Raw genomic sequence first — 241538 nt, 5'->3', positions numbered from 1 at the left:
AATACAAGATTCTCTTGGCTCACTGTCTATGTGGTATCTTTGAAACTGAGCCAATGTAAAATATCAGAACTTACATTCCCAATGATTTCTAATTCCTGATCTAAATAGATCAAAATTCGCCTTGTATATGAACATAATTTTGCACCATTACAGGCTTTGCAAAAACATCAATACATCAATCACAGTGCAATTTTTAACAAATACCAATATTCCCATCCATTCTACATTCTCAATTGTAACTCAAATAACCATGATGGTGATAATGAAGTAATATTTCAAGTTCTGACTGCATATTCCTAATGTCTTCCTTATTTTAAATCTCTGTTTGTATAAATAAACCCATCAATATGATAACCAAGCCTATACCATTACCAATTTTTGCAAAATTAATTCCACCAAACCAATGTTTGGGTAAATAGAAGCTTAAGTTGTTTCCCCTGTAGAAACAATTTCTACAGTTTCTTGTACCTACAGCATTTGACATAGCTTTTTCATTCCTAGTTATCAGTGTATAATATTCAATGTGCTTTTTTCTACAAGCTTATCTGTGCCTATTGTGTCATGTTTTTAATCCATACTCCAAAACAGTAAAACTTAGATTATACTTTGCCCTTGCTCCATGTTTTTGTGCAATAATAATTTTTTCCACCTAGGAGAGACAATGACTGCGCGTCCACAGAAATTGTCAAACCTAGAGCCCTCAGTTTTTCATGAGGTCTTACTTCCATATACCAGAACGTCTTCCAGTATATGAAAGGGAAGCCAATAGATCCCGAATCCAGTGGCCATCTGAATTCTGGGATTGTTGGAGGAGAGCAAGACATTTTTCCTATTAAAATATTACCCACAAAGACAGGGTATCAGGAGTAATGATTAACAATGGTATTAACACTCAACTACTGCTATGGTAGTCAGCCCTTAATGTAATGTCAGGAACATAATCTTTGCCTGGATGTCAATGATCTCTTACAATAACTCAAGTTCCTGATTAAAGATTTCCTAATGTCTTTTTCCTGATCTCTCATTCTTTCTTGAGAGTAACATCAGTGTCATCTGTCCATTAAACCTGTCTGTGCATCATTTTCTGCTTAGCACCTCATTTTTGATGTCAGAAATATCAGATCTATGCTATGAATGAAAGTTTTCTATCTCCTACTCTTTGGAGAGTCCTACCAAGGTCTATACCCTTGTTGATAACAGCATTTCTTACAATACAAGTGGTGGATTTACAATGCATACAATATACATTTCTTTTGACAGTATCATATACAAAATACAAGGTATACATTAGTAGCTAGACAATTTGTAGCTATTTCATCTCAATCCCATCGCAAAGTCTTTGGAATGTGGGATGTATCTGGTGTCTTGTACAGACACAAGTGTGATTTTGTCCTTCTGAGTTAGCATACTTGATGTTGCTCTGGGTACCCCATCTCAAATGCAGCATGACAAGTGTCCGTCAGTGGCCTAATAGCCAATGTCTCTAATAGTGTAATGTCATTGTTCTGGAGTGATATTAGTCACCAAAGAAGTGTCCTTCCAGCGAGTCTGGATTGTGGCTGGCATGTAGGTAGCTGATGCCATCACCTTCCGTCTGCTTCTCTTCCTGGTCTGTATCAGCTGGCATGAAGCATGACGTGGGTGACCAGATGTTTTCATTATCTGTGAACATATAAACAAGACCTCGACCCAACATTATCATCCCCTTGGGTCCCTTACAGTCTTAATATCTTGATGATATTTAACCCACTTCAGGTATCCCACACAATGTGATCTTTATCATTACCTTCAATAGTGATTATTACAAAGCTTTAACTTATATTCTTTCTGGGGTGTAGAAGAGATAGATGGTTAGTGATACCATATCCACCTCTTTTCCTTATGAAAGTGGAACAGTCACAGCTAGACAAAATTGACTTCTAGATAAGTCTGATTCTAGCAAAAACATGTTGTTTGCAAATATAATGTACCCTTTAAGACAATAATCATCATTACATTTTGGATAGTAATACCCTTTTTGTGCTACAAGTGGACAGCATTCATTATACTGTTATAACATTCCCAACTATACCCTTTTGATATTTGATCAAATTTGGCTAACATGGAACAATTCCAATAAAATGATTTCAAGTTATACATTGTACCAGTACCATTCAAAATTTTCAGGCATGTAATAAAGTCAGATCTTTTACCAAATACCCATATATTCCTAGAACAGAATATCTGTTAGTGAAAAATGTGCACAGAATTATCAAACAATTGCATAGAAGTTGTTATTTCTGAACTACTGCCCTTAGCTTCATAACTGAAAAGATCTTAATACTGTGAATAAAATCATTACTTTCATCTGCTAAATCTGCAAATCTTCACTGCAGAAATAAATCAAATTATGCCAGTAGCCTTTGAATTTGCATTATTATCATAGGTCTCTTTTCAATATCATGATCAGCTTCAATATCTGCAATTTCAATACATGATAGTATTGCCTCTTTCAAATCCTTAATAAATTACTGTACTGAGTAACAGAGTTCCTGATAACCTTAATAATTAACCACTGGTAAACAGACTGAATCCTTCTAACCATGCTTTTACTCTGCTGAGCATGTGTCTTAATTTTCCATAGTAAAAGCTATTCTAGTTATAAATCATTTGCTTTCTGGATACAGGTATGTTAATATGCCCAGTAAAAAAGTTTCTGAACTGCATACAGGCTGTTTGAATAAGCTCTGCCCAGGATTCCTCCTGTTGCTTTATGTCCTGCTTAGAAAAGTGTTAATAATTCCTCCATAGTTAAAATTAGAAAGCCTTAGAAATTCCTTTAAATCATATTCCAATTCATGCTTATTATATCTTAGTATTAAATTTCTTCTTCTAGCCAATTACAGCCTTAGTGATAAAACTTGCAACCTCAGTTGCTCTGATGCTATCTTCCACGTGGCTCAAGCCACGTGGCCGGTAGAGAAAAAATCTCAAGCTGCTTCGGATCTAAGCCCCAACCTTAAAAGTTTTCTGTGTGCACTTTAACTACCTTGAGATATATACCAAAATTTCTCTACAGATAAAACATTTCTAGTCCTGATATTCTGTGGCATATAACAAAAGTCAGAGAAAGATATTTAATTCTCCTTTTTTAACTTCCTTTATCAAAAAATATAAGCAGACATTCCTTTATAATTTTGCCTATCCAACCCGAATTAAAACTAAATTCAAATTCAAATTCCAGCACCCAGGTAAAGCCTGCCTTTACCTGGCTGGACCTCAAACAAAAGAATTCCTAGGACCTTTTTTCAAATGCTAAATGAGTGTAGAGGCTTGCCCTTTTTTAAAAAAATCTTCTGCCTTTGGTTACAGAATGGCAATATCTTTTTACAACCTAGGCTGTTCTGAATTTAACCTAATTCAGGCCTTTAAGTGTCCTGCTTTGAGTCAAAGCAGTTACTTCCTGATAAGCCTTTTAAAAGCATCCCAGGAATTTGCCTGTGAAGATTAGCTTGCTCCTTGCTTCTGGTCTGCTAGCGTTTCCTGCTTTTGCATATGAATAGCAGCCTGGCTCTAGGAGCCTTTTGTCTCAGGAGCAGGTAAATTTGACTTTGCTTTCCTGATGAAATTTTAACTCCTGCTTTTTCTTTTCCCAGTTGCTCCTTTTGAAATTCACTAGGCTCTAGCAACTGTTTGTTTCAGAGTGAGATTTTTCGAGTTCTCAATCGCCCCTAGTGAGGGTTTCCCTGGGTCAAATTTTCTTTTTCCTTCCCCTCCCCCTCAGACCGCTCCTCAGGTGTTTCTTAACCTCCGGAGATCCAGGTCCGAGAGAGGAGGCCTCCGACTAGCAGACCCAGGTGGGGGAGGGAAACTGCACTTCGTATATATAAGGGGACTGTTATTCTGTTGCCATCAAAACACACATACATTCGATCATTCACACAATGGGGTTTGAGAGGGGGATATGAATGGGACGACCTACCCTTCCTCAGGATCTGTTCGATCCCTACCCGTTACTGTAGTCTCGATTTCCTCAGGATCGTCTGTCTATCCGATCCCTACCCGTTACTGTAGTCTCGATTTCGGCGCCGAATTTTTCCTCAGTCGTCCGGTGGTCGCTCGGGCCCCACGTTGGAGCGCCAGATATGTCGGGGACCAGCCCCTTACGACCCCTGAGAGGGGAGGGGGAGAGAGAGAAGGAAAGGGGAAGCGAGAAGGAAGGTACCGACAGCTCTCACATGGTATGCAAAGAGGAGTCGTTTATTGAGGCAAAAGCATGGTATATAAAGGAAAGGGGGAGAGAGAAGCCTAGCCTGAAAGAGGAGAGAGGGGGAGAGAGAGCGAGGCGGAGCTTGCTGGGCCATAAATACCATTTGCTACGTAGTACATAGGGATGACCCTCATTGGTCAATGACAAGGCATAGGTGTGGTTTCTCTTGACCAGGGGAGAACAAAGAAACCTGTTTTCCCGCCTAACCTGGGAGAAGCTGGGGTCAAGGGTCAGAGGCCTTCCCAGCCATGAGCACTACTGAGCATGCCCAAGACTGACTGTTCCCCTTGCCCCTGGGCTGCTACAGTTTGCCATTTCTTTCTCTATCTCATTTTACAGATGAGGAAATGAGACAAATAGAGTTAAGTGACTTACCCAGGGTCATACAGCTAGTAGGTATCTAAGGTCATATCTGAACTCAGGATTTCCTGACTGTAGGCCTGATATCCTACCACTACTATGCCACTTAACTGCTTTTAGTAGGACCCAAGTCCTACATACAATAAATATGAGACACAGTTTGGTGTAGAGGTTAGAGAATCATGGGGTAGCTCTGGAATTCAAGTGCTAAACCGAACAAATACTGGCTATATGAATCTGGGTAAGTCACTTAATCTTTCAGTGCTCCTAGGCAACTCTTTAAGACTCAAATTCACAGAGGAGGAGTTCGTGGGCATTGGTTGATGAAACTTCTTCATCCAAAGTTTTCTACATCAATAAAATCACAGGTTGGATTCAAACCCCTTCCCCCTTCTCCAACAATAAATACAACAGAATTTCTGATTCAGTTCATATCAACTTGCTGAATCCAGTTAACCATATATCAAACCCAAAAAGAATTAATATAGGAGCTCAAAAAGGATTTTAAAAATAAAATAAGAGAGAATAAAACTTGAGAAGATAAATAGTGGCACAGAAAGATCATGGAAAAATAGTCAATAGCTTGGTAAAGAAAGCACAAAAAAATGAATAAAGTAATACCTTAAAAAACAGAATAGGCCAAATTGGCAAAAGAGGCACAAAAATGAGAAGTTCTTAAAAAATCAGAATTGGTCACATGGAAAAAGTTGTACAAAAATTAATTGAAGAAAAGAATTTTTTAAAAAGTAGAATTTGCCAGATAGAAAGTACAAAAGCTCACCAAAGAAAATAATTTATTAAAAGTTAGAATTGGGTAAGTGGAATCTAATGATTCCATGAGACTTCAAGAAACAATAAAACAAAGTCAAAAGAATGAAAAAATAGAAGAAAATCTGAAATATCTTATTGGAAAAACAAGTGACCTAGAAAATGAATCGAGGAGAGATAATTTATTGGACTACTTGAAAGCAATGATCAAAAAAAAAGAACCTAGAATCATCTTTCAAGCAATTATTAAGGGAAACAACCCTGATATTCTCTAATCAGAGGGTAAAATAGAAATTGAAATAATCTATCAATCCCCTTCTGAAAGAGATCTCAAAAGGATATATTCCAGGTATGTTATACTCAAATTTAAGAACTACTAGATCAAGAAGAAAATATTTTAAGCAATCAGAAAGAAAATTTGAATAGCCACAGTCAGGATAACCCAAAACCTAGCAACTTCTACATTAAAGGACTGGAGGTCTTGGAATAAGATATTCCAGATGGCAAAATAGCTAAGATTCCAACCAAGCAAAACTGAAAGTATAAACCTTTGGGGGCGGGGGCGGGGGGGGGGGGGAGAATAGGTATTCAGTATAATAGAGGCCTTTCAATCATTCTTGATGAAAAGACCAGAGCTGAATTGAAATTTTGACTCTCAAAATACAGATTCAAGAGAAGCACAAAAATGGTAAACAAGAAAGAGAAATCATAAGGAATTCAAAATCAAAATTGTTTACATCCCTAAATGGGAATATGATACTTATAACTCCTAAGAATTTTATTACTATTAGGGCAGTAAGAAGGAGTATACATAGAGAGAGGCAAGGGTGTAAGTAGCATATGATGGGATGATATCTAAAAAATAAATAAAATTAAGTGGTGAGAAAGAAAAATGAAGTAGGAAAAGGGTTAAGGAGAGGTAGAATTGAGGTAAACTATCTTACATAAAAGATGCAAAAGAGCTTTTGTAGTGGAGAGGGAGATGTAGGAAGTGGGAAAGGGAGTGCTTGAACTTTATTCTCATCAGAATTGGCTCAAAGAGGAAAGAAAGCACACACCCAGTTGAGGATAGAAATCTATCTTAATCTACAGGAAAGTAATAAAGGGAATAAAGGGGAGCAGTGATAGAAGGGAGAGTAAATTGGAGGAAATGGTGGTCAGAAGAAAAACACTTTTGAGGATGGACAGAGTGAAAGAAGAGAGAGAGAAGGAAAAACAAGGGGGAAATGGGATGGAGGGTAATACACAGTAATCATAATAGTAAAGAAAAAATTACAAGCTTCTCTAATAAAGCTTCTCATTATTAAATATATAGATAAATGAGTCAAATATAAGAGAATACAATTCATTCTCCAATTAATAAATTGTCAGAGGATATGAACAGGCAGTTTTGAGATGAAGTAATCAAAGCTATTATAGTTATATGAAAAAATGCTGTAAATCACTATTAATTAGAGAAATGCAAATTAAAACAACTCTGAGGCATCACCTCACATGTGTCAGATTGGCTTTTCTAAAAGAAAAGGAGAATGACAAAAGTTGGAGAGGATGTGGGAAAACTGAGACACTAATACACTGTTAGGGAAGTTGTGAATTGATATAACCATTCTGAAGAACAACTTGGAACTATGCCTAAATAGCTATAAAACCATTTATATACTTTGACCCGGTAGTATTATTAGGTCTGTATCCCAAAGACATTAAAAAAAAAGAAAAGAACCTATATGTGCAAAAATATTTGTAAGAGCTCTTTTTGTGGTGGTAAAGAATTGGAAATTGAGGGGATTCCCATCAGTTTGGAAATAGCTGAGTAATTCATGGTATGGAATAGTATTATGCTATAATAAATGACTAGCAGGATGTTTAAAAAAAAACTAGGAAGACTTACCTGAACTGATGAAAAATGAAATAAGCAGAACCAGGATAACATTGTACCCAGTAATAGTATTGAATGATGAACAACTGTGAATGATTTAGGTAGTCTCAGCAGTGCAATGATTCAAGACAATCTCAAAACTCATGATGAAAAATGCCATCTGCTTCCAGAGAAAGAACTGATGGGGTCTGAATTCAGACCAAGGCATACTATATTTCACTTTCTTTCTTCATTTGCTTTGTTCAAATTTTCTTCAACCAAAGGACTAATAAAGAAAAATGTTTTACATGATTGCGCATATAAAATCTACATCAAATTACTTGCCATCTCAGTGAGGGGGGAGTAAAGAGAGAATTTGGGACTCAAAAAAAAAACTTTAAATGAATGATGAAAATTGTCTTTACACATAATTGGGGAAAAATAAAAATTAACAGTATACTTGGTTAACTTGGTTACTGTAATGAAATAGCTGGTCAATCATTAAAAAAAAAAAATCAAGCCAGTTGCTAAATTGATCATCTTGTCATTTGAATGAATGAGTGAGTCTTCGACTGAATTGATGCATCAAGAATGAAAACTTCCAGACCATGCAAAAAAGAGTTTAAAGTACAAAAAGACTATTTTTAAAATTGATTGCTCTTTCCCAGACCTATAATTACGTTGGTTATAGCGACTCTCGGTAAAAGAACTCCTTTTACCAGGTTTGAACTGTTACTCATCTTAGAGCATTACCTGGGGTACTAAGAAGTTAAGTGACTTGCCTTGAGTCACAAAACCATTATGTATACAAATTGAGACTTGAATCTATCAGACTACAGGTCTTCCTAACTCTCCATCCACACTGCTACCTCTGTTAGGCCTTTAAATGAACAAAAGTCAGGGAAGGACTCTCTGAAGATTCCCCCTTGGCATCGCTAAGGAAACACAGCAGTTTGACATGGTTAAGAAATGATGGGTACAGGCTAGGATATGATTTTTGTTCATACAGATCCAGACTCGCTTGTTCTAACTCCATGTGAAGACCCAGGAGAGGGGAAAAAATCTGTTGCTCAAGTGGAAAAGAACAAATCTTCAATTAATTATCCCCTAGAGGGACCATAGGAGAGGAATGACTCTTCCGTGAAATTTTCCATCTGCAAATGACTGTGAAAATGAATGAGGAAGGAGGTTATGGTTTTGCATTTCCAAGATGATCCTGTAAAACTGTGAGAAGGGAGGACTTTATTTTAAACTACCCATCTTTTCTTCACAATTGTCAGTCCAAGTATGAAAATTTGCACCTTTAGCTTTCAACAAGTTATTAGAGATTAATGAAAAATGATGATATTTTCCTGGCTTAGCACTTTTTAAGCCTTGAGGCCAAACAAAATCTTTTCCTTGGCTGTAAGGGGGAAGTAGAAGGTCTCCAAGCTAGAGTCCAGAGACCTTCTACCTCCCCCACTCAATTACACTGCCTCACCTTAATGTCCCATCTTGATCCTTTCCCCACATCCTCCAAGAACCTGACAGTCTATTCAACTGCATCCAGAGAGTTTGCCCCAATACGACCAACCTAGGGAATCATCAACTCAAAGAAGAGTTGAGAAAAAAATGCATCTCTCTTTCTTCTTTGCAGGAGCCTATGGTTGAAGAATAACAAGAGGTAAGATTTATATTTAGTGCTTTAAGTTTTTTGCAAATAGATTTACATATATTATCATAGTTGCTCCTCATAACAGCTCTGTGATGTAGGTGCTGTTATTATTCCCATTTTACAGAGGAAGAGACTGAGGTTAAGAGAAATTATGTGGAAGGGGAGGGGGAGGTAGTGAAGTGGCTCAGTGGATTGAGAGCCAGGCCCAGAGATGGGAGGTCACGAGTTCAAATTTGACCTCAATACTTCCTAGCTGTGTAACTCTGGGCAAGTCACTTAACCCTCATTGCTAACCTCTCAATGATCTTCCTTTTTGGAACCAATTCACAGTGTTGATTCTAAGATGGAAAGTAAAGGTTTAAAAAAAGAGTCACTTAGCTCTTATGTGCCTGGCATATAGTAGGTGCTTAATAAATGTTTGTTCTCTTCCCTTCCCTTTTGGGAAGTGACCCTTCTAGATGGTACCACCATATACCATGTATATCTGTTCCAGATTATGATGGTCATTGTGTATCATGATTGGGGGCAGATGGATAGCTCAGTGGATTAAGAGCCAGGCACAGAGATGGGAGATCCTGGTTTCAAATCTTAACTCAGACACTTCCTAGCTATGTGACTCTGGGTAAGTCACTTAACCTCCATTGCTTTGCCTTTATTGCTCTTCTGCTTTGGAACTGATACTTAGCATTGATTCTAAGACAGAAGGTAAGAATTTAAAAAAAAAGAAAGAAAGAAAGAAATGATTCATGATACCTACTAGGAAAAATCCAGATGAGATGATAACCAAAGCACACATTCCTCTTAGCTCCTATGCCAAAGAAGCAGCAGGAAATTGGCCAGATGGAAATCAAAACATTTGAAGAGAAATCACCTGCTCAGGTTTGAGAATTAAATGAAAAGGAGAGGGAAGGTGGAAATGGAGAGCTAGGTGGCTCAGTGGATTGAGAGTTAGGCTCAGAGATAGGAGGTCCTGATTAAAATCTTGGCCTCAGACACTCTGTGGCTGTGTGTCCCTGGGCAAGCCTATCCATTATTACTCTTCTGTCTTGGAACCAATACAAAGTATTGATTCTATTTTTTTTTTTCATAATTGAAGGAAATGCTAAATTTCAGTTAGAAGTTAGTGAAAATAAGGGTGTACTTTTTTTCATACAAGTTCATAGACTGCCTGCCACCCACTCCATGAACTCTATCCCTAGATCTCAAATGAAGAACCCTTGGGCTAGAGGATTAGCAGGACCAGGTGTTCATCCTATCTCTGCCAGGATCTTCTGTGATTCCAGCCAAGTCACTGCCTTCCTGCTCCTTAATTCCCATAGCTACAAAATAAGGAAGTTTACCAGATCTCAAACTATATTAACAAAGTGGTAATCGTCAAAACAATCTGGTATTGGCTAAGAAGTAGAGTGGTGGATCAGTGGAATAGGTATGGTATACAGTGCACAGTAGTAAATGGCCATAGTACGAGTGTTTGATAAAACTAGAAATCCCAGCTTTTGGACCAAGAACTCACTATTTGACAAAAACTGGTGGGAAAACTGGAAAGCAGTTTAGTAGAAACTAGTTAATATACCAACACCTTACACCATATATCAAGATATGGCCCAAATGAGTATATCATTTAGATATAAAGGGTGATACTATAAGTAAACTAGGGGACCATGGAATAGTTTATCTGACAGATCTAAGGATAAGAGGAGAACTTATGACCAAGCAATAGCTAGAGAGCATCAAGAGATAAAATGGATAATTTTAATTACATTAAATTTAAAAGATTTTGCACAAACAAAATCAAGGTAGCTAAGATTCTAATCTAATCAATTTCCTTCTAAGGGAAGCAGAAAACTGGGGGAATTTTTTACAGGAAGTTTCTCTAATAAAGGCCTCATTTTTCAAGTATATAGAGAACTGAGTCAAATTTATAAAAATGCAAGTCATTCCCCAGTTGATAAATGGTCAAACATTACAAACAGGCAGTTTTCAGACAAATAAATAAAAAACTCTGCTATATAATCATGATGAATACTATGGCGCAATAAGAAATGAGTAGGATGCTTTCAGAAAAACTTGAAAAGACATTCAAAATGAACTGATTCAAAGTGAAGTGAACAGAAACAGGAGAGCAATGTACACAGTAACAGAAATATTGTGTAATGATCAACTGTGAATTCTATTCTCAGCAATATAATGATCTAAAATAATTATGAAAATCTCATGATGAAAAATTCTACCTACTTCCAGAGAACAAACTGATGGAGTCTGAATGCAGATTAAAGGGTTTGGGGGGGTTGTTTTGTTTTATTTTTCTAGAGTCTTGTTTTCGGGGGAGTTGGGGTTTTTTAATCTGTTTTCTTTCACAACATGACTAATATGGAGATATGTTTTGCATGACAACACATGTATAACCTATATCAAATTTTTGCTTTTTGTGAATTTTAAAACTACTCAGACTCTACTTTAGAAGATTTGATTAAGCTATTCCCCATTTTTAACAATGGTGGTACTTGATCAAGAATGTATTGAAAACTTTTAAAATTACTCCACCCTACTCAGACAGTGCCTTAGAAAAAGTTGCAAACTCCTGATTAAACAATGAAAAGTCCCCAATTCATACTTATAGTAAAGCTAGAACCTTTAGCTAGGTGGTCTATTTTTAGATCTAATACAAAAGGGTGCTAAGTACCTATAAAGGTTAAATTGGTACCTAAAAGGTCAAGCAACTTACAAAAGGCAAGCTTAACAAAAGAGGTGTGAAGTAGATTTTATCTAACCAGAGAAGGTGAGAACAAAAGAAGATGAGAACTAAGAATGGGCAGTACTGGAAAAAAGCATCTACTGTGATTGGTAGATGTGAAAATTTAGGAGAGGTGACATAAGAGAAAATTTCTTTAAAAAGAGAAGTCAATTCAGGTAATAGTTTTTGGATTGGAAGTCAGTTTGGGGGGTTGGAGTTCGGAGTTGAAGTAAGGACATTTTGAATGCAGTTCACAATTGAACCCAGCTTGGAGACGATCTTGTGGTGAGTAATAAAGACTGACTTGCTCTCCCTTAGGCTCAGGCCTAGGACATTTTGGCCTAGACCTCTTTGTACTGCTTGGCAATTCTCTCTCTCACTCACTCTCTCTCTCTCTCTCTCTCTCTCTCTCTCTCTCTCTCTCTCTCTCTCTCTCTCCTTCCCTTAATTCCTTCATTTATATTAATTAAAAATCTCCATAAATCCCAGCTGACTTGGGTATTTTCATATTTGAGAATTTCCCATGGTGACCACTTATTTTAGATTTTAAGTCAAAATACTAAAATTATCTTTACAGTTTGGCCAAACCCTTTACAGTTTTGGCATTTACAGTTTTTAACATTCACATTTTCCAATGAGGGATGAGGTTAGGGAAGGAGAAAGAGAATTTGGGACCTAAATTTTTTTTTTAAAGAACCTTAAAAAAATGTTTTACATGTAATTAAAAAAATGAAATATTTATCAAAAATAAGAAAATTAGTTCAGATGCTCTCTAAGGTTCCTCCAACTTCTAACTTTTCTTTTATACGAAATATTAGATACAATTTTATACATGAACCCTAATTCCAAATCGAGACATATGTAATCCAATATAAGAAACAGAAAATACCAAGGAATTTCTTTGAAATAAAGACCATATCATATTGTAGCTATTTCTTCTTTCCCCTTCTAGCTGGTAAGCTCTTTTGAAGGGAAGTGCCATATGATATTTGCCTTTATGTAATGAATTTAAAAGTGGAAGGAACCTTACAGACCATTAAGTTTGATCTTCCTCCCCAACTATTTTGCAGATGGAAAAATTGGAATACACAAAGGTTAAGAGACTCACCCAAGATCACACAAGTAGTAAGAGTCTGAGGACCTTAACCTCGATTCTCCTGAATACAAGTACAGTGTCCTATCCACTAGACCAGGCTGCCAGCTCTGATGAAGGATTCTTTGATTTTCTTTTTCCTGGCTCATCTGAAGGCAATTCAAGCAAATCCCTAAATCTTTGCTTGTCACTGTTATGACATCAAAGAAGTAGGTCCAACACTCGCCAGTCTAACTGGCTAGTTTTGCACAGGAGGTAAAAATATAAATTTAGAGCTTGTCTTAATGACATGGTGTGTTTAGGATGGTTGATTTACGTGCATGATTATGTATATATTATCACATGTACTTACGTAACTATACATAAGGCTGCAGTGTATATATGTGTATATATGTCTGTATATGTGGATTTCAGTTTTTCAGTTCCAGAAATTTCTACCTATAGGGGTAATACTAGAGAAAGCACAAGGAAAAGAGGGAGATTAGAATAAGGATATGGTAGAGAGGAGGCCACATCATTTTTTACAAAGAATTTGGGCAATCGAGAGAGATGGTAGAAACTGAGATAACTGTTTTGTTGTTCTTTGGTTCATTGCTACACAATAAATTTTCCTTTTCTGAGCAAGATTTAAAATGAGTCTTGACCACAAGCAACCATGATATGGTCTCTGTCCTAGAAATAACCCAACTACTATATTCTTGGATCAATGCTGTGAAGGGAAAGAGTTTAAACAAGAAAACTTTGTTGGTGTTTTTTAATTAAAGTGTGGTAAGAGGCATTTCCCCCATTTGGTACTTGGTATCAAATGCATGTTTTAACATTGTTTGTTTTTCTTACAGAATAAAGACCATGTATACCCCCCAAAACACACACACACACACAAAAAAAACAAATTTATAGCACTGGTTAGTTATATTATTTAACTTTGTTTTGTTTACATATATTATCTCTTACTCTCTTTTTATATATAGTGAAAATTTTATTTAACTCCATAAAAATATATGCAAAGGACTTACAACCAGGCCATAAACATATAATTCTATTCCAATTTTCCATAAGGACTGCCTCCCCAGAGATCTCTGTAGTTCAGACTTATCGTACTACCTTGAAAGTCTTAATTCTCCTATCCTGGAAAAAAAAAAGGAAAAACAATTTAGAATCTCTGGAGAATCAAGAAACCCATTTCTCAGGGACCTAGACAGCCCTTCTAACTCACAATCATACTGTCCTAGCTGGAGGCTTCCCCACAAAGGGAAAGAGCCGGGGATCAAATGAGAATTGATTCCCCTTCCTGGACCTCCAGGGACCATATATGGACCTTTCCTAGTAAAGGAAAAGTTCTGGAATCCTCTCCAACCAATTTTAAAATAATGCCACAAAATGAATATAGAAGTGAAAGAACCAACAAGAAGACACAGTGAAGCAATTTTCATACAGAGAACAATTTGAAAGGTAGGCAGTGAGCTTTTGGAGTGCTGGAGTGAGAGGGAAGCACAGACAAAAGGAGGCTACAGCAAGGACTAATGGGCAAGCCAACAGTAAGCTTATCACCATCCCACATCTACTGTTCCAGGTTCTAAACTTGAGTCCAAGCAAACATCCGGACCCTGGGTCTGCCTGGGCCAATAGCAATCCAACTCAACAAATAGCCATTAAAGTTCCAAGTAAACCTGCAGTGAGGTCCAGAATTCTAGCCCAGGATATTCTGTGCTGTGTAGCCTGATCCATGTGGGCCCAGAGCAAGGCTAAGAGTCCCAGTCAGGGCTTGTGGGGAGGACCTGAATCCCAGTTTGGGATGGTTGGTATATCCAAAGTTGGGCCCTGGATACCCTGTAGGAGCAGTCCCTAGGCCTGTGGCTTGCTGGCTTGTGGGAACCTGGCTGGCCCTGGCCAAAGCTCAAGGAAGAGCCCCAGGGCAGGGCAATCTGCTGTGTGGGGTATGCCAAGTTAGATCAAACCCAGAGTGAGACCAAAAGCCTACACCCAACTCTGATGCTAGAATTTGAGCTGTAAACAGGCTCAGGAGGGTGACTGAATTAGCAATGTCAGGTGACACTCAGAGCTCCCAGTCCACAAGTCATGGCACCATCTTGAAAGAACTGAAATTTCCAGAAACCCAGAAATAAGGCTAAGGGTAGCATTATGGAAGGACTGAAGTTTAAGAGGGCACCATAACTCCCAGAGAACAAAGCCTACCTTTAAAAATAAAAGTGAAGATCAAGAAAAAGATAATGTTCTGGGTTTGGTCTATGAAAGGAAAGTCTTGGTTCTCTTTATCTATTCTGAGTTTGCACTTGTGAAAAGGGAATCCTTTTTCCTCTTTGCCTAGTTGGAGTTAATACTTTGGAATAACAATAACTTATGTTCCCTTACTTAGTACTTCACTAGACTGAAGACAGGATACACCCATACTTAACCCTAATGTAAGGGAAATCCACAAACTCTTACTCCTAGGAGGAGAGTTAGCACCTTTAAAGATAAGAAGCCAGAAAAATACTTGGAAGAACTCCATCTTTTTTTCTAACTCAAACAGCCAGAAACTTTTGAATTCTTTTAAGTTCACACACTCAAAAATGTGTTAATCCATTTCCAGGTAAAGATGGCTCCAGAGTAGAAATAGGGCTCTCCTTCTCCTCTCCACTGATAGAGACACAGTGCCTCAAAACAACAAAACCAAAAGTAAAAAGAGCAAAGGAGTTCCACAATAGGGCACAGAACAGAAGGCAGGCAAAGAGAGGGCATTTCCACACTAAAAGGGGGTGAAATTTCTATCATCAAGGGGAAAGCTCATCACCCTTCCCCCACTTCACCTACTTTGCCAGAGTCCGAGCAAGTACAGGACAAATTTCTAAGTTCTAGAAGGGAGGCTGGTTGAGGTCTTACACAGACTTACCCCTGTAACAGTTAAATTAGTTTCTCTACTAAAAAGTATTATATTTTTATGAGGTTTATTAAAGATTATTAGAAATCAAGGATAAAGAAATACAAAATAAGAAAAGCACATGCCTAGGGCACATTAGCCCATTCACAACCTACTCACTACATCTTGCCTGCCAGGTAGAGAGATGCATGTGCTTAGAAGCGGAAGAAGAGAGAGACCCTTGGGAGGCAGAGAGCCCTTTAAATACTAAATTGTGTTCTCGCACTCAGGTGAGATTATAGGGAATTCTGGGAAGTACCAAGGACTTCTGGGGATTGGAGTCTGAGGTTCAAATCTCCATTTTTACATCCCTAAGAGAAACTAGATTTGGAACACCAGGAGGCTGAGGAAACATTGAAATAGGGCTCGGAGTTTGGGGAGAGGGGAGCTGGCTCATAGCAAACACCATAGAGACCTGAAAAATAGCCTTTAAGGGCCTGGACCTGCTCATAAGAACAACAAGATTAGGAACCCCAGGAAGCCAAGGAAACATGGAGCTAGAGTGTGGAGTCTGGGCAGAAAGAAGTGGCTCAAAGCAAAATGCCACAGAGACCTGAAAAATAGCCTGTGGGTAAAAACCTCTCCAGCGCTCAATACAGAGACTTGTCTACACTCCACATTCAGACCTCTGCAAGGCAATCTTTAAGTTCTTAGAGACTGGACCTGCCACTAAGAGCAGCTGGACAGTACTGAGGACTGGGAAAAATATCCTCAAAGCAAAAACCTCTCTGGAGCCCAATACAAAGACCACCTACATTCCTCACTTAGACTTCTGACCAGCAAGGAACAAGGAAATGGCCACCAACTCCTAGGAACTAAAATCCACAAATACAAAAAAATAAGTCAAGAAGAAAACCTTAACCCTTTATAATTTTTATGCAGAAAAAAATCCAGATTAATAAGAGACAAGAGAAGATTTAAAAAAATAAACACACCCAAACCTTTGAGAGAAAAAAATGGAAATTGGTCACAAGTTATTGAAGACTTTAAATCCAAGATTATGAGAAAAATGGAAGAGATGTGGCAAGAAAAGTGGGAAATAGTTCAAAAAGAAAAAAAAACAGTTTAAAAGACAGAATCTCCCCAAAAGTCATGAAAAGCAGGATAGATCAAACCAAAAAGGAAAATCAAAAGATCTTAGCTGAAAACCAGTTGTTAAAAACTAGAATTGGGCAAGTAGAAGCCAATGACCTCACAAAACAGCAAGAATTAATAAAGCAAAGTAAAAAGAAGGCAACACAAAATATCTTATTGAGAGGTATAATAATTGAAGAAATTGTGGAGTATAGAAGAGGTACAGGGGATAAAGAAGGTTTTGTAACAGGGAATGGAGGAATTGCAGGGAAAGAGGGAATATGGATGCTGGTAAGGTAAAAGGAGAGAGATAACTCCTACTGAGAGGCTATCTTTGAAAAATGGGGTTCCTGAGAAATGGGTCAACTATAATAGCCTAAGGGGATATGAGGGGATGTCTTCTCTGTTGATTGATGTTGAAGATACCCCAGAGCAGGTAAGCATGGACCCCCCCATCCCGAGGGATAAACCTCCCTCACCAAGGTTGCCCAGCAGGGGTCCAATAAGGACCGTTTATGGTTGAATGGCTGTCCTTAGGTTCAGCTCCCTCTGTGTCCCCCTGAAATGATAGTCCTCTTATATGACTGTGGTTTATTTAAATAAAGATGAATTTTAATAACAAGTTTGTATTGGGAAGATATCAGGGATTTCCCTAGATTGGGTTTGAGTCTCTCTCAGCTTTTGAGCTGAGGCCAGGCTTCATAGGCTGGTGGAGGGTTTCTTTTATTTCTGTCTAAGCTAATCTATGTTGGTTTTCTTAAGTTCAAAGTCTTAGCAATAGACAGCAAAAGGAGGGAAAAGGTTCTAACTTTCAGAGCTGGTTGGGCCTGTCTTTTTCTTACTGATGCCACTAAAGACTGGTCTTACGTTCAAACCTCTCCTCTTAAATCCTTTTGTTCAATGACATGATCACAGGAATCCAAGTAGAGCACACAGTTGGGAAAATCAGGAATAGCAGTACTTCTATCCAGAGACAGGGAGAGAGCACTCCTTTCAGTCCGAGGGCCAGGAAAGAGAGCCTCACAAGACCGTCACTCTACAACTCCCCTCTACACACCATTCTTGTCAATATCTTCTCTCTAACATTCCAACTACTGTTTGTTCCACCTGAGTGACAGAAAGGCCCAAAGGTTGATTCAGTTTTCCTTTCCACAATTGTCCCCTTTTCTTTGTTGTGACCTTCCCAAGGTCACTTATATTTATTATACTTACCAATCTACTAAATCTAATTTCTAACTACTCCCCCCAAAATAATAAACTTCCCTCAATTACTCTATCACTATTCTATGCCAACTTTGTTTACTCTAAGGAATTCTATGCAGGATTGTTTGGGTAAAGGATAGTTTTAGGGTTTTACAATAAATTCAGTACAATAAATGTTTGAACAAAATTACAAAGAAATTTGAATCTTAATGCTAATACTACTTACTCATGCTAAGTTAAACCAATACAAAAATTTTTCCTATTTTATATATTTATAATTATTTGCAATCTATTTTCTCTATATATTTTTTCATTAAATAATTTTAGAATGAGCTTTACAATAAAAAATTAAAACTTTACTATCTGCATATGCAGCTTAAGTCTGTTTCTAAGTATAATTAACTGTCTATGCTATGCTTAATATAACTTACTCCTAATCTATTCCCTACCTATTATAATTATTCTGTAAAAATAGATTCGAATCCAAGACTTCAATCCCCAGAAGTCCATGCTCCACTTCCCCAGAATGCTTTGTAATCTCACTGAATTCTCACCTGGGACAAGAGCAAAATATTATTTAAAGGTTCTCTGCCGTAGGTGGGGCCTCACTTTTTTTTCTCTTTTTACTTCCACTTTGGAGCACACGAAGCTCTCCACCTAGCAGGCAAGATGTGAGTGGTCATGAATAGGCTCTCTGGGCCTAGACACATGCTTTTCTTACTTGTGTTTTCTTTATATTTTAATCTTCAATAAACCTCATAAAAATATAATACTCCTTGCAGAGAGAAACTAATTTCTACCTCTATCAGTATCCCCAAAAATTTTAATCTTTACAATTCTCTAAATTCATAGTCTAATCTATAACCTAATCTTATGTACAACATATATACATACTAAGCTACATATTTACACTCTATCACTATGTTATTAACCTAATTATAGTATATACATTATTTATAGAGATTATTTACATATAATACAATAATATATATTGTTCTGCATCCTGATGGCAGTCAAATAGAAATATCTATTGATCTTTCTATTTGCCTGAGACCCTATGGAACCAACTATATACATGTTTACATTTTGCATAAATGCAATTTCAGACACTTTTTATTTAAACAAGGTCTCCCAATATATATCAATTTGTGATTTTGTGTTTTGTGTCTAATAGTGTTGTGTTGAATGAATACTTATCAGGTTTCATCAGATTTCCATTTCTCATGTTGACTGATGGATCTCTTCTTTTCTCCAAGTTATGTAGTATTACATGCTATTTCCCAAATATGTGAAATTAATTTTGTTTTATGATTTCACCTCACTCAGTCTTACATATAAGTCCTGTTTTCCATCTGTCCTCTTCTTATATAAACAAATTTACAAAGCTCAAAGTCTTAGCTGTCCATTTCAGCTTTTTCTCTGTTTCTTCTCTCTAATAGCTATGAAACAAATTTACAAAGTTCAAAGTCTTAACTGTCCATTTCAGCTTTTTCTCTTTGTTTCTTCTCTCTAGCAGTTTTTCTTGATATTTTTCCTCTGGGCTGGTTTAAAATTTTCCCACTGGGCTAGAAATTGTCTTCTTGTCGCTGTGGTATGCTTGACTGCTGGGATCTCATTGTCTCGAACATATGTGTCATTATTGATTCTTTATGGTTTATTTTTTTATGTTAATCAGTTTTTGTTTTCATTTCTTCTTTTCCTTCCCACAGAGGGTGGTTGACTTGCAAAACAGATCTCAGAGAGACAATTTGAGAATCTTGGGCCTGCCTGAAAACCAGGAAACAAACATAAACCTTGACATGATACTCCAAGAAATTATCCAAGAAAAATGCCCTGAGGTACTACAACAAGAGGGCAAAATAGACGTTGAAAGAGTCCATAGATCATCCACTACACTAAATCCTCAAAAGACAACCCCCAGGGATGTAATTGTCAAATTCAAGAGCTTCCAAGCTAAGGAGACAATATTACAAGAAACTAAAAAGAGACAATTCAGATATCAAGGAGCACCAATCAGGATTATAAAGGAACTGGCAGCTTCATAAAAAATCACAAGGCTTAGAATATGATATTCAGAAATGCAAGAGAATTGGGTCTACAACCAAGGATCACCAACCCATCAAAATTGACTATATACTTCCAGAGGAATGTATGGGCATTTGACAAAAAAGAAGACTTCCAAATATTTGTAAAGAAAAGACCAGAACTAAATTGAAAATTTGACATTGAAAGACAAAAACCAAGAGAAATATGAAAAGGAAAATAAGAAAGAAAGGGGTTTTTTTTCTTATCTTTAAGGGCCTACCTAAATAATGCCAAATTCTTACATTCCTATATGGGAAAATGTTATCTGTAATTCTCAAAAACTGTATTCATTATTATAGTAATTAGAAGAATCATTCATTGGTAGACATTGGGGTACTAAGTGGTTTAAAATCATATAAAAAAAAGAAGAAAAAAGACAGAAAAGGGGGGGGAATAGAAGATGGCACCAAGAGAAACTTGAAGGAATAAGAAAATTAGGATAATCTATACTATACAAAAGCGCATATGGGAGTGGGAGGGGAAGAGTACAACTATATGAAGGAGAGGATGAGAGTGCTAAAAGGTAATACTTAAACCTTACTCTCAGTAGACTAAGTTCTGAGAGGGAAAAACATCTAGATCCATTGAGCTATCAAATTCTATCTTACCCTAAGGGGAAGTTTAAAGGGAAAAACTAAGGGAGGAGTGGGGCTGGGAGTTTAAAAAAAAAGAAGGAAGAAAACAAAACTAGAGATCCTAAAAATTAAGGGAGAAATTAATAAAATCAAAAGTGATAAACTATTAAACTAATAAATAAGACTAGAAGCTGGTACTTTCAGAAAAAAAACAAACAAAGTAGACAAAGTACTGGTCAATCTAATTTAAAAAAGGAAAGAAGAAAAGCAAATTAACAGCATCAAAGATGAAAAGGGGGACATCACCTCCAATGAAGAGGAAATTAAGGTTATCATTAAAAATTACTTTGTCCAATTATATGGCAATAAATATACCAATCTAGGCAATATGGACGAATATATACAAAAATATAAACTGCCTAAACTAACAGAAGAAGAAATAGAATTCTTAAATAATCCCATATCAGAAAATGAAATCCAACAGGCCATCAAAGAACTCCCTAAGAAAAAATCCCCAGGGCCTGATGGATTCACAAGTGAATGCTATCAAACATTCAAAGAACAGCTAATCCCACTACTATACAAACTATTTGACATAATAAGAAAAGAGGGAGTTCTACCAAACTCCTTTTATGACACAAACATGGTACTGATTCCAAAACCAGGCAGGTCAAAAACAGAGAAAGAAAATTATAGACGAATCTCCCTAATGAATATAGATGCAAAAATCTTAAATAGGATACTAGCAAAAAGACTCCAGCAAGTGATCAGAAGGGTCATTCAACATGATCAAGTAGGATTTATACCAGGGATGCAGGGCTGGTTCAATATTAGGAAAACCATCCACATAATTAACCATATCAACAAGCAAACGAACAAAAATAGTATGATTATTTCAGTAGATGCAGAAAAAGACTTTGATAAAATACAACACCCATTCCTATTAAAAACACTAGAAAGCATAGGAATAGAAGGATCATTTCTAAAAATAATAAACAGTATATATCTAAAACCATCAACTAATATCATCTGCAATGGGGATAAACTAGATGTATTCCCAATAAGATCAGGAGTGAAACAAGGATGCCCATTAATCACCTCTATTATTTGGCATGGCATTAAAATAGGCAAGGAGGAGACCTAGTTATCGCTCTTTGCGGATGACATGATGGTCTACTTAAAGAATCCTAGAGAATCAACCAAAAACCTAGTCGAAATAATCAACAACTTGGGGGCAGCTGGGTAGCTCAGTGGATTGAGAGCCAGGCCTACAGATGGGAGGTCCTGGGTTCAAATCTGACCTCAGACACTTCCCAGCTGTGTGACCCTGGGCAAGTCACTTGACCCCCATTGCCTAGCCCTTACCACTCTTCTGCCTTGGGGCCAATACACAGTATTGACTCCAAGATGGAAGGTAAGGGTTTTAAAAAAAAAAGAAAGAATCAACAACTTTAGCAAAGTTGCAGGACACAAAATAAACCCGCATAAGTCATCAGCATTTCTATATATTTCCAACACAGCTCAGCAGTAAGAACTAGAAAAAGAAATTCTGTTCAAAATCACCTTAGACAAAATAAAATACCTAGGAATCTATCTCCCGAGACAAACACAGGAACTATATGAACACAACTACAAAACACTCTCCACACAACCAAAACTAGACTTGAGCAATTGGAAAAACATTAACTGCTCATGGGTAGGACAAGCCAATATAATAAAAATGAACATCCTACCCAAACTTATTTATCTATTTAGTGCCATACCCATTGAACTTCCAAAAAATTTCTTTACTGATTTAGAAAAAACCATAACAAAGTTCATTTGGAAGAACAAAGGCTCAAGGATATCCAGGGAAATAAAGAAAAAAAAATACAAAGGAAGGCGGCCTTACAGTCCCAGATCTCAAACTATATTATAAAGCAGCAGTCATCAAAACAATTTGGTACTGGCTAAGAGACAGAAAGGAGGATCGGTGGAATAGACTTGGGGCAAGTGACCTCAGCAAGACAGTATAAGTATATGATAAACACAAAGATCCCAGCTTTTGGGACAAAAATCCACTTTTTGATAAAAATTGCTGGGAAGACAATGTGGGAGAGATTAGGTTTGGATCAACACCTCACACCCTACACCAAGATAAATTCAAAATGGGTGAATGACTTGAACATAATAAAGAAGGAAACTATAAGTAAATTAGGCAAACACAGAATAGTATACATGTCAGACCTTTGGGAAGGGAAAGATTTGAAAACCAAGCAAGACTTAGAAAGAGTCACAAAATGTAAAATCAATAATTTTGACTACATCAAATTAAAAAGCTTTTGTACAAACAAAACCAATGTAACTAAAATCAGAAGGGAAGCAACAAATTGGGAAACAATCTTCATAAAAACCTCTGACGTGCCATACCCATGGAACTTCCAAAAATGTTTTTTACTGATTTAGAAAAAACCATAACAAAGTTCATTTGGAAGAACAAAAGATCAAGGATATCCAGGGAAATAATGAAAAAAAATACAAAGGAAGGGGGTCTTGCAGTCCCAGATCTCAGACTATATTACAAAGCAGCGGTCATCAAAACAATTTGGTACTGGCTAAGAGACAGAAAGGAGGATCAGTGGAATAGACTGGGGGCAAGCAACCTCAGCAAGACAGTATATGATAAACCCAAAGATCCCAGCTTTGGGGACAAAAATCCACTATTTCATAAAAACTGCTGGGAAAATTGGAGGACAGTGTGGGAAAGATTAGGCTTAGATCAACACCTCACACCCTACACCAAGATAAATTCAAAACGGGTGACTGACTTGAATATAAAGAAGGAAACTATAAGAAAATTAGGCGAACACAGAATAGTATACATGTCAGACCTTTGGGAAGGGAAATACTTCAAAACCAAGCAAGATTTAGAAAGAGTTACAAAATGCAAAATAAATAATCTGGATTACATCAAATTAAAAAGTTTTTGTACAAACAAAACCAATGTAACCAAAATCAGAAGGGTAGCAACAAATTGGGAAACAATCTTCATAAAAACCTCTGACAAAGGTTTAATTACTCAAATTTATAAAGAACTAAATCAATTGTACAAAAAATCAAGCCATTCTCCAATTGACAAATGGGCAAGGGACATGAACAGGCAGTTCTCAGCCAAAGAAATAAAAACTATTAATAAGCACATGAAAAAGTGCTCTACATCTCTTATAATCAGAGAGATGCAAATCAAAACAACTCTGAGGTATCACCTCACACCTAGCAGATTGGCTAACATGACAGCTATGGAAAGTAATGAATGCTGGAGGGGATGCGGCAAAGTGGGGACATTAATTCATTGCTGGTGGAGTTGTGAATTGATCCAACCATTCTGGAGGGCAATTTGGAACTATGCCCAAAGGGCGATAAAAGAATGTCTACCCTTTGATCCAGCCATAGCACTGCTGGGCTTGTACCCCAAAGAGATAATGGACAAAAAGACTTGTACAAAAATATTCATAGCTGCGCTCTTTGTGGTGGCCAAAAATTGGAAAATGAGGGGATGCCCTTCAATTGGGAAATGGCTGAACAAATTGTGGTATATGTTGGTGATGGAATACTATTGTGCTAAAAGGAATAATAAAGTGGAGGAATTCCATGGAGACTGGAACAACCTCCAGGAAGTGATGCAGAGCGAAAGGAGCAGAACCAGGAAAACATTATACACAGAGACTGATACATTGTGGTGCAATCGAAGGTGATGAACTTCTCCATTAGTATCAATGCAATTTCCCTGAACAATCTGCAGGGATCTAAAAAAAATACTACCCACAAGCAGAGGATAAACTGTGGGAGTAAAAACACCGATGAAAAGCAACTGCTTGACTACAGGGTTGGAGGGGATAAGACTGAGGAGAGACTCTAAATGAACACTCTAATGCAAATTCCAACAACAGGGAAATGGGTTCGAGTCAAGAACACATGTGATAACCAGTGGAATCGCACGTTGGCTAGGGGAGAGGTGAGGGGGAGGGAAGAAAAGAAAATGATCTTTGTCTCCAATGAATAATGTTTGGAAATGACCAAATAAAATAATGTTTAAAAAAAAAGAGGGAGAAAAAGAGAGGGGGAAGGAAATTTAATAGACCCTAAAAAAATAAAAGGGAAATAAAAAGGGAAGGGGCAGAAAGGGAGGGTGGGAAGGGAAGCAATACTAGGGAAGGAGTGTGGGCGGGGAGCTTAAAAAGACCCCAAAAGAAAACTAAGAAGGGAATAAGAAGGGATGGGGATAAAGGAAATTAAAATAAAGGGGGCTGATCAAAAACAGAACACTGGTGAAGAAGGAGATAGTGAAAGAGGAAAGGGCAGGTCAAGAAGAGAAAAATCAAAATGTTGGGGAATACACAGGTAGTAATCATAATTTTGAATGTGAATGTGATGAACTCAACTGTAAAGTGGAAGCAAATAGCAGAGAGGATTAGAAACCAAAATCCTACCATATGTTTTCCACAAGAAACACACATGAGACAGGTGGACACACTCAGGTTAACAATCAAAGGCTGGAGCAAAATCTATTGGGCTTCAACTGAGAAAAAGAAGGCAGAAGTTACAATCATGATATCTGACAAAGCCAAGGAAAAATAGATCTAGTTAAGAGATGTGGAAGGTAATTACATCCTAATAAAAGGCAGTATAGACAATGAAGAAATATCAGTACTAAAAATGTATGCACCAAATGGTACAGCATCCAAATTTGTAAAGGAGAAATTAGTGGAGTTGAAGGAGGAAATAAATAGTAAAACTATACTAGTGGGAGACCTGAACCTTCCTCTATCAGATCTAGATAAATCAAACCAAAAAATAAATAAAAAACAGGTAAGATATGTGAATGAAATCTTAGAAAAATTAGAGTTAAAATATATGTGCAGAAAAATAAAGACAAAAAGGAATAAACCTTCTTTTCAGCAGGACATGGTGCCTTCACAAAGATTGACCATGTACTAGGGCATAAAAACATGAGAAACAAGTGCAAAAGAGCAGAACTAATAAATGCCACCTTTTTAGATCATAATGCAATGAAAATAATAATCAGTAAGGGTACATGGAGAGGCAAATCAAAATTTAATTGGAAATTAAATAATATGATTCTCCAAAATCGGTTAAAGAAAAAAATCATAGAAACAATTAATAATTTCATTGAAGAAAATGGCAATGAAAAAACATCCTTTCAAAATATATAGGATGCAGCCAAAGCAGTACTTAGTGGGAAATTTCTATCCTTGAGTTCATATATTAACAAATTAGGGAGGGCAGAAGTTAACAATTTGGTCATGCAAATTAGAAAACTAGAAAGTGAAAAAATTAAAAATCCCCAGATGAAAACTAAATTATCAATCCAAAAAATTAAAGGAGAAATTAATAAAATCGAAAGTGAAAGAACTATTGAATTAATAAACAAGACTTGAAGCTGGTACTTTGAGAAAACAAATAAAATAGACAAGGTACTGGTCAATCTAATTTTAAAAAAAGGAATGAAGAAAACCACATTAACAGTATCAAAAACAAAAAGGGAGACCTCACCTCTAATGAAGAGGAAATTACAGCAATCATTAAAAACTATTTTTCCTAATTATATAGCCATAAATATGGCAATCTAGATGGTATGGATGAATATTTACAAAAAATATAAATTGCTTAGATTAACAGAAAAAATAGAATACTTAAATAACCCCATATCAGCAAAAGAAATTGAACAAGCCATCAGAGAACTCCGTAAAAAAAAAATCCCCAGGACCAGATGGATTCACAAGTGAATTCTACCAAACATTCAAAGAACTAATCCCAATTCTATGCAAACTATTTGACATAATAAGCAAAGAGGGAGTTCTACCAAATTCCTTTTATGACACAAATATGGTACTGATTCCAAAGCCAGGTAGATCAAAAACAGAGAAAGAAAACTACAGACCAATCTCCTTAATGAACATAGATGCAAAAATCTTAAATAGAAAACTAGCAAAAAAGACTCCAGCAAGTGATCACGAGGGCTATTCATTATGTTCAGGTAGGATTTATACCAGAAATGAAAGGATGGTTCAATATTAGGAAAAACATTCACATAATTGACCATAACAATAAGCAACCGAACAAAAATCACATGATTATCTCAATAGATGCAGAAAAAGGTTTTGGCAAAATACAACACTCATTCCTATTGAAAATACTAGAAATTATAGGAATAGGTGGGCCTTTTCTAAAAATAATAAACAGTATATATCTAAAATCATCAGCAAACATCATCTACAATGGGAATAAATTAGAAGCATTCCCAATAAGACCAGGAGTGAAACAAGGATGTCCATAATCACCTCTCTTACGTAACATTGTACTAGAAACACTAGCTGTAGCAATTGGAGAAGAAAAAGAAATTGAAGGTATTAAAACAGGTAATGAGGAGACCAATCTATCACTCTTTGCAGATGATATCATGGTCTACTTAAAGAATACTAGAAAATCAACTAAAAAGCTAGTGGAAATAATCAACAACTTTAGCAAAGTTGCAGGATACAAAATAAAACCACATAAATCATCAGCATTTCTATATACTTCAAACTCATACCAGCAGCAAGAATTAGAAAGAGAAATTCCCTTAAAATCTAGACAATATAAAATACTTAGGAATCTATCTGCCAAGGCAAACATAGGAATTATATAAACACAACTACAAAACATTCTCTGCACAATTAAAACTAGATCTAAATAATTGGAAAAATATTAATTGCTCATGGGTAGGATGAGCTAACAATAAAAATGACAATTCTACCCAAACTAATTTATTTATTTAGTGCCATACCCATCAAACTACCAAGAAACTTTTTTAGTGAATTAGAAAAACCATAACAAAGTTCATTTGGAAGAACAAAAGATCAAGAATATCAAGGGAAATAATGAAAAAAAATGTGAAGGAAGGTGCCCTAGCAGTACTAGATCTCAAATTATACTATAAAGCAGTAGTCATCAAAACAATATGGTACTGGCTAAGAAACAGAAAGGAATATCAGTGGAATAGACTTGGGGTAAGTGACCTCAACAAGACAGTCTATGATAAATCCAAAGATCCCAGTTTTGGGGACAAAAATCCACTATTTGACAAAAACTGCTGGGAAAATTGACAGTGTGGGAGAGATTGGGTTTGAATCAATATCTCACATCCTACACTAAGATAAACTCAGAATGAGTGTCCTGAATATAAAGAAGGAAACTGAGCAAATTAGGTGAACACAGAATAGTATACCTGTCAGATCTTTCAGAAAGTAAAGATTTTAAGACCAAGCTAGAATTAGAGAAAATTACAAAATGCAAAATAAATAATTTTGATTACATTAAATTAAAAAGGGCTTGTACAAACAAAACTAATGCAATCAAAATTAGAAGGGAAGCAATAAATTTTGGGGAAAGCTTTATGACAAAAACCTCTGACAAAGGTCTAATAACTCAAATTTATAAGGAGCTAAATCAATTGTACAAAAAAATCAAGCCATTCCCCAACTGATAAATGAGCAAGGTACATACATAGACAATTTTCAGTTAAAGAAATAAAAACTATCAATAATCACATGAAAAAATGTTCTAAATCTTTGAAGACCTGAGTTTGATTTCTAATATTACCTTCCCTCCATTAGAATGTAAATTCTCTAAACTGTGTGACCCTGGGCAGATCACTTAACCCATTGCCTAGCCTTTACCACTCTTCTGCTTTAGAACTGATGCTTTTAGTATCAATTCTAAGACAGAAAGGAAGAGAGAGAGAAAAGAAGGAAGGAAGGAAGGAAGGAAGGAAGGAAGGAAGGAAGGAAGGAAGGAAGGAAGGAAGGAAGGAAGGAAGGAAGGAAGGATGGATGGAACGAACGAACGAAAGAACGAACGAATGAACGAACGAACGAACGAATGAACGAAGGAAGGAAGGAACAAAGGAAGGAACGAAGGAAGGACAAAGAAAATAAACCTAGGAGAATATAATATTATTACAGAATTCTTCAGCCTTTGAGGTCCTAAAACTCTATTAGAAAGTAATTCCTCTCATCTTTTTTACTTTTTTTGGATAGAAGTTTCCCTCAAACTCACAGTCTATTTCATCTATAAAGACTTAAGTATGTCTGAACACTGGATTTTGTCTCTATCCTGCAATATTGCTTTCTACACTCCAATTCAAAGTAATACTCCAACTCTGTTTTGTCACTTGGTATACTTTGACAACATTGAGAGTGTTTTTGCATCATATTTTTTTGTTGTCTTCAAAATAGCAAACAGCTGGGTGGCTCAGTGGATTGAGAGCCAGGCCAAGAGATGGGAGGTTCCTGGGTTCAAATCTGGCCTCAGACACTTCCCAGCTGTGTTACCCTGGGCAAGTCATTTAACCCCCCCATTGCCTAGCCCTTACCACTCTTCTACCTTGGAACCAATACATAGTATTCATTCTAAAATGGAAAGTAAGGGTTTCAAAAAGAAAAGCATAGAGAACTCCATATTTTGAACCAATACATAAAGTATATTTTGCTACTCATTTGTTGTTGTTTGTTGTTGAATCATTTTCAATCTTGTCTGACTCTTCATGACTCTGTTTGGGATTTTCTTGGTAAAGATACTAGAATAGATTGCCATTTCCTTCTCCATTTGATTTTATAGCTAAGGAAACTGAGGCAAACAGGTTTAAGTAATTTGAGTCAGATAGCTGGTAAGATCTGAGGCCAGATATGAACTCAGGAAGTTAAATCTTCCTGACTTCAAGCCTGGCATTCTATCTGCCACCTTGATGCTACTGAGATCCTATAATTTAAAAACATGGAACATGCTTCAAATTGTACAAAAAATGCAAAAGAAGTTGGGCTAGAAACATTTTTTAAACTTCCTTTTTAGTTCCTTTAGAAATATTAAGAAATTATATTTTTTTTCTCTAAAACCCATTTTAGACTCCTAGGGAAAGCCTTTTGAAATGGTAGGTGATAAATTGAGGAAAAAAAGGCCTTTCCTGGGGAAATAGATTAAGGATGATAAAGAACTTCACTCAAATCTAGATAATATCAACTGATTGATACACTGAAGGATTGTATTTGTCCTCTTTTGCATTCAGGGTTAAAATACTTTTCCCAACAAGGTTTTGCTTTTTATAATCTTTAGAGAATGACCCAGGAAAGGACTGAGTGGTAACTACTCTGAAATATTTACTCAGAATTATATTTTAATATCTTGCCCTTGTTCAAGATTCCTATAAATGTTGCTTTAATCATCTTAATCATCTTGGGGTGGAGAGTCATGTTGGAAGGCAGAGAGAACCATGCCAGTTTGGACATCTCTCTATGAACCAGAGATACCACAAAGTAATGTTAAATTGGGGCAGCCAGGTGGCACAGTGTTCTAGGTCTGAAGTCAAGAATACTCATCTTTCTCAGTTCAAATCCAGCTTCAGACACTTATTAGCTGTGTGGCCCTGGGCAAATCATTTAACTATATTTGCCTGAATTTTGTCACTATCTGTAAAATGAGCTAGAAATGGCAAACTACTCTGCAAGAAAACACCAAACGAGGGGCAGTTGGGTGGCTCAGTGGATTGAGAGTCAAGCCTAGAAACAGGAGGTCCTAGGTTCAAATCTGACCTCAGACACTTCCCAGCTGTGTGATCCTGGGCAAGTCACTTGACCCCCACTGCCTACCCCTTGCCACTCTTCTGCCTTGGAGCTAATACACAGTATTGACTCCAAGATGGAAGGTAAGGGTTTAAAAAAAAAAAAGAAAACTCCAAATGGGGTCCCATTTGGGTATGACCCAACTGAAAAATGACTGAAAAACAACAATGTTAAATTAAAATAGTTTCTGGCAGATGAGCCTAAATCAGAGATTACATTATTAGTATTAATATTTTAATAATATTAATAATTTGTATCAATATTTTTCTTCAATAAGATCAATAATCAAAGTCACACGATCATAAATTTAGAATTATAATGGATCTTAGAGGTAACTTAGACCATTCCTTGATTTTACAAATGAGGGAACTGATTTTCAAGATCACAAGAGATGAGTGGCATCTAAATGTTTTTCTTATACTTTTTTCTTTCTTTTTAAAAAAACTCAACTTCTTTCTTAGAATCAATACTAAGTATTGGTTCCAAGGCAAAAGAGCAGTAGGAGCTAGGCAATTGGAGTGAAGTGAATTGCCCAGGGTCACACAAAACTAGAAAGTGAGGTAAAATTTGAACCCAGGTCTTCTTGAATTCAGACCTAGTTCTTTATCCACTGAGCCCCTTAGCTGCCCCCTTTCCTTTTTTTCTGCTTCCCTAAATTCCTTCTATGTTAGTTTTGTCTCTCATTCCTCTGTCATTATGACTCTAAATGTCAAACTTCTTAGTGTGACGTAGAAGCAGAAGCCCTGTGTTTACCTCAGTTCCAGTCCCACCTGATGAGGAAACAGGTTCAGGAAGATGTTTGCCAAAGGTCACCTGTTTCCTCATGTATAAAATGAGAGATTCATACAAGAGGAATTCTAAATCCTATAATCTATTCACAAGAGCAAATCAACAGCTTTCTTTTAGAGATTTCTCACAAGCCAGGTGGTATCTATGGTATGGAATGCCCCTAGAGTCAGTTCCTCAAAAACTGAGCCACTCCAAAATGTACCAACACCTCAGTTCCTCTTTTAAGTTCTGATGTCTATATCTTTTAGATTCCAATGAAAATATAATTTTTCTCTCATTAAAAAAATTCAGAATATGACAAAATCTCTATTTGAGTTTCTGGTGAATAAAAAATGCTGAATTAAAGTATATATAAATGTACTTATTTGTAGTTTTAAATAAAATTTTATAAAATACATATAAATATTGTAATAATATATATAAATATTTTAAAGTACAGAATTAAAGAATATATAAGGGCAGCTAGGTAGCACAGTGGATAGAACAGGCCTGGAATCAGAAGATCTTGGGTTCAAATATGACCTCAAATGCTTCCTAGCTGTGTGAGCCTGGGCAAGTCACTTAGCTGCAGTTGCCTAGCCCTTGCTCTCTTCTATCTTGGATCTGCTACCATCAGAAGACAAGGGTTGAAAAAATATTTTTTCAATTAAAATTCTAAAAAATAAAGCCTACTCTCCTACTCTTTCTTCAAATGGGGGGTTGTACTATTTAGGACATGAAAGTATGGGGGAAGGCTGTTTACACACATCAAGAAGTTCCAATGGTTTCCTCTCCTCTCTCTTATTCAGATATTTCTAATTCAATGACTATGACAAGGTACAAGGGAGACAATGTGATACAGTAGAAAGTTTTGGAGTTAGGAAGATCCAGGTTCAAGTCTTAATCTCTTAGAGTCCCAGTTTATACTCTAAGAATGTATTTCAGACTAGTCGCCCTTGTGCATTGGTAGAAGAAGACTCCACAGCAGGAAATTTTCACATTAATGAAATCACTAGTCCAGAACCCTTAATAAATATAAAGTATTTCTTTGACCCAGTAATACCATTGCTGGGTCTGTTCCAAGGAGAGCAGGAAAAAAAGGGAAAGAAGCCATATGTTCCAAAATATTTATAGCAACGCTTTTTGTGGTAGCAAAGAATTGGAAACTGAGGGGATGCCCATCAACTGGGGAATGGATAAGCAAATTGTGGGTATAATTGTGATGGGATACTTCTGTGCCATAAGAAACAATGAGCAGTGCATTGCCTATGGGAGGGGTGGTGGGAAGGGGGGGGAAGAAAATGATCTTTATTTCTAATGAATAATGTTTGAAAATGACCAAATAAAATAAGGTTTAAAAGGAAAAAAAAGAAACAATGAGCAGGCTGATTTTTTAAAATTTGGAAAGAACTGCATGGGATGATAAACAGCAAAATGAATAGAACTAAGAAAACATCATGCCTGACTATAGAATTAATACTATAAGAATTAATGTGGGGAGCATCTGGGTGGCTCAGTGGATTGAGTCAAGCCTAGAGACAGGAGGTCCTAGGTTCAAATCTGACCTCAGACACTTCCCAGCTGTGTGACCCTGGGCAAGTCACTTGACCCCCATTGCCTAGCCCTTACCACTCTTCTGCCTTGGAGGCAATACACAGTATTGACACCAAGATGGAAGGTAAGGGTTTTAAAAAAAAAAAAGAATAAAAGTGAACTGAAATATGGAAACATGAAAGATTTCATTTGTATGAAGTGTTCCAGATGATACCTTCCCTTCTATGATGTGGGGAGGGTTGGGAGAGGTTGAGCACTTATGAATCAATTCAATAAATAAAACATATAAATGCATGAATGAATAAAATATATAAACACTCCATTTCTAGCTCAAAAAATATTAAGTATTTAATTTATCTATAGATCAATTTAGGAACAATAAATCTTAGCTTTAAAGATTTTGGTTTTGCCTTAGAGTTAATAGATAGTATAGATTAGAGATTTACAGTAATCTGCATTTTCTGGAATGGTGAGTCAACTATAACATATTCACTGTTCATGTGAAACTCCAGAATGTGGTTATTTTTAATTTATAAATGAAGGATAAATAACATGTCCTTATGTGTGCTTGCCAGACTCCTAAAGATCATGGATTTTGCCAAAGGACTTGATATCCTTTAAGGCTCCAAATATATTGGGTTTCTTTATTCCTCTATTGTATTTTCCTTGTTTTATTAGTTCTGTGTGTTATATGCCTGTTACCTAATCTATCAGTTGCTTATCACTTCTTCTTAGACTGATACTGATTTGGGAACCAAGGCTCTTCTATTATAAGTTCTCTAGGCATGGTTTGCCCATGGTGTTGATGATGAGAGAGACCCATCATGTGCTCTCTAACTACCTTTCTCATCAACAAGTTAATTCCTAGTGGAAGAAAACTGTGACAAAAGTGGGGAGAACGTTGGCAACTTTATTATCCGAACACTTGCAGATTGATTTCAAACAGCCAAAATCTACTGGTTACACATAAATTTTGGGGTGTAGAGGTCAATTGAGCCCCTGGGTAGAGGCTTTACCAGATCCTGCTAGCTAGTCATATGGACATCTAGGATGCCAAGCGCATGATCCATGCGAAGCCTGCCATGATTGATCTCAGCCCAACAGAAGCAACCCTTGATCAACTTCTGCACACAGTTCAGCTAAGAAAAGACTCATTCCCCATCTACTGTTCTAGGTTCTATACCTGGGCCCAAGCCAACTTCAAGAACTCTAGCTGATAGCAGCACCCCACACCTACACCTTGAAGTTCCAAGCTCTAGTGCAAACCTTCAGTAAGGCTCCAAGCCCCAGGGCAAGGAAGTTTGCAGTGTACCTGGCCTGTGTAAGCCTAAAATGAGTACCAGAGCCCCTGTCCAGGGTTGAAGTGTGTCCCGGAGCTTCAGCATAAGGTAGACCACTGTACTCTGATCCCTGAAAGTCATCAGGAATAACTACAGGAGACTGAATCAGTGGTGGAAGGTGACTTTCAGAGCTCACAATCAATAGGCCATCATATCACCTTGGAAGAACTGAAACCTGCAAAAACCCAAAAATAGAGCTAAGGGTAGTAAACAAGGAAAAACTGAAGTTTAAGAGAGGGCTATCTCTACTCTAAGAACAGAACCTACCTTTAAGGTAAAAGTAAAAGTTGTTTTTTTTTTTTTTAATAAGCTCAGAAAATGATTAAATAGGAAAAAACCTAACTATTGAAAATTATTGTGGAGACAAAAAACAAAACAAAACAAGGCACAGACTCAGTAGGGGATACTGAGATCAAAGAAGCCACATGCAAAATTTCAAAAGAAAATGAAAATTGGTCTCAGGGTCTGTAAGAGCTCAAAAAAGAATTCAAAAATCATATAAGAAAGACAGAAGAAAAATGGAGAAGAGGAATAAAGGTAATGCTAAATAAATAATAAATAAATAATAAATTATAATAATAAATATATTAATATTTATGAATATAAGAATAAAGAATAAAGAAATAATGCTAAAGAAAATATCTTAAAGAGTAGAATTTGCCAAATAGAAAAAGAGGTACAAAAATCCAATAAAGAAAAGACAAAATGAAAAAGGACGTTCAAAATCTCAGAAGAAAATAATTTCTTAATTATAATTGGACAAATAGAAGCTAATAACTTCATGAGACATCAAAAAACAATAAAACAAAATCAAAAGAAGAAAAATAGAAGAAAATATAAAATGTTTCACTAAAAAACAATGACTTGGAAAATAGATTCAGGAGAGACAATATAAGAATTATTGAACTACCTGAAAGTCATGATTTTTTTTTAAAGCCTAGACATCATATTACAAGAAATCATCAAAGAAAACTGCCTTGATATTCTTGAACAAGAGGGTATAGAAACTGAAAGAATAAACCCCAAATAGAGACTCCCAGGAATGTTAGAGCCAAATTCAAGAGCTCCCAGGTCAAGGAGAAAATTCTGTAAGCAACCAAAGAGAAATAATTCAAATATCATGAAGTCACAGTCAGGATTACACAGGAGTTAGAAACTTCTATATTAAAGGATCAGAAGACTTAGAATATGATTCCAATATTAGATTTACAACCAAGAATAACCTACCCAGCAAAACTGAATATATTCTTTCAGGGCCAAAACTATTCATTGGAAAAAATAGAAGATTTTCAAGCATTCTTGATAAAAAAGACCAGACTTAAACAGAAAATCTGATGTCCAAATGCAAGATTCAAGAGAAGCATAAAAAATACAAATAAGAAAGAGAAAAATTAAGGGATTCAATAAGTTCAAACTGTTTATATTCCTACATTGAAAGATAATATATGTAACTCAAATTTTTTATTATCAGAGGAATTACAAGGAGTATCCATAGAGGATGTGGGAATAAGTTTTTTAGGATAACAAGTAAAAAAAAATCAAGAGATGAAAAATAAGATTGCAATGAGAGAAAAAGAATAGAGAAAGGTAAAATGGGATAAATTATATCACCTAAAGATAGGAGAAAAAATTCTTACAGTGGAGGGGAGGATGAGAGTGGTGACAGACAATGCTTAAACCTAACTCTCATTGGAATTGGTTCAGAAAGGAAATAATGGTCATACTCATCAGGTTATAGAATTCTTCTATCTTACCCTATAGAGAATAAGGAGAGGAATAAGATAGGGTAGGATTGGGTGGGGCAGGGCTGGGAGTAATATAAGACAGGAGGAAATGGGGGTGATGATTAAAAGCAAAACATTTGTGAGGAGTTACAGAGTGAAAGGAGAGAGAAAGAGCAGGATCAAAAGGAGAAAATAAGATGTAGGGAAATCCACATATTGTAATCATAAGTGTGAATATAAATAGGATGAGCTCACCTATAAAATGGAAACAGATAGGAGAGTGGATTTAAAACCAGAATCCTATGATATGTTGTTTACAAGAAACACATCTGAGGCAAGGACACATGCTCAGAGTAAAAGTAAGAGGATGAAGCAGAAGCTATTGTGCTTCAGCTGAAGTAAAAAAAGCAGGAGTAGCAATCATGATCTCAGAAAAAGCTAAACAAAGTCAAAAATAAAGCTAATAAAAGAGATAAGGAAGACAATTACATCTTGATAAAAGGTATTATAGAGAATGAAGTAATATCAATATTAAACATATATGTTTCAAATGGTATAGCCTCAATCTTCTCCTCTCAGAGCTAAATAAATCTAACCAAGAAATAAATAAGAAAGAAGTAAAGGAAGTGAATGAAATTTTAGAAAAGTTAGATTGAATAGATCTCTGGAGAAAATTGAATGGGAATGAAAAGGAATACACCTTCTTTCAGCAGTATTTGTATTTGTATACATGTACATGACATGTATACAAATACTGTATACATATATTTGTATACATGATACTGTATACATGATATTTGTATACAGTACATGATATGTATACAAAAACTGACCATGTAGTAGGGCATAAAAACTTCACAACCAAGTACACAAAAGCAGAAATTTAGAAAAAATAGATCCTTTTCAAATCATGAGGCTATAAAAATTAGATTCAATAAAGGTCCATAGAAAGACAAATTAAAAATTGTTGAAAAGTAAATAATCTAATTATAAAATTAGAGTGAGTCAAAGAACAAATTATAGAAGCCATCAAGCATATCATTAAAGAGAAAGACAATGAGAAGAGAACATATCAAAATTCATGGGATATAGCCAAAGAAGTACTTAGGGAAATTTTCTATTTCTGAATGCTTACAGCAGTAAAAAAAAAAAAAAATTTTAAAAGCAGCTCAGTAAGTTGGGTATACAACTAAAAAACTAGAAAATGAACAAATTTTAAATCTCCAGTTGAAGACTAAATTTAAAATCTTAAAAATCAAAGGAGAAATTAATAAAACTAAAAATAAGAGAACTATTGAACTAAGAAATAAGATGAGGAGTTGGTTTTATGAAAAAAAATAAAATTGATAGAGCATTGGTTAATCTGATTTATAAAATGAAATAAGAAACTCAGATTACCAGTATCAAAAATGAAAAGGATGAATTTGCCGTCAATGAAAAGGAAATTAAAGCAAGTATTAAGAGCTATTTTGCCCAATTATATGACATTAATCTGACAATTGAGGTGAAATAGATGAATATTTCAAAAATATAAATTGCTCAGATTAACAAGATGTAATGATAATCTCATCTCAGAAAAAACAATCTATCAAAGAACTCCCTAAAAAAATTACCATGGCCAAATAGATTAAAAAATGAATTCTCTCAGACATTTAAACAATAATTAACTTCAATATTGTATAAACTATTTGGTAAAATAGGAAAAGAAAGGAGTTCTACCAAATTCTTTTCATAACACAAATATAGTAGTGATACCTAAGCCAAAAAGACCAAAAGCAGAGAAAGAAAATTACAGAACACTTTCCTTAAAGAATATTGATGCCCAAATCTTAAATAAAATACTAGCAAGGAGACTATAGCAATATATCACAAGGATCATTCACCCTGACCTGATGGGATTTATATCAGGAATGAAGGTTGGTTTAATATTAGGAAAACCATCAGCATAATTGACCATATCATTAACCAAACTAACAGAAATCAAATGATTAATTCAATAGATGCAGAAAAAGCCTTCAACAAAATATAACACCCATTCATATTAAAAACACTAGAAAACATAGGAATAAGCAGGACTTTCCTTAACATGATAACTAAAACCATCAGCATCATCTGCAATAGGGATAAGTTAGGGGTAAAAAGTCCTTGGCAATTTGGTATTTGATAAACTCAAGAATCCTAGCTTTTGGGATAAGAACTCACTATTTAACAAAAACTGCTAGGAAAACTGGAAAACAATATGACAGACACTAAATATAGACCAATATCTTTCACCCTATATCAAGATAAGGTCAAAATACATATACAGTTTAGACATAAAATGTGATACCATAAATAAATTAGGGTCAGGTCTATGGAGAAGGGGAAAATTTATGACCAAACAAGAAATAGGGAACATTATAAAATGTAAAATGTATAATCTTGACTATATTAAATTTGAAAGGCTTTGTACAAACAAAACTAATTTATCCATGATTAGAAGGGAAACAAACTAGGAAAAAATTTTATAATAAATTTCTCTGAAAGAAGTTGCATTTCTCGGGGGCAGCTGGGTAGCTCAGTGGATTGAGAACCAGGCCTAGAGATGGGAGGTCCTAGGTTCAAATCCAGCCTCAGCCACTTCCAAGCTGTGTGACCCTGGGCAAGTCACTTGACCCCCATTGCCTAGCCCTTACCACTCTTCTGCCTTGGAGCCAATACACAGTATTGACTCCAAGACGGAAGGGAAGGGTTTAAAAAAAAAAAAGAAGTTGCATTTCTCAAATAATAGAGAACAAAATGAAATTTTTAAGGATACAAGCCATTCCCTAATTGACAAATGGTCAAAGGATATGAACAAACAGTTTTCAGATGAAGAAATCAAAGTTATCAATAATCATATAAAATGTTCTAAATCACTCTTGGTTAGAGAAATACAAATTAAAGCAACTCTGCAATACCACCTTACACATCATATTGGTCAATATAATAGTAAAGGAAAGTAGTAAATAGTAAATATTGTAGGATATATGGCAAAATTGAGCACTAATGCATTGCTGATGGAGTTGTGAACTAATCCTACCATTCTGGAGGCCAATTTGGAACTGTGCCCCAAAGGCTATAAAACAGTACATATCCTGTTAGCCAGTAATACCATTACTGGGTCTGCATCTCAAAGAGATTAAAAAGGGGACAGGGCAGGAAGGAAATACTTGCACAAAAATAATTATAGCAGCTCTTTTTGTGGTGGCAAAGAATTGGAAATTAAGGTTGTGTCCATCAATTGGGGAATGGCTGAACCAAGCTGGATACATATTGGTGATGGAATACTATTGTGCTATAAGAAATGATGAACAGGTTGATTTCAGATAGAGCTGAAAAGACCTACATGAAGTAATGCAGAGTGAAATAAGCAGAACCAGGAAAACATTGCACACAGTAACAGCAATATTGTGGGATGATCAACTGTGAAAGAAAGCTACTCTCAGAAATACAAAGATCCAGGACAATTATGAAGGACTTACGACAAAGAATGCTATCCACCTCCAGAGAAAGAACTGTTAGAGCCAGAATTCAGGTCAAAGTGTACAGTTTTTCACTTTAGTTTATTTGTGTTTTTATTTTATGGTTTGGATTTTATCTGATTATTCTCTTACAAAAATGAACAATGTGGAAATATGTTTTGCAGGATAATATATGTATAATCCAGATCAAATTGCCTACCATCTCTGGGAAGGGAAAGGGAAGGGAGGGAGGAAAAGAGTTTGGAGCATATCACTTCAGAAAGCTTATGTGGAAAATTATTACATGTAATTGGTTAAATAAAATATCTTTACAAAAAAAAAGTAAAGAACAAAAGAAGCTTTGAAAGATGTAGGATTCTTGGCTCTGTAAGAAGGCAAATGAAATTCAGTTTTTACTGATAGTAACAACCAAAAGGGCTTCTATGATGACCTAAAAGTTATATTTATGGAACAAAGACCTACAATGTATCTCAGCTGCTCAGCATTGATAGAGCCACACTGATCAGTGATAAGGACATGATCTTAGGGAAATGGGTATTGTGTGGCATTGTGCCATGAGTATAGTTAGCACCAAAAGGGGGATTATTGTATAAAGTTTTTTGGCTACTTTGGCTACTTTGGTTCTGAATAACTCTGTTTTAAAACTTTGTTTAGGCTGAGTACTTGACAGTTAGCTGCAAAGAGGGCTGTGCATGTTCTCCCTAATCAGGTCTCCTCATAAATAGAGATACCAATCAAAAATACTTTTGATCTTATTTGGAAGTTGCTTATTCCTGTTTATGAAAAAGCAGCTCCCACTTTGAATTTAGGCTGTCTGCCCTGATGGTCCTACCTTAGAAAGGTAATAAATAAACTCCTTTTGTCTTACTTCTTGAGTTTGACTTGACTAGGGTGAGCCCCAAACAAGATTTTTTTCTTACAAAGACTTTCTTACAAAAGACTCACCTACGCCATTGAAGAAACTGAAGAAATCATTGAGTTCTCATTAAACAAATAGGTTTTCTTTGGATTTGAAGTTAGCTTCCTGTCTCTAGCTTTATCCCTTTGGTTTTACTGTCCAACTAATTTAGCAAGTCACTTTCCCCCAATTTCTCTGTCCCTAGAAGTGGGATAATTATATTTGCTATTTGGGCTGGCTGGGAGAATAAATTAATCCCAGGGAAATGTTCTTTGAGGTTGTGGGCTCTGACCCCACCATCCTGTCTCCTGCAAGTAATGGGGAACCAGAGAAGAGGATTTAGTAGGAGTCCCTCTCCTACTGCCCTGAAAATTAAGCCTTTTTCAGAATTTCCAAGAGAAGTTTCCAGGGTGCAGGTGACAACATAGGATTTCTAGGACTCAAAATGTACTTGGTTACATGAATATCAATGGCGGCTTACCAGGAATAAGAAGGCTTGATGTCATATAACACTGATTATGATTATTACTTTGACTTTAATGTTTCGTGGTGTATGTGTTTGCCTACAAGAGGAGTGTGCCAAAATTTCTTTTATTTATTACTTTGGGATCAGAGCCATTCCTTCTGTAATTTTTGGTCAACTTAAAGCCCATCTTCTGTTTTTAACTTCACCATATGTAAATAATAGCTATTTGACATTCCTCAAATAGAAGCCAAAGAAGCTTTCTAAAGTGACTTAGCTACTTTCCAGCTATACTAGTTAACTGGTGGTAGTATGTGGACATTCTAAATTAGCAGTTAATCTATAACCTGGCTTAGTTTACCTATAGAGTCTGTTTCACAAGATTTGTCTCCTTACAGCATGTATAAGATTATAACTATGTTTAAATGTTTGTTCAGCACTTATGACATTGAAGGAAGCATGAGATTATGCTTAGTGTGTATATGTACATGATATGGCCACATTATACTTGTTTCCTAGTGTACATTTAAGTCCCTTGTCTTATAGTCCCCAAGACTAAAAAGGTTCTTTGTCACCTCCCCAGGATAATTAATCACTGCAGCCTTTGGATCCTTGGCTACTTGGAAATGTTTAAATCCGTGGAAAAGATAAGTTCCAACGATGCCCCTAATCACATCAGGTACTGTGAATTTTAGATTTACTCTACCCTGCTTAGTCTAACAAAACAGGAATGTCTACACCCCTACTTAAGGATTAAGTATTGAGAAGGATGGCCTATGACAAATATGTGCTAGCAAATGATAAATCAGAAACAACTGACAGACCCCTGGGCTGTCCTAAGTCAAGCTTAAGATACCATTGGTACATGTGAGATGCAGGAAAGTGATGTAAAAATGGTCTATATATTTGGTGTCACTTCCTCTCTCCAGGGTCTTTTTGTGCAGAGAGGTGGCTGACAGCAGCATGCTGAGCATCTTGGCATCTTGGCGTGGCTACAGCTATTTGTCCAGATTTGGCAGTGAGCTTCTTTGATACAATGCTGGGAGAAGCTTAGTAACCTAGTTCAGGTGAGGCATCTTCTCTGAGCTCTCTCAGAGTTTAGGCTGATTCGTTTCTCCTTTACCTTCCAAAACACTATCTTCTTAGCCCCTAATCTTCTGAGAAGACCTTGTGGCAGAGGTCTTTGAACTCCCCCTGGCACAGGCTAGGCAAGAGAAGTCCTATACACTTTCCCTCTCTCTTCTTCTTAATTACTTCCTTCTATATTAATTAAACCACCGTAAAATTTCCAAACTGACTTGGGTATTTTATTTGGGATATTTCCTGGCAACCAATTAAGTTTATATAAAGTCACAACCCTAAAATTTCCCCTTACAGGCTGGTGACCATGAAGGAATGACCAGGACCCTCAAATTTCTGTGAAACCTCTTTCCTTTCTCTCTTTATTACTTCCTCAAGTCTGTCTTTTAAGCATCTAACTCAGCAGTTTTGAACACAGCTGCGACATCAGGTGAGTATAAAACTTTTTTTTTCTCTTTTCTCCTTAATTTGAATTGAACAAAGACATTTGCTTTTTTTTTTTTTTAACCTAAAAGCATCAGGATGGGGGAAGCTGTTTACATATGAATCCCCTTTCCCTTAGGGAACAAACAACCCAATTTGCCCACCCTCATTGACAATACTGCCTAGATTACTCTTAACTAACAGTGAGAGAAATCTGGAGGAAGTTTTGGCCTTGTCCTGCTCCCCATGTGTCTCTAGTTTTAAAATTAAGTGAGGATTTAAAAAAAAAAAACCCTGTGAGGCCAGCTAGGAAAAGCAGAGGCTTCTCTCAAAGAGAGAAACTGTTTTACCCTGAAGGTAAAGTAGAGGAGGCTTGTGACCCCTCCCAAATCAAACAAAAACACAGTCTTAGTCTCAAGCAAAAGGCTTTGTTTTCTGTCTCCTTTTGGAGTAGGGGACTTGATTGGATTAAAAGGTTCTTTAAAAAAAGAGGGGGGCCACAACACCCAAGTCTTTTGTTATCACTCCCTGATTTTAACCCCTAGTCAGTAGCGACATCTACTGACAAAATTTTAAATAATTAATATATATATATATATATATATGTAAATACTCCATTCTCCGACATTTGTATGGCAGATGAAGAACTAGGGCCATTAAAGATTCCAGAATACCTCCAATTTCTTATGTTATTAAGTAATTTCATTTTTATACTCCTATATACTGTGATGAGAAATGCTAACTTGAAAATTTTTGAAGCTAAAATGCAGGAAAACATGCAAAACCAATTGGATAATTTACAATGTTTCTTACAGGATCAATTGGCAAATATTGACCCCACAAAAAACATGTCTGAACCTGACAAACCTGTTTCTGAATTTCTAAATGAGTAAATTCCCTCCCCCTAAATGGAGATGGAAAACATCTCTCCTATAGCTCAGCTAACAGACTCGTTCTCTCATGGTCTGCAAATCTTGGCTGAACTTAATCCCCAAGACCCTTCTCCTGAAACCCAAACTTCTGATATCCCAGTTTCTCCTGTTTCTTCTCCTACCCAAAAACCAATTCCAGCCCCAAGGAAATCTCGTCCTTCTAAAGAAACTCATTCTAGTCAAACTGACCCACATGTAACAAATTCAACTAGAGGCCTTTTTCCTCTAAGAGAAGTACCTGAAATAGGACGCAAGGGGATGTGGTGATTCTAAGGCACAATATACCATTTACTCCCCAAGACATAAGTGAATTCACATGCAATGTTCCCACATATGAACAAGATCCCTTTCTGGTAACAAAAAAGATGACAGACATGTTTTATCAGTACATCTTACAAAAACATTGAAAACATTGAAAACTTGCTACAAACTTTTTTAACTGAATGTGAGAAAAATAAAATAATTTCTCATGTCAATAAAACCCGGGGGCACAATGCAGCATACTGGCCATCTCAGGATCCCGAATAGGGCTGTAACAACTCTGAGGATTATTTACAACTATACCGTTAAAGGGAGGCCATCTTAAAAGCCATGAGAGAATGTGCAGACAGTAAATATAAGTGGACAGAATTTGAAAGAATTAAGCAAAATGAGGAAGAGACACCGTCCAGATTCATGGACAGAATAATTGAGTTTGGGGGCCCATACCTGGATTTTGACCTTTCTAAAGAAAATTGCATAAGACAAATTAGAAGGAGCTTTGTCAATAACTCTTGCAATGTGATTAGAGAATATTTTAGAACATATCACCCAAGATAGTCACAGATGGCCCTTGAAGAATTGCGAAAAATGGCTCTTTATGTTTCAAAGGGAAACAAAGAAAAGGAGGAAGAGACTAATGATTTCATAGAGAAAATTGAGAAACAATTTACATATTTAACAGATAGGATTGTTAAACTGGAAAAAGGGCATGATACTCAGCCAATGGCAATTGCCCCTCTCCAAGAATCTAATTATCGATCCATTACCTGCCAATTCTGTGAGAAGAAGGGCCACAGAATGATAGAGTGTAGAACTTTATTCAAGGCAATCAGAAGGAATATGCAGTTTAACAACAACTACAGAAATTATAATTATAGAAATAACTATAATAATGATAATGGAAACCACAACTTTAGGAATGATAACAATAGGAATAGATATTGGGAAAATGATAATTCAAACCAAATGACTCAACAATATAACTTAAGTGGTGAGCATCCAAAAAATACTCAGGGTGCTAATGCCCCCATTGAGGGGTGCCCAAGGAACTTCCCAAATACTATGAAGGTACCTGGGGGGGCTGGGGCACAGGAATCAGAGGATACAACCTTTGATTTTCCGGACCCTGATGTCCTACTACCTCTTGTCCCTATCCACTGACCCCCCCTATACTGATGAGCCCCATATTACCTTAAAGGTGGGTAACATCTATTATGATTGTCTTTTGGACACTGGAGCTTCCAGGTCTGTCTTAAAGAGTACACCTGATTTATATTGCTATTCCATTGGCTCAGAGAATGTAATAGGAGTGTCAGGGATACCCCAAAGAATTAAAAAGCTTTCCCCTAGAATGGTGTCTGTAGGACCCCTAGAAGTACAACATTCTTTCCTTTTGATGCCTGACTCCCCTTTAAATTTGCTGAGGAGGGACCTTCTATACAAACTCAGAGCCACAATAACTTGCTCCCCAGATGGTTCCTTATCATTGGAAGTACCTGAGGAATCTTTAAAATTTCTCCCTGTACTTCTTTCAGAGAGTCAGGAGGGGAAAGAGCATCCCACCTTTGTAATACCTAAAAATATACCAGGGTCTCTTTGGGCTACATCTTCTTCTGATGTAGGCTTACTTAAGTTGGCTGTTCCAGTGCAGATAAAAACAATCTAGCCCACCTCCTCCCATTCCTCAGTATCCCCTCTCAAAAGAGGCAATTGAGGGTATTACCCCAGTAGTGAACTCATTAATTAACCAGGGAACAATAATCCCTTGTAAATCTGAATACAATTTGCCCATCCTGCCCATTAAAAAAAAAAAACAAGGGGGCAGCTGTGTAGCTCAGTGGATTGAGAGCCAGGCCTAGAGATGGGAGGTCCTAGGTTCAAATCTGGCCTCAGACACTTCTCAGCTGTGTGACCCTGGGCAAGTCACTTGACCACCATTGCCTACCCCTTACCACTCTTCTGCCTTGGAGCCAATACATGGTATTGACTCCAAGATGGAATGTAAGGGTTAAAAAAAAAAATAGGGCCCAATGGCAAATACCTCTATAGATGCGTACAGGATTTGAGGGCTGTGAAAAGCCATGTTATAAAGAGACACTCCATAGTTTCCAACATACATATGATTATTTGTTCTATTCCTAGCACAGCTACATACTTTACAGTAGTGGATATGTGCTTGGCCTTTTTTTCCATACCCATACATGAGAACTCGAGGCATATCTTTGCTTTCACCTGAAAGGGCTCTAAATTTACATGGAGTCGTCTGCCACAAGGGTTTGTGGAAAGTTTGAGTTTATTTGCGCAAATTTTGAGCCAAGACACAGATAATATAACATTTAAAAATAGTAAATTACTCAAAAACGTAGATGATTTACTCTTGACTTCAACAGACACAGAAGCATGTCAGGAAGATAATAAACATCTTCTTTTGGGACTACACAAAAGAGGGCATAAGATCTCAAAGAATACAGTTCAGTGGTGTCTCCCTAAAGTAGAATATTTGGGGTTCATCCTGATTGTGGGTGCCCGCTCTATTTCTCCCAAACAAATTGAAAATATTCAAAATTTAAGTGCTCCTACCACTAAGAAACAGTTGAGAGCAATTTTAGGAGCAACAGGGTTTTGTAGACAATGGATTCCTTGTTATGGGGAAATTACTAAACTCCTTAAAGCACTAACAAGGGATTCTGTCCCTGAACCACTTAAATTAGAGCCAGAACACCTATCAGCTCTATCAGACTTAAAACAGGCTATCCTGTCTGCCCCTGCTCTAGGCATCCCAGATTACAACAAGCCATTTACTATGTATGTACACAAGTGAAGAGGGGTAGCTTCAAGTGTTTTAACTCAGACTTTGGGACCTTCTCAGCACCCAATTGCTTATTATTCTGCCCAACTGGACCCAGTAGCATCAGGATCACCACCATGTTTTAGAGGAGTAGCTTCTACAGTGTTACTAGTGACAAAAACTGTTGATCTAGTATTGGGATTCCCATTAACAATTATGTGCCCATATGAGGTAGAAGCATTGTTGCTAAGGCATAGAAGGCATTCTCAGATCAGCGAATTACAAGGTATGAAATAACTTTGTTAAATAGAGAAAACAAAGTTTTTGGTGGGAGTCCTCTGGCTTACATACCTTTTGAGCATCTACAGATAGATTTCATAACAATGCCAAAGGTTGGGCATTATAAATTTTGTCTAGTCATAGTAGATCAACTGACCATATGGCCGGAAGCATTTCCTGCAGTCCGAGTCACAGAGGCTTTTGTTGCTAAGGTGATTTTAAAAGAGATTATTCCTTGCTTTGGCCTGCCAGCATGTATTGATTCAGATAGAGGAAGTCATTTTACTGATTCTGTTCTAAATCAGATATATTCTTGCTTGAGGATAACTCCCTAATTCCATGTTCCATATCATCCCCAGAGCTCAGGCCAAGTTGAAAGAATGAACAGAGAATTTAAAACTATGATTGGAAAATTATGCACTGAGACACATCTGAAATGGCCTGAAATTCTCCCTCTGGCCCTATTTTAACTTAGAAGCAGGCCTAGAGGACACCTACACATTTGAGAAGCTTTTTGGACATCCACCTATACAAACTAAGCCTTTCTCCCCTGCATATACATCACTATTAGGGGGAGATACTACTATTGCTTCCTATATGCAGGAATTATAGCACAAACTGCGTGAACTCCATGAATTCGGAGCTGCAGTACAAGCTGGACCACTAGACTTTTCACTTCATGACCTGAACCCAGGAGACAAGGTGTATATAAAGAATTTCCAGCATACTGGAACAACTCAGCCTTCCTGGGAAGGGCTATTCCAAATATTGTTAAGTACTCCAACATCTATAAAGTTTGGAGAGAAGGACTCTTGGATTCATTGCTCACATGGAAAGAGCATCTTCTGTTGAGACTGATTGACTGTATCCTATCACATGCATTGGAGATAATAATCCATTGATAAGTGGATGCTGTTTTTTGAGAACACATTGAATGCCTGCATTTCCCTCCCTTATTTTATTATTGCTTTTCTTTTATTTTGATTAAAATATTTGATTTTTTCCCTTTTTTCTCATTTCTTGTACTAAAGGTACATACAATTAATGTTATTTTTCTGCAGTAATATAAGTTTAATATATATGTATGTATGTATGTATGTATGTATATATATGTATATATATATATATATATATATATATATATATATACTTGCTATAATATTAATGCATACCCCAAAAGCTTTAAACTGTGGGAACCTGTCATTTATTGGTAAAATGTTATGGTACTGTGATTAATGTTTGTGTCTGATTCTAGGAAATAGGATAAAAACAAGGAGCACAGACTTAACCTGAATAGTGCCAAAAAGAGCACACAGGTCAAAAAGAAAGAAACCAATCCAGGTAGGATTGATGAGCTTCTAAGCCAATACAAAAGGACTTGAACCTTGTGTGAGACTCGAGGTTGCAACGCTTGACATATGTTAAGTTGTAGGACTTCCTTGTATCTATACTCTTTGTGAAATACTCAGAAAAATATCGAAGTTTGGCTATCATTCTGGCTCCCCATTTTCCTGAGAATGACAAAAATATCAGACCAGGGAATGACACTTCCCTATCAAAATAAAATTCTAGTTCTTTTTCTTCTCTTATTATGGCAACATCCTATAGTCTTGGCTGCAAATGGGTCAGTGAAATATTACTGCATTCTGTCCTACAGACTTATGGGATAGAAATTTATTGAATTCTAATACAAGGGCCTATTATGAGTTTATTCTTGATTACTCAACATTTTATATACATAGATTGTGATATTTTGATTCTGATTTTGAATTTTTTCCTTTCTACCAAAAGTTTAACTTTCTTCTATTTTTTTCTTTATGTTTTTCTGGGTTTTTTTTCTCTTCTTTTGATAATTGACTCATACAACCCCAAAACTCAAACAGGCATCCTGAGCTGAACTGGATGTTTCTTAACACCCACTTGGGGGGGGGGGATTATATTTTAATAAAAATTCAAGATGTTAAAATTTTTGTTCGAGAAAGATCTTCAAGGAAAGAAGCTTGCCAACTCCTAAATCCAGAGAATGAACTGTTGCAGAAAGATTCTAGAAAACCTACACTACATCAAGAAGATCCAGAATTACCTTTGGGTGTGGTTGATTGAACTGAAGTTTGATTGAACATTTATTTGAATGTATACTCCTATGCCAAAAGGGGACTGCTCCCTAATTGGTTTTTGTCAATGTGCCCAGCAAACATTGGCTTTGCTGCCTGTCTTTCTTCTCTTTCCCTATTCTATTTAACTATTGTAATTTCCTCTTAGAAGGTGAAATTTTGTATGCATCTGCAGTTAGAAAATTTGGAGGTACAGGATGATTATGTTTAGTGATCACTTGGGGAGACTAGTCTCCCAATCATCATTAGGGGGGATTGTGAATTTTAGATTTCCTCCACCCTGCTTAGTCTAACAAAACAGGAATGTCTATACCCCTACTTAAGGATTAAGTATTGAGAAGGATGGCCTATGACAGACATGTGCTAGCAAATGATAAATTAGAAACAACTGACAGACCCCTGGGCTGTCCTAAGTCAAGCTTAAGATACCATTGGTACATGTGAGATGCAGGAAAGTGATGTAAAAACGGTCTATATATTTGGTGTCACTTCCTCTCTCCAGGGTCTTTTTGTGCAGAGGGGTGGCTGGCGGCAGCATGCTGAGCATCTTGGCATCTTGGCGTGGCTACAGCTATTTGTCCAGATTTGGCAGTGAGCTTCTTTGATACAATGCTGGGAGAAGCTTAGTAACCTAGTTCAGGTGAGGCATCTTCTCTGAGCTCTCTCAGAGTTTAGGCTGATTCGTTTCTCCTTTACCTTCCAAAACACTATCTTCTTAGCCCCTAATCTTCTGAGAAGACCTTGTGGCAGAGGTCTTTGAACTCCCCCTGGCACAGGCTAGGCAAGAGAAGTCCTATACACTTTCCCTCTCTCTTCTTCTTAATTACTTCCTTCTATATTAATTAAACCACCATAAAATTTCCAAACTGACTTGGGTATTTTATTTAGGATATTCCCTGGCAACCAATTAAATTTATATAAAGTCACAACCCTAAAATTTCCCCTTACAGTACCCACTTGTCAATCCTGACCATGCCATCTGTCACCTATGAGTGTCCCCCCATTGTGTCCCCTGATCATCCTAGAAGGTGTCAATATGTCTTATTTGGCACCCCAATTGCTTAACCACAATATCTTAGGTTCAATGAACAAATAGGTATGAAGTAAGATCTTTCCCAGAGTCCTAGTGTAAAAGTTAAAATTAAATCTCAATAATAATATTATATTTTAAGAGATTTATTAATGATCATTAGAAATCAAGGAATAAAGAAGATACAAAATGAAGACCACGTGCCCATGGCTGGTTAGTCATTTTTTAGTCAACCCCACTCAACACCATCAATGCTGATTCTACATCAGAGACTGGGAGCCTCCAAAGCCCATGCCCTTTATCCTCTGTCTACAGGAACTATGTAATGACAGGAAGTCAGTGAGTGGGCTTTTGGGATATGTAGTTCTTTTTTACAGTAACAGATTTTCAATCATATACTAGAAACATATACCCATCCTCATTCCTCTCTGACTTTATAAAAACATTGTTCCCTTCCTGAATGTTCTAACCCTCTCTAAGTGAGAGAACTACCCTCACTGGTGAATTCAACAAACCTTGCTTTGGTTTAAAGCTTCTGGTCCAGCTACCTGGTTATTCCTATCTCCCCACAAGATCCCCATATGAAAGGTTCTCTAAAGAGGATTGATATACTTACTCATGGTTATTTTTGCATTGCATCCCATTTGATTTTAGATGAGGAAACCCTGGAATAATTCAGTTGTTTTATCCTATCAGGTAATTTATTTAGAATTGAGAACTTCATGAACCTTCTGACCCTCCTTTAAAATTGCTATACAGAACCAGGAGAATGTCCTACACAGAGACTGATACACTGTGGTACAATGGAACATAATGAACTTCTTTACTAGCAGCAAAACTTTTCTACTAGTTAGGATAATCCAGAAGGACCTAGGAGAAAGAACTGTGGGAGGAGAAACACCGAAGAAAAATATATGATTGATCACATGGTTCAATGAAGATATGATTAGAGATGTTTATTTTAAATGATCACTCTATTGCATAGTAATAATATGGAAATATATTTCGAACAATGACATACGTAAAACCCAGTGGTATTGCTTGTTGGCTCCAGGAGGGAGGAGAGAAAAGGGAAGGGAAAGAACATGGATCATGTAACCATGTAAAAATATTCCAAATTAATTAATTAAATGTTTTTTTAAGTGGCTATAGAATTGTTCATTATCTTTTTCTTTGTTTTTTTTTAAACCCTTACCTTCCATCTTAGAATCACTACTATGGGTTTATCGTACACTATCTTGCTAAGGACATTTACCCCAAATCTATTCTACTGATCCACCCTCCTATCTCTTAGCTAGTACCACATTGTTTTGATGACCATTACTAAAAGGAATAATGAACTGGAGGAATTCCATGTGAAATGGAACAATCTCTAGGAACTGATGCAGAGTGAAAGGAGCAGAACCAGGAGAACATTGTACACAGAGACTGTACACTGTGGTATAATTGAATGTAATGAACTTCTCTACTAGCAGCAATGCAATGATCCACGACAATTCTGGGGGACTTATGAGAAAGAACACTATCCACATCCAAGGAAGAACTGTGGGAGCAGAAATGCAGAAGAAAAACAACTGCTTGATCACATGGTTCAATGGGGATATGATTCAGGATGTAGACTCTAAAGGATCACCCTAATGCAAATATTAATAATATGGAAATAGGTCTGGATCAATTATACCTGTAAAACCCAGTGGAATTTCTCATTGGCTATGGGAGGGAGGAGGGAGAAGGGAAGGGAAAGAACATGAATCTTGGAATCATGTAAAAATATTTTTAATTAAATAAATAAATAAACTTTTTTTAAAAAAGAATCACTACTACATATTGGTTCCAAGGCAAAAGAGTGGTAAGGGCTAGGCAATAGGACTTGCCCAGGGTCACACTGTGTAAAAATGGAGATTTGAACCCCGGACTTCAATCCCCAGAAGTCCTTGCTCTAGTTCCCAAGATGCCCTCTAATCTCACTGAGATCCCTACCTGGGCGAGATCAAAATTTCTATTTAAACTGGCTATTAAGCCTACTGGGTCTCTTCTTCCTGCTTCTGCTTCCAAAGACTCTCTCCCTACTTCTGCTTCCAAGCACAGGCAGCTCCCTACCTAGCAGGCAAGATGTGAGTGGTTGTGAATGGGCTTACCAGGCCTAGACACATGCTTTCTTATTTTGTATTTTCTTTAATTCTCAATCTTTAATAAAACTTCATAAAAATATAATACTTTTAGCAGAGAAACTAACTTTAAATGCTACAACTGCTAAGAAGTATCTGAGGTCAAATTTGAACCTAGGACCTCCCATCTCTAGGCCTGGCTCTCAATCTACTAAGCCACCCAGCTGCCACCCATTATCCGTTCCAAATGCAGAGCATCTTAGATCCTAAATATATGAACCTTGTTTTAAGAAGGTATTAGACTCTCTCCTTTAATAGTATTTAAAAACCAAAGAAGAAAGCTATCCTGTACCCCTGAAAACCAAAAGAGCCAGTATGCTTCAATCAAACTGTTATTTCCTTTTAAAGGAAGAATTCAATCATACATATGGGGCCCAATCCCCAGAGGGCAGAAGGAGGCTACAGTATTTTTTAGTGTTTTAAGGAAGAGGGCAGGAAGTGTTCTGGGATTGGACAACAAGGGAGAAATTCTGTCCACCAATAAGAGATGTTCATTAGCCTCTTGGAATGTAAGCCATCATCTTAGAATGTTCATCAGGATGTAATTCCTTTAAGATAGAGGTACTTCAGGGCACTCTGATCTGTTCTTGTGCAGAAACATTTGAAGAGTCACTTCCAAGGCATGACATGCTTTATGGGATGAATCCTGATGTTCCAGGGCCAATATAAAGAACACAAAAACCATCAGGAACTTGTTAACCTTTAGACAGCAGATAATAATCAACAAGCATTTATTAAGTACCTACAAGGTGGCAAGTACTGGGCTAAACTCTGAGAATGCAAATATACACAAAGACATTCTCTGCCCTCAAGGCACTTACAATCTAATCAGAGAAGAAAATATACCCAAAAATAGCTGAAAGGGCAAGCTAAGAATCTTGAACTCCAGACATAATGTTCCTGGAATGGAAACCAAGTACTTCTGTGGATGGAATAAAAAGAGAGTCTTAATTCACAAAGAAGGGGGGGGGGGGGGGGGGAGAATAACTCATCAGCTAAACACAGAAAGCATGAGTTAAACGGAATAGACCTGAAACCCTTCCCAAACACCTGGTGATTTCTGGACAGCAACCCAAGCAGAAACCTGAAGGAACCAATGAATGCCCAGAAAAGCATTTATTAAGATTAAGCATTTACGGGGAGCCAAGAGAGAACTATGCCAAATAGTAGGGATTCAAATGGAAAAAGACAGAATTTGACCTTGCATATTAGAAGATGCACCTCAGTTCAGAAAGGTATGTGGATGGTAAGTGTGGCCATAGAATGACACACTTCATCCAGAAATAACAGCAGAGTTCATTAAATCATGGTTCTTGGGTCCCCAAATTTCCTGGTGGGGGGCGGGAGGTGGGAGGATAATAAGTGTGGGGAATAAAGAGTAACATAAAGGAAAAGGGGAGAGGGGGGTACACTGGGGAGGAAAATCATTTTTACTTTTTAAAAATGGATGTTGGGCATTATACCTCCTCTTCCTTCAATGAACAGTAGTGTCATTTTCCAAGGGATTTCAGCTGATTTTTTTCTTTCACTATAATTTCATGAAAATCATATCACAATTTTCATGATAATTTCAGGAAAGTCACATTGCAATTCTCCCTGTAATTGTCCTTTTCACATCAAAAAGTGGGAGTGGTGCTATGACCTTGAGTAGCCGGGAGAACACAAAGGATCACAATGTTTTCTAATTTCCACTGACCGGGAAGGGCCAGATTCTTTGCTTATCTCTGGTTGTTTGGGGCTCACAGCTCCCTATCTCTGAAGATCTGGCCCAGGCTCCATTTGCTTAGGCACATGAGGTGCAGGCTTTTGTTTGTTTGTTTTTTCCCCTAAATAGTAAGAATAGCCATGTCCTAAATACTTGGGAACCGAATCTAGATAAGGCAAAGGGGGGAGGGGGGGCAGTAAGAATAGCATTCACACACACACACACCCCAGAGAAAAATAAAAACAAGCAGCTTCACAATATTGAGTGTTCAGTAAATAGATATGGTTTGTGATGGTGGTCCATGACCGCTAAAGTAATCTCCCTGAAGCGTTTCCGTTTCCGTTTCCGTTTCCGGGTCTTATCCCTCCCTGGCTCTGAAAGCTTTCCCTTGCCTCGGGGAAACAGCCATCGTTAACTGCCCGCAGGACGATAACTAGCTGCCTCACCACGCAAGGACCTCCTCTGTAAATGGGGATGATAATGACCTTTCTTACCTACTTCATAGGGCTTTTTAGGAAGTTTTTTTTTTTTTTGCAAACTACTTGATTCACGGTGCCACCCAGCTGCCCCGGCTTTAAATGGGCGTTTTATAAATGCTTGTTGATTTTATTGACTAATTAGAAGTTAGAGATTGCCGCCGCCCGAGTGACTGGGCAAGTTACTGAACTTCCCTGCTTCTCAGTTCATCTGTAAATTGGGACGTTGAATAGAATGACTTATAAAAGGTTGTGTTGATGGGAAAAAACACAGAGCTATCAAATATTAAAATCACTCTTTAATCTAGGGAAAGGGATTTGATGCAATAGTAGGCCTCGGCCCAGAGCTGCGTGCCACACAACTGCACAGAGTGGCGGCTCTGGTCACTAACCCTCCGAAAGCCAACAGCGCTAGATTGAACAATTCTTCTGAGCCCTGAAAATTGGGGAGCTTAAATACCTTTCCTAGGTGAATCTGGGGGCTGAGGCTGAGAGGGATAGTTGATTGACTTTGCAATGGTAATAAAGGAAGCTGAGTCCCCGACAGGAATAACTGAGAGGCAGATGCTTCACAAAAGGGAAAGAGCCCACCTGGGGCTGCGCCACCTGGGTAAAGGACTTTAGCCTAGGGGGAGAAACCAATGGGACAAAAGAGATACTTAACATCTTAAAGTCTATTGTTAGTCTGAGACCAGTGAAGTAGGACTTTCCCTCAGGGAGGAGCTCTCACGTGACAAGGTCAGACCTGGGGTTTCTACCTCCTAGCTAAGTAAACTGGGGATCCCCAAATCTTTCTAGGCCACAAATTGGGGGCTTCTAGATTCCACGTTGACAGTTGTTTAATCCTGCCTTTCCAATGATATTTGTTTCTATTCCCTTAATTTGTGTCCTCTAATGCAGTCAATTTGTTTTACTTTCTTTTCCCTAAATACATCTTGCATTTTTGTGCTTCTGCTCCTGGGGTTCACTGGGCTTGAGAAGGCCGTGAAAACTTTAACCTAACAATACTGTGAAGTAGATATATTGGCTATGTTAAATTGGGGGGGAAATCCGAATTGTTAGATAGTCAGAAAACCCAAATCTTTAATCAGGAGGAGAGAGAGAGGTTCAATATTCAGCCCACGCTCTGGGGACTCTGGGGACGTGGCCCTGCGAGAAGGCTCCAAAGAGGGTCAGAACTTGGGGGTCTTTTCAACCCTCTGGAGAACTTGGTACCACAAGCCTGAACAGACAAACTGCAAGCAGGCTGCAAAGAGGTCTGCAGCCAGCCTCAGGGGTATCAGGGAGCACTCAGCGACAACAGTTACAAAGGCAAGGGTCAAACGAAGAGCTGGGCTTCCAGGACTTTAATGGGAGAAGCTTCTAAAATAAATAAAGGTACTCAACATTCTGACTATATCCACAGATCCCACCCACACTAGAGTCCCCAAACAGTTTAAGGTCTATAGCTCACCCTAAAACAGGTGTGCCTGGTACTCAAAGGGTTTCTCAAAGGGCAGGGGTAAAATTGAGGTGTCCAGATTTCACATTGACAACTGGTATTAAACCCATTTTTCAGATGAGAAAACTGAGACTAAGAAAAGTTGACTTGCCCAATGTCCTGCAAATAGTATTCAGAGGGCAGTCGGGATTTGAACAGACATCTTCTAATGATGGTGATGATTGATAACAATAATGATGATAATATTTATATAGTGTTTTAAGACTTGCAAAGTGCTTTACAAATATGACCTCATTTGATCCTTGCAACAACCCTGAGAAGTAGGTGCTATTATTATAATTTATCTCATAGATGAGAAAACTTAGGCAAAGGAAGACTATTAAGTCATTTGCCTAGCCAGTAAGTATCTGGAACAGGATTCAAAATTGATTCAGAGCCAAGCACTTCTATCCACTACACCCTAACTGCCTCCCACATCCAGTGTTCATTTCACTGTACATTTTGATTCTTCTTATTAATTGTAAACTCTCACAGGCAGAGAATATTTCTTACTTTTTTTAGTATCTCCCACAGTGCCTAGAATATTGGTTTACACACAGTAGATGCTCAGGTAATGTCTATTGATTGAATATATGAATGAATGAAAATTTGATTTAAGAAATGTGACATGACCCACTTACTCAGTTATTATTTTTCTGCTCTCCCACTGTTCTTAATAATTCTACAACTGGAGAAGATGCCCTGAGTAACATAACTAAAAGCTCCTGCTAAAACAAAACTGTTTTGTCTGGAAAGGGTAATATGGTACAAAAAGCAATATGGTAAAAAGGAAAGAGCAATTATAACACATAACTAATTATATATTGATATAATTATATACTATGTGTACTAATATACAATCCATACAGGCCGGCTAAACCTTGTGAGGGTAGCCATCGGGTCGTCGTCAACCCCTGGTGAACCAGGGCTTTGCTCACCCAGCATGTGAAGACTGCTTCGGCGGAACAGACGGAAGAAACCAATAAGAAGGTTCAATGGCTGAGATGGCGACGCAGCAAAGCACTGTGGAGTGCTTAGGGCGTGTTGGAGCACAAAAGACAACACGGCCATCCAATGCAGCTGAAGAAGCCTCCAGAGGTAACGACTTTTCGTGCCACTGGACCCAGGCTTCCAAAGCCGAGAGAGTGGGACTATCTCTGTGCATTGACTTTTCCACTTAAATCTTCATGCACAAGTGTCTTTGTGCACAAAAACGCACAAAGACAATAGTCATCTTCGGTTACCGAGAGACAACTACTACTAATAGTCATAATGTATAACTCATAGATGGATGGATGATAAATAGATGAATGGACAAATAGAGATAAATGGAAAGGTGGATGGTGGATGGATTAATGGATGGATAGATGGACAGATGGATGGATGAATGGATGGATGGTTGGAGAGAGAGAGAGAGAGAGAGAGAGAGAGATTGGAGTTTTAAGACTTCAATTATGAAATGTGGCTTTCCACTTCTTCCCTGTATTACTCTGAGCAAGTTATTTGGCCTGATTGAGTTTCAGTGTCTTCATTTATAAAATTGGATACTAGGGGGTAGCTAGGTGGCTCAGTGGATTGAGAGCCAGGTCTAGTGACAGGTCTAGTTGTGGGTTGAAATCTGGCCTCAGCCACTTCCTAGCTGTGTGACCCTGGGCAAGTCACTTGACCCCCCATTGCCTAGCCCTTACCACTCTTCTGCCTTGGAACCAACACAGTGTAGTGATTCCAAAATAGAAGGCAGGAGTTTAAAATAAAATAAGATTGAATACCAACATTTTCACTACTTGCCTCAAAGCACTAAAAAGAAAGGATGAAATGAGATCATAGATGTGAAATCATGCTGACTACAAAGTGCTATATAAATATATGTTTTTTATTATTATTAATAATCATCAGCATGAATTTATTACATATCAGATCAGCTCAAAGTGTCTAGTTAGACCTTGAGAAATGAGAAATAAACTAGGGAAATTTTTACATGAGTTAAGAGGAAGAGAGGTCTAGCATACTGGGCAAGTCACTTAACTTCTCTGAGCCTCAGAGTTCTCATGAGTAAAATGGGAGTAATAACAGCACCTATCTGGCAAAAAAAATTGGAAAATGAGGGGATGCCCTTCAATTGGGGAATGGCTGAACAAATTGTGGTTTCTGTTGGTGATGGAATACTATTGTGCTCAAAGGAATAATAAAGTGGAGGAATTCCATGGGAACTGGAACAACCTCCAGAAATTGATACAGAGTGAAGGGAACAGAATCAGGAGAACATTATACACAGAGATGGACATACTGTGGTACAATCAAATGTAATAGACGTCTCTACTAGCAGCAATGCAATGATCCAGGACAATTCTGAGGGACTTATGAGAAAGAATGCTATCCACACAGAGAGAAAGAACTGTGGGAGTAGAACAGAGAAGAAAAACAACTGCTTGATTACATGGGTCAATGGGGATATGATTGGAGATATAGAATCTAAAAGATTACCCTAGTGCAAGTATCAGTAATTGGAAATAGGTCCTGATCAATGATACATGTAAAATCCAGAGGAATTATGCATCGGCTGGGGGGTAATGGGGAGGAAAAGAACATGAATCATTTAACCATGGAAAAATATTCTAAATTAATTAAATACAATTTTTAAATTTAAAAAATAATAGCACCTACCAGATAGGTTGTTACAAGGATCAAATGAAATGGCGTATGTATAGCACTTTGCAAACCTTAAAGCATAACATAAGTGCTGCCTGTTATTAAGAATTGTTTAATAATTTTTTTAAATTAAATGACTAAAATACCTACCTCAATCGTCAGGATTGACATGAGGATAAAATGAGATAATACTTATATTGTAAAATACTTTACAAACTTTAAAGTGCAATATAAATACTGCCTGTTATTACTAATAGTTGTTTAATGTTTGTTACATTAAATGACTAGGATACCTGCCTCCCAGGATTGTTGTGAGGATAAAATTCGAGATGCTATTTGTATTATAAAATACTTTGCAAACTTTAAAGCTCCATATAAATGTTAGTTGCTATTATTGTTGTTGTTGTTGTCATTATTATAGTAAAAATAATTTGTACTCATTCAGACTCAGAGTTTTAACTGGATGAACTTTCCAGTAGGAACTCTAAAACCAGCAAAACTTGCCTTTGGTCGTGCCCATGGGGAATACTTGGGAAAAGGAGTCTGACCTGCTAGACTGGTGAGTTTAGCCAGATTCCCAGGTTTGGGAGAAATGTTGTGACTTTGAATCCTTGAAAGGGTTGGGGGGGGGGGGGGGGGATATGGGAAAGAAAAGGAAACCACAGAGGGAGGAAGTTGTCTTAGAAAAAAATCCATATGGCCGAACTACACATAGTCCTACAATTCTGAGACTTGGTGGATCCCTGAAGCAGGCACCAGGAAGAGGTATATAAAGGGAATGGCCCAGAGACTACCAATGGCAACTGGCAGGTTGATGAGGATTGAATTGCTTAGGCCTACTGGGGTGCTTCTTCCGTCTAGCTGCTAAAGGGTCAGCTCAAAGTTCCCAATTCCCAGTTTAACTATGAGTCAATCATTTCCAGGCCACTCTCCTTCCTGCCTAGCACAGGAGGAAGAGGGAGAGGGAGACAGACAGGAGACTTGACCCCTCCTGGGCTGCCAGCCAAAGGCAGCTAGGGCTCACACTTTTGTTACCATGACTAACCCTTTTCCTATGCTATCTTGATTGTACTCTATAAAAATGTGGCACCACCAGTCCCAGCTTGTGTGGTTATTGATAGAAGTGGGGAGATAGAGAATTTCTTTGGCCCTTATGGAGGCAGAGATATTGTATTCCCTTTGGTTAGAGCTAAAGTGAGAGAAGAAAGAGATTTTTTTTAAACAGGTGTTTCTTTAAAAATAAATTTTATTGATATATTTTACTTTTACATTATTTACATTTTCCAAAGCATCCCTTTTCCCTCCTAATCCCCCAGGAAATCAGCCTTTACAATAGAGAATCAAAAAGAGAAAGGGAAAATAATTCAGCAAAAGTAACCAATATATCCCCCAAAAGCCTGACATTTCATGGTGTTCCACACTCATAATCCTTACCCAGTTCCCCCTGCCCCATTTCTGCAAAGAAGGGGGGGAAAGTACCCTCTCCTACAATTATTTTCCTATTTTAACTTACTTTTTTATTTTATTTATTCATTTTAACTTCATTTTACAGCAATTCATATGTTTTCCCATGATTCTCTGTACTGTTCTTGGTTTGGCCCTTCTTTTAAAGAGTCATTCTGTAGCAAGCATTATCTGTAGCTGGGAAAAGAGGTTCTTTCCCCATTTCTCCAGACTGAGGAAGGAGAATGTACGTTATGCATCATCATCCCTAGCCAATAAATATAAAAAACTCCAACAAAGAAGATAAAAGCCCAGCTGAGGTAAGAAATGCAGAAGTTGACATTTGAGGCTCTGGGCAGATTTTTTAGCCCAAGAACTCAGTACTGCCTTTGCTAAAGGTTATAAAGACCATTTGGCCACACCAATCACTTGCTGAGTTTGCCCATTATTTCCAGGTGATTAACCCAGTTTCATAATTCATTTATACAGGAATATATATGTTTTCAGAAGCAGCTGGGTGGCTTAGTGGCTAGAGTACTGGACCCAGAGCCAGGAAGATCAGGTTTCAAATCTGGCCTCAGACACCTCCCAGCTGTGTGACCCTGGGCAAGTCACTTAATGTTTGATTGCCTGACAAAGGGATCCAGTGGAGAAGGAAATGCCAAATCACTCCAGGATCTTGGCCAAGAAACCTCAAAGCTGGTCACAAAGAGTCAAACACCACTAAACAATGCATCAAATATATTTTATGACATACACGAATATTTGTTGTTCTTGTTCATTTGTTTTCAGTCATGTCTGACACTCATGACCCCATTTGGGTTTTCTTGGCCAAGATACTAGAGTGATTTGCCATTTCTTTCTCCAGCTCATTTTACAGATGAGTAAATTAAGGCAATCAGGGTTAAGTGACTTGCCCAGGGTCACATAGCTAGCCAGTGTCTGAGGACAGATTTGAACTCAGGAAAATGTCTTCCTGATGCCAAGTCTATTACTCTACCCACTGCACCACCCAGCTGCCCCTTTACTGCTATGATTATCGCATATGCATACATGCTCCCCCTACAGTGCAGTAGAATGAAAGGGATCATTTCCCCAACTCTGTTTTGGAGACAAACCCCCTTTGAAAACTCTCCACTTTGGGAAGCACATGACCTTGAAATATTTTGAGTGTGTAAATTGATTTCCTTATCTCCAAAAAGAAACTTCCAATATCTCCAAATTCCCTTAATTTATGTCCAATAGAAATTGGATAAAAGAATAAAAATGTCCTCACTGAGAAGTGAGTTTCCCATCACTAGAAGAATTAACATTAAGTTAATGACTGAATCACTGACTAGCTCACATGAGGCTAAGCCCCCCCCCCCCCCCCATCACTTTCCCCCTGCCCCAAACCCAGGTCCCACCTTACGCTCTGTCCAACTACATCTGGAAGGACTGGTCTGGTTGGGGGCAAGAACTGATCCAACAATTCCTTCTCATGACTTCAGAAGTAGCTCCCCCTTTTGTAGGGTAAGCAGAAGTTCTTTTTACCAGAGTTGCTTTTTTTTCATCATAATTCCCTGGTGGGGGGCACCGTCAGGCATGGGATATGACCCAAGAGTCAGGACAATCTGAAAAGGAAGTGCTAACTCTTCTTGCTATTGATATCTGTGACTTGCCGGTCTCTGGTTACAGTGAATCTTGATATACCCAACAACAGATTAAATGAATTTGCCATAAGATCTCTTTGCAGGCACACAGCATGAGACTTGGGTTTCATCAGAGAACATGTGAACACAGCAATTATTTTGCATAATCTTCTCCTTGTAAACACCCTCTTGGGTGAGTCATGAGACTTTCTTGGCAGCCGGCTTTCGGTGACACATTTCATTAAAATAAATATAATTTCCTAAAGATTCATTTCTCCAGTAAAATAGCCTACTTAAATCATAACTGTAGCACTGTTTATTAATGTAATGTGAAGGTACTTTTCTAAAGAAATATTTATTGGTAAGATGTTGTTTTTAATTAACAGGAGTTTATATAAGCTAATGGACAATATTTTATTACTGTATGATGGATGGGCAGCTAGGTGGCCTTAGATATTTAGTAGTTGCATGACCTTGGGCAAGTCACTTAACCTTGTTGGCCTCAGTTTCCTCATTGTAAAAGGAGCTGGAGAAGAAAATGGCAAATCATTCTGGTATCTTTGCCAAGAAAACCTCAGATAGGGTCATAAAGATTCAGACATGGCTCAACAACAAGAACAAATAGGATGACTATATTTTAAAAAGTTTTATAAGCTATTAGCAGTCAAAGCTAATATTGTACATTATTGCCAAGAAAAGAACAAAATCTAAAGGATCCTAAATCACAATTAAACATGGCCTTGAAATATTTTGAGTGTGTAAATTGATTTCCTTATCTCTAAAAAGAAGCCTTCAATATCTCCAAATTCCCAATAGAAATTGAATAAAATAATGAAAATGTCCAGTAGTGGAAGGAGAAGTGAGTTTCCCATCACTAGAAGAATTGGCCTCTAGGATAAAATAAAAATTCCTCTACTTGGCATTTAAATCTCTTTATCCTCTGCTTCCAGTCTAGTTTTCCAGGCTTAGTTTACATTATTCTTCTTTGGGCACTCTCTGATTTACTTGTAGTTCCCAAACATTCCATTTTCTACCTCCTGGATGTTGCAGAGGATGACACTAAGACTTGGAATTCACTCATCTCTGCCATCTTTGCCCTTGCTTCTGTCTCTCACAAAACATGCCATCCCCCACTGATTCCCTAGGGGCAGCTAGATGGGATAGTGGATAGAGCTGGGCCTAGGGTCAGGAAGACTCATCTTCCTTAGTTCAAAATTGGTCTCAACACTTATTAACTGTGTGATCCTGGGCAACTTACTTAACCCTGTTTGCCTTAGTTTCCTCTTCTGTAAAATGAGCTGGATTAGGAAATAGAAAACTACTCCAGTATATTGGCCCAAGAAATTCCCAAGTGGGGTCACAAAGAGTCAGACACAACCGGACACTTTATTCTCTTAATTCTTTGTGTCTTTTCTCTGCCTGTATTTACTTGTGAATGAACAATAATTTACCTGTGAGTTTACTGTTGTAATCTGAGTCCTTCCCCAAATGAAATTAAGCCTAACCAACAAGTACTAGCCAACAAGTAAATCAACAAGTACTGTATTGAGTATTTATGATGCCGCAGGCTCTGTGCTAAGTGCTAGGAATACAAATAGGAGCAGAAAGACAGTTCCTGACCTTGAGAAGCCTATATTTTAACCAGAGAAGAAAATACATTAAAGGATGAAGAGGAAGAAGACATGAAGGTACCCAGGGTGGGCACATTGTAGAGAAAGTCAGGGAGAGTCAGGAGAGCAGCCCAAGAGAAATGAAGATGGCAGGGCTGACTGGAGCCTCCTCTGTGTATGGATGCTCCAGGAAGAACCAACCAATCAGAAGGAGAGACAGTAAAGTCTTCTAACAAGAGCTTCCAAAAGACTTCTGGGGTATTCTATAGAAAGTCCCAGAAGGTATCACAAAAAAAAAAAATGATATACAAGTACACAACCTGAAAAGAAATAAATGGAAGTTCCTTGAGGGCAGGAATCACCTTGCATCTCTAGGTCTAGCATTGTGCCTCGTGCAGAGTAGGGGATCAATAAATGTGTATTGGATTGATAAAAGAGCCTTCCAGGGGTTGGCAGAGAGAAGCTTAGATTCCCAAGGAGTACTGCTTTTTGTCTTTTCCCAGGTACTCTTCTCCTACTCTGTCCTCACCTCCCCTTCCTCTCCTTTCTCTCCTCTCTCTTTCTTAAAAGCTGCCTATCCAGCCCAATGCCTTCTCTCTTTAAGTATCCCATTCTGTCCTAGATGGAATATGATCTCAAAGACCTAAAGGTTTTCTTCTAATAATAAGGCTCTGTAATTTTATAATTCAAATATTTTGGAGTTTAAAACAGAATTATTTTAAACCAGCTTATGTTGTGAAATATTATAGAATTGGTGAATCTGTAAAGGGATCAATTTGGAGAATACTACCTATGATTTACCAGAGAAGTCATAGAAGCTTAGTGAGGTACACAGTGTTAAGTGACTTGCCCGTGCGTGGTCACACAGCTATAAAGTCTCAGAAAGGAGAATTTGAACTCGTCGTTCTTACTGACTTTGAAGCCAGCTCTCTAATCCCTGTGCATTGCAAACCTTAAAGCACTATATATATATATCTAGAAAGGGGAGCTCTAATAGTAATAATGCATCAGTACTCAGGGCTTACTTTCCCAAACTAGCAGGTTGGGTTCCCAGAACTAGATCTCTGTGGGGTTATGGGTGTCTTATCTCTAGCTATCTACTTGAGCTCCTTTTATGAGGTGTACCCTCCTCCACAGTTAATTGGCAGTGATTAATGCCTGGGTCCCTTTTAACTAATTAAAATCAATTAGCTTTTACAAAGATAAATATTTACTGGGAAGATCTAGCAAGAACAGAAGCTAAGAAGCAGTTCTCCCCAACATCAGAGGGCATAGTCCGATAATTCAATAAACAAATTTATTAAGTACCTACTATGTGCCAGGTCATTAAAAAAAAGGTACCAAAAAAAAAATCCCTAACCTCAAAAAGTTCATAATCTAATTGAGAAGACAACAAACAAATATGCACAAACAAACTACATGCATAGTAAAAAGAAAATAATTAAGAGAGGGAAGGCACTAGAATTAGGAGGGTTTGGGAAAGGCTTCTGGTAGAAGGTGATATATTTTGGTCTTAAAGGAAGATAGGGAAGTCAATGGGTAGAGATGAGGGGGAGCATACTCTCTACTTCAGGCTGTGGAAGAGTGGGTTCAAACTTAAAACAGTTTCTATATAGCATTCACCCCATCAAGTTCACTTTCAAATGCTGCATAGCTGATGAATGAATGAATCCAAATGTCTGCTACTGATGGACTCGGTCAGTCAGGTAGTCCAGGACTTTGATCCTCACTCTCTGGATTCTGGCCAATCCTAGAATGGACTCCAGCTCCCAGGTTTAGAATTGATACTAAGTACCAGTTCCAAGGCAGAAGAGCACTAAGGGCTAAGCAATGAGGGTTAAGTGACTTGCCCAGGGTCACACAGCTAGGAAGTGTTTGAGGTCAAATTTAAACCCAGGCTTGGCTCTCAATTCACTAAGTAACCTAGCTTCCTCTTTCCTTATCTTTCTTATTTCTTTTAATAGTCCCCCCCCCCATTACATGAAAAAAAGTTTTTTTACTTTTTTCTTAAGTTTGAGCCAAATTTTCACCTTTCTTCCCTTCCTTCCCTCCCCTCCAAACAAGCAATCTGATATAGATTTTACATGTGTAATAATAGTGTAAAACATCTTTCCATATTAATCATTTTGTGAAAGAGAACTCAAACAAAAGTAAAGAAATAAAGTGAGATAGTGTGTACTGTACTATATTATAGTCTATAACAGGGGTCACCAAACTACAGCCCAAGGGCCACATACAGCCCCCTGAGGCCATGTATCCAGCCCCCACAACACTTCCAACACTTCCGGAAAGGGTATCACTTTCATTGGTGGTCAGTGATAGGAGCACTATATGTGGCCACACCACAAAGCACAGCATCACTCACATACAGTACTACTTCCGGTGACGTAATCCTTTCTGAGAATGAGGCGCTGTGCAAAGGATTATGTGACTGCACAATGGAAGACTTCAGCATGGTAAGAGGCGATCTGGGAGAGGGGATTTCTCACTGTGTATACTGCACAAATTTAGGGTTAGGGTTAGGGTAAGGGTTAGGGTTAGGTCTGGCCCTCCAACGGTCTGAGGGACAGTGAACTGGCCCCCTGTGTAAAAAGCTTGGGGTATAGTCTGCATTCAGAGTACTATCAGTTCTTTTTCTGGAGGCAGATGGTATTTTTCATCATTCCTTTCAAAACTTACAAGGTTATAGGCATCTCCAGTACTCTTTCAACTAAAAGATGATAACAGCAAAGAAACATTATTTTCCCCCAACAAGGGAAAGAAATCAGAAAGAACTCTGAAGTGTGGCCAAAATTCCAGTAAATTCAAGAAAAATATTAAGCAACTAGGTGTTTGGTCTATCCTCTACAAAGCAATCTCTACATTGAGCCAAATTTGAGAACTTTCAGATTTCCATTCTTGTCCTATCTTCTCCTGTCTCTCTCCATGCCTTTTCTCACTCCATTCCCCATGCCAGGAGTGGACTTTCCTTTTCATTGTCTTTCTTCCTTTAAAGCCCACTTAAGATGGCACAAAGCTTTCTCTCTGAAGCTTTCTCTTATCTACTTATAATACGTACCCAAGAAGTCTTCCTTCTCAAATTTCTCCTGGTACTTGATCTGTACCCATCCTTCACTCACATATCACACTCTACTTTATATCATAGTTATCTGTTCTCATCTCAGGATATTAACTCTTTGAGGGCAGGACCAAGACCTTATTTAATCCTTGCATTCCCGATGTCCAGATCAGTGCCTTGTACATAATAGATGCTCAAGAAAATATTTGTTCAATTGAATAAAGTTGCACTGAATCAGTTGGGCTACAGTTTTGGCCAAGTTGGTTAGAAACCCTATAAAATAATTTTCATTCTAAATGAGGGAGGCAAGAAGTGTATATGTGAGTAAATGCAGAATAAATATAAAGAGAATAAAAAATAGATAAATAAAAGGTAGCCAGGTGGAGATCTGAAAGACTTCCCATAGAGAATTGAAAGAAAGATGAAAAGGAAGTATAGGTATCCCTTCTACATCCATCTCAATTTCGACATTTCCATTTTGAAATATCTCAGGTCAGCATAAAAAAAAAATTAACCCTTACCTTCCATCATGGAATCAATATTGTGTATTGATTCTAAGGCAGAAGAGCGGTAAAGGCTAGGCAATGGAGGTCAAGTGACTTACCCACAGTCACATGGCTAAACAGTATCTATTAAATGGGAATTTGGAGAAAACTCAGAAGACACTCAAAGGCCAGCAGATGCCACACACAGAAAAGTTTAGAACTTCTGAGAAGCTCAGAAATGTATAAAATATACATATATAATATTCATATATATAAATATATGAAATATATGTATGTATAAAATATAGTATTGTATAATATCAATAATTTTCTTTTAGTATCATAAATATGCACAATTTCTTTTTAAAAATTAAAATAAGTAGAAAGTTAAAGTTTGCAAAAAGGACACAAAAGTCAGTAGATGATACACAAAGGCTAGAAATGTTGACATTAGCCTACATGATGTAGCCTATGACCACATACTTAACTCAAATTTTACAATAAGGGACAGTAAACCTCCCATAAAAGAAAAAAGAAAAGATTCAAACTTCTTTTCTGGTCTGAAGGGAGGGCCAAAAAATGTTTTTCCAGATTTTCTAGATTGCAGGGGTGCTGTGCCCCTGATCCCCTCAATATGGACGGGGTACTCGTACTTTCTAGACACGAAGAAACTCCATTTTAAAGGTATGGGAGGTGAAACACCATGTGTGAGGAAAACAGAAAAAGTCAGTCTGGCTGAATCAAAGAGTATGCAGTCAGTGAATCTGGAAAGATAGTAGGGGCCAGACTGTAGAGAGATTTAAAAGCTAAACAGAGCAGTTGATATTTTATCTTAGAAGCAACAGCGAACTGCCAAAGTTTGACAAGTAGAGGAGTAACCAAGTCAGATAGTTTGTCAGGAGGGTGTCCGATGGACTAAAAAGGTGAAGGATTTCAGGTCAGGAAACCAATTAGAATGTTATTGCAATAGTTCAGGTAAGGGGTGATGAAGGCCTGAACTGGGGAGGTGGCCATGTGAGTAGAGAGAAGGGGAAGAAAGTGAGACATGAAGGTAGAAATAGAAAAATTTGGCAAGACCTGAGGAATAAAGGCAGAGGTGTACCAGTAAGTGTTTAATAACCAGCTTTCCAAAACAATAAAAGTTTGCTAGACATACTTTTAAATTCAATATGCATTAAGATTTTCCCCATCACTTAGAATACGATCAATCTGATTTGTAGCTCTTAGCAATTTCTGAGTGTAAATACTCACAATGAAAATTGAACAGTTGATTCTGTAATCTGGTTTGAGCCGGCTCCAACAACTCCCTACTAAGTGAGAGTGAAGAATTTAGGATAATACCAAAGGTACAAACCTGGGAGATGGGGAAAATAGGGTGCCTTTGACGGAAAGAAAGAAGTTTGGAAGAGAGATAGATTTGGGGGGAAACATGATGAGTTCCTTTTTGAGAATGTTAAGTTTGGTATTTTTCTGAGATATCTATTTTGAAATGTTAAATAAGCAATTGGTGATATGGGACTAGAACTTGGGGCAGAGACTAGGGCTGTATTTAATGGGAAACATATGCTTCTGAGGTCAAATTGCAAGATTCTGGGGATAGGCAGGATGATGAATTTTGCATTTATATTAAAGCATTTACTAGCCCCGAGCTTGGGTATTTTTAATATGAAAATTAGTATTTACATAAAGGAAGATACACAAAGCTATACAAAACCAAAGCATCTAATCATTCATCATTAATTACATGAATAATATGTAGTAGGTTTGTTGTGGTTGTGGTTGTGGTAGTAGATTTTTGGTCCGGGAGAAAGAAGGGAGATTCCAAGCCTGGAAATTCCTTCTAAGGAAGCAGGTGCACTCTACCTATGTAGTTATATCCAATATCCTAAGGAGTTGCCTGTGACCAACAGAGATTAAAAGACTTACCCAAGGTCAGTTTAGTAAGCATCAAAGACCAAATTACAAATTAGTCAGTCTTTCTTACTCCCAAGTCCAGCACATAAAATCAAAATTCCTCTCAACATTTATGATTCAAAAGGGAAAAAATCAGTCAAACCAATTTTGGGGTGTCATAAACTATTTTAAAAGGATGATTGCTTTTTATACTTGTTAATCAATACTTTATGTCCTGCTGACAGTCTGTTAAAAGATAAAACATTACTTGTGAAGATGAGAGACAGCTACTCAGACATTTCAATGTTCAACATTTTGTTCCCTTCAAAGGAGCTAGCCATCCTTCCTCCCAAAAATCAACTCGTGAATACAGATCTGAAAGATCACAAAGTGATTGTGTTTCATATCTAGGAATCTAAGACACTCTCACAGACAATGCAAATTCACAAGCCCATGCACACACACACACACACACACACACACACACACAGCCCAAAGCTGTGTAAAAACATAACTAGACAACAGCAATCTTTCAAGCAAAATACAAAATTCATAAAAAATTATTCAAGAATCCCTACCAGAAATAAAACACTCCACTTCCCTCAGTTGATTCAATTATCTCTCTAAAAAAAGGTTTTTTTAACACCTCCCACACAGGCAGCAGATTCAGTCAGTTGGTGAGGATAACAATGCATAATCTAGATGGAAGCATGAGGCTGTGGAGGACTGCTTAAGGTAGAAGATAAATCTGATCTTCCTAAGACCCACCCTTCCTTCCTTCCTTCCTTCCTTCCTTCCTTCCTTCCTTCCTTCCTTCCTTCCTTCCTTCCTTCCTTCCTTCCTTCCTTCCTTCCTTCCTTCCTTCCTTCCTTCCTTCCTTCCTTCCTTCCTTCCTTCCTTCCTTCCTTCCTTCCTTCCTTCCTTCCTTCCTTCCTTCCTTCCTTCCTTCCTTCCTTCCTTCCTTCCTTCCTTCCTTCCTTCCTTCCTTCCTTCCTTCCTTCCTTCCTTTCTCATGTTCCATTTTTTTCTGACCTGCACCTGTTTAGGCAGCCTGGTGGCCCTCGGCTATCTGGAGCCTCACTCCAGTACTGCAGTCTTAGTTACAACACTCAATCAGTTTTAACTCTAATGCATCTCAAAATTCTTAAATTCAAGCAATCTACCAACCTCAGTCTTCCTCAGTTGCAAGGATAACAGACCTGTACCATCCACTGGCCTTCTAGAATATTATATAATATAAAAAGAGACCCATCATCAAAGCCTTAATGAATTCCTGATTATCAGAACATTCCAGTATAATCCCTAACTTTATAGTATGGTCTATCTAGTAAGATAGTATGTCTTTAAATAGAGGCAGAAAATTAACATTTTCCCCTTAGAATGGTTAGTATTTTAACTTGGTCTTCTCTCTGCTTGAGTTCTCTCCACCTCTTTCAGATGAGCAGGTTCTATGTGCTTTTTTTCCAAGGCATTCTTATTCCAAATTCCTAGTCTTTTTTTCCCCCAATGACCTTTATAATGAGTTTTAAAATAACAATAGAGACTACTTTCTTACAGCCTATTAACTTTTTGTCTTTTCTCATTTTCTTTTAATTTTTTCTCAATTGCAAGTAAACAAAAATTTTTAACATTTAAAAAAAAATGTTGAGTTCTTTTTCCTCTCACTTTTCCCCATCCCCCTCCTTTCAAAGGTAAGCAATTTGATATTAGCTATACATGTGCAGTCATGTAAAACATTTCCATATGAGCCATGTTGCAATCAAAAACAAAGATTAAAAAAAAGAAATAAAAAATAAAAAAATAAAAGTTTTAGAAGCATGCCTTGCTGTCATGATCTGCATCATGACTCCATCAGTTATTTCTCCAGAGGTGGATAGTAGTTTTCATCCTAACTCCTTCAGAACTGTCTTGAATCATTATGAGAATAGCTAAGTCATTCACAGTTGATCATCACACAATATTGTTACACAATTTGTACAATGTTCTCCCAGTTCTACTCATTTTACATCGCATCAGTTCAGGAAAGTCTTCCTAGGTTTTTCTGAAAGCACTCTGCTTGTCATTTCTTATAGCACAATGATCTTCCATCACAATCATATACTACAATTTGTTCAGTTATTCCCCAATTGATGGGCATCCCTTCAATTTCCAATTCTTTGCTACCATAAAAAGAGCTGTGATAAAAAATTTTTGAACATGTAGATCCTTTTCCTTTGTCTTTGATCTCTTTGGAGTACAGATCTTGTAGTATTTCTGAGTCAAAATGTATACGTGGTTTTATAGCCCTTTGTAATCCATTAACTTTTTTTTTTAACCTGTAAGGATGAGTGTATGGATGGATTTTTTGGAATGCTGACATGAAAACTAGGGAAGGTCTGTGACAGTTGGAGAGAGCAAAGGATTCTGGGAGGAACCTGAGCTGGGGATGTTCTAAGCAACTGCTGGAGGCTTATGAACTGAAACTCTTGAACTGAAGAGACCTGTTTCTGAGGCCGAGGGTTTCTCTGAAAGCCGCCCACTGGAGAGGATCCTGATTCTACACTCAAATCTTCCAGAGATCTTGCTTCATGGGGCTGTTGGACTCACAAAATGAGAGCCCAGCTCCTTTGGCCTTTCTGCATTCATTCCTTTCTAGTCTTTTAGGCTTAATAGATATTTAAGTTAATAGAGGGATTATTTTATTGGGAAGGGATGGTGAAATCTGTATTAAAGGGAATTTCTTCCCATTCATACCACATAGGAACATCAGGGCAACTTATATTCCTCCTTCCTTCACCCAGCTTACCTAAGGCCTGTTATTAAAGCCTTTCATAAAGCAGTCATAAAGAGAGGCTTGTCAAGCCTCTGGAATATTGTGTGGGAGGATACACAGTGTTGAGAAAGAGAGGAAGGTGCTTTAGACCATCACCCTCTGAGGCAAGGCCCCTGCTGGGGAGTACATCAGGATCATCTTTTGAGGAAGAAACTTGAAAGCTTCCCTAGGGTGAGGTGAAAGCAGAAGCCTGTCCTCAATTCCCCTTCAGCCATTACCTCAGGGAGGCTAGGGCAGTATTTTACATCTATCTTCCTCAGGGGAAAGGAAGGGAAGAACAAAGGCTAACTCCATTCTGCCTTAGTTTTCCCTTTCATAGGTTGAACCTGCTTCACTTACTCATTAATTTCCACTGATTCATCATATTCAGTTGGGAAAACCCTCCATTTTTACAAACCCTTATCTTCCATCTTAGAATCAATATTGGGTACTGGTTCAAGGAAGAAGAGCAATAAGAGCTAAGCAACAGGGGTTAATGTCCAGGGTCACATAGCCAGAAGTGCCAAGTCACATTTTAACCCGGGACCTCCGTAGAAAAAAAAAAATTTCAGATCTCCAGAAAAGAAAAAAAAAACCATAGAAAATAGCTTTGTGAGACAGTCTTAGGATTGTTTCCTAGAAAAATATAAAACATAAAAAACATATTTTAATAGAATTTTAATACTATATTCTAGGAAGTCAAGTTAGAAAATTGCTTGAGGATATTAGAAATAGAGGACAGGATGCAAATCTTTGTTTAAATACTAAGTTTAATTCATGGGACAGAAAATATTACAAATCTGGAGGAAATCATTCATATATTGATAAATACTCATTTGAAATGCACAAGACTACTTGAGGGCATGAAATTAGAGACTTAAAGTCTGGTATAATAAAAAGTAAAGCAAATTAGTAACCTAAAATGAACCATCCCCCAAAATTCTTCAATCATGTTAGGAAATTTGTTCTGATGAGAAATCCAGAGCTGAGAATGGTCTTTGACTTGCAGGTTGACTAAATAGTTGAAGCTTTTTTTCTTTATCATAAAAATATTTTTTTTTTGCTATTTACACATAATAACTAATTTCCACACAGATTTTCCAAAGTTATATGACCCAAATTGTCTCCCTTTACTCCTTCTTCGGGAAGCTGGCAAGCAATTCAATCTGGGTTATACATGTATTATCATGCAAAACATTTCCATATTGTGTAACAAGTAATAATAATGGACTATATTGATTGTTAATTGATGACTAACAAATCAGGCTGTTACCTACTTTCTTCCTCCCTTTTCCTCCCTCCCTTCACCCTCCCTTCCTACCCCCCCCCCCTTCCTTCTTCTCTCTTCTTCTAAATCAATTCAGGGGTGAGTTTATGAGGTTTCAAATGAAATATTTTTTTCTCTTCTCTATCTTAAATAAAAGGGTTTATTGGGGAAGACAGGGAAGGATAAGGAAATGGAAGGAAAGAGGATTTTTTAGGTTTCCCTACCACTAGGATGAGTCTTAGATTGGAGAAATGACTGATAGGTCTGGAAGTTCAGTCACTATCACAACAGAGCAAGTCAGAGAGAGATATCTGGACTTTTGTCCTTCTTTCTTCAGTCTTCAAAATCAAAGAGAGGAAAAAAACTCCTTCCCTCTTTCAAGGCAATAAGGTTCAGCCCACAGTTGGTCTGGTTTCCAACTGCCTTTCCCCGTAACATTCCAAATAGAACACTCTCCTTTGCCTGACAGGTTTGACTCAGCTACTCCAAACTCCTGCCACAAAATCATTCTCAATTTCTCACTTCCACAATTGTTTATTTTTGTAAGAGAATAATCATATTTTAATAACAAATTTCCATATGTTTTCCAAAGTTATATAACCCAATGTTTCTCTCCCTTCTTCCCTCCCCACTCCCAGAACTGGTAAACAATTTAATCTGGGTTAGACATGTATTATCATGCAAAACATGTTTCCATATTAAAAGAATAATCATATAAAAACAAAACTCCAAAACAAAAGCCGGAATGAACAAGTGAAAAATTGTATGCTTTCATCTATATTCTAAATAGTTGATACTTTAAAGAAGATCATTTAAAATTCAGTGTTAGTGTCACAATAAGAGTCACTTCTAGGCCCAAGGGACTTGGGGGTCTTCATCTCCCTTTCCACTAAAGAGTCCCTCCTGGCTCTGACCTAGGCACCACTATATTCTGTCTTGGGGGAGCCTGACTACCTACAAAGGGGAAGGGAAAGGATAATAAGAGTATAGGAAGAGAATAATCATTTACATAGAACCTATTACATGCCAGATACTATGTTAAGTGTTTTTACAAATATTATCTCATTTGATCTTCACAACACCTGAGAAGTAGGGTTTTTTAATTTTTTAATTCTCAATTGTTTTTTCTTCCATGTCTGAATGTTTTTAGTCTCTCTAAGCTGATCAATTCCTTCAAGAATACATTGTTCCATTAAAATGTCCTACTGTCTTTTTCGCATTGTCAGGGTTCATATTTGTCCCTTTGATTTCTTTCTTTAGCCATCTTATTTCCAATTACAAGGAGGCTAAACCTTCCCTCATATTGTAATTATAAACCATTCTGTAGGTTCTTGCAAGCAGATATACTCTCTCTTTCATAGCTGTCATTGTGATTACATTCCTTTTCTCTTTTGGAGATTTAGTCTCACTTTCCTTCTTTTTTTTTTAAGAATCTTCTGTCTTATGTAAATTTTTCAAGTATGAAATTTCCCAATGGTGAAATTTCCAACATTTATAAGTCTAAGAAATTTTGAGGTTTACACTTAGAATCAATACTGTATATTGGTTCTAAGGAAGCAGAGTGGTAAGGGCTAGACAATGGGGGTTAAGTGACTTGCCCAGGGTCACACAGCTAGGAAGTGCCTGAGGCCAAATGTGAACCCAAGTCTTCCCATTTCCAGGCTTGGTTTTCTGTCCACTGAGCTGTTTCCTCACTTCCTTTTAAGCTCTAGTATTTCTTCATTATTTTGAAGACTTTTTTCAGTCATCCTTTCTTTTACTTTTTTCTTCTAGCTTTTTTCACAAGGTTTCCCTTTGATATATTTTCCTGAAGGTTTTCTTAGGAAGGTTTCTTCCCTTTCCTCTCCTTTAAAAAAATATGTATATTTGTCATTGTTTGGAGGTGGTGCAGGAAAAGTGGACTTAGTCACAACTACTCACTCTGTTGTCTTGCCAGAAGTCTTGACACACCCTTAGAAAGCCCTTTTTTCCTGCCTATCCAATTTTTTTCTTTTAGGCCTTTTTTTAAATTGAGTCATAGGCCTGGAATGTTCTTCCCTTTCCTCACTCCTATCACTCCAAAACTAAATTTGGTTAAACAGATATATTTATTTGGCACCTACTATGTGCTGTGTACTCTTCTAGGTAGAAAGAAGAAAAAATCTGATAGAGTCCTTTCCTTTGGAGAATTTATAACCTAGCATAAAAGGGGTGTTTTCATGTTTCTCCACCTCAATTAAGGTAAATGACAAGATGCTATAAACCTCACTGCCTTTATCTGCTGGAAATATCTCCAATTATAAAGTTAATCAAAGGTTAAAATAGGTATAAACAATTCTTAGACTTCTCTATTGGATCAATCAAAGGCATAAAATGGTATGAAATATTTGTCATCCATCTGAAGTGTTACATAGGGATTAGATAAAATGAGATGACACTACACAGGAAGCAGATTATGTTTAGTTGACAATTAGTCATGCCCCTTGGGGCTTGGGTTAAAGAGCAAGCTGGTTAGATATCTGGAATTTCTGTACCAGCTTGGCAGAGTGATTTCAGAAAAGTCATTCGGACTAAGGCCTTGAACGGTGTGTAGATAGAGTCTGATCCCCTCTGGCCCAGCTGGTTCCCACCTCCCCCATGTCACTGCATCACGTGACTGCTCCAAACAGGTCACATGTGGGTGAAGAGCCCTAGGAACATGACCCGGAAGTAAAGGTTAACAGGTTCGGGTTCAGGAAAAAGGAGAAAGGTGTGGGGCAAGACCCAACCCCCTCTATCTATTCCCTTGCAGGTGATGGGGAAGGACCATGGCTGAACTTGGCAGCCTTGTGGAGAAACACATTGTTCAGAGTTAGGTTAGATTAGGCTTAAATCTCTATATAGCTGCTTTCTCTAGTTCAAGGGATAAATTAACTCCATGGAAAATAAGAACCTGGAGTTATTAATTTTAATCTAATAGTGGGAATCACTTAAGAGAGGGGAGCCCCTTTGAACAGTAGAAAAGTGTGTGAACATCAAAGGGTTGGACGATTTGGACTTCCTGTGGGTGACCTAGCAGTGGCCTGAGCATCAACTCAAAGGGTGGCTTCAGCCCAGAGCTCTGAGCCTAGCAGAATGCTCCTCACCTAAGGGGAACCTCAAACAACTACAGGAGAAAAGATTTCCATCCTGCCGGTGAAATCTAGGCAATCTGGGCGTTTTCTCTGTCAATTCCCCCAAGTCTGGAATGATCTCTCTCCTCAGTTCCATCTTTTGACTGACTTCCTGCACTTCCTTTTAAATCACAATTAAAATTCCATCTTCTATAGGAATCCTGTAACAATTCCTCTTAATTCTAGTGTTTTCCCTCCCTTCCTAATTTCCTATTTATCCTGTATTTAGCTTGCTTTGTATATATTTGTTTGCATGTTATCTCCCCCATTGGTTTGTATCTCATTGAGAGCAAAGACTTTTGTCTCTTGTAACCCCAGCATGTAGCACAGTATCTGTCACATAAGAAGCACTTAATAAATTTTTTTTTAAACTTACCTTCTGTCTTGGAATGAATCTTGTAGATTGGTTCCAAGGCAGAAGAATGATGAGAGCTAGGCAATGGGGGGGTAAGTGACTTGCCCAGAGTCACACAGCTAGGAAGTGTCTGAGGTCAGATTTAAACCTAGGACCTCCCATTTCTAGTCCTGGCTCTCAATCCACTGAGCTACCCAGCTGCCCCCAATAAATGTTTTCTAAGTTTATAATTTATAAGTTATTTATAAAATATAGAATATAATATAATATAAATAAAAATATATGCTAAAATAATGATTTATAATCATAAAGATATACTTTGTATTTTTTTAAAACCCTTACTTTCTTACTTAGAATCAATACTATATATTGGTTCCGAGGCAGAAGAGCAATAAGAGCTAGTCAGTGGAGTCACACAGCTAGGAAAGTACCTGAGATCAGATTTGAATCCAGGACTTTTTGTCTCTGAGTCTGAAGACATATTTTTTAAAAAAAATTTTCTTTAAATAATTATCAATGAATACATAGTGATCACCTGTTTTGTTTCTACTACTGTGCTCATAATGGGAAAATCCCTCGCTAGTCAGCAAGGTCTCATTATAGATTAGTGCCTAAAGCCAACATTTTTTGGTTGTTTTTTACTCACTTTCAGTCATGTCTAACTCTTTACAACCTCTTTTTGGGGTTTTCTTGGCAAAGATACTGGGATGGTTTGCCCTTTCCTTCTCTAGCTCATTTTACAGATGAAGAACTGAGGCCAACAGGGTTAAGTGATTGCCCAGGGTCATACAACTAGTCTGAGATCAGATTTGAACTCTGATCTTCCTAACTCCCATGGCTCTATTGACTGTGTCACCTTGCTGCCCAAGCTAACTTTAAAAGTCTATTAATAATATTCATTCACTTTTATAGAGTACTTTGGGGTTTTCCAATGTACTTTATATGATCTCATTGTGTTCTCTTAACCACTCCATAAAGTAGGTATCATCTCCATTTTACAGATGGAGAATCTGAAGCTCAGGAAGGTTGTGGCTTTCCCATGGTTACAAGAGAATTGAATCAACCTAAGTTACCCACTTACACCAAATCTGGCTTCAGGTCCTTTTTCCCTGTCTGGTCCTCAGTGCAAATTACTCAAGACGTGATTGTCTAGCCCCTACCACTCTTCTCTCTTAAAATTGGTACTGATAGCAGATAAGGGATTTTTAAAAAGGAATGAGAAATGACCACAGGGAAGTCAAGGAAATTAAGGAAGGGAGTGAAACTTGGCCAGCCTGGACTATCCCCTAAAATGAAAGTTCCCTAGACAGACCAGTGGGAGAAGGAGTCCAGCATGAAAGTAGGATATCCCAGGTTAAGAAGATCCTTGGTGCTTAGGGAAGTTCTAAGTGGAAAAGGCAGCTGATTTATGGTGGCAAAGTCCAGAGAGTCAGAAGCACAGTCAAGAGGGTGTGTCAAAATGCCCTTTGATATTATGGGTTATTAAAGCAGCACCCAGGACATCCATTAATATGTTCTGCTTCACTCTAGGTACATGACCAGACCATTTCCTTATCTGGTAACTTTCCTGAATGATACCTTTTATACCATTTCTTTTGTGTAAATCATCATTATTAATATTCTGCTGCTACTTATTCCCATTATATATTTCTTTGTTGCTGTCTGGGTCACCCACATTTTTGATTGGTATTCCATGACTCATAGCCATATCGCATCAAATATGGCATAAAACAAGGAGATTTGGGCTCACCAAAGATGTTTGTCATAGAAGCAATCCAAATGTCATAGAGGAAATCCAAATGGACCATAGAGGTAAGGTCCTCTAGATGCTCCTTTTGGTGACCATTATTGTGCTGACAACCATGGGATACTACATAGCCTCCTCGATGAAATCCTCAAACATTCAAAAATATAACAATCCACTGAGAAAAAAAGTAGATAAAGGATAGAGCAGTTAGGTAGTACAGTGGATAGAGTGTGCTGGATCTGAAGTCAAGGGGACTCATCTTTCTGAGTTCAAATATGGCCTCAGGCACTTACTAGCTTCATGACCCTGGACAAGTCACTTCACCCCATTTGCCTCAGTTTCCTCCTCTGTAAAATGGGCTGGAGAAGGAAAGAGCAAATCATTCTAGTATGTTTACCAAAAGGGGGTCACAAAGAGTTCGATATAACTAAAATATTTCAACAGCAACAAGAAAGGATGCTGATTGTCTGGGAAATGTTATAAAATTGAATAAGCAGCTCATTGAGCCTATATATCATGAGCACAAAGATGATTTGTGTGAAAACAAATGATATAAAAGATATCATTCAGGAAGATGATAAGAAAAGTAATTTGGCCAGGTACCTGGAGTAACGTATTGATAGATGATCTGAGTGCTACACGCATTTATGATGGGTCTAGAATTGAAGAGGGGGAGGAAAAGCAGTCTTGAAGGGTTTTTTGGGGGGGGAGAGGGGAATTATACATCTTTTTCAAGATTTCAAATTGCCTTGTGAAGCAAAACTCAAATTCTTCTGATGTTTTCCCCATAGCCAGTGATCAGAATATTTTAAAATCTGAATTAGAAGTAAAAGATATATATATATTTACATATATATATATATATAATGCATACATATATTTTTTTTAAGGTTTAAAAAATTTTTTTTATCACAGATCTAGTCCACCAAAATCATTCTCTACTCAAGTCCTACTCTAATGCCTCCTGGTGGTGTGAAGTTGAGCCTAGGTTCCTGAAAGGATGCCATTAGAGAACAATGTCTTGCAGCCCTTGCCAAGCTGGAAAAGCTTGGAATATGTCTGCTGTTCAAGAGCTAGCCTAACAGAGTTCAGAAAGGCTCCTCACCAGCTGGGCTTTTTTAGTCACACCAACTCAGAGATCACTGACTAAGTTCCAGAGATCACGATCTTCATTAGTGGAAGGATGACCCACACTAACACAATTTTGAATACTCTGAGTATTGAAGTATGTCCTAATAGCTCTAGTAAAGCTTAAATATGATCGATGACTTATAGTTTGTTGTAGCAGAAAGAGCATTGGATGCAGGGTCAGAGGATGCTGGAACTAAGACCTACCTTGCTTCTACTACTGACTGCCTTTGAGACCCGGGCAAATTACCTCCCCTCTTCAAAATGAAGGGGGATTTAATTCAGAATTCAGTGGAATGACTTGCCCATGGTCACACAGAGAATGAGTCTAAGAAGTGGGAGTCAAACTATGAGTATGCTGGAACTTGATTGAACCTGATAGAACTGTTGGTTAAATTTTTAGTGTGAGTATTTCCATCTCTGAAATCAGCAAATGCTACAAATCAGGACCTAATTTACTGTTTGATTGTCTAGGCTAAATAAAGTGATGGAGGAAATGTTAGTGATGTAGATTGAAATTAAAAGTGTATCTTGTGAACATTTTTTTTCAAAGCTGAATTTTTTCTAAAGACTTATCTTCTGTCTTAAAATCAATACTTAGGTATCAGTTCTAAGGCAGAAGAGCAGTAAAGACTAGACAATTGAGGTTAAGTGACTTATCCAAGGTCATAGTTTAGAAGTGTTTGAGGCTAGATTTGAACCAAGGACCACCTCTCTTTAAGCCTTTCAGCTTCTCTTCAAGCTATCAGCTCTCTAGTTAAACATTTATCAGAAAACCCTTGTCAGCTGACTCTTGGTCCATTTCTCTTGTATTACTCAACCCAATCTGATGTTATTTCCATCTTTTTCTTTGAATCCTTGTTTCTGAAGAGGAAGAGACAATATGAATCATGTATCCTTGGGAAAACTTAAAAAAAAATTTAATACTTTTTTCTGAAGCCTAAAATACTCATCTAAATTGAATTTAATGCATATGATCATAAATTTAGGACTAGAAGAGATCTTATAGGCTGTCTAGCCTCAATCTCTATTTTACAAATTAAGAAACCAAGACCCAGCTATTGGGTAAGAGACTTTCCCAGAAACATATAGGTAGTAAATGTTTGAGGCTATATTTGAACTTTGGTCTTCCTGACTCTAAATTTAGTACTTTAGGTATTGGGAATAACAAAGACAAAATGTAGATTATTTTACCCTCATGGAGCTTACATTCTAAAAGGGATGAGATATATAATATGTTAGTAGATAAGTACATAAAAGATAAGTTGATCTCTGAGATCCTTCCAAGCTCTCACTATGAGGAGCCTGATATGAAAAACTGTTTTCAGTAATATAGACCTATTTAAATTTTTTTAGCAAATATAATAAGTATTTATTACATGTGGATTTTGTATAGAAGGTTATAATAGGCACCAGATGTGTGGAGAAGGAGATGGCACCCCACCCCCCTCATTCCCATTCATTCCTACTTGTCTAACAACTCTCAGGATCAGAAAATTATCCCTGGTGTATAATATAAATGTCTTATGCTGAAATGTAAGAATTCATTTCATTTCCATAGAAATGGAGAACATCATATTTTGTGTATTTGAAAACTTTTATTACATCATTGGTAGGAATCTCTTCTTGCACTTGGAGTTGGGTCAAGAAAAAAATCTAGTGGAAAGGTCATATTTTCTATAACTTCAGAAAGATTCCTGAATATCCCTTAAGGGATGTACTACAACCAGGCTCTGGAGAGCCACTTATTAAATTTTCAGTGTGAGAATTTATACTTCAGAAATGGGAAATGCTACAAATCAGGGACTGATCTTTCATTTTGTTGATGGTCTAGACTTAAGAAAGTAATGTAGAAAATGTTAATAATATAAATTTAACTTAAAAGTATATATTGTGAATATTGCATTTTTGGAGAGCTAGATGTTAAACATTTAGCAGCACACCCCTGCCTATAATTGATCAACTTATTGCTATGTGGTACATTGGATAGAGCTCTGGACCTGACGTCAGGAAAATTGGAGATGAAATCTATCCCCATATGCTTACTAGCTATGTAACTCCAAGAAAGTCACTTGACTTCTGTTTACCTCAGTTTCCTCATCTGTAAAAAGAGGGTAATAATAGCACTTACTTCCCAGGGCTTTAACAGTCAAATGAGATTTATAATTATAAAGCACTTAGCACAGTGCCAAACAGAGCACTATAGAAATGTTCCTTTTTATTATTCAAATCTGATGGTGCTAGGCTAAGCCTTTGGATTCAGAAGATCTGTGCTATGGGGATTGAGAACCAGACCTAGGTCCAAGGTTCAAATGTGACCTCAGATACTTCCTAGCTAAGTGGCCCTGGGCAAGTTGCTTAACCCCCATTGCCTAGCCCTTACTACTCTTCTGCCTTGGAACCTATACCTAGTATTGATTCCAAATGGAAGGTAGGGGTTTAAAAAAAAAAATCTTGTGGTATAGAGATCAAAGGTTCTTAATTTTATTTATTCATTTTAAATATTTATTTATTACCAGTTACATTTTATAACAAATTTCCACACAAGTTTTCCTAAGTTATATGATCAAACTTATCTAGCTGCCCTTGGCCAGCCCCAAGATTTTAGGGGCCTTTCCTAATGGTTTGGAATTTAGAACAATCTAAGGAAGACCCTAATAACTAAATAAGGATATTAGAAGTATATATTAAATAAAACATAAATAAGGTAAGTGGACATACTGTCATGGAACTTCTATTTTGTCTTATTTCTAAATAGGGAAACCTTCTGAAGTCATCTTGTCCAGAAGTGTCAAACACCTGGCCCCAAGGATACATGTGGCCTACAAAACTCCTGAGTGCAACTGGAACTGTATTAAAATATAATTGGGAAATAGTTAACAAAATAAATAAAAATACAATAAGGCATAGATAATATTGCTTTTGAAAACTAAGTCAATATGCAGTCCATGGGAATTTTTATATACTGTTTAATGCCCCTCCCATTTCTATTTGAGTTTCCCATTGCTGATCTAGTCCATTCCCCTATTTTGTCCACCTGAAATCTATAATAGTTCTGTGTTTTTTCCAAGTTAACAATTTCTAGACAGGACCATTTCTAGATCCAAAAGTCCTTTAGGTTTCTAAAGTATTTGAGGTCTTTGAATGGACATAAAATAGAGAAAAGTGTTACTTTCCCTCACTAGAGTAGTCTGGTTTTCTGTCTCTCTCTTGCCTTTTCTTTCGTCCTATCTTTTATTCATTCAGAAGGGAAATAGTCACATTCTTTTCCTAAGGGTGTGGTTTTCAGGTACTTGAGTAGGTCACATACTTTGACTTCTTTCCCTCAGCAGGGCCAAGGGGAAAGGGTAGTGTGACTTAGGGCTGTACTTTGGATCCATCCAAGTGAAGTCTCACCTTTCTCAGCCACAGATCTCTGGGTTCCAGAGTCTGCAGAAGCTCCTGGGCCAGGGCCAGCCTGTGGGGCCCAGGGCAGCTGAGCTCTGATTGGTCCCCAGTCCCTGACACACTATTTAACTCAGGCATAGCCCACACCCTGCTTAAGTGCAAAACCCATCATATTGCATAATGGCACTTTGGGGCTTGTCCCAACCTTCAGTGAAACCCGGAAGCCAGCCATAAAACAGCTCATTCAAAGATTAATCTCCCTGCCCATTTCTAGTTTGTTGGAATGGGACATGTCACTTGATGTTGTGAAATGATTAGCAGATGAGATGATTCTACTCTTGTCATCTTCCAATTTATTTGCTTGGGACAAAAGTCCACAAGTACCAGAGTAGTCAAACCTGAAGTGAGCTAACTCAGGAGCACAGGTGTTTTCAGACATAGCCTTTTGTTACAAACCCACAGAAGAGAAGCACAGAGGTGGCAAATTTAGTTGAAAGAACACTGGGTTTGGAATATGTGGGTCTGGGCTCAAATCCCAAACTCTTGCTATTTTAATAACTATGAAACCTCTCTAGCTCTCAGTTCTCTCATTTGTATATATCAGGGTGGGGGGCTGGCACATATGCAGAGTGCCTGGAACAACATCCTCCAGCTCCTCCACATGGAGAGGTTGCATTAGCAAAGCAAGCTGATGGGCTCTATGGAATTTTTCATTATCTGCAAGAAACCCCCAGTGTTGTAACATAAGATATTAGAAAGTTGCCTGCAGAACTGAGAGGTTCAATATGACTTGTAAATGGTCATGTAACTAATATATATTATTAGTTTTAGATTATTATTTATCAGAAGCAGAACTTGAACTCAAGTCTTCTTGACTCCACAACTGGCTTTTGATGTAATACAATATTCTGACTTTTTACAGCTACCTATAAGATATTGTTATGAAATTGATTTCAAAATGACAAAAGAATTTAAAGCAGAAGCTTTTAAATGACAATAATTCAATAATCTAGTGCTAACTTTGGTGGAATAGTCTAGCAATTAAATTTTTTAAGCTTTATTGATGGATTAAAGCATTTAAAACTGGTGGATATCATAGAGATCATCTAGTCCAGTGCTGGCAAACCTTTTAGAGATTGTGTGCCCAAACTGTACCCTCAATCCTCCTTGAGCCCTCTGTATTACCCCAGACAGGGGAAGGAGGAAGTGCTCACATCAGGGCCACTAGGCAATAGGGTGGGGCATGTTAAAATTGTCCTTAGATGGAATGGAAAGAGGAAACAGAGCAGCCCCCTCCAGTACATGGGGCCATTTGTGCCATGGGTTCACCAATATGGATCTAATCTGTCTGACCCCTTCACTTTATAGTTGAATAAATTGAAGCCCAAAAACATGACTTGCCTAAATTCATACCAGTTGCAAATAGCAGAAGATAACAAGAAATGTTCAATCCAAACACAGTTCTGTCTGGATTGGAAAACAACTAGTCATTTTTATAGAATATCCCTATTCAGTTTTATTGATATAAAAATAAGTTATTGACTAAGTAGGATAAGCAAGTTGTTTAGTTGATATTTTCTGAGTTCCTGACACATACCTAGAACGTACTGTGGGTCAGATGATTAAAAAAACCACAGCAATCCAACAGAAACATAAATTCTAGGGGAGCTGGGAATTTTTAAATTGCCTTAAATTTTTTTTAAAGACCTGCAGTGATAAGGATTGCCATATTATTCATTGTTTAATAGACAATATCATCAATTCAGGTCTCAGAGGTCAATAACCTTTCAGAAGTTACAAAGAAGGTGGGGAACAAGATACGAGTATTATAGGTTGTAACCCTAAATTAGCAAAGAAGAACCAGAAAGATCCTTGATCCTGTACAAAAATGTCTCCATCCTTAGTCTACCAAATAGAGATTCTTGGAAGGTTAAAAAACACAAACACACACAATTCCTCTTTTAAAAAGAAACTCTTCTCTTGTAGGATGAAGTCCAGGAGTCACTCATATCTTGTGGTGAATTAAATCAACAGAAATCCTGTTCTTACTAACACTAAGTAGATATCACTTCAACCAAGCAACAGGCAATGGAAATTTTTATAGGGGAAGAAAAAGCTATATTAGGAAATCATAGGACAATACAGTTGGAACAATCTTTAGAGATTAATCTAATCCAACTCACTTATTTTATAGATGAGAATGTACAGGCCTAGAGAGGCAGAATTTTTTCATACAGTCATATAGGTAATAAGTGACAGAAACAATATAAAAATCAAGGGCTTTTAACTTCAAATACAGTTCAGGAAAAGGCAATTTTGGAGCAGGGGTATTTCTAGGGAGGTAGATCAGGTAGAATGCTCCCAAAGGTTTAGGCAGACAGATGGAAACATGGAGGTAGATTCCTACAGGCCAAGGGAAAAAGGAAACTAGGGTACTGAGAAGCATCATTGACATACAGAAATGAGAATATAAAAATATCAAAGAAAAAAACACCTACTATGGACAAGGAAGTCTGAAAGATAACTAAAAACCACAATGAGGTAAATTATAGTGGAATGTCTTTCCTGGTCCCCTGAACAGCCTTAGTTAAGGAAATATTGCTAATTAGTTACTAATTTGGACCTCCCAAGGTTCAAGTACAGTTTCTCTGAATTTGTTGAAGGGTATTATTCTTGGGACTGCCTTTGTATTACTTGGCAGCTCATTAAAAGAGTTCTCTTCCAATCGTCCACCTTTAGATCTCTTCCAAGGAGTCTGTGGAAAAGAAAATGGTTGGGAAAAAAAAGAATTATTCTGTTGGGTGAAGGGCTGAGGGATGTGGAAAAGGAGGGTTTCCAGACCCCTCTAGTTAACCTGAGTTTCCCAAAGTTCTAAGGTCCTCAAGTTCAATGCTCTCTCTTAGGCAATCAGATTCTTATTCTTTACTGTGAGGGATAGAATCCAGGTATCATCACTGCTTTTGGTGCAGCCAAAAGCTTTATAAGGAGAGGGTGAACTCTCTCTTAATCGATCAATCAACAAGTATTTATTTATTATTTGATATGTTCAAAATTCTATCTATAGTGGGAAGACAACAATTTATGAGTTAAATACTAGCCATTATGAATTATCTCTTACCATTATAACTTGGGGGCAGGAAGCAATGTACAAAAATAGAAAGTATTTACTTTATACTAAATGCTCATCAGATGGAAAACACAAATCATTGCATTGCTGTGTTCCATTACACGTAGGATATAGATAGCTGGTTTTTGTTTGGCTCAACAGAAAGCTGGGCAGTCCATAAAGGGTTTTTTTTCCCAAACTTTTCTTTCTGTCTTAGAATCAATACTAAGTATTGTGAGAATTTATTTTTCATATACTGTTTTAATTTTTATATGTTAGGGAGAATTATTGTGTATTCCTGTGTCTGGGATCTGGGTCAGAGATACTATCTAGTCTTGCTGCTTTTTTGTATTTTCTTTGTCCTTGGGAATCTTAAAGAATGTCTTCCTTTTTTTAACAGAATTTAGTTTATAAATGAAGGAGGCAAGAATTCTTTTCCTGTGTGACCTGTCCACCTGTGGGGATGGGGAAGAGTGGATAAGTTGGTGGACCATATCTTAGTTAGCTATCACCAATTAAAGATGTCTTAGGAAGGTCAAGGGAAGGGATGAAAAATGAGTTCCTAAAAATCTATTTATTGGGTTGTCTGATACAGCTCAAGGTCATCCTCTGGTAGTGAGAGAGCCATGGAATCCTATATCATTTTATCAGTTATGCTGCTGTCCTGATCAATAAACCTGATATAACCAATAAACTTATATTCTTACCCCCAAATCAGTCTCTCGAGATAATTTTAATGGTAAAGGTTCTAAGGCAAAAGAGCATTAAGGGCTAGGCAATTGGGATTAAAGGGGGATTAATTGGGATTAAGACTTGCCCAGGATCACACAGCTAGGAAGTATCTCAGGCCATATTGAACCTCAGATCTCTGTGTCTCTAGGCCTGATTCTCTATCCATTGAGCCACCTAGCTACCCTCACAAAGGATTTTAACTTATTTACCACCATGAATCTGAAGAAAGAAGAAGGCAAAAGCAAAGAGAATTTAATTCTTGATTGGCAAAATTAACTAGGGGACAGGCCTTCATTAGGGTCCTTTTTGAAAGGAGTGGCAGCTAATGTAGTAGATAGAGAGGGTAGCCTTTGGAATTAGGGAGACCCAGATTCAAATTCTACTTCTAACATACTATTATGTGACCTTGGACAAGCTTCTCAGTGCCCCTGGAATCTCTAAGACTATGTTACTCATTTACCTAGGAGTTTCTTCACAGGGAGTTCACCATGCCAATGAAATCACAGGTTGTCAACAACAACAAAATAAATAAATGGTGGTTAGGCTAACAATAATATGTGCGGAAGAACTTCAACAGCTCAGAAGTATAATGATAAAACAGATGATTGTGAGTGAGAAAATCAGTAAGATGAAATGAACATATATATAGAAGAAACTGAAAAGCATCTTAAAAATATGGGATAGACTTTGTGTGATCGTACAGCTTCTAATCATTAGGAATTTAACAAATGGGCTTTACTAACTCTATGTAGCCAAATTCTTGGGTATGGGGCAGTGGGGTGCAGCAGAGAGTGGAGTGGAAGAGAGAAGGAGTAGAGGGTGGGGCGGAGGACAGAAGATTTTTTCATTAAAAACATTTTTTTGGAAATCTTAGAGAAGGGAGTGAGAATGAATGTGGAGATGGGGAAGGGTACTAGAAAGGGGATGATGGCTACTGATGAAGAATTTTAACCCTTTCTTCTGGTGTGAAGTGAAAATAAGATTTGCCATTACTGAAATGACTGAACTCCAAAGGGAGTGACTATTTTTGTACTTTATTTATCACTGGCATTTAACTATAATTATTACTAACAACTATAATAATAGAGGTAATGTAGTGTGGTGGATCAGGTACTGGGCTTGGAATTGGGCAGACTGGGGATTAGATTTTTTGACACAAGCTAACTCTGCGATTCTGGGCAAGTTGATTAACTTTTCTCCACCTCAGTTTCCTCATCTCTAAAATGAGGGAGTTGGAACCCTAAGATCCCTTCTCACTCTAAATCTATGATCTTATTTTTTTAGGATGGACCTGTGATTTGATTGTCCAATAGTACAATGACATTAAATATTAAAGGTACAGCCAGGTGTAGGGCAGCTAAGTGGTACAACAGATAGAGTGTCAAGTCTAGAGTCAAGAAGAAATGAGTTCAAATCCAGCATCAGACTCTTATTAGCTTGTGACTTGGGCACTTGCTTAATTCTGTGTGCCTCAGTTTCCTCATCTGTCAAATGAGATAGAGAAGGAAATGGCAAACCACTCCAGTATCTTTGCCAAGCAAAAGCCCAAATGGGGTCAAGAAGAATTGGGTAGACGTGAAAATATGAAAAGAGGCAGGTGTGGGGGCATTCTAGTACAATCTGCTTATAGAAGAGGCTGAGGCTGGTAGATCTACTTGAACATGGGAGTTCTGAGTCACATTGAGTTAAAATCTATTATAGAGGGCCACCAAATTGCTTAGGTATGTAGTAACCAATCCAGGTTGGAAATGGAACATATGAAACCTCCCATGATGATCAGAGACAAGGACTGGTTTGTGAACCTCCCCTGAACATGCAGCTTGGGCAAAATGAGACCAAGTCTCAAAATTATAATAGAAATATCAGACACCAACTTGTTCCGAGACTATTTCTTTCTCCAGTTTAGTACTTTCTCCATCAAAAAAAAATGAGAACTAAAAATGAAGGGATTTCCTGCAAACATTGCTATTAGCATATTTTCATTTTGGGTTCACTCCTGATCCTTTGACCTTTTTCTACTATACCCCTACTGCCTTCTCTTTCTGGAAATTCACTCTTCCTCTGAACTTCTCCACTAAGTCCACTGCCTCTGCAGTCCCTTCCTCTGATTTGTTGATTCTTTCCAGAACCTCCATAAAAAACTTTTAAAATTATTTAATATAATATTTATTTTTCCCAATTATATGTAATAATGATTTTTCACATTTGTTTTCCAAAATTTTGAATTCTAAATTCTCTCCTTCCTTCCCTTTCTCCTCTCCTTCCTCCCTAACTCAACAAGCAACTTGAACTAGATAATACTTGTATGATCATGCAAAACATATCTCCACATTGGTCATTCTGTGAAAGATTTGTGAAAAATCGTTTGCTTTGATTACATTAGTTCTTTCTCATCATGAGTCCTTTGGAATTAATTGTCTTGGATCATTGTAATGCTGAAAATAGTCAAGTCATTTATGGTTGATCATTGTACAATAATTGCAATTACTGTGTACAATATTTGCTTGGTTCTGTTCACTTCACTTTTATCAGTTCATGTAAGTCTTTCCAGGTTTTTCTGAAATCATCCTGCTCATCATTTTTTATAGCACATTATTAATCCATTATAATCATATACCATGACCATTCAGTCATTCCCCAGTTGATGGGAATCCCCTCAATTTCCATTTTTTTCCCACTACACAAGAAGCTGCTATAAATATTTTTGTACAAACAGATCCTCTCTCTCTCTCTCTCTCTCTCTCTCTCTCTCTCATTTCTTTTGGATACAAGCTAATAGTGATATTGCTGGATCAAAGGGTGGGCACAGTTGTATGACTAGTCAAGAGCGTCCATTTTAAAGAAAGCCCTCGATACATACATATATACAAACATTTTAAAATAAATTTTAAAAATCCCTCAAGCCAGCCAAGTCTTCATTCTTCTCCAAAAGCTCCATTCTTGACTCTTGGGGCTTTCTCTACCATGCCCCCCACACCAGGACTTTCTCCTACCACTCCCTCTAGGGTTTTATGTCTTGTCTTTTCCATTAGAATAGAAGTTCCTTGAGGACAAGGACTGTTTCTTTTTGCTTGTTCAGGCATCCCTTCCACATCATAGAGGGTTCAGGTGCCCCATTGATCTGGAAAATCTGAATAACATTTTTTGTTTTTTTCTTTTGTGCCAGAAAAGAATTCTGAATTTTTTTTCTTTCTCTTTTATGGGATGTTTACAGTACCTTATATGCATTTCTGAATTTCTAAACTTTTTCTATTATCTGCTGGCCTTCAGGCATGGCTTCCTCAAAATTCCCCCAAAATTTCCATTTATTATGCTAACTGATAACATATTAAAAAAAATCATGATGTGGAAGAGATACCTATATTTGTTTTACAGTATTTAGCACAGTGCCTGACATATAGTAAATGCTTAATAAATGCTTGTTGGCTTGACAACCTCTCAGTTTCTATCTGGTATTTCTATTATTATTATTATTTTTATTTTTAAGATTTGGTTTCCTCATTTTGACCAAGCTGCATATTCAGAGGCTGTTCACAAATTAGTTCCCCTCTCTCTATCATCAAGAAGTCTGTGGTTTAGAACTTTCTTCTTCAAACTTAATTTTTTAAAAAACCCATGAAGTCTTCTTCCTTGATTGAGCAAAGTGATAGGATGGTTTTTCCTTCCCATTAGATTTTTGTTTTCCTCAGACAAATAATTCCACACAATCCTAAATTCCTTTAAGAAACAATTTTTAAAAACCACTTACCTTCTGTCTTAGAATCTATACTAAGTATCAGTTCCAAAGTAGAAGAGCAGTAAGGGCTAGGCAATCAGGGTTAAGTGAATTGCCCAGGGTCTCATAGCTAAGAAGTGTCTACAGCCACATTTGAACCCAAGTCCTCCCAAAAATTTGTAAATTTTTAAGCCCCGTATAGCTAATAATCTTTTCACTTTTCTGTTGGCTTGCTATTCACCGGTTTATTATTTATTGAATACCTGCTATGAACAAAGCATTCTATTAGACATAGAAGGGTGATATGGTTTCTAATGACCAGTCTCTGCCCCCAAAACTATTCATTACAGCCAGAAACATGATTACATAATGAGTTAGTAACAATAGAAGATAACACAACCGAGATAAGGTAAAATTTTGCCAATTTACAAATAAAAAATAAATATTTATCAGGAAGAGTTGAGTTCAAATTCTGCCTTTGAGGTTTATTAGCTATATGATTCTGGGCATGCTCTTTAGCTTTTCTGGGCTAATTTCCTCATCTTTAAAATAGGGATAATAATACCTATTGTTGTGGTAAGATTAGGGAGGGAGGGAATATTATGAACTATAAGTAGTTAAGAAACATTTCCCTGGAGGTGAAATTTGAGAAAATCTTCAAAGACAATTTCTAGAAGTTGGAAGGAAGAAGAATGCATCAGGGAAGCATAGAGGAAACTCTGTAAGATGGAAATGTATAGGATCTCTTCTTGGACAATGAGTATAATGTGATAGGAGTAGAGAATAATGGGAGAATAATGAAAAATAAAGTTAGAGAAGTATTAGGGACAGCATTAAGAGAGTCTTAGAAGCCAGGCTAAGGGGGCAGCTAGGTGGCACAGTGGATAGAGAGCCAGGCCTAGAGTCAGGAGAATCTGGGTTCAGATCTGATTTCATAGACTGCCTTACCGTGTGACCCTGGCCAAGTCATTAACCTAGTTTGCCTAGCCCTTGCCCTTCTGTCTTAGAGTTGTTACTAGTGAGAGTTTAAAAAAAAAAAGAGGAAGAAGCCAAACTAAGAAGAATTCCCCATAGGAAATGGGGAGGCAGATGTGGGTCTAAGTTCTGCTTGTGATACATACTGTATGATTATTGATAAAATAAATAAATAAATGAGCCACTTACTGTCTCAGTGTTCCAGGCAACTTTTTAAGACTATAAATTACAAATGAGTTCTTGATAGGCTTGAATCAATGGAGGGAGTTTCCATACCAGAAGTTCCTCACAGTGATGAACCCCCATGTCCAAATCAATAAAAAGGGAGCTGTTGAAGGCTTTTTTTAAAGCAAGAGAGTGATATATAATGAAACCAGTGTTTTAAGAACTGGCTATGGTGAACAGGATAGATTAGTTGGGCAGAGACTAGAGGCACAGTGATCAGTTAGGAAGCCCTTGGGGTGAAACTGGTTTGAAATTATGAGGGCTTGAACAAGGATGGTAGAAGCTGGCAATGAAAAACATGGCAGAATTTGGGAGATATTATAAAGGAAGACTTTATAAGACCTGGTCATTAACTAAATATTATGAGAGTAGACCAGTACAAAAATCTGGAGAAAGGAAATGAGCAATCCTGTATGAGGAAAAGCAAGAAGGCCAACTTGATGGCAGGTGCCTCTGAGGGCTTTACCAAAATTATATGTAGTTCTATCTCTATGAGCCTGTAATTTCAGCAAATTCAGTCTATAGAATTCAGCAAACCAAGTCTTCCTAATTCTAATCTCTTTCCACTACACCAGAGTTTAGCATAGTGTGTGGCAAAATACTTACCTTGGCTGAACTGGGACATTCAATAAACAGTTTATGGCATCTTAGGTTTCTTCTTTTTTCTTTTTTTTTTTTCGATATTTTATGTTTCATTATAGTTATAACCCAAGTATCTCTTCCTGCCCCACTCCCAGGGAGCAAAAAAAAAAAAAGTTAGCACAACTGATGGACACCATTGAAAAAGTCTGAAAACATGTGCTATGTGTAACAGCTGTGGATCTCCCACATCCATGAAAGATTAGTTTGTGGATGTCCTCTTCTATATATTAATTAAAGTCCTTTTTGATATTTATAATTTTGTTTTTACTTTTGGTTTTTGTTGATGTTTTGATGTGTTTACATTGTTGTAAATGACTACATTGTGTATATCGGTTTCCTAGCTCTGCTCACTTCACTCTGCAGTCAGTTCATATACATCTTTTCATGCTTTTTTGTATTCATCACACACATTTCTCACTCCACAAATAAATAATTCCATTGTTTTTATGTACAACAATTTGTTTAGCCATTCTAATTAGGCATCTACTTTGTTTCCAATTCTTAGCTCTCACAAACATGCTGCTATTTTTATTTTATTTGCTATTACCTTTGGAGTATTTGTGGATTTTCTTCTTAACCATGACTTCTTTGGGAGTAGATGCATCCTAGATTTTTATTCCACCCACGGGTACTTTCCCACACCTTTCTGCCTGCAGGGGGCGCTATGACTGCTACCTGCTCCCTTCATTCCCCACCCTTCCTCCCGCTGCAGAAGGAGCGTCGCTCCTCACCCCCGCCTCCCTTAGCCGCTAAGGAGGTGGGCAGGGCCTCCAGAAGGGACCGAATCGCCCTTCGATTCGCTCCCTTAACCATCAATCCCAGGATTTCGCTCCCGCCTACGTCACATGACGCAGCCCATCATGGCGACGGCGGCAGTGGCGGCGGCAATGCTGCTGCTGGGGCTCCGTGCTCCAGGCAGTGGCTGCTGAGAGGAAGGCGGCAGCGGCGGCGGAGGTAAAAGCCGCAGCCTCAATATCGAGCGACAGACTCTGCGACGCGAACGGGAAAGATGCTGTTTCCGGAGCTGGAGCGTCGGGGGCGGACCAGGAGCCGGGCCGGGATTTGGGAACAGCGATTTGTTTTCAGGAGCCGGCGCGGGCGCCGCTGAAGCAGTCGAGGGAGGGAGGGGAGAGCGGAAAGGAGGGAGCACCCGCGGACCGACGGACCGGCACACAGCCTGACCGACAGGCCTAGGGAGCCGGGATCCAACACCTGCCGGCTCCGGCCGCAGAGACCTCGCCGCAGCTGCCGCCTTCACTTGTTCGAAGGAGATGCCGGGGCCGCTGGGTGCTCTTCGGCCGCCGACGCCTCGGCCACTGCTCCTGCTGCTGTTGTTGCTGCCGGGCGCCCGGGCCGCGCCACTTCCGCAAACAGGTGCAGGTGAGAGGAAGGGACCCCGTGGCTGGGGCCAGGGAGGGAGGGCTGAGAGAAGACAATAGTCTTGAAAAAAAAAGGGGAAATAGGATGTTTTTGTGGAGCAGGTTGAAAATTGGGGTGTCAGGGAGAAGGGGGGGAGGAGAGAGACAAATTGGAATCAGCCCGACATCTGGGGATGGAGGGAAGGAGGCTGTACTGCAGGGGAGAGGGCAGCTGGTGAGGGGAAGGAGTGAGATCTCAATAAAACGAACCTTCGATTTGTGGTGTGTTTGTTTCGGGGAGACTTGGAAGCTGCATTGATTTGGGGAGAGAATGGGGAGTTTAGTTAGGAAGATAAGGATGTGTCGAAAGGATAGCTATGCTTCCCTTCCCTCTCCCCCCGTCCCCCCCTGTTGCTTAACGGAAGCAACTGCAGTACCAGCTCTATACCTGTTGTACGTGGGTTCGGAGCCTATGTCTCTGCATGGCAATTTAGCTTCCTTGTGTTCAGAGCCTTCTCTTCTTGGCAGTTGAGCTTTTTTTTTTTTCCTGTCACCTACCTGCCTGCTGTGGGATTCTCACTTCTTTTGTAGCAGGAACGCTTTAAAATAACCACTTCATACTGCATTGTAAGCGATTAAGGGTAGCCCTGATTATTCTATAGATTCTTGAAACTTAACAATTTTAAAACAACCGTTTAAGCTTTTTGTTTTTAAAAAAATTCCTACAAAATAAATCTATTAAGGTGACAAATTTGAACCTTTTGTGTAAATTACCTATTTGTTAAAAATCATGTAGATGTTTGTGTACAATTATTGGGAATCCAGTCTAAAGAGGATTAAATTTATTTTCTTAGTAATGTCATTTGTTTTGTTTTTACCTCTTTTTCTTCCATGATCTATGTTGGGGAATTGGTTGGGGTTTTTTTCCCTAAGAGTACATCGACCCAGAAAAACATACTGCATTTGACCCCCCTCTCCTTTTTTTCTTATATTTACAGTAATTTGCCATTCTGTATGAATCGGTGCTGGTTTGAAATAAGAGAGACAGATGCTAACTATTTAGGGACCTTCTTAGGGTTTATATTTATTGAGTGTCAAATTGTTGGAAGAAGAAATTTTGGAGAGGAAAAAAAGCTTTTGTAGAATTAGTACCATTACCTGATCATATTGAAGTTAAATGTTAAATTCCTAAATTCAAGAAAACTCTAGAGAAAAATCTACAGTATTTTGAGAGAAATACCACTGAATTTGATCCAAATTGCTATTAAAAGAATGGCTTTTAATTAAGAGCCAGTTATAGGGCCAGGGATTGGACCTGTGATTTCACTGATATAGGAATCAGATGAGGAAGTCTTTCCACCAGAATAGATTACTGCAATCTGCTTGTCCAGGGTCATACAACCAGTAATTTTCCCTGAAGGAATTTGAACCCAGACCTTCCTGACTGAGACCAGCTCTCTATTCATAATGATACAACTACCTAGACCAAGTATCCTATCAGGGGAATTTTGTTTTCTGATCTAGTAGATAAAAAGAAAGGTGAATTTTACTTTTGCCCAGAGCTGATTGATAGAGTATCCTTAAAGACAGATGAAAGAATGAAAAAAGGAGGCATAAAAAAGGCATTTGAAGTCAATTCAGCAAATATTTAAATTCCTGTTATGTACCTGGTACTATATATAGACTAGACATTAGATTAAAAAAAAAACATGAACAATTTGAAAGTCTTGCCTAGTAGGAGCTTCTAGGAAGAATTGTATCAGGAATTGATTGACATAAAGAATGAACTGAAAGCTAGTAAAAAGGTTACTTGTAGGTACAATGATGGTACTATGGTCAGTTTTCAGGATGTCTGGGGACTTGTTTTTTAAAACCTTAAAAAGTCTTCTAAAGTAACAAAAACTGCTTCTGTGAACTCTATATAAATGTCAACTCCTACCCTTTAATATTTGTAAATTCATGTGGACCCTTAACACATAAAACAAAATGAAACATCCGCATTTGCCTGAATAATATAAAACAGAAAAACCTCGAATTTTCTGGATTCTTATACTAAAAATCAAGCTATAGATATAAGTAATAAATATTGCTTTATAATTTGTTGGCATCTGGGATTATCATGTCAAGTTTTGTAAAAATAAAGTTTTCCCAGTAGATGATCATCTTGTGATATACTGAATTCTATTGATTAGAGGGTTTGACTAGATAAATTTAACTAAAAATTATGAAGGTAAAATTCTGTGGAAATGACAGACTCAAAATATAAAATACATTGTCTTATGTAAGGCAGACTTCCAGTGAATATGTACACTTGATTGGAACCATTAAATGTTGTAAAAAAGGATGAATACCTCTCTTTTTATTTAATTGGTCATTCAATAAGCCCAATTTCCTATTTTGTGCCTGCCATGGTTCTAGGTTCTGGGAGTGCCGAAACAAAAATGAAATAATCCCAACTCTCAAGGATATGTCTTTCTAAAAAGGGAGACAATGTATACATATAGAAATACATGCAAATATATACAAAATAAATATAAGGTAATTTTGGGACAAGGCAGCAGCAGTGATCAAGAAGAATCAGGAGAGGTTTCATCTCAGGAGTGAACTGGTCTTCCATCTGATCTTTGAAGGAAACTAGGATTGTAAGGGAAGAAGTAGTGTATTTTATGTATGAAAATGAAGAAATGCATTTCAGCCTTTCAGGGGGACAACCTGTTAAAAAGTCAGGGAGTCATGAAATTGGAATTGGTAAGGATAGTTATGGGCACCTAGGTGGGACAGTGAATAGAGGGCCAGACCTCAAGTCAGGAATATTCATCTTCCTGAGTTCAAATCTGATCTCAAACACTTATTAGTTGTATGACCCCAGGCAAAGTCTCTTGACCCTATTTGCCTCCGTTTCCTGATCTGTCAGATGAGCTAGAAAAAGAAATGGCAAACCACTTCACCACTTCATTATCTTTGCCAAGAAAACCCCACATGGGGTCATGAAGAGTCAGACACAATTAAAAAAACGATTGAACCAAGGTCAGTTATATCTTTATCTAAATTCTTTATATTGACATTTATTGCTTCTCTTTTCCTTTTCCTCTTTTGGGGGGGAAGGGAAGGATGATTAGCATAGATTTTCTTTTACATATGCAAAAATTATAAAGCTATTAGGTATCATCTAACCTTGTTGAGATTTCTCATTATTCACTTTTGTTATTTATTACTACCCACTGGCTTCACTGAGACTTCATGTGTTAAAAAAAAGATATCGTGAGAAGTAATTTGAAATAATCAGCTAAAATCAAGCATTAGAATTTTCTTTGAATTTCAAGTATCTTTATCCATGTCTCTTTATAAATGACAATCATCATGGATAAATAAATGTCACAGAAAAGCCAGGAGTTTGATTTTACCTAATTATTTCAAATTCTGAAAGTCATTTAATTATAATGTTTCTGGATGATTATGGTAAATATATGGGTTGAGCTCACCTATCAGGCCAGAAGGAGTTTGCGCCATAAAACTCTTGGTTCTCCCTTTGTTTTTTAGAGATGCCCTTGAAGCCTGAGCTAGAGTCTTTTTTTTTCCTGCTAATCCATATTTCCTGCAGTTCCAGTGTTTTTCAGATAATCTCATCCCAGATACTTCAGAAAAACAGGAAAAAGATAAAATTCATTGTTATGATATATTTCTGAAGATAAGTTTGAAATTTTTTTCTGGACCTCCATTTTCATTAGATTTTGTTTATCTTAGAAAGCATTTATCTATATAGGCATATATCTTTTACACCTACACTATTCTCAGACCTCTTACCAAGTGGATGGACTTTAAATTGTTTTTAAAGATTGAGTACTTTCTTATAGAGAAGGCTCTCCTATAAAGTACACAGTATCTTAGTGATATTAGGGCAGTAGTTAGGCAAGGAAACCTACTTCTATTGTTCCGTGAGATATTAGGTCACAGAGTACAGAAGAAGCTTTCAGCAGTTCCAGATAAAGGACTTTATGGAAGTCTCAGTGAAGCCAGTGGGAATCAGCTACTGATTAAACTTGAATATGTGAAACTGGGCCTCTATGGTTAGACTAAACAGAGACTTGTAATTTTGAAAATGCTTTTAAATTAAAGGAAGAGTTTAGGGAAATGTAAGTTTCAACATATTGATTTTAGCAACTTCAAACTATTTCTATCACAATTTCCATATAAATGAGTTCCATCTTTGTTAGAGATATTCTCTAGATGATTTCGTTGTAATTATTGTGACTACTTTAGTATAATGAATAAGAAAAAAGATATCTTATAGAAAGCTCAGTTGTAGTATTTTGTAGTTCATCTACAAATGTATATGGAACTCCTAAGTTTTGCATGTAATGCCATTCTTTTCTTTTTTGAGTGAAAGAGTCCTTAGGTCATTAGAGGTTTGTGGGCAGAGTAGTTAAGATAATTGTTGTAGATATAATGAAAGGGCATTGCAAGTAAGCAAAAAAGGAAAATATGTTTTCTCTGGATTATATCCCAAATTCTGAAACAGTTGGGAATGAATCTTCAAAAGAAGACTGTGTAAATTTAGTTATATAAAGAAAAGCATCTGGTCAGTATTTTATTTCCTACTTGCTGAGGTGAGAGCTTATATAAAGGCTTGAGTTCAAATCTCTCCTTAGAAGCTTGTGAGTTGAGTGACCCTGGGAAGGTCACTTAATCTGTTTGCCTCATTTCCTCATCTTTAAAATGGAAAGAATGAGATAGCACCTACCTTGAAGTGTTGTTGTGAGTGAGGATCAAATGAGATAATATTTATAAAGCACAGTGCCCAGCACATAGTAGGCACTATGTAAATGTTTGGTGGTAGTGATTGTAGTTTTAGTTGAAGTCATGGTTATATTTTTTAATTCCCCTCTTCATAACCTGTGCTTGGCTAATAATAGCAAATTATATCATTTCTAAGAAGGAAAGGCCTTACCTCAGCTAAGGGAGCTACTTCTAAAAGGAACTTAAGAGGGAAGGCCTAGCATTTTTTGGATTAATTCCATTTTAAACACAAAGAAAACTTCCATGATGTATTGACAAAAGAAAACCCTTCATGACTAGTATATACAGCTTTAATAATTCTTGAAATAATTTTGAACATTGGTCATTTGTAGATGGAAAAACAAGAAGTTATTTGAGCCCTTTTTTTTTTAAACCCTAACCTTCTGACTTAGAATTTCCACGTGGGAAATAGTTGCTCCTGGTTTTTAGCTTTTTGTATTTTTTCCCCATCTTCCAACTGTCTGTAGATCTCTTTCTTTTTTTTATACAATCTAGCTCAATATCTCATTCATAAGGAGAAAAGTATTATGAAATAGGGAAAGTTAGGAAAAAATCCCTAGTCCAAAATGTCCACACTACTAATTATAAAGCTCTTGGTTATAAATTCTGTTGTTAACCTGCCCTTGAACCTTCTTTTTGACACTGCTGGAGCAAGCTAAGAAAATATGATGAAGCCAGTATATTAGAGTATAATAATGAGATAATATATTTTAAAATTGGAGTCAGTGACTAATTTGGAGCCATGTCTTGGCATTGCAATTGTAGCCATACCAACAGGCAGATCCGTGATTTCACTGATCTTTCATGGTTTAAGCAATAATATAGAAATTTTACTTTTTACATTCAGAATTAATATTTAAAGTTAAAAAAGAGATGGGGACTATTGTTAGCACAAAATCTAGATACTTAAAGCCATGATATTGAAATTGTCCTTTGTTTCCACTTCTGTTACCCTTTTCTAAGCCTACATCACTTGCAGAAGGCTAGGTATGAATAGTCTTCTATTTGCTCTCACTGTCCCTGGTCTCTTGCTTTCTGAGCTTTGAAATCTTCAGTGACTTCCTATGGCCAAAGAACACAATGCAAATTCTTTAACCTAACATTCATATTCTCTCTACAGCCTGAATTCTATCTAAGGCATCCAACTCATTTTACAGCGATCTAGAAGTATACATAATAAGCACCCTCTTTGTGATGCAAGAACATTTTTTACAATTATTTTTTATAATAGTATAAATGTGCCGAGAATCACAGTTTTTAGATTATAAACATTCATGTAGTATGGATGGTACTTTAAATGGGAAATTCTTGTCCAGTGAGCTATGGGTTGCATGCTATTAAAGTAACTGAATAAGATCAATATTGACATTCTTGCTGTAAATGAAGACAGAAAGCAAAAGGAAGTTGCAGGTAAATGGAAATGGGCTTTCAGATTTCATTGAGAGGTTTAGTTTAACTGTCCTAGTCAAACCATATCTCGAATGGTATTCAGAGCATACATTTTATTTTAGTACAATGAAGAGTTTCTAGGTTAGGGCAAATATATTGGTGAAAGGCCTTCTTCTGTGAGTCTGTTATATGAAAGTTATTTGAAGGAACTAGAAATGTTTAACTTGGATAAGTAAGATGAATTTTGCTGATTCCAGGCCCAGCACCCTAACCACTGCATCACCTAGTTACCTAGAGCTACCCCGAAATGGAATGTGTTGCCTCAGAAATTACTGGGTTGCTCCTCTTTGGAGTTCTAGCAGAGACTGGCTGACCACTTGTTAGGTATGCTATAGTGGGATTCCTTTTGTGTATGGTTTGGATCTCGTTATTTCCTTTTAATTCCAAAATTTTACAGTTCTGTGAAAGGTAGGTAATTCATAGAAAGGCAGATAAAGGAGTTGGAAGTTTTTGTTTTTAACTTTTTGAAGATGACAAAAAATACAGTTTCATGACAGTGTGAATCTTGAAATTTCTCAGACTTGTGAATGTTAAAAATTTCCCCATTGGGGAATTCTCCATTGGAACAATTCCCTACTGGAACATTCCCCATTTGGAAAGTGAGAACTCTACTTAGATCAGAAATGGGAAGACCTCTACTCCACCCATACTTAAGACTGCTTTAGAGGAGAAAACTCCTTGCTGAAACAATGAAAAAGTACTTAAACCCATACTTAAGCCATGCCTATTTTTAGAAAGGGGTGCTAAGTACCTATAAAGGTCAAGCAACTTGTGAATTTACAAGGAACAAAGAGCTGAGAAACTTACTCAGAGCTTTCCTGGTGTGAATTACTCAAAAGTTCACACCTTCTTAGGTGTGAACTAAGAATGGTCTGTCCTTTGAAAAACATCTACTGTGATTGGTAGATGTAAGAATTTAGGGGAGGTGACAAAGGAGAAAATGCCCTTTAAAAGGAGACAGGAGACAAAAAACTCTCTAAAAGAGTCAGCTGGGAAAGGCTGCCTTGAAGGGTCTCTCTCAAGACTCTCTCGGGGACAATTCAGATTGAAGATTAAGCTAGTGGAGGCAGCTGAGATGATGCTGGCCTGGTGTCACTAGATTCCTTGCTTGGACAGATCTTGTGGTGAGTGATAAAAGACTGACTGATCTCTCTCTTAAGACTCAGGTCTAGGCCATGTTGGCTTAAGGCCCTTCATACTTATTCCTTTCTTATTCTTTCTCTCTTTCTTTAATTCCTCATTGTATTATTAATTAAAATCTCTATAAAACCCAGTTGACTTGGGTATATTTCATAATTGGGAATATTTCCCTGGCGACCACCTTATATTTGATTTAAAACCAAGACACTGTAGTGAAACATATTTTCTGCGGTCACAATTTACTCACCCACTCTTATATCTATTACAATTTATATCTTCCACTATTTTAATCACTACAGTTTAAGTCCTTCAACCATTTTAACTCTTACAGTTTAAGGCATTAACTCTTTTAACTATTACAGTTTATGGCTCCACTCTTTTAAATGCCACAACAGTCACTTCATATTACAGTACTTGTGATGAGAATTTCCAAAAAGACCACCATGAAGATAATTGTATACCCTAATAACCCTTGTAAAGCCTGAAGCGGCAGAGACAATTCATGAAAAATTTAGTAAGAACCTTCAAGTTCAAACAATGTTTAATACTTTAATACTTAATGACTTCGATGCAAAGGAAGGCATAGGCAAAAATAATGGAAAATGTTGGATAATGTGGTTTGACTTCAAAAAACATAAAAGGGTAGAGGTTTGTAGAACATACACACACAAACCAGATGCTTATATATCATGAATATTTTCTTCAGGAAAAGAATCAGGACATGGCGGCACCAAGTAAAATATCAAGAAATGGAATTGATAATATCAAAATGGTTCAGAAAGAACAAATTACAGATGTGGGAGTCAGTTATCTTTGTATAGTCAAGTAGTCAACTTTTTTTAGAGCAAAGATCAAATCAAAACTGAATTATTTAAAAAAATTAATATAAAAATGATTCCAGCCTTTATGCAACTGATACTGAAAAATGGGAAATGGAATAGACTAACATAATTTCCCAAGGATGGTAACTAATTTCCTAACATATAATTCAGTCACCACAATGGTGAGAACAAAAGAGCTTCGAAACTGCCTTAATCAGCAGATAATCTCTTTGCCAAGCAAATAGATGTGGCAACTGAGGATAATACAGATCTAAAAAATAAGCTCTTATGGAACGCATATTACAGAGAAAGACGAAATAAGATTATAAATTAATTGTATTTGTGTCAGAAAATATTGATAAGTGATATAAGGAAAAATAATTTTGTAGAAAAGCTTGGCAATATTAAGCCCAGTGAATCCAGATTATCCTGAAGACATTTAGGGATGAAATTGAAAGGACCACACCAAACAGATAAAAATGGTAGGGATTTCTCAGGTTTCACCCATTTTTATTTTATTTGATTTGGTCAATTTCAAACATTATTCCTTGGTTACAAAAATCATATTCTATTCCTCCCTCCCCTTCCCCCAACCTTCCTGTTGCCAACATGCAATTCCACTGGGTATTACATGTGTCCTTGATCAGATCCTATTTCCATGCTGTTGATGTTTGCACTAGGATGTTCCTTTAGTGTCTATATTCCCAATCATATCCCCCTTGACCCATGTAATCAAGCAGTTGTTTTTCCTCTGAATATGGATAGTGTTCTTTCTCATAGATCCCTCTGGGCTGTTCAGGATCACTGCATTGCCACTAATGGAAAAGTCCATTACATTTGATTTGCCACAGTGTATCAGTCTCTGTGTACAATGTTCTCCTGGTTCTGCTCCTCTCATCACTCTGCATCAATTCCTGGAGGTTGTTCCAGTTCTCACCCATTTTTAGACCATGCTACCTGCCCTCTTACCATCCTTCTCATCCTCAAATTCCTCTGACCATAAACTCTGTCTTTAGGACCCTAGCCCCTGGAAAACCTTAAATTTTATCTTAACTGGAACCAGTCATCCTTATTGCTTCCCAGTTTGAACTGCCTTGCGCATTATTCTCTTCTCCTTTATATATTGTCTTCTCCCATTAGAATGTATGCAGCTTGAGAGAAAAGGCTTTCTTACTTGCTTGTACTTGTAGCCCCAGTGTTTGAACACAGTGCCTGACATGTAGTAAGCACTAATAAATACTTTATCATTGATTCTTTCGTTCATACTCATCATTTATTCATTATTATGACAAGTTATTTTCTCCATCAAAGACAGTGGAGGCACAGTCCTGATATCCTGCACAGGGAAATAGAAATCTGACTAAAGAAAGCAAAGGGCAGTTGAATAAGGTCTAGTTACACCCAAAGGAAGGTATATAAAGATCAATGAAGAGTTGATTCTCTGTGTTGCCCAAAGAAGATAGGCTTCTGAGTACTTGGGGGGAGAAAACTACTTTAGTTGCTACAACTGCATTTTTTTAAAGGTAATTAAGAAAACATCCTACATGCCTATTTTCCCATCTCGGGAATTTTAATGAAAATAATTTATACATAGATCAGCAACATTAATATAGATGTGAATAAGTGAATGGGTTGAATTTTGCAGAACATATTGTATAGCAGTCTACATCTTTGCAATCACAAAATGACTAACAGGTGTATTAAATACATTGTTTATTGCTTGTTGACTTAAACAGAATTTTATTTAGTAATACAAATTTTCCTTCAATAAGATATCTCTCACATTTGTTAAAATCATGCAAGGTTCCTTGAAAGATACAATAGAAAGAAATTTTTCCAACCCTTTAATTATAAATATCAAGTGAGGAATGATGCAAGGATAAGTATAATTGTTCAGATGTGTTTGCCACTCTCAAGAAAGATGCTTGGAACAGAATCCACATGGAAGAGAGTTTCCTTATAGGTGTTGAGGTCCTCCAGATGGTTCTGTTTTCTGATGCCAGTATGCTGATGGTACAAACCTTGGAATGTGGGAAAGCCTCCTAAATGAGACCCATAATTACTCTAGGGCTTGGCCAGTTGTCAACACAGGAAAATGCAAATGAATGAAGATTGTCCATTGATGAGGCTTTGTTATAAAGGCATATGGACAACTCAGTAGAGCTGATCCATCAATACATGTATCTTGAAGTGACACTTAATGAATAATGAATTGGGCCCATACTTGTATAGAAAGAAAAGAGAGGTATATTAATGCACTTTTGATGGACTTGTGAGTGGTCATAACTATTTTGGAGAGCAATTTGAAATTAGACATAGGGAATTAATAAACAATATGTTCTCTACCCAACTACCATTTTAGACTTTTGTCCAAAAGAGATTAAAAAAAAGAAGAAAAGATCCTACGGCTAAAAAAATTTTTATAGCAGCTCTTTATAATGACAAAACAATTGGAAACTAAGATGTTTAACAACTGAGCAATAACTGAATAAGTTTTGTATAGGAATATGATGGAATACTATTTTTCTGCTATTAGAAATCAAAAGATTTCAAAAAGACATGTAAAGACATATGAATGGGTAGCAAAGTGAAGTGAGAAGACCAATTTATAACATCAATATCAACACTCATAGAACAAACAACTTTGAGAGTTATAATTAGGATGAAATATTATTGATGATTCCAGAGGACCAGTGATAAAACATATTATCCATTAAAGAGAGGTAACAGATTTGAGATACAGAATGAGGTATATATGTTTTTTATATAATCATTGAAGGAACTAGTTTTGCTTGATTTTGCTTATTCATACCAAGAAATTTGGGGGTTTGGGATTTTGAGGTTTTGTATTAAACCCTTACTTTCAGTCTTAGAATCAATGCTGTGTATCAGTTCCAAGGCAAAAGAGTGGTAAGGGCAAGGCAAGGACTTGCCCAGGGTCACACAACTAGAAAGTGTCTGAGGTCACATTTGAACCTGGGACCGCCCGCCTCTAGGCTTCATTCTCAATCCATTGAGCTACCTAACTGCCCCTGATTTGTTTGTTTTTTGTTGTTTAAGTGGGATGGGGTTTACAGGGATAGAAAAGAGAGATCTGTTCATTTAAAAAATGGAGAGGTGGGGCAGGATGCTGTAGATGTAAAATGTTTCCTGCATTTTCAGATGAGGTCACTGTGTTGTACTTTGTTACAAGAAACTCATGAAATGGGAGAAACCCATAAATGTTTGTAATGCAAAAGCAAATATTCATCAACAAAGCTTAAAAGAAAATTGTACAAGAAAGAATTAGAAACTAAAGGAGTATCCATTATTTGAGAAATGTGAACAAATAATGCATAGGAATGTAATTGATACAGAGTGAAGTGAGTAGACTAGAGCAATTTATACAATAATTACAACATTGTAAAAACAAAAATAGGCTTTCCATTGCCTAACCAAAAGATGAGATACTCAAAGGACACATTGAAATAAACATTTTCAGATATGGCCAATGTGTGGATTTAATTTGTTTGGCTATGATTAATTGCTAAAAGGGGTAGACATTTTGTTTTTCAATGGGAGAGGTGTGTAGGAGAAAGAAGGGGATACAAAAAAAGGAAAGGTCATTTTAGATTTTTTTTTTTTAGTTTTACAGAGGAGGATAGGAATATAGGAAACATGGATAAGCAAGACAGCTTTAAAATTAATGATTCATTCACATTTTAAAAAAATCCAAGATGAATATAGTAGGGACTTGGGTCTTACGTACAGTCCTTTCTGTTTTATATATATTTAAATGCTCGTGTTGACTTTTTTTTAAAGTTCAAAATAACACAAAAATTAAAATTAAGATTTTTTTTAAGTGATAAAAAGAAAACTGCACAGGGACTCCACTAAGGAGCCTCTTTTTAATGTCAGTATTCTTCAGTGATGCTGTAAGGCTATATGAGTCATGGAATATCATTGTAAAGAATTATTTGTAGGTCCTCTAAAAGGCATAGGTGGGCATGAGTGTCTTTAGCATTTTACCAGCAAAGAATTTAGGAAGAGAAGCATGTAAAATTATCAATGAAATATATAACTGGAAAAGGAGGGGGGATCATGTTACAAGAATAAAGGATAATAGTGAACTGCCTGTGTGCCTCATTGGTAACCTCATGTCTAGATCTAGAGAAGGACCCCTTGTGGAAAATTAGTCAAATGACATGGTCAAGAATAGCACAGGCTGAGAAGGTGTGGATGTTATGTGGAAGGATTAACCATATCAGATTTATGTGTTGATTTATTTGAAACCTATTTTTAATGCTAGAAAACACTATTCTTCATGATACAGTATTTTGTGATAAGTCACATAAGTGAAAGCTTAAAAACCTTTAACAATATACTGTATTTTATCTTCAGGAACTCAAAAAGTTTTAGTTATAATTTCGGCCAGTTACTGGCAAACCACACCCACCAGCAGCATTCATGGACATTTTGATACTCTACTCTTTCTGTATTACCTGAGAGAGCTAACCTAAGAAGTGGAATTTTTTTGAAAATTTTTTTATTTTAATAACAAATTTCCACATAACTTTCCCAAGTTATATGATCCATACTGTCTCCTTTTCTTCCCTTCTACCTTATCCACTCCTGGAGCTGACAAGCAATTCATTCTGAGTTATACATGTATGCAATGCATGTTTGCAATGGAAATTCAAAACATTTCCATATTATTTATTTTTGTTAGCAAATAATCTTATAAAACCAAAACCTCAAAATATATACCCAAATAAATAAGTGATATATTGTTCTCATCTACATTTCTACTCAGTTCTTTCTCTGGAGGTGGATAACATTCTATTTCATAAATCCTAGATCATTGTATTGCTGTTAGTAGCAAAGTCTGTCACAATTTGATCATTCCCCAATATTGCAGTTACTGTGTATAATCTCCTGGTTCTGCTTATTTCACTCTGCATCAGTTCACATAGGTCTTTCAGAAATCATCTTGTTCATCATTCCTTATAGCACAATAGTATTCCATCACATAGGTAGAGTTTTATTTTTAAAATTTAATTAGGCAATCCTTGGTTACAAGAATCATGTTCTTTCCCTCCCCTTCCCCCAACCCCCTCCTGTAGCCAACGCACAATTCCACTGGGTTTTACATATGTCCTTGATCAAAACCCATTTCCATATTGTTGATTTGTGCACTAGGGTGATCATTTAGAGTCTATCTCCCCAATCATATTCCCATGTGATCAAGCAGTTGTTTTTCTTCCCTGTTTCTATTTACATGGTTTTTCCTTTGAACGGGATAGTGTTCTTTCTCATAAATTCCCCCGAATTCTAATAGAGAAGTCCATTACATTCAATTGTCCCACAGTTTATCACTCTCTGTGTGTATTGTTCTGGTTCTACTCCTTTCACTCTGCATCAATTCCTGAAGTTTGTTCCAGTTCACATAGAATTCCTCCAGTTCATTATTCCTTTGGGCACAATATTATTCTATCACTAACATATACCGCAATTTGTTCAGCCATTCCCCAATCAGAGGACATCCCCACATTTTCCAATGTTTTTGCCACCACAAAGAGCACAAGTCTTTTTCCTTATCTCTTTGGGGAATAAACCCAGTAATGCTATGGCTGGATCAAAGGGCAGGCAGTCTTTTAGTGCCCTTTGGGCATAGTTCCAAATTGCCCTCCAGAATGGTTGGATCAATTTACAACTCCACCAGCAATGAATTAATGTCCCAATTTTGCCACATCCCTTCCAACATTCATTATTTTCCTTTGCTGTCATGTTAGCCAATCTGCTAGGTGTGAGGTGGTACCTCAGAGTTATTTTGATTTGTTTCTCTCTGATTATCAGAGATTTAGAACACTTTTTCATGTGCTTATTAATAGTTTTGATTTCTGTATTTGAAAATTGCCCTTTCATGTCCCGTGCCCATTTATCAATTGGAGAATGGCTTGATTTTTTGTCAATTGATTTAGCTCTTTATAAATTTGAGTAATTAGACCTTTGTCAGAGGTTTTTGTTATGAAGATTGTTTCCCAATTTGTTGCTTCCCTTCTAATTTTTGTTGCATTGGTTTTGTTTGTACAAAACCTTTTTAATTTAATGTAATCAAAATTATTTTACATTTTTTAATTTTTTCTAACTCTTGCTTGGTTTTAAAATCTTTCCTTTCCCAAAGATCTGACATGTATACTATTCTGTGTATACCTAATTTATTTATAGTTTCCTTCTTTATATTCAAGACACTCATTCTGAGTTTATCTTGGTGTAGGGTGTGAGGTGTTGATCCAAACCCAATCTCTCCCATACTGTCTTCCACTTTTCCCAGCAGCTTTTGTCAAATAGTGGATTTTTGTCCCCAAAACTGGAATCTTTGGGTTTATTATAGACTGTCTTGCTGAGGTCACTTACACCAAGTCTATTCCACTGATCTTCCTTTCTGTCTCTTAGCCAGTACCATATTGTTTTGATGACCACTGCTTTATAGTGTAGTTTGAGATCTGGTACTGCTAGACCACCTTCCTTCACATATTTCCCTTGATATTCTTGATCTTTTGTTTTTCCAAATGAACTTTGTTAATGGTTTTTTTCTAATTCAGTAAAAAAGTTCCTTGGTAGTTCGATGGGTATGGCACTAAATAAGTAAATAAATTTGGGTAGGATTGTCATTTTTATTATGTTAGCTCCATAGGTGGAATTGTAGGTAATTATAGAATTGATTGTAATTAGGGATCAGAGATGGTATGACTTCTATGTCTTAAGGATTATCTAGATTTTTGGAGATCAAGTTAAATAATATTCATGAAATACTGAGTTGTTGTTCAGTTGTTTTTCAGTTGTGTTTGACTCTTCCTGACCACATTTGGAGTTTTCTTGGCAAAGATAATTTCCCTCTCTAGGAGGGAAATTTTATATACGAAGAACTGAGGAAAATAGGGATAAGTAGCTTCTCCAGGGTCACCCAGCTAATAAATGTCTGAGGTCAGATTTGAACTCAAGAAGATGAGTCTTCTGAATTCCGTACCCAGTTTTTTATCCACTATGCCACCAGCTACCCCCAAATACTGTTAGAACTGCTAAATTTCTTCAATTTGTAATAATAAATGAATTATAGTTCCTTAACGATTTCTAAAATATATAATTTAAAGAAGTAATTCTTTAGTAAAAGTTCATATTTTAATTAATCATGGTGATGTGTGCTATTATATCAGAATAGCATGTAGTATTAAAAGACCTCTATAATCTGAAGATCTTTAAGGTCTCACTAAGGGAAAAAAGTATATTCATTTCAATCTTATATATTGTAGGGAAATACTTATTAAAAATTAAGTGAAAAATAATCCTGGTTTATTTCTTCCTTTTTACTGTTTCTCTAATTTGGCATGTATGTATGTATGTATATTATATATGTACAGTAATATTACTGTATTTTATTGCCCAATGTGATCACTTGGTTTTGATTTAGAACATAAAAGCTCACATATTTGGTAAAGATACTTGAGAATGTTTATTATTTTTGCAAGAAAGACACCTAGCACAAGAAAACTAAAATAATTTTGATGGAGAGGGAGTGCTTAATAAGGATAAATACCATTGAAATTTAGCTTTAAGGAACTGATTCTACAGAATTTTGTGCTATAACATTTTTTGCTACATTACTAAAATTAAGCAATTCTGAAGGGATTCAGTTTAACATGCTGTAACTATAACTCCTAATTGTAATAGCTAAATAACCAAAATGTTTTCAAATGTAATATAGGGAGCAACTCCATGGTTCCACCTTTATACCCATCAGAAATAGCAACATTGACAAAAAAATGGAAAATGATAGATATTGGAGAAGCCCAAAGCACATGAATGCAGGGTTGATGAAGCATGCATTGGTTTAACCATTCTGGAAGGGAATTGGCAACTGTGTATACTCTAAAATTTACTAAATTGTACTTGCCCTTTTCCCCAACGATACTAGGCCTATAATCTAGAGAAATCACAGAAACAAGAAAAGGATTTGCACGCACAAAAGTATTTTCAGTAGTTCTTTTAGTGGTAAAGAACTGGAAGCTTGGGATATGCCTCTCAGTTGGAATAGCTAACTCAATTATTATGTAAATGAAATACAGTGCCACTGTACTATAAGAAATAAAGAGATAGACAATTTCAGAGAGAAACCTGGAAAGATTTCCAGGAACTGATATAGAGGGAAGCAAGTAAAACAAGAACAATTTGAACTGTCGATTTCTTTGTTGTACCTTTGTAGTTCTATTCTCTTGAATGGTGTTTCCTGGAGACTATTTTGGGTAAGCTTGTTTTTTCTTAGTGTCTCAATAGCAATCAGCGACCAGGAGTTGCATTTTAATGTTAGTCTCAAGTAGGAATAAAGTAGAGCCCTGGACAATAACTGAAAGCCTACATCTCTGGAAAGTCTTTCTTTAGAGCCTACATTGTAGTGTTAAACAATTTTGAAAGAAGAATTCTGATCAACTATGATTACAGGTCAACTGATATGTAGAATTAGACATTTTTGGATCTGACCAATGTCAGAATTTGTTTTATTCTTTGGGGAGAGGAGGGAAAGGTAGGAAGGAGAAAAATAAATGGTTGTTTTTTTGTTTTTTTTTTAATCCTGCAGTATTTAGGATTCACAAAAAAAAGTAATGTAGGACTACTTTATATTCATTTTGAGTATAGAAAAAATAGCTGTTTTAAATTAAGTAGTAAATGGTTTAAAAAGACATTTAGGATTTAAAAACTAAAAATTATTATGTACCTACCTATTATCTTGCTAGCTGCTCAATTTATAAATTACAAGGTATTTATAATACCCAACTATGATATGTTTATGATGATTTTTTTGAAAAGTCAAATCTCTTTCAGTAATTCTGGTGAAAATAGAGGCTTATTTTCAACAATGAAAAATTAGAGCATTCTAATAAGCCTTGTCCTAATTTTTAATAATACTTTTCTAGTGGCAGATAAGCAGCATAATTTACAACACGAAGGGGTTTCTTTTATTATTCAATAAGAAATAGTTGATTGATCTATAAGGTAAAGACCAACCTTTGCATCAGTAGTTTCAGATTGTGAATAGAATATATATTTGTAGATAGTGTTGGGGAAAAAAAAACCATTGGTAATTGACATTACTGGTCTATTAAGAGATCTCTAAGGTACTTTAAAATCTGATTGAATTAATTAATGAAAAGGCTATGAGACCGAAAGTCAGAAGACATGATTTCTGGTTTAATTTCTCCAGTTAACTAGATGTTTGGTATTTAGTAAATCATTTAACTTCAAGTCTCTTTCCTTCTTGTAAAATGATGAGCTATACCTAAATCCTTTCAATTCTCAAGATTCTGTGATTCTAAAATCCTGACAGTTCACTAAGAGATTACTAATTTGATAATCAGAAGTTTTTGCAATAAAGTGGATATTAATTTTTTTTAAAAAGAAAAGCATTTTCAAAGATAAAGATTTCTTTGTTGTACCCTTGCAGTACCATTCTTTTGAGTGGTGTTTCTTGGGGACTATTTTGGGCAAGTTTGTTGTTTCTCAGCATCTCAGTAGCAATCAGTGTCCTGGTGTTGCATTTTAATGATAGTCTCAAGTAGAAATAAAGAAGGGTCCTGAACAGTAACTGGAAGACTGCAGAAAGTAACATTTGCCTATATTGAGAATCTTTCCTTAGAGCGAAATTGCCAGGTTGAAAAGGGAAGAGATTTAATTTAATTTCTCTTGAGAAGAACATAGTTTGCTTTTTTTTTTTAATCAAGGAGGCATTAGTATTGTACAAAATAACATTTAAATAGACTTTGAGACCCCTTCATTTGTATGGACCATAAATTGGTTATTATTTTGAAGAGCAAATTAGCTCCTAAAATAGGATGGAAAACTAAAAGAAAATGTTTTATTGGATGTGGCAAGTTATAAAAGGAATAAATTATTAGTATTCTTAAGCAAGTATAGTAGAGACTTGTAGAAAAAGGAGTATTTCATGCCAAAACCATGATTTAATTCGCTTTTATATGCTAGAAAGACCTGTATTCATATTTACTAGTTCTGGGTTCCTGTAACTTAATTGAAATCTAGAGAGCTGAGATTTCTCTCTGTCAAAAAAAAAATAGTTTAAGAAATGTTTAAAGGAATAAAATAATCCTACACAGTAGGATTTCTGAACCTGAGATCTCTGAACTTTTTTAAAAAAGTGTTTTTGATAACTATTTCAAAATAATTGATTTTCTTAGTAATCTTAGTTATTTTTTGAAATTCATTTAGAAACATTATTCTAAGGTTCACAGATTTCACCAGACTGCCCAAAGGGGGCTCCTTGACACAGACAAAAAAGTTAAGAACTTTTGTTGTAAGGGAATATTTAAAGATTAGAGTTTTTCAAAGAGAGATGGATAGTGGGGACTTGAAAAATCTCTTAAAAGCAAGTACCATTCTAAAAGGAGAAACTTGTTTGCCATGCACAGAGAATAGGGCAAGATAAAATAAATTTAAATTATACTGAGGGAATTAAAGGTAACCAGGAAGAATTATAGGTTCAGAGACTCCAGAACAGGTTATTAAAAGGAGATTTTGTAATCATAAACTCTGCTGAGAGGCAGCATAGGATAAAGGAAGGAGTGCTAGTGTTAGTTAGACATGAGTTCAGATTTTGCCTGCTGGTGTTCAGTCATAGGTCACCTAATTCAAGAATCACTTTCCCTATCTGCAAATATTTACCTCAGCAGCATTATGAGATAATAGTTAAGTACTTTATAAACTTTACAGCCTTTATGTTAGTTTCTCTTATAATCTTTTCAGATTTTTAGAGGAAAAGGCCAAGACTTTTTGAAGGCAATATTTAATCTACTGTAAATTCTGGAAAGCAAGGGAGGATGAATTAGATAATCTGATCTTGAGAGATCCCTTTCAGCCTTGATTAAGTAAAAGTGACATTATGTTTTCTGAGATTGTTACCACCATTGAGCTATCCCAGAATTTTCCTTAAATGTTTGTAGACCAAATTTAGAGAAAATAAAATGTTTTTTGGACACTAGCTTCCTTCAACAACTTTTCTTATTAAAATAGATTTCTCAACTTGAAAATATTCTAACTAGCATAACTACATTTCTTAACCAGCCAGTAAGCATTAAAAGGAGCTAGTAGCATAGAGGTGCATTGAAATTACCAAATAATATGAAGTACTATGAATGGACAGCTTCCTTTCCTTTCCTTTCCTTTCCTTTCCTTTCCTTTCCTTTCCTTTCCTTTCCTTTCCTTTCCTTTCCTTTCCTTTCCTTTCCTTTCCTTTCCTTTCCTTTCCTTTCCTTTCCTTTCCTTTCCTTTCCTTTCCTTTCCTTTCCTTTCCTTTCCTTTCCTTTCCATTCCCATTCCCATTCCCAAAAAATATGGTAACAAAAGCAATTTGAGGGGCAGGTAGATGATTCAGTGGATTGAGAGCAGGGCCTAGAAATGGGAAGATCCTGAGTTCAAAAACTTCCTAGCCATGTGTCTCTGGGAAGGTCACTTACCTCAGATTCAGTTGCCTAACCTTCACCACTCTTTTACCGTGGAACCAATACTTAGCGTTGAAAATAGGTTTTAAAAAACTAAACAATCTGTATTCTTTGTGGTTGTGGATGTCAAAGCAGAGTCTGGTTCAGGTTTTTAAAAACTTTGACTTTTCTGGCCAAATTCTGAAAAGTACTTGTATCACATTGTTTTGGCTTTAGACTTCTTTGAATGCTATATTATAATTTTCTGATTCAGGAAAAAAAAATAGACCTCTTACTGTGCCCAAAAAGCTATAAAATTGGCCAGCAGTGCCACTTCTGTGTCTGTCCCACAAAGATAAAAGGAAAAGGACCTATATATACAAAAATAGTTATCACAACTCTTTTAATGATGGCAAAGAATTAGAAATTGAGGAATAGCAGAACAAGTTGTAGTATATTGTTGTGATAGAATACTATTATGCTAGAAGAAATGACCAGGGGATAGATTCAGGAAAACCTGAGAAGACTTATTATATGAAATGATTCAAAGGGAGGTGAGCAGAACCAGGAGACCATTGTCTATTTAAAACAGCAATATGTATTAATAATTGGCTGTGAAAGACTTGGCTATGCTGATCAATACAGTGGTTCACAGCAGTTCCAAGGACTCATGAAAAATGTTATGCACCTCTATAATAGAGGAGAACTGATGAATTCTTGAGTTAAGATTTTTTTTTTATTGCTGTCATCCCCCTTTTTGGCAACATGGCTAATATGAAAATGTTTTGCTTGACTTCACATGTATAATGGGTACCACACTGCTTGCCCTCTTGGTGGGAGAGGGATTGAAGGAAGGGAGAGTATTTGGAACACAAATTTTTAAATGAGTTTTTAAAAAATTAGACCCCCTTTTTTGGGACAGGGTATGGAATTTAATGGAAAATGTCAAGAGAAATAAGCAATTTTGCCAAAATCAAAAGGTTTTACTAACATTCTGTTGAAACAGCAATCAACTATGTAACCTTCCCCTAATATTAGCAAAAATTAGCGATCTAGTAAACCTTGAAAATGATCTTTGCACAGGTTGGACAAAATTGCCCATAATTCATGCAAGGTGCAGTTTTATTTCCCTAAGCTGTTAATGTTTAGATATGTGTCATTTTGGGATCTCTGACTCATCAGCTCTAACACCATTTACTGCATGAACAAGTATATTTAGTGAGCTTTGGCTCATTGTCTCTGCTTTTCTAATATTAGAAACTACTAAGACTTGAAATTGCTTAATGTTAACATTATAACAAATGCATTGTTACATTGAGGCACAGAAAAAACATTTTAGTGACAAGATTATGTGTGCAGGAAACTAATGATAAAATATAATCACAGTTTGTGGTTTAAAATATTTGTGATGTCATTTCAAGCCACATTCTGTCCCAAGTAGTGTTGACTTTTTCTCCTGACTTTTGTGTAGTACAATACAGCTTTCATAGGTATGCAAGAAGAAGACCTGGATGGTTTATTATTGTATGCTTGTAAATGATGTATTTTCTTCTATTTTATCCCTTTAAATTTGTCTTTGGTTGACTATTTGATAAAACAGGACTGGTTTGCAAGGCTACAAGCCTTAGTCTTTTCCCATTCATTCCATTCTCTAGTTCAGTTTATTTTGCCAGTTCAGACCAGTTTTTCTGTTTTACCCATTTAAATTTACCAGTGTATTTCCTGGAGTGAAAAGGGGTGATAGAAAAGTGGAAGGAGAGAAAGATCTTAGCATAGGCTTTTATGGGTCCTTTATGGTCCCCATTCTTCTTATTCCTGAAACCAACATGATGGGAAATGAAAGGGAATGGATCATCAGGCAACATTATTGCCAAATTTCTCCATTTGTGATGATCACCAAAATGACAGTGGTGAATGTATTAATAAGTATTCACAATATTTAGATAGGAAAAAGATACTCTTGGGTATTTCATAATTCTACATCTTCATGAAATATTCTAGCATTGAGAAAATTTTGAACATTTATATCTTAAGAAAATGACATGTGTAAACAAGTATGCACATATAGTACATAACATTTTTTTTTTCCCCTTGCTTGAGACCTTAGAAAGTGAGCCCAGACATTGTGGATAGCTCATTAGTGTCTCAAATCTTGACTTTGACAATTAATACCTGTGTTGACACTTGAACACTATTGCTAAGATTATGACAAATCATTTAGCTTCTTTGGGTTTCACTTTATTTATCTATAAAATGAGGATATTGAACTAGGTAATCTCTCAGATCCCTTTCAGTTCTAAATCATTGACTCTAAAAGGGTGAAGGGAATAATAATACTCTCCCTTCTCTCAGACATACATACCATTGGAGTCATGCTTTTTTGAGAAAACATCCTTTTACTACTCTGGCTAACATGAACTGAGATAGGTAAGAAAAGCATGAAATGTTTTATTATAAATAATGTTTCTGAAAAGTTCCTAATTTTTAAAAAGTGGGAAAGGAGAGAACTAACTAAATGCAACAAATGTAAAGAAATCTCTGACTAGTTTTGATTTGTGATGGAAATACTTACTAATTTGGATATTGAAGTCACTGAAAATTATTTTTTGTGTGTGTGCTTCTCATATATAAGAAGTGTGTGACCATGGAAAAATCACTAATCGTTAAGGTCCCAAGCATTGTAAGAGAAGTTGTTGATATTCATTGGTAGAAGAAGTTTCCATGGCTCCAGATTTTCCATCTCCATAGAGAAAAGAATTCTTGAAATTAACTTTCTAATTAAAAAAAAAAATTATTAAGAACTTAATTCTTAACATACACAAAGGCTTTAATACAAAGAACCAAAAAAATCCTAGATGAAACCATGAACTTTTGTTATATATGTACTCTTTTGAAAAAGTATATATTAAAGTCAACAAGACAGTAACAAATTACCATGTTTTGTGTGCCATTCTGAATGTTTTTAAAAGTTCTGGGCATTTTTTCAATGTTTTAGTGTCAATCCATTTTTTCTTTTGTATCACTACTGTTTTTTTTTAATTCTACTGTATTTTTCAAATAATAAATTAATTTCCTCTCCCCCCCCCCCCAAAAAAAAGAAAGAAAAGCAAGACCAGTGTCCCAGGCTTATAGTAGTATTTATATTCATATACCATGATTTCAGCCATTCTCTAATGGTTGATCTCTTTAGGTTCCATTTCCTTTCTACCGCAAAGAGTTGTAAATAATTTTGTACATATTATTCCTTTTCTTACATTTTTGATCCCTTGGAGGAGGAAGAGATCTAGTCATAGTATCAATATGGTATCCAGAGTTATAGTGACTTTGGAGAATAAGTCTGAATTGTTTTCCAAAATGACTGGATTAACAATTTTTATAAGTGTGTGTGTGTATAGTGTATAGGCTGCTTTCTAGAGTGGATGGATTAGTTTCCAGCTCTCCCAATGGAACATTAATGTTCCCGTGTTCTCACAGTCACTCTAGCATTTGTGATTTTCCTTTTTGTTGTGTTAACTTTGAAAATCTGATGAATGTTATGTGGGAACTCAGACTTGTTTTAATTTGAATTTCTCAATAGGGATTTGAAACATTTTTTATGCAAATCTTTTTTGCTTGCATTTCTTTGAAAACTGAATGTTCATATCCTTTGACTATTTATCAGTTGAAGAATGACTCTTAATTCCTAAATTTGAATCATTTTCTTTTGTATCTTAGAAACAAGACATTTTTCAAAGAAACTTACTGCTACCCTTCTAATTTTAGCTACATTGATTTTGTTTGTACAAAAAAACAATTTACATTTTTTTAATTTGGTCAATTTCAAACATTATTCCTTGGTTACAAAAATCATTTTCTATTCCTCCCTCCCCTTCCCCCACCCCTCCCATAGCTAACGCACAGTTCCACTGGGTATCTCATGTGTTCTTGATCAGAACCCATTTCTATGTTGTTGGTATTTGCACTAGAATGTTCATTTAGAGTCTTTATCTCCAATCATATCCCCTTCGACCCATGTCATTAAGCAGTTGTTTTCTTTAGTGTTTTTACTCCCACAGTTTTTCCTCTGAATGTGGATAGTGTTTTTTCTCCTGTAACCCTCTGGGTTGTTCAGGATCGATGCATTACCACCAATGGAGGAGTCGATTACATTCAATTGTACCACTGTGTATCAGTCTCTCTGTACATTGTTTTCCTGGTTCTGCTCCTCTCACTCTGCATCACTTCCTGGAGGTTGTTCCAGTTCCCATGGAATTCTTCCACTTTAGTATTCCATCACCAATATATATCACAATTTGTTCAGCCATTCCCCAATTGAAGGGCATCCCCTCATTTTCCAATTTTTTGCTACCACAAAGAGCTCAGCTATGAATATTCTTGTACAAGTCTTTTTCCTTATATTTCTTTGGGGTACAAACCCAGCAATGCTATGGCTGGATCAAAGGGCAGACAGTCTTTTAGCTTCCTTTGGGCATAGTTCCAAATTGCCCTCCAGAATGGTTGGATCAATTCACAACTCCACCAGCAATGAATTAATGTCCCCAACTTTGCCACATCCCCTCCAACATTCATTACTTTCATAGTTGTCATATTAGCCAATTTGCTAGGTGTGAGGTGGTACCTCAGAGTTGTTTTGATTTGTCTCTCTCTCTTATCAGAGATTTAGAATACTTTTTCATGTGCTTATTAATGGTTTTGATTTCTTTGACTGAGAATTGCCTATTTATGTCCCTTGCCCATTTATCAATTGGAGAATGACTTGATTTTTTGTACAATTGATTTAGCTCTTTATAAATTTGAGTAATTAGACCTTTGTCAGAGGGTTTTTTTTTTTTTAATATATTTTATTTGATCATTTCCAAGCATTATTCGTTAAAGACATAGATCATTTTCTTTTCCTCCCCCCCACCCCCCATAGCCGACGCGTAAGTCCACTGGGCATTAGATGTTTTCTTGATTTGAACCCATTGCTTTGTTGATAGTATTTGCATTAGAGTGTTCATTTAAAGTCTATCCTCTGTCATGTCCCCTCAACCTCTGTATTCAGGCAGTTGCTTTTTCTCGGTGTTTCCACTCCCATAGTTTATCCTTTGCTTATGAATGGTGTTTTTTTTCTCCTGGATCCCTGAAAGTTGTTCAGGGACATTACACCGCCACTAATGGAGAAGTCCATTACGTTCGATGATACCACAGTGTATTAGTCTCTGTGTACAATGCTCTCCTGGTTCTGCTCCTCTCGCTCTGCATCACTTCCTGGAGGTTGTTCCAGTCTCCATGGAACTTCTCCACTTTATTATTCCTTTGAGCACAATAGTATTCCATCACCAACATATACCACAGTTTGTTCAGCCATTCCCCAATTGATGGGCATCCCCTCGTTTTCCAGTTTTGGGCCACCACAAAGAGCGCAGCTATGAATATTTTTGTACAAGTCTTTGTGTCCATTATCTCTTTGGGGTACAGACCCAGCAGTGCTATGGCTGGGTCAAAGGGTAGATATTCTTTTGTCGCCCTTTGGGCATAGTTCCAAATTGCCCTCCAGAATGGTTGGATCAGTTCACAACTCCACCAGCAATGAATTAATGTCCCTACTTTGCCACATCCCCTCCAGCATTCATTACTTTCCTTTGCTGTTATGTTAGCCAATCTGCTAGGTGTGAGGTGATTTGCATCTCTCTGATTATAAGAGATGTAGAACACTTCTTCATGTGCTTGTTAATAGTTTTGATTTCTTTATCTGAGAACTGCCTATCCATTTCCCTTGCCCATTTATCAATTGGAGAATGGCTTGATTTTTTGTACAATTGATTTAGCTCATTATAAATATGAGTAATTAAACCTTTGTCAGAGGTTTCTATGAAGATTTTTTCCCAATTTGTTGTTTCCCTTCTGATTTTAGTTATATTGGTTTTGTTTGTACAAAAGCTTTTTAGTTTGATGTAGTCAAAATTATTTATTTTACATTTTGTGATTCTTTCTATATCTTGCTTGGTTTTAAAGCCTTTCCCCTCCCAAAGGTCTGACATGTATACTATTCTGTGTTTACCCAAGAGGTTTTTTTTTATGAAGATTGTTTCCCAGTTTGTTATTTCCCTTCTGATTTTGGCTACATTGGATTTTTTTATAAAAAACTTTTTAATTTGATGTAGCCAAAATTATCTTATATTTTGGGGCTCTTTCTAAGTCTTGCTTGGTTTTAAAATCTTTCCCTTCCCAAAGGTCTGACATGTATACTATTCTGTGTTCACCTAATTTACTTATAGTTTCCTTCTTTATGTTCAAGTCATTCACCCATTCTGAGAGTTTATCTTGGTGTAGGGTGTGAGGTTTTGGTCCAAGCCTAATCTCTCCCACACTGTCTTCTGCTTTTCCCAGCAGTTTTTATTGAACAGTGGATTTTAGTCCCAAAAGCTGGGATCTTTGGGCTTGTCATAGACTGTCCTGCTGAGGTCCCTTACACTAAGTCTATTCCACTGATCCTTTGTTCTGTCTCTTAGCCAGTACCAAATTGTTTTGATGACCACTGCTTTATAGTATAGTTTGAGATCTGGGACTGCAAGGCCACCTTCCTTTGCATTTTTTTTTTCATGATTTCCCTGGGTATCCTTGATCTTTTGTTCTTCCAAATGAACTTTGTTATGGTTTTTCTAATTCAGTAAAAAAGTTTTTTGGAAGTTTAATGGGTATGGCACTAAATAAATAGATAAGTTTGGGTAGGATGGTCATTTTTATTATGTTAGCTCATCCTTCCCATGAGCAGTTAATGTTTTTCCAATTGCTCAGATCTAGTCTTAGTTGTGTTTAAAGTTTTGTAGTTATGTTCATATAGTTCCTGTGTTTGTCTTGGCAGATAGATTCCTAAGTATTTTATATTGTCTAAGGTGATTTTGAATGGGATTTCTCTTTCTGATTCCTGCTGCTGCGATGTGTTGGAGATATATAGAAATGTCGATGACTTGTGTGGATTTATTTTGTATCCTGTTACTTTGCTAACGTTGTTAATTATGTCCACTAGCTTTTTAGTTGATTCTCTAGGATTCTTTAAGTAGACCATCATATCATCCACAAAGAGTGATAGCTTGGTCTCCTCATTGCCAATTTTAATACCTTCAATTTCTTTTTCTTCTCTAATTGCTACTGCTAGTGTTTCTAGTACAATGTTAAATAATAGAGGTGATAATGGGCATCCTTGTTTCACTCCTGATTTTATTGGGAATGCATCTAGTTTATCCCCATTGCAGATGATGTTGGCTGATGGTTTTAGATAGATACTGTTTATTATTTTTAGTTTAAATCCTATCTGATCATAGTGAATAACCCTTCTGATCACTTGCTGGAATCTTTTTGCTAGTATCCTATTTAAGATTTTTGCATCTATGTTCACTAGGGAGATTGGTCTATAGTTTTCTTTCTCTGTTTTTGACCTGCCTGGCTTTGGAATCAGTACCATAGTTGTGTCATAAAAGGAATTTGGTAGCACTCCCTCTTTGCTTATTTTGTCAAATAGTTTGTATAGTATTGGGATTAGCTGTTCTTTGAATGTTTGATAGCATTCACTTGTGAATCCATCAGGCCCTGGGGATTTTTTCTTAGGGAGTTCTTTTCTGATATGGGATTATATAAGAATTCTATTTCTTCTTCTGTTAATCTAGGCAATTTATATTTTTGTAAATATTCATCCATATCACCTAGATTGCCATATTTATTGCCATATAATTGGGCAAAATAGTTTTTGATGATTGCCTTAATTTCCTTTTCATTGGAGGTGAGATCCCCCTTTTCATTTTTGATATGTTAATTTGGTTTTCTTCTTTCTTTTTTTAATTAGATTGACTAGTACTTTGTCTATTTTGTTTGTTTTTTCAAAATACCATCTTCTAGTCTTATTTATTAGTTCAATAGTTCTATCACTCGATTTTATTAATTTCTCCCTTAATTTTTAGGATCGCTAATTTGGTTTTCTTCTGGGGGTTTTTAATTTGTTCGCTTTCAAAGTTTTTTGATTTGCATGTCCAATTCATTGATCTTTGCCCTCCCTAATTTGTTAATATATGAACTCAAGGATATACATTTTCTGCTGAGTACTGCTTTGGCTGCATCCCATAAGGTTTGAAAGGATGTCTCATCATTGTCATTTTCTTCAGTGAAATTATTAATTGTTTCTATGATTTGTTCTCTAACCGATTTTGGAGTATCATATTATTTAATTTCCAATTAATTTTTGATTTGGCTCTCCATGTACCCTTACTGATCATTATTTTTATTGCCTTATGATCTGAAAAGGTTGCATTTATTATTTCTGCTTTTCTGCATTTGCATGCCATGTTTTTAAGACCTAGTATGTGGTCAGTCTTTGTGAATGTGCCATCTGCTGCTGAAAAAAAGGTTTATTCCTTTTTGTCCCTATTTATTTTTCTCCATATATCTAGTAACTCTAATTTTTCAAAGATTTCATTCACATCTTTTACCTCTTATTTTTTGATTTGATTTATCTAAATTTGATAGTGGTTGGTTCAGGTCTCCCACTAATATAGTTTTACTATCTATTTCCTCCTTCAATTCTCCTAGTTTCTCCATTAGAAATTTGGGTGCTATACCATTTGGTGAATACATGTTGATTAGTGATATTTCCTCATTGTCTATACTCCCTTTTATCAGGATGTATTTACCTTCCCTATGTGAGATTTAAAATGGTTGAGGTCTTAAACTGTAGTGATTAAAATAGTGGAAGATATAAATTGTGATAGATATAAGAGAGGGTGAGTAAATTTGACCGCAGAAATATGTTTCACTACAGTGTCTTGGGTTTTAAAATCAAATATAAGGTGGTCGCCAGGGAAATATTCCCAATTATTCAAATACCCAAGTCAATTGGGTTTTATAGAGATTTTAATTAACAATACAATGAGTAATCAAAGAAAGAGAGAGAGAGAGTAAGAAAGGAATAAGTATGAAGGGCCTCAAGCCAATATGGCCTAGACCTGAGTCTTAAAAGAGAAATCAGCCAGTTTTTTAACACTCACCACAAGGTCTGACTAAACAAGGATACTAGTGACACCAGGCCAGCGTCCTTCCTCAAAAGAGTCTTCCAGCCAGAGATTGTTTCAAAGGGCCTCTCTCAAGAGCCTCCAGAGCTCCTACCCCAGAGGGACAGCGCTCCTCAGAGGAGCTCCTCAAGGAGCTCTCCTTCAGAATGAGAGTCAGAAATCGAGATCCTCTCTTTCTCTTCTCTGAGCTCTTATTTTTAACGGCAAAATCTCTTCTATCCGGAGGGACAGCGCTCCTCAGAGGAGCTCCTCAAGGAACTCTCCTTCAGAATGAGAGTCAGAAATCGAGATCCTCTCTTGCTCTTCTCTGAGCTCTTATTTTTAACGGCAAAATATCTTCTGTCCCCTCCCCTAAGTCCTTACATCTACCAATCACTGTAGATGTTTCTAAAGGACCGCCCATTTTGAATTCACAGCTGAGTAGTTTTAATCCCTTTAGTAAGTCAGGAAAAAATGCTGCTGTGTGGACAAATTTCATTAAGAAAAAACCTCTGAATAAGTTATCACCCTTTTAGGTTTAAGTAGTTTACAAGTTGCCCCACCTTTATAGGTACTTAGTATCCCATTGTATCAATTCTAAAACAGTCATGACTCAAAGAATTTCCTGTCTCTTCCATAAGCATGGATCAAAGTACTTTCATTGTTTAGCAAGCTGTTTTCTGTCCTAAAGCAGTCTTAAGTAGGGTGGAGCAGGGACACTCCCATAGCTAGGAGCCCCCACACTCAAGTAGAGTTCTCACTATCTGCTAGGGAATTCTTCCAAGTAGAAGATTCCCCAATGGGGAAATTTCCAACATTCATAAGTCTGAGAAATTTTTTTTACACCTATCCCTTTTAATCAGGTCTATTTTTGCTTTGGCTTTGTCAGATGTCATGATTGCAACTACTGCCTTCTTTCTATCAGTTGAGGCCCAGTAGGTCTTGCTCCAACTTTTAATTCTGACCTTGTGAATATCTACCCGCCTCATATGTGTTTCTTGTAGACAACGTATGGTAGGATTTGGGATTCTAATCTACTCTCCTATTCATCTACGTTTTTTGGGTGAGTTCTTCCCATTCACATTCAAAGTTATGTATGATTGTCACTTGTGAATTCCTTAGCATTTTTATATCTTCCCCTAGTTCTGTCCTTTCTTCTTTTGCTATATCATTTTAAACTACTTTTAATCAATCTCCCTAATCCCCTCCTTTGATATGCTTCCCTTTCTGTCCCCTTCATTTTTGTTCCCTAATTGTTTTTTAGGGTCTGTTAATTCCCCCCCTTCTTCCCTCCCTTTTTTCCTCCCTCCCCTCTACCCCCTCTTAGTTTTACCTTCTCCCTTACCCTGTTGAATAAGATAGACTTCAAGATCCCAATGGATCTAGATGCTCTTCCCTCAGAGTTGATTTCACTGAGAGTAAGGTTTAAGTATTACCTATTAGTACTCTCTTCCTCTGCTTCTTATGAGTATTCTTCCCCTCTCCTTCCCATGTGTATCTTTGTGTGAAAAAGATTATTCTATTTTATTTCTGTTTCTTCAAGTATCTCTTGGTACCATCATTGATTTCCCACCCCACCACCACCCTTTTTATTTTTTTCCATATCTTCTTATAGCCCTTAATGCCCCAATCTTTCCCTATGCATGATTCTTCTAATTACTGTTATAATGAATACAGTTTTGAGAGTTACAAATAACATTTTCTCCATATATTAATATAAATAATCTGATCTAATTGTAGCCTTTGTAGAAGAGAGTTTGAATTAAAAAAAATTTTTCCCCCTTTCCCTTTCTTTCACATTTACCTTTTCATGTTTCTCTTGCTTTTTGTGTTTGGATATCAAACTTTCCACTTAGTTCTGGTCTTTTCTTTACAAATACTTGGAAATCTTCTATTTTGTTGAATGCCCATACTTTCCCCTGGAAGTATATAATCAGTTTTGGTTGAAGACTCAGTTCTCTTGCCTTTCTGAATATCATATTCCAGGCCTTGCAGTCCTTTATTGTGAAAGCTGCCAGGTCTTGTATGATCCTGATTGGTGCTTCTTGGTATCTGAATTGTCTCTTTTTGGCTTCTTGTAGAATTTTCTCCTTAGCTTGAGAGCTTTGGAATTTGGCAGTTACATTCCTGGGAGTTGTCTTTTAGGGATTTAGTATAGAGGGTGTTCTATGAACTCTTTCAATGTCTATTTTTTCCCCTTATTGAAGAACATCAAGGCAATTTTCTAGGATGATTTCTTGTAGTATGGGGTCAAGATTTCTGTTTATTTCTGGTTTTTCAGGTAGAGCAATGATTCTCAAATTGTCTCTCCTTCCTCTGTTTTCTTGATCTGTCACCTTGTCAGTGAGATATTTTGTTTTCTTCTATTTTGTCAGTCTTTTGACTTTGCTTTATTATTTCTTCCTGTTTTGCAAGATCATTGTCTTCCAGTTGCCTAATTCTGGTCTTTAAAGACTGGTTTTCCTTTTCAGTTTGGTTTACCCTGCTTTCTGTGGCTTCCACTTGTTTCTCCAATTGGGAGTTCTTGTCTCTCAGACTGTTGTTCTCTCTTTGAATTATTTTCCATTTTTCTTGCCAGAAGGCTTCCATCTTTTGGATAAGCTCCAATTTGAATTCTTCCAGAGCTTGTGGACAGTTTTCCATTTTTTTTTTAATGTTTTGATTTTGTTTGAATTTCTTCCTCTTTTTACTCTGTAGCCTGGGTTTTCCTTCCGTAAAAATTTTCAAGAGTCAATGTCTTCTTCCTGTTTTTCTTGGAGGGTGTCTGTTGATCCTGGTCACAATGAGCCATCACTGTGATGGTTTTTCCTTCCCTTTTTAGTCAGAAATCTGAGTGAGATGGGCAGGTTCTCTGTTTATGGGAGCAAGACTTTTGCCTGAGGCAAGTTCTTGAATCTCCACAGCCTCTGCTGTTTGCTAGAGTACCCACTGTCGGTTCTCTCCAGTGCACGGAGGTTTCCTGTGTAACTGCTCTCAGGGGTAGATCCCCGGCAGACCTAGTCAGCTCCCAAGGGCCTTGAGGTGCCCCTTGATCACTCTAGAGGTGTCCCTTGCTCACTCACTGTTTCTGGTGTGCACTGGCTCTGACTCTGGCTCTGTAGGTGGGGGGGGGGGGAGGGTTGATCGGCTCACGTTTGAGTGGGAGCTTTTTCTCCTTATAGTGTGAAAATGCTCAAACCCCACATACCTTCAATGCTGCTCCCTACTGTAGAGTTCCTCCATTCTTCCGAAAATGGTTTTTATGTTCTTTTGAGGTAGTCTATTTCTTTGGGTTCTGGGTAGAGGAAGTGTCTTGTGTCTAGACTGCCGCCATGTTTACCCGGAAGTCCATATTTACATTTTTTTTTAAACCCTTACCTTCCATCTTGGAGTCAATACTGTGTATTGGCTCCAAGGCAGAAGAGTGGTAAGGGCTAGGCAATGGGGATCAAGTGACTTGCCCAGGGTCACACAGCTGGGAAGTGTCTGAGGCCAGATTTGAACCTAGGACCTCCCATCTCTAGGCCTGGTTCTCAATCTACTGAGCCACCCAGCTGCCCCCCATATTTACATTTTTAACAAACAAAACTGCATTTTATTCCATTTGTTTGGTCATGAATATTTCAGCACCTGTTCTCTTTCCAGGTCCCATAGAAGTCTTCCTTTGTAACAAATGTAGTCAAGCAAAACAAGTCAGCATTTTGGCTATTTGGAAATATACATCTCATTTGACACGTCTTGTCTATTATCCCTCTTGCCCAAAGGTAGGAGGCATGCATCATCATTAGTCTTCTCATGTCATGATTTGTCACTGTGGTTGAGCAGAGTTCTAAAGTCTTACAAAGTTGTTTTCCTTTACATTACTATGAATAGTGTTTCCCTCTTCTCTTATTTCATTCAGTTCAAACAAATTTTCCCGGATTTTTTCTGAACTTTTCAAAGGTCCATTTACATTTCATTATATTTGTATTGCTGTAATTTGTCTGGCCATTCTCTACTTAATGGGCTTTGCTAAAACAAAAAAATGCTATTATAAATATTTTTAAATATATACATTAGAGTTTCCTCTGCTTTGGAGCACTTTGAAGTATATATGCATAGTATTGTTATAGTTGGATGTTTTGGGTGATTTTGAAGGTGAGGGAAATACACTTCCAAAGTGTTTTCTTGAACATTTGAAAGAATAACACATTCACCATTGTAATAGACTGAAGGATTGGCATTTCGGCATACTTTCTGTTGGAGGTGGGGGGATGATTAAAAGCCTTTGGCCTTACAGTTCTTTTCCATGCCTTTCCCCTCAAGCTCTCCCTTCTTCCAAATTCTCCATTTCTGTCAAAGGTATCACCATCATTCCAGTCTCTCAGGTTTGTAGTATGGGCATTATCTTGGGCTTTTCATTCTCCCTCATTGCATCTATCTAGTCATTTACCATATCTTGCTATATTTTATCTCTATTGAGTCTCACATTCAAACTCTTCTCTCCATTCACAGTTACTACCTCAGCTCAGGCCCTTATCATGTCTTGCCCTAGGTAATTGCAACCGTTTTTAATTGTTCTCTCTGCCTCATTTCAGTTCATCTGACACACTAATACCAGTCATTTTCCTTAAGCTTAGATCTGATTGTGTGACTCTCCTACACTTGAATGATTGATAAAATTTTAGAGTCCAGTTCTCATACATGTAACTTCTTCCTGTTTTCTATCTACTGGCAGTTCTGTTTTTTATCATGTATATGGAGTTATATAATCTTATGGATATAAAGTATCAGTGATATATGTAGACAAATATCATAGATCTGTTTATGGAAATTTTATAGATTTAGATTTTATAGGATGAATCTCTGGGCATTTACCATAGACCATTAAGTACAGTGAAATCCTCCTATAAAGGTGATCTTGAAAACTGTGTTTATGTTAGCTTTTCATCAAGTTTTAGGGTATCTGTAGTATATCCAAATCTTTATAATAAATAGATATGTAATTATTGTAACATGCTGTAACAGAGCACAATTCCTGCATGTAAATAGCATATTTTTATACCTGAACTAAAATGTTGATAATAGTACCCTCTACTTGTTTATAGAGACCTGAGTCTTCAAAGCCCTTTTCCCTACATTCTCTCCCTTGCTGACCTCACCAGATTCCACAGGCTCTGGTGATAACCCTCATTCTAGGAAAAATATATTTATTCACCTCAGCCTCTTTGAATCCTTAATTTCCACTTAAATCTTAGCTTAAAAGTGCTACCTTCTACATGAACTCTTTCATGATAACCTCCCCCATGCTCTGCAGAAACTCTTTTTCCCAATGCCTAATCCTTTACTCAGGAGACACTCAGTGTTGAAATGCTGCTGAAGAAGCACCCTTTAAAAGTTCATTTAATAACCATAGGAAAGAAGAAACATATAGTCTTATTTTTTACAAGATAAATTCATATTTAGGAAAAAATTTTTCAGACATTTCCAAATGTGTCATTTTTTATTAGAACTTCAGTGCATAAACATTTTACTAGATAATTTTCTTGTGGCATTTGTTATAACTTTCAAATATTCTTTTCAAATGAATTTTTAAAAATTTTGATACTGGCTGTCTTAAAAATATTTTTAAAACAGACGCTTTGCATTCATTTTGTGCAGGATATCTATCTTGGTGAATTGTAGATTTCTACTTGTATGCCTATTTCAGGAGATGTTAATTCCTGACTAAAATTTAAAAAAAAGAAAAAGATTTAAGCAGCAGAGGTTTTTACTTAGCTAGTGAAACCTCTTTTCTTGTTACTAATAAGAAGCCAAGTATGGTCATGAATATGTACATTTCTCCAGAACAAAGAAAAATTATATATTTTCCTCAAATTCTAATTATAATAAATTAGATATAGAATGATGGCCTATGAAAACAGTTTGATATATTTGCTATTATACTTCCATTCTTAAATGGATTAGTTTTGGGGTAAATTCTGAAAAATTTTCCTTTAAAAACACCATTTTTCTCCCAACCAGTACTTTAAAAAGTTTACTATTTGAATCATTGTTTCATAGATGACTTGTAAGTAAATTACTTAGACCAGGGTTATATTTTGAGGAATTTTGAGGGCTTTATTTAATATTTGAGTTAGCGGGTTAGGGACCCGGCTGTGACTAAACTGCTGAATTACACTGAGAAACTTCCTCTTCTTTTATCTGTTTATAAAGTAGGTGCTTAATCCTTAAGTGTGTGCTTATTCTGTGTATACTCAGTACAAAATGCTCCGATATCAGTAAAATTGTTTATTATTAGAAGTATTGAAGTTAAAGCAAGTTTCATGAAAATCCTCAGTGTGATTGACCATCGATTTGTGATTTTATTTCCCTTCCTTCAGACTTCAAAACTTATCTCTGTATCTTCAACCATACTTCCATCTTTTGCTAGTCACAGAAAAGTGGCTGTTTTTCTTACCAAAGTTGCTCCCTACAGTTATGCCTCTCTCTCCTTTGGAAGCTTGCCTCTTCTATCATTCTGTCTTTTGGGATAACATATGTAAATGATTGCATGCCTTAATGAGCTATATAAATGCCAGCTATGTAAACCTATGTACATCTCATTCTTTTCAAATTTTTGATTGTGTTCAGAGAAATTGGTCCTGGGACAAATGATTAATCTGCTATTATTCCTTTATATTTAATTATATGCAGGCTATTTTTCAGGTGGGGTTTTTTTGGCAATAGGCTAACTGAATTTATAAATACAAATGGGGGATTTCTTGTAATAGTGTAAAAATATTAAGATATAAGCTCATCTTCTATGGGTGCACTAAAAGCATCCTCAATACAACTCTAATATTAGACAAATTAATAGGAATAACGTGTCCTTAGTCCTGTTCCTATGTGATATTGTTCTCTTCTGTTCTCTGTATTTTAAAGACTTTGTTCCATGTAGCATGAAGATTGAGAATTTTGATTAAAGATATCTATTAAAATGGTTGTTCTTTAGGTTTTTATGAATCAGTGTTATAGGAAATGGTTGGAAACAACTTACTCCATGATTCCAGAATGATTTATTGTTTAGTTCTCTAGGTTATTTTGAGGCCTGTGTTTGTAATGTAGAAACTTTCCATGAAAAGTAAATAATTCTAGCCGTTGGATCATGTCTTGCTAGGTGTTTACTAAGTGCTAAATTTTCATAGCCTCCAATAATGTGTTGCACTGTTTTCACCATTTCCTTGCATTATATTCATAGACCACTAAATTCAGGCTCCTTTAAGAATATGGTAGTTTCTGTTGGTAGCGTCCTGTTCCTGAATTATCATAAAAAATTGTTTCTAACAAACTATGTTATATCACTTGGGCATTTATTTGCTGTTTCTCTCTTAAATATTGAGAAATATGAAAATGTTACACATAAGAGGTCTTTGATTCCATTCTTGAATATTAGCTGTTTTATAAGCTTTATCCAGAGGCAAACCACTTTCAATTACATTTGAACTTCCTTTTCAGTGGAACCTACCTTTTACCTGCTTTGACTTTGGCTTGGTAAAATGATGTCTCTTTTTTCCAAAGATATTTGTTTAGATTCTTAACCTATCATGTTTGCCAAAAATGCCTATCAATCTTTCATTCTTTAGGTGGGAAATATTAATTTTTCTTTAGCTGCTGCTTTAGACCCTTTGTTTTATTAATATTATTAAAAATTTTGTTAGACTAACTTCCATATCTGTTCTGATCCATTTATTATTGTCTTCAAACTCTTCCTATTGTGTGACTTGTTCCATAGATTCCTCAAGTTATTTTCCTGTATCTCTTTCCTTTTATAAGAGCACCCTACATTTGATGCCTCTGCTTTCTCACAACCAGTTCCCTAAATCCCTTGTAGCAGTGTCTAGCCTCTTCCTTTTTTTGAACTGCTCTTTAAGGGTCACTAATTTCTTTTAAAATATTTTTTTCATTGACATATTTTGTTGTCACATTGCATGGGTTTCCATTATAATCCTTCTTTTCTCCTTCCATAGAGCTATCCATCATAACAAAGAATCTTTTTAAAAGAAAAAAAGAGGGGAAAAATCAGCAAGACCAATCAACATATTAAAAATCTCTAAAGCTATAAGAAATATTCTCCAGCCCTAGACACTGATCCTTGAAAGCACAGGTCTCTGGGGTAGGGAGAAAGAGGGGAAAAAGTGTCTTCTCATATTTTCTTTGTGGATAAACTTATTTTTTATAAATTAAGTGTATTTAATTTCAGTTCTGTAGGGGTTATTCTTTCTATTTGCATTGTTATATAATTGTGTGTAATTTTTCCTTGGCTCTGCTTACTTCACTTTGCAATCAGTTCATGTAAATCTTTTCATATTCCTCAGTATTTATCATGCTCATTGTTTCTTATAGCACATTAATATCACATGACATTTATATTCCACAGCTTGCTTGGCATTCTCCAGTTGACAATCAGATACTTTTTTCAAGTTCTTTACTACCAAAAAAAAGTGCTGATGTAAATTTTTTGATGTCATACCAACCCTTTGTTGGCATCAATGACTGCCTTGGAGTATATGCCTAAGAGTGGACTCTTTGAATCAACAGATAAGGACATTATAGTCACTTTATTTGGATAATTCCAAATATTATTATAACTAATGACCTCTTATTTGCTAAATCAATCACTTTTCAGTCAACATCTACCTTGACCATTTTTTTTTAAATAACAATTAACATCTTATAGATTGCTTTCTATGTGCCAGTGACTATGCTGAGTACTTCATATAGCAGCTAGTAAATGTCTAAGGCCACCAGATTTGAATTTAGGTTTTTCTGACTCCAATCCAGCACTCTATCCACTGTTCCACCTATAGTGATTGATACTATTGATTTCTTCCGTCCTGAGTATTTTCTCCTGTTTCTTCCTTTTTTTCCTGATTGTTCCATTTACGTTTCCTTCAGGGGTTAACCATTTTTCTTCTTCCTCTTTAGTATGTTTATCCCACAGGGCTTTGCAATAGGTCTTCTCCCTTAATTTTTTCCTTATTGGTTCTCCATGCCCACGGTTTTAATAATAAAGAGATAATTGCCAAATTTAAATATCCAACCTAACCTCCTTCTTGAACTTATTCTCATTAGATGTCTTGTTAGCATTCCAGATTTTATATGTTCAGTCCTGAATTCCCTATATTCTCTCCCAAACCTGTTTCTCCTAGATTCCCTTTTTCTGTAGATACCTTTATCCTACCCTCCAAGTCATCCCAACTCAAAACTTCAGTCATCTTTGACTCTTCTCCCTAATTGACTTTCCACATCTAGCCAGTTGCCAAATTATGCTAATTCTACTTATATATCATCTCTGATCTATTTCCTTTTCTATAGTTAGTCTGTTCTCTCCCCTTATCACATATCATTTGGACTGTTGCAATATAATCCTAATGTCCAGTTCTCTCCTCTCTAATACATCCTTTACATGACTGCCAAAATAATCTTTCTAAGGAAGAGATTGCATTATGTCACTTTCCTACTCAGAAACTTTAGGGGTTCTTGATCACCTTTACGATAAATAATAATTCCTTTTCATGGTATTTAAAGCCTCTTACAATCTGACTCATACCTTATTTCATATTATTTCCCTTTTTGTAATGTTCTTGTCTCCATCCCAACTCATGTAGATTTTGCTGTTTCTTGAACCTGGCATATCACCTCTTGCTTCAGTTACACATATAGATACCCTCCAAATCTGAACTACACTCTTTCCTTGTATTTCTTTTTCATAATCCTTTTTATTTTTTATTTTTTTTTGTCTTTTTTAAAAATTTGATCATTTCCAAGCATTATTCATTAAAGACATAGATCATTTTCTTCCCCCCCCCACCCCCCATAGCCGACGCGTAAATCCACTGGGCATTACATGTTTTCTTGATTTGAACCCATTGCTATGTTGATAATATTTGCATTAGAGTGTTCATTTAGTCTCTCCTCTGTCATGTCCCCTCAACCGCTGTATTCAGGCAGTTGCTTTTCCTCGGTGTTTCTACTCCCATAGTTTATCCTTTGCTTATGAATAGTGTTTTTTTCTCCTAGATCCCTGCAAATTGTTCAGGGACATTACACCGCCACTAATGGAGAAGTCCATTATGTTCGATTATACCACAGTGTATTAGTCTCTGTGTACAATATTCTCCTGGTTCTGCTCCTCTCGCTCTGCATCACTTCCTGGAGGTTGTTCCAGTCTCCATGGAACTCCTCCTCCACTTTATTATTCCTTTTAGCACAATAATATTCCATCACCAACATATACCACAATTTGCTCAGCCATTCCCCAATTGATGGGCATTCCCTTATTTTCCAGTTTTTGGCCACCACAAAGAGCGCAGCTATGAATATTTTTGTACAAGTCTTTTTGGGGTACAGACCCAGCAGTGCTATGGCTGGATCAAAGGGTAGATATTCTTTTGTCGCCCTTTGGGCATAGTTCCAAATTGCCCTCCAGAATGGTTGGATCAGTTCCACCAGCAATGAATTAATGTCCCTACTTTGCCACATCCCCTCCAGCATTCATTACTTTCCTTTGCTGTTATGTTAGCCAATCTGCTAGGTGTGAGGTCATACCTCAGAGTTGTTTTGATTTGCATCTCTCTGATTATAAGAGATTTAGAACACTTCTTCATGTGCTTATTAATAGTTTTGATTTCTTTATCTGAGAACTGCCTATCCATGTCCCTTGCCCATTTATCAATTGGAGAATGGCTTGATTTTTTTGTACAGTTGATTTAGCTCTTTATAAATTTGAGTATTAAACCTTTGTCAGAGGTTTTTATGAAGATTTTTTCCCAGATTGTTGTTTCCCTTCTGATTTTAGTTACATTGGTTTTGTTTGTGCAAAAGCTTTTTAATTTGATGTAGTCAAAAATATTTATTTTACATTTTGTGATTCTTTCTATGTCTTGCTTGGTTTTAAAGTCTTTGCCCTCCCAAAGGTCTGACATGTATACTATTCTGTGTTTACCCAATTTACTTATGGTTTCCTTCTTTATGTTTAAGTCACTCAGCCATTTTGAATTAACTTGGTGTAGGGTGTGAGGTGTTGATCTATTCCTAGTCTCTCCCACACTGTCTTCCAATTTTCCCAACAGTTTTTATCGAATAGTGGATTTTTGTCCCAAAAGCTGGGATCTTTGGGTTTGTCATATACTGTCTTGCTGAGGTCGTTTTCCCCCAGTCTATTCCACTGATCCTCCTTTCTGTCTCTTAGCCAGTACCAAATTGTTTTGATGACTGCTGCTTTGTAATATAGTTTAAGGTCAGGGACTGCAAGGCCCCCATCATATGTGGTTTTTTTTTTCATTATTTCCCTGGATATCCTTGATCTTTTGTTCTTCCAAATGAACTTTGTTATGGTTTTTTCTAAATCAGTGAAGAAGTATTTTGGTAGTTCAATGGGTATGGCACTAAATAGATAAATAAGTTTGGGTAGGATGGTCATTTTTATTATATTGGCTCGTCCTATCCATGAGCAGTTAATGTTTTTCCAATTGCTCAAGTCTAGTTTTAGTTGTGTGGAGAGTGTTTTGTAGTTGTGTTCATATAGTTCCTGTGTTTGTCTTGGGAGGTAGATTCCTAGGTATTTTATTTTGTCTAAGTTGATTTTGAATGGGATTTCTCTTTCTAGTTCTTGCTGCTGAGCTGTGTTGGAGATATATAGAAAAGCTGATGATTTATGTGGGTTTATTTTGTATCCTGCAACTTTGCTAAAGTTGTTGATTATTTCAATTAGCTTTTTGGTTGAATCTCTAGGATTCTTTAAGTAGACCATCACATCATCTGCAAAGAGTGATAACTTGGTCTCCTCCTCGCCTATTTTGATGCCTTCAATTTCTTTTTCTTCTCTAATTGCTACTGCTAGTGTTTCTAGTACAATGTCAAATAGTAGAGGTGATAATGGGCATCCTTGTTTCACTCCTGATCTTATTGGGAATGCATCTAGTTTATCCCCATTGCAGATGATATTAGCTGATGGTTTTAGATATATACTGTTTATTATTTTTAGGAACGACCCTTCTATTCCTATGCTTTCTAGTGTTTTTAATAGGAATGGGTGTTGTATTTTATCAAATGCTTTTTCTGCGTCTATTTAGATAATCATGTGGTTCTTGCTGGTTTGCTTGTTGATGTGGTCAATTATGTGGATGGTTTTCCTAATATTGAACCAGCCCTGCATCCCTGGTATAAATCCTACTTGATCATGGTGGATGATCCTTCTGATCACTTGCTGGAGTCTTTTTGCTAGTATCCTATTTAAGATTTTTGCATCTATATTCATTAGGGAGATTGGTCTATAGTTTTCTTTCTCTGTTTTTGACCTGCCTGGTTTTGGAATCAGTACCATGTTTGTGTCGTAAAAGGAGTTTGGTAGAACTCCCTCTTTGCTTATTATGTCAAATAGTTTGTATAGTATTGGGATTAACTGTTCTCTGAATGTTTGATAGCATTCACTTGTGAATCCATCAGGCCCTGGGGATTTTTTCTTAGGAAGTTCTTTGATGGCTTGTTGGATTTCATTTTCTTCATAATCCTTTTTAAAAGCTCATTTTCAGGCACAGCTAGGTAGCACAGTGGCTAGAGCATCAGGCCTGCAGTTGGGAAAACCTGGATTTAAATTTGACTTCAGAAACTTCCTAGTTGTGGGATCCTGGGCAATTCATTTAACCCTGATTCCCTAACCCTGATACTCTTCTGTCCTAGAATTGATACCAAGACAGTTTGGTTTTTTTAAAGCTTATCTCCAGTGTCACCAACTTCAATCTTGATTATCCCAGCTGACAGTGTTCTTTTTCCTCAGAATTTTCCTCAAGCAGTTTGTCTGAATATTTCTTTTGTATCTATCACACCTTACCTCTTGTCAGGTGTATCTGTTTACATGTTAATTTCTGCCCATAAGAAGAGTATAGTCATTTTTTTGCCTTCATATCCTCAGTACCAGCAATGACTCTCTAATATAGGATGGGTTTATAATAAATATACTAGACAAGTACCACATTTTTAAAGAATTCATTATTGAAATCTCAGGGAGGCAGAATGGTACACTAAAAAGAGCACTAAATTTGGAATCAGAGGGCCTGAGTTCCAGTCTCAGCTCTGCCATGTTCTTGTATAGGTATCCCTTCCACATTAAAGAAGTTAGGGGTGAGGCAACCCCCCACAATCTGTAAAATCAGTGTAAAAATTTTTTGGCACTCCCTTTGAACAGAGAAGAAGACTGAATTTTTTCTTTTCTTTTATAGAGTGTTTGTAGAATTTGGGTTAAGTTTTTGGTCATAGGCTATATAATTTCTAAACCTTTTCTATGTTGTCTATTGGCCTTTTGTATGCCATGTCTGGCTTTTGCAAAACTCCCTCCAAATTCCCATTTAATTTCTTATGCTGACCTTTGATATATTGAAACTGCAGTAGAAGGGATATCTGTATTTCCTGCTTGACCTTTGGCAAGTTACTTAATTTTCTGGGCCTCCATTTCCTTATGTGTAAAATGAGGGGTTGGACTAAGGTAACATCCAAATTGACCTGAGATATCATTTAGTCCAATCTCCACATTTTAAAAGTTTGAGTAGACAGAGTTTTAAGAGAGGTGAAATTATTTGCCCTAAGGGACAAAGCTAGACTATAAACTGAAGTCTTTTGATTCCAACACTAACACTTTCCCCAATAAATCCCTAGCTAAGATCGTGTGTTGCTTAGAGCACAGCATCCTTGTTTCAGTTTACTTTCCTGAGAAAATTGTGCCCAGTTGTATAAGTGGAGAATTTGAACCTTTGACGTAATTCCCCAGAAGTCCTTAGTATTTCCCGAAATTCCCCATAATCTCTCCTGCATCTCCATATTGGCAAGATCACATTATTTGTGTTTAACTGGTGGTAATGCTTCCCAGACACTCTTGTTCTTGTATGATGTAACATCAGCAGTGATGGTGGTAAGGTGGGGAAAATTTGAAAATGGCTAACCAGCCATGGGCATGTGGTTTTTATTTTGTATCCTCTTTATTCCTTGATTTCTAATGATCTTTAATAAACCTCATAAAATATAATATTTTTTATTAATTGAGATATAATTTTAAAATTTACACAATAGACATGTCATCCTCAGATATGTAGATAGATAGATAGATAGATAGATAGATATAGATGGATGGATAGGTAATTAAAAAGAAAACATTTATTAATTTATATTTGCCCCTATGCTGAGTGGTGGGGATACAAATATAAGTAAATGAGACAGTCTAGGGGTTGCCTATGTGCTAACCTTCAAGGAGCTTACATTTTATTTAATTTTTTAAAATTTATTTATTTTTACATATTTTTCCAAGGTTACATGATTCATGTTCTCTCCCTTCCCTCTTCCCTTCCCCCTCCCAGAGCTGACAAGTAATTCCACTGGGTTATACATGTATGTACTCAATATCCATTTCCATATTATTCATTTTTGTAATAGAATAGTCTTTTAAAACTAAAACCCCAAATCCTATCCCCATATAAACAAGTGATAAATTATATATTTTTCTTTTGTGTTTCTACTCCCACAGTTCGTTCTTTCAATGTGGATAGCATTCTTTCTCAGAATTCCCTCGGGATTGAAGGAACTTACATTTTAGAAGAGAATAAAAATTTGGAGGGTAAATTAAAAGAGATAAACAGGCCTGTGAGACCTTCTGGAAACTGTGATTGTATTTGGCAGATTGGCATAATTGTAGAGAGTTGGACTTAGAATCTGGAAGCCATTTTTTTCCAGTGGTACAAATTGATTTGAGCACTTTGCAAATCTGCATTTATAAAGAGAGTTCCTCCTACCAGGAGTTCCCTTTTAGTCATTTAAACCATCAGTCAATCATATTAAGGGCCATGAGTGCTAAATGCTAGAGATGTGTAGACAGAAGGACCTTAGCATTCTTTGATGGAAACAGTCTTTGTTTGAACAGACAAAAAAATGGAGGCAGTCCATGTTCAAACAGACAAAATATATACATAGTAAATTTTTGAAGAGGAAGGCACCTATAAAAGAAGTGGTTGTGTTGAGAAAAGACTGCCTGAAGGAAATGAGATTCTAAGAGAAGGAGGTGAATCAGGAGTGTATTTCAGGCAGTGCAAAGGCTCAGAAATTGGGAGCTGTTTGTTGATTAATAAAAACAGCAAAAAGATGCAAGTTGGCCTGATTGTTTGAAGAGGAGTACTTACTATTATTTTTTAAACCCTTACCTTTTGTCTTAGAATTAGTGCTTATCAGTTCCAAGGTAGAAGAACAGTATGGGCTAGGCAATGGGGGTTAAATGACTTGCCCAGGGTCTCACAGATAGAAAGTTTCTGAGATCAGATCTGAAACCAGAACCTTTGTGTCTCCAAACCTGGCTCTCAATCCACTGAGCCACCTGGCTGTCCTGAAGAAGAGTAATTATAATAATATGATTGGAACATTAAGTGGAGTCTAGGCTACAAAGGACTTTGCTGACTAAACAAAGAAGCATATTGTTGATTTTATAGGTAACAGAGGGCCATTGGAACTTATCGAAGAGGGAAATCACATGGTAAGGAAAACCACTTTGGCGGCAGCATGTAGAAAATGGATTGGAAAGGTTCTTAAATGTGTTTAGTCATTTTTCAGTTATGTCCAACTCTTCATGATCTCATTTGAGATTTTCTTGGCAAAAATACTGCAGTGGTTTACCACTTCCTTCTCTAACTCATTTGACAGACGAGAAAACTGAGGCAAATAGGGTGAAATAACTTGCCTACAGTCACACAGAGTATCTGGGGCTAGATTTGAACTCAGGCCTTCCTAACTCCTGGCCCAGCACTCTGTCTACTGCACCACTTAGCTACCTATAGCTAGAGAAGTAGAAGACCAATTAGAAGGCTATAGAAATAGTTTAGGTGAGAGTGGTGAGGTCCTGAACTGAGATCCTGGCTGTGAGAGTAGAAAGAAGGAGATAACTGTATGAGATATGATGAAGGTAGAGACAGTTGGATATATGGGATGACAATGAGTGAGCCAATTAAGTTATGGATCTGGGTGAGTGGAAGGATGGCTGTGTCTTCAACAAAAATAGGGAAGTTGAAAAGCGTTCTAGGTTTAGAGACAAAGATGATGATTTCCATTTTGAGCATGTTGAGTCTGATATACTTTCAGGACAGTAAGTTTGATACATCCAGTAGGCAATTGGAGGTACTTGGAACTTAGGAAAGATTAAGTTTGACTATATAGATGTAGGAGTCATTTGCAAAGCAATGACAAACCTATGGGAGATGAATTCAAGTAAGATTATAGAGGAAGAGCGCCATGGGGTACATGTAGATAGTAAGGAAACTCAAAACATGGTTAGTTGGGTGGGAAGGAAAACCCTAAGGAGAGAAGATCCAGGAGAAAAGGATTGGTCAGTGGTGTCAAATGCTGCAAAAAGATCAAGAAGGGCAAAGATTGAGGAAAAGCCATCAGATTTGGCCATTATAATATCATTATTAACTTTAGAAAGAGCATATCATTTGAAGGATAGATTCCGAAGCCATAGTGAAGAGGTCAGAGAAGTGAGTAAGAAGAGAGGAAGGAGAGAGTGGATATAGATGTCTTTTTTTTTTTTTAAGAGTTTGGCTGTGAAAGGGAGAGAGAGAAAGAGGACAGGAGATAAATGATTATGAAAGCTGATGGAGAAGAAAGATGATGTCAAGGGATTTTGAAATGTAGGCAGAAGAAGAGACTCACTGAAAATGACCTGTTTTCTCTATAAAGTAACTTCAGCTGAGAGAATGGCAGAGGTTGGAGGGTAGAGTAAAGGGAAAGATAATGTAGAAAGGTTGAAGAGAAGCTTTGGAGCAGCCTCTGAAGAGTGGGATAGAAAATCATAGAGGAGAGAGATATTGTGTTGCTGAAGAGATAATTCAATTGAGATCAGATAGCATAAATCTATAGCAGACCTAGTTGGCTTAGTTGCATGCTTTTCTCCAGTTCTACTCAACAGTATAGAGGGAGGGGAAAGGTAGATGGGAGTTATCCAGATTTAAGGTTTGCCCAGTTTTGAATGTTAGTAAGATAGAAGAGGGTAAGTCAAGTCAACAAGCATTAATTAAGTACTTTGCCATGTGCCAGGCACTGCGCTGAGCACTGGGGATCCAAATAAAAGGAAAAAAAAAAAAGAGTTTCAGCCTAGAGGAAAAGACACACGTAAAAGGAAACTGAGAGTAGGGCGAGAGGAAAGGGAAATATATCTGCTCAGGGACATGGTTCCAAAGTCCAAAAGAATAGCTCACCTGATCCTTCCCTCAAAATGGATGTTCTATAAAGAATTTACCAGTGGGAGAAGAAGGGCAGCAGTGGTCAAGGGAGAAGACAGTAAAGTGATTCCAGAGCACTCTAGAAACAAAACTAGTTACTATTGGGTCAAAATTGGAAAGAGAGAAAAGTGGTATTGCACTGCAAGAAAATTAGGAACAGAAGACTTGAAGATCTTGAATGAATACTAGGTAAAGGTAAGGTATAGGGGAAAGTAGAATGATAGTAAACTTATAATCTTACAAATCTTACAAAAAGATTTCAGGACTTTGATCATTGAAGTGGAAATTTGTGGGTGATGGCAAGATCAAGGGTATAATCATCCCTGTGTGAGACAGAAGTAGAGAAGAGAAGTAGGTCATGGGAGCTCAGTAGATTGAGGAACTGAGAGAATAAAGTATTTAAAGGGATATCCACACATATAATGAAGTCCTTCAGTACTCAGATAGATCCCAGTTGGCTGTATATTGACTTAGAAAACCACAAGTTCACATTATTTTTAATTTATTTTATTAAACATTTCCCAATTAGATTTTAGTTCAGTTTATGCATGAAATGGGACTGAGAGTTCTTCTGCTCTAGTTCAAAGGATAAGAATCTGTATGAGGAGAGCCTCATACAGTGTGAGGTGCCTAAACTTCTTGAAAAAGAAAGGAAAATGTCCTAAAAGACAATAGATAACTGCTACTGGTGGATGGGGTGAGGGTAGGGTAGTATAAGTATTTATATAATGTTTACTATGTGCTAGGCACTATGCCCAGCACTTTACAAATATTTTCTAATTTGATCCTCATAAAAACTCTGCAAAGTAGGAAGTAGGTACTATTATTATTCCTATTTTGTAGTTGCAGGCAGAAGTTGTGACTAGCCTAGAGTCACACAACCAGTAAGTTTATTGGGCTGGATTTGAACTACTGTCTTCCTGATTCCAAGTCCAGCATACTATCCATTGCACCACCTATAGCTGTCTGTAGCCAGCTAGCATCTTGTCAGGATTGAGGAAGGAGTATGACATGCATTTAGGCATCCATTATCACAGAGATTGAGAAAGAAAGAGGCAGAATGATATAACAGATCACATTGCCTCCTCAGTCCCCTTTAAAAAATTAGATTGTAGTTTACGAAGGTAGACATTTTTGTTTTTCAATTTGAAATTGCCTGTCTTTATGGTCATATTATGCTTGTGATCAAGGATACTACTAGGCATGGGGAATCTCTATGTTGAACAGCAAGAAGTTTGTTTTTTGTTATAGTATTTAATGCCTAGAATTTGTTTCTCTTTATAGTCGATACAAAACCCATCTTTCCTGTCTAACCTACCTAGATGGGCAAGAAACTGTTTTGATTTCTTTTTTCCCCCTAAAAGTCTGTACATCTCCAATTTGTAAAGTCGCATTGTGAGTTTTCAGTATTTTGAGTTTTTCAAGAGAGAAATGCTCTTATAAAAAGTGCAATAATGTAGTACTATTATAGGTCATTAGATTTTTTTATTCAGTAGTTTATATAATCCTTTTCATAAACTGAATTAATACATGTTTCCATATATTGTAGAAGTCTTGAGTAAGGTCAGGCTGAACAACCACCTTAGTTTTATGATACAAATTATGTATAAAGGCTAAATAATAAAAATATTCTTGTATCTGTAACCGATTCAGACAATAGAATTGTTATTCACATATATTTAAGACTGGTTTTCAGTTAGTATGATACTTAGGATTATAAAATCAAAGCTTCAGACTGGGAAGATATCTGACAAGGTAAACAAGTCTAAATTAATCATTTTACAGATGAGGAATCAGAGGCCTAGTGAGGTTAAGCTATTGCTCAGTCACATAAGTAACAGAACCATGTTTTCCTGTATATTTCTCAGAATCCTAACCCTTTTTCACATTTACAAAGAAGTCTCAGTGTATCAGAGGGTATGTTGATTGTCAGTAGAATTTCTCTACTCTTTAGCTTCAGAAACCTTTTGGTACATAAGCTGCCACCATCTCTTTTTTTAATTTCTCCAAGGAGTTTATATACCATACTTTCTACAATGTTCTTTTGTTCTTTTTTATACCCAGAAATGTCAAGATTGATATGATTCCTCTATAGCAGTATGTCCTTGAACAAAGAAAGAGAGAAATTGGTGGTATTAGTTTATATTTGCAAAAAGAACAACCCTGTAAATAACTGCAGCTTATGCACCAAAAGATTCCTAAGAGTGAAGAGTCAGAGAAGTTATATTAAGAGCTCAGTAAGATCTTTGTATTAAATCAGCATATTCCCTGATATTTTGGGACTTCTTTGCAAAGGTGAAAAAAGAGTATAGAGGAAAACATGGCTCAGGGAGAAGGAATAAGAGAGAACAAAGACTTGTAGACTATGCAGAAGCTTTATACTTCATTGAGAAAATAATTGATAGGTACTAGACATGGTGAACAAAATAATAAAACAAAAAATGTAAAATTGATTATATTTTAACAAACAAGAAAAAATGTATTATTGATATAGGAATCAAACTTGAATCAGTTGTGTCCAGCCGGATCACCAACTTGTTAAAACAAAGTGAGAATTAGAATTATTAAAAGGCAAGAAAAAAGAATAAGGCAAATGGATTGATACAACAAGAACGCCAAAAGAGATCCAAAAGTACCTTAGTCAGCAAACATTTTGAATACTGCCAATTAGTGATATAGGGTTTGAAATGTTTTATGTTTATAAGGTCTTATGAAGAGGAAAGATAGAAGATTATATGAAGTATCACCTTATAAAGTAGAGCAGTGAAGGGTAAAACTATTTCCATATAAGCAAATTCATCACAAGAATATTCAGAGATAAAAATGGGAAAATGACCAAAAAAGAATGGAGAAACCTGCCAAGATGACAGTTACAAAAATGTTGACTTTTCACCATCAAGGACAGTGGAAGCTCTAACACATGGACCCTAACATCACAGTTCCAGATGTAGAGTAGGTACAAATAGCACAAAATAGAACTTAAGACAGGAAAAGATTTAGTTTGGATCTCTATAAGAGAAGAAGAAAGCATGCTAGAGGCATCACAATTGTATGAGCATTGAAGAATTGATAGGCAAAGTATCTGAAAGTAAGGCTGATACTAAAGACATGGACAGAATCTTGGACCCCATCTCCAAAATTCAAATGAGAAAAAAGCATCTATAACTGTCAACCTGTATATATTCTTCCTTTTGTATGAAAGCTTTTTGAGTTATCTGCACATGAATTAAGGGCCTCTTCAAAGAGTTATATTTGTATGTAATATAATATGAGGCTTTCACAAGCAATATTAAACAGTGAACCATATCTTTGCCATTTTCTATTTGACCAAAAGGTATTAGAGAATATGAGACTCCATTATGCTTATTGTTAATTATGAAAAAGTATTTGATTCAGTATAACAGAACTCCTCTTTTATACTCTCTTCCAACAAATGTTTCTCAACCATACATCAAGTCATTTAAGATTACTTGAAAGAGAGAACAAGAGAAACAGTCCTGTTTCAGGTAAAGCATAAAACAGGGAGATGTGTACTTACCAAAAATTTGTCTGATGGGGGAAAATCCAGGCCAAATTGAAAAGGATTCTCTCTAGATTCCTATCTGTGGGTGACATTGCACTTTAAATACTATTAGTACTCAGAATTTGTAGAGCTTCCTGGAAGATATATAACCATTCAAGTTTTTGATATGACCCTCCACTCAAGAGAAACCAAATGGATAAAAAGTGTCTACTACTCAGATTATGACATGCATTTGAATGGACAACTTTTAGATCTAATCTAGTGGTGTGTCTATTGGGGACATACAGTCCAAATGGGTGAGTTGGGTCTAAAGTTGAACAGAAGGAGAATGGGCTAGACTGCCTTTGAGAAATTACAAATAGCACTTTAAAGTTTTGAAAGCACTTTATATATGATTTCATTTGACCTTCATATCAACACTGTGAGGTAGATGCTATAATATTCTCATTTACAGATGACAAATATCTATTAGAGAAGTGACTGCATCTAGGTCACACAGCTAATAATGAGACAGGTTTTGAATACATGTCTTCTAATTCTAAAGGATCACTTCACAAAGTTTCTTTACTAACTCTAGGTTTTCTACAGAAGCCAAGGCCATCTTTTAAATAATATTATTCTACTAGTCTTGCCATGAGGCAATAAAACATTGAATATCATGGTCTCTGAATTAAAAATTAACATCTCACAGAAGGGCAGTGGAAAGGCACCATGATGTTTATGAGCAAGCTATACATATCAATAAGGAATATCAAAGAAGAACCAGAGTAAAAAATATCTTCAAAGAAGTACATGATTAGAAGAGATGTGCTGCTGGTCATATTGCAGGGATGCAGGCCAGAGTGTACCAACATCTCCTGCTATTGAGAGGAAACAAAGTCTTCATCATGTTGAATTGGACTCTTTTGGTGAAGTTACAGAAAGACCTGGACAAGTCATATAGGACAGGCAGATATGGATAGGTTATAGTCATTAGAAGGAACTTTCTAATTGATGGCAATTTGGAACTGTTTAAGTAGTGAATATTTGCAGGATATGGTATGTGCTAGAGCTACAAAGAGAAAAAGAAAACAGTCCTTTCCCCAAGGAACTTAAATTCTGGAAATACACTATTAAATGCAAGCTATATACAAAAATTTATAGGTTAAGATTAATACAGTATGAATGTTAGTAATTAGGGGGGTAGTATTTTTAAAAGTCTTAAATAAGAGATGGCATGGGATTTATGCTTTGAAAGAGGCCAGGGATTCTGTGACTTCAAGGTGAGGAAGAAAATACATTTTCTAGCCTTAAGACCTCAACCTCCTTGTGCAAAGGCAAAGAGAAGGTGGAGTGTTGTCTATGGGGAACAACTAGCAGGCTAGTTACAAGGGTAGGGAGTATATGAAGGAGAGTAATACCAAGTAAGATTGGAAACATAGTCTGGAATCAGGTTTTGGTGGACCTTAAATTCCAGCCTGAGGACTTTGAATTTTATCCTAAAGTCAGTAGAGAGCCATGCAGATTTTTGAGTTGATCAATGTTAGAGTAGAATGTCATCCCATGGATAGATCTGTGTTTTAGGGTTATCAATTTGACAGATGTACAGAGAATTAATTAGAAAAATACGAGAGTTTGAAGGACAGTATTAACCTAAATGAGAATTGAGTTTAACCAAGATGATTTTAGAAGGAGCTGTTGATAGTAATTCTGGAATCTCCTTCCTAATCTTTAAACATATTGATTTCTCACCAGTTTTGCACTGCCAAGAAGATTGTACTTTGACATCCTTGAGGTTCATCAACTAACATCACTTTTACAACATTTTGTAGTATGGATTTAAGTTCTGCTATTAGCCAAAATAGTTTTATGAGACTCTTTCTTTGACAGCTTCTTATTATTGCATTGCCATCCACAGATAGGCTTTGTTCATGCAAGATTTATAGTATGAGGACTGGGAAGTATTAAAGAGATCCTCTAGTCTAGTTTCTGTATTTTACATTATTCTGAAATGTCATTCACACTTTTTTATTTTTCTGTCACTCCTTAGCAACATCTCATCCCCCAATGAACTCTTCCTTGTAGAGAAATATACTTAAACAAAATAACATATTGAGCATGCTTTAAAATGTATGCCTTCTTGTTCTTTGTATTATCTTCCCATTGCTCCTTTGCCAAGAATCAAGAGACATTCTCCACCATCTACTGTCTGAAGTCACAATTGATCCCTGGACTAACCAAAATTCTGAAGTCCTTTAGGATTGTTTTCTTTTACTTTATTGTGGTCGCATTATGTAAATTGTTCTGATTCTACTTTACTCTATTTTAGTTCATAAGTCTTCCCAAGTATCTCATGGTTTCTTTATATTTGCTGTTTCTTATGGTGCATTAATATGCCATATATAATGTAGCACAATTTGTTCAGCCATTCTCCAGTCAAAGGACACTCAATTTCCTGCTTTATTTTTTTTAACATATAAAATCCAGTCATTTTACAGCAAAGGAAACTGAAACCCAGAGAGGTGGAATAATTTACCCAAGTTCATAGAATTATCTTTGATGGGAATTTAGTGGGTTTTGTTTGTTATAGACAAACTCTGGCCTTTATTGAATGAACTAATTGTTCTGCAACAAAATTTACCCGACCATAGCTTGGACAGAACACAGCTCACAGAACAGTGTTTTTTTTTAATCTATGATTTCACCATAGATAGATGACCTGCATTAGACTAATAAGGAAAAATTCCTTATTTAGAGAAAATAATGTCTACTGCAATACCTCAATCCAAAAAATGTTCAAATCAGATTTGACATTATTCAGATAACTCATTCATTATTTAACTATTGGTATAAATGAGAGAATTTTAAATTGGCCATAGCTACATTCTAAACATTTAAACCACATTTAATACATTCAAACTGCATTTATTTAATATTTTATCTACTTTATGCCTTGGGTAATATATATTGATTCAGTGATTAAAATTTAATTTTGAATGTCTTTGTTTTTAAAAGTACTTGCTTTTTTTCTTTTTCTTTTTTTTAGGGGAAGCAGCTGCAGCAGAAGTGTCCTTACTTTTTGTGGTTCTGTCTATATGCAGTTTACTGACATTGGTAGTGCTGATTGTGAACTGTGTATCCTGCTGTAAAGATCGAGAAATAGACTTTAAGGTGAGCATTAAAAAAATAAAAACATTTTAAGTAGTCCTCTGGAAATATGGCATTAAGTAGATATAGCATCTTTTACAGTATTCACTATAGTGGATCTAAATTTTTGCTGTACAAGTAGGAAATTATGTTCATTTAATTTCTTTTGGGAAAGGTTACAATCATTCCTTCTAAAACAAAGGTGGAAAGCCCATAAGACTTTTTTAGACTAGCAAGTTTGTGTTATTTAGTTAAAATTGCTATGTAACAGATGTCTACAAACTTTGTAAAGATGAGCTATTTTCCATTTCAGGCTTGATGATCATTTGGGGATATTTTTAAAGAATATTCATCCTCTAGCTATGGGTTGGGCTAGATAACTTTTTTTTCACTTTAAACATTATTTTATTTGGTCATTTCCAAACATTATTCATTGGAAACAAAGATCATCCTCTTTTCCTCCCCCTCCTCCCCTTCCCACCACCTCTCCCATGGGCTAGATAACTTCTATGTCTAACTTCAAATGATTTTCAGAAACACTGATTTCCATAAAGATAGGATTTTCCAGGAAAATAGCTAAATATTATTATAGAGGAATTTCACAGAGAATGAAGTGTAGTAGTAGCAATTGAATTAAGCTCTGAGATCTTATGGTAGGTTATAGTGTTGTTAGAAATCATCTAATATAACAATTCATTTACAGTTGAGGAAAGTTGAGGTCCAGAAATTGAGGTCCAGTAGAGATTGATTGGGAATCTTAGCTATAAAACCTGGCTTTTTAAAAAGAAAAAATGTTGATTGGTCATTCTCTGGATTTTATTGATTATCTTATGTTTATGATGTGGAGAACTTCCCCTACTTTTATGTTACTTGTGGCTTAATATCCACATATTAACAGTAATAATAGCTAACCATATATTAGTACTTCCACAGATGGACTAAAGACTGCCAATTCAAATGCTGTAAAATCTTTATAAGTAAATATTTTCTGGACTTTGATGTTTAAAAGCAGCCTTGTAATCAAAACTGTCTGTCTGAATGGACGCTTTTCATTTATATAAACTTCTCTGCAGCTGCTACTTTGCTCCAATCTAGTGGCATAAGAAAATTAACAATTGTCTTTTTTATCATGGATTTAATCCATTCAAAGGAGGGGGAGAGAAAAGAAGGGCATAGGAAAAGAATCATATGAAACACGCTTTCCTCCTAGGTGTATAGAGGGTAGGGGGACTACTTGGATAGTGAAGTATTGTACATACTGTTACAATGTCTTCGTTTTGTCAGTTGGTTTTGGTGACCTTTTTTTGTTCTTATGAGAGGAAGATTTAATGTTATTAGTGAAGCAGATGTTTGAAATGCTAGTAGAGTTTTTAAAAATCCTAATAAAGCAGAAAATCACTAATATTGATAATTTTGTCTTTAAATATTTTATTTTGTTCATATGAATGGAATGTTGATGTCATCACATTAAAATCAATTTTGTTAATTTAGTGACTAAGTTATCTAATGTCATAGCACCAGGAATTTTCTATTCAGAGAGAAAAATCTGTATACATACAATTTCAGTATTTAAGGATGTTTTTATTACTTTTTAAATATCTTTTACATAACCTGAATTTCCCAATGTATTCCACTCACCTTCTGCCTGATCCAAGAGAGCTAATCCTTATTACTAAAAAGAAAAAAAGGAGGGGAAAAATAGTTCACTAAAATGTAACAACATATCAAAAAATTCTGTCATCATCTCTTCTGCAGGGCCAAATTTGACCATTATAATTTCAAAGCATTTTCAACTGTTTTGTTTTGTTTTTCCGTTTATACTATTCTCATGTATATTTTGTTCCTAGTTCTATTTATTATGCTTTGCATGATTTCATTTTATAAATCTCTTACTTCTGAATTCATTCTATCTTCAAGAGTACAGTAATAGTCCATTACTTTTATACATCTCTTCTTGTTTAACCATTTTGTTTTAATTTCTTTGCTGGATTACAAAAATCCCCTCAAAATTATCCTGGATCCTGGATATTACCAATAATAACTAATTCTGTCACAGTTGATCATTCTACAGTATTGCTGTTAGTGTGTATGTTTTTCTGGTTCTGCTTATTTCACTCTGCATCAGTTCATGAAGGTCTTTTCAGCTCTTTCTGAAGTCATCCTCTTCATCATTCTGTACAGCACAATAGTATTGTCTCCTGTTTATCTTTGTCCATTTTCTGAGTGTGAAGTGATATTTCAAAATTTTAATTCTCATTTCTTTTATTATTAGAGATATGTAGAGTTTTTATTTGGTTAATCCTTTTCTTCCAATAGAAATGACTTTTGACTTTGTGTTTCTTTTAATTGTCTTCATATCTTGTATAGTGGACTTTTATCAGTATAATCCATATAAAGATTTTTTCTTAGTTGACTATTAACTATCTTATTCTAGTTGTATTTATTTCATTCTTGCAAAAAGCTTTTGAATTCCATATTTTATCCTAATAATTTTATCTTTTGTAATTTTCTCTTAACATTTATTTATTAAGAATTCACTTCGGGGGCAGCTGGGTGGCTCAGTGGATTGAGGGCCAGGCCTAGAGATGGGAGGTCCTAGGTTCAAATCTGGCCTCAGACACTTCCCAGCTGTGTGACCCTGGGCAAGTCACTTAACCCCCATTGCCTAGCCCTCACCACTCTTCTGCCTTGGAGCCCATACACAGTATTGGCTCCAAGATGGAAGGTAAGGGTTTAAAAAAAAAAAAGAATTCACTTCCTAGCCTTAGCTATGAAAGGTAACCTGATCTAGTTTCTCATCTAATTTTTTCATGTTAGATATTTAATAATCTAGGTCATCTTCCTATTTTGAGTTTTTGTGTTATATAGTATATGACACTGGTCTAAATTCTAGACTGCTTTCCTATATTTCTAGCAATTTGTATCTCTAGTTCATTTATTTTTTTATATTTTTAAACTAACACTAATAGTAACACTATAACTACTTCATAATCTAATTTGAGTATTCCTTTTTCATTTCTAATTTTTTTTATTGTTTATCTTGATATTTTGTTCCTCCAGTGAATTCTGTTATATCTAGCTCCCTTTCTAACTCTTGGTAGTTTAAATAGCACTAAATCTAAAAGATAAGTTCAGTAATATTGTTATTTTTATCATATTGAAATGACTAGCCCCTGGGCATAGATTATCTTTAAATGATTTATTTCTGTTAGGAGCATTTCGTAGTTGTAACTATATAGGCGCATTGAATATGCTTTGATAGATTGACTCCCCAATAACTTATGCTCTTTTAATTATATTAACTGTTTACCTTGCATTGAATCGTCCTTGATTGGTATAATTCCAATTTGATCATTATTGATTTTTAAAAATAAAATTTTATAATCTTTTTTGCCAAGACTTTGTTTTTAAAAGTTCTTTATTTTTAAATACTTATTTTCTGTCTTAGTAATAACTCTAAAACAGAAGGACAAGGGCTAGGCGAATGGGCTTAAGTAACTTGCCCTGGGTCACGCACCTAGAAAGTATCTGAGGCTAGATTTGAAGTCAGTAACTCCCAGCTTTAGGCCTGGTTCTCAGTTCACTGTGCCACTCGGTTCCTCTCTTCCCCTTAAAAAACAATAACAACAACCCTTACTTTGAGTCTTAGTACTCTTAAGACAGATTTTTAAAATTTCAAACAGTTTTCATTAATGATATGACCCATTCTAGTATTCAAACCTAGTTTAATTATTTGAACTATATGTAGCTCATGAAAAGAATTGTCGGAATGTTTTCCCATGTAATTTTTTAGAATAATTTTTATGTATACATATTAATTGTTCTCTCAAAAGTTTCAGAGAACTCTTCTATAAGTCCATCTGGGCCAGGTTTGGTTGTTGGATTTTTCTCTTTAGTAGATGTTTCTACAGCTAGTTCAATTTTCCTTAATGAAATTTGAGATCTTTATTTAGTGTGGTTAATTTAAGAGATTTTTTGGTCTTCTTTTTAGCCTCCTTCTTTTGAATTCTCAGATTTATTGGCATATAATTGTATGCCATAATAGATTCTAATAATTTTTGTTTCTTCTGAGTTTCTTCTGATTTTATTTTATTATTATTTTGGTAATTTACTTTTCATTCCTCTTAAGTTGTCTAAAGGTTCGTTTATTAATTTTGTTAGTATTTTTCAAAGACTCAGATTTTAGCTTTGTCATTTCAGTTTTGTTGCCTGTTTTATTTCCAATTTATCTCTCCTCCAATTTTCAAGATTTTTCTCTTATATGTACTTCGGATTTGTTAGTTTTCTGTTTTACTCATTATATATCATGTTCACTTCATTAATATTGCTTAACACAGTGCCTGGTATACAAAGTAAATGTCTTATATTTATATATAATTAATTAATAAAATTAAATTAATAATAAAATTAATGACTTCATTAATCCTCTCTCAGATAACAATAATTTATTTATTAAATAATAATTATTTTCTAAGAAATAAACTTGTTATTGGTTATCTGAGTTCTTTGAATAATTCTATAATAAGAGACCTGGCCATTTGGAGACATAGCTAAAGTCTGACCTTTAACTATGGTCAGCTCTCCAATATAGTCTTCATTTCACCTTTCTTGACCTGTTTTCTTATCTGTAAAACAGAGATGATAACACCACTGACCTCCCACAGCTGTGAAGCTTGAATGAGATATTTATAAAGTGCTTAACAGTACCTGGCATATAGTATGTGCTTTATGAAAGTTAGTATTTATTATTATCTTTTTGTTGTTCCGACCCATCTGAATCACTGGTGATCTTACTATTATCCTTATCTATTTGGTCTTTTTATAATAGCAGAATTGGGAAGTTAGGAGATGGGAAGAGTTAGACTTAACATGAACAGAAGGCTTTTCCTCTTTTTTTTTGTTTGGCATTCTTTTTTTCTTACAATTTATGTCTCATTCAAATTAGTATAAGGAATCTTGTAAGGACTAAAGCATAGCCTGTGCAATAAGTTTTTATGTATTCAGAGTTCATTGAGCCATGTCAGGAACAGCCCATTTTCTTTCAGAACTTAGAGTTAGTCATATAGAACTTATTCTTTTTTTTTTTTCACTTTAAACATTATTTTATTTGGTCATTTCCAAACATTATTCATTGGAAACAAAGATCATTTTCTTTTCCTCCCCCCCACCCCCCCTTCCCACCACCTCTCCCATAGCTGGTGCACGATTCCACTGGGTATCACTTGTGTTCTTGGTTCGAACCCATTTCCATGTTGTTGGTATTTGCATTAGAGTGTTCATTTAGAGTCTCTCCTCAGTCGTATCCTCTTCCCCCCTGTAGTCAAGCAGTTGCTTTTCCTCGGTGTTTTTACTCCCATAGTTTATCCTCTGCTTGTGGATAGTGTTTTTTAGATCCCTGCAGATTGTTCAGGGACATTGCATTGCCACTAATGGAGAAGTCCATTACGTTCGATTGTACCACAATGTATCAGTCTCTGTGTACAATGTTTTCCTGGTTCTGCTCCTCTCGCTCTGCATCACTTCCTGGAGGTTGTTCCAGTCTCCATGGAATCCCTCCACTTTATTATTCCTTTGAGCACAATAGTATTCCATCACCAACATACACCACAATTTGTTCAGCCATTCCCCATTTGAAGGGCATCCCCTCATTTTCCAATTTTTGGCCACCACAAAGAGTGCAGCTATGAATATTCTTGTACAACTCTTTGTACTTATTATCTCTTTGGGGTACAAACCCAGCAGTGCTATAGCTGGATCAAAGGGCAGACAGTCTAGAACTTATTCTAAAGATGGATAGTACAAATAACTTTGTTTTCCTTTTGATCACTGTTGGCTAGCCTTCAACTCCTGAGATTGTGTCAGTTGCATATTAGTTTAAGGTGAGGTAGCATTGTGTAATGGAAAAAGCATTCACCCTGGGATTCAGAAGACCCTAGTTACAATCCCAGTTTTACTGCTAATGCATTTCATGACTGGGCAAATTGCCTAATCTCTCTTGGCCCCCGTTTACTCATCTGTAAGAATGAGTGGCGATCTTTTAAAAATTTCACTGATTCTAATTCCAATCCATAGATTATTGGATTCTTTAGAACTAATATAGAATTTTAGATATTTTAGACCTGAATAGGACCTTAGAAATCAATTAGTGAAAAATAATTGAAACCAAATGTTGCGAAATTAAAAAGAACATGCTTAGTCCCAAAGAAGAGATATGAGAAGACCTTTTCAGAGCTGGGGGTTTATGGGCAAGAAACATTGCATCTAATGCCACCAGCTTTTTTTCAATGTGTATATTTTGTTAAATTTTTTTCTTTTTTTTTTTTAACTAAAAAAAACAAAACTTTTTTCGTTAGAATAGATGGCCTTCTGGGAAGAATGAAGAAAAAGGGATAAAGAGGGAAATATAGCATCAAAAATAGTGTGCAAAACTTTTTTTATTGGAATTTTAGAGTTTGATGATTCATAAATGTCCTCAATGATTGAATTATCATATTCTACCTTTCAATCCATTTTATTTCAAATAGAAAGTGATTGCATTCTTTTCTAATTTTAGAATGATTTGATTTTGTTCTAATATTTCTTGCTGACTCATGGAGCACTAGATTTCTGTTTTGTCTCTTCTAGTTTCAGGGATTGCATTATTTGGCCTAAGTTTATCACTTCATGTTAATCTATTTCTTTTCCTAATTATTTTATCTAGAGATTTTATTTCATTTTTAATATCTTGTTTAATTTTGTTAAATTTTTTTCTTTTTTTAAACAAAAACTTTTTTTGTGTTAGAATAGATGACCTTCTGGGAAGAATGAGGAGAAAGGGATAAAGAGGGAAATATAGCTAATATGAAAATCTGTTTTGAAAAAAAGAAATCACCTTGTCAACCTCCTCATTTTTTAGTTGAAGGAAGAGAGTAAGGATTACAAAACTACTAAGTAATATAACTAAGACCAGAAGTAATATTTCCTGACTCCTATTCCAGAGCTTCTTCTTTATATGCATCTTGCTACCATTCCAAACCTTTGAAATGCGTTGTTTTTCCTACCATATTTTATGTTCATTGACTTCACTGACCCTAAGTTTTTTGTAGCATCTTTATTGTGTGAAGAAGTGGTAAACTGAGACATCATAATCATTTTAATGAAAGAATCTTTAATAGTTGCCTAGAAGGGAAATTGAGCAAATCCCTCTTACTCAAATGTTCCCACACACATACTGAAGTTGCCATAGGATTCATTTGCCCTATTACCTTATAGATGCAAATAGCAGTAGCATCCATTTTTGTCAATGTGAGCACAGAGCTGTGAGTACCCTACATTTTGTGATTTTTCTCATCATTCAGACATAGTTTTCCATTAATTCTTTGGCCCACTAAGCTTTACTTTATAAGAAAGATACACTGGGGAACCATGAACCATTTGGGTAGTGTGACATAGTGGACCATGTCATTAAAACTGAATATTCTCTAAGAGACTGGAAAAATAAAATAACTGTTATTTAAACTATTAAATGCTTTAAGCATCCAATTATGATATGGTAGTACTTAATGGATGAAGACAGGAATTTTTGTTTTATGTTTATTATTAATATTTAATTATATGATAAATATAATAAAATAATTAAGTAATTATGTTTGATCCTATCAATTACTTAACATCCTTATTAATTGTTTCCTAAATTTTAAACATGCCATCTTCATATTTATGTACTTTATCCTTGTGGTTCTAGAGAGCAAAAATTTTAAACTTGTTTATTTCTTTTTTCTCTGTGGATGCTACTTTTCAAGGTATCTTCTGTATTTTAACAAAAATCAACAATTGGAAATGGAGAGAAAACTAAAATCACTAAAATATGAGGAATCTGATTTGTCTTGCTTTATTGGGATTTGAAAAGATGTTTATTGAAAAATAATTTCTCATTTTACAGTTAATCATCATATAAATGTTTGAGTTGAATGAGGTGGTATTTTAAATGTAAAATATTTTGCTAATTTAAGTAATTTGTAAATATGAATCTTTTTGTATGCATGAAAGGCATTATGGCATAGAGGATATATAGTAGTAAAAATCCTCTTTAGAGTTAAGAAAATCTTTATTCAGATCTTGCTTCTGACATATTGAGAGACCCTGTACCTTTCAGTGCCCAGGCATAGTCTTCTATTTATTTGTTGTTTGCCTCATAGAACCACATAGTTGGAAGAAAGATCAGAAGATTTCTGCTACATATGGTTATGTAAAGGAAATCCAAGTTATGGTAAAATTTATAATTTTCTGACAGCATAGTCCATTCCTTTGGGTCCCCCCCGCCTTTAAATGGATTCTTCATTTTAGGGATCTCCCAGGATGCAAATTCTCTCCTCTAAAATAAATTAGCAAGTCCTTCATATATCACTCTTTTGGAGTTGTCTTATGTACTAAAAGCAAAAGTAAGGGGGCAGATGGGTAGCTCAGTGGATTAAGAACCAGGCCCAGGAGGTCCTGGGTTCAAATCTAGCCTCATATTTTTTTGGCTGTATGACCCTGGGCAAGTCACTTAACCCCCATTGCCTAACTACTTACCACTCTTCTGCCTTTGAACCAATACCCAGTATTGATTCTAAGATGGAAGGTAAGGGTTTAAAAATATGTAATAAAATAAAATAAAAAGTGACTTGCTCTTGGTCACACTGTTAGTATGGATCAGAGCCAGCCTTGACCTATGCCATGTTTCCTTTCTGTCCATTTCTTAACTGTGAATAGTTTTTAAAAAGAAATCAACATAACTAATATGTTTATTCTCTTCTCTTCCCACTTTTAAAAAGGAATTTGAAGATAATTTTGATGATGAAATAGATTTTACACCACCAGCAGAAGATACACCCTCTCTTCAGTCTCCTGCAGAAGTTTTTACGCTTTCAGTTCCAAATATTTCCTTACCAGTTTCATCCCAGTTTCATCCTTCTTCAGGTAATATTTGTGGTTAAATTATCGTCCTAATATCAAGATTTACTCATTCTCTTGAATGAAGTCTAAAGACTAAGAAAACTTTTATGATTAATGGAAGCCCTATTTCTAATTAATGAAATTAGAAGATAACGTTTGTTTTATAATCTCTTTCCTTTTCATGCTTTCTACTTTGCAAAGACTTCTTTGCTTTAAGGTAACCTTTCTGCTGCAAGAATTCAGAAATCAAAGGGAAGAACTTTATTCTTAGGAGAAAATGATTTCTGTTTATATAAGGAAGGCACCGACTGAGCTCTTTCTATATGCCAGACACTTTGCTTAGGTTACTTTATGCCAGACACTTTGCTGAGGTTACTTTAAAAAAAAAAAAGACAAGCAAAAACAGCCCTTTCCCTCAATAAATTTACATTCTAATGGGGAGAGATAATAAAAGATAGCTAAAAATTGAAGATGGGAATGATGGTTTCTGGTGGAGGACATGATTTTGAAGTTGAGAAGTCAGGAGCATCTGCTCCTAAGAAGGAAGGAATGAATATGACTGGCTATTTGGACCTATCCACAAAATGGAGACTCTCTCCTCTCCCCACCACCTACTTTTTCTTTTACTACTCTTTTCTCTGTTGTAATGAAAAAACATTATAGAGGTAAATTTGAAATATAATAACATTAACCACTTAAATGTTAGAGCACAACACATTTCCTTTTCTAGTTCATAAACTTAATCCTATCATCTAACTCCAGACCGTTGGAGTCACTATTCAGTTCAACAAATTCCATGAAGTAGATATTTATTAAATGCCTACTATATGTCAGGCACTGTAAGCACTGAGCACTGATGATACAGATGCAAAAAAAGACAATCCCTACCCTCAAGGAACTTCCAATCTAAAGGAGGAAGACAACACACAAAGGAAAGTTAAAAAGTGGAAGGAGAGGAAACAGGGATGTCCTGTGCAGAACTATGATATTTCATGGAGTCCAAAACAAGCAGAGCTATTAATGGAAAGCAGCTGGAGAGTTACCTAGAAAGTTTACATCTCAGACTCCTGAAAAGGCAGGCTTTTAGTACTTTACTAATTCTTAGAAACCCATATTACTTCTAGCTCCTAGGCCTAAGTTGCCCTCTTCCTTTTAATTTTTAAAAAATTAGGTCTTTTCCTTTTTGGGTCTACTCCTTTAGTTTTAGGTCAGAATTCTTCTCTTGGTCAACTAACTATCTGACCTATCAGTTTAGCCATTGTTTGGTAGATTCTAGGTTTTACCCCTAGAAAATGCTTGTAATTGTCTTGTAATCATTGGCACTCAGCCCCTTGCTGAATTTCTTATAGCTGAATTATACATTGTTACCTTGGGCTCTGTTCTTTCTGGATCAGTGCATCCTTTAATATTTTCCTTAAGTTTTAAAATGGTTTTACCAATGAGTCCCCATAGCTCTGTATTGATGCTTCCTTCTGTCACTTTATGTCATCAGCCTAGAAACCATATCCCTTCAATAAGATTCTCTGAGAATCACATAGATCAGATATTCCATTTCTGGGGGCAGGTGGGTAGCTCAGTGGATTGAGAGCCAGGCCTAGAGACGGGAGGTCCTAGGTTCAAATCTGGCCTCAGACACTTCTCAGCTGTGTGACCCTGGGCAAATCACTTAACCCCCATTGCCTAGCCCTTACCACTCTTCTGTCTTGGAGCCAATACACAGTATTGACTCCAAGACATTAGGTGAAGGTTTAAAAAAAAAAAAAGATATTCTATTTCTGTGTTTAAAAAAAAAAAACCAAACAGCTATATTTTTTGCCTTGGAAAATCCCAGTATTGCCTAAAATAATTAAGATGCTATATTTAACATTTTATCACATTTATTTCTGCTGTCAGGAAGGTAGATTCATATGCCCCCCCCCCCTCCTCTTTTCTTTGGTCTTTGTATCTCTAGACTATATCAGCCTTATATAATATGTAATAATTAATTGTTCATCGAATTTGTTGAATTGATATTGCCCCTCAGTGCACCATAGGAAATAAATGGATTTTTCAGTAAGACTGACATTTCACAGTGAACATTTTAGGATCTATTTGATTGCAAACTACTGATTTCCTATGTGTTATAAATTAGCTACAAGAACTGATCCATATTAGCTACCATATGGATGGTAGTGCATATCATTAACTGCACCTTCCACTCCTTAGAGCTCAGTGCCCCCTGTAGAGTAAATTGATGTAACAAATGGTTAGAAACCAAAAAAAAAATCTCCTGTTATAATTATATAATTTTACTGTCACAAATGTGTTACAGTGCCCCAGGCTTTTGTATTAAATGCATAATGAATGGCATTTTGATGTACAAATCCCTTTGCATTAATGGAGCCAGAAATGTTTGGTGTAACTCAGTTATTAAATTAAGTTGGTGTTAGCAGAGCTAATGCATGAAATTGGAGAGCTTCATCAAATCTATGTTTAGCTAAGTATTTCTGTGAACATTTTCTCAGTGTATGTCAAAAGCTGTTTAGCATATTATTATATTTGCGAAGTCTCTTTTAGGTGCTAGATTTTTTCCTCCTATTATAATTAAGAAGCATCATGGTATCAAGTGAATAGACAAATGAATTCAGATCCCACTTATGGCATACATTGGCTTTGTTACTACAAACAAATTACTTATCCTATCAGTGCCCTGGGTGGGTCAGTAAGAATACAAGTTGAAAAATAGATCTTTATTAGTAGAGAGTTTTCTCTTTGGGAGATTCTCATACAGTGAAGTCTCAGGTCTCTTCCAGAACAATAATTCTACTGATGCCCAAGGTGTAAATGGAAGTGTCAAGATTGTAGAATATATTCATTCACATTTATTTTGTGTCCTTTGCATAGAACCACATCTAACTCTCCCATTTTTGAGGGATTTGTGGTGTTCAGGATGCTCAGTTTATGCTAAGGATACAAAAATGAAGAATGACAGTGTCACCTTCAAAAATACAGTTTCAGTATAGTGATGGTGACAGGCTAAATTGTAGAGGATTAAGGATTGATTTGATAGTGAGGGAAGACATGCTTGCAGTAGATCAGATTACTTGTTGAGGAAGTTTAACAGTTTTGATTTTTTTTTTTAATCCTTACTTTCTGCTTCATAACAACTCTTAAGACAGAAGGGTAGGAAGGGCTAGGTAAGGAGGATTAAGTGACTTGCCCAAGGGCTAGGAAATATGGTAGGCCAGATTTGAGTGTTACCTAGCTGCTAATGGTTTTGATATTTGAAATGAAATGTACTAACATTATTATTTGCCTAATTGAGATATTTTACTAAATCCAACAAGCATTTATGTATGTATGTATGTATGTATGTATGTATGTATGTATGTATGTGTTTGTTTTTTAAAACCCTTACCTTCTGTCTTGGAGTCAATACTGTTTATTGGTTCCAAAGCGGAAGAGTGGTAAGGGCTAGGCAATGGGGATCAAGTGACTTGCCCAGGGTCACCCAGCTGGGAAGTGTCTGAGGCCAGATTTGAACCTAGGACCTCCCATCTCTAGGCCTGGTTCTCAATCCACTGAGCTACCCAGCTTTCCTCTCAAAAAGTATTAAGTATCTAATAAATATAAAACACCATATTAGACAATGAGGACGTGAAGACGAAAGAAAAATAGCCCCACTCTTCAATACTAGGAAAAGCTTGAAACAATACAGAAATAGTTTTTGTTATAAATTGTATAGTTAAAACTGATCAATGCATTGACCAGCCAATACTATATGACAAAAGATAAAGAAAGCATATTTAGCTTTAAAAGCATTTCTACCTCTTAACAGAGAGGTAATAATTAGAGATGTAGAATAGAAAGAGACATATATATTTTCAGACATGGCCACTATGTTGATCCAGTTTGTTATGCTAATTTGTTTCTGAGAAAGGTTTTTGAAATTTCTTTCATATTGGAGGGGAGAATGGGGGTAGTGATAACAATGCAAAGAAAGAAGAAAAAAAGTATGAATAAACCATTTTAACATTATTATTTTTAAATCCTTACCTTTTGTCTTAAAAGTAATCAATTCCAACGCAGAAGATCCTTAAGAACTAGATAATTGAAGTTAAGTGACTTGCCCAGGGCCATATAGCTAGGAAGTGTCTGGCATTAGATTTGAACGCAGGACTCTTCTCCAGGCCTGGCTTTCTCTATTGAGGCACCAACCTTCCCCTAGAAGTCATTTTAAAAAACACAAAGAAGAGAAAAGATGGAAGTTCAAAGAGAAACAAACAGTAAATAGAACAAAAAACAAGCTGTTGTTAGTAGATTGGTTTTTATATATATCCTTTCTCTTTGTAAATAGAAAGTTCATATTTATTGATATTTGTCAAGTTCAGAAAAAAAAAACTCTTAGGGGGCAGCTGGGTGGCTCAGTGGATTGAGAGTCAGGCCTAGAGGCGGAAGGTCCTAGGTTCAAGGAAGGTCCTAGGTTCAAATCTGGCCTCAGACACTTCCCAGCTGTGTGACTCTGGGCAAGCCACTTTACCCCCATTGCCTAGCCCTCACCACTCTTCTGCCTTGGAGCCAACTCCAAGATGGAAGGTAAGGGTTAAAAAAAAGAAAGAAAAAATTCTAAATAAATGCTTAATGTCTTTAATTTAAATTCTGATGACCTTTAAACAATTTTAATGTAATTGTGTATTGGGGGTGGGGTATTATTTCTTTTTTCCCATAACAGAGGGATTGAAGTCTCAAGTTGCACGCCAGAGTCTAAACTACATCCAGGAAATTGGAAATGGCTGGTTTGGAAAGGTGAAAATTTATTTTCTAAAGCTTTAGTAGTAAAATTTTGGTTTTATGACAGATTGATCTACATCCTTCATCATGTAGTGTTCCCATTGAATGTCATAATGTAATTGAAAATCAGAAGTCTTAGCAAAATCTATATGAATCAGATACTTTATTATATTTTAAAAGTATTTCCACAAATTATGTGTTCATATAAATATTGAGCATTTTTCTAGTTTGAACTTTGATCACTGGAGAAATTCTCATTATTCATATTTCATTATCTGATCATCTTTACTTCTCAGTGCTCCTTAACCTCAGTAGCTCCCAATCTTACTTACTTTGTATTTCTGCCTGAAAGGTGTCCAACAGGATTTTTATGTTTAACAGCTATATGACTAGGACACCAAAGTGATCATGAATTGATCACATGAGCCTTATAGTAGAGATTATGGGATGGGGAAGAAGAAAAGAAATCTTTAATCTGAAACTCTTTCCTTCAAATTTGCCCTTGTTTGCTTTTTATCATTTAAAAAAAGGTAATAATAGGTCTTAAAATCTTAGAGGTAACATCCAATCATAATAAAAATAGCTTGTTTATATAGCATGTATGAAACTTGGGAGGAATTTTAGTCCTGTGAGGTCGGCAATACAAGTATTGTTACCTATATTTTATAGAAGAAGAAAAGATTTTGAGAAGTTAATGATTTTTCCATCATTACGTATCTGGTACATGTCTGTTAGAATTGAACCCAGAGCTCCTGATTCCCAGGCACAACACTTTTCCCACTATACTACTTCTCTCTTTGTAATGATGAATGCCATTGTATAGAAGCATTCTGTATAAAAAACTTTTGATGCCTTTTTGGTTTTACATTATAGTCATTTTTGAGGAGTCCTTCCCCAGATTAATCCTTCTCTTGTGTCAAAGAAAAACATTTCAGAAAAGATATCCAATGGTGTCCACATGACATTGCATATAATATTCAGCCTTAGTATTTCTCAGCCTTTGTGCCATGAATAAGGAGGGTTTTTTTGTTTTGATTTGGTTTTCATCATCTAGTCTCTGGGACCTTCACTGGTCAGCTTTCTTTTAGTGACTTTGCTATTGTCATTGTGTAGATATACTTTTGTTTTTGCATTATGAAACAAATAGCAAAACACTAAGTTAAGCTGAATTGTGATTTAGCCTTTTAGAGTTTTCCGGTTTATTTTGTTCTTAACTATCTCAGTTATTTTTTAGATATTTCTATTTCTCACTTTTCCCTGCTTCAGTTATTTCAACTCATTTAAACTCCCATGACGCATATCAAAATAAAATAAAAGTTAAAAGAACAAAGAATATTTAATGTATAAGGGTAATATGTATATGAAAGCATTTGTGTTTTAATGCTGTTCTTTAGTTTCTCCTTTTCTATGTTATGAGAAGATTAGGCACTGGATAATGAAGTTTTTTATCACAGCAATTCAGAAAGACTCACCTAAGATGTAGAGGGTTTGCAATGTGTTTTTTGTTTGTTTTTTCAAACCTTACTTTCCACCTTAGAATCTGTACTTTGTATTTATTGGTTCCAAGGCAGAAGAGTGGTAAGGGCTAGGCAATGGGGGTTAAATGACTTGCCCAGGGTCACAAAACTAGGAAGTGTCTGAGGCCAGATTTGAGCCTGGACCTCTCTAGGCCTGGCTCTCAATCCACTGAGTTACCCAGCTGCCCACTGCAATCTGTTTTAATGAATAATATGACCACACTGCTCAAATCAGAGACCTTTGAGATAAAAGTATTTTCTCTATAGTCAATGAGCATCAGCTCTCTTTCATCTGTAGATCATATAAGTCAGGTATGCAACTTTTAGCAATATCCTTATTTTAATAAAATGTTACTATTATAAAATCATTTTAAGCACCCTAGGAATTTCTTACAATTTTATTTTGCCTGAGGCATTAATTTTTCCAAATCATAAAGAACTAGATTTTGACATGACAGTAGTTCTTCTCACTAACATGCCACTTGTTTATTTTTTTATTTTAATGTCATCTTCTGGTTCTGCTTTCTGGACCAGGAAACATAAATCTAATACGCATGACAGCCTTTTAGATATTTTTATATCTACCCTTAATCTTCTTCATGGTAAAAAAACTGTACTTCTTCAATAATTCATCAAATTGCTTATTTTCCAATCTTTTTAGTATTCTGATTGCCTTCTTCTTGCTCATTGTGATCCATCTTGTCACTGTCCTTCCTAACTTTTCCAAAAGTAAACCAGATGTGATGTTACAGAGTACAGTGGAACTACACCCTATTCTGGGGACACTAATCTTTTATCAATACAATGTGAAAATGACAGCTTTTTTATTGCTTATGTCCCATTATTGATTCATATCAGACTTGCAGTTCACTGAAATGTTCATCTCTTTTTCCCATGAACTAGTATTTATCTAGGCTTTTCTCATTTGAATTTCAATTTTTTAATAGGTGTAGAGATTCACATTTATCCTTTTTGAATTTCACCTTAGAGTGTATGTATACATACACATATACATACATTCATTCATACATACATACATCCTATTCTGTATAGTTCTTTTCAGATCTCAATGTTAGGTATTCCTTTTAGCTTAATCTTAGACAAATTTGATTTGCATGCCATCTATGCTTTTTGTTTTGTTTCATTTTTAAATAACCCTTACATTTTGTCTTAGTATCTGTTGTAAGATAGAAGAGCAGCAAGGACTAGACAATTGTGTTTAAATGACTTGCCAGAAGACACACAGCTAGAAAGTATCCGAGGCCAGATCCCAACTCCAGGCCTAGTATTCTATCTACTGTGCTACTTAACTGCCCTGACATTCATGTTTTTATAGAAGATATTATTAAGAATATTGAACAGAATGGGGTGAAGAACAAATTCTTGTAACATTCTCCAAGATACCTCCCTCCCTCTGAGTTGACATAATCCATTAATTACTGCTCTTTGGATCTGGTTTTTGAGTTCTGAACACTTTACTCTGGTAGAGTGTATTGTGATATCTCTGTCTTGCTCACAAAGATCTCATGAAAAATTTTGTCAAATGTTTTGCTGAAATCTAGATTAGTAAATCTGAAGCCTTCTTCTGGTTAACCTTTATAAAGACCACGTTAACAAACAAAAAGGAAATGTGGTTAGTCTCTGTTACTTATATTTGAAGACTACATGCTGGCTTATTGTTATCAGTTGTATTATCCCTTCCTTTCCCCCCTAAAATAGGTTAAATAGCAACAAAGTCTTTTCTCAAACGTTGATACACTCACTCATGAGTTGAAATCTCAAAGAACTGGATCAGCTTCCTTTTCTTTCTTGACATTTTTTATTTACCACATAGATGGCAGTCTTTTTTTCTAACATATTCTTATTCCTAAAAAAAAAAAAGCATAACTCAGTTCATTAGCTAAATTATGTAGTATACATTTTACTAACCCTTTTTATTTTTCCTTTCTGTTCCAATTTGATGAAATTTATATAAGGAATTATTCTTTGTTTCCAGGTTTTGCTTGGGGAAATTTACACAGGCACTAGTGTAGCAAGAGTAGTAGTGAAGGAGTTAAAAGCCAGTGCGAGTACAAAGGAGCAAGATAAATTTTTGAAAAATGGAGAGCCATACTAGTAAGTATACTTTAACTTGTACAGTGATATGGATGTATTCTGATTGAATGAAGTGTTTTGTTTGTTTTTAATATTGATGATACTTGTTCTTACCTTGTCTTTTTTTTTCATATCAGTATATATACACTGTTCAAAGAAATTTTCATAGATTATAGCAAATCACTAAAATAGTAAATTATTTGCCCTAAAAAGCTATATTAGCTATATTAAATATTGGTTTAGAAGTCTACAATTAAATTTGCCAAGTGGACTAACACTATAAAAAATGATTCAAAATTGAATTGTTCTATATACATTTGAATTACTACTCTTTATTTAAAAAATCTAGTGAAATAGAGAAATGTTCACTGCAATGGGAATTATTTTATTTAAAAGTTATGTTAGTTTCTCCTCATTAGAAGTAATATACTTATCTGATTATTTTCACTTTGCTCATTCTGTTTAAATTTAATTTAGAAGTACTTTGAGATAGTGGACTTCTTGCAATCTGTATAAATAGATGGAATTTCCACATATCTAAAATCAAAGATCCAGGACATTGACATAATTAAATTTGATTGTCATTATAAAAATATTAGAGTAAAAGCTTGTAGAAGTTTTATTGTTTTGCTTAATAAAGAACACTAATTTGAGATTTTTGTTTGTTTGTTTGTTTATTAACATAGCATTCTTCAACATCCAAATATTCTTCAGTGTGTTGGACGTTGTGTGGAAGCAATCCCCTATCTTCTGGTGTTTGAATTGTGTGACATGGTAAGTTTCAGAAGAGAAATCGAGTTTAGATTTTTAGAAGACTTAATTTGAAAGGCATATGAAATATGTGAACATATCTCTTACTTCAATTTCAAGTACTTTGCTAGTAATTTACCTAAAGATCATAAATAACCTCTTTTTGGAAGCATTTCTTTACATGTTTCTACTCAGTGAGGAATATCATGTTAGCTCTTAAACTTCTCTCCTGGACCCAATTTGGCCGTGAGGTCAAAAATAATTTAATTACTTCTTGATCTTTCATTCATTGTGTGGCCTACCAAACAAATGGATGAGGCCAAGTTCAAAGACCCAACTCAGCTTTATTAATAACTGTGGCAATGTGATCTTATTAAATATCTATTAACCCTAACCTCCTGCAAACTCTTGTATATGTTCCTATCCTTTTCTCTATCTGTGTCTTAATATGTAAACTTTTTTCCTGAGTAATTAACTATTGGGCAGCGCACTAAAGAGGATCTAAAACTTCTTCCCTCCTAATACATTTGTTCAGTTAATCTCTTTTTTTTTTCTTTTGTCTGTTTTCAGTCAAACCCAGTAATTCTGACATTTAAATCCATCTGCTTTACAAAGGATGGAGTTCTAACCTCACACTGACTACTACTTTTATACATAATCCTTAACATTAAACATTTGTGTAAATAGTCAATTCTTGGACAGAGCCCAACTTCTAATTCAGCATGTTTCTCATTGAATTCCTATATGTGACTTGTACTCCTGATTCTGGCTCCAGGGTAACATCTCTTATGTCCAAAAAAACTCTTATATCCATCAGATTCTGGTCCTAATCTAAACTCATCCTTAACATATGATTTAACATTCTAGTAGAGTGCTAAACAACTTGTGATAACTTTTTAAACAGCAATGTTGCTCTTCCTCTTAAACACCATATGTGGTTAATTCATCCATGATTTTCAGTTTTATTGGCATAGCAAATGAAGAAACGGTGTTCCTGCTTGTTACCATGGCCTTTGCCCACGAAACATGCCTAGCTTTTTAAAAGATTTACTTTTACAAGTCTTTATTATTTCTCCCTCCCTCTCCCCTCATCCCTGTTAAACAGTAACAGAAAAAGAAAACCTTCATGACATATATGTGTAGTTCATTGAAATGAACTCCCACATTCTTATTGTGCATTTTGAATCCACCACCTTTGACTGGAGGTGGTTGGCCTGTTTCATCTTTTCATTCTTTGGCTTCATAGTTTATTATTGTATTGATCAGAGTTCTAAAGCCTCTCAAAGTTTTCTTTCTTTATAGTGTTGGTTATCGTATAAATTGTTCTCCTGCTCACTTTACTTTGCCTTGGTTTATAAAGTTTCTTCAGGAACTGCATTCATTTGTTATAGTTCAATACTATTCCATTACATTTATATACCATAATTTGTTTGGCTTTTCTCCATTAGATGTATACTTCCTTAGTTTCCAGGTTAGAGCTGATACAAAAAAACCTGCTAAAAATATTTTTGGACATGTACTTTCCCTCTTTATTCGATCTCTTTGAGGCATAGTCCTGGTAGTAGTGCATTTCTCTAATTACTAGTTATTCAGAGCACTTTTTCATTTAATTGTTGATTGTTTGAATTTCTTCCTTTGAAAACTGGCTTTTCATATCCTTTGACCATTTATCAGGAATGGCTTATACATTTGGATCTATTTCCTACATACCTTGGATGAGAGATTTTCATCTTAGAAATGTCCCACAAAGATTTTCCCCAGTTAATGTGTTTCCCTTCTAATTTAAATATATTAGAAATGTCTGTGCAAAACCTTTTAAATTTTATATAATCAAAATAGCTTACTTTATCTTTTGTAATTACCTCTCAGTTATTTAGTCAGTATAAACTATTATCCTCTCTAGAGATCTGAGAAGTCATTTATTCTTTGTTCCTCAAATATATTGATGTCACTTTTTAGAAGAGACACCTTGATTGACTAATCTTTATCAAGTTGCACTACCTCAGTACTAATTTTTATTTCATAGTAGCTCTGCTTTCACATAGATTCCAATAGTTATTAGGCTTTCTGAACATAATACTAGAGTTGATGTTTTTAAAGAAGCAAGTAAATATTCCACATGTAAAACAAGTAGTTTATTTTTCTAGTATAGGAATTTTTAAAATTGCAATCTAATATAGAGAGCATTGTTATTTGTAGCCCTTTATATGTGAAAAACATTTGTTTCTTTTCTCTTGATTAAATATTGAAATTTAATAAGGACAAATGTAAAATCTTACATTTGGTTTCAAAAATTCAGCTTCTGAAGTGCAAGATGGGAGTGACATGGTTAGATAAAAACTTGTCTGAAGAAGAATATAAGAATTTAGTGCAAACTCAATATGAGTCAATTGTGGCAGCCAAAATGCTTACATTATCTTGGGCTGCATTCAGAAGGATATGGCATTAAGGCTTAACTAGATGATAGTTTCACTTTATTCTTCTCTAATAACATATTTAGCATATTATGTTTATTTCTAGATGCCACTGTTTAGAGAAGGGCCTGAATGATCTGCAGAATGGTCAGAAGAAGGGCCTTGAATTCATGACATATGAAGGTTATTTCAGAGAACTGGGCATGATCAATTAGAAAAAGAAGCCATTTAGGCCTGTTGGCTATCTTCAGATATTAGATTGTCATTTGGAATCAATCAACAGGCAGTTACTACACTAAGCACTAAGATAAAAGGAAAAGAAAAAAAGAAAAAAACCCTGAACTCAAGGAGCGTATGTTCTTTTGGAAAGACAAGTATGTGTGGAAGAGGGATTCAGTTTATACTGTCTTATCTCATTGGTCTGTTACAAATAGAAGTTACAAAGCTGCAGATTTGGATTTATGTATAGTAAGGGGAAATTTTCAAATAATTAAAACTGATCTGAAGTGGAATGGTTTATCTCATGGAGTTGATGGTTGCCTTTCATGAGACGTGTTCAAAGGCCACTTACTGTGTATATGTTCACCTTTAACTAGATAATTTTTGAGATTTTTCAACCCTGAGATTCAATGATTCTTCAGTTTGTACTGTTTAAGGGAAACAAAACATTTCACAAACAATCTTTCAGAGCCAGAAAAATCAAGAAGTAGAATGTACTTTAATGATCAGTTTGGAAGCCACAATATTCTAATTTTTAGAATTGATTAAACTTCTCTTACTTGAATAGAAAATGTGAAAAATGCTTGTCATTCTTACATTGAAGCATCAGTGATTTTAAATCATAGCATTTTCTAGCCACATTAGGCAGGATCCAATTTATTTTCACAGGTCTGATTTTCTGAGTATAAAAATTTACTTTGATTACGGCATGGAAGAGTGAACCGAAAAGGTAACAGTCATCTGTAATGCTATATAATTGGTCGATCCTGTTCCAAACTTCCCTACTTCTGTCGTGTGCTCTACCACCTTTCCAGTTACTTAGGTTTACAACTTTAGTATTATCCCTAACTATGGATTCTTCCTTACCCTACCTCAGTCAGTTGTTCATTCTTACCATTTCTACCTCTGTAACATCTCTTACATCCATCTCCTCACTATTCATAGAACTACCACTCTAGTTCAAGCCCCCATCATCTCTCTTGCTTAGACAATTTCAGTATCCTCCCAATTGGTCTTCCTGAATCCATCCTTTCCTTTCGAAATTTTATCCTCCAAACATCTGCCAATGTGTTTTTCTTTTCCCAAAGTACTTTATTCCTAAAGTACAGATCTTACCCTGTCACTCCCCTACTTATTAAATTAATTGGTTTGGCATTATCTCTCTTTCTTTTTTAAAAACCCTTACCTTCCGTCTTGGAATCAATACTGTGTGTTGGTTCCAAGGCAGAAGAGTGGTAAGGGCTAGGCAATGGGGGTCAAGTGACTTGCCCAAGGTCACATAGCTGGAAAGTGTCTGAGACCAGATTTGAACCCAGGACCTCCCATCTCTAGGCCTGGCTCACAATCCACTGAACTACCCAGCTGCTCCCTGCATTATCTCTAAAATAAAAAGTAAATTTTTGTTTGACCTTCATAGCCTTTTACAACTTAGTCCCATCCAATTTTCCCTACTTTATTCTTCTTTATGCATACTGCAGTCGAAGCAAACTAGCCATCTTACCATTCCTCATACAAAAAATTCATTCTCCCATCTGCGTCCCATTTCACTGGCTATCCCCCATTCACTCCTTCCTCATCTGCAGCTTTGAATGTCTAGCTTCCTTTCAGGTTTAACTCAAGCACCACTTTATATTTGAAGACTATCCTGATCCCCTTAGCTCTGGTAGCCTTCCTCCTCAGTATTTTTTATGAACATATATATGTACCTGCGCTAGACTCCTCAAGGGCTAACACTTTGACTTTTGTGGTTAGATCCTCATTGCCTCAGCACCATGCCTATGAAGTATTTAGGAGACACTTAGTAAGCGCTTGTTGATTGATTGATAGTTTCATTTACATTTCCTTATGAGATTTTAAATATTGTAATATCAATTTTGAAGATAATGCAATCTAAGAAAAAGTGAATTAATGAACATAATTTGTTAAAGATTCTTCCTACTCCTTTAACAAAATGATACTCTTCAATTATGTGATATTCTGGAGTAATGTTTGAGATAATTATTAAACAAATGTCATATTACTACAATATTATATATTCTATATATAGAGATTTGAGAAATAATATGAGACATTTGGAAAAGCTAAAAACTATATTAGAAGGAATTAATATGACTTTAGAACCATGGTGTGAATAGATCCGTTCAAAATAAATTCAAGTAACTTTTGATAAGGGTTTCATACCTTTTACTGAAATATCATTTAGTCTAAGTGGAATTCATTTTAATCTTAATTCTTCAGGTCATCCTAACACATGCTCTCTGCCTTTGGCAGCCATATTTTTCAGAATGTTGGTTTTCTTTTCTTCCCTCTCTCCCTTATTTGCCTGCCTACACAATAGTTTAAGCAGACTTTCATGAGGCAGAGCAATATATTTTTTAGCAACTATCAGAAACTTATATATAAAACTATCAATAATTATGATATAGTAAACTCTCAAAATTCCCAAAGTACTGGATTTCTTCTTCCTTTTTATCATTATTAAACAATGTATAATAATAACATTACATGCTTGCACCTTTAGTTCTAGATTACAAATGCAAAATTTAATTTGATCTTCACAACATCTCTGGGAAATTGGTGGTGCGAATATTACTTCTGATTTTCAGATGAGTGAACAGGCTTAAAAAGAGGTTAAGTATGTCTTGCCCTTACACTGCTAATTGTGGATCCAGGACTAAAACTAGTGCCTTCTGCTTTCTTGAAGTATGTATGTATATTTAGGCTAACTAAGCTGGCTTTCTAAGTATGTAGGGTTTTACTTAAATTTGTACTCATTTTCCATTATTTCAAAATTATTATTTTCTATTGCAGTGAACACACAAGCTGAAATTGAATCAATCAACAAGCATTTATTAAACATCTACTATGTGTTAGACTTTGTGCTAAGGAGACAAAGACAAAATAAAATTGTTCCTCTCTTCAAAGAACTTATATTCTTTTAAGGAAGGTCATGTGCACACAGTATATATAAAATAAGAAGTTATTTTAGTTTGGTGGGGGAGAGTAGTGCTAGTAATTGGGGAGATCAGAAAACTCCTATAGGAGTTGGTATTTTTTTGGACTCGGAAGGAAAATAGAGTTTCTAAGAGGGGGAAGTGAGGAGGGAATGCATTCTAGGCATTGAAGACAATCCTATGTACAGGACACCAACAGAACTTGTAATGTCATGTATGAGGAACAACAATAATTCCAGTTTGACTGAACTTAATATGACAGGAAGTAATGAGTAAAGGCTAGGAAAGGTTGGACAAAGTTTTGAAGGCCCATAAATAGGAACCAGTGGAGTTTGTATTTTTCCCTAGATCCAGTAGGGAGCCATTGGAGTTTGTTGAGCATAAGAGTTGCTTGGTCAGGCCTATGCTTTCATCTTTAGCTTATTTAGGTACCTGGGGAAGATAGATTGGGGAGTATATTGAAACTTGAGTCAAGGAAACCACCTAGGCCTCTATTGCAGCAGTTCAGGCAAGAGGCAATGAAGGACTGAATTAGGGTAGTGACTGTGACTAAGAGAAGAAAAGGGATGGGAGAAACGTTGTGGAGGTGGATTAGATATGGGGAGAAAGAGGAAAGAGCTGTATGTAGGTGGTAAACTTAGGTGACAAAAAGAATAATGGTCTGCTCAACAGAATGAGGGAAATGAGCCAGAAGTAAGGGTGTGTTTGGGGAGAGAGATGAGCTCTATTTTAGACATTTTGAATTCGAGAAGGCTACAGTTCCGGTTAGAAATATCCAGTCGACAAGTGAATAATATTGCTCAAGATAGACCATGGCAATTGGACAAATTTTCTCTAGAGATCATAATAGAGTTCATGGAAGATAATGAGGTCATCAAGAGAGTTTAGAGAGAGAAAAAGGTCCTCTATTGAGCCTGGGCTTAGACCCATAGTTACAAAGTGACTATTTTCCCGAGAATCAACTATCATACTTGTAGGAGAACCCAAAACAGGAGGATTGCAAGTTATAAGATTGTGGTGCCTTGTCACTGTTAAATCTTAGTATTGATGTGCACAAATGAGCCTTTGTAGACAGTTGTTCTTCTTACAAATACTCCAGTTTACTAAGGGGGAGGTGAGAACAAGGAGAACTCTTTTGAGTTGTATTATAGTTCTTCACTTTTAACAAAGAACAAGCACTGTTTTGACTGTGTGAGTACACACCAAAGGTGGTACAAAAAATAAACAAGTGAAATGATCTCATTAATTCACTGTTAGTAAGTAATTAAAAAAAAATTTTTTTTTAAATTTTTGTCCAAGAAAAAGCTGTTGCCCTAACTTGTAAGCTAATTCAAAGTAAGGATTTTCCACTAAATGGGTTTTCCTACTCTCCCTACCCCCCTCTTCACATTAATAGCCACTTTCTTTGTAAATACTTCTGTAGCCCTAGCATTTGTACTGTACTTAGATCCAAGTTGAGAGTGCTTATTAAAATCACTATTAATAATGAGATATCAATTTTTCTATATCTGCTAAGAATTTAGTAAAAACCTCAAAGACATAGGATCAAAGAAGGAAAATTGACTTCATTATATATTCATGTGCCTTCATTTTTGTACCTTCTTTGCTTACAAACTGAAATTCTATCAGTGGTAGAATTACTTAAGTGTAACAAGTTAACCACATATAACTAGGTAAAATGTCATTTTAATAGGGCAGTTATTACTCTTTCTACAACCAGGCATCCTAAATATTATATCACTGAGTGATTATTGATTCATATACAAACATAATATGGGCTCTGTAGTCTCAAAAAACAAATGTCACCAAGTGCCAGTTAAATAATAATAATAATTAAATAACAGTGAAAGGTTTGTCAGGGAACCATGCCACAAGTAGAATATGAACTATTCTTAAAGTAAGGTTCATAACTTCTCATTTAAGCTTCCCTGCTATAAGAAATAGAACCATGGGCTTTACTTAGCAATTATCAACAGGGAGCCCCATGTTCTAGGGGCAGTTTCATAACTCCTTCCTTTGTGTGGTATAGAATGGATCTTGGAACCTATATATATGTTATTGACAAGGTAGATGTTGTATATGTTAATCAGAAAAAAAATTCATTTCCTAATTCCTGAATACTTCAGGAAAACCCTACAGTTAGCTAAAATATTTTCATTGACAATGTAGAACTGATTTCAGTTTCATTAACAGTTCTACAATATGTATATTAGGTGCTGTGAAGATATATGAAAAATAGTGTAGTTAGTCTCTACCTTCAAGAAAGTAACTCTCCCTGGAAAGACCTCCAGGAATTGATGCAGAGTGAAATGAGCAGAATCAGGAGAACGTTGTACACAGAGATGGATACATTGTGGCACAATCAAATGTAATGGATTTCTCTACTAGCAGCAATTCAATGATCCAGGACAATTCTGAGGGACTTAAGAGAAAGAACACTATCCACATCCAGAGGAAGAACTGTGGGAGTAGAAATGCATTAGAAAAACATATGGTTCAATGGGGATATGATTGGAGTTTTGGCGTTAAAAGGTCACTGTATTGCAAATAAGAATAATATGGAAATGGATTTTGAACAATGACACATTTATAACCCAGTGGAATTGCTTGTCAGCTCAGGGAGGGGGTAGTGTAGGGGGGGAAATCGTGAATCATGTAACCATGGAAAAAGAATTCTAAATAAATAATTTTTTTAAAAAAGAAAGTCACACTCCTTATCTTAATGAGGAAGATTGCTTATCCCCATTATAGATAATGCTTTTAGATAAATCTTAAGGAAAACTCCCATTTACTCTTATGCTTTCTAGTGTTTTTAATAGAAATGAATATTGAATTTTATCAAAAGCTTTGTTTACATCTACAAAGATAATAATTTGATTTATGTTATCGATATAGTCAGTTATGCTTAGTTTTCCTAATGTTGAATCAGCCCTGCATTGTTGATGAAATCTCACAATAGTGTGTGATCTTTGTGATATATTGCTGTAATCTCCTTGCAAGTATTTTATTTAAAATTTTTGCATCAAAATTCATTGGGGAAATTTGTCTATAATTTTCGTTCTCTGTTTTCAGTCTTCCTCATTTTAGTATCAGCATCATATTTGTGGAATTTGGGAAAAACTCTTTCTTTGCCTGTTTTTCCAAATTATTTATATAGTTTTGAGATTAGTTGTTCTTTATTCATTTTTTTTACTTGTGAATCCATCTGGCCCTGAGGATTTTTCTTTGGGAATTCATTGATGACTTAGTGGATTTTTTTTTTAAACCCTTACCTTCTTTCTGTCTTAGAATCAATACTGTGTATTGGCTCCAAGGCAGAAGAGTGATAAGGGCTAGACAATGGGGATCAAGTGACTTGCCCAGGGTCACACAGCTGGGAAGTCTCTAAGGCCAGATTTGAACCTAGGGCTACCCAGCTGCCCCCTTGGATTTCTTTTTCTAAGATAGTGTTATTTAATTATTCTATTTCCTCTTCTGTTTATCTGGGCAATTTACATTTTTGTAAATATTCGTCTTTTTCACTTAAATTGTCAGATTTATTAAGATTACAATTGGGTAAAATATCTCTCAATATTTGCTTTAATTTCCTTGTTGTTTATGAGGAATTTTCCTTTACATTCAAATTAACCAAATGGTTTACCTATTTTGCTTATTTGTTGTTGTTTTTTTATAAAGCCAGCTCTTTATTTGATTTTTTTAGTTCTTTTTTTTTTTTTCAGTTTTAATAATCTCTCCTTTGAGCTTCAGGATTTCCAGTTTGGTGTTTCATTGGGAATGTGTTATGTATTCTTTTTAGTTGAATGCTCAGTTCATTGATAGATGTAAGTAAGTATTTAGAAACATAAATTTCCCCCAAGAACTGCTCTTACTGTATCCTGTTAATTTTGGTATATTTTGGCTTTCTCATTGTCCTTTATAAAATTATTTTTTCTATGATTTGTTCTTTGACCCACTTATTCTTTAGGATGAGATTATTTCGTTTCCAATTAATTTTTTATCTATCTTTCCATAGCTTTTTGTTCAATTTAATTTTTCTATCATTTAATAGTTTGGTGGTAAGGTTTTTATGACTATACATGATGAGTTTTTGTGTAGGTGCCATGTACCATTGAGAAATATTCATATTACCATTTAGTTTTCTCCCCAAGTTCTAACATGTAACTTTTCTAAAATTCTCTTCATCTCCTTAATTTTTATATATTTTATGGTTAGATTATCTAGTTCTGAAAGGAAAAAGTTGAGTTCTCCCATTAGTACCATTTTACCATCCTGTTTTACTCTTCTTTAAGAATTTAGATGATATGCCATTTGATGCATATACATTTAGTATTGATATTACTTCATTGTCTGTTACCTTTTAGCAACCTATAGATTCTTTGCTTATCTCTTTTAATTAGATTTGTTTTTCCTTTTGCTTTGTCTCAGATCATGACTACTATCCGTGCTTTTTTATTTCAGATGATTTAATTTTAATTTAAATCACATCAGATGATTTAAACTGTTATAATCCCTGAAGTATAGAAGTTATAGTAAAATAATTTTTATGGAAATATTCTAAATTAAATTAAAATTTTAATTTAATTCTACTTCTACCTTTACTCTGTGTACCTCTCTGCATCAAGTGTGCAGAGGATTCTGGTTCTTAATCTGCTCTGCTATTCGCTTAAATTTTATGGATGAGTTCATCCCATTCACATTCATAGTTATAATTATAGTTATTTCCCTCCATCCTATTTTTCCCCCCTTGTTTATCCTTCCTTCTCTCTCCCCTCCTTCACAGTTCAGTCTGACTGAACTGTTTGAAAACTAACATTAGGTAGATTAGACTGGATCAAACTGTGAATCCCAGAGACAGAAACAAAAATAACTATAAGATTTATTTGAAAATGTTCAAATCAAATTAACTGTCTTAACATGTTCAGATGATTAAATTTTAATCTCTTATTTCTGGTTAGAGGGACAACATTTTACCTCATTAGCCTTTTCATCTATGAAGAACAGTAATTTTTATTCTATTTGTGTTAGGAGTACTTGTGAAAAACCAAAATAGTAGCTTGCTTTTAAAAAACATATAATGAATGGAACTTGCATTTTTTAAAAAAATGAGTCATATTTATTCTGAGCATACTTAATGTTTGAGTCATGCCTATGCCTTTTAACATTATTAATTCTTACTTATGTTGTTCTTACTAAAATATAATGAGCTTAGAATTCATGGTATAGTTGTAGAGAAATAAAACCAAAATCTTATCTTGTTAGAGATGCAAATTGAAGTAACAAATGCAGAAAAGTAATTTAAACCATTTAATTTTTTAATTTTAAGTCCAGTAGATCGTATGCTACACAATAGCCATTTTTGTGTTTGAATCCTCAGTCTCCATTATATTGTCTTGCATAAAGTAGGTATTTACGAAACTCTTATTAGGTTAATGAATGAAATGACAAAGTACTTGGCTCACTCTAACATATCACATCCCTTCATAAAAGGTGGAAAGTTTTTTGGCTCCATTACTGATGTTCTGAACAAGATGTAATATTTTAAGATGGGCACATTTTTTTTTTGTTTTTCACTATGGTTTATTTGGATTTTTATTTTGGAGTTTTGGTTTTATATGAATATCTTCTTACAAAAATGAATACAGATGTATGTTTTGCATGATAATGCACATATGTAACCCACATCAAATTGCTTACCAGCTCTGGAAAGGGAGAGGAGAGGGAAGGGAAGGAAGGAGACAATTTAGATCATATAACTTCAGAAAACTTACATGGAATATTGTTATTATATGTAATTGGCCAATAAAATATCTTTAGAAAAAAAGAATGTTGGCTGGACTAATTTTCAGTGGTACATAAGAAAATGAATACATACATATTTTGATTTCTCTTCCATTTTCAAGTTAGTAGTTAATACACCATTAAATGCACTTCAACCCCTCACATTCCTAGATGAGCACATGATCTGTTTATAAGTTTTTGCTTGGTTAACATCACCCTTTTATTTACCAGTATGCCAGAAGGAAAAGAGAAAGAATATGGACACATTTTTAAGTTTGTCAGTTCCCTGCATGAACAATCAATTGAGAGCTGCTTTTTCCTCAAAATAATCATGTATTAGATCATGATCAAGTCCAAACTCTTCATTTCTGTCTTATATAGTTCTATTTTCTTTTCCTTTTCAGCCATCTGTTAATTTTTCTATTTGTCCTCAATGTAATTTTTATGAATTAGGATGACAAGTTATTTTCTTTTTTCCTTTTTCATGGGCTATGAGTTTTTATTATTTTTTCAAAGTATGGTAAGTTTCATCATCATTTGTATAGATCAGGTTTTTCCACAGCAATACACAAGTAGAGGATTCCTTTTTGATAAGCCATATCAAGTCTAACTGAGTTATAATGTATTCTATTAGATAAATTAGATAAACTTCAAATGTGGTAAATTAACCCTTTTTCTTAGGTATTGCATAGTTTCACTAGGTTTATTATAATCTATATAATAAAACTGTTTCCTTCATTTGTGAAAAGAACACTTTCAGAAGTTAATATCTGAGTTCATCAATTACATTTTAGCTAATACTTTATTGCTATCGGGATTCTATGTTTATATTTAATGAAATTCATCTCTGAAAATCTTACATAGTGAATTATTGGACCAAGATTTTTTCAATTCCATTGTTTATTCAGTTTTCAAATGAACATCTCAAATAATTTCTATTCTGTTTTCCCATTTAAAACTGATAAAAACTACCTGACAAGATTCTCTCCCGTTGACTTTCCAGCCTAAGGCAATTTCAAATTCTTACATTACTTTTAATGTTTTTAGGACAGTTACTATTGGGACCTTTAATACAATATTTAATATCATCTGTATGTATTATCAACTTGTGAATCTCCATTTGAATAATCTTTACATTCCCATGGGATGTAGAATCTAATGTCAGTATGAATAGTAACAGCAGAAATGGGTAGCATCCTTACCTCCTTCCTCAATTCAGTAATAAGGCACGGTGGGAGATTGTAAACCTTTGATTTGAACCATATAAATGGATTGAAAATAAACTGTATTATCTGTTTATATTTGTTCTGAAAGCCAAATTTACCTAACACATAATACAAGTAGTCCCATTCAATTGCATCAAAGGATTCTTGGCATCTAATAAAATTTCTGGTATTGGTTCCAATTCCTTTCTTGTATCCCAAATGATTATATTAACCAATGTAGATTATCTGATGCTTGTCTCCCAGGCATAAAGTTCACTTGAATCAAGGTCTATTACATTTATGATTACTTTATTTAGTCATGTGGCAAATGTTTCTGCACTATTTTATATCGAAGCACACTGTATAAGTGGAATATTTTTCATAGTATTGCTAAAAAGGGATAGCATGCAGTTGCCAGTAGAAGGTCATATGGGAAAATTCTTAATAGTCTCAAGGTCTGCAGGCCATCAGATTCCCAAAACATTGATAATATCTACTGCTGTAAAAATACAGTACAAGCTATTTAAGCGCATTGCATTTATTCACACTCGACATCTAATACTAAAGGCTTTTTAGCTTGCTGATGAGATATAGAAGTTAATGTATTGGTAAGCAACCTAAATTTCTTTAAAGCTATTCTGAAAGTGACTCGACGTCACAGAAAGTATTACCAATTATCCTTGCTTTTCAAATGACACTTGCCAAGCTGCTTGAAATTCCCATCTTTCAACTTAGCTTCTATAGAGCATAGGTGAAACGGAAACAAATACCTCCAAGAGGGAATTTTATGCATCACAATCATAAGGAAGCAAATATAGTCAACTTGCTCTAAAAATATTTCAAAGGATTTTTCAAATATTAATTAACCTTATATCCTGGAGTCAGGCAACTTCATAAAAGCGAAAAAAGAGGAAAACTACATTATGGGATATCAAGGGAAACACAGACCTATGTTTACAAAGAACACAAAATGAACTCTGTACTATTAAATATCACAGGAAACTTGTTGAAACCTAATATTTATGTATTCAGCATAGACTTGAAAATGGCTTAATAAGGGAAAGTTTATTATAAAATTCAATCTACTTCACTTTTTCATGAAAAAATATTTGCCACTAACTGATTACTACTTTTGATAGAGGACCTATATATAAGAGAATCAACAATTGTGGAGATTAAATTTAACTTTTCCCTGATTGTGAAAATTAAATTAACTCCCCTGCCCATTTTTAGATTTAACCACCAAAAGTGTAAACATACTACTTACAGCTTAGTGGGGAGATCTGCCTATTTTTAGATCTAATAACCAAAAATATAAACATTCCACTTAATTATTTAGTGGGAAGGTCTGTGACCCACCTGTGCAATAGTGGGTGATGAATCAGAATCGAATGACTGTCCCCTAGGCAGTCCTAAGCAAGGCTTAAGACTATGATTGGCCCACGTAAAAAGTGGAGGAAGGCACAGGAAGTGACACAAAAGAGTCTTTAAAAGGAATTACAACTTCCTGTGAGACTTATTTATTCATTCTTTGGAGTTGAGATTGGAGAAGAATCTGCTGACTGGACCTGAGACCCTGTTCCTGGTGAGGTTGTTCTTAAATCTCTTCCTTTGGACTGGCATGTGGTGAGTGAAAAGGCTGCCTCCATTCCTGGATTTTCTGAAGAGACTAGCCTCAGGAGAGACTTATCCTCTTGAGAGAGACTCTCTGTATCCCCAGGTCCTTGGCTACAAGAGCCAAGGCCTCTCCAGTTAAGGACTAAACTCCTCTGCCTGGTTTTGAGCCAGGGTCAGAGTAAAATACTTGATGCTTAGGCTAGATATCTTAACCTATCCTCCCTCTGATTTTCTTACTTCACTCTTTATTTTTTGTAAATAAATTGTAAATAAATCTCTTTGGAATAAATTAAATCCCTGGCAACCCTATTTTAAATATAATCCAGTTCAACCTTTTTATATAATTAACCTCTTTTTTCTCCTAACACAATCATGTATAGAAGATCATTAGTATACCTTTTTGTTTTTTTTTTTAATATATTTTATTTGATCATTTCCAAGCATTATTCGTTAAAGATCATTTTCTTTTCCTCCCCCCCACCCCCCATAGCCAACGCGTAAGTCCACTGGACATTAGATTACCTTTTTGTTTTAATTCTGATTTATACCAGACATGATCAATTTAAAGAAACTGAGACTGACTGGCCCATGGAGATGAGGAAGTATCTGTCTTGTGAGCAGTTCCTTAGGCTGAAGTTTCAGAGAAAAGTAATGTACCAAGGCTTCTTCAACATCTTGCTATATATGTTTAAAAATAATTATGTTATGAGAGATGCAATGAGATAAATTTCCAGCATTTCAATCATCACTCTTTCATGTTTCCATGATCTGAGAGGAAAAAAGTTATCTACATATATGTGTAAGACATACAAAGACAGTATCCTTTAGTCAATTTTTCAGAGAATAGCCACATTATTTCTTAATGATAGTAAAATCTGTTGGGATCTCTATAGATTTTTGAAGGGAAATGGATGTTTACTTAAAGATCTAATTCAAAACATATACATTCATAGTACTCAGATGAGAAAACTTATTTAACAAGACTTCAAAGTTTCTGTCAGTGTAATCAGCTCTTAATAGAACATTCTTTCTTGTGTATCATATATGTGACGTGAGATTCACACAATATTGTTATAATCCAGAAGTAAAAAAAGCTCTTTGAGTATAACTATGACATGATCCATTTCTGTACTGCTCATTATGACTATAATTACAAAACCAAATTCTACAAATAAGAGTTTTGTCACTTTGGTTTTGTTTTAAGTACTTACTTTACAGTCTGCTGGATAGACATTATTCTACAAGCTGAATGTTGGAAGTCAAGCATATGCATGTGAATATGTTATTTTAAGAGCTTTCTGGCTAGCATCATTTACTCTTTAAGTTGTATTTAATTAATGTGATAAAAAGGGAGAAGAAAACTGAAGTGAACAGAATTGTTGGCCTTTGGAATTAAGAGAAGATAGTCTTTAATAATAAACAAGGTGGCAAATAAGAAACCTAGCTTTCTAGAATTAGAAATAGTTCTGCTTAAGAAAATAGATACTGAATACAAATCAATTTTTAATACGAATCTAAAATACTCTATATTTTTTTTTAAAAGGGAGCAAAGAAGACACCTACTAAATAGTCAAAGTTTAAAGATTCAAAACATTAACACGTAAATGCCTTGGCCATTTTAAAAAACACAAATATGGTGCATTCTAAAGATTTCAACTCTAAAATACCACCCAAAACCACTTAAATAACTTTTAATGATATAGTTCTAAGAAAAAAACCTCAAATATAGATTTTACCTGTAGGAATACAATCTAATAAACTAAAATTCCTAACACCTAAGAAAAATATCAGCATAACCATTTATATATTCCAACATACAGATTACAAAAACAAATAGAACAATTTGTTAACATGATTTATAAAACATATGTTCAGGATACTGATTTCTTTAATTTTGCTACAAACATTGGGCCCCAGGCTTTACCTTTGTCTGGAAGCACCAACAACCCATATTCCTGTCCACTAGGAGCATGAGATGCTGCACTAGCCATTTCCTTCATGTCCACTGGGAATATGTTACTATGAGAATTTAGGACTTGACTGATTACTTCACTGTTTTCTGCCTTGGAAAGTGTGCATGTAGAATAAACCAGTAATCCTCCAGGACGCAATGCCTTGATTGCTGACCTTAATAGTTCTAGCTGTACAAGAGGCAATTCCTTCCTTTGGTTTAGCCTATAGGATGCCTTCTGGGTATCAGAAGAGAATAACCAACTTCAATCATTTGAACGTGGGGCATCGACTAACACCTTGTCAAACATTTCAGGTTGAAGATCTCCTATCTCTCGGCCATCCAATTCAGACACTTTTATTATATTCATCATGGGTTGTGGGATGAAGGATTCTAGTGTCTGTTTCAACCACTTCGATCTCAGATTATCATACTCATTGCAGTGAAAATAACCTGGATATGCACACTGTAGAAGAGCTACTGATTTACCCCCAGGAGCAGCACACATATCCAAAACTCTTTCTCCATTCTGTAATTCCAGAGCCAGCACTGGGAGAAGGGAGGCAGCATTTAGAAGATATCTTTTCAATTTACCAACTTGATGTCTCTCTGAAGGTATTCGGCCAGGAATTCTACTAACGTAGCATGTCAATGATTCAAGATAGTAGGGAAAATATCCTTGAAGAAGAGTATGATATCTCTTCAGTTGTAAATCCTTTTCTAGCTCAAAAGGATAGTTGAATCTAATAAAAAGGATTGCATGTTGCCAACATGATGGAGATGTCAAGATGTCCCTTATTGTAATCCATGAATCTCCAAGCTCTTTGACATATTGCTTCTCAAAATGATCCAACACAACTCTGCAAATCTGTTTTGTAAGTTTTCTTTCTGATTGTAGTTTCAGCTGGCTCAGCACCATTCCATCAAGGTGAGCCCTAAGCGATCGACTGCACTGGGGTCCGCGGTCGGGATCCAAAACATCTCGCAGAACAGGAGCAACTGGTCGGGCACATTCTTTAATGCCCCATACCAACTCTAGCTTCACTGTATTCATTTAGTTGACTTCCAATAAATTTCAAATATAAATTTCATGTTGCTATAACCTCTACTTATGTGCTTATGATCTCATTCACTTTTTTATAGGATTTGCCCATCTTAATTCATGTTCATCAGGTAATATAAAAAGAACTAAGAACAACAAAAGAATAAATTAAACAGATGTTTTATTCCTAACATAATTTTACTTCATATCGATAAGCTTTTTTTCTTATCTTTCTCCCATAGCTATCCATGTATTAAGAACTGAGCTTTGGTACAGGAAGTTCATCTTCTTAGGAATACCTCTTGTTGGAAGGATGGGAGGATAAAGTACAGTTTTTAAATTATGCTCTTCGCTCCTTAATTTTCTCTTTTCTATTAACTTTTTTGTTTAACAAGCATTTATTTTCTCTTTCTACACACTACCCCCACAAAAATCTTTATACCACTATAAAACTGTAATATGCAACCTAAAAGTAACCTTAATTTGCATTTCTGTAATTGTTAGCGATTTATAACATTTTTTCATGTCTGTAGATAGCTTGAATTTCTTCCTTTGATAACTGCTTTTTCAAGTGGTTTGATCACTTATTAATTGGAGAATGGCTCTATTAAATTTTTGTGGAGATGACTCCAAATACATAAAGTTTGTAAATGATGACTTTTAAAGCTGCAAAAATCTCAGAAAAAGCACCAACAGCTAGCAGAAAACCTTAGTGGCAGAAAAGGTGGTCAGATTGAATAGCCAGAATGAACCAGTTGGTTATGATTGTTATTTTTATAAAAATCTGTGCCTTATATCTCAAATTTAATACTATATACATACTATATAAGTAACTACATAATGGAAGAAAAATAAAATATCTTAAGGAACTAATATCCATTTATAAGGTTATATGCCAGCATCTCTAGTTAGCTTCATCACCTAACGTCCTGAGCATTATATACCCCCAGACCTTTTCCTTTATTTTAATGTAAAAGAAAAATAACCTGAACATCAGACAGGCAGTTTGAGATGACAAAGATCCAAGCAATTAAAATGAAATTATAATTCTTATATAGTGAAAGGCTTTCTTATTGAGATGGATTTACTACAAGGTTAACCTTGCATCTGCCCAATATCCTGGGTGTTTAACTGTCTCCATCCCATTCTGATTGTAGCTGTTTTACTAGTACCTCACAGAGAACCGTGCCCAAATTTTTTCAGTCTCTTTGCCACTTCTCCAAAACTCTCTTACATATTGTGTGTAAAATATCCCCACATGAATGTAACAGTCAATTTAACGTTTGAAACTTTGGTGCTAGGGGAGTATTTGAGCCTGGAGTTGGAAATTTGAGCTCTACAGTAGCCACAGTTCAAGACCATTTCCACTATCTCAGACAGCAAACATGACTTAGAGATAAAGCCTGCTCAGAGGGACTTAATCTAGCCCTCATGATCTCTTCCAGTTGATAGCCTTCCTTACAAAGCATACCTACTTTCTTTCTTCCTAGCAATGATCAGGGGCTAACCCTGGTACCTCCTAATTTCATCAACCCAAGTATTACCACTCATACCACCTTCCTGTTTTCTGGAACTCCAGAACTTTCATGTATACATGTTTCATTATTTTATGGAATTTTTTTTGGAATTACACTATTTAATGGAATTTTTGCCCAGGTCATTACCCCTCTCTCTCTCTCTGTCTCTCTCTTTCTCTCTCATGTCAAATGAGATTACATATGTTAATTTTTAAAAGGTTGGACTTGGTTATTTAAGAGTGTGGTAGCCAGGAATTTTATTTACAATTTATTTACAAAATATCGAAAGAGTAAAGCAAGAAATCAGAGAGAGGATAAGGTAAGATATCTAGCCTGAGCACTAAGTAATTTACTCCTGGACCCTCCGGCCAGGGAGAATTAGTTTCAACTGGCCTCGACAAAGCCGAGGACCCTGGTAGTGTCTCTCAAGAGTAGGTCTCTCCAGAGGATAGTTTTTTCAGAAAAATCCAGCAGTTAAAGAGTCAGCTTTTCACTCATCATGTATCATTTCAAAGGAACAGGGCCTCAGGTCCAGTCAGTAGATCAAAGAATGAAGAATTCCTCCACTCTCCACTTTACAAAAAATGAACTCCATCTCACAGGAAGTTACAGCTCCTTTTCAAGATGCTTCTTTTGAGTCACTTCCTGTGTCTTCCCCTAGTTTTACTTCTACCAATCACAATTGATGCTTTGTTTTAGGACAGCCCAGAAGGCAGGCAGTAGATTCTGATTCATCATCCACTATCACACACATGGGTCATAGATCTTCCCCACTCAATGTGTGAAATAGGGTGTTTGCACCCTTGGTGATTAAATCTAAAAATCTCCATATTTAACTTTTAAGTACTGTGTTCTAAAAATAGGGGTTACAATTTAATCTTCATAATCAGGGGAGAGTTAAGTATTTTCATTGTTACAATCAAGGGAGTGTTAAATTTAATCTTCACACTACCTTATTTATTGCTTACTTCCATTATTAGACTGTTAGATTGCATGAGGATAGAATCTATTTTTCATATACTTCAACCTATTATAATCCCTAGAGCATAGACATTCAAATATGTATCAAATGAATTTTTATGGAAATGTTTTTTAAATGAATCAGGGGACCCCAAACTTTTTACACAGGGGGCTAGTTCACTGTCCCTCAGACCTTTGGAGGACTGGACTATAAAAAAACTATGAACAAATCCCTATGCATACTGCACATATCTTATTTTAAAGTAAAGAAACAAAACAGGAACAAATGCAATATTTAAAATAAAGAACAAGTAAATTTAAATCAACAAACTAACAACATAATGGCAGGGACCATTATGTTATGCATCTAGGGGAGTATGAGGGCCATTGTACTACCAAGTTTCCCCCTAAATAAGACACTGTCTTATATTAATTTGATCCCCCCAAAACAGGAGGTGTCTTATAAAACACCCAGTGGCAGTGGTGGGCTTCTCACAGTAGAGGCCCACCGCTGATGTCACAGGCCAGATCACCACTATCTGATGCCTGTATACAGTACTGGAGGTGGGGCTGGGCCTGTGGCACTGTATACCGCTGTCTGGGATAGCGGAGGCTGCAGCGCTGGCTGTGATGGGCCTGTCATACCTTGCACCACTCTACTGGGCAGCAGATTACACAGTGGGGAATCCCCTCTCCTAGATCGCCGCTCATGATGCCGACGTCTTCCATTGTGCAGCCACATAATCCTTTGTGCAGTGCCTCATTCTTGTTAAGTTACTCTCAGAACAAGGTGCTGGGCAAAAGGGTTATGTCCCTGGAAGTAGTACTGGATGTGAGTGACACTGTACTTTGTGGCACCACCTTATACAGTACTCTCACTGACCACCAATGAAAGAGGTGCCTCTTCGAGAAGTTCGGTGGGGGCCAGATGAATGGCCTCTGAGTGCCACTTGTGGCCCACAGGTGGCCCATGGGCCATAGTTTGGGGACTCCTGTACTAGATAATTTTGTGCCTTCTTAAAGTATTATGCCATAGCTATAAAGTGTGTGGGATGTTGAATGGAGAGACTTTGTCACTGTCGTATTATCACAATGACAGCTAAACTATATTTGTGTTGAACTTGTCACACTGATAATCTTAGAGGCATCAATATGATACAAGCTGAGTTCCTCATCTCTGTGTCTTCTTTCAGAAACCTCTTACCTTTTTTCAGGAGCTAGGTAATTAGGGTAAGGGTTAGGGTGGCTGGCTCCTGCTGCTCCTCACTCTCCCCCACCTTCCCCTGGGAATGAAATTGTTCTACCTCTTCACCACTAGCCATCTTTTGTGCTCTTAGATAGCAGGCTATGCCTGCTCATTGCTGCTGCCATCATTCTTTCTAATATCTGCCCACTGCTGCCACTCTTTTGTTGCCATCCTTAATCTCTTGTTTATCATAGCTGCTTCTTGCAGACACTCCTGTTGTCTGTTAGTCATTGTAGTCACTCTAACCTCTGCTTCTGATCTTTGTTGCTGCTTCCCTCTGGTGTTCTCTGTTTTTTTTTCCTTTTATTTCTCCTAGATGTCTACAATTTTGATAGAAAAGACTAGTAACTTTTATATGTATCACCATCTAGCTAATGTGTCCTTTTTTAATTGCAGTGAATCATGCAATCACAGTACATCAAGACAAGTTTGGAGAGAGATGAGAGGCAGGCTGTGTTAGTGAAGAAATAGTGAAGCATTTCTCAGGATTTATTTGTTCCTTCTTACTACTTTTGATCACCCATGCGTCAGTATATCTATAATCTCATTGTTATTCCTTCCATCTCCTCCCTCTCTACTTTTACATTAGTGTACCCAAGGCCAGGAATACACATCTACTTTATCTCTCAAGTGCCATTTTTATGTCAAGTCTTTCTCCCTACCCCTAATGATTAGAGCTCACTCATATTTACTTATGTACATGTTATGTTCCTCTAGTAGAATGAGGGGATTGAATTAGATAACCTCTTAAGAACCATCTTTAAATCTCTAGACCCTGGCTCACAGCCATATAGAATCACTAGGAAAATATTTATTTCAAGTTGGAGCTTGAGGTTAATGATGGTAATGTACAGGTTCCCAGATGCATTCCATCACCAAATACCTTTTCATTTGATTACTCTGGATATGAGACAGTTTCCAGACTGCTAAGTTTTTACTATACTAGACTACTTGTGGTTACTTAAAGATAAACTGCCCTTTGTCACCTTAGTTTAAAATCTCTTATGTATCTCTGGAATATCTTCCCCTTCCCTCTCGTGCCTGCCCATTAAGTTTCTATCCTTCATGTCTCAGATTAAAAGCTACTGTTTTCACAGGGCCTTCCCTGATTCTTCCCATTGGCCTCCAAACTCCCAAAGTTGTTCAAAATGCACTTCTTAGCTGTACCTCATAACAATATAACTTCCTTTTAGCTTGATTATCTGTGTACCTTTATTATCTCTTTTAATAGATTATAAATTTCATTAGTATAGGGTCTGTACTTTATAATGTTGACATTTAAATTTAATAAAATATTTTATGCCTTTGATCTCTTTTCATCTTCACAAACTCTATGAGGTTAGGCACAGCAAGTATTATCCTTATTTTCCAAATGTGAAGTTAGTCTGAGAAGGTGTTACTATCCCAGATCATATAACTGGGAAATTCAGAGCCAGTGAAATTTGTCCTGATTCTGGGTATTATAGTAATAGATTTAATAATATCAGAAGCTTAAGGGCATTACAAGACTAGTGCTCAGGAGTCCATTCTTTATTTTTGATCATTTATTCAATTAAGCTTCTCTTTGAGAACCTAACTTGTGGAAGTCCCACTGATGAGATTATGTAACATCCCTGTTTCTAAAAGGAATAAGACTCTCAAAGAGTCTGCTGTCTAATAGAAGAAACATAACCTGCTTGTAGCTTTAGAGCTGTAGAAAAGTCCTGAAGTCAGAGGTCTTAAGAAGATCAGTATCTTAATCTGTTATTTTTCACCTGTAAGCAAATCACTTAAGGTTGGGCCTCAATTTCTTTATCTCTAAAATGAGCAAATTGGGCTAGATGATCTCTGAGGTTCTTTCTGGTTCTAAAGCTGTGATACTATGAATATAGATCCTTCAGATCTCAACTTTTGCTCTTTCTGTTATTTCTCATCTTTGTGATATAGCTATGATATAGCTTAGTGACTAATACAGATCAAGCATTCATTAAATTTTTCTTAAATTGAATCTTTAAAAACAGTTCCTAAAGATTTGAGATTTATTAAATTATAGTTTACAAAATGTGACTTGTAATTTTTTACAGCTAAATGTTTACATATCCTCATTTTATTTTATTTTTCTCAAAAGAGGCATTAGAAAGTGTTATTTCTTGAGACTTATGTTAAAAAAAATTGAATGAGTGGGGATGGCCAGTTATTGGATTTCCTAAGAAATAGCAAAGAATTTTTCATTAAGGGGGAAATATAATATACACCAGTAATAATAGTTTTATATGAGAAGATAGCATAACTTCTGTTGGATAAGAAGTAGAAAATGAGATTGCTACAGTTCCTAATTTTAAAAAAGAAAAAGATTGAAAATTTTGCTTAACAAGAACAATTTTCTCGTTATTTTATTACTTTATTTAGCATTTGATTCCTTTGCTACCTATTCTCCCATTGTTTAGTTATGTATTCTCTTGTCTTATGTTCTCAGAACTAATTGAGGATAAAGACAAAATCGGGCAGCATTTCTATTTCTAAATCACAACTTTTGAAACATTTTGTACTCTTTAAATCAATATTTGTTTATTGGAGAATAGGGTTTAAATGTTTATACTAGCAATGTTTATTAAAAATTGTAACTTCTATCTGTATAATACTTTTTTTCAAGTTGAGAAAATTCTGATCATTGAGATTGTAAATAGACTGGCACAGAACAAAGTTTCAGGGTTTTAGTCACATCTAAACCAAACATACGTTAAATCAATTGATAAATACATTACAAACTTTATTATGGGGATTTAAAAATTTTTTGTAGAAAAAATATCATGAAATCATTCTATGACTTAAAGAAATGGGGTGAGCACTTAAATAATGCTGTCCTAGTTGATTTGAGATCTAAACTTGCCTTAATTACCTTTTTGCTACTACCAATTTTTCTGCTCTCAGATTCGTTTCTTTTTTTTTTCTCCCACTCTCCCCTTTTTAGGGGCAAACCTACTCCCTACCTTGTCAGCTAGCTTAGCTCATAATTGAAATGCACAACTATATGACTAAGAAAGTGTCTTGAGGTCAGATTTGAACCTAGGACCTTTCGTTTCTGTGGCTTGCCACCTAGCTGCCCCCTTGAGCCTGAAGGAAGTCAGAGAAACCAGAAGGTAAAGGTGAGGAGAAAGAACATTCTAGGCATTAGGAACATGAAGGGTCATGTACAAGGAGCAACATGAAGATCAGTGTAGCTACATTGTGGAGCACATGGAAGAGATTAAGGTGCATGAAGATGAGAAAGATGGGAAAGGCTTTAAATGCCAGAGGATTTTATATTTGCTGCTGGAGGTAATAGGGAAACAATAAAAAACAAATAAACAACAAACAAACAAACAAAAAACATTGAGTTGGAGGGTGCCCATGGTTAGACTGCACTTGAAGAAAACATCTTTGGTCTGTCAGTAGAGGATAGATTAGAGTGGTGAGAGGATTGAGGTGATTGAGAATCTCTACCAGGTGGCAGCTGTGTGATTGGAGAGAAGGGGACATAGATGAGAGATGAAGTGAAGGTTCAAAAATCTCTCCTGGCTAATATAGACATGTCTGATAAATTCTACTCCTTCAAAAGTCTTTGGATAGTTTCTTTGGCTTATGGACCTTTAGCCCCTTCTTTGCCAAGTTCCCTAAGCATAGTTACATTTTTCTATAAGAACATTTTGGATCCTGTTCCATTGTTTCTACATGTAATTTTTTTTAAGGTTAAGTTAAAAAAAAACTTAGATCAGTATAGCATACTGTACAAATTAAAAGCCTTTCAGAACAATTTTCATCCATTTCTCCAGAATTTTTAAAAGGTATTTGAATAATTCTTTTTCAAAATATTTCAAAAATATCAAAGAAGTTAGCTCAAAAAAACTTCAGTAATAAGTTGCTACTCCTTAATATGGTAGTTTGCTGCCCTCTACAGTCAGGTATGGAAGATTGTAGCTTTGTGGGTATTTTGATTTTTCATCTAGAATATATACCATTAAATGACTATTTTATTTGATATTAAATTCAGTACAAAAAAAGTTTTTTTAATAGAATGTGTACCATTCTAAAGCCTTTTTTTTTTAGACTCAAAGACTACAGTTATGTACCATAGGTATTACATGAGGAAGTTAACATTGTTTCATTTAAATAATAATGAAAATTTATAATTGGATCACCTCGGTATTTTCCAGAAAGAAGTAAAAATCTGAATAAAGATCTACCATTTCTGGAGTTGGAACAAACCAGTATGGACTACTTGCTGCAGTGTAAAACTTACTAAAACTAAAAACTTTATGCTGAATTTTCAATTTGAATGCTTTTCAACATAGAATTGTTTCCTTCTGGATCTCATTGGTTACAAAATAATTATGAACAGTCAACCAAATTTATTATTATATATTTGAGTACTGGCAGTGTTCTAATAACGGTCATATATAATCATCCCTATATCCTGCTCAAATGTTGAATATCCTAATGTGGTACAATAAATGAAGAAAAATTATAGAACTACTAAAAGAGAAATCTATCTGGGGCTTGAGTCATTTTTCTTCTAGTTAAGGCTTACTATCACTTTCTTAACATAGTTATGTATGTTTAACATGGTTTTACTTTAATATTTAGAGTTTTAGTTGGTATAGGGAAGAAGAGGGACATTAAAAAAAAGCATTGTAGGTATGGATATACTCTCGTTACAGTTTTTAAATGACTACTGCCACCTTGCCATTTCTCCTTCCACCTTTTTTGTATAGAAGACGTTTGAAAAATATTAACTGTTTGGCAAAAACAGTTGTTTTTAGAAATAGCTGTGTATTTCAGAACATAAATCATCATGCCCATAGATTTGTGTGGCCTCTTTCTCTGATAGAACCAATAAGATGCCCTATTAGTTAAGGAGTGTGGGTAAGATTGTATTTTAATATTCCATTGGAAAATGCAGTTGTACACCTATTATTTCTTTGCTTGTTTAGTTTACAAAGAGATTACCTTTAAGTGTTCTCTTTAACCTATAAATAACCCTATAATCATTTGTCTGAATTTATATCAATTAATTTAATTCCTGTTAGTCCACCTGTATTGATTCCTACTTTTATGTATTCATTTGCATTTTTTAAAATCCTGCTTTACTGCCTTTGAGGATGTTACTCATTTGAAAAGATAGAAAGTCATAAAAGTGATAAAAAGAATTTTAAAAGACACAAAATAATATGCAGCGTAAAATATATACCAAATTCCTGAGGGAGTGGAACAGTTAGGACTTGCTTTCCTGAATATAGGATATAGTTAACATAATTAAATGTGCATAAAAATATCATTTGGCTTAAATATTTTTCATTGAAATAGCATGATTATTTAAGTCTTTACTAAGAGCCTTATTGTATTAGAGATCTTTAGAGCTAAATTAAAATTTGCTAATAAAGACCTCCATTCTTTTTTCTTGGCATTACTTTTTTTCCTTTATTTTATACCTCTCCTTTTTTTTAAAGTTAAAATTAAATTACTTTAATTTTATGAGAAGCTAAGAATATAGTTATCTTCATTTTTAATGTTTGTTAGATTTATTTATAGATCTTATTTAATCTAGTTATAAGAAACTTAAATTTAGTATCTAATCACAGTTCAGTAAAAACTTAAATGTGAATTTAAAATCATTATCAAGGGATTGAAGATTTAATAGTAGAAATATATCTTCTATTGTGTCATAAATTCCTTTTTTCTTTTAGGTGGTATATTTTGAATCTCATCAATTTTCTTCCTCATCTTTTTTTTTAACTACTTGTATTATCAGTTATTTAACTAAACTGGTAAAATGAGGTTTTGGTGAATTTGAGAAATTTTATGTTGGCAACCAAGGCATGAAACTTTAAAAAACCTTAAAACTTTTTAAAGCTTCAAACTTTAAAAATTAGGTAGTTTTAGGGGTATAAATGCACAGCCAAATTGTCTTTTTTATACCTTTTTTTTTTCATCAGAATTATTAACTTAGAGATATTTTTAATTCATGGGGACAAATAGTTACGAGAAAAATACTTGTCAGAGAATCTTGTTACTTCAAGACAGGCTATATTTTTCCCATCACCCACCAGGTGCCAGGTAACCTTTTGTTCTTGAGCCACCTGAATCAATTATTATTGACTTTCTACCTTTTCCCTCATTTTCCTCTCTTAATTCTATACATTACTCGGTGTTAGATTCATGAGGATCCTCTATGTGATAGAGAGGCAAGGAAAGTGGATTAGAATCAAAGGACCTGGGTTTGAATCAATTCTACTTACTGCTTGTGTGACCTAGAATCTTGCCTCCCTAAGTTACAATTTACTTATGTGTAAAATTAAAGAGGTTGAACTGAATAATCTATAAAGTCCTTTCCAGGTCTTGATCCTACGATCTTATTAATATGCTCATTCTGATTACTATTATAGGCTTTCTAAAGTTTTGGTATATTATGCTTTGATTTCTGAGGATGCTTAACTATAACCTTGAGAATACTTTTGAGGGAAATATCATGACACCATTACTTTTGCTCTCTGTTCTCACATGTGAATCTATAAATGTTGTAATGTAGAGCCTTGAAAATTAATTATTCTATAATTCAATAAAAACTAAAATGGCCATATTCGGTGACCCAGGGTTTCTATTGCCAGGTGTATACTCTAAAGGAGGTCAATAGTTTATTTATTTGTTCTTTTGTTTTTTAATATTTTTTTGAATTACATGTAAAACAAATTTTTAACATTTTTTTAAATTTCAAGTTCCAGATTTTTTATCTCTTGTCTTTCCTCCTCCCTAAGATGGCAAGCTTCTATTACAATCATATCCTACAACTTGTTCGACCATTTCCCAATTGATGAGCATCCCTTCAATTTCCAAATGTTTGCCACCACAAAAAGAGATACTATAAATATTTTTATATGAAATTTCCTTTTCTCTTTAGTATTCAGCTCTAGTAGTGGTATTGCTAGGTCAAAGGGTAAAACAGATTTCTATACCCAATTAAATGTATATGTTGTTATTTCTTTGAGACAATTCCAGTGAGTAAACTTCAAGCATTCCTCCATTCCTCCATCTTCCCCTACACTATAAAAGCTATTTCTCACCTCTTGTGTGAGATAACTTATCCTATTCTATAGCTATCTTCTCCCTTCTTCCAATACATTCCTTTTTTTCACCCCTTAATTTTTTTTTTAGAATCCCACCATATCTTTGCCCTTTGTCTACGTGTACTCCTGCTAATTGCCCTAATAATGCTAAAGTTCTTAGAGTTTACAAGTATCATCTTCCATGTAGAAATGTAAATAGTTTAACATTATTGAAACCCTTACAATTTCTCTCTATTTACCTTTTTGTGCTTTTCTTGAGTCTTGTATTTGAAAGTCAGATTTTCTGGGCCTCTTTTTCCATTTGACCAATTTTATTTTTTAAGCTATTATTTTCTTTTTGCCATTTTTCTCCCACCTCTCTTATTTGATTTTTGAATTTTTGAGTTCTGTCAGCACTTGAGACTAATTCACATTTTTCTTTGGAGTTTTACAACTGGTAGTTTGAATCTCTATGTCCCATACTGTGTCTTGTTCTTTGTCTCCATAGAAATTTTTTATGGTTTAAGTGTTTCTTTTGCAGTTTGTTCATTTTCCCAGCCTTTTTTTTTTTGGCCTATGGACTAGTAGTTCTGAAAGTTACTGATTCTCTCTCCCCTGTTGATGGCTTGCAGGACTCCCCACTGTGAGCTATTTTGTTCTGGGGTTAGGGGCTTCACTGCAGCATAGGCTCAAAAGGGCCAAGAGCTAACCAACTTCAGAGCCTTGCCTGGGACTTCAAGGATTGGGTGTGGTATATTCTGTTGTTAGTGTTGGCAAGGTCCTGGGATCTGGAAGTTTGCCTATACCCAAACTCAGAACCTGGTGAAGTAGGTAGGGGTTGTCAGCCCACATCTCTTACATGCAGTTTTACTTCTGGTTTCCCCTTATCCCATGAAAATTTTCCAGGGCAATTGTTTTTCCAATGAGACATTTAACATTTTTTTGCTTTTTTAAAGGAATTATTTTCTTCAGTGAGCTCTTGTACCTCCTTTTCCATTTGGCCAGTTTTGCTTTTAAGAAGGTCCTTTCAGTGGATTTTTGTGCCTTTTTTACCATTTGGCCAAGTCTGTTTAAGTTGATATTTTCTTCAGTAATTTTTATTCCTCCTTTACCAACCTGCCAACTGTTTTTTCATGATTCTCTTGCATCTGTTTTATTTCTTTTCCCAATTTTTCCTCTACTTATTGGGTTTTTTTAATCCTTTATTAGTGCTTCCAGGAATTCTTGTTGGGTCTAAGATCAATTTATATTTTTCTTTGAGGCTTTGGATATAGCAATTTTGTCTTTGTTGTCTTCTGAATTTGTGATTTAATTTTTCTTGTCACCATAGTAAGGTCAGGTTCTTTTTTTGTTTGCTCATTTTTCCAGGCTATTTCTTGACTGTTAGCTTTAAGGAATGGTGGTGTGAAAGTTGGACTTTGCTTCTGGGGTGGAGAAGGCACTGTCCCAAGCTTCAGATTTTTTGTGCAGCTACTTTCAGAGCTAATTCTGGAGATCTATAAATTTTTAGTTCTTCCAAGGTGGTATGATGTAAGGGAAAAAGTGTTTACTGCTCTCCTGTCATCCTATGCTTTTGTCTGTGAAGTACCCCAACCACTCTTCCCTACCCTCACCTCCAGAACTGTGACCTGACTTCCCTCTTCATCTGGGGCCACAAGTTTCAGTGTGATAGTAGTGCACCTTCTTGCCCTGAGACTGTGATCCAGGACTGCAACCTGGTTCCACATATAAGCAATGCAACAGAATCTTGTACCCAGTGCCAATAGAAGTACCCCTGTAATTGCCATCTGACCAGGTATTCCTTACTGTCTGTGGGTTTTAGAGCTCCAGAAGGTGATGATGATGATTCAGTTGCCCTTAGTCTTGTTGCTGGCTTGCTATGGTCAGGACCTGCCCTGGTTCAGTGAGTTTTTGTACCTTTTTCATGATTTTCTTGCATCACTCATTTCTTTTCCCAATTTTTCCTAGATGTGCTACACACCCTTTTTCTGCCAATCTTCTGAGTTGTCTTGGGAGAGATAATTGTTTTACTCTACCCTTTTGTGGGTTTTGCTGCTCCAGAATTAATTTTAAGATGTCATTTTAAATTTATTTAGAGGGCAATTTTGGAGAGTTCCAAGTGAGCCTCTACCTTTTCTCTGCCATCTTGGTTTTGCTTCATAGTGATTTTTTTTTAAGTCCTAGAGACTTAATAGGTTTGTGACCATGGGTAAGTAATTTACCTTCATTGTGTCTGTTTCCTTATCTATAAAATGAGGTTAATAATAGCATCTTTCTCATAGTATTGTTGTGAGAATCACCTAAGTTAACATTAATTCAGTGATCTGCACACCTTAAAGCTTTATATAAATGGTTGCAATTGTTGTTATTTTACACCAAAATATTTATATAGTACTACTTTTTTATAGCAGCAAAGAATTAGAAACAAAGTAGATGCATATAGATTAAGCAGTGCCTAAACAAGTTAAGGTAAATTAATATAATGGAATATTAGTGCACTGTAAGAAACAGTATAATGAAAACAGAAGCATGAGAAGATTTAGATGAACTAATAAAAAGTTAGGTTTGTAGAACCAGGAAACAACGGTATAAATAGGAGAAATAGCACCAATATAATTGAAAAATGAATGTTATAAAATTATGGCAACTAAACTTAGTCCCCCCACAATGCTATGAGAGGATACCTTCTTTGCAGAGATGATGGGAGCTTTGTATATATAGCACACTACAAATAGTGTCACCCTTTTTTTTTTTATAGTCAGTTAATTTATTTTTCCATCTTTTTTCTTTGTTATTAAGGGAAGGCAAAGGAGGAAAGGAAACACAGGTCATGTAAAAACAAAAGATCTCAACAAAAAAATTTTAATTTATATTCCTGTTTCTCTTTTCCTCATTTGCAAAATGAAGAATTGGACTAGCCACAGGTCCATAATTCTTTATTTTTGTTTTCTCTAGTATGGTTTTAAAAAGCAAAGCTAGAATGTAAGTAACACAGATCTACTTTTTTTGTTGTTGTGCCTATAATATTTCACTTGTGGTTGAATGAAGAAAGTGATCTGATGGTTGGTTGTGATATACTGGTAAGGAAAGCACTATATATTTAAGATGTATTTTGTAAGAATCATTCTGATTTGAGGCTTGATAAGTTGGAATCTGTTAAGTTCTTTAATTTAAAACTACTAATACCCTTGTTGCTTGATGTAAATCAAGTAATGTATTTAGTTGCTACTTGCATCTTGGGTTTATTTGGCATTTCAAAATAGTAATATATGTTAACAATTAATTTTTTCCAGGGTGACCTAAAAACATATTTGTGCAGTGAACAAGAACATATTAAAGGAGATTCACAAATAATGCTGCTACAGAGAATGGCCTGTGAGATTGCTGCTGGACTTGCCATAATGCACAAACATCATTTTGTGCATAGGTAAGATTTTCTGATTAAGGACTGGTTTTCAAGCATTCCTGAAATTATTTTAATTTCAAAAATTATTTTTTTAACTGAAAAACTTTAATTAATTAATTTGGAATGTTTTTCCTTTGTTACATGATACATGTCCTTTCCCTCCTCCCCTACCCCACCCTCGTAGCCAACCCTCAATTTCACTGGGTTTTACATAATTTCTTCAAATTCTTGCCAAAATACAGAAGGAGGCAGAGATGGCAAAGTATAGGATTTCTTTATCTACAAATATGGTTTGAGGGGAAAATACTTCTCTCTTTCACTGTAGACTGTTCTTGCTAATAATGACTTAATAATAGTGAAACTGAGAAACTCCAGTACAGTTGCTTGACATTATTTAATTCTTTGATAGAGCCACCATTTCATCACTGTGGTTTACTCTCTATGTTGATAAAGTTCTCATTCCTGTATAAATCATGTCCAAGTCTTTTCATAAGTCTTCCATAGAGAATCAACCCAATATACTGAAGACCTTCTTATTTAATAAATTGGCACATACATGATATTAGTTCAAGCTATCTGTTGTCTCTCATTTTTGCTTGTTGTTTCAGACCATATATATCCTCAGTAATGCATTACACATGCCATCTGTGATATACAATTGCTCTTGATAATGTACTACACATTCTGATTAAATTCAACTGTACATCTTTCCCTTTGTATTATTTTCTTTTTAATTCTTCTGAGATTGTGGTTTTTTACAACATACTTAAGTGAGTGGCTCAGGGTCACACAGCTAGGAAGTGTCTGAGGCCAGATTTTCCAGGACTGGAACACCTCCAGGCCTGGCTCTCTGTCCACTGAGCCACTTAACTGCCTTTTAAACAACAAATTTTTAAGGGAACAGATTCATATCTTTGATGATTAGCTCATATCAGTACTAACAATACTCAGATACATCTGTAATTTTATAGATATGAGTAATCTCTTCAACAGTGAAAATTATAACATTTTTGATGCAGTCACATAGCACTGTACAGAGTGCTTTAGCATTCTGTGTGCCTCAATTTCCTTATCTACTAAATAAGAATAATACCTACCTCCCAGAATGTTGTGAGGTTAAAGTGAGATGAAATTTGTAAAGCATTGTATAAACTGTAAAAATAAATGCTAGTGGCTACTCTTGTTGTACTCCTCCCCTTCTTCCTCCTCCATACTTGCTTTTCTAATACAGCTCTAATCCATATCCTCCCAGATAATCCATATTCTCTGCAGATGATCCATGAGGATGCCCATTCATTTTTCCTGTCTCTTGCCACATGAACAACTTTACATTTCCCAGAGTTAGGCTATTAAAATAGGTCAGACAAATGGAAATCTTATGTACTATTCACATATTACTCCATAATATATAGAGTTGCTCACACTGCTCCAAAACTTTTATTAACTCTCCATTGAATAATAAACTCCCAACTGAATGAAGTTCTTTCTGTGTAGCCTCCCTTATGAGACCTTCCATTATCTTGGTAACCACCTACTTCTTCATCTTGTTCTATTCCTCCTATCATACCGTATTGTACACCCAAAATTGACAACTTACCATCTCAGTCATTGTTTATAATGCTGTACTGCCACTCTTTTGTTCTTGAAAGTCTGGTGGCATGAAGGATAGATCACTGGACCTGGAGTCAGAGAGACCTGAATCAAATCCAGCCTCACAGCTTACTAGCAGCATGACCCTGAACAATTCATCTAACCTCTATTAGCTTCATTTCTTCATCTGTAAAATTGGATCAAAGTAGCACCTACCACCAGGTTGTTGTGAGGATGAGATAAGTTATAAAGTGCTTTGCAAACCTTAAAATGCTATATAAATGCAAGCTATTATTATTTATCTCTCTGGGTGGGATAACCTCTTCTCGAGATCCTTCCACTATTTCCCTTAAGTCTCCCCAGCTGACTCCTTCCTCCCTCACATCCTGTTCAAATTAATATCAATCTCTGTCTTTTGGAATGGAGTGCAGCTAGATGGCATTATGGAGAGAGCACTAGGTCTGAAGTCAGGATGTCGCAATCTTCCCGAGTTCAAATCTGACCTTAAATACTAGCTGTGTTACCTCGGGCAAATCACTTAACCCTCTTTGCCTCAGTTTCATCATCTGTAAAATAAACTGGAGAAGAAAGTGACAGACCACTCCAGTATCTTTGCCAAGAAAATCCCAAATGTGGTCATGAAGAGTCAAAAATGTCTAAACAGGAATAATTAGAATGGAAGTTTCTTAAGAACAGAATGCATTTGTATCCCTAGCTCCAGTCCCTGGTATATAGGAGGCACTTAATAAATGCTTATTAGTTGACTGATCACCACTGCTAGATAATGGATTATTAGCTCTTTTGAATCTGAATGACATATTTATATTTGTGTTTCTGGTAGCACATAGAATAGGCCCTTCCTAAGCTTTAGCTGGAGGAAGTGGGAGATGAATAAGAAACTAAAATTCAGCATACCCTAGACAGGTATCACTGTTCTGCTTGAATTTTGATGTTTGTTTGCTTCAGATGCTACTTGGTGTTAATCTGAGCAGGAAAGGAAATATGGTATATCTTAAATGCTCATAAATTGTTTATAACATTCTCATTAATGTTCTTTTAATATTAGATCAAGTTAAATGGAAAAACAAGCTTTAAAAGCTATCCTACTAGGGTTAGAGTTTTCAGGAAGGAACAATGCCTCCCAGGTCCCAGTAGCTCATCCACACATATCCATAATCTCTTGGACTTTAGGGCAAAAACATTATGAAGGCAGAGGCTTAGACCAACTTCTTAAAAAACATATCCCTGGGGATTGCTAGGTGGCTCAGGGGATTGAGAGCCAGGCTTAGAGATGGGAGGTCTCAAATGTGGCCTCAGATACTTCCAGGTTTTGTGACCCTGGGCAGGTCACTCAACAACTGTTGGCCTAGCTCTTACCACTCTTCTGCCTTGGAACTAATGCAAAATACTGATTCTATGATAGAAGATATGGGTTAAAATGTATATATGTATATATCCTCCACATTTATATGCCATAGTTTTAGAATACCATATGTGTGTGTACACATTTGTCATTCCAGTTTACTTCTGATAGCATTCCCTTGAGAGGTTGTCAGAACACAATAAAGCTCCAGGGTCCCTTATTTTCTTGGGGGTAATATATTCAAACAGGTAAAATGATACAACCTTACAGTTCTGAAATGATAAGTATATCTTTCCTCATTGGGCTGTAATGATTTTTCTTTTTTTGAAGATAGCAACATCTCAAAATGTTTCCTTCTGATTTTGTTTTTGTTTTTGTTTTTAAACCCTCACCTTCTGTAGTGGAATCAGTACTGTGTATTGGTTCCAAGGCAGAAGAGTGGTAAGGGCTAGGCAATGGGAGTTAAGTGACTTGCCCAGGGTCACACAGCTGTGAAGTGTCTGAGGCTAGATTTGAACCTGGGACCTCCCATCTCTAAATCTGGCTCTCAATCCACTGAGCTCCCCATCTGCCCCCCTCCTTCTGTTTTAGAATCAACACTAAGTACTAGTTCCAAGGAAGAAGAGTAGTGAGGGCTAGGTGATTAGAATTAAGTGACTTGCCCAAGGTCACACAGCTAGGGAGTGTCTGAGGCCAGATTGAATCCAGGACCTCCTATTATTTTGAAAATGTTTTTCTACTATTCAAAATAAAGGAGATAAGTCACTAGCTCTAATTTATCAGTGTTCTCTCTCCTTTTCTTTGCCTCCTAGCTTTCCTAACTTCATTTAAGCCCCAGCAAGTCTTGCTTCTACAGGAAGCCTTTTTCTGATGTCCTTTACTGCCAGTGCTTTCTCTCTATTGATTATCTACAAGTTACCCATTATATTCCTTGTTCATTCATAGTGGTTTGCATGTTTTTCTTTCTCGTTAGATTGTTAGCTCCTTGAGAACAGGGACTGAGCTGTGTTTTGCCTTTCTTTGTAGGAGGCTCCAGGTAAATTCCAGCTGACCAAGTAACATAGTCTGTTACCGAATCAGCTGTACTGATTTACAAAAGAATGAATTGATTTCTGCTGTCTCAATGAAATATATTTATTAAAATTTCTTAGGGTAGTTCATGGAATGCTCTGAAAATTAATATTTGAAATAGCACAGGCTTTATCATTACTTTCACTCTGATGTTTAATCAAGACTTTCTTTCTCACTCAGTAAACACTTATTGACTACCTTTCTTTGTTCCAGGCATTGTGCTAAAATATGAAAAGAAAAGTAAAACTCCATCCCTGCTCTTAAGGAGCTCACAGTCTACTGAGGGAGCTATGAACAAATAAAATATACCCACAAGATAAAATGGAAATCATAAACAGAAGAAAGACACTAACATTATGATAACAATATCGGATCATCTTTTTATGCTGATTAATTCCTTAAAAATTAGTTTGCTCTAGTGCCTGATAATGAATCTAATCACAATTTAGGCCTAATTAGCCAAGTTACTGATTTTTGTCACAGAATTGACTTTGCCCTTTCTTGCTTTTGTTTCCTTCTTCCTTTTTTGTTTTCCAGCGACTTAGCCCTGCGGAACTGTTTTCTCACATCTGATTTAAATGTAAAAATAGGAGACTATGAACTAGGACTTGGCAAGTACAAGGTAAATTAGAGGTTTTAATGTTAAATTTTCCTCCTAATTCAATTTCAAAGAATAATAACCTTTGTGTTCACAAAATATCATTCTTTGTTCAGTGCAGTTTTGCTTTTGATGTAATTTTAAAAGAGAAAATTACTGTTCTAATTATTTTAATGGTAATTTTGGCTTCTGAAAGCAGGAGGGGACAGGATAAAGCTAAAGTCCATGTCTGGTATTTCTTCCAGAATATGATGTACTTCTCTCTATACAGGAAATTTGCTATTTCCTTCTGGTAAATAAGAAATTTTAAATGAGTGAGTAGACAACAAACCTTATTGCTATTATCTTATATTTGGCTTGTACAAGAGATTTTTTTAAAGTTGAAGATCACAGAGGTTTAGAAGCAAATTGAAAGAAATAAAAATTTTCCTGTAGTGAATTATGTTGATTAATTGCCAAAGAATAAATTATATAGAAATAGAAAATGAGGGTTTTAATAAAAATAAACATATGAAGCTGTGATCTCAGCATCTATTATGTAATTCTCTGTGTGTGTATATATATAGTATTCTATATATAGTATTCTAGAGACATGATACTTTTTATAAATCTAAATAAATGACTTCTTGATATAGAAATTTATTCTAAAATAACAGCAATAGATTATTCAACATGTGTGTGTGTGTGTGTGTGTGTGTGTGTGTAAGAAAGATAACCTAGTGGAAAGGAAAGGCTGAAACTTTAGATTCCAAGGTAGTAGATTTGACTCTGGTCACACCACTTAACTCCCTGTGTAACTTTGGGTAAGTGACTTAACAGTTTCCTTATCTATAAAATGGGAGGACTAGATGGCTTCTAAGATCCCTTTCAGTTATAAATCTATGAAGATGGGGGCAGCTGGAGGGCTCAATGGATTGAGAGCCAGACCTAGAGACAGGAGATCCTGGGTTCAAATCTGGCCTCAAACACTTCCTAATTGTGCAACCTGGACAAGTCACTTAATCCGTATTGCCTAGCCCTTACCACTCTTCTGTCTTGGAAGAAATAACCGTATTGATTCTAAGAAAGAAGATATGGGTTTTAAAAATAAATAAATCTGTGAAATTGGGTCAGCTAGGTAGCACAGAGGACAGAGCTTCAGGCCTGGAGTTGGAGTTGGAAGGACCTGGGTTCATATCTGTCCTCATACTTTCCTATGACCCCAGGCAGTCACCTAACCCTGTTTGCCTATGCCTTGCCCTTCTATTTTAGAGTTGTTACTAGGATAGAAAATGAGGATTTTAATAAAAATAAACATATGAAGCTGTGATCTCAGCATCTATTATGTAATTCTGTGTGTGTGTGTATGTATACACATACATATAAATAACCTTATAAAACCAGTAAAATTATAGCTTAAATTCTATTCCCTTCCAGATATAATTATCCATTTAGATTTAACTATCAGAACATAGCCCTGAAGAAAGTTTTGTGTTTTGTTTATTTATATATAAATCATCTATGTGCAATAATATATTTATAACACTGTAAAATACCCATAAGTTCCAGTATTTATCTCCAGATAATTTTTATTCTGTAACTGTGGGTGGTTATATATCAGATGCTATGTGTCTTTGTTTTCTAGAAATTAAAAACCATTCAGAAATATTCACTAACTCACTATTCAGCTCATAGAACATTGTAGAGAATTTCATAGAAGTTTATTACTTGCCCTTCATTCTGGAAACAGGTCTTTTGTGACAGCAAAAGCAAAAAAAATATAACTTCAGCCCCACCCCCTTTTTTTACAAGGATTTTAGTTCATGTTAAGCATCTCTTAGAAATAAGTTTAAAAAATTGTTTCCATGTGTAATTTTAAATTTTTAATTAAGTTTAAAGAAAAGGAAAAAATTATAAAGTGCATTAAAAATCTAATTCTTTTTTCCATACTCTGCCTTTTTTAACACTGTAGGCGGATTATATTGAAACGGAAGATAAAAAACTTATCCCCCTTCGGTGGACTGCACCAGAATTGGTAACCAGCTTTCAAGAGAGATTACTAACTGCAGATCAAACAAAGTTTAGTAATATCTGGTATGTAACTATTTTTAGGTGTTATCTTGTCTATCTTTATTTGGCAAAAATCAGAATTGACCATTTTAAAGAAAAAGAGATGGTCATGTAAAATCATGACTGGGAAATTTTATGACAATTTTTATTCAGCACCTTCATTTTTCCAGAATACGTTTTATTGTAAAACAAAATGACAGAATTCAGAAGGTGAATATGTGAATTGAAATTAAATAATTCTGTACCAGCAAGTGAGATTTTTATGAGCATACCTGTTGCTGGTTAATGGAATATATAGTTGACTGGTGATTTCTGTTTAGTATTTATTAAAATATTAGTCTGTTAATCCTTAGGATATTCTTTCTAATTAAAGATATTTCTGTTTCAAACAAAAAAATCTAGACAGTCAAAATAATTTTCTAAGGACATACAATTAATGATTGTAATATTTATACTACTCATTTTTGCACCATATTTTATGTTTGTGACATTTAACTGTTTCATTATTGAATTTAGAAGCATTATGTAATAATGGATAGAGAATTAGCTTTGGAGTCAGGAAGACAGATTCATGTCCTTCCTCTAATAATTATAGCTGTGTCACTATGAACAAATAACTTAGCCTTTAAGTTCTCCAGACTCTAAGAGTATAAATTGTATACACATTGAGAATTCCCTAAACTAGTTTCATTACAAATCCAGGCTTCTTTCTGTTTCCTTCCCACCCATCCCAAACACTACCACCACCCCCCTACCCCATCCTACCCCACCCCTGCACATTGCTCCTAATTCTGGTCTCTGAGGTCAAGTGGAGGAAAGCATGTCCTTCATGATTGCTCTTCAGATACTTGAAGACAGCTTAAGCCTTCTTTATGCCAAACTAAAGAGCTATAGCAACTTCAACACATTTTCCAGGCCCTCCTTCATCCTTCTGTATAAACACTCTAGCTTTAGCAATACCCTTTTTTTTCACTTAGTGACTAAGTATGATGGGATTAATACCTCCCTTCTTTTGGACACCATGCTTATAAATATCCTAATTCATTAACTTGAATTAAAATCTTCATGTCTTTCACACACCGTTGTCCTCTTCCATTCTATCCTTGTATAATTGAAATTTTTAACTTGAGCATAGAACTTTGCATTAAAGTCATTTCAATTTTTTCTCCTGTCCAGATCCTGATTCCTTCATTCCTCTCAGTTTCATGTCATCTTGGCTTCAAGTCATTGATTTTAAAAAGATTTTTTAAGGCCTCAATACTTAATGGAATTAATTTGTAACTTTTTCTTCTGTGCTTTCCAACTAAAGGTAAAATGGTAAACAGTTCAAGTACTGAATAAATTAAAAAGAGTAGTATAGTAGATAGAGAGTACTGGATGTGGAGTCAGAAAGACTTGAACTCAAAATTCTTCCTCAGACACTCTGTTACCTTCTGGGCAAGTTACTTGACCTCTCATTTTGTTTCATCATCTATAAAATGGATCTATAGTAGTAATAGCCCCTACCTTAGAATTCTTGTGAGGATCAAAAGAGATAATATTGATAAGCTATCTTTTTCAGACCTTAAAGTGCTATGTAAATGTTAGCTATTATTATTTAAAATAAATCATCATATTCAGGCTTAAGTTTATAAACTCTTCCCAATAACAAATTGAATGTCTTTCATTTGGACATATATAAAATCAGAGCTTAGTAACAATTTCCTGAAATGCCAGTCAGCTTTCAGATCTCAGAAGTTAATGGAAATAACATTTTTGCTGTTGTGATAGTTACTCCTTTGTTTAGAGATAAGAATCCATAGGTCTCTGTGCATCATAAAAAGAACACATTTCTGCTCCCAGTGACCGAAGAGACGCAGAAGATAGTATATAACCCCACCTCTCGCTATCTCTTTTCCCAGGAACACCGTGTGTAGAAGTTTCATAAGAGCCAGGCAGGAGAATTTATTCACATGGTCATACTTAAGTTTTGTACATTGTTCTTTTATTTCTTCTACTTCAAGTGATTACTCATAAATCTTATAAAATATAATACTTGGAGTTATTAAACATTAATTTAAATCTAACAGTAGAAAGAATCAGAAAGCCCTTAGACACCACATACAAGTATTAATTCAGTTCTTGATATTCTCAACATAATCTTTGCCCAGGAATCAGATGAAACACCAGTGACAGAATTTGTTAGTATCTATATTGACATTCTTAGTATAAATGAAAAGAGGAAAGAAGTTGAAGCTAAATGGAAGGATGACTATAGGCTTTCCCTTTGAAGTGATAAATAAGGGTGTTAACTAGTAGCATTGATTTTGTTTTGTTCCTAAAGGCAACAGTAAATATAATTCTGTGGAACTCCTCCATCTCACTTTGTAAACTTTTCTGTAAGCATAAGCAGTTAGACTGACAAAGTCTTTAGCTTTTAGCTTGTGCTAAAATTACACATCAAGGTGAAAAAATGGAAAAATTTATGAAGAATTTGAAAATATATCCCAAAATTAATTACCATATACATTTTTACTTAATGACTTCAAAACAGGTAGGCATTGGATAAAACAGCAAAACTTATATTGGAAACAAAGATCTGGCTTCAAAAAACAAAACAGAATAAAGATTTATAAACTGCTCAGAAATCTCACAACTACAAACATCCCTGGATACCACAATAAGAAATAAAAAGTTGTTGCACCTGCAAGCTCCAAATAGCATTCATTAAAAGTAAAATTGATTATACCTTAACAGGAGATGCTTTATCACTGGCACAGTTTTTTTTAGAATCTAGTTTTCTATATGCTGTCAGATTATTGATTGGTTAGAGCAAAATCAAAACAAATACAAAAATTAAACAGTAAGAAGATCACACCATGTCTGAATATAGTACTGACTTCACAGCCTGAGAACATGGAGATTAAATAAAATGAAATAAAAATGAAAATATTAACATCCATATTGCCATTTCTTAGAGATGTTTAATTGATACATAACAGTTGCTTTGATAAGTGTTCTAAAAGAATCTAGAATACTAGAATAGGCCTTAGTCTGCAAATGTATCATTTTGGATGTTTAAAATACCGGGGGGGGGGGGGGGGGAAGAACAGCAATATGATTTTTTTGTAATCATCATTGTCTGCAGTATTTTTAAAATTAGCTTCAAAATCTGAACTGGGGATATTCTTGGTGAAAAGCATCTGAGAAGGAAAAGATCATGTAAAATTCAGTATGGAATCTAGCCAAACCAGCTTATCCAAAAAACATTTGTAGAGAAAGCCAAGAGAAAAACAAATTTATGTGAAATGGAACAGATCTATAATCATCTGTTCTCATTAGTATCAATACTAAAATCAACATATTTGTACTCATCTGCCTCTGAACCTGATATATTATAAAGCAGTGGCAAATCTCACTTAAAATCAGAAAGAATAGACCTGACTAAATATCTATAAGAAATTCATGGTAGAGCCAACAAAGTTTTTAGAAGGTTTTGGGTTGATTTTCATCATATCTCAAGAGAAGACTTTTTTCAAGGTAAAAGCCCACTCCCACTCCCAACAAAGAGAACCAAGAAAGATTGCTGTTTTAGATTCTTAGGCCTGGTTTCTTATCTCTATAAAATCCTTAAAAACCATTACTATATATACCTATATGTGTACATATCAAAATTATCCTTTATGAAACTTGGAAATAACAAGCATTGTTTTGCATACTTTTTATGACAGACTACATCTACAGAATCACCTAGAAAGGGAAGAAATTACAAGATTCTGCTGTTTTAATTTTTAAAAAGCATTTGACTTGGAAAAGACTGTTCTCAGATGAGTTATCTCTTAAATATACATTTTAATTTTATGTAATCCTATCGTGGATGTGACTAGAGTTAACAGGGCTCTGAATATTGATATCAGGAGTCATAGAGGAACTGAAAGATAAATGTTCATCTAAGGGGTGTTTACCATTGGGGTTAAAGATGTTCTGCTTATTATTCAAACAGAAGGATTCCTATTCATGTTTCTGTTCACAGATGGCATTTTACTAATTGCATTGAGCCTCATAACATTACAAATACATAACTGTACAAAAAAGATTGATCTAACCTTCCAGCTGAAAAAACCCAAAGTGGATGAAAAGTGAGGATTTCCCAGACTGAGACATTCCAGCTAGAAAGGCAAGCTGTGAAGGTAACCCACTTGTGTAGAATGTCTTTCACGGGTTCTACAAATAAACAATGAGCTGGACTGAGAATCTAGTTGAAGGCAGAGTCTTAAATAAGTCACATTTGAAAAATGAAGCAATCCTTTTTTGTGGATCCCAAATGCTTTCTGCTACAAAAGCCTTTCTCTCAAAAGTTCCTCAGCATTCTCTTAATGATAGATGACAAAGAATAATGGAAAAGACAGAATTACTAATAACATGAAGGTTTGAGGCCTGGAAGGGAACTTGGATGTATACAGTCCAACCCCATCATTTTACAGATATGAAAACAAAGCTCTAAAAGTTTGTGATTTCCCCAAAGTTGGACAGATTTGAACTCAGGTCCTCTTCAGAGCCAATACTCTCTTTTTTTCCCCCATTTATTAAGCAGCTCCTCTATAATAAAATTAAAATAGTAAATCATTAGTAATTTTAATTAATAGTAGTAGTAGTAAAATTAAAAGTAATAAGCATTTATATAAAGCACTTTAAGGTTGCAAAGCACTTTACATGATTCATTTCATCCTCACAACACCCCTATGAGGTAGATTGTTATTGTCTCCATTTTACAGATGAAGAAACTGAGACAATAGAGAGGTTAGGTGACTTGACCAGGGTCATATTGCTAGGGAATGTCTGAGACCAGATTTGAATTCGAAGTCTTGCACCTTTGCAGTAAGGCTTCTGACTGTACCACTCTACTGAAATCAAAGGTTTCTATTGATTTCTTAAATAAAATGTCTTGTTTTTTAGTCCTTCTTGACCTTTGAACTCTCTGCAGCTTTTGTTACTGGTAACCTTATCTCCTCTTCCTAGGTAATCTGTCTCTTCCCTTGGCTTCAGTCTCTTGGTTTTCTGATTACCCCTTCAGTTCATTTGGTTCCTGGCTCCCCTCCTGCCTTCCAACTTCCATAAGTTTTTGTCCTCGGCCACCTTCCCTCTCCACACTCTTGGTGGTCTCATCCATTTCCATGGGTTTAGTGATTCATTTGGATGACTTCAAAATGTATATGTCCAATTTTTATCCCTCTCTTGACCTCCATACCCACATTATCAGTTAACTTGGGCACTTCCCTTTGAATGTTCCCTTGAATCTAAATTTAGCTCAGTGTATCTAAAGTAGATCTTCTGAACTTCCTTGCCCCAAATGTGCTTCTCTTGTAATCTGCCTTATTTCTGTGGTGAGCATTCCCATCCTTCCCCCTTGCCTAGGTTAAGAATCTCAACTATTATCTCTGACTCCTCCATCTTCCTTTCCTTCTAAATCCAGTTAGTTGCCAAATCCTGTTTTATTTTACCACCACAGTTTCTTATCCCCCTGTCCCCTGTATCCTTTTCCACTCTATCCAAGCCTTACCTACCTCATGCCTGTATTATTGTAGTAATCTCTTAATGGGTCTCTGCATCTGAGTCTGCTTTTTGTTAAACTGTTCTTCATATACAGCTCCCAAAATAATCTTTCTAAAGTACAAGTCTGAGCCAGTCATTCCCTGTTGAAAAGTCTTCAGTTATTCCCTATAATATTTCTAGGATAACATTTAAATGCCTCAATTTTGCATCTTAAGTCTTCTACAGCCTAGTTGTAATTTTAATCTCAATCAATCTCTCTCCTTCCCTCTTCCTCTCACCCTCTTTCCTTCCTTTCCCATTTGGTTGTTAGTGTTCTCTTCTCCTTTCAACTCTTTCCAGCTCTAAATCTATAACTATTATATCACTATCTGTTTCCTCGGTGCCTCCCTTAGTTCCTTAAATATGATTATTTAATGAATATTCATTGAATTACATTACATAGATCCAAAATGTTACCCTCTTCAACATCTGCCTTTTTTTCCTCTTTCTGTTTACTGGGCTCAGGTAGAAAACTCTAATTCCTTCTTCCTCATAACAGTCATTCAGACATTTGAAGGCAGCCAACATTTTCCTCCTAAGTCTTTTCTCTCCTAATCTAAATATCCCTGTTTTTTTCTCTTAATCCTTTAGCTTCCTCCTTCCTTCTTCCTTATTTCTATTGTTGATATCACCATTTTCCCGGTTTAGCAGATTTGAAAGAGTCCTCTTTGATTCAACAGGCCCCTTTATCGAAAGTGCCATTAGCCATTCCTTAGAAAAACCTGTTCTTCCTACTGCTGTTTCCCCTGATCCATTAAATCTTTTTCTGTTATTATCACACATTATAATGTTTGTAAAACATCATCATCAACTCAACCAATTATTTATTAAGCCCCTACTGTGTGCTAGGCAATACCCCCCCCCCCAATAAGGGTCCCTACCCTCAAGAAATTTCTAATCTAACAGGGGAAACTGTGTGCACCTATATGTATATGCACACACATGCACATGGGATACAGGGTTACCTTGGAGTAGAAGGCCAAGGGGCCCAACAAAGCCTCCAGGCAGAAAGTAGATGTTGAAGGAAGCTGGGAAATTGCAGCAGGTGGAGATAAGGAGAGAGAGCTTTCCATGGGGGACAGACAGCCTGATGAAAAGGCACAATGACAGGTTATGGACTGTCATGATGAGAAACAAGCAAGTAGGCCAATCTGGTCTTGACTTTAGAGTATGTAGAGAGAGGAATGCAAAACAAAGCAGGAAAGGCACAATGAATGTGATGAGCTTTCAGTGCTAAACCAAAGAGTTTATCTTTGATCTTAAAGGTAATAAGAAACATGTAGGGTTTTGAGTAAGGCAGGCAATTTGGTCAGACTTGTGCCTTGGGAAATCCCTTTGACAGCTATGGGGAAAATTGTTTATAGAGTCTGGAGAAACCAATTAGGAATCAGTTGGGAGGCTATTACAGTAGTCCAAATGAGAGGTGAGGAGGGCCTAAACTAGAGAAATGGCTATGTAAATGGATGAAAGGCAGTGCTATGTGAGTGATGTTTCAGAGATAGAAATGACAAGATTTAGCGACTAGTTGGATATGTGAGAGAGTAATGGATGGGGGGGGGGAGATAACATTTTGTTTTGGATATGTTAAATTTGAAGTGCCTATGGAACATCAGGTTTGAAATATCCAAGAGGCAGTTTGTGATACAACTCAGAGCTCAGAAGAAAGGCTTAGGCTGGATATATCAATCTGAAAATTTGTCTCTGCTAGAGATGACAAACTTAAGGGAGTTGATGAGAAGACCAAGGAATAGAATATAAAGAGAAGAGGGCTCAGGACAGAGCTTTGGGGTATTACCCAGAAGTTAGTGAGCATGACATGGATGAATACAGCAAAGGAGAATGAGAAAAAGCATTCCAATAAGATGAGAAACAGAAAATAATATTCCAAAGGCTCTTGGGGTCGTCAGAAGCATTGAACATTTAATAAAGGTTAAAGAGGATGAGGATTGAGAAAAGGCTTTAAGAAATTTTGGGGTTATAGATTTAGAGCTGGAAAGACCTTAGAGGCTGTTGAATGCACCCTACAGATGGGAAAATAAGTCGCAGAGGTTGAATGACTTGCTCAGGATCTTACACTACAATGTTTCTCAGGTAGATTTTGAACACAGACCTTGATGCCAAGTCCAATGTCTTATCTGCTGTATTATGCATCCTGTATCATGTTAACTTTGGAGAGTGCAATTTCAGTTCAGTGATGAATCAGAAGCCAAACTGCAGAAAGTTAAGAAGAGAGTGAGAATTAACTGAGTGGAAATGGGAATTGTTTTGCTCAAAGGCTACTCCCTACCCATTATTTGTTTCCAATTCCCCAAATAGATCCTTCAGATCTCTCCTCATGGTCTCTAGAAGGTACCATTCCCACCTTCATATCTTTATTAATACTGAGTTTATTTCCCATTCTAATTCTGGAATTTCCACCATGCTTCTCTGCGCATATAAATCCTGCCAGTCCTAAGGTCTGTATCCTCTGTGAAGTCTTCCCCTGTCTAGTTTAACCCAAATTGATCCTTCCTACCTCCATCCTTCTTCAGTACCTTTGCTCTAAAATGGACTCATTTACAACTTAGAGTGTGTGACCTTTTACTCTTCTACCCAGTGGGATTTCAAACACCTTGCTATTAGGGATTATCATACCTATATATGTATATGTGTGTGTGTGCATATGTATATGTGTTTGTATGTTTTTCAAAGTCCTTACCTTATGGCTTAGTATCATTCTAAAACAGAAGATTGGCAAAGGCTTGGCAATTGGGGTTAAGTGACTTGCCAAGGTCACCCAGCTAGGAATTGTCTGAGTTTGGATTTGAACCGAGGTCCTCCCAACTCCAGACTTGGTATTCCAGCCATTATGTTATCTAGCTATTTCCATATATTTTTTATCTTAATCATCTTTCTCTTCCTTATAAACACCTATTGCCACATCAGTAAACATTTATTAACACTTTACCAAGTTCTAGGGATAAAAGAAGGCAAAAGGCATAAGGCAGGCACTTCTCAAGGAGCTCACAGTCTATTGGTGAGACAACGTACAAAAAGCTCATGTGTAAGATAAATGGAAGGAGTGTTTTAACAGAGGGATAGCAATAAGACTCATTGGGATCAGGAAAGGCTTCCTGTAAACAGTGAGTTTTTAACTGGGCTAGGAAAGAAGCCAGGAAGGCTATGAGGCAAAGCATTCCTCATGTGGGGAACAACCAATGCAAATGCCCAGTCAGATTAGCATATTTTGTGCTTGGAACAGCAGGGAGGCCAGAGGCACCAGATCACAGAGGATGTGAGGAGGGTAAAATACAAGAAGACTGGACACATTGCAAAGGGAAAGGAAAGATTACGTAGGGCTTTATGTTTGGCCCTGCAGGTGATAGAGAGCCAGTAGAGGTCATTGAGTCGGGCAAATGGGAGGGCATGGGCTCCATGGCCAAGCCTGCATTTTATGATCACTGCAGCTGCGTGCAAGTTAGGCTGGAGTCTTGTGGCATGGAGATAAACAGCCCCTGCCATTTGAAGTCCAAGTGTAAGGTAATGAAGGCCTGCACCAGAGTAGTAGCAGGGTCAGAAGAGAGAAGGGGACATATACAAGAGATCACAGAGAAAGCTAGGCAACTAGATGGAGCAGTGGATAAAGCTCCAGACCTGGAGAAAGAATACCTGAGTTCAAATTTGGCCTCTGAAACTACTTACTACTAGCTTGTGACTGGGCAAACCATTTAGGTTCCATTTACCTTCATTTCCTCAGCTGTAAAATGGGAACGTTGATCATAGCACCTGCCCCTCAAGGTTTTTGTAAGGATGAGATAATGATATTTATAAAGTACTTAGCACAGTGCCTGGCACATCATAAACATTATGTAAATGTAAGCTGCTGTTATTGTTATTTTGTCAAATCAGTAGGCTTTGCCATCAAATTAAAAATAGGGGAAGAAGAGGGAGCAAGAAATCAAGAATGACACCTAGATTATAAGCTTGAGTAACTGGGAAGATGGTGGTGCCCTTGACAGTAATTGGAGTGTTTGGAAATAGGAAGTTACATGATGAATTCCATTTTGTCCATGATGAATTTAAGATATCTAGTAGGTAATTGGAGAGGGCATCTGTAGGTCAGGATCGAGGTTAGGGCTGGATAAGTAGATTTGAAAATCATTAGCATAGAGATGATCATTGAATCACTGAAGCCATGGGAGCTGATGGATTTCATCCAGTAAGTGCCTATTGATTTGAATTGTGCTCTTCCCCATATGAAGCATACACTGTCAGTAGTTTTTAGCAGACATTACATGGGTATTTCTTAACCATAAGAAGCAAGCTTGTATTGAAAAATTGAAATCGATGTAAACTTTTGGTCTTCTCAAGTGCCAAGTTATTTCTGTGCCTGGTGGTTTTAATCTGTGGCTGTTTAAAGTACCATGATAATGAGACCAAGTATCCAAGTCTGTTAACAACTGCTTTGAGACTTAGGAAGTTTTTAGAAAAGCTTCTTTTAAAAAATAATAATTTTAAGTCAGTCTGGACAATGATTCTAAAAGCAACAGGCTTTTATTTGAGACTTTTTTTAAACCCTTTCCTTCTGTCTTGGAACCAATGGTACCCAGGTAGAAGAGCAATAAGGGCTATACAATGGGAGTTAAGTGACTTGTCCAGGGTCACATAACTTAGAAGTGTCTAAAGTCAAATTTGAACCCTGGACCTTCCTGTCTCCAGGCCTGGCTCTCTAGCCAGTGAACCACCTAGTTGCCCCCTTATATGGCACATTTTAACTCACACTAGGGAAGGTTGCAGGAATGATTCAAGATGGAGACAACCCCCCCTCCCCTGAAGAGGAAGCTCAGAGGCGGCAAAGGAAGAATATAGCTTTTGCAGTCACTCTATCTCAAGTATCTCTTCTTCAGACCATGGCAGCAGCAGGAGGAGGGGGTTCAATGGCTGTTCTGTGGAGAAGCTGTTCCTGGCCTTGGCATATATAGCTCTAGCTTTCTTGTTTCTACCCTAACTGGTATAGAAGATGGTAGCATCAGACTTATCTTCCTATACTAGGACAGCCTATCTTCTGGGGCAGCTCGGAAACAGAGCAAGCAAATAGGATTTGTAAGGAATGGTAGACTCAGGCCAGCACATTCAATTTGTTTCCTCCCTCTGATGTCACAGGCAGGAAGATGTCTGAGATTGGCTAGTGAGCACAGAACCATAGAAGTTTCCAGCTTAGAACATTCCAGCATAGAAAATTCCAAAAAAGGAAAGGCATGTTGGAAGAGAGGAAGGGAGCAGCATATTTAGAGCAGAAGCAACTTGCTGCCCCCCTTAAGCCTTATGAATCTCAAAAAGGCTCCTAAAACAAAAAATTACCACCCTAAGGTCTTGGGTATTTTCTTTGTGTGGCCCCAGTTAGCTTTGTTTAGTTCCGTGCTACTGACTAAACCTGACCAGTATTGATCTGACCAATCAATCATCTTATAAATGTGTCCTCTTATTCACAAAGAGGAATGAGGAAGAAAGCATAAATGGATCAATACAAATCCATCCCTGCTACTGGAAAAATACCTCAGAGAGCATGAGTCAGTAGTGTCATCTTCATATATCAAAGCACATATTAACAATGAGGAAGAAATGTGCTAAAGTCACACTCTTGTTCATGGTAATATTATTGTGATACTAGGTTCAGGATTGTCATAGGTTCTTATTCATTGTTTATAATTTAGTGTAAACCATTGAGAAACTTTGCAATGATGTTGGAATAGAGAGATTTTGATGTGTAATTTGATGGGGAAAAAGTTAAAATGGAAAATGTTCAATACCTATAGAAACTTAGGTGAAAAAAAATTGTGAAGAAATATGACAATCCTTTCATTTCTTCCCCTTTTTAGGTCACTGGGTGTAACACTTTGGGAACTCTTTGACCATGGTGCTCAGCCTTATGCACACCTTTCTGATGTCGAAGTTCTCCAGCAGGTCATAAAAGAGAGGGACACAAAGCTCCCTAAACCACAGCTGGAGCAGCCCTATTCAGAAAGATGGTAACCTTTTGTTTTACTTTGTTGGCTTTCAAATAATTAGATGGCCTGAACATGTTCCCATCATGTTCATTTAGAGGGAATTACAGTTATGAAAAGCCATTCTTTTGTGTATGGTTGTTTTTCATTGTTTTTCACCATCAGTGTCCTTAGTACTAAAAAGCTAGCTAACATTCTGTTTGCTATGTTTAACTGATTTTTTTTTCCTTAAAGCAGGATTAAGCTTTTCTTGAGAGAGCAAATCATGTTAGATTTTTAGCTAGTACTGGGTTGGTGGTGCAGTAGGAAACTTGAATCTGTAGTAATTAGAAGTAGTAACAGTGAGTAGTCTGTTTTTTCATTATCTTTTGTCTTTTTTTATAAAAATAAGACAAATGTTAAAAAAATAACAGTTATGTAGTACTTTATGAGAGTAGAAATCATTTCCCTTATGACTGAAGTAAATGTTTATTGATTGATTGAAAGAACTATCCCCATTTTACTGCTAGAAATTAAAGCTCAACAAGCTTAATTGACTTGCTGAACTAGCTACAGGATGTTGGACCTGGATTCAAAACTAGGTCTCCTCTAAGACAAGTTCTGTGTGTAATGAAAATGGAGATGAAAAAACAGATTTGTGTCAGTTAAATTGTAAAAGACATTATATGAAAAAACATTTCTTTTTCATGAAATTATTTTAATCTATGTTTTGTAACATAACTTTAGACTTGAACGACAGTTTTCTTTTCCTTTAAGGCTATTTGCTATATAATCTTAACTTATAACTTAAGCTACCAACTTGGTCAGTTAAAACCTGCAACAATTTAGTTCATGGTTTCCTTTTATTTTGGCCTTTGCATTCCCCTATGCCCCCCTCTTAATACTTCTTCCGAGTTAGACTGTATGCTTTATGCAGAGAGAATAACACATGGCAAGAAATTATGTCACTGCTAATTCTTTACTGAAAAAGTATAAGTAAAGACTCTTGTCTCTGCTAAATTGGCTTAAATAGAAATTAATTCATTTAAAATATAAAAGAACAGTGGGAAACCACAATTAAATCTAAATTTCGTTTAACCAATTTGGTTTTGGGCAATTCCCACAAAGAACTAATGATCAGGCAAACAAATTAGAAGTGTCATTTTGCCAAAAACATGGGCTAGATTTTTATGTCTGTTCTTTCACCTTGATATCTTGATCAATTTGGATCTCAAGAATTAAAGAATAAAAATTGTCCAGGGGGTTGAGGAGGCCTTGGATTGGAATAGAAATTTGTAAAGCCTTAGTTTTCTTAGTTTTTTCTATAAATACAATAATTACCTCTTATCTTTCAGGTATGAAGTCTTGCAGTTCTGCTGGTTACCACCAGACAAGAGACCAACAGCAGAAGAAGTACACAGACTACTAACTTATCTTCGTATGCAAAGCCAAAGGGACTCTGAAATTGACTTTGAGCAGCAATGGAATGCTCTTAAACCAAATACCAATAACAGAGAGACTTCAAATAATGCTGCATTCCCAATACTTGACCATTTTACCAGGGATAGGCTTGGTCGTGAAATGGAAGAAGTCCTCACAGTAACTGAAACAAGTCAGGGGCTTAGTTTTGAGTATGTCTGGGAGGCAGCTAAACACGATCACTTTGATGAACGCAATCAGGTCAATCCTGATGAGGCCATGTCATATACAAGCATCTTTTTCCCAGTTGATGTTTTTGAAAGTTCACTTTCAGATCCTGGACCAGGAAAGCAAGATGAAAGTGGCCAAGATGTGTCACTCAGGGCACCAGGGGTAGTCCCTGTTTTTGATGCCCACAACCTTTCTGTTGGAAGTGATTATTACATCCAGTTAGAAGAAAAAAGTGGTGGCAGCTTGGATCTTGATAACCAATCAGCAGTTCTCACTACAGAAGTAGATAATCCTGAAACTCTAACTGACCACAGTTCCCAATTTGTGGCACTCAGGGATCTTGATGATGGGGAATCAAATACAGATGGAGATTTTTTCCACTACACTGGAGACCCTCAAGATATTGGTATACCTGAAGATTCACATGTTGTTAGCGTCCCTGAAAGCCCTTTCAGTAATATATTTAATGAGCTTGACAAATCAGAGGATTTGCACAGTCATCAAAAAATATTTGACCTAACAGAACTAAATGGTATTCATGCTGAATTTAAACCAGCTACTTTGAGCCCAACCTTAGATGTGCCTAAAGAGACTCTAGTAACTGGCCATCTAGAGAAAAAGAATGTCCATAATATTTTTGATCATGATGCTATTTGCTTATCTGAAAGTCTTGTCCATCAAAATGATTTTGACCCACTGAATGTTCAAGAACTGTCAGAAAACTTCTTGTTTCTTCAAGAGAAAAATTTAATAAAAGACACATTGTCTAGGAAAGAACATGCATGTGATCTCCAAACTGAATTAGAAAAAGCAGGTTTTACAGGGAATGTGTTAGAAACTTCACATAGAAATTCTTTAGACATTGAGCTTAACTTCATTGAAAATAAGTCAACCTCAACTTTGTTACAGGACAGTACAAAAGCTGAAAGTAAAGAAGAGTGCATAATGCCTGTAAGAGAAAATTTGAGTATCTCATTGCAGTCTTCTCCAGAGCTGCAAATAACTTCCAACTCACCCAAAACAGAAGAAAAGGCTTGTGCTGTGCATCCAGAGTTTAATCTGTTTCAAGAAGAAGCCAAACCCCCATGTTTAGATGTTGTTACCTGTGATGTTAGCCCCCAAAAAGAAATAAATCCAGGCACTAAGACTGCCTTGATTGAAGTGCTATCCAGTGATGCTGTAGCACAGAACATTGAGGGTGAATCACATGACATTTCCCCCCAAAGCAAAGAGTCCACAGATATCACCAAAAGCAAAGCACTTCATTTTGATGAAGAAACTGATTGTAACATGGGTACAAAAGAAGGGAACCAGGATTTGGAAAACAAGTCATCTTTAAGAGACCATAATGATAGAAATTTGCTAGAGAAAGAACATGAAACTCTAGGAATTTCAAATCAGCTTACTTATAAAGAAGCACCAAAAGAAGTAGGCTTGATATCCGCTCTTTCTTCTGATTCCACAAGCCAAGACAGTCTCTTGGAAGATAGCCTCTCAACACCCATACAGACATCTGAGCAATCTGTAGAAACACCAGACTCTTTGGATTCCTTAGATGTCCATGGAGTTTTAGATTCTTTAGGTACTCAGAGTCCTCAGAAACTTGTGCCCCCTGATAAACCTGCTGACAGTGGTTATGAAACAGAGAATCTGGAATCTCCAGAATGGACTTCCCATGCCACTGTTGATGATACTTCAAATACAGATGCCACATTAATTAATGATGGCACTCTTACTGCTTTGCCTCCCAATCCAGTTATTGTAATTTCAGATGAAGCAGACAGCAACAAAGATTTTGACTTGACCTCAAAGACTTTAGTAGGCAGTATTCAAAACTCTTACAGAGACTCTGCCTATTTTTCAGATAATGATTCTGAGACTGATAAGAAAAGTGAGGATGTCACAGGAACATCAGCGGCATTGGCCTTATTTACAAAAGATCAGCCCCAAAGGGGTTTATCCAGTACTGAACAGAGTTTCAATGCCAAGCAAGGTTGTCACAAAGAGAGAGCTAACCAAAGCCCACTATCTGGTTTGCAAAACACCAATGAACCAGAGTTACAAAGCATATTGGACCCAGAACAGACTGGCACTCCAAGACAGGTTGATGCAGCTGAATTGGAGGCTGAAAATCATTTGACTCTCATCCCGAGTTCCGAGTGTAACTATAGTGAAGAATTTGACATTCTAGATGATCACTGCTGCAACCGCACTTCTACTGGCACCAATACTGATGAATTACTTGCCTATACAAATGCTACCTTTGGTTCTGGAAGCCCTTCAGCAATGGCAGGGGCCTCCTTTTCAACAGATTTGATGGGAGATAAAGCCTTGTCCTATTCTGAGGGTCCTAAATTGAAGGAGCCAGATATTGAAGGAAAATACCTGGGGAAACTTGGTGTTTCAGGAATGATTGATATTTCAGAAGATGGAATAGATGCAGATGAAGAAGATGAAAATAGTGATGATTCTGATGATGATCTGAGAGCTTTCCATCTTCACAGTCTCAGTTCCGAATCAGAGGATGAAACAGTACATCCAGTGCCAGTGATACTGAGTGATAATGATAATGGAAAACACTTAAGGAGTTTGCTGAAATTGCCTACATCTGTTGGAAGTGACAAGCCACCTGATAATTGGAGAAAAGATAAGAAGGCAGTAACATTCTTTGATGATGTCACAGTCTATCTTTTTGATCAGGTATCTATAATTTATTAAATTCTTCTTAATGGAAAAGTTCTTTTAATATCCAAAAAATGAATCTTCTTTAAAAATTCTTGCCATTTTAAAGCACTTCTAGGTTTAGTTTCATAATTTTATTCCTCTCATTTTGTAGTATCTTAATCTAGAAATGAAATCAGATTAAATTGAGAGATACAGATTTAGGTTCTTTTTTCTCAATTCACCAATGACCTAACTACCAAAGTACCTCAGTTTCATATATTAAAAGTTGCAATTAATATTTAATCCTTGTAGCAGCTAAGTATTGCAGTGGATAGAATGCTAGACCTGGAAATCAGGAAGACTCATCTTCCTGAGTTCAAATCCAGCCTTAATAAAGCACTTAATAGCTAGTGTGACTCTGAGCGAGTCACTTAGCCCTATTGGGCTCAGTGTCCTCATCTAGAAAATGAACTGGAGGAAGAAGTGGCAAACTACTCCAGTATCTTTGTCAAGAAAACTCCAAATGGAATCATGAAGAGTTAGACATAACTGAAATAACAGGATAAAAATTAATCTTTATCCAGCAGAAACATTGCAGAGATCATTTAAACCTTTTAATTTTTGTGACTCCCAGAGAGTAGCATGGATAATAAGCACAAATTAAGCTTTTATTGGCATACAGAGTAAAATATTCTCCACGGATAATGCTTTCTATATCTATGCCTTCTGAATCAGCCAAGTGACATTAGGAAAGAGCATTCTATTCTGGTTGTGATTAGAGAGCATCATGTAAATGAAACCCAGACAACAAACAAAAATAATGTGGTGAAAACAGATAATTTTTTCCAATTCCCAATATTGGGAATTTAAGGACAGGAATTTGAGCCTGCCTATTAGGGAAAGGAATCATTAATTAGCACCAGAGTAACTATTATGGTAGTGGTAATGAGCATGGCTCTAAAAAGGAAGGAAGAGTATTGATCATAAATTTAGAGACAGAAGAGACTGGAGAAGTATCATGTCTAACTCTTATTTTACAGATGAGAAAATTGAGGTCCAGGAAGGTTATAACTTGCCCAAGTCTACATAAGTGCAAAATGACAGAGTCAGGATCTGAACCCAGGTTATTCTGACTCCAAATCCAGCATTATTTCCACTGACCACTGTCATGGTTCTGTGATCATTTCAGTTCCTCAGTAACAGTATTTTAGGGTTATACCCTGTTTAAGAGTCTAGTTCAATTCAATAAGCACTAATTGAGCTCCTGTGTGCAGGAAGCATTGTGTTAAACCCTTGGAATACAACACAATCCCTGACTTAAAAGAATTTACTCTGTCCTGGGTGGATATAAGATTTAGAAAGATAAGTTATTTTTGTGGAAGGAGAGAGCCTAAAACATTTATTCAAAGCTTACAGTGTGTGAGGTATTGTGCTATGCATTGGGAATGCAAATACAAATTTTTTTTAAAGACCTCCTAACTGAGGAAGAGAATAAAGGGAGGAACTCTAGAGAGCCTTGGGCTGAGCCAGGTCTGAAGTGAGTGTGACTGTTGTAGGTACTTCCTCAAATGGAGGTTTCAGAGGAAGAGCTCTAATTGAAGGAAGAATCTGTTAGGGTCAAAAGTATTGCCAATATGAGACGGCTGCCGGCACAGCAACCGAGAAAGTAGGCCTGGGAATTATGGTCTGAGCCAATGCAGCCTAAAGACTAGGCCAGTGATGGCAAGCCTTTTAGAGACCGAGTGTCCAAACTGCACTGTCATGCAGCATGTGAGCCTCTTCCATTACCCCAGTCAGGGGAGGGAGGGAGGAAGTACTCTCATTGGGCCCAGGACAGAGAAATGTCCTCAGGCACTTGTAATTGGGGGGGGGGGGGGGCAGAAAGCAGCCTCCTTCTAGCACATGGGCCTAGGGAAATCAGAAAATAATTTCTATTCAAGGTGTAGCACTTCAGCATGAGCTGAGCTTTCAGGGAAGCCAGGGATGCTGGGAAGTGAGGTGAGGAGAGAAAATGTTCTGAGCAGAGAAGGCAGCCTATCTATGCATAGACACAGAGCCTGGAGGTGGGAAGCCAGTTCAGGAAAGACCAACTAGACCAGTTTGCCTGGAATGTATGATGGGTGAAGTAGGGAAGTGTAAGATGCAATCAATAAACCTAGAAATAGACTGGAGTCAAGTTGTGAAGGACTTTACATGCCAAACTGAGTTTTTATTTTATCCTGAAAACAACTAGAAGGGGCAGCTAGGTGGCTCAGTGGATGGAGAGCCAGGTTGAAAGACAAAAAGGGTTTGGGTTCAAATATGACCTCGGACATTTCCTAAATATATGACCCTAGGCTAGGTATTTAATCTCAATTGCCAAGTCCTTGCCGCTCATCTACCTTAGAATGATTCTTAAAATCAATTCTAAGATAGAAAGTAAGGATTAAAAGATAAACAATTAGAAACCTCCAAATGGTTTTGAGCAAGGAAATTTACACTCTTTGGAAGGCAACTTTAGTATCTTTTAGCTTAATATCACAAATAACTTGACTTTTAGATACAATGCTATTTCTAAATAGTCTTCATTTGACTTAATTTTATTTTAATAAGACTTGCCCATATGGGACAGAACTATAGAGTATCTGGAGGCATTGTCCTCCTTGGAATTCAGTCTACATCAAATTGTTTAATTTTCTTTTAACCATTTCTATAGGGACCGTGTTCTCTTTTCTCTTTCTTATACTTAATGTCTTCCTGCTGAGGGCAGGTCTTCTTCCATCTGCTTGCTACAGCCAAGGTGTCAAACTCAAACAGATCAAAACCCTGAACCAGATTAGACTATAATTGGGAACTGTTTAACAAAATCAAAATACAACATAGATAATGTTAATTTGAGGCTTTCTAAGTCATTATGCAGCCCATAGGGATCAACACCTTGGACTTGTGCTACAAAGGGATTCCTTGCATTTTCTACTTTCCTTTGCCTTTGTGATCCCACCTTTGTTGCACCTGAAGCTGACTGTAAAACTTCTTTCTAGCTTTTCATTAGGATTCATTGCCACTCTAAGCTGGTGTTCCTCTTAATTTCAACTGTTCTTTTTCTGCTGAGGTGTTACATATAGTTTAAAACCAAAGCATCTCGTCTTAATGTAGGTTTTTTAAGTGTTTTCTCCAAAACAACCCCCTGAGGTATAGGTATCCCTGGAGTTATTACAATTTACAAGTGAAGAAAAAACAGGCCCTTAGAGTTTGAGCTATTCAAGACGGTACAACTAGCAAATGTCATTCAAATCTCCCTCATAGTGCTCTTTTCACCCCACATCTGTTTTTAAAATGATTGCTGCCTTTTAAATTTTTTCTAGTTTCTGCCTGCTTCGAATGTGAATTAAAAACATGATGAACTGTTTAAAGGACAGGACCAGGGGCCTTGAATCCATATCATTTGAGGATTAGATGTGAGGCATGATAGCTGCCTTCCAGTAGGGAAAAGATCATCATGTGGAAGGCTAGACTTATTATGTCAAGCCTAGAAAACAGAGCCAAGAGCTAGTAAATGAATGGACCTTAGAGAGAAGCAAATTTAGGTTTGCTGTCAGGGAAAACTTCCCTAACGATTAAAGACTAAAAGTAGAATTGGCTCTCTTGAGAGAAGTAGCTATTTCCCTTACTCAAAGGCAAAGGCAGGACAATGATTATCTGTTATGATAGAGGCAGGATTTTTCAGATATGGTTTGGTTCCTTCCAACTTTCAAATTCTCTTTCAGTGATTCATATTTGATATTACCTTTATCAGTTTTATGGAAACCTATGTGTAACTTTTTAAATGTAAAAAAAAAACACTAATGCCATTGTGGCAAGAGAGGACCATACAAAGTACTTCACTTGAGGATGGGAATTGAAGGTTATGTTAATGTTTTTAAAATACAGAAAAATCTGTACTGTGATAGAGGAAATGAACTAGAGAGTTTAGAAATTAAGACACAAGTCAAATATTCTTTAGGTCTTTCAATTCTTTTTTTTTTCCCTGGTTTGTCTGGCCAAGAGTTCCACCTTCTTTTGCCTAATTTATTTATCTGATATTATTTATTTCACCTATTACTCCTCCCCTTTCTAGTTTTCCCTTCACTTTTGTTTTAGTTTACAAAATGAAATTCTTTTTCTGTTAAAAAATAGAAAGAAAACTTAAATTCCTGGTCTGGGGAACTCATTTCATTAGATATCTGACAAATCTTAAAATTTCTCCCCTTACACTCTTATATGTAACCATTTTTCAGGTAGGACTCAAACAAAATTCTATAAGTAAACAGTGTAATTATTTTGTCAACAAGTCTTTGTTCACCTTATATAAGCCAAGGGTTTCTACTAGATGCTATGGGGATTCAAAGCAGTGTAAAACACTATTCCTGACCTCAAGAACCTTACATTTTAGTTGGAAAGAGAAGACACATTCTATGTAGCGATGGGCAGGTAAGACAGAAAAAAAGGTTTGGAGATAGAAGGGTAAAAGACAGGGCAGAAAAGAAAACATATTAGCAAATGTTGTAGAGCACATCTTTGACCAAAACTGACATAAGCATAATTTTTTTTCTCTTTTCCATATAGTGCTTTTATCAAAATTTTTATTTTTTTAGGAAACACCAACCAAAGAGCTAGGACACCGTGGAGCAGAAGCAAATAATCCAGAATCTAATAGTCCAACACCATTATTAGGTCCAAATTACTTGAGCAGATTTACAAACTCAGAAAGTTCAACTGATGAAGAAGGTATTTTGAAAACCTAAGACAAATTTTAAAATGTAATCTTTGTGCACTCATTTGTACCCTAAAGAATACTGAACATTGCCTGACAATTTATCCTTGCTGCAGAGAATTTTCATCTCTATACAAGATTTTTTTTAAAAAATATTGTCAGTCAGCAAACTTTATTGTGTGTAATATGCAAAGTTGATGTTAGTTGTCCTTGGTTTCTGATGTGCACCAATGCCATCATGGAGTAATGTCTTGACTTACCCATGAATTGAAGTTGCGAAGCAGAGTTGCCTAGATTTGTCAGCCTTCTTCTCTCTTCCAGTCATTCATCTCAGTGGCAAGACAAAAGTCAGAATATCTAATGATGGGTTGGGGTGCAATGGATGCAGTTTGATGTCTGACCAAGCTCTAAGTACTCCATAGCACCTGCTTTAGCCACCTTCATGGCCATCAGAACAAATTGTTCTAGTCCACCATTCCCCTAACTCACTGATGGGTTTAAGGGCTGTCAGTTATTCTCAACATGGTTTAACCATCTGCTGAGACAGTTTTTCTGGGGTGTGGGCACTGCGCATGCTATAACTTTTTGAAACCACAGATGAGAGCGGGGTGAAAGGTGTATCCCAGAGGAGGATGAGCAGCCCTGGCAAGGGCCCAGCAAGCCCTCTAGTTCTCCCTGAACACCTCTTACACCCTAAAATGCAGAGTATTGTGCATTTAGATTTTCTTGTCTTATCTACTATGCATTTAGATTTTCTCATCTTGCCTTCTTAAAATTTTCTTAATCATGAAGCAAATCCAAAACCAGAAATTTTTTCTTTTAAGGTGGAGGTTTTGAATGGGATGATGACTTCTCTCAAGAGTCTTTTATGTCAAAAACAGCAGATAACCTTGGTTCCAAGCCCTCTCTTCAAACATCAAAGTACTTTTCTCCACCACCACCATCTCGAAGTATTGAACAAAGTTGGTCACATTCATCGCCTTATTCCAGGTTTTCTATCTCTCCTGCCAACATTGCAAGTTTTTCTCTTACACATCTTACAGATTCAGATATTGAACAAGGAGGTGAGTGCCCATGTGACAGTTGATACATGTGGGAACCTGTGGGTGCACAGGCATAGGGGATTTGGGGGAATGTCAACCCATCATTAAAGAAAGCAAGCCAACGGATGCAGCAGAAATTACTTTACAAATACAGGCTAATCTGAAAGTATCCTGTTTCCTAAAACCACTATAAAAAAATTCTTAATAAAATAATCGCAAGCCTTAGATCTTATCCCACAAGTTAACTTCTTCTTATCATCCATTCCACACCACAAGCTGAGTAGATTTGGTAAAGCCAGATAAGCTGAATATCTGGTGGGGATTTTTTTCCCTTCACCAGAATGAACAGAGGCCCCAGGATCTTTCTCGTATTTGATTTGAGCCCTAGAAATAGCTTTGAATCATTGCCAGACTTGGCATGATATGCTCTTGTCCTTAAAAATCCTCTTCTCCCCTCCCCACCCTTTGATTACAAAGGACTGACTTGAGCTTCTTAAAGATGGAGCATCTCTAACTCCTGTTTTTGGTCACAGACCGCACTTTTCAGTGATGGCACTTAAGGTGCCTTCCTCCTCTTAGAATTCACTTTTGCCATAAAAGTGTTTGTAAGGTTGGGAGTTTGTGTGTGTGTTTTGTTTTTAACTGTAATATCAATGTGTGGTAGGTAGAGGTAGGAATGAAGGGCCAGGGATACATATTAAGTGTAGTATCTTAGAATAAATACCACCTTCTTTCATAGCTAGATTTAAAGATAAATGTTAATAGGTGCTCTGGCAGTTGAGGTTTGCAAATCAAATAATCTAAAAGTAATATAAAGAGCTTTTATTTGTACTTGCACTATATTTTACTTCTACTGATTAGATAATCCCAGTTCCCTAGTAATCCTTTAAACAGGCAGATGTTTAGAGAACTTACCCAATTTTGTCGCATGCTCCAAACTGTGACATTGAACTAATGTGTGAGTTAAACAGATGTGTTTTTCTGAGAGCATGGCAGGTGTTTGCTTTAAATTTAAAAAAATCAGGTGTTAAGTCCTCAACTACTTATTTTTTTCTGCAATGCATTCACATTAACTTTGAGCCAGAAAATTTCTACCTTTCAAACCTTGTTTATCTTCATCTTATCTTACTGTCTTTTTATGAAATAGGAAGCAGTGAAGATGGAGAAAAAGATTAAGTGGGTAAAAGACTTTTTGTATCAGAAACTGCTCATACAAGACAGCATGCCCACACTGATGGCCTACACGGTGTAAATACTGATAAACACGGTTGTGTTCAGAGCCACTGTATGTAGGCTTCTGCCCGGAGTAGGAAGAAGAGAATCAAGAAACACAGGAAAAAAAAATGTTGAATCAGGACTTTTGATGTGTATTTGTAATGTGTGTTTTTAATCAGTGCAATTTGCTTTTCATTTGGAAGAGATGAATCTACAGCTGTTTTAAAAAAAAAACTTGAAGTATTAATTCTTCAGGCAATTGTTATTTGTAATAAACTTGTAAAGCAGTTACACAACCTTCTGGTTATGTATGGGATTGTATCATATTCTTTTTATATTTTTCCATGTAGTTTATTCTATTTGAACCTACACCTGTCATAGAATTATATATAATTGTGTCTGTACAACAGGTGGCTGTGTCACTGAAACCGTATGAATGATAGTTGGTCAGTAGTGAGCCATATTTATTCTTGGGGGAGGGGGGAAAGATCACTAAATACATATTACCTTGCTTTCTGTAATTGCACTATGGATGTATGTTCCCAGATTCCCCATTGTACAGAATCAGAATCATAAATTATTCAAGGAAAATAAAGCAGGTGGGGCTAGAGCTGTTCTCTAGTTTGATTTCTCCTGTTTTATATTTTATTTGCTATGCATGGTACTTGTAAAATTTAAATGAGTGTTATGCTGTTGTAGAATTTGCTGGTATCTTACACCCAGTACCATTTTTCAAAATGATAAATGATTCTGAATGTTACAGTGTTCATATCTTTATAGGAAATATTTTCAAGGAGTCTGAAAACACTGATCTGGGTTGCTAACTGAATAAAAATGCATTTTCCTTTCTTCTCCTAGAGCAACTTTGATATAAAATAGGCTACTTTCCAAATATTTGAAGGGGCTTTCCACTCCTGATTCTTGTTTGTTTCTGAAGGGACATGGAAATGATTTCACTCCTAATAAGCTCCCTGGGCTAAAAATTAAAGCAAGTAAGTAAAGTAAAGGCTGGCCCCAACCAAATTTCTTAGCTTGTATTCATTAGATTTGAGATCATTAAGTCAGGTACTTCATAGTAATATCATGAAGTTTTTCCAAAATTTAATTGAAAAGACCAGACTTTTATATTGACAGCTTCACTTACCTTTGCTTTTAGAAAGGCAGACATGCCAGAAATGAAAATGGGAAACATTTCGCCTAAAATCTCTCCACCCTAAAATAAGTCCAAGTTGATTGCTGCTTACCTACACTCCATTGACACTTGATGTGAGCAGCCAAATGAGTCAGCAGCCTCCCAAGATGAGCCTGGTTGACTCCAAGTAGTTCTCCTGATTAGTGTGGTAGTCAGCCCATGGAATGAGTAATATGGTGCAGTTTAGCATGACAGCTGGCTTTAAAATTTTTTTTTGCTATAACAGATCCTTCGGGTATTTCTGTTATTGACCTGGGCACAAAGAAGTCATTCTCTTCTTTCTTTCTTTTTAAAGCAGGGATTTGGGGAAATTTGCCACTAGATGGGCATGACCGTAAGCTGGCCCCAGTGCTCATGGGACTGGATATTTCCTCATGGAATAAGTCACAGTGCTGCTTTTTTGTTGTTTAAAAGCACTTGATTTTTAAGAGACTGGAATGCTTCAGAAATAGCTTTGTTGTGATTGTGCAGAGAAGGAGTAAAGGGGCTTCTAGGACTCAAAACGGACAATGTTTACTTTTGAAACTCGATAGTGGCCACAGGTAAGCCTAGTGTTCAGCTTCCCCAAATGCATTGTTTACAGTTGCCAAAAAGATGCAGTGATATTGTGCTGAGTGAAGAATCAGGTTCATGGTGAAGCCATTTATCAGAAGGGAAAGTTTGCCAAACAGTAGCTTAGTTGATGCCATAGAACATTGTTCTTTTATGTCAAGTATTCTTAAGATCCAAGTAGAAAAAGCCTTACTGTCTTTAGTAAGTGTATTTTATGGTCTCCACTACACTAATAGCTTTGAAAACATTGTAGGGCACACTCTGACTAAATGTTTAAAAACAAAAAATATATATATACATATATATATTTAAAATCAGTAGGCCAGAGCACTTTTGATCTCAATTCATTAATGCAAATTTTTACAAAATCTCTAAGTTTATATAGTAAAATTATGTACACATCAACTAATTTCTTGTTGTAGCATTAAATTTCCAGAGGGGGAAAAATTCAAAATAGAGACTGTGACCCTTTTTTAAACCACTACTTGTTGTGTACACTAGACCCTTGCAAGAGTCCTCAAAGAGCATGAAACCTTATTTCAGAAACCATATTCACGTGTGCATGCATGTGCTTGCGTGTGTGTGTGTGTGTGTGTGTGTGTGTGTGTGCGCGCGCGCGCGCTTTCTTTTAAATCACAGGGCATTACAGAATGATTATGCCAAAATTAAACCTCAACTGAATTTCTTGCTATGGAGACTCCTTGAGTATTAGTAATAAATGAAATGTTTTCTAGCGAAACACTGACCTAAAGCAAGTCCAAAATGGGAGGCTGCTCTACTTATTTTACAAACTATGAAAATTCAGCTTGAGCTGCTGACATCAGACAACTTACACAAACACTGATTAGAGCACCTGCTGACACATTGCGCTGGGTGCTGGGGATTCAAAGACCAAATAAAAAAACATGCCCCTCCCCCAACAAGGTCAGCCCAGCAAGGTTTTTCTTCAAACTTGTAGGCAATTTCTTTTTCTCCGTGTATAAAGAGCATAGCTCCTATTTAGTAGATTTTTTTTAAAAAAATAGTACTACCCTGAGCCTAAATGATATGTAACTAGTTGCCAAACATGCATTTTTCTATGATCAATTTAGATTGGAATTTTGGGGGAAATCTTATTGTCTTAGGATATGAAAGGTAGAATTTATTTACTAATTGTGTGTTAACATACATTTTTGACCTTTCAAGCAATACACAATAAATGGTTCAATAAAATAGATTTACAGTTGTCAATTCTGTATATTTGGAAATAGCAGCATGTAGTTCATTGTTCAAATTTAGTTGGGGTTTTTTTTGGTTATGAGCAGTAGGATTTTTTTAAAGAGTTACTTGTTCTAAAACAGATTATGCAATTGAAAGTTAAACCATTGGGATTCTTCAGATTATAGATAGACTTGGCTTATAATACTTGATCCACAACAAATATTTATTCCTAAACTTCCTTTTGATGGTCTAAAAAGTATCCAATTTTAGATTGCATCATAGTTTTCAGTGATTTATTGCTGAATAGCTGGATTCTATCAATTAAACCCCATAATATCTACCCTTTTAGCTTTTGTCACCTAGTTAACCGATTTTCTCAGATGACCCCATTATCAGCCTAAAATAGAAATTCGTAAAAAGTGCTTCCAAAGTCTCTAATAACCTGATTTAATGTGTATAAATTAGGCCTTCAGGGGAAATAAACTACAAATGTGTTTAATTTGAAACAGAACATTTGGTATGTTTTTTAGACATGCAGGTGGATGGGTAACCATTTCTGTAGAAATGGGCTTATCCAGGAAAGGTTGTTGTATTTCTGCTGCGCTAAAAATCCTTTCAAGCCACTTCCTTTTATCAACATTTTGAATAGTAAATTTCTAGGATTTTGTGAATCGGTTTTCGTGTGTGTGTGTGTGTGTGTGTGTGTGTGTGTGTGTGTGTGTGTGTGTGTGTGTGTGTGTGTGGAGTGGCTTGGCTAGTTTTAAACTATGTACTAAGCACTTCATTGAAAACTTCAAAAGTGAATCAAGTGTTATAATTCATTGTTTGGATATGGTAATGGGTAGCATCAAAATATATTAGCCTTATGAGAAACAGCCTTAAAATAAGAATGGGGTATACAAAATAACTTCAGCTTTAAGTCACAAAAACATATTCTAAGATTTAATGGTATTGATTCAAGTCTTTGATTTGGGGGGGGAAAGAATTGCTGTAATAAAGAGGACCTTAAAGATGTGTTGACAGTATTTGCAATACCAGCAGCCTGTTAAAGATACGTTTGAATGACTTAAAATAATTTGGTTTTGTTTAATAAGTTGTTCAGATTTGCACAGGCCTAGGTGTAACTTGATAATGGTACTGATGTATATATAATGTTGAATTCTATTTGTAAATGAAGAATTATATAATAAAATCATAGGTATGAGGGTTTTCATATTGTAATTTAATACAGGTATGGTTTATGGCAATATCATAGTTGATGAAATTTCAGATCAAATTGTCTTTAAATTGTGTACATTTTTAAATTGTAAGATTTCTACTGTATATTGATCATGCATAGTGTGATTCAATAAAATGCTTGTAATTTAAAAACTATTTAATATTCCAAATAAAAATATAGTTATATATTTATAATCTCTGTTTCTCTGGTCATTTCCTACATCTTCACCATATGAGGGGAAAAAATGTGGCCCTGTGGAATTGACAATGGTCCTGAATGGTCCCCTTAGTTAGGATAGCATCTAAAGTGTTCCCACTGAATTAGAATCAACTTTAAGTAATTGTTGCTCTATTGCAAATAATAATATGGAAATAGGTTTTGAATAATGATACATGTAAAATCAGTAGAATTGCTTGTCAGCTCCGGGAGGGAAAGAACATGAATAAAGTAACCATGGAAAAACATCCTAAATAAGTTTGAAAAAAAAAAAGAATATCGATCCCATTTTTAAGGAGCTTATTAGACGATTTCTGTAACTCCAGAGTGATTGTCATGCCTTCCAGGATGGTGATACTACCTGTGTCTTCTGTCGCCTTTTGTTGAGGCCTTACAACTCTTATACAGTGACTTCAGAAGGAAAACTCAGTGGGGATACTGTCCATGTATAAGTTGAGTTAATTACCAACTCAGAAATGAAACTAGATTTGAGGTCTCCTTGGTTTGGAACTTTCCTCCAACAATGCAGAACATGATTTAATTCACATCCTGTGCAACTCTTGTCTTTGCCCAAAAGTTTGTTCCCACGGGTCCATCCAACATGCCAGAGATCTCCCTTGCTTTCTCCTGATGTTAGAAGGATACTAAAGGGACAGGTAGGTGGTTCAGTGGAAAGAGAGCCAGTCCTGGAGGCAGGAAGGTCCTGGGTTCAAATATGACCTCAGATACTCCCTAGTTGGGTGACGTTGGATAAATCACTTAACCCCCATTGCCTACCCCTTATTGCTCTTCTGCCTTTAAACTGATAGTATTTATTCTAAAACAGAAAGGATTTAAACAACAACAAAAAGACAAGCACTCTAGCTGTCCATCTAGGATCCCTCCTCCTTGCCACATGCCCAGCCTGTCTCTTGTTCCTTTATACAATTCCTTATACCTCTTCCGCATTCCTTCCTAGGAACACGTAGCCTGCTTACACTCACCGTGCACCTCTCCTCTGGGATACTCATTTTTAGTTCAGAAACAACAATATGCCATGCCTTGCTGCCCTACAGTAATGCCAGAGGAATATTACTGTTGGAAAGATGAGCCTTTACTTTCCTAGGAAACTTGGGAAAGGGTATTTCGATTTCCTGAAAACAACCCCATCCATTCTCTTCCCATTCATCTCAAGCTTATTATCCACCTGAACTGTCCATCCCAGACAGACAAACTTGGAAAACCTCCAGAGGAGAATCCCCTCATCTCATGAACAGCCCATTTCACTTTGGACAACTCTGAAGTGTTAGGAAGCTTGTCCCAACTTCAGTCATAAATTTGCCACTTTGCAGCTTTCATCTGTTGCTCCTGCTTCTTGCCCTCCAAAGCCAAACAAAACAATTCAGGCTAACTAGACTTTATGACAATGTTGGGACTCAAGAACAGTTATCACATCCTGCTGAGGCTTCTCAAAGGCTCATTCCTTGGACTGATCCTCCTGTGATAGGCAAGACTCTTGGCCATTCTGGTTATTCCTTGGCAACATCCGGCCTATCAGTATTCACTTAGACTATGCTCCCAGGTTAGAATATGCCCTCCAGATGTGGTTGACCAAAGCCGGGTATAGAGGGATCTCCTCATTTAGATACCTCATATAGAGGTATCTCCTCGTTTCCTGGGAGATCTGTAGCCCAAGGTTGCATTAGCTTTTTTGACTGCTACTCAAATTGATCTTGCAATCCACTCAACTCCACAAATCTTTTTGAGATAAACCATCTCATTATGTTTCAGCCATCTCTTCAAACTCAACATATCCAAAGCAGAACTCATCTTCCCCCCCCCAAAAAAATAACGTCCTTAACTTCTCCAATACTATTGTGAGTGCCATAATCCTTGACTCCTCATTTTCCTTCCTCATATCCAACCATTACCAAACTTTGTAATTTCTGCTCTTTGCACAGGAAATGACAAAACAAAAATGTCTAGCAAGGAATTGGATACCCAAGAAGGGTGAGTAGATGAGAACCCCTAATTATTTTTGATGCATTCAGGTCACTTGGCCTAGATGGACCATATCCTTGGTATGGATTCTTCATCCAGAGGATGCTACTTACTCTTCTGAATCCTTCGAAATCTGCTTCCCCAAAATGTAAGGTACCAGATAAATTTTGGAGTGATTTTTTTTTTTGAAGTACAACTGAATCTTGAAACCCAGTCAATTGGTTTAGTCAATCTAATAATAGCTAGCATTTATATACCTTCAGATTTGCAAAGTGCTTTCTTTATGTGTTATTTCATCCTCAGCAATCCTGTAAGGTAGGTGCTATTATTATCCCTATTTTATTATTATTATTTTCCTTCCTTCCTTCCTTCCTTCCTTCCTTCCTTCCTTCCTTCCTTCCTTCCTTCCTTCCTTCCTTCCTCCCTTCTTTCCTTCCTCCCTTCCTTCCTTCCTCCCCTCCCTCCCTCCCTTCCTTCTTCCTTTCCTTCCTTCTTTCCTTCCTTCCTTCCTTCCTTCCTTCCTTCCTTCCTTCCTTCCTTCCTTCCTTCCTTCCTTCCTTCCTTCCTTCCTTCCTTCCTTCCTCCGTCCCTTCCTTCCTTCCTTCCTTCCTTCCTTCCTTCTTTCCTTCCTTCCTTCCTTCCTTCCTTCCTTCCTTCCTTCCTTCCTTCCTTCCTTCCTTCCTTCCTTCCTTCCTTCCTTCCTTCCTTCCTTCCTTCCTCCGTCCCTTCCTTCCTTCCTTCCTTCCTTCCTCCCTCTCTCCCTCCTCCCTTCCTTCCTTCCTTCCTCCGTCCCTTCCTTCCTTCCTTCCTTCCTTCCTTCCTTCCTTCCTTCCTTCCTTCCTTCCTTCCTTCCTCTCTCCCTCCTTCCTTCCTTCCTTCCTTCCTCCCTCCCTCCCTTCCTCCCTCCCTCTATCTTTGATGACCATGGCTTCTGTTTCTTCCCCCTCCTCTGATCTTCAACCAAACCTCTCTGGTTCTGAGATTTTCTTACACAATTCCACCTTCTTAGTATATAGTATCACTCCACCCCACTCCCCTGGACCAACTTTGTTTCTTTTGAATAAAGTAAATTCATCCAGAGTCAGTTCAGTCCAGGGTTACACTCCAGCAAGTCTCAGTGATACCTAGGAGGCCTCCCTTCTCTCCTTGCATTGGGTCATCTCATCCTTCTTCACTGCCTAAACTTTCGAGATTTACGTAAACAGATCCCAGAGCCCTGACTTAACTTCTGTCTCCTTCTCAGACATTGTGAGATTTTGTACAGACAGATAGGAAATCCATGGCAAAGGAATCTTTCAAAACTCGAGGAGGCAGAACACGTTAAATGACTATTTTCTGGCTGCCTGTGCACAGGGAGTAGTACAAAGATTGTCTTCAGTTGGGTATGTAATCTGTGGCCGTGCCACAACAAATTTGGCCATTGTAGCCGAGTCTTTTTTGTTTTCCATAGGTGGTGACTTCAGGGCACAGAATAAACTGAAAGCAATTAGTTTTCATTGTCCAAAAGCCTTTCCATCGGACTTGAAAATACCATGAAGTTTAAAACCTGGAAATGTACTCAATTTTTCCTTTTAATCAAAAAACAAACATCTTTGGTAATCGTAGACAATGGAATAAATTAGGCTTTAGCCTGTGCCTCTGTTTGCCTAAGTTAATGTTCACACAACAGACAGGTTTTTCCATGAAATATTCCCTTCTGATTCTCAGCATCGTGTTCTCAGCTAGTTAGGCTCTTCTGACGAGGAGATTTCACCAGAGGAACCCCAAGTTATTCATGGGACTCCAACATTCCCAGTGTGGGGAGGCATCGTTGCTATGAGCAAATGAAACCTATTGATTATCTGTTGATATCAATTCCTCCTTTGATATAGCTGTCTAGTACATTCTCTGGGACAGCTAAGTGGTGTAGTGGATTGAAGTCAGGAAGACTCATTTTTCTGAGTTCAAATCTGGCCTCTGCTATTTCCTAGCTGTGTGACCCTGGGCAAGTCACTTCTCTGTGTTTGCCTCAGTTACCTCATCTGTCAAAAGAGCTGAAGCAGGATATGGAAAATCACTCAATAGCTTTGTCAATAAAACTCCAAATGAGGCTGCAAAGAGCTGGGCATGACTGAAATGACTGAACAACAACCACAAACATCTCCATCATTCCTTCCAAATCCTACCCATTCCTAAGAGCACAACTCAAGCCATCTTCACTATGAAGTCTTCCATGTCCCAGTTAAGCCTCAATGACCTTTCTTTTCTTTGAATTTCTGTTTGTTTTATTTCTTTGGAACAGCTCACTTCTTTTTTTGGCCTTAACCTTACATTGTACATCATTGTACAAATATCTGTTGGTCAGTCCACAACAAACATATTAAGCCCCCACTATGTGCCAGACACTGTGCTGATGTTCAGTGAATATTTGATTGATCAATTGAAATAGCATTAATCTAAAATTCTGTTTTACAAAGAATGCCTCCCTTTCTGGGAGAGAGGAGCTTCAGAAGGAGGAGGAATGTGAAGGGAAGTTTAGATGATCACAAAAAATGAAGAATACCAATAAAATTTATCTTTGAAAAAGAAAGAGCATTAGCCACTCTAACTTCAAATCTTTTCACCTGAATTATGATCAAAGAGCAAAATTACTTGCTCAGAGATTTATCTCTTATTCCCAAGAACCCAAACTATGTTTTAAAAATCCTTACTTCTGTCTTCTATACTCCATATTAGTTCCAAGGCAAAAGAGCAGTAAGAACTAGGCATTTGGGATTAAATGATTTACTTGCCCAGAGTCCACAGCCAGGAAGTGTCTGAGACCAGATTTGAACCCCAGACATTCCTGTCTTCAGGCCTGGCTTTCTATCCACTAAACCATCTAGTTGACCTGAAACCATCTATTTCAAGAATGTCTTCTACCATTCAACACAAAATTTCATCTCCTATTTAGGGTGAATTCAACTTTTCTTCCATGATTTATACTCATCTCATTTCATTATGTGTGTGTCCTTGCATGGGGGAAGGGGGTACAGAGGTTACTTGCACTCTCTCGCTTTCCCTCTCTGTCTGTCTCTCTCTCTATCTCTGTCTCTCTGTCTGTCTGTCTCTCGCTTGGCTTGTCTAGTCTTTGTTTGAAGCCCCACTTCCTCTTAGTCATTCAGTAAATAAATATTCGTTAAGCATCAGTAATGTGCCGGACACAGGGGATATGAAGAAAAAATAGAAAAATCTTTGCCCTGAAGGAACTTTCAGTCTAATGAGGGAGACAACGCACACATATATTCACAGATATAAACAGATACAAAATAGCTCCAAGGTAAACTACTGAGGAAAACCCTCTCCAAGGCTTCCTATACTTTCTCATTTTTTCTTTAATTCACAATTATCCCCTAACTGAACCTATGGATATCCCAACTTGTTTTGCTCTCTCCTTTCTCTGGGTTTTTAAGTATATTTGTACCGTAGCTCTTGGTCTTTTACTCCTATTTCTGTGTGTGTGTGTGTAATTATAAATTGCACAATGTGTGTAACCCCCTCTAGTCCTTCACTGGAGAAGGAGATGACAAACCCACTCTAGTACCTTTACCAAGGAAACCTCATGGACAATATGGCCCATAGAGTCATGAGGAGTCGGATTAGACTAAACAACTATAGTGCCAAGCATAGACCTGGGTGTCTAATAGATCCTCAGCAAATAACTTGCTAAATAAAATGATCAAAAGTCTGAGGGAAAAAAAAGCAAAGTGAAATATGAGCAATCAAGAATTGTTTCAAAACTATTTAGGGGGACTGGACTGCTAGGCAGCCCAATGGATAGAGGGCCAGGCCTGGAGACAGAAGGTTCTGGGTTCAAATGTGGCCTCAAATATTTCCTAACCGTGTGACCCTGGGCAAGTCACCTAAAACCAAATGCTTAGCCCTTAGAATTCTTCTGCTTTGGAACCAATATTTAGGATCAATTCTAAGATATGTAATAATGAAAATTAATATTATGTTAAATGTAATATTTAAAAATTAGTTTAGAAATATAATATTAGTTTTAAAAATTGTTGTGGTCGCCATTTGTAAAATAATTAACCCTTAAGTCACGAGGATGACAATAGCTTTTAACAATTTAATTTTAATATAAATATGGTCTAAGAAAGAAATGAGGAGGGAAGGAAATAGAAAAATATTTCCTAGCCTATCACCCTAATCTTATCAGCCCATGAGAGTGTCTTCCACCAGTTCCACCAATGCCAAATTGCAGAAAGACCCCTAGGCCCCTAGGCAAAGTCTTCCAGAGAAGAGCCTGACCTCCTCTCTGGTCTCATTTTTTATAATAGTCCTCTTTCTCCATGTCCCTTCCTTTCCCTCTGCACTGGTCTACCACATCTCAGGAACCAAAGTCCCTCTGTTTGGAGCATTCCAGTCAAGCTAATGGGCTGGTTCCAACAAGCAGAAAGTTCACGGCCTGGGGAGGAAGGGGTTCCCTTAACACAGGTAGAAGATAAGAATTTTTTTAAAACTATATAAGTAAATCACATTAGAAAGGATAATGTTCTCTCAAAACTAGGAAGTAAGCTTTCTGAGGTCAATCTAGTCTATGCATTAATTACAGAAGAAGAGAGAGAGGAAGAAGGGAAGAGAGGGTTAGGGAAAGACAGAGACAGACAGAGGGAAGGAGGGAGAGACAGTGAGAGAGAGAGAGAGAGAGAGAGAGAGAGAGAGAGAGAGAGAGAGAGAGAGAGAGAGAGAGAGAGAGAGAGAGAGAGAGAGAGAGAGAGAGAGAGAGAGAGAGAGAGAGAGAGAGAGAGAGAGAGAGAGAGAGAGAGAGAGAGAGAGAGAGAGAGAGAGAGAGAGAGAGCCATTAAGGAGATAGGACATGAATAAATGGAAAGTACTTTCCCCCAAGTAATTCTTTCTCAGGGCTTTTTCCTGGGACAAATTTACTTGTTTTAAATGACTGAATAACAACAAACTACATGCCCTGGGCTGGTAAGCACTTGAAAGATATTATCTCATTTGATCCTCACAACCACCCTGGGAAGTAGGTGCTATTATCTCTCTTTTACAGTTGAGAAAACAGAAATTAGGCGGTTTTCCCAGAGTCACACAGCTAGTGAATGAATGATACTGGATTTGATCTCAGATCTTTCCTGACTCCAGAGTTATACCACCCAACCACCTCTAAGGAGGCAAAGAGAAACCTGGACATTGGACTGAGTCTAGGTCTTGGCTGGAGGAAGACCTTGCTTTGATTTGGAAGGATTCTCAGAGTGGTTTCAGCTTTTGCTGCTACTAAACTGCCATCTTGGCTCTGTCCCTCCTTCATTAAATTTTAAAAATCAAATTGTGAAAGTACAATTTATTAAAAATTAAGGACAGGCTATGGGGAATTGCCCTCCTCATACTTGATGGAATTCACATTTCCATTCAAGTCATTATACCTTTTTGATGGATGATGGCGTATATCATATTGAAGCAAAGTTAGGCACCTGAGCCAATATTATATCCTTATCAATATTTTTGAGAGGATTAATAAACATTTCTTTGCTAAAAAAATTAAGGACAGCGAAACTTGTGTTTGCATTATAGTCACCCAAACTACTCCTTGCACACTTTGAAAGATCAGGAGGGTTCTAGACTTCCCATCAGTGTCTGAGCAGCATGCTCAGATTATCTGGCAGTGGTGTCCGCCTTGGGAACCAACAATTTACTGGGTGTAGACAAATGGCTTCATTGGAAAACTAGCAAAGAAACTTTGCCATGCCCAAGGGGAACTTCTTGAGTATCTCAGTAGGAGAAGAAAAGGTATTCCAGTAGTCAGGAACTTTGGCCAGATGGCTCTAAGTCTGAAGCTACTTTCTCCTCATGGACGAAGTTGCCACAGACTTTTTCAAGATGATTTATCTCAATTGTTCTTACTCTATCACATTAATAAATGCCTCTATTTAAGCCTGGCTAACTAAAAATGATTCTCGATCAATTTTCATAAGGAAAGACATATCAGAAAAGAGGCTCAAACCCATAGCACTGGAGGGAGAGGGATCCTCTTTAACCCCTGAAATTTACCTAGAGATCCTTGAGGAGAAAGAGTAGTCAAATTTCAGGGGACTCTACTTATCAGGGTAAGTGGGAGTGGGGATAAAACCTCAGAAGATATAATACACAAGAAATACTGAATGATTTTGACACATGGATGGGAAATACCTTACTAGAAAGAGAGTCTTTTAAGACAGAATTTTGCTCAACCACATCAAATGGTTTTTTGTTTTATTTTCATAAACACCAAACTTAGTGGGATTTTATATTCTCTACCTCCTTTAGTGAGTTAGGAAATGGAAATATGTATTCCACTGTAAGGCATCATTTCTGTGTGTTTCTGACTAATATCCTGATTGAGGATTCCCTTATAAGAAAGTATCCATGCCCACTCTGTTGCCAAGAACTGCTTCACTTTGCTACCAACTCTCCTGTTTAGGCTCTAACATTGCCACTCACCTGGTGTGGGCAGACCCTCATTGCCTAGTTCCTAGTCTATTGACAGTAACCTTCTGGTTGGTCTCAGTGCTACAAGTCTCCCTCCATGCTGGGTCATCCTCCACTCAACTGTCAAAATGGTTGGGTCTCTGCTCAGTAAACTTCTGTGGCTACCCATCACCTCTGAGATCAAACATAAAATCCCATTTGGCATTCGAAGGCCGTTATAAGCTAATTCACCCCACAGAGCACACACACACACACACACACACACACACACACACACACACACACTGCTGTCTTCTTCTTACACCTTATGTTGTTGGAACAATTTTATCCAGTGGCTGTGAAGGTGGCTGAAGCAGACACTGGATGGAGCACTTAGAGCATGGTCAGACCCAGAAGAAACCAAGGTCATCCACTGAATCCCAGACCATCGTCAGCCATCATGACTGTGGTCAGGAAACCAGACTCTGGAAGAAAGAGTAAGGCTGATGATTTGGGACAACAAAGGACCACCACCACACCTTACCCCATCTCCCTCACTTACTCCTCAATCCAGTGACTCTGACCTCTTCCCTGTTCCTCAGAAAAGATGTTCCATCTCATGACTGCATTTTCTCTGGCTGTCCCACATGCATGGAATTCTGTCCCTCCTCTGCTTCATGGCTTTCCTAGCTTCCTTTACAACCTTTCTCTCCTGTTTTTTTTTTCCTTCTAAACTCTTACATTCTGTCTTGCATCCATTCTAAGGCAGTAGGGTAAGGTCTAGGCAATTGGGATTAAATCACAAATTTAGGAAGTATCCAAGGTCAGATTTGAACCCAGGTTCTCCAGACTTCAGGATTCTCTCCACTTTGCTACTTAGATGCCCCTGACTTTTCTTTGTACCCCCAGATCTTAGCACAGTGCCTTGCAAATAGTGGGCACTTAGTAGATGTTTATTGACTGACAAGTAGACATATAGGATGGTTGTTGTTGATATTTCCTTAGTCACCTTTTTTCTTTATTAAAATGACCTGAGATTTTTTTCCCCACACCATTGGTATCTTTAGCTCCTTTGGCTTCCTTGTGACTTATTCCCTTACTGTCCACACAAATGGGTCATGATTTTATGGACACAATGTAATCCAGCCATTTTTCTCATCTTTGTTCTCTTCAATGCCCTTTTCTGCCTCCTTTATAGGCATACCCACAAATTCTAGGTCAAGAGCCCAAGTGTGATGGCTTTACTGTCCATGATGGTGAAAATCACCAATAAAAATCTTTGCAGGCAAACACAATGCTACATGCCAGGCACTGGACTAAAATGCTAGGAACACAAAAGCAAAAATAAAAGAGTTCTTGCCCTTAGGGAGCTTGCATTCCACTAGGAAGATACAAGATATACACAGAAAAGTAAATATATAGTTTGTGTAACTTTTACATATCCAAAATACCTTCCAGTCTCCATTCCTACTTTATCTTCACAATACTCCTTTAAGGGAAGAAATTATTCTATTTGGGAAACAATGAGGAATTGGGTTTTTTTTCCAAAGAAAACAGCTTAATAGTAGAACTTAAGACTAAAACTCTTCTTCCCACATCTAACAATCATGTAGTTTGTTATTCAATGTGTACACACTGTTGGATAATGGAGTAGATATAACATAGGAAGTTATACTCTATGCAAATATGTCATCCATAGGATAAGAACCTACTATTGTTTTTGTTGAGTAGTTTCACTTTTTGTGACCCTTTCTGGGGTTTTCTTGGCAAGGATACTGGAGTGGCTTGCCATTTCTTTCTCCAGCTCATTTTACATGAGAGGAAACCGAGGGAAAGAGGGTGAAGTGACTTACGCAGGGTCACCCAGTTAGTAAGTATCTGAAGCCAGATTTGAACTTAGGTCTTCCTGACTCCAGGCCCAGAGCTCTATCCACTCTCCACCTAACTTCCCAACCTACTATTAGTGAGGCAAATGTTTTTCATATTTGTTTGTTTTTTCTATTAGTGCCAACCTTACTAATAAGATTGCATTATGGATATTTATGCTATCTGGAACAAATGCCCCTTGTGATTGATAGCCCATGCTAATGAGGTAGCTGGATGCTGGAAGGTTATATCTATGGTCACAAAACAGAAAAATTAATCTCAGAGACAATATTGCTTTGTAGTGAGTGGTACCTTTCAAAGAGAAAGAAAATTGAATTTTCTTTGTTAAGATAGCTTAGCTGAGCTGCTGCCTGGCAATGTCATATTAATTATCTCTTATTAGGACATGTTTGTTTTTGATAGGGAACTTTGTTGGTTTTTTTTTTTCCTTCAGGAGTCTCATATTTCTAGAATAAAAGGGAGAAAGATGATAGGAACAGATCGATAACAAAGATGTCAGACGAAAAAGATAATTTTTGTTTTCATGACTCTAGTTGTTATTTTATGTTCATAAAATCAGAATTATAAATAATTGAAAGCTTTGAAAATTAAGTTGAGGAGGCTCATGGAAGGTTGATGGAAGCTGAGAAGGTAATCCAACATGTTTGGGAATGGGCAAAAGTAGTAGTACAGAACACAGTTACCAGGAAAAGACATCTCGTGCCTCCGGGGGGACAGTCACCTTGAGGAGGAATCATGGAAGCAAGCACGCACCCTTAAATTATGGTACCTGGGGGCCTATTCCCTTTACCCAATACTAGTTGAAGCTCTGAGTAAAATAATTAAGTTCTCTTCATCAATCTGATTCCTGCAATGTGTGGTTGTTTCCCCACCTGAAAATGACATGAATTTTCATTGAACCTGGAAAAAAGATCCTTGTCCTGTGAGTTGGATAATTTAGCTTCTAATCCTTGACTAGCTGTGAAACGTTAAACAAATCATGTTATTTCTTCAATTCTGATTTCCTCATCTGTAAAATAAGGAGTCTGGACTGATTGATCTCTAACGTATCTTTCATCTCTCAGATTCTATGATATCATTAGCATACCTTACTTTTGTTGCAATATCTCTCTCTCTCTTTTTTAAAACCCTTACTTTCCATCTTAGAATCAATATTTGGTATTGGTTCCAAGGCAGAAGAATGGGTTAGGGCTTATAAATAGGGGTTAAGTGACTTGTCCAGGGAGACTCAGCTAGAAAGTGTCTGAACCTATATTTGAACCCAAGACCTCCTGTTTATAGACCTAGATCTCAGTCTACAGAGCCACCTATTTGCCCCCAGTCATCTCTTTTGATCATTTGTACTTAAGATGTTCATTTCTCTCCAATTACCACCATAGGGTATGCAAGGTGTTCAGGGAGCAGCTCTGGTGTGAGGGCTTGCTGAACCCTTTTCAGGGCTGCTCATCCACCTGTGGTGCCCAAATTGCCACCCAACTCTCACCTATGGCTCCAAGAAGCAGAATCTCCAGCAGATGGACTAAGCCAGGTAAGTAATGAGCCTCAGACCCATCAGTGAGTGAGGGGGACGTCTACCCCAAGCATGGAAAGGCTTCCCCTGGCAGAAAAGGTGAATTAGAATATTTTATTCCTGAGCCCATGAAGGTGGCTGAAGTAGACACTGTGGAGCTCTTAGAGCTTGGTCAGACATCAAAGATGCCAAGGTCATCCACTGCGTCTCAAGCCATCACCAGTCATACTGACTTTTATTTTGCCACTGAACTTGGATGACTGGAAGAGAGAGGGAGGCTGATGATGTAGTGCAACGATGCCTTGCTTAAGTCCTATTCTGGTGCAAGTCAAAGCATCACCCCTCCAACTTTATACATTCTATATGTATTTTAAATGGAATTTCCATTTCGAGTTCTTGCTGGGTTTTATTGGTACTAAAGAAGAATACTGATGATTTGTGTGGATTTGTTTTATATCCTGCAACTTTGTTAAAGTGATTGTTTCCATTAAATTTTAACTGACTTTTAGACTTTCTTAAGTAAATCATCCTATCACCAGCAAAAAATCATTCATTTTATTTCTTATTTGCCTTTCCTTGTTTGTTGAATTTTTCTTTTTTGTCTTGAAGCTACAACTAGAAGTTCTGGGACTATGTTAAATGGTAGGGGAGATAACCGGCATCCTCGCTTTACCCCTTATCTTATTGGAAAGGTCTCTAACACATCTTCATTATATTTGTTCTTGTTTTTAATGCTGTTTGTTTGTGTCCAACTTTGTGATCCTATGTGTCAGAGCTTTCCGCAGAGTTTTCTTGGCCAGATACTGTAGTGGTTTGCTATTTCCTTCTCCAGTGGATCCTTCTGCCAGGAATTCAAAGTTTAAATGACTTGCCTAAGGTCATAGAGCCAGGCAGTGTCTTGAGTTTTGACTCCAAGCCTAGTGCTTTTAACCACTAAGATACAGCTCTTCATTTTATTATTTACTATTATTAAGGAAAATTCTATTTATTTCTATGCTCTTTAATATTTAAAACATTTTTTTTATTTAATTAGATGATTTAGAATATTTTTCCATGGTTACAAGGCTCATGTTCTTTCCCTCCCCTCCCCCACCTCCTTCCCATATCTGATGCACAATTGCACTGGATTTAATATGTGTCATTGATCAACATTTATTTCCATATTATTAACATTTGCACTAGGGTGATCTTTTAGAGTCTACATCCCCAATCATGTCCCCATCAACCCATGTGATCAAGCAGTTGTTTTTTTTCTGTGTTTCTGCTCCCACAGTTCTTCCTCAGGATGTGG

General features: G+C 36.3%; 2 protein-coding genes across 2 annotated transcripts; one reads left to right on the top strand and one right to left on the bottom strand.

Moving 5' to 3' along the window:
- The first annotated feature begins 92004 nt into the window (after nucleotides 1-92004).
- LMTK2 (lemur tyrosine kinase 2) lies at nucleotides 92005-228416 on the top strand. The gene is made up of 14 exons (XM_007498274.3): nucleotides 92005-92562; nucleotides 145036-145160; nucleotides 153932-154076; nucleotides 158764-158837; nucleotides 162336-162454; nucleotides 163120-163207; nucleotides 194438-194571; nucleotides 199112-199196; nucleotides 201124-201245; nucleotides 212651-212800; nucleotides 214111-217105; nucleotides 221683-221815; nucleotides 222626-222865; nucleotides 223992-228416. The coding sequence occupies exons 1-14, from the start codon at nucleotides 92454-92456 to the stop codon at nucleotides 224018-224020; spliced, it is 4548 nt and encodes a 1515-aa protein (XP_007498336.1). The 5' UTR covers nucleotides 92005-92453; the 3' UTR covers nucleotides 224021-228416.
- LOC107649543 (tRNA (cytosine(34)-C(5))-methyltransferase, mitochondrial-like) lies at nucleotides 179112-180594 on the bottom strand. The gene is given in 1 exon segment (XM_056806514.1): nucleotides 179112-180594. A coding segment is annotated over 1 exon segment (1134 nt). The 5' UTR covers nucleotides 180376-180594; the 3' UTR covers nucleotides 179112-179241.
- Nucleotides 228417-241538: the final 13122 nt, after the last annotated feature.

The sequence above is a fragment of the Monodelphis domestica genome, chromosome 7 (assembly GCF_027887165.1).
Source record: "Monodelphis domestica isolate mMonDom1 chromosome 7, mMonDom1.pri, whole genome shotgun sequence".
Taxonomy (NCBI): Eukaryota; Metazoa; Chordata; class Mammalia; order Didelphimorphia; family Didelphidae; genus Monodelphis; species Monodelphis domestica.
The sequence above is the reverse complement of the archived record's forward strand: the minus strand, read 5'-3'. Positions and strand labels throughout refer to the sequence as shown.

Coding starts and splice junctions, on each gene's coding strand:
- LMTK2 (XM_007498274.3), top strand. CDS start 92,454: ATGCCGGGGCCGCTGGGTGCTCTTCGGCCGCCGACGCCTCGGCCACTG. Junction 154,077..158,763: donor CCAGTTTCATCCTTCTTCAG/GTAATATTTGTG, acceptor TTCCCATAACAG/AGGGATTGAAGTCTCAAGTT. Junction 158,838..162,335: donor GAAATGGCTGGTTTGGAAAG/GTGAAAATTTAT, acceptor CTTTGTTTCCAG/GTTTTGCTTGGGGAAATTTA.